This window comes from Trachurus trachurus (genome assembly GCF_905171665.1).
Source record: "Trachurus trachurus genome assembly, chromosome: 13".
Taxonomy (NCBI): Eukaryota; Metazoa; Chordata; class Actinopteri; order Carangiformes; family Carangidae; genus Trachurus; species Trachurus trachurus.
The window spans coordinates 33,639,306-33,919,479 of record NC_139892.1 but is presented as its reverse complement, the minus strand read 5'-3'; the positions used below and the strand labels follow the sequence as shown (position 1 = coordinate 33,919,479).

Below are 280,174 nucleotides of genomic sequence, written 5' to 3'. Positions count from 1 at the left end.
GCTGATCCGGCAGGCGGGAAGTGAGTGTGACAGAAATGTATTCACTTTTCAAATGCCGGTTGGAGAGGCTGCCGCAGCACCCCTCTTGTCCTCTCTCTTCTCCGGCTTCTCTAAGCCTGTGATTGGCATGTCTTCATATGTGGATCCTGTTCTCCCTGCGACTCGCTCCTTTGTACAAGTAGCCAGTGTCAAACAACAAATAAGTAAAAAATAAATCCATCCCAAAGCTGGGGACAGGAGGGAGAGGTGGGGGGGGGGGGGGGGGGGGGGGGGGGGGGGGGGCGGATTAAGACACATTAAAGAAGTGTAATATGCAGATACGCAGTCATAAAGGTTGACGCAGACCTAAAAAGGAACATTCAGGTTTTCATGTTCTTAAAATTGATATGAAGAATACATTTAGGCGCACGCAGTTGGTTTTGGTGGTCTTGATCCATAAATGCACTTTGTCTGGGTTTCGTGAGGTGATAGAGACGCAGGCGGTGGAGGTAGGGCAAGATGAAGGAGTAGTCTGTCTTTTTTTGTTAGTACCTGTTTGAAGTGTATCAGAAGGAGCTTTCCAAGGTCTGGAAATTCATTACTGGACAGGAGCTTTGAAAGAGGTCTGTTGGATGTGTACTGCTGTGTGTGTGTGTGTGTGTGTGTGTGTGTGTGTGTGTGTGTCTGCCTGCAGCCCATTGTATTCAGAGTGGAATTGCTAAGCAGTTGCCTGAGGCCATGAGAAGGCAGCTATGGCCAGGTATGGCTAGCCATTACTGCAGGGCATCAGACTCCATCAGACTCTCTGGAGAAAAGATCATACGGACTATAGCTACACACCCATATAGGTAGTGTGTGCCTACTTGGGTGTGTGTGCATGCATTTGTGCGACAAAGACAGGCAGAAGAAACACACAATCTACGTCTACAGCGTAAAGCTTTTATTTGCTCCATGGCATTTGAACTTGGATTGTGATCTCATCCAGAGTTAAAATGACTTGTTAGATCAGGATCAGATGACTCTGCTGCACTCGTGTGTGTGTATGCACTCCAAGCATGCGAAACAGAAGTGCAAAGAAAACCGAGAAAGAGAAGTCAGGCTGTGTTGTTGTACGACTGTTGGCAAATCAATACATGACCACAACACTGACAAGAGAACCCAATCAGATGCCAAGGGGCTGGAGGTTTTTACGCGCTTGGCTGCTTAAACGCACACAAATTTACGCCGAGACATACAGCCAACTGCTCCGGTGTCACGTTCTTCTCCTCTTTTCTCTCTTCTCTGCTCCTCTCTTTGATCAAACATTAGGTTACAGCAGCTGGAAGTGCCTTTAGTTTTCATCAGGAGAGGACATCCTTGGGGCAAACAGACGGACTCTCCTCCAGGACAAAGATCAGTGAGACGCGCTCGACAGCTACCAGAGTCCCAGGATACATCAATCATCCAGGTTGGCCTGGGAGAAAAAGTCACCATCCTTAGTAGTGCTTTGTGCAATCTTGGGATGTGCAAGTGGTGTGACAAGTACTAATCCTGCACTACACAGGATGTGTATCATCATTGCTTCATAATAGTATTGGCAATCTATTAGACCATGCGCGTTCCATTTGAAAAAGACAAAACAATCATTTTACACTTGCTTTTTAAATGATATAATACTGGTGTCCTGTTCTTTTGTGTAGTAAAACCAATGTAACCAATGTGTAAAATGTTTGGATTCACATGTGATGTATGTTGTTATGTGTTATGTGAGCACATATGATAAACACACACACATGCAAAACAATTTGATGGGTCTTGAGGGGGGGGGCTGGGGTGTTGTAGCATGATGCCCATCTATCTTTCTGACATCTCCTAACCCAATCCCACTGGGGCTAACTGAATTCAATCCTCAGCATTAGATAAGCACACACACACACACACACACACACACACACACACACACACACACACACACACACACACACACACACACACACACACACACACACACACACACACACACACACACACACACACACACACACACACACACACACACACACACACACACCCTCTCCCCTCTACATGTGTGTGCTGTGTGTGTGTGTGTATGAACATATCACACACACATAGCAGCAGGTTTAGATTGTTTCTACAGTCAAGTGTTAGTGTGCCGGTCACATAGCAAGAGGGGGGAATGAGGCAAGAAATCAAGAGAAAAAGCCAACAGGCCCGGCAAACAAAGAGAGGTAGGTAGGGGTCTGACGTTGCCTGTCTGGTGGGAGTCCATCCTCTGTTTCTCCCCTCAGCCTCCCTCTATACCACCTCTATCTCGCTCGCTCTCTGCCTCATGCCTTGTTGCCCCCCCCCCTCCCCACACACACACACATCCTCCACCCCTCTGGTTCTCCCCTCTCGGCAGCTCTCTGCTGATTGTTTGGGCTTCTCGGTGCCTATCAGGCCCCATCGCTCTATGTTTCCATCAAACGCAGCATTTATCTTATCATTGCCTTGACAACTGCCTATTAGTCCAAAAGAGTCTGCGGGCTCTGTGTTCCCATGGCGATGACATGGTGACATTGCCGGGCAGCTTCTGAACCGCCCGCCGAGATAGTGGACCCTTTTCCTCTCCTTCCTCGCACCCTGCTCTCCCCTCTGTCTTCCTCTTTGCCCATCCCTGTGCCTCCCTTTTGTTCCTCCTTTTGGCAGCACTCCCCCTCCACCACCCCACCCTGCCCACCCTTCCCCGGAGCTTACAACTCTTTGAGGGCGGGTGCACAAGTGTGAGTTCGCGTGTGTGTGTGCAAACATGCACGATTATGCACGACAGATGGGGAAATTCGGCAAGTGTATCTCCCTGCCTTTGTGTCTATTTGCCAGTGTGTGTGTGTGTAGTGCGGCGTCTAACTGTCACCAAAGAGGGAGGAATGGAGGCTCCAGAAACACCTGGTGAGGGGGGGGGCATCTACATCTTTTTTTGTGTTGTGTGTCTGCGTTAAGGGTGGTATGTGACCTCATTAGTGGGAGTCTGGGGACTGCGAAGCAAACATCTGACAGAGATTTACACTTACACTATACTGGAATTGAGATTCTGCATTACAGTAAGACTAGGTTATAGTATAGACAAAGAAATGTAAGTGAGATGGCATGCAGAGACCTTCCCTTGAGTTTAATGGACAGAATAGCATTTTAGCTGTATAGTACTGTCCTGGGGTCTCAGGTACTCCTGATTCTTATCATCACAAGTTCAGGAAAAACTACAGCAGCACTCTGAACAACAGAATAAAAACTAATATAAGAGGGAAAACAGGGCACATAATACTGTACCAAGCACTGACCTTATCAATACATGTTACACCACTGTGCTCTGCGTTTTATTAAAGGTTGCAGCTATTATGTCCATCACTGTTCTTTATATGCAGTCGCACATTCTTTTCTCATCTTTGTATGTCCGCAGACTCCCTCACTGGCTGACTTTTGTTTATAAATCTATTCTTGGACTTCAGCGTACATATTTGTGTTCACACATGTGTAGAAACCTCAGCCGATATGGCCTGCGTTCTTTGGACATTATTGAGATGCAGGTCCCGAGAGTCAGAACTGAGCTGGGCTTTTAAATGTTATGCCCGACCTAGCTGGAACAATGTGCAGAAGGACTTGAAATTGACACATCTTGTAACTCAGGGGGAATTCAAGTCAATTATAAAAGACAGGGAAATGAGCTCAATCGGATCTTGTGATTGCATTGTGTAATCATGTAATCCCACTCTTGTTTTCCTGTAATGTGTGATCGTATTTTATTTGGTGTTTGGTGTAACCATTCTGCTTTTGTGCTGCCGTCTTGCCCAGGTCACTCTTGGAAAAGAGGTTTTAAATCTCAATGAGTTTTTTAAGGTTAAATAAAGGATATTGATTGTTTGATTGTTAGTATAATTTTAGGCTAAAATATGCTGGCGATCAGATGCTAACCTGGTGAGTGTGTTTAAGTTGAACACAGACACAGGTGGGTAATGAGTGACGGTGTTGGAGCACCTTGCTCATCCCCTCTTCCCAGCCAGCAATGCTACGTGGGGTCCATATGGGCCCCACTTGGGCTGCAATTGTGGGCCCCATATGTGGCTTACATGCAGGATATAGCCCCCTACCGTGGTAGCCCATGGGCTAGTAGTTGCCCAAAGTGTTATGATTGTTTCACAGCATATATTTCTGCACACTCACGCATTGTCTCTTCTGAGAAGCAGTAACAAAGGGCTTTTCGTAAGTTACATCTTGTAATCTGCCGTTTTGCTTTGAGCTGCTTTACAGTAAAGGAACAGGAGGGGTGAAGACACACGGGCACGGCGACCCACACGCACTTATGCAAACACTATAATTTTACCTCCTATCAGCATGTTATCCTGCGCTTGGTGATTCAGTGCATTAGCTGTGATCTGTGCTCTGTCTCTGTCCTCTCTCTAGCTGGATCTGGATGAGAGAGGAAGGGGTCTCCGAGGGCAGCTCACAGGGGCCCAGCTCTAATAATAGAGTGTAAATCTCAGTCATTACTGCTCTGACAGGACACTGTGTCATCACTGTCTGGCGCACAACTCCACTTGAGTGGAGAGGCTTCAAATTAACTACAGTTTTTATTGGTGGCAGCCCAGAACCCCTTGTAGTTTGGTAAATGACAGCATTTGAGGGGAGTTAGGAAAGCAACACAGTCACTACAGGATGTTTGATTTAAACAGCAGCTAACAGCTAGTATGATATACAGTAATACTGATCTTTGACTTGCTACCTACAATATCGATCCAAATGACTAGTATGAGACCGAAAAAACCTTGACACTATTGACAGATTTTCTTGGATACAAATGTTACAGTAAGAGCAGTTATTCCGACAAATCGGAAAACTACTGTTCTTATACCAGTGCTTTATAAGACAGCTTTCCACTGTTAAAACACCACACCACTGGGACTGACATTCCACATCCTGTTTAGCAGGAAATCACCACTGGTCTCAATAACAGCGGGCCATAAAATCACATTTCAGCATTCATCGATTTTTATTTCATAGTAAATGGCAGGTAACAAACCGCGGGGCTGCCGAGCGCTGCAGTGTAAATGCGCCTCTGATAAACAGTTAAAGAAGTTCATCCACTCTGCTGAACTGCGGCTTGGCGGCAGAAAAATCAACACTAATCTGATGAGCGGCAGCAAAACAAATTCTACTGTTGTGCTCTCAACAGAGAACTCAAGGGAGGAGAAAGGAGAGGAGAGGAGAGGAGAGGAGGCTGGAAAAAGGAACAGGTGCAAATAGAAGACAAAGAAAGGAGAAAAGATAAAAGATTAAATGGGAGCAATGAAAAAATTACACATAAGAGGAAGAGAGTAGGGGGAAATGAAATAAGGTGACAGGAAGAGAAGAGGTTAGGAGGATGTTTAGAGACCGGGGATATGCACATTGGTGGTAGGAAAAAAAAAGAGAAAAATGTACTTAAGCAATAAAATGAATTCATAGATTTTCCTCCTGTAATGACTTGGTTTAGTGTTTTCTTTCAATGGTTCCCTCAGTTTTATTGTATAAATAACCATACAACGTGGGAGCCCGATGATTCACATCATGTATATGTATATTACATTAACTAATGACCATTTTTTCAAAACACACCATTCATTTACATCGATTTTCTACCATCTGCACAGCCACTGTTTTCCATTCATTTCAAAATGGTATGGAAATCAACTTGCAGAAGTGAGAGTTGATTGAAATAGGTCGTCCTTCACATTGAACATTCAACTTTTTTTTTCTCCATCAAACTTACGTTATTATGGTATACTGCTTTGCCTTGACGAGTGCTGCCTATGGGGAAACGTAAATATGAGAGATTGGAGAATTTTCAACCGTTTATAATTCAAGAACCACCCATCTTCGTAATTATTACCCATTTCACAGCATGCGTGTGTAATCTCTGATTTTGTCTTTTGCACCATGTGGTGGAAACATAATTTTTAAAAATCAAATGCCAGTAGGCTATACTGTGAATTTTCTGTGACAGATTAACTATTGCAGGAGATTTCAAGTCTTTGAAAGATGATATTCATATTCCACTGGCACGAACTCAAACAGGGTAATCTTTGCTTTGAAAATGTGATGGCAGTTTGTGCTGGGGAAAGGTTTGTAGAGCACACTATATGTAAAGATGTAAGTAATGGGTTAAACCCCAAGTTTAAATATGCAAAACGTACAAAAACCTATACAAAGTATGTTCTTGTAACCCCCTTTCTGTAGCTCCTCCACAACCCCTTTACTCCCTCTTTCCTCTTTCTCGGTTTCCTTTTCTCTTTTAGTCTCCCTCGTCTCTGTGCTCTTTTTGGAGAAAAATGCCAGATCAACAGAAATGTCACATCCAGGATAACAGGCTTACTTTTGTATCTCCTAATTGAAGTGCCTTCCTACCTTAGTGTCTGACAGCTCCTTTTGACAAGTGATGTGTTTTTTGAAAGTGAATCAGCTTTCTTTGCTTCTGAGTGCAATAGACAGCAGAGATCAGTGAGGGTCAAGCTGAATGCTGGTCTCTATACTGAGTTACTGCTGCCTCCTGCCATCACAAAGCTTGTCATTCATCTCATCGTTAATCCTGACTCCTTCTTTCAGTGGATACAATCTCTTCTCCGAGTCCTTTTCCCCTCTAAAGTACCAAACAAGTCAACCAGACATGTAGTTCAGCAGTCCAACTTGTTTAGTAAATATTTAAAGCTGCGGTAATCAACATTTCTATGCCAACAATGGATCATAATGACAAACCTACACAAATTAACACAAGACTGTGCCGTTTCCCTCAGTGCCATTTGGCCTTTTGTGCAACTTTCAGCTCATTGTTTTGCTTTGGCGTCATCCAACTTCATTAAATTCATCAGTGTCGAGTTCGGCAGCAGGCAGGAAAAATGAAGTGATAAATCTGCTACGTGTCCAAACAGCAGACAAAGTTAGCAGATAGCCTAGCTGCTGCAGATAATGTTAAAGTTTGCTGAACAGTTTTTCCTGTAGGTGGTGGTGGAGACCAAAATAGAGTGACTCCTAATGAATGCTAATGAGGACTATATGGCCAACTCTATACACGTTTTCCACAATAACGTCATCATCACATATCCAAAAAAACAACTATTAATGCTTTAAAACTACAACTATTTACTGTATATTTCCATGTCAATAAGCTTCATGTGGTACGGATAATAACTTTGCTCTCTCCGAAGCAAAGTCATAAGTTGTGTGAAATGTCTGGTGGTGCCAGTGGGAATTTCTGGACAATTAGAAGGGTCAACAATACAGGCAACAATTTGCATCCTGTCTCATACCAAACTGTAAGCACTGGTTTCTTTTAACCATGACCACAATCTTCCCAAAACCTTAACCAGGAAGTTTTAATTGCCTCGACTAAGCTAAACATAAACCACAGAGGTGACAGATCAGAAAATGCTTTAATGAATCACTTCTGGAACGGTCATGAGTTGGAAGATGTGGAAGCTATGGGAGAGAAAACATCTACTTTTCCATTTAGCTGTGAGGACTTGTTGCAATTGAAATAAATTAATTTACACAACAGCAAAAAAATCTTAATTACTGTACTTTTTTGGCCGCCTTTGGCTGAATATCAAAACCCACATTCAGGAAAAATACCACAGCACTGTGATGATAATGGATGGTATTTTCAGTCTGACCCTGTCAATTATCATCCTAAGTGTCTGTTTAAGTATGTGATGTTTCAGGCATTCATTCTTCTTTGTGGTTATGGTGGTGCAGTACAGAGATCATCCATACTGTGCAGCTTCTGTATGTATAATCCCATCTTTGCCTGTACTATTTAGTAGCGCTCCATCAACAGCCGGTGAGTGAACCTTCAATTACATCTTTAACCAACACGCACGGCCAGTCCTCCTCACTGGAAGCGCGCCCCATCCACATGGAATGGAAATATGGTAGGAATCAAGTCTTTTTGTCTGGAAAATTTCCTAAATTTTACTCCCTCTGCCTCTCCCTGGCGTCTTCCCACTTTCCCACTCCAGCTCTGTGTGTGTGATATTATGAAGAACAGATTTTCCGAAAAGGAAATGAAAGGGCTTGTTAGCAGAGGAGAGAGAGGGAGAGACAGAAAGAGATCAGAGGGCCAGTGTTGAGGCTGACAACAGGGCTGCATAAATCCACATGCAGGTCACATTACTGCTCGCCTTCATCAGTGTTTACTGGCATGTTAAAGATTGTAATAACATTGGTCAGGACAGAGATTTTTAATTTAGATGTTTTTTTTAAGGGTTTGTACCCAAGCTCTGGCGAGGGGAGAAGTAGTCAGAAAGAGACAGATGCTGGCACAGAGGAAGAGAGGTGTAACCACATTTGGACCGAGATGAGAACGAGGCCCGCAAGGTCATGCTCTATAAACACTCTTCAAATCAGGATGCTAGACTTTTGTTATACATACTAGGTACAGTCAACAATTTGTGCATGTCTCCGTGTTTTCAGTGGTCATTTGAGGTAAAATAATAAAAGCGGTTTGAGTCATGACAGTAAACATTCTGCTTCGGCAAGAAAATAACTCACAAAAACAATTGTGAACGCGCAAATCTGAAATTCCCCCTTTTTTTCAGAATCGCCAACATGGCTTTTTCTCTTTCTCTCGTGCTTTAAGTTCTGTGTGAAGGCCCGAAGCTGAAACATGGTTCGTCAGTGTATTTTCTTTGGGTAACAGGCCATAGCTCTGCTTAACTTAGATATATTGGATCTTGATCAAATACTTGAAAAAGTGGCACAAGGGCTCTGTGCTTATTTAAACTGTAATGTTGAATACACAAATCAGATTGGGCACCGTGATGAGGCGCGCACAGGCACCCACACACACACACACACACACACACATACACACATGCGCATTCCCCTCTGCCCTATAGATTGTTGCCGGGCTGCAGCTTGAAGAGCCTCGCCTTGTTCAAGGTTATACACCCACTGTTCTGTTGCACTGAGCTGTGTAACCATAACAGTTTAATGACATGCTATTACAGGGCTATCACACTTACAGCATCATGTTAACACCACAACCACTGCCTCAGTCCCACACAGACAGTAGGCTATATCAGATTTAGACCCTAATCCTACTCATTTGGCCGCTGTTTTGTACTTTCACACGGACTTTCCTTCTTCCTTTTCTTCTTTTACATTGTCATTTTTTTTTTTTTATTCTTTATTTTTTATTTTTTTTTTTCTCTTGACCGTGGTGGAAAATAACAAGTACATTTGCTCAAATATGGCACTTATGTAAGTACTTTAGTTGAATATTCCCATTTTGTGCTTCTTCTTTGTGCTTTATCTGACAGGTGTAGTTACTTACTGTGCTTTAGTTTTTTCTTTCTCCTTACAAATCTATCAATTACAACAACCCATTATTATTCACATAATTGCACATTATTTTATAATGGTATGTCAGATGTATTAATATAATAGTAACATGTCATGAGTCCTCTCTTGAAACCGTGGAGAGATTTCCATGATAGAGAACTTTGGAAATATGATTTTTACTTGTAATGGAGTATTTGTATATTGTGGTATTGCTACGTTTACGTAACTAAAGTAACTGAATACTTCTCCCACCGCTGCATCTTCATCTTTCGGATTTGACACGTCCTCTCCCTCTGCTCCATCATCAAAACAGCTCAAGACAAAACATTTCTTGTGTCGTCTGGCGCGCACAACAAACAAAGCTGGTCTGCCTTATTTATTTTGATACATTAAATCTGACCCTCAGATATGGCCACAGCAACAAACCCATGCCAACCCTCGAAGCAGAGCTAATCACTTGTGATTTATTTCATATTTCCATTTGATTGGAGGCTGTTTTGGGGTAATCAGGCTCTGACAGTGTGCCCTGTGCTGTGGCTGAGCTGTTTACATAGCTCTGCTGGAGACATGCTGACAGTGAGACAAAGCACTGAGCTGCTCTCAAGGTCTGGACAGTATTTGGATCTGAGTGTATGGAAGTATTTTTGGTGGAAAACTCTTGAGCACCTGTAACAGTGGAATTTGTAGTTGTATACAATAGTTGCACATTTGTATCAGTTAATTTGAGGTCACAGAGCTCGATGAGTTGTGTACTGCTGTGTATTTTTTTTTCTCCCACAAACACAACAATACAGTTACACCTTCATAAATTCTTAATTACGTGGGTGCACAAATCCTATTTTACAAATCACAGTTTAAAAACCCGACATGCTGACATTTTTGCTGTCGTTGCCGTGCCGTACATTTGCTGTGTATATTCCCACACCTGTATCATGTATGTGCAGCAAAAGGCGGGCTCTAATCCAAGACTGGCTGATCTGTCGGCCAATGAGAGGAGCTCGATCTAGTGCAGGAAAAATGTATAGGGGGGCACGTTTGTTTGATTGACATGCCTGCTCTACAATGATTGATAACATGATGAGATACCGAGATATAGGGTCAGACACCGGAGGGGATCCTCAGTCATATGCTTATTGTTTTGAGTCAGTTGTGTTGAATGTCTGCTATTTTCATGTTATTTGTGGAGGAAGGGTGTTATAGGGATAGTTTTGTTGTAAGTTATTAAGCTTCAATATTTTTTTCTTTTGCTGCCATGGTGACTCTGGTGTTTTTTGACGTTCAGTTCTAAAAAACAGTGTGGGAAACCCAGGTTTTTAACCCTAGGAGTGGACAAACACCTTGCTTAGAGCATTGTATGTGGCTGACAGATGGTGTCTTAAACCACCACCTCTTTTCAAGGAAGGTTTTTCCAAGTGGACAAAGATGGCTTCCTACACTCCTCTCTCAAACCATCTGTCCTCTTTGTCCAAAATGTGGACATTGGTATCCTCAGACAAGTGTCCTTTCTCCTTGAGATTTCTACTGATGAGTTCACAACGTTATTGCACGTGATCTCTCTGTGTCTGGCGCACCTTGCTTACGTCATACAGCAGACCCAACAGACATGCTCAGAAGAATACTACAAGATCCACGGTAAGTATTTTTTTATATAGGATATGCAGTTGGCTAGGGTTTTTGTAGGATATTGTGTGTTTATAGAAGGGAATCAGGGTGTAAGTACTATTGTCTGATCCACAGAGCAGAAGGTGGCGGTAATGCACCAAATGCTGGATGCCAACCGCTACAAGAAGAAGAGATCCACGATAGCCTAAATGTAAGTTTTGAATGTCTCTGACTCAGTTTTAATTTGTACACTGATCCCTAAGAGCTAGCTCCTGTATTTTTAGAGCAGGAGAGTGGGAGCGTCCAATTTAATATTATAGAGGCAACGTGAATAATGGATTCACTTTGGTAACTTGGCCAGCTAGCTGATAGCTTAGTATTAGCTATACTAACCAACATGCAGACATTTAGCCTACTAGACAAAGATAAATGGTTGAACTATTAACTCATGTCATGTTATTAAAATCAATGGCTCCTAAGATTTGTCTACATGCAGCTAAACTTTCAAGTATTTTTTTGTGATCAAGTTTTTATTATTTAATCCCCCCCACTTTTACAATATGCCCACATTAAATCATATTCACAGCTACAAATTGACATACATATACCAACGTACATCGTACATACATAAAATGTATACTGTACAGTATATCATAATTATGTGAGCTATTGTCCCACCCTTATCCCATCCATACCACCCTTGCCCCTCTGGCCTGTTCCCCTCCCATCCCCTTGAATTCAGTCAATATCTGAACATAATAGGGAAGTACATAGCATACAGTTTAATTAATTAATACAGGAGTGTTGAATCCCTTTGTCCCTCTCATCTTCAACTAACAAATGACAAAAGAGTACACCAGTAATAAAAAATAAATAAATAAATAAATAAAAATAATAAGAACAACTTGAGAGAAAGGTGATCCTATCAATTCACACTAAACTTTCAAGTTTATCCTATTGGTATACTGAAAACAATACACTTTATAGAGAAGAATATTGTCTTTTGAGGATCTGTCATTAATTACTGTGAATTCATACAGAGTGGCAGCTGGTATACGTATGGCTGAAGAGTTTGTGTTTTCCTGTGGTTCAAACTATATCAACACTGAAAACTGAGTGACTGGTGCCAACAGAGGAAGGAATTCATGAATGTCGTTGTGGATGATGATCATAATGATGATGATGATGATGATGATGGAGGAAAACCTTTCTCAGATGGACCAACTGTTTACCTTTTTGCTTTGTTTATTAATCTCTTTCCACATGAGCATCACACACAGAAAACTGACAGCCAAGAAGCAGATTTTGAAGGAGCTGTCAGACACAAATAGATCATATACATTCATTTTGTTCAAGACGTAATTATTATTATTACTATTAAATGTGCTTAGTAATATTAGTATTGAGTATTTCGCTTCCAGCTTTACCATATGTACCGCATGATGAATGTCATGGGAGACTTTGTTGAATTAGTATTCTCAGTAAGCAAATCTTCAATAATAACTTTATTTCTCATTTAAACAGCATTACGTGCCAATGTATTAGAATAAAAGCTGTGGATAAAGGTAAACTTGAACAACACGTTTCTTTATAAATTATAATCTAAAGGTAAAATAATGTTTCATACAGTAGCTAAGTGGGCATAGTGTTGTTAACAGGTTGACTTTGTTGACTGAGTTGAATGAAATAGTGGAAATTGGGCTATGGAGGTGAGGTACATGAGGTCCAGGAGCTGTTACTGATACACATAATCAAGTATTGTAGGCTATACTACTATAAATTCCACTGTTACAGGTGCTCAGGGGGTTTGCACCAAAAATGCCTTCATATGAGCAACGAACAGGTTGAGCAAAGGACGGGAAGAATAAGAAGTGTCAAAGGAAAAATCCAGCTAAAAGAAACTTAAATGCTGTTAATTAATAGCAGCTACTAGGGAATGCTTTGTAGTCCTTGACCCATTATGTGGTTTTGTGGTGCTCTGTTATTCTGTTATTCTTCCTCCTAATAAGGGAGGTATGTATTTGTTTAATCACGCTAAAACGTTCAACATGACACATCATCTTGTAGGAAAAATAACATCAAAAAGAACAAAATGATCAATTTCTTCTGTGATAACACCCATGTCCATTCCTGACTTTAAAATCCTCTCAAATGGAAAATGTACTTGTTTGTACTTAAAGTTTTGCTCCATCTGCACATCTAACCCCAGCTGAATATAGCAAGCTCATTTACACTGGCTGCTGTCAGGGGACTTTTGGAAATCGTAGGAACAACAGAAGCAGGGGATAAGACAGGTTGAATGACTTTGCTTGATGTTTCTTGCATGCATTATTTGTGTCAGTGTCCTCCCCTGGCAAAGCATGAAACAATGCTAAATGTACAACAAGCATAACTTCTTTCAAAAAAGTCCTAAGGTAGATACAGCCGCTGGAGCTGTCACAACATAAGCACCTCCTCTTTTCCTCAACAGTAAAAGACCTGGAAGAAAAAGTCAACAGCTCCCTCTGCACCTGTTCAAGCAGAAAGGCCCCGGGTCAGTGACGGGACAAAAGAGAGACAAAAAAGTCATGTTTGTGAACTTCCCAGCGCGAGCGAGCGGAATATCGAACTTTTCCCATTGAGCTGCAACGAAAAAACCTGAAAAGTTTTCAGAGCCTAATCAATTTACCAAAAGGTTTTTGTTTGACTGCAGAGCAAGAGTCAAATCTTTGAAAAGCAGAGGCTGACATCCTTGGGAGAAAAAAAAACAAAAAGAGGCATGCACTGAACCCACGCCGTTGTATTCTTTTGGTCTTTGTTTGTAGAACGTTCGTACACGGAGGAGGAGGTAGTTGGCTCCGAGTATCAACCTCAAGTAATATCACACACACACACACAAACGCGCACACACAGATGCGCGCACACACCTCTGTTCAGTCTTTAAAATAAATGCATAACGCTGTTAGATATTATTTTAAGTGGAGCTACTGATTTCAATGCCAAATGTCAAATCAGATGAAGATGACTAGGAGGGGTTTTTATGCTAATGAGGTGGTTAATATTCTGATGATATGTCTACATGAAGCCTGAGTGTGTTTTAATATCCCAGTGAAGGTGTGTGTGTGTTTGTGTGTGTGTGTGTGTGTGTGCGTGTCTACCTCCACATAGAGACAGGGATGGTGCACCCAGGGGCGAGCCAACGCAGTAGCTAGCCTGTGTCGACTCGACTGGAGCGCCTCGCTGTTTTACCGCAGGAAGTAACACAAAAGAGCAGCAGGAATGTTTATGAACACCTCCAATCCCAGAGGACCCGCGGGATGACCTGATTATTGCCTGTCTGTAATTCCACAGTCGGCAAGGTGCTGCTACTCCTGGAGGGGTTTGAAGGGTGTGAGAGTGTGTGTGTGTTACTGTGTGTGTTACTGTGTATTCCATCACTGATAGGTATCATTAAACATCATTAGAGGGTTGGAAGAGTCTCAAGCTGCTTTGGTTTTGTGTGCAAGGCTGTTTCTGTCAGACGCACTCTAGGAAGATCACTAACAGCACAGCCCTGAAGATACCCACACACATTTAAACACATACACACACACACACACACACACTGAAAAGAGGGTATTTATCAGTCAAGCTTGTTTTGTTATTGCATGCATTCTTTTGACATGAGCTCTGACTGTGGCCTTTGTAAAAGAGGAAATCAAATAACAGGGCCAACAGGAGCAGAGCTACAACCCCCTCCAGCATATACAAACAGAAATAAACCTCGGCTGTCTATATCTAACAATAGGACAACAACTTTTACTTCAAGGCTATTGCGAAGTTTGAGCAGTCATTTAAAGGGTTTGTGTATATTTGTCTACTTGTGTATTCAGAGACGGCTGGCATCTTTCTCATTCATTTCCCCAGATAGCTATTGGTTAAGTTATGTTTAGTATTCCCTGCCAGGATGTGTCATGAGTGATTCTGCTGATCAGCTGTTGATTCGTGGGCTGATCCAGGAAGGCCGTGGTTAACTGGTTCAGCGTGTTTAAATGTAGAGAGCAGCAAAGAGGACCAGGCCCCCAATCAGCCCAGTGACCTACACTGTTGTAGTTGAGCGCAGCCATGAAACATCTCTATCCATCATTGGACACAGCATATCTGTGAGCAGGCGGGATGGACACAATAGAGATCAGAGGCGGCCAAACCATAGCTGGGTGCTGCCATCTTCTGGCCAGGCGCCACATGAGGAGAGCAAATTCATCTTGTAGAGAGAATGGAGTGTTTTTCTTTTTTTTCTTTTTTACCCATTAAACTCCTCACCAATTTCGCTGTTAAACGCTCATAGATCAGTAACAGCGAGGCAGGAGCTACAGAACTTTTAAGCCATGTAACGGCATTCTTCAAATCTCATATTTGTTGCAGCTTAAAAACGAATTTCAAGACTTTCTTCGCTTCCTGCTTCAAACTGAAAACACCTTCAGCATGCGTGCGGACTCTGATTCTTTAATCTTTGCATGACAAGTGATACGCAGTGAGCAACTTATAAAACTTCAAAGCTTCAATAAGCTGCATTTCTTTTCAGCTGAATGCGGTGTATCTCTCCTCAGGTGATTGTACAGTACTACTGAGCAGCTGGAAAAAGCTCCTGGCTACCTCTCTCCACCCCGGTTGAATGCATCAAGCTAATACGTGGTGACACGTGGTGAGTTATTGCACTGAGCACCAGGCCGCTGGTTCTGCTCACAGGCCTGGTTTGATCTTTTATTTACACTCCTTTTTGCTCAGGATTTCAGGACAATTTTCCCAGCTCTTTACAGTCAACAAACTACAAAGCAAGGCCCCCCGTCTCTGGGAGGCATGTTGAATAGCGAAAAAAGACCACTGGTTTGGCCGCTTGCTTCAGAAACAAAAAACTACATTGGTTTCTCAGCCACTTTGGACTCCTGGTTGATCCGAGCATGACAGCTTGGGAGAGAGAGCTGGATGGATGGAGAGACAATGGTGAGCATACAGACAAACAGGGAGACAGACACGGACTGCAGACAGAAAGACAGGCAGACCATTACACAGTCAAGGTGGAGGACAAACCATTTTGACTGCGAGTACGGTTGCATATTCACTCAAGTGGCTGTCTCCATCAGAGAAATAGAGCCAGTACCTAAAACTATTATTCTGCCATTAGTTTTCTGCAGGTCACGATTGTGGCATAATGCAATAGCATTCATCTATTTCATTCATTTTAGTTCTTAGAGAGCGACACACAATTTAATTACCCGTCCTCCTCTTTGGCTGTTGGAGCGGGAGCGAGCGCCTCGTCCCCCTCCCTCCGCTCACTCACTTCTCGTAAAGGATCGAGGGTGCCGAAACAATGATGGATAGAGTCTGAAAAGTGCATTATTTCTGATGCATTTTTGATTATTTCTACCCTTTCCCTTTTTTTCAGGTAATGCAATAAGCCTGATACGCCCTGAGTTCTGTCAGAGACATGGATATTGCAACAGCTCAGGCATCACTTTCTATCGGCAGGAAAGTCATTGTTTCTGAAACAAGGAGTTCTCCGCTTTTTTTTTTTATAGCTCTTTTACTCTTTTTCTCCCTTTTTTTTCATTGGTCTGTTTGTCTGTCTTTTTTCCACAGCCTTTGTGATTTTGTCCGTCTATCTGTCTCCAGCTTGGAGACATTCTCATTTGGACCGGTGCCTTGGATGCCCCAACAGACTGCCACAATAGTTCCTCATCGAAACAATTTCAAGGACCTCTTCAAAGTGAATGAATCAATAGTGCTCATATGTGGGGTTAAAGCAGAGGTTACGCTGATGCTGTTCAACTCCAGACACTCCCTTAGCCCCAACATACTAGCCAGAGCCAGTGACCTCCTGTTTGGTTAATATAATTCATTCTGTAAATAGAGAATATCAATCTCTCCAAATCTAACCGCACTTTGACCTAGACAAAAAATATATATTTAAAAAACACAAAGCACAGGACGAACCTTAGGGCTAATACTCTTATGTCTAAACTTGGTTTATCCACAATCAAACAATGCAAATGTTTCTTAGGTCTGAAATGTAGGTGCTGCCGGCCAGCATTGATCCCACAGTCCTCAGAGCTATTTTCAACCAAACCAATTGTGAGTGTGAGTGTCTTTCAACAGATTAGTTCAACAATATTTTCCTCACCACACATATTGCAATTTCCTCACTCTGTACTTCATTAGGGATGGGCACTGCTACATTTGTGATTCTGAATATACTGAATAAGATTTATTTTCATTTACTGACAGTTTTCTTTAATGAGTTATTAATATTGATATGAACAAAACATATTCTGAAAGCTGGCTGCCCAATCTGTATATATATATATATATACATGCTGACCCATTAAAGGGCATTTCCAGTCATAATCAATGTTTACCTCAGATATCAGGTCACCTATGATCAGTTAATTTCATACCATCCATACTCCCAACTGCAGCGTGTGGACGTTTATATTTCAAGAATCTATCGTTTTTTCAGTGTTCATAAATGGGCTGCGGACTAATTTTAAAATGGTTCTGTGGTCACAAGTAACATCCTTTTGACCATCATTTAAATTTTAAAATTTGCTTTACAATTAAATTAAATCAAATTTTGGACTTACCGCGGCTTCCGCATTGTTCCTTTCCGGGTCAGAGAACAAACGCCTCAGAGTCCCTCATGGAGTCCCTCTACTGTTGACCCGGCTTGAATGACTAAGAAGGTAATCACAGTTATCCTATCCACGTAAATAGATGTTTTTCCATTACATAACACAATACATTTCCATTTTCCCCTTTCAAAGGGTGTAAACAAATGATGTAAAATTGGATCACAAATTCCTCCAGATATCGACAACAAAGACTAATTTAGATGTGTGACATTATTCGGTAGTGATCATTATGCTATATGTCACTACAAAAGAGCGGTTCAGTACCGCATCAAACGCTCACCAAAGAGCCACCATTTGGCACTGTTGAGCTTCTCTCGTTCTGTGAGTCTATGTCCTTCACCTCGCTACCCTTTTTCTTACATACCAGTGTTACGCACCACTTTCCTTTGATTCAGCCAAGAGCTGTACACATACAGAACTGCACTCCACCACTGGGTCACAAGCACAGGTGAAGCAGTCCAGGTGAGCTTGGCAGGAGAACGCAAACGGCTGTCTGTAGGACGTGAGACTCAGATGGGCTCTGAAGCCTTGTCTTGGCATCCCACTTCACACAGAAACACAATGTAACCCAGGTAAGGCAATAATATACAGTACACAGCATTGGCCAGGCTCCATCCTGTATTTGATTGGCTACAGTGCTTTTTTTTCTAAGTATACAGTGAAGAGGGAAGATGACTAATTGTTTAATTAGTGCTTGGGGAAGCATTATCATGCAGGGTAAGACCCCAGTCTGCAGGATGTAAATTGATTTCCTGATGACTTAATGAAAGTACATTATAGTTTGATTGTGTGTCTCTTAACTAACCCACCATTATCGTCTTTTTATTGAAGTGTGACATGTTGGCATTATGATCTCAGCAGACAAAGCTCAACTCTGTTGCTGCATAATACAAAAGTTGCTGAAATACCAGCTGTAATAAGGTTTCTTCATCGTCGGTAGCTAAAGGAGTTAAAGAGCCGGAGTTTAAGTGGATCAGTGAAGTGAACTTTCTTTCTAAAGTAGACACATATATACAGCTGTATTCACTTGAAACCAGAATCTTTTGGACCATATCTGCTTTATTGCTATGTCTCTCTCTCAGAAACACACACACACACACAACCTCACACACACTCAGACGCTTAACAGGCCCGAGTTCTCCTGACATAGCCTCTCCAGTGACATTTCGTCAGAGGGTGAGCGTGGCATCCCAGCCGTGTTGATGTGATTGGCTTTGTGCTTTGCTGTCGTAGTGACCGGGGGAAGATTGATCATGGGGACGTCGGGTGTGTGTGCGCGTGTGTGTGTATGTGTATGTGTCAGTGTATGGTCTTTTAGAGAGGGACAGGCTGGAAAGGTCAGGCTCTGAGGTGAAGCCTCTGATATTGACTCAACAAAGGTTCCCTCTGATGAGAGTCTAATACCTGTGATCCCACAGCTCCATGGTGTAAACGCACAAACACACACACAACTTCTTGTTTTTCAGTATTTCTGGGGACCTGACACTGATCTAATGCGTCCCCTAGCGCTGTATTATCACAATTGAATGTCGAAGCCCAACCTAAACCTAAACCTGAAACTAACCCTACAACCAAGCCCTTACCCTACATCGGCTATCCTAACTTATGGGGTCCAGCATTTTGGTCCCCACTAACCACAACGAGCACAGTGGGCCCCACAAATATAGTAAAACAGACGCACACACAGAATAAAATCTAAATGCAGCTCTGTGGATTACTCTGAAATGATTACAGCAATACTTAAGAAAAAAGAAAACAGCCTGAGGGCCTGGAATAAACAGCAGATTATTTTCCACTGGTGTGTATTCAGTTGCAACAATTCAAACTGCTCAAGGCATTTCATGCTTTAACTTGCCACCAGAAACACTCCAGAAACAGCAGCTGTAGCCCTACTGACACCATGCTGATCTTTGTCACATCGTGCTCTGCTTGTTGACACTCACCATCTCGATTTGGTTTGATATTTCCTTCATACCAGCGTATGTGGCAGCAGCATGAGTGCTGTGCTGTGTCACTACGCCAGATTTCTAACCTGCTGATCTTTCTGAAGAAACCTCAAACACAAGTGTCCTCCAGTGGAGGGGGTAGAAAATGTTTGTGTTATGTAGAAAGCGCAATAGTCTAAAATAAAATCTAAAAAAAAAAATCTAAAAATCTAAAAATACAACAACAAAAAAACACTCGTTAGGAAATTTTTTGTATGTTGTTGAATAACTGACATGTATTAATGTGCATTTTACTTGCTTTACATTGGCTTGCTGTTATTTTAGAGTTACTCGTAAAAAAGAAAGCAAGTAAGGGCTATAAAGCTTGTTAGCTTGATTGCAAATGGAACAGTGAGTTGTGGCAGTTCATTCAGTGGACTTTTGTGCCACAAACTCCTGGCATTTTAAAAGCTAATCCATTTATTTTATGTTTATATAGGTTTAAATGAAAGCAGGGCTTGTTAATAGTAATAATAGCTAATCATAATTGACAACTTACAACATTTTGGACTTCAATTTCCTTGAAACACTGTGAAGACACCTTGTGATTCAAGGGAACAAATTAGTGTGTCAAGAAACACCAATGTTGAATTTAACTTAAAAAATATCTGCTTGCATTTACTTCCACTAATATTGATAATATTGACAACTGTATTGAAATTGATTGATAATGAATCTGCAGTTCTAAAATGTGGTCTCGTCTTCTATCTGTTATTCTGTAGCTATTTGATGTAATGAAGTAAAAAACATAATGGATATGAATAAACATATGAGGTAGTAAGTAAAGTTCAAAGATAGTAAAAGCAAAACTTAGTTTAGTGGCCGCCGCTGCTCATGCCTAGCGTGGACCTCTCCTTATTTTTATCCATTGTTTGAAAGTATTTATCTTTCTCTACATTCTCTCTCTTCATCTGAACATTCTTTCCTTTTTAACTCTTAACTTGACCTCCTTACTCAGTATGTCTTTCCTTTCCTCACTCTTTCTTTCACTCCTCTCCCTCCTTCTTTCCAGCCTTCGTTCACCACTGGCTTGTGTGTTTTCTTCACGACATTTCCTATCATTGTTCTTCAGTTCGCAGCACCGTGCCTCTATGTTTCCTGCCCCGTCTCAGTCTGTGCCCGCACCCGTCTTATGGCCACCTGACAGCGCGGGCTGCCTCTCAGCGTTTCCTCGTCTGATGCAGCTCTGCGGGCCCAGGCCCCCTCAACTCGCTCAGCCCCGTGCCCAAGGAACCTGCCTGGCTAATTAAAGGAAAACAAACTCTGCGCTTTCCACCCGCTCTCTGCAAAACAGTGCTTATTAAGGAGTAAAAGTCAAACTTCATGATTCATTAAGAAGAGGAAGTCTGAGCAGACTGGACAGATCAGTGAGACTGGAGAGCGGTGGAGAGGTGGAGTGAAGGAGGAAATGGGGGAGGGTGTGGGGGTGTATGTGTATCTGTGAGTGTATGTGTGTGTCCAACAGTGTGGGGTGCCACAACCCAAATTCTGCCACAGAGACTGGGATTCACAAGATGTAATTTTGATAATAGTCCCCTGTGTCTATGCATTCGATATGGTTTGTTTTAGTATATGAAGACAGTAATGTAATATTCTTGTCTTACTTTTTGACAGCAGGCATTCTTGTATCTTCACCCCCCTTCACTAACTTTTCCCAAGTCTGTTATGACTCCTGTCCTCTTTGTCTCCAATGTGAGTCTTGTAATTTCCTCTAGAAACTGTGTTGACTGAAATATTGAAGTGAGTGCTGAGAAGCTATCCACACCTGCCTTGCCTTTACAGTTAAGAACAGACACAGTACGATAAAAATAAGGGAAGCACAACAATGTGTTACAGTTCCCTCTATCACACAGAGAAACAACAAGTTCAGTTAAGTGTGAGGCACACGAATGCTCTCATCATTTCATAAAAGAAGTTTTGTTTTAAATGTGACATACTGCTTGAATTTCCATCAAACATAATTGAACATGTTTGTTTAATATCTTTGCTGTTCACAAACATAAATGAAGTATCTTATAACAATGTGAGTTCAATATTTGGACAGTCTGAGAAAAAGACTTTTGCAAAAACTTGATTTTTCTCCGTAATTGCCATTTACAGACAACTCCTTTAAAAAAGAAAAAGAAAAAGAAAACCCCTAAAATCCCGACAAGCATTTTGAAAACAGTGCAACAATTACAGAATAAATGTGGTATTGTCTTGTTTTATCAATCCGGCTCTAGAAATTGCACCTAAGGCCATTGCCAACTGGGTTATTTACTCAGAAAGTAGATTATGTACTGTAAAAGCAGAACAGGCTAAAGGACAGAAAATACTCCAATGGATTCATTATAGTATGAGGATGTAAATGTCATCAGTATAACTCTGAGGTTGCCTGTTTAGCCATAGTTGTGATTATACACTGCTCTCAACATTGTCAGTTGTTCCTAAGAATTGTCAATTCAATTAGAGTTGAAGCTATAACTTTATTTTGTTGTATAGTTTTAATTTTCACGTGTCCTGCATTTGTATTGATGGTACAGCTCATAGTATGTTGAGGACTTAGAATTGGCTCAAAGAAGTTTCATACAAAATATCTTGTTATTGTTTCATATATGAATTTGGAGATTGAAGCAGGACAGAGATTACAGTTTCCTGGGCAACTGCTATGCTATAACCGAAGCTATCACGGACTGCAAGCAGATCACCCACACGCTGACAAGGTTACAGTACTGTACATGAGTATGTAAGTGTCTGTATATATGAGTTGACGTGCATGTTTACATATGCCATGAACATTTTGGAATCATAAAGTTATGTAGATGTGTGAGTCACACTGTGTACTGTACGTTACAGTGTATAAATGTGTGTATCTGTGCTCCATTCCTCCTTTCTCTCCTCTCCTCCAGCTTTCCTCAGTGTGATGTTTTCCTTTGGCTCTAATGAGTTCTAAGTGGCCAATACTTTCTTCTGCAGGAAACTCGTGTCAAACTAATTAACTTTTAATGAGAGGAAACCCACTGATTAGAGTGTTTTTCTTGGCAAACGAGCCTATTAATTCTGTTGGTTTGAGCAGCAGGGCCGAGGACTCGGGTGAGAAGAAGGCCTTTCTTCAGCAGTCTGCACCACTCCTCCTCGTTCTCTCTCTTTCTCTCTCCCTCTCCCACACTCACTCACATGCACACACACACACACATACACACATGGACACACAAACACACAGATCCTGCCGAACCCCTGCTCAGTCTGTTTGGCCAGCTGCTTAGGCTTGGGCTTTTCGAGCCTACACACTCTTTTACACTCTATCATTCTTCCTTTCTCACTCTCACATACACACACACACGCACACACATAGACACACACAGAACTCCTCTTATCCCTACCCAATACTGCTCTCTAGTGACTGGAAACTTAAAGTTTCTTGTGGTCTCATTTTTGTGAGTGTGGGAGTCTGTCTACCATCTACTGTAGCATGGGCTCTGTCTAAAGAAATTACTATTGAGAAATTTCTGGGCAACAAATTGAATCGAAGGCAACTGGACTTGTATTTGTCAAGGAAGACGTTTCGCCTCTTATCCAAGGGGCTTCATCAGTTTGCAATGCATCGGTCTGACTAGTCCTCACTAGTCTGTATTGAGAAATTAGGGAAAAAAAACAATAATGTTCCAGTCTGTTATTTATACATAAAACAATTCAGTAATTCATGATTTTCTGGACTGGTTTCATGCTCTCACATTTATTGTGATGGAGTTAAACAATTAGTCAACTCATTGATTAATCAACTGATAAAATTACTGTAATCAGCACTGACTTAATGTTTCCAGGAAAAAATATTGTGTATTCTCTGATTTCAGCTTGTAACTGTAAAGACATTATTTTCCTTAGAAAACACAATACCAAATGAATATATATATTTTTTTTCAGGTTGATGGTCAGATGAACCAAAGAATTTGAAAATGACACTTATAGTATAGTAATACTATAGTAATTGAGAGGGAGCATTTTCTAAACAAAGTGACCAATTGAGAAAATATTCATCAGACATAACCCTCTTGGCTCTATGCTGACTATTTGTGTCCAGTTTCCTTCCTTTTTTCTTTTTTGTGTGACCATTTTAGCTGTGTTATAGTAATGCAGACAAAATAAAATTTCCCAAAGGTCTGGATTTTTTAATTCTAAACTTCAGCTCTTTAAATATATAAATTACAGTAATATAGTGTATACATCAAACGGTATTCTGGCCAATTGAAACCCATGAAAACTACATTTTAAAATTTTACAGTGTTAAATCATACAATTTAGGTAAAATTGCTTGAATTCTAAACTCAACACTTGAAAATTGTAGTTTTAAATGTTTGCCACCAGATTATGTCATTGGTCCATTTTTGGCCAAGGGAGCATTTTCATGTAATGTTATTTGTTTCCAATAGGGGTTTGTGATGGCTTACTGCACACCAATGGAACAAATGAATGACAGAATTTTGACATAGGTGTGATCTTAATAATTGTATTACAATAATGCAAGAAAAATGAGTAGCACTGAGAATAAGGAAAGTGGTTGTCTTTGAGGTTGTTTACCAAGTGCATTGTGCAGACAAACTGGCCAAAAACGAACTGAGAGGATAGTGATTTTGAACAAAACCAGCGGCTTAAGCAACAGTATAATGATCTTATCACAGGATGTTGCCCTAATAGTGTGTTTGCCTTATTTCTCAGCTCATGATCAGATGAGCAGCAAAGTGAAATCCACACTGAAAAAACGCATCTGTTGTAATTATAACCGGTCTGCTACAAATGTATAAAGTTAGCCTTAACTACATCATTTGTCATTTTTAAATGCATGTCACTAACGGGCACCATGTGGAACTGTGATAACGACATTTAAAATGCTTTATGCGGAGATAAAAGCTACAGTTGATACACAAGACTCGATATGCTAAAGCAGTATCAAGGAAAAAAAAACTTTTTTGACAAAGGTGTCAGGTCTCCCTTTGTGGGACAGCATGTGTCTGAATTAGGCTTCCATTATTCATCTGTGTAATGTTAGAGTGGCAATCACATGAGGGCCACACGCATTAGGGGGCAATATTTCAATGACAGGCACATTTCATGATGGCAGACGCTATTTTTCGAGTGTGTCTGTGTGTGCATGTGTGTGCTTCACCAGGATCAGCAGTGGGCCTATTTGACTTGTATTTTCATATCAGAGTGGGTTTAACTGCCAATAGACCACATTAGAAAGTACTAACATCTTATTACGGCAGCATTTAGATCCAGTGGGAGTGCAGTGCCGCTCTCTGCCATTCCCTGGAATCCCGAGTGGGAGCGTTTGATGTGTTGATCGGAGCGGGCCTCTCAGAACCTGGAAAATGTGTCTGTTTCATCTCTCAATTACTGTCAGGGTTTGAAGTACTGATGTTCTACCTTTATCTGTCACAATATGGCTCAAGTTTGTTGAAGTATCTAGAAAAAAGGCAAGCCAACGAGTCCAAAAGAAAAAGAGACGAGTCGGCCCGGCAGCTGGTGCTGTTTCAAAGCCTGCCCAAACCCTTAAAGATGAAATCCATTTTGTTTCAAGTTCCGCACCCAGCTCGCCTGATGAGGGCTCTGGGGGTGAAGAGGGAGAGTGAGGAGTTGGAGAGAAAGAGAGGGAGCGATAGAGAAAGAAATCTGTTTGATTTGTCAGAAGTTCTTTAATTTAATCTACAGCTGTCAGGATGCTGAGGATCCAGACCTCATCACTGCCTTTTATCTGCCTGATCTCACCCCGGGCGCCAGACACTCTTCTCTAACACTAACACACACAGAGACACACGAGCACGCTCGCACACACATGCAGAAAACACGGTGAGTGAATGAGAGAGGGATGAGAGAGGGGATGAAAACTAGTCATTTATTAAAGAGCACAAAGAAAAGCTAGAAGGTAAAGGTAAAAAACAAAACAAATACAGACAGATTTGTCATCTATCTGGGAGTCTACATTCAACTGAGTGTGACACTGCACCAGTCTGGTTGACCTTGTAAAAAAATCAAGTCTGTTGAAACAAAAAGAAAAAACTAAACACAAAGAAAGAAAAAACAGAGGATCAAGCACAAGTGTTTCTCTGTTGCAGATGTGGGCACACATGTAAAACCATAGGGTAAATGAAAATTACAAATTAATAGAGCAGATAAAGCGATACAAAATAAATACTAATCATTGCCTTGCTGTGTGGATTTTTTGTCTACAAGATGGAGAGAAAATTCTTTAACACTGCACAATAAATACACCCTTAAAAAAGTTGGAAGTTTTGCTAGCAGGAAGGGCATATGTTTGTAAAATGCAAAAGAAAAAAAACAACAACATCAAACATGATCAGCATTATATGAAACACAAGACAAATGTGTCAGTTTGTGTTTGGCATTTACGGAAAATATGCAGTACTCATTCTGCATTTTCTTCATTCCTTTGCCTCTCTTATTTGCTTGCTATCTCAAAACATTTGCAGTCAACCTCCTCATGTACAGTATGTAAGGGTGTGTGTGTGTGTATGTGTTTGTGTGTGCGTGTAAATACACTGTGCAGATACAAAGATTGCTTCTGTTAGCCTGTATAATTTATCAAACAACTGAGGTTTGGAAGGAATTCGACACTGTACATTTATAACTGGGTGGCATTACAACAGGCTGCTTATGCGCTGACACATCAACCGTATCAGCTTACTGCTGTTTACAGCATTTGCATGTGATGGCTACTTTGCAATGCCAGGATATGCCAGGGGTGATAAACTAACATATTTACACAGTCTGTGTACATGAATCAGACTCTTCGAAACCCCAACAGCTAAGACTGCCTCCATGATAAAGACGCAAAATGCTGGAGCTGCTCTTGGTTGGAGGTCAAATGGGATCCACAACAGAGTACCTTTATAGATAAGCCAAGGTCCATGTTGCATGTGAGCACCACAATGAAAAAGTTAATTTATAAAACATTAGGTTTAAGTAGCTCCTGTCACTGAAGTATTATAGACTACAGCTTTTCCTCAGGTTTGGGTTGTCCAGGAATAAATAAAAAAAAAAAAAACTCAAACTTCCAGTACAGAGTGGATTTTCCTCTTGACATTCTCCTCCACAGTTGGAGACCCATATGTTAAAATACCTCAACTATCCATGTTATTTGCAAATGTCCCACTTTCATTTCCCCCCGTTCTTTGCCCCTCCACCCACTTTTTTTTTAATATCATCATATGTCTCCCTCCATTTAACTCTCTCTCTGTGGTTGTATATCCACCATCAACTTGTCCTCTCCTGGCAATAGCTCCCATTTCCCATACTCTCTCAATCTTACACAAGTAACTTACTCTCCTACACATCGTATTCACATCTTTTAATGCATCTCACACAGCAACACACATGCAAGCATCAAACCCACACACCTACACACACACTATTCTTCTTTTTTTTCCCACTGGGGGAGCTTACTGCAGATGGACATACACTCCTTTTGTGTGAGCTTGTGAAAGAGGAAATTAGAATTAGACACTCTGGTGAAGCCTGGCCTGCGGAAATATGATCCCGTTGCTCTCCCTAAAGCTTTCAAATGGTCTTTTTCTTTCTTCTGTCCTCAAGATAGTCCTGAATCGGGGAACCTGTTGCTGCTGGAGAGTGCAATCTTGTTATTGAATCTGAGGACTTGACAAGAAAAATAGACTGCCTAAAGCTGCACTATGTCCAACCCCTGCCTGAAGAGATCCAGCATTTCACCAACCCTCCTCACTCCCTTTTTTTCTGTCTTGGCTGCTCTGTTTTCTCTTTTCCATATCCTGCATTTCACTTTCACCTCTCGGTTAACCTTTACTGTCAGCCATTCAGAGTTGGGATTAGGGTAGGACTCACAGTGCATTCATAACTGTCTGGCTAACGCATTATGAGATTAATTTATCATTTATGAGTACACCAGCACTTCTTTCTTGACTACTTTACTTGTCTTCTTTATATCTGCTCTTTTGCCTCCATTCCCCCTTTTATATCCACATCTGGCTGCCTCTGTCTGCAGCTCTGAGGTGAGCCTAGATGTCTGTCAGAACGCACAAGATTTTGTCATGTTTCCAAAGTTGTATTTCTACATTCTGTGGCCACTTTATTTGTTACACCACTAGTACTTAAGGGGACCAATTTGACCGCAGAGCAGCAACGTTGGGCAAAGCCACATGGAAAATGTGATTAATCACCCGTAATATTCTGTAATATTATTATTATTTTATTTATTGAAGTAAATAGTCCCTTTTTTTAAAAATCAATTTCAAAACTTCTGATAGAAAATGAGAGCAGTCAGCCTACATACATACTTTCACTAACCATCAGTAGCTAACTTTGTCCTAATGACTGCACACAGCACTCCAGGCATATTCTCATATAGGAGCTTCACATGTTGTTATAAAGAGGCTAAGAAGAGGCAATAATGTAAAACCAGTAGATTCAGATACTCTAGGCACTTTCCAGTATTACCAAAAAGGCTTGACTGGTGGAGGTCAGTCGCCTTTAACAATCTTGAGCCTGTGTGAAATGATCAAGTGAATATGCCATAACAAAACTGGTGTAACAGAAGTATACCCAATAATAATAATAACAACAACAACAACTTTTCTAAACAAGCAATACTTAAATACTTTGTCAATGTATCATTTCATTCAGACTTTCAAGCTTTAAATGCAGGTCCTGTTAGTGAATTACCACAAACCTAAAACAGTGTTTGAAATCTTTTTTTTTATGTCATAACCAAATTATAATGATAAATCAGATTTTGATGATGCTTCGTTGACAACAAGAGCACAACTTATTTTAGACATCTCAACCATAGAAATGCTTTTATGATCTGGCCAAGGCAGTTTATGGCCACGTTGCTTCTGTTCTGATGTTGGAGCTACCTGCACTAAGGATAGTCAGATGTTTTGGTGACAACTTTACAACATACTCATTATTGCAATAGTCTCTGCAAATACTGATTATACTTGCTAAAAGTGACAGCAACAAAATCTGAATGTCAAATTGGCTTTTTGTACTGTGTACTGTACTTATAAACTCCTGGGGCTGAGGCTTTTGTTTTGCATAATTGCACAAGCTCATCTCAGGCCATGCCTGATGTTTTACTGCCACCCAGAGATCAAAGTTGGTACATCATATTTATCTTTCCCAATGACTTTGACCTAATATTCAAGCCATCAAATACATGATTATGTGTTCAGCTGACCATTATGTATACTGATATGAGTAAGATGTGGCCAGAGGGATCTGTGTGAAGAGCTTGTTGATCACCATTATTAATATTTACTTATGCAGTAAAACATAATACGGCCCACCTCTTAGAGCAGGGGTGCTCACACTTTTTCAGCCTGAGAGCTACTTTTAAAGTGACCAAGTCAAAATGATCTACCAATTTTTTGTCGTCCAGTTGGTCGGACTATGCGGCGGCGGCGGGGGGGGCGGGGGGGTGGCGGCAGCTGCATTTACCGTGCGCCCCTGTCTGTATGTGAACCTGTGTCTGTCTATGTGCGGGCAGAGATGAGAGATGGTGTTTTTTTTAATAATCATGCTAGCGTTTCACCATCTCTCATCTGTCAGCTGTCAGCCTCTCAACCTGCCGCCTCTCTCGCGTGCGGGCGCACCGCACGTAAACACACGTGAGGACAAAAAAAAAAACTTTTTTTTTTTCTGTTAGTGGGAAACACTGATCAAGCTGTGCGTACGCACAACTCTGCGCAATATTCCATTGATAAATCACACCGGACCCAAGAATGGTGCAGACATGAACACACCTCATATTCCACCCCCAGAATGCCTCAGCACAACCATATGGTCAGCACGTGCATAATTAAGTAGCCATGTGCGCTCTGTGGAGCGCCAACAAAGTAACAACAAAGACAACGGGCGGAGAGCTTGATTCACCCGGAATGATGCTTCGGCGGACCTGCCCTCGCTTTTGAGGTCGGTTCTTTTACAGTCTATGGGTCGGTTGTGAGAAAAATGCCTGCTGTCCAGACAACTGTGTTTTTAATTTTTTTTTTTTTTTTTTTTTGTTCTTCATCACGCGATCGACCCAAATGTCATCGCGATCGACGTAATGAGCACCACTGTCTTAGAGTGTACCTTCTATTCACTTACCATCTACTTCACCCAAACGTCCTGAGATATACAGTGTAACTTCCGGTCACTTCCCGCACCTATTTTCCTAGGTTTTACAGCCAGCCTGCGTCTTTCTACCTTCAAGCAATGGGAAGTGGGCACCTCCCCAGTCTGACCAAAAACAGGTAGTGAAGCAGAGGGACTGGTTGACACCTTATGCAGGAAAGGCACGAACAGGGGGCGGTGCATGGCGCAGTGGGTAGAGCGGCCGCCCCATGTAGAGGCTACAGGTTCAAATCCCACGTCGGGCAGCCCTTTCCTGCAGGGAATTGGTATCCCTCATCAAACTCATCAAATACACAAACCAACAACTCCACAACGCTCTGTAGGACAAGTTGTGACCTGCACATTCACCACGCTATGAGATAGGGATGCACGATAACATTTTTTTGAAACCGATACCGATAACAGATAACTTTCTGCTTCTGAAGGCCGATACCGATAACCGATAACATACCTGGAGATTAGAAAGACTAGTCAGGACCTAACATATATCGTGACAGTTTCGACTCTTTAAATGAAGATATTCTATTAACAAGCCTTTCAAACATTTGCTAAAAGATATCAAACAAAACTATTTGATATCTCAATGAACATCTATTTAAATAAGGTGCATAACTTATTGATATAAAAATAAAATACTCTAGAACTGATTTTATTATATTATTTATAATCATTATTTTATTTATTTATTTTACTCATTTAAAATAAATACCAAGTGGGAAAAGTGCATCCCACAAGGTAAAAAAGCCTGACTGGTTCCATACAAATTAATAACTTTTCAGAGAGGGGGAGAGACAGACAGACAGAGTGTCTGTGTGAGGGGCGGGGGGGGGGGGGGGGGGGTGCAGGGGTGTGTGTGTGGTTGAGGGGGAGAGAGAGGGAGAGTGTGTCTGTGTGTTTGTGTCCCGGTGGCTTCTTACAGTTAGCTTTATGTTGCTAGCGTCGTTAGCATCGTCCTCGTAGCTTTAAAAACTCCGTCGGAGCGACGTCATGTTTCAGGTGACTGACCAGGTTTGCTCGCGCTATTTTCCCTCCTCGTGGAGCTTCCTTGGAACATTTATTACAGATATCCAGCGAGCTGTCTTCTTTATTACCGTCCCACATTAGCGCCGTCATGTTGTGTTTACAAACCCAGTACGCACATTGTGCTGCGTTCACGTGTTGACGGGAATTCCCAGTTCCCGTTTTGCGAGCCGTTCTTCAGACCTTTTTATGTTCATATTTCTATGGTTTATGTGTAATAAGGGTAATTGGTAAAATATTGTGGATAAGACGTTAATCAAGTAAAGTCGGCAACTACCAAAATTATGACCGAGCTGACGAGTTGTTTGCCGAAATGAGGGACTATTCTGATTTCCGTCAGAAAGTTGTTTTTCCGATTATAGGGAGGCCACTTGAACGCAGCATTCACTGCAGGCCGCAGGTCTCATGTTGGAGTGAGAGCAGAGCGCTCTGAGTGAGAGCGCTTGGTAAAAAATACGGCCCATACCGCAGTGCTGACAAAAAATATATAATAAATCTTATCGGGCCGATAAGTTATGATATCGGATTTATCGAAATGACGTCATAATTTCCTGATATCGGGCCGATAATTATCGGACCGATAACTATCGTGCATCCCTACTATGAGATAATAACGGAACGTTACGAGACAGAGTTGTTTTAGAGGTTTCGTAACGTTCCATTATTATCTCATAGCATGGTGAATGTGCAGGTCACAACTTGTTCATGAAAGCGTTTTGGAGTTTTGGGATTTTGTATTTAATGAGTTTGATGAGGGAAACCAAGAAATTTCATCCGTCATTCTAAAAATAGCTTACACCGACAATTACAGGTAACGAACCTACTGCTATGACTATAGCGATTATGGCAATGGGCCAATTTGCCAAAATGTTGAACTATCCCTTTAAGTAGGCTATAAGACAAAACTTTAAAAAATCCCTGAAATTGACCACTTGCACAATGTAGTGATGTACTTCCGCTTTATGAAGTTACGGTCCGTTTACTTCCAGCTGTCAACTTTTTACATATAACACTTTAATTCTTAATAGTTATTTTTGTACATATTGTTAATAGTACAGTCAGTTCAGTTTGCATTTTTGTATAGTGTTCAAAGCGAATCATTTAATCATTGATCGCATCTTGTCGTTAGCCCCTCAGCTCACTTAATCTAACTGACTGAATGAAAAAAAAAAGCACCATCAAGTTTATGAACAGGGCAATCAGTTCTACGGAGTTTTGTTCAGTCCCTCTTTGCTCCTCATCGGCGAAGTTATCTGTGATGCTCAGCTGTGAACTGCAGGGGCGGGATGTTAAAGGGATATTTCGGCGTAAGTTTAAGTCATGGTAACACCGAGTTAGACCCCCCCTCGAGATGAAGTCTGCTAACCGCTAGCTTCTCTAGTTGTAGCAACTTCAGCAATGGCCGCACCATAACAAACAGTGCAGTATACGGATCCACTAGCCACCGATCAAAAAGCCACTTATAGCCACAAATAATGCTCAGAACAGCACCAAACATCATCAACAGTACAAACAGGGTCCCAGCACATAATACAAGGCATCAAACATCTGTTAGCTTAGCCTGGTTTCTATTGAAAAGAGACGAAAACAACTCACCCACTCTCCTCCAGTTATACGCTATGCAGCAACTTTCCGCATCCAGCATAGGGTCCAGGCCGACTGGTAGCACAATCATCTGGTTTCAGCGGCCACCGACAGGCATTGACCACCAGACTGACCACTTGATTCCCCGGTCCAGCAGATATATCCTCCACCACAGCTGTCCCTCTTTGACTTACTCCTCCATTTCCTTCAGCTTGTCTTCAGTAAACTTGGTCTCAAACTGATAGTAGCGCCCATCGAAATGAAACCAGTTGTTGTTGTTCTCAAACTCCATAGACTCAGCCGTGTTGTCCCTGCTGTGATGTCTCCTTGACTAAATTACAGACAGTCTCTTCCGGCAACGAACGGCATCCTGATCACGCGTGTGACATCGCGTCTAATCTCGCGCTTGTTTATGTGTAACCCCTTTTTCCCTTAGTGTTTATAATCTACACTGTGGTCACACCCAATAAAATAAAACAGGTCCTAGGTTCTCAGCTAAAAATGGTGAATTCGCTGTGGTTCTTATTTAATTATTTAAACAAGGGAATTTATCATTAGAGTGGGAAAAAGGAAATAACTAGCGCGGTGCCTCCACTGAAAACTTACTATGCTAGGTATTAGCAAAGATTATGCAAGCCCTCAGAAATACAAATTACTCCTAAAAGAATGTTAAACCACAATATGTAAAGTTAAGACACAAAACATTTATTTTAATAAACCCTTTAGATTTTTGTAATGCTACCTTTAAATTTAGAAAAGCTTCAGCAAATAGAAAATAATAAACAAAAGACTCATCGCTACCAATAGGAAAAATGCTGACCATCTGGTAATGGGTAGATGGTTGCAAACTTTCCTCGAGACAATTTCTTTGGAGGGAGCTGCTTCTAATCTTCTGGAAAAGTGTAATGAGGAACAGCTCTTATGGAGAGAGATAATTAATATGATACGCAGGATACCCTCTTTCAAGAGAACTTAAGTGTTTTAAGGGTGAGTTTGAGCTCATACAGACTGTATATGCCTGGTCCGCAACTGCCTACAAACTGTTTCCCCCCTTCCCGCCTTCTGGACTACTGAGATTTACGACATCTGTACACCACCACTTTGTTTTTTTTTGTTTTTTTTTCCTTTTTTCTCCCTTCTAAATTAATTTATGTGATTTAGTATCTATATTTTTTGTGTTAGTTTTATGCTTGTTTAGTCTGATGTTTTTCATTGTGTTGTGTTTTGTTTCTGTTTGTTTTTGTTTGTTTGTTTTTCTCACACTTTTTAATCTATATAAATTGAAAAAATGTATTGGTAAATTATGATTAATTTGATTGTGATTCATTATTTTTGACTTCCTGGTTGCCAATAAAAAAATTTAAAGCAAAAAAGAAAAGAAAATAATAAACAAAAACACTTTAAATCAACACAGTAATTCCTGAAGCTTCAAAATGCTTTCTTTTTACCCTTTTTATATCAAAAGAACTGTTTCTTAGTTTATTTCAACCAACCAATAATTTTTAATCACCAGATATATCTAAGTTTTAATCAGAAGAGTGTTTTTAACCCTTTCAGTTACCTCACTTAAAGGTGTACAGAAATGGCCGTTTGTCCTGCTTGTCGCGCCGAGTTGTCACGAGCTGCAACACGAGTTTACCCGAGTAAGGAAAACGAATTTGATTGGTCGTTATCGAGCGGGCGGGATATTCAAAGCTTGGGGCGAGCCCGAGCTCCGTGTGTGTGTGCGTGTCTCAGACGTTTGAATGACGGATTACGGATCCAATATCAGTGGCTGGTGAATCGTGTACAGGCTGACGTATAATCCGTGCGCCTGCATTATCCAATGCGGAAAAAAAAATAGACACTTTTGTCCCGGATTTACTCAAAAATAGAATTTTGCACAAAGTTTGGCCTACAACGTCTGAAAGATGAGTTATTACACTAATTGTATGATCCAGAGTGGGCTCAAATTCAATTTTCTTTTCTGTACACCTTTAACTGAAATGAATTTGTTTTAGTTTGAGCTCAACCCAATCTTTTTATGAAAACAATAAACCTATGAATGAGATCTTTTAGCTTAGTTTTAAACCAAATCAAAATATGGTTATCTTTTTAATAAACCATTCACCTACTGTATTCACATCTTTTAACTGTTCAAAATGTGATTTCAATAACCCAAATGCAAAGAAATATCAACCTTAGTGCTTTTGTACACTCAAAACACAGTAATTGTACCCACACCTGTACCACAGTATTTTTCACAGTTCACACAGATGATAATGATACCAGAAAAAGTCTAACCCAAGCGCTTGGATAATTTTCCCTAACCGTTGGGGCCCATTCGAAGCGTTGGTGCACATGAAGTTTTATCCAGTTGTGAGAAGAAGAGTTAAAGGGATAGTTCGGGTCTTTTGATATGAATCTATATGGCATCCCCATCACCAGTTACGTGCTGTGACAGTGACTTCCCCTGGACTGCGTCCCGTGAGTGGAGTTCCGGCCTGGTTTCGGTGCTGACTAATGTAGTCCGGCTAGTTGGCTGGGGTCACGGAAATAAAGCGTTTTGCCTCTCAAAACAATATGGGTTCGAAAGAGTGATACATTTGCATCACAAAACCGTTGTCCACGAAAAACACCATCTGGCAAAGTTCAGCATCACATCAGGTTCATAAAGGTCTCCCTTTGGCTCTGTGCTAAAACAAGGGATGGCTTCATCACTTCTGTCATAATCAGATATGTTTATGTGAACTATCCGAGCAGTAGCCTAAACTCCGTGAAACAGCTGATGGAAACGCGCACAGCCGTCTACAGGCGGCAGCGCGCAGTGATACGGAGGGAGAGAAAATAGCGCCAAGCGATTGAGAGGTCAGACTTTTTCGTGGACAAGGGTTTTGTGATGCAAATGTATCACTCTTTCGAACCCATATTGTTTTGAGAGGCAAAACGCTTTATTTTCGTGACCCCAGCCAACTAGCCGGACTACATTCGTCAGCACCGAAACCAGGCCGGAACTCCACTCACGGGACGCAGTCCGGGCCGGGGAAAGTCACTGTCACAGCACGTAACTGGTGATGGGGATGCCATATAGATTCATATCAAAAGACCCGAACTATCCCTTTAACTTTAAAACCAAGTCTGTTTTAACACAGTCCCTTGCCTGTATCCTGTACTCAGTATCGTTCCAATGTCAAGTACTCACGCAACCTCTCAGCGTAGAAGCAACATGGCGGTGTAGCCAGCCAGGCCGCAGAGCGATGTCCAGACAGCTCCCCGCCGACTCTCGTAGCTCCGAGTCCGGCTGCCTGCGACGCGTCCTCGTTCCCCGCTGTCGACTCCTCCGCTCGTCCGGTCCGTCCGGTGGCGACTTCCTCTGTCCGTGTTGTGCAGCAGTCTGGTTTCTCTGCCGAGGAGCTAACTGATAGCAACACTGCTAAGCTAATGTACGGAGATAACGGCGGAGACCACGCTGTCGCGGCTCGTAAAACTTCACCGTCGTGTAAAGTAAACACAGTCAACTGAGCTACGTGAAAAGAATATTCTGACCGGTTAAAGTCTCTCTGGCAGTGCAATATCTGGGCCAACCTTTAGTCCGAGTCTCCAAACATTGAATTCGTTCTCTCTGCCGAGGAAAAACGCAGCCAGCAGCTTCACTGTCCCGGTGAACTCTGGGATAATTCCTGCTAGTCTCTTTTTTTATTAAACAGGAAAAGTTAACCTTTATCATTTTTTTTAAAGACCATAGAATATTTTTAAACAATATAATACATGAATTACAGAGTTAATATATGAACAATATTTATTTTAATAGGACTATTGCAAAAACGAGAAAAAACCAGAGGATTCTGGGAAATGAAATCCTACTTTACTCTGTCTTCTAGAAGCAATATAAAAGGGATAATCTGTATATTTTTAATATTTATAGGCCTACACATTTTTAGAGATTTTTAGAGAACCCTACATACGTAATTCTCTCCGTTCATTTCCCTGTGAACACTCGATAAATACTTTTATAAACTGAGAGGCAAGATAGGCTACATAGGAACTTGGCTTTAGCATATGGAGTAATACACACTATTCATCCTTGAGCTGTGGGACTCTACTTCACTCGGTAGCCTAATCGCCTCCATGCCAGCTGACTACCTGTACTGTAACCATGGCTGTAACAAGCAGACATCACAGATAGGATATGGGGGAAGTGGTCAGTCTGGTGGTCACTGCCTGTCGGTGGCTGCTGAAACCAGATGATTGTGCTACCAGTCGGCCACGGTGTGTGTTGTCAGTGCCTGGACTCTATGCTGGACACGGAAAGTTGCTGCATAACGCATAACTGGAGGAGAGCGGGTGAGTTGTTTTCGTGTCTTTTCAATAGAAACCAGGCTGATGTTTGATCGTATTATGTGCTGGGACCCTGTTTGTACTGATGACGTTTGGTGCTGTTCTGAGCATTATTTGTGGCTATAAGTGGCTTTTTGATCGGTGGCTAGTGGATCCGTATACTGCGCTGTTTGTTATGGTGCGGCCATTGCTAAAGTTGCTACAACTAGGCTAGAGAAGCTAGCGGTTAGCAGACTTCATCTCTCGAGGGGGCGTCTAACTCGGTGTTACGGTGCGTTGGACCGGCTTAAATTTACGCCGGAATATCCCTTTAACTGTGGCTGATGAGATAGAGAACAGGTGTGTCGCCTGCACACCTGCCGACTCGTTAGACCTGCTCCTAGGAGAGAGGGAGTCACTGGGAACACAGATTCACAACACCCCTGGGGGTTAAACATTTTGAAAATCGCCTGTGTTGGTTTCTGGTCATTTTCTCCAAAACCACTGGCCCGATTTCAACCAAACCTTCTGCGTTGGACTCCCCTCGGCCCCCCAGATATTATATCCGAGTTTGGAGAAATTTGAATTTTGGTCAAAAGAAAAAAAAATTCAACAATCCTGGGGGTTAAAATTTTGAAAATCGCCTGTGTTTTTTTTCTGGTCATTTTCTCCAAAACCACTGGCCCAATTTCAACCAAACCTTCTGCGTTGGACTCCCCTCGGCCCCCCAGATGACATATCCGAGTTTGGAGAAATTTGAAGAAATTTTAATTTTGGTCAAAAGAAAAACATTTCAACAACCCCAGGGGTTAAAAATTTTGAAAATCTCCTGTGTTGGTTTCTGGTAATTTTCTCCAAAACCACTGGCCCAATTTCAACCAAACCTTCTGCGTTGGACTCCCCTCGGCCCCCCAGATGATATATCAAAGTTTGGAGAAATTTGACAAAATTTGAATTCTTGTCAAAAAAAAATTTTTCAACACCATTTTCATTTGTAATTTTCTCTGTGTCCGGTAGCAACGGGTCTGTCGTGTGTACACTACATCATAGCCAGGTAGAACAACTATAACCCCCCCCCCCCCCCCCCCCCCCCCGCACACACACACACACACACACACACACACACATGCATAAGGTACATACACACATTGCCTACCCTGTTCATAGAATGAATCACAGCCGTTTCCAGTTCGGTGTCTAAAACCGTATTTCTTCGGTGAAGTGCTCCATGCAAAACCTAAAATGCTTATATTAGTTATAGTCAATTTTAGTCATTTGTTATAGTTTTAGTCCAGTTCTAGTTGACGAAAACTCAAAAAGGATTTAGTCTAGTTTTAGTCAGTTTTTGTTAAAAAAAAAGAGCTGATCGCTGCCTGCCACTCTCAGAAGCTATTTTTGACTGAGTAGAGCTGTTGCTAAATTGTGTGAAGCTCTAGAGCAAGGACAATCCACAATATGAAATTTAGAGGCAATCGCACAGCCCTACCACTAACTTAAACATCCGTCGTCTCGTCAACGAAAACTCACACACGTCTTGTCATGTTTTAGTCATCAAAAAGCCATGTTTAGATGGCTCAGAGACCAATTATATCAACAGCCTAAGCAGCTCAGAATGCCCCGATTACCTCAAGAAACTGGTCCTCAGTAATGGTGAGAAATACCAGACCCTTATAATATTCCCAGTGACAAATGGATTTCAGATAGAGAAGCCCAGTGTGTACACAAAGGACAATTTGCGTGCATATAAATCTTTAGACGGCTATAATTATGTACTTTGTGGCTTGAAATTTTATGACACGGGTTCAGGGTTTTGTGCTGTGAGGGCAGCCAGAGACAGGGACTAAAGACAGAACCTGTCCCCAATGGAAATTTGGGGACAACGGAAAATCTCTCATCAGTATACGCATCCTCCTCCTCTGCAGCCTTTGACAGTTTCTTACACATCCCCAAATGCCTGTCTGACAACCTTGGCATCACTGGCACAGCTCTCTCATGGCTTCAATCCTATCTATCAAACAGAGCCCAGTTTGTCAGCATCAAAGGCTCCTCTTCCCCTTCAGCCCCAGTCAACTAAGGTGTTCCTCAAGACTGCGTGTTTGGCCCCCTACTTTTCACCATGTACATGCTTTCTCCCTTGGTCAGATCATACGTCGTCATGGGCTCAACTTCCACTGCTATGCTGATGACACCCAGCTGTATCTCAGCACCTCACCATCCACTCAGTTCCCCCCACAGTCTCTGGTCAACTGCCTGCATAACAACCTGGATGACAACCAGCCAACTTCAACAATTGAAACTCAACAGCAAAAAGACAGAGCTAATGGTTGTGCCTCCCAATGCCCTTATTCAGAACGTTGGAGACCTTCCCCTCTATGTGGATGGCTGCTCCATCACCCCATCTAACCCTATAACCCCTAACCTCTAACCCAATTTGGGTGCCATCCTGGACTCTACCCTCTCCTTCCGGACACACATTATCACCAAGTTCTTCTCAACCTTTTTTCACCTTAAAAAACATTGCCCAACTCCACCCCTCACTCTCAGACTGTGGCAGAGACACTTATCCACGCCTCCATCACTTTCCAACTGGATTATTGCAGCGGAGTCCTGCTTGGGGTACCCAGCAAGGCCCAGGACAGGCTGTGCAAAACTCAGCTGGTAGGGTTCTCACACACACCAAGCCCTTGCAGCACATCACCCCCACCCTCACCCACCTTCACCAGCCAAGTTCTCTATCTCTTACAAACTCCTCCTCCTCACCTACAAAAAATCTCCTCACATCCTCACCTCCAGTACCTTTCTGAACGTCTCCACCAACACACCTTGTCCCGGACCCTTCATTCCTCTGATATGGGTCTGCTCTCCACCCCCTGTACCAGACTACGGACCATCGTAGACAGAGCCTTCAGTGTGGCAGCCCCCACTCTCTGGAACTCTCTCCCTCCTGGAATCTGCACGCCTCAACCCGGGACACCTTTAAATAAGCCCTCAAGACTCACCTTTTCACCTTGGCTGTTTATTTGTTACTCTTTTGGGTCACCTTGAAAGGTGAATTTGAGGTAGGCCTATTATTATTATTATTATTATTATTGTTATTAGAATGTATTTTTTGGGCTTGTCCCAGACTTATACAGCCATAGTAAAGTATTAAAAATGTTAAATTCATTACATCTTCTCTTTGCATTGTCACATAATAACTTATGAACATATTCTAAATTCATTCAGTTTATATATGGACAATTAGGACATTTTTTATATAATTTTATATAGCACTAGTTATACTAGCTATAGCACTATTCACTTCTGCACATACTGTAGAAGCTGGCTATGTTTTCTCTTTTTGCAATGCTCCTTGTGCACACAAGAGGGAGGCAAAACCTCATTATAGTTCTTGAGGAACTGGCGCCAATTGGCCAGGGAAGTCTCTGTGATGGACATAGTATTTTTTAAATGATTAGGCCTTTCTGTTCTGCATGATTTCCCTCAGTCAGAGCCTGAATTGACTGTTTAGATTGATCAACTCCATTCTATAATTTTTGCAAGACTGTAAGCTGTTAAAGAATCTTGACAGCATGTGGTCCAACTGCTTGCAGTATGTGACAGTCTTATAGAATAATGATATATCTCTCTAAGTTAAACTACCTAACAGTGTACAAGGTATAATTCAAAGCTTAACATCAATAGCACTAACATGCAACATATAGGCTAGCCTACATATTAATGTTACAGTAGGTTAATATTAGGCTAATGAAAAAATAAAAAGCATATGTGGTGACAACAGACAGTTACACTGTCTCTGTATGAGCAGCCTACTTTTACTTTTGATCTGGATGGTACACAGGGTCTACTGACCTCAGTGTACTGATGCCAAGGGAGTAATGCCTCTTAACCATTTCCTACCACCAGGTGTCGCTGTTGACTTGTGTCTCTCCCTCATCTAGTAAAGTCTACTGTACAAGCTGCTCCATCCTCCCATGATCGTGACCAGACTGCTGATGAGTAGTTGACATTTCAGAGCTCCCCTTGAGATGCATGATGAATACAGTATTGACTGAAATACCCTGGTCGCATCAACTTTAGCAGAGACTGTCAGGATGCTGAATATAGGCTACAGTTAATTGCACGTAGACTACAATGGTACATCAGCTTTTGAAAAAAAGAAAAACATGTTAAATTTGTCTTCATGTAAATGAAATTAATTAGCATTAACTGTGAAAATGATTTTATTCCTGTGACATGTCAAGTTGACATTAGACGTCATAGAGGAATTACACTGCAAATTGAGCTGCGACCCTTCAAAATAAAGGCGCCGCGCGGACACCCAGTGGCCCATTTCAGGCTGGATCGCCAAGAGTGTTTTAATTTGAAAGTCCAAAACGGAAGTGCAGCATTTACGTTTTGAAGATTGACTCTGCTCACTGGCATCCTCTCTGCACTCCGCGCTCTACGTGCGTGAACTGATTGTGTGTGCGAGTGAACGTGTGTGTGTGAAGCGTGTGTGCGTGTGTGAGTATCTCTCTCTCCCTCTCCCTCTCTCTCTCTCTCTTTCTGTGTGTGTGTGTGTGTAAACACAGCGGCTCGCTCGGCTCATGTTAGGAGCGAGGGCCAGGTCCGACTGCAGCACCAGACATTACCAGGCTGAATTGCGCTCGGCGGCCGCTCAGATGAGGAGATGGCTGCAGCCGAATCGAACCGGAGATTCACCAAGAACCTGCTGAAGCCGGGGAGCGCGGCGGAGATCCGGCAGACGGCGTGCAACGCAGTCCGACACTCCGCAGTGACGGTGAGTAACAGACCTGCATGGATTGTAAAAACATGGTGGTATAGTGAAAACGCATCACCACCTGTGGGCCCAAAGCTGCTTTTTTTTTTTTTTTTTTTTTTTTTTTGCTTTGCTTTGCTCTGGGATTTCACTGCTTTGTTAACCCCCTCCCTCTCCCTCTCTCTCTCCTCCTGCTCGTCCTCCTACCACCTCCCCAAAAAACATCATTGCTTTCATGTGCAGCACCAGCAGCCTCTGTCAAGACGCCGCACCGCTGCATTGTAGGAGCAGACCTGGCATTGACATTCATGTTGCATCTTTCCTTGCAGTTCTTGGGTGAACACTTGCAGCACAGTGCAGCAGTGCTGTTCAGCCCATTGATCCTGCAGAAGGAGGAGGTGGAGGTGGAGGTGGGAGGAGGACAATTCAATACATTTAAATGGATAAAAAAAAAATCGCTCCATATGCGCAGGAATCGCCACATTTCTTTCCAGTGAGTGTTGGAAAGAAGGCGCTTATTGGCTGATAATGTGGCTATAAAGTGGTGGAGCCTATCATATCCCCCCTGTGGGTTGGAGTTTATCCCAGTGTGTGTGTGTGGCTGGCTGGGGCGAAGTGAATGAAATGCAGTAAATAACGGCTTGGTAGTAGGATAGTAGGATGCGGGTATCACACGGGCAGCGGTTTGCATCTGCCCAGCGGCGCACAGAAAACACCAGGGAAGATGGAGGGAGGGAGGGATGGAGAAGAAGAGGGAGGGGGATTCGCTCGACCACTGTGTTTGACTTACGAGTAATTATATTATCAGGCTATTTTAATATCGTGAAACGTGAAAGCGACGCTCCAGTGGGTGTGTCCCGCCTTATAATGAGAGGCTCTGATTGACACATAAAATAGCGGGAGGAGGGGTAAGCCAGGGGAGAAAAGCAGCCTCTATAACACAAATAGGCTACACACAAGGAGAGGGATTTGTGTTTTGATGATGTCCTTTTGATTCATCTGGCAGAGGACAAATCCTTTCTACCTTACATTTTCTGTGTGTGTATGAGTCTCTCTCTCTGTGTGTGTGTCCATTCAGTAGAGATTAGCATAGAGAAAGGTCACTCCACTTGAGTATCTTTGCCGCTACTCTACATCCTCTTCACTCTGGTGTTAGTGTGTCAGTGGGACACAGGCAGAACAGAGCGTAGTGGGGATTGATTGGAATAAAGAGGGGAAAATGTAATATCACTGGCAGGTTTTGCATGGGCAGACCACAGGATTAAAATGAGAAAGAACTGAACAGTGAGACACAGTGAATGAATGCTTGATATATTACATGTTCTATGAGCAGCTCAATACTGACTCTGGGCCTGCAGAATGCAACACAATACAATATTAATAATTATAACATGAGCCTTAAAAGTAAAACCAGGTTTACTGACAGTTTGAATTTGTCATGTCCCCAAATGGAGTGAAAACATCAGGGCAGTGTATATTGATTCCATTATTGGATGTATGAATTGACTGGTGAGTCACCTTGTGGTGTTGTAGGACACATCATACACAGTGTTGCATCACAGTATAACAACACACTGTGGGGCTTCACTGGCTTACTTAGAAACATTACAGCTCAGGTCACATGCTGAGCTTGTTGTTTTCAATCCTAATTTCAAGGAAACCTATCAAGGTATTTTCATTTTCATAAAAGTCCCCATCTATTAATCATGCACAGCGGGTTTTACATTTTGAGATGTAATGTGAGGGAAAGCACAAGTTTAAATAATGCTCCAGTGTCTGGGGCCTGGTGTTGTGCATGCTAGTGTGTCTCTATTACACTTAAGTGGGACACTTTAAAGACCAGAGACATTGTTATCATTGGTATGAGTAACACCTGTACTTTTCCTACGAAATCAAATGTCTCAAGAGACAGGAGGTCTATTTTTAGACATTGAAAGTTCAGGTTGAGTTGTGTTACTTCAGAAAAGCCCTTAACGCTTAAAAGGACATTTTCTACAAAAACAAGTTCTCATGCTAGTGATATATTTCCACAGATAGGCTACTTGTTCTGTTGCACAGGTGCTCAAAGGTTTTGCCTTGAGTTGAGATTGTGAATGTTTTATCTTGGCATTTGTAATTTGACATGATTGTATGATTGTTACCTCATCACACTTGTGCGAAATCATATAAACCTCTAATATTGCCCGCCTATTAATTTGTACCATTGCTCAGTCAAGCCTATAGTACAGCCAGACATATTATGGGTTTGAATACTGCAGTGTAACCCCTGTGAGAAAACCCCCTGATTGTTGTCTAACTCATGTTTTGTCATTTCCCTCCTTGATGCAATTTACCAGAAAGCCCAACTCAAATGTGAGGTTTCATTTACTCAAAGTGTGAGCTGAACTGCAAACCATGACACATACTCAGACCCACATGAAGCAAAGATACCATCTCCTTTTTTGTCACTGTCATTCTCAAATGCTATAGACTGACTGGCTGCTCTCAATTTTTCCCCCTATATCTTGAAAAAGTAATGATGAAAAAGAGCCATAAATAATGAATGGAAGCCTTTCTACGGTATATACGATGCAGAAATGTTCAGAGTGGGAAGCTGGATAAGGGGATTAAGTGTGTGTGTCAGTGTGTAGGTATAACGCGTGTGCGCACAGGCTTAGGTTAAGTGGGTGTGTAAATGTCCATAGGCGCCATGTGCATGTGTTTGTGGACGTTTTTTGTGAGTGTGTTAATGCACGGCCTTTGTTGGTGAAAGAAACCAGGTCAGCAGAATCAGGCCCTATGGCATAACAGTCAATGAAGCGTGAGCCTCCTTTCTCTCCCTCACTGACCCCCTCTCTCTTTTCATAGCTAGCTAGTTTTCCTCATTCACTTAACCCCCACCCCCCCCACTCCTCCCCTGAACCCTCCTCCCCATCTCTCCATGCCTTCACCCCTTCTTCTTCGGTATTCAAGTCACTTCTGACACTGTTTTCCTCTGTGTGTGTGTGTGTGTTTCTCACAGCTCTGCGTGGGTCCTAAGTCTGGTTAGATCAGTTTCTGAAGAGTGTGTGAATGTGTTGCATGTACAATGAATGTGTGAAGCATAGCCTACAGTACGTGATACCTGGTAAATCCAACCCCCCCCCACTGCAGTACGCTGCATTTTCCTCTTGATGAACTGCTCTGTGAAAGCAATCACTGCTGTCTGACTGCTTCACTGTTTCTCATAGTGGTCAGCCCACCCATCCTCAAATATGCAGGGCGCATGGAAGGGTAGATAGTTACAAGAATGAAGGATGTAATGGTCGAGTTTTGGTTTTTAGAAAGTACATGTTGTTTCAGTTACCATGGGATGTTTTCCCTTACATCTTTTCTAGCCTCTGAGCTGCTGTACAGCGAATAACAATGAAATGAAATCAACTCTAGGAAATATACAGCAGAGTCGCAGCAGCAACATATCGCAGCAAAGTCCAGTGTATTTTAGACCAACTTGTGCTGATTTTGGCACCAGGCAGTGTGTGTGTGTGTGTGTGTTTACGATGACTCCAAGTACAAGTGAGCAGCATAGCAGCGTAGACACAAGTGTCATTCTTGTTGTGAATCTGGCTTCCTGCTGGGATGAACCACATGTCATACCATGCCGCGAGGATGCCAGCCACACCAACCACACAGCCAGAGATTGGGGCCAACATGCCCACCCTGGCATCCCACTGTAGCTCCGAGTCTATTTACCCAGTAGCACAGGGTAGCTTGTATATGCAGTCGCCAGCGCTCGTTCCTTTGGGCCATATGCATGCTCATGCTTTTCCACATGGCACCCAGTTTTTGGTATTATATTGCCACGGTCCTGTTCTTCCCTTGGCAGATAATACCACTCCTTGCCTTTGGCATCCTTGGTGCCCTTATGGTACTACCAGCTTCATGCCTAGTCACATATTGACTATTTTTGGTGTCCAATACCAGCCTTCAGAGCTCCATTTTGTTATTAACCAGTGTCTGTTGTCCACTCAGAAAGATGGCTCTGTAATCCTACAATGTTTTTTTCCCCCCACATATTAAGCTAATTAATTTCAAATCACCCTAGAAACAGGAATTACTGCTGCTGACTGGTTTATAATTAACTGTTCAATGCCATCAACTACTTGAAGCAAGCTTCAGGTTTCTGCCATTGGTTGTCATATCATACCGGCTATGGCAGCAAGTAACAGTTATTTTCATTAACAATAATCATCCGCCAAATATTGGACCTCACCTAGTTGCACTTCCCTTGGTTTCTTGGGAAACCAAGAAATCCCATGAGCCTCCGTAGCGTAGCTCTGAGCAGCTCGCTGCTCTGCTCCACCGTTCTAATAATAGCTTGCACCGACAATTTTAAAGATAACAAACCTACTCCTAAAATTATAGGGATTATGGCAATGGGCCAATTTGCCAAAATGTTGAACTATCCTTTTAAATTAACTACATGATCAATGATCAGACCGGTTGTTGATTAATGTTCTGTTGGTCAAGTACTATACTGGCTCCATTGGCTGCAGTATGTCAGCCATGTAACCGAGCTGAAAACCGTTTTCTCCTCCATAAACAAGAGAAATCAGGTATGAAATTGCTATAAGAAATTGTGGATTTCTTTGGAAAGGACTTGACAGTGATGTAAAATATATTTGACTTATAGTTAATGGGCTTCAACCCTTTGCAATGATGGTCCTTTACCAGTGCGGTTCACCTCTGCGCTCATGTGCATGCTCTTGCTCTCCTGGACTAATCACCGGGGAGTAAGTAGTACTGTGTGTTCGTTGGCTTTCACACTAAAAAGTAAATCGACTCACACTCGCACTGAAACGTATCGAAACGATGCCACACTTTGGTTAAAGTTCAAGCGCATTTCCTGCCTGCATTTCTTCTTTTCTCATACAGTATATGACCGAAAACTTAGAGTAAATGTTCTCAAATATTGAAAAGGGTGTTCCTGCACTATTTTACTGACCTCTTTGTTAGCTCTTTTTTGGGTTTCACTCATTTGCAAGCTTGCATGCCAGTAGTTATGCAACTCGTCTCTCTTTATACTCTAGAGGAGAGGGCGGAAGATGGGATATTTGTCTAGATCTCCTCTCCTCTCCTCTCCTCTCCTCTCCTCTCCTCTCCTCTCCTCTCCTCTCCTCTCCTCTCCTCTCCTCTCTTTTCCTCTCCTCTCTTTTCCTCTCCTCTCTTTTCCTCTTCTCTCCTGAAATTGGGCTGTTTTTTTGGCTTGTCTCATTAAATTAGTTTCATTTTCTCTGCTCTCTGTTAATCTCTATGTACATCAGCTTTTATTCCTCCGCCTTCTGGGCTTCTACTAGTCATATTCTGTATGTGTCTATTCTTCTACTAAAATCCTACCACTGGGCATGTCTGGCTGGCTGGCTGTCTGTCTGGAGCTAAAATTTGTGTCAGACAGCGTGAAGCAGTCATTTTTTTTTTGGAAGGGAGGGGGGCGGCGGCACGGTGTGTAGACATGTTCCAGCGATCTGTTGCGTGTGTGTGCATGTGGTCGTTGGAGGGACATGCTGTCAGTCTGACCCTTACTCTCTCCCCCATGATGCATCATGTCCTCTGCCTGTGGTGCATTGTTCATGACTGCTGACCTGACTTTTTTACCCAACATACATGCATGGCCTCGCACATCTGACTTTTTTTTTAGACTTTTATTTATTTGCACATAAAAAATAAAACAAAACATTTACTTATCTCTCTTACTAGTAAGAACGATATGAAAAATAAATGTGCAGGTGAGGTCTGAAACCTGAAAGGCTTATAACATAACCTCACCTTGATCTAACACATAATTGAAGCACAGTCAAGAAATAATAATCGCATACCTTGTGCAAGGTATAGATAGAAAATAAAATTAAAAAAGAAAGGAAGGAAAAAGATGAAAAAAACAGGGAAGATGTTGGTAGTAAAAATAAAAGTAGTAGTGATGATAACAGCACTAAATAAATAAATAGACGAAAAAAGAGGTGAGAAAAGAAAGCGAGACAAAAGAAGAGAACAGATGAATTAAGTTCAAGTAAACACTAAAAAGGGAAAAGAAAAGAAAAACAAAAAAAAACAAAAAAAACATGGGGCACTAGGGAAGCAGAATTAAAAGTCAAGCCATGTTTTGATGTTCAGTTAATTTTAACAGTAGTTTCTTTTTAAATATTGCCAAGGAGGAGGAACTATCGGCTAATTGACTATGTTCATTCCATAACAGAATTCCTCTGTATTTGATGGTGTACTGCCCTCTGTGTGTTTTTGTGCCTGTGCGGTACACGCGGTTGCTCTGAACAACCAACCGTTCAGGCTACATCAAAAACCCTGTAGCATGCACATGGGGTTGGCTGTTGCTTGAGATCTGTGTCAGCGTGGTTTTATCTTGATTCGACCACAGCGCCCTGCTCTACGCCGACAGGAGAGTCGTCGGTTGTCGCGCTAATCAGTCGCCTGCAGCAACAACTAATTTGCCCTTGTCATGCAAGTTAGTCCAACTGATAATGCTGAAAATCAATTGTCCCGGAGGAAAGAAACCGGTCAGATTACCAGTAATTACTCTCCCGCCGCCGTGTCTCCGTTGCCCGGCAACAGAGAAAGGTCACTTAGGATGGAATTCTAACAGGAAGCACTCGAATCGCATATCCTCGCATATCTCTACTTTTTCTCTCCCTGCGGTGTATCTCATTTCATCTCATCCATCGCTCTTCTGTTCCCACGCTCTCTCATCTACATCTTACAAGACGTCTCATAAATTAATTTGTCAATTTGTGCAGCAGCTTATATTAGAGATATTCCTATAATTGTATCTGTAACCCTCCCCCAGAAAACTGCTTTCTGTACGCCCACTCCGTCTTTTATCACCTACTACTTGTGTTTCCTTATATTTGTCTCTTGCTTCGCTCTCGGGAGGTCATTAGACCGGCTGTGGCTGTCAGATGAGATCTGCACCAATCCTGTCACTTCTGTCCCGTGCCTCTTTATGGGACATCTGGATGGGATGAGGTAGGACAGGGACAGGAGGAGTGCTGCTGGAGTCAGAATCAAGTTTATAATTGGGTCAGGCATCACCAGTCTTATCATTTTTAGAAGGCTAGACCATAAAGAGGGAAAACCAGTGAGGGAGGAGGAGGGTGAGAAGAGGAAAAGAAAGATTCAGTAGATTGGTCTCCCCCTCCCAGAGGAGTCTGCACTGAAGGCTCCACTGCAGATAACTTGTCCTCTTCCAAAACCCTCCACCCTGTGTATGTGTATGTGTGTGTGTCTGTACTGCATGTGTGTAATCGTACCTGTGACTGTAAGCTCAGTTTGGAGCGTGCATGCAATTTCTAAATATCAGTGTGCTACATAGAAGCTCTCCAGGTCCCCATAGACGTTCTTGTAAGTGTTCCAGTTCTCCAGGAAAGTTGGTTTCGCAACATTTGAGCAAAGTTAATAGAAATGCTGCGAGCTTATCTTAATTCCCAAAGATCCAGATATAAAGCTGCTTCACAAATCAACATTTCTTTGTCTGCCAATACGGTTATTCTCTTACATAAGTCGGGGGTTTGAGGGGGGAAAAAAAATACCACAGTTGGATTGAATAACCGTCTAAATAAGTCAGTGAGAGAAAAAGAGACTCCCCCAGCAAGAACAATTAAGAATGGAGCTTCTGGGCTGTAGCATTACAATGGATCACAGAATGATAATCAGGAGTTCTAGCTGCTTTTATTTGGTCTGACTTGTCTTTATGTGGGCCACCACCAGTCCACCCATTGTAGCTGATGTGCACTTTTCCACCTCTGTTTCCGTTTACCTTGCAGTCTGTGTGTGTCAGAGGAGGAGGGTGTGAATGTGTCACCTTTTAGATTGTGTTTTTGCACATGTGGGACAGGATGTCACTCCCTATCTCTGTCTCTCTCTCTCACACACACACACACACACACACCCCATGCATTTCATGTCTCTGAAGAACTCAGCTTCGATGGCGCCTCCATCATGTGGTGCAACTTAAATGTATGTTCACGTCGCTGTAGAGATTTCCTCAGCAGGGCGACGCACACTTTCTCTTTTCCTTGTTCCCCCCTGTTCCTCCCTTTCAGTTTACCTCTTCTTACCCCCACCCCCTCCCACCGTTATATTTTCACTTCTCACCTTCTGCCCCCCTGCCGCCGCTGCTGCTCCGCTCCCTCTCAGCCTTTTTTTTTTTCTATCGCCACATGAATTCCCTAATTACCTACACTTCCTTTCTGCTCCCTCGTTCTTTCTTCAAAAATCAACTGGATTACATTCGCACGGCTCTTTGGTTCTCGCTCCTTGTTATTTTTTGAGTGAATGCTTCTAGTGTCACCGGTGTGTTTAGACATGCAGACAAGAGAATAGAGAAAGGGATTAGAGGAGATGAATAGCTCTTTGACATTTGTTATGACTGAGCTGCAGACGACTCTGCCGCGTTTGCCCCGATAACAGTAGGACCGTGCACTGCCAGGGCCTTGGTGTGTGTGTGTGTGTGTCTCCACATCTTTCTAAATGACTCATTCAGAAAGGACAGAGAAATAAAAGCAAAAGGGAAAAAAAAAGAAAAAATCAGAGCCTGTCACTGTCACTAGTGACACTGTCTCCCGCTGAATTCCCCCACTGTTTGAACTCTGCATGATGCTGCACAGTGATCTCAGTAAAGTGAGTGCAGGGTGTGAACTGAACACAGGAAATTCTTTTTTTCTCTCTCTCCCTCTCTGAAATACATGTAGCATTGTGTCAGAAAGCCAGTTGTTGAATTGTATTAGAAGACAAAAAAAAGTCTGTTTAGTCTAGGTAGGAACATGGATGAAGAGAACGTATTTGTCCATCTGTATGTCAGTGTTTGTGAGAGGTCACATGAGAGGAGCGGAGGAGAGAGAGAGAGTGAGAGAGTGAGAGAGAGAGAGAGAGAGAGAGCGAGGTCCCCGGGGCTCCATGCATTGTGCCAGTTGTGCGTTTACAATAGGCTCTTTGGAGAGAGAGGCTTCGCAGCCACTGAACTGCTCCATTCAGACTTGACCAGGCTTTGCCTCACAGGAGCTTAACTTTCATCGCCCCCCTCCTCTCTCTCTCTCTCTCTCTCTCTCTCTTTCTCTTTCTCTCTCTTTCTCCATCGGGCCCTGCCATCCTGCCCTGGTACCTTACTAGACATCGCTGTCCACTCGTCCATCCCAGACTCTTTTCACGGCCCCCGGGGAGGGGGAGTTGAAGGGAGGGAGGGGAGGGGAGGGCAGGGGGTCCACTTCACATACTGGACTAAGAATAGTCCAGTGACTCTCTGCGAGTGAATTGCAGTTTTGTATCTCTCCCTCACTCTGCATTCCAGAGTAGGAGGCCTAAATATGCTACTGCCATTACCGTCTGACCCCCCATGCCCTTCTGCCCTCCCCCTGTTAAATCCACACACACACACACACTTATGCACATTGTGTGGCAGTTACATGTGATTTGGACTTTCCCTCGTTGACCCACTTCTCTCACTGGACAGGATGAGACAGACAGAAGAAGAAGGGAGTGATCTATCTGATTTACCAACAAACTGATGTAAAGAAAACGCATCAGACGCTCCCATCGCTTCAAACAGTCCTAAAAAGTTTCTAAATCTTAAAAAGCAGGACCACGTCTTTTTGTTACATCATGGTCAAATCCTTTAAGAACTTTTTGTCCCTCTCCACTCAGCCTGTCTGTTTCCTGTTGGCTTTGATCAACCCACCCATAATCCCATCTGGCCGTGTCCGTCTTCTTTATACCGGTGCCGGATAGTAAAACAGAAAGAGACAGAAACAAGCTGCTGTTATCGTGAATATTTCACTACATGCAACCACTGCAGTTACCAAGATAAAGGTAAGCAGATACACTCAGGTTATTTCTGTTTGTGGTATCTGTGCCCTTGTTAGAAACGGAACAGATTGTTTTAGTAGCAGCGCTTATAGACAAAACACCTCATAGCACAAAATAACTGGCTGAAAAGGAGTACTGTCGCAATTAGGGGGTCTATTAGGAGAGATTGACATATAATAATCATAACTATGTTTTCACTATTGCCTACTCACTCAGAGCTAAGAATCTGTGTACAAGGCCCATAGAAACCCATTCATCTTTATGTTAACTACAGTACTGTACCAGGACCTTCACATTGCATTTCAGCCTTTTTTTCGAGCTGGAATATAACTTTATAATATAATATTTTTGCTTGGCTGCTAGGAGTGTGAGGGGCTAGTCTCCTGTTTGTAATAGATGGTGTGTTCTCATTAGGGTTCATTGAAGTTGGGTCTTCTCTGGGTGATCAATAGTGATGATAATATCATAAAGATGGGATTAATCTAATACAATGTGTGTAGTTCTTTATCTGTCAAAATGCACCAGATTGAAGCCTTTTAATATAAAATTACCCAAAATTTCTGACACCCCCACCCCGCCTCTCCCCCCGCGCACCACGACTAAATGACCTCGGTATTTCAAAAAATCCTGCGTACGGCCCTGCCCATAATAATTATACTTTCTCAATATTTTAAACATTTCTTTAACTGATCGTACTGTGATAGACTAAAATGAGTCAACAAAAACAAAATAAGTTATTTTCATCAACATAAGTTGATAGTACTTCCATGTAGGTTCAGCCCTTCAGCAGCTTTTCTCCGAGGGCATGGTGGTGTAAGGTCAACGTGATCATGGTCTTTACCAACCAAGTGGTAGGAGTGGATTTGATTCAAACATGCCACTTCCACTCTTCCAATTTCTGCTTGTGGCCATAAGTCTTTTTTAATGATCAATAGTGTGCAATAAGTTGTTCTTATCTCAATTAGTGTTTTGATGATTTAAAACGGTTTTATTTAATGGTTGTATTCAGTGGTTGTTGTTTCCTTTTGTGTCTGTATGAATGCGGCTGCTGTGACACAACAATTTCCTTTACGGGTTAATACAGTATCTTGATCATTTCCGTTCCTGCTGACTTACAAAAGGAGGTGTCTCACCGATGTGACTCAGAGGAACCAGAGCTCAGAGGCAAAATTCTCAACAACTGGAGTTAGTTAAGGTGAAGCAACCGTACACAGACCCACGACCGCCTGCCACGGCTGTGGATGCTGATATCAGAGTGTGTGTGTGTGTGGGGGGGTCAATAGGATTTTATTTTCATTTTGGATCTAAAGCTCGCCTATGCACCTGTGCTGGCTCCCTGGATGCTTGTGTCTGACTCTGTATCTTTCTATGTGCGGACATCAATTTTGTTCGCCTTAAATGTCAGCCAGAGAGCTGACATGGGATCTGCAAAAGAAATAAAGCGAAGGAGGGGGAAAAAAAAAGGAAAGCAGGGGGTAGAGAGGAGGGGAGAAAAACTGGGGGAAGAAGGGTGGAGGGAGTGGAGGGAGGGGAGAAGGTACGGGAGGATAATACATATGAAAAACGCAGGAGGAAAAGTCTTCAGAACAGCTGCGTCCTCCGTCTAAAACCGGGACCTTGGGGAGAAGGAGCAGTGCTGAGTGGGCGTCTGGTAGATAGTCAGCGCTGGTGTGGAGGTTACGCAGAGGTCACATGTAGGCTTTGTGTAGGTGTCATAAGTAGGCGCTATGACTGAATGATTTATTGCAAACCAGGCATTCAAGTGGGTTTTTTTTTTCATTTCTGTGAGGGTGTAGATTGGGGGGGGGGGGGGTGGCATAAAGTCCTATGATTTATTTTTTCACTCATCTGCCTGGAATGATGCTGATATGACTGTTCATAATATAACACGTAGAGCAGCTCATAACCACTATGTCCATTGTGTCGGTATGCATTTCTGGCATGACTGCATAAAAGTCAATATTGGCTTGGGCCTTATGTAGGATGAAATGTGGCAGGTTCAGAGCGAGGACACATTTCTCAAGCTAACAGAGCTACAGGAAACAGAAATCATTATGGATAATTGCTTAACGAATAGTTACGGTGTCAGTGGCACCGACATGCAGTGGAAGTGGAATAGCAGCAGAGTTTTTTGGGGGGTTTGATTTGGCGAGGAGGCGATGGAGATGGTGATTTGTCGTAACTATAACTACAGTACCATCATGTTGTGGCAGCGCTCTTTCCTGTAATATCAGGTTTTGATTAACAGATTACCTCTCAAGCAAAGCCTTTTTCTGTTTCTAATTAATGTGCTCTGTTTCGAGGCTGCTGTTACCTTTAAACATCCCCCCTGGTGTATGAGCTGATACTTTGTCTGTGTTTCTCATTTAAAACCGAAACAGCACTGACTTAAAAAAAAAATTCCACCCCACAAAAACCCTAAAATATTGCTTGAAAATATTGTTTGATTGCAGGGATATTTATTGCAGCGCGCTCAAGAATCCCGGTGACCTCAGCCGTCTCCACGCTTTGACGGCCGAAGCCCGAGATGGGACAGAGGGGGGGATGAGGGAAGGGAGGGAGAGGAGAGGAGAACAGCAGGGAGATGTGGAGAGGGAGGGGGGATTAATGAGGCACCAGCTCTGTGACAGTAGCTGTGTATGTGGGTGCTACTAATTAATACTGGTATGCTATGATAGTCTTATAATACACTCGTCTCACAAGACCAAGATTCTTCTCCTTCGCTGCGCGTTTATGAAGGTGGGAGTCGGTGGGTGGACAAACAAACAAAACAGGCAGGTATAGACGTTTAATGTTGAATGGGTTTATTGTTGTCGCTGCTGCCTCTGAAGTGAATGGATTGTTTGATGGAGTGCATTAAGGAACAGTGATCCAGTTGGATGTGGGTCAGCTCATCTAAAACAGATACTACTACCTCCACTTACATCGTAAAAAGTGGATTTATTTGCATAAAATAAAACGTCCAGTTTCAGGAAAAAGGAGAAGAGTTCGACTTAACGTTGAATGCATTGCAAACCCATCTCTGACTTCAACATTATCCTGCTTACATTTCACATGACTCCATAAATTATTCAGTGGACAAACAATAAATTTCAAAAGATCAAAAACCAAATAAAAAAAACCTTCACCTGCAGTTTACAGCCGACCTCGTCATCTATAAACATTTTTAAAGTTGTGCGTGTCCAATTACCCTCCCACTGTTTCCTTTGGTTTTTAACGCCGCTCCTCCGTCAGGCTCCATCTGACCTTACACGCTGGCTGATTGTCTGTTATCATAGATGTGGTGTGTTCAAATTCCATAGTTATAATTCTTTCATGAAGGAAGCTGCGTGTGTTGTGTTTGTGTCTCCCGCGGACGGTTGGAAATACAGTAAAGGAAAGATTTCAACGGTCCTTCGGGGGGTAGTTAAATAGGTAAAGTTCATTGAAGTCAGACTGGGTTTTTGGGGGAGTTTTGGATGAATTTTAAAAGGGATGTGAGTCCAACGAAAATGAAAGGATTTTTTTTTTCTTAACAATGCAGCTGCTCCTCACCAACTTCCCCTTATTTTCCCCACCTCACCTTCCCTTCCCTCTCATACTCCCTCCCCCAACATCACTCCTGCCTCGGGACTGTAGTTCGCAGTTAAAGACATTTTAATAGCTTCCTTTTCTAAACAAACCAGCTGCCAGGGGTGGGGGGGGGGGGACCAGATAGTATCTCTGGCACAGAGCGCCTCCTGGAGGTCATTCATTTACACTGAGGTGTGGAGACTGGCACAGCGGCTGAAGGCTCTCTCGCAGCCTGCTGTGTTGACTTCTCAGCACTAGATGGCATTGGCAGTGTGCTTGTAGCGCTGAGCTCCTTCCTGTCACCTCCTCCAGTAAAAAGAGCCCGACTCAAGAGCCAGATGAAACTGTCAGATATTACGCTTCAGGATCACAGCATCGTGTCATATCAGGGTTGCTCATCACAAAACGCAAATCTGATGCATGACAAAACCAAATGTGAACTGATACATCTCAGGTTGAGTTTTTTTGGCACAGCTGCTGCACAGCAGGGTGCCGTCGTGAATTCATACAACCACCTGAAGTATCAGCAGAAAATACCAAATGACCAAGAAATATCCACCACCTGACCACAACAGCGTCCGTGCATGACTGCATCTGACAGGTGCAAATATAGTAACATAAACATAAGGCTGGGTAATCTTGATAGTCATTTTCTCTGTGATCATGCAGAAATAGATTATGGATTAACACCTCTGTGTGTCAGATGGGGAGAAAAAAAAGTGTTCACGTTAGACCTTGTCTGTCTTCCTGTTTGTGCAAGAGACAGTGTACCGTGGTGATGTAACCACAGGCTGAGGTTTTACACAGAGCAAGCACAAACACAAACTTGAGTTTGAGACAAAGTTAGCATCACTCGTCTCGCAGTTAGAGAGCTTACTCACTGTAAATGCAGACAACCATCGTGCGCTGCAAACTTGCTGCACTTTATTTCACCATAAACTAACCACTTGTCAGTTCCACAAACAAAAACAGGTCACTTGATGAAGTTTATTTGACTCAACAGATCAGATCAAACTATTTCTTACATGATCTACTCTGCAGCCTCCTGTGAAACTGATCCCAGATTTCATTTTCATTTTTTCAGTCTTCTGTTTTTCTGTAGCTGCTGCTGTTTTTTTTTCCATCACAGTCCCTTAACCCTCTCCATCTCTGCACCACGTCGTCACAGAGAAACCCTGTATGTATGTGTGTGTGTTGGTGTGTAAGAATAAGGAGGGGGGGCCCAGTGCAGCCAGAAACAGGTTGACCCCGGTGTCCCTCTTGTTGCTCCGTGAGTGCCTGGGGGCCAAGCCGTAGTTCGCTGAGAACCCGGCACCCTTGAGTGACAGCATCCTTCCCGTTGTGGTCACCATGGGAACTGGAGAGTGTTTTCCCAAGTAAACTCAGTGGAGCTCTGCGCCACATCAAACGGCGCTGCCATGAGTCAGCCTGAAGCTCTGCAGGGAACCTAACTATAGCAGAGCTAACTGCTTACAAGGCAGAGCGCAGGAGTTTTAATGGACTGTGGTTTCCTACTTGGCCTAGTTGGCTGAAGTATTTGAAGTCAGTAAAAATGGCTTATGTTTGTCTTTTGTCTAAATAACCTACATGCGTGTGCAGCATGCGCACACTCACATGGATCAAACTTTCTGCAAATCTAGTGTGTATGACTGGGACTTGTTGGCCTGCAGCGCCGTGGAGGAGAGGAACAGTTCTGCTGGGAACAGAGGGATTACAGAGACCGAGGCTGTGCAGCTGGAAAACATTAACTCCACAAATGATGGCAGCACACTGCCCTATACACCCCTGTGATGTCATCCTCTACAGAGGTTCAGACTTACACACAACTTAACCCTGGTCACACACACAGGGACGGGAAACATAGCGCAGGGACATGTACAGTATGTTATAGGTACAAACAACAGAAAGGTGCATGCAAACACACTTACATTTACATTTACATACACAGTAGCCTGAACTTTTTGTTCTAACATACAACGGAACTTGTGTGTTGCAGTTTTTCTTTTTTTTCCAGGCAGCCCTGATTTCATTGGGAACATCTGAGGGAATGTTTAATCGGTACAAATTGGGAACTTCTTCGTTCCATAACCTCTTTCCTCAGGTTTTAAATTTTGTACAAAATACATGATCACCAGCTGAAAAAAGAGTATGATAATATTATAGTGATACAGCAACATTAAAATGCTGCTTACACAGTATGTTCATATAGGTCAAGTACTTTCTTTTCATAAGTTATTTTTTGGGGCGTTTTTGCCTTAAAGTTCAAGTTCACTTTTATTTATATAGCACAATTAAAAGACCTGTAATAGTCATCCAAAGTGCTTCACAGAGCAGAGACAAAAACAAAAAGAATGCATGTGCAAGAAACAAGAAAAACATGCATATCATCAAAAATGCATGTACATACGATCACATGCACATACGCACACATACGCATACGTCACAAAACAACAGTGCAAGATTATGTTAAAAAAAATCTGATTAATTCAGATTAGATGGTGGACAGAGAAGTCAGGGATCAATAAGGAGTGACATGCAAAAACCCACAGGTCAGACTCAAACCTACAACCTCTGCAATCAGGACTAAGCCTAGATGGCAGCAAACAATCAATCAAACAAGCCACGAGGGCACCCAACGGACATAAAACATGTATGGTTATGATTTAACATATTGTTATATTGCTACTTTTACAGAAGAAAGGGCTGAAGTGCTTGTTTTGGATCTTGTTTTCTGAAACTATGGACAGCTCTCTGGAAATTTTGAGTTACTACACAACTCTGCTGTGCTCCTCTTATTTTCTGTGTACTGTAACTCCTTTATCATTTCCTCATTATTTCTCATGAAGTCAGCCGTACCTGCCAAGTGTAACAATCAAGCTCTTTCTTCATTTCCTCAAACAAATAGTAACATTTTAGTTGTATTTTCCAGGAAGTCTCTAAGGAGCACAGTCATTATTCCATGTTACTGTACTTGCTTCTTGTGAATAAATGACCCATAAAAAAAAGCATTACCAAAATATATTTTCTGCCATTGCCATTCATCATGCGTCCATAGACGTTCAGAGATTGGTTGTTATCAGACTTATAGATTATGAATTCAGAATAAATGGGGAGTGACAGAGTTTTTTGTTTTTTAAGTAGATTATAGTATCTCACTTGTGTGCATACTGGTGTTGGTGTCTGGGGATGTGATGTTATTCTTGTAGAGTTTTGTCTTCACACTTCATTTTGTGATTTATTTATTCTCCTAACCAGCTCTGATTCCAGGAATGGTGTCTCAGGAGTTGATCTGCCTCTCTCGCTGTATTATCTCCATGTTTTGTGTCACCAACCACCAGCGCCTGAGTCAGTTTCCTCGTTCCCCTCCAAGGAGGTGCCAGGTCCTCATCACTTATTCAGCACTCCCTCCACCTCATTCGTTGAGAGTTGCCTTGGGTGTTTTGCTTTAAATTCATCTCTGCCTCTCTCCTTCCCTTTTTAAAAAGGAGGTGAAGTGAAACAATTACAAAAAAGGGCTCCAACAAGACAAACACAATGCAAAATGCACACCCTCCCCCCTACAATGGAAGGTCTGCAGTTATTCTCTCATGGGAAACATGCAAATAATTTAGATTTCACTGATGGCTTCTTAATATCATCAGTGATGGAGGCTCATCCAACCATGACGCCGTAATATACTTAAACCATCCGACTGCTCTTAATAGTTTTCTATTTGGCTAAGATGTAAATGATGACATATTTGTCAAGACAAGATATGGTGAAGTGATTATTTTGAATATGAACAAATTATGACCTGCTCCTGCTTCCTCTTTATTTTTAATTTCCAGCTGTGCAGGGCAACGATGCATTATACGACCACCCACTGAAACCTGCCTTTGCTCCACCAGAGAGCTCCAGTCATGAGGAGGTTAAAGGGATACTTCACCCAAAATCGATAATTCACCAATTTTCTACTCATCGTCATGCCAAGGAAGGGTTTGGAGAACTTTCAGAGTCATCAAAACGCTTTTGGAGTTCCAGGGGGGGTCTGGCTGGCAACGGATTTCCATATATCAATGATGAATGAATCAATCAAAACACACACTATGAAACATCCAAATACCTCCATACTGCTCGTCCGTACTGACCCAAGTGTCCTGAAGCCGCCACATGAAAAAGTTGTTCGGAACAAATTAATTTGATCTCTGTTTGTTGCCTTGTTGTAGCAGTAGCTCCCAGTGGCTCTGTTGATGTTTATGCGCATGCACAAGATTTGCTGCGAGATGTTCGTTCGTCGTTGTAATAAACCATTGGATGTTATCTGGATATCTCGCAACAAATCTCTCGAAGCAAACGGAGCCAAACCCTTCCTTGGCATGATGGTGAGTAGAAAATTGGTGAATTATCGATTTTGGCTGAAGTACCCCTTTAAAGGGTGGGAGTTAAAATGCCTCATAATGGGTTGTTACTGAAAAAAATATCACATACTGTAAGTGCTGTCTCAGCATTAGTTGAAGTCATTTTTTTAATGCTGGCTCTCACTGGTGTTTACATAGCACCAGTTTATGCAAACATGCATAGGTTAAAAAAAAACATAAGCAGGATGGAAACAGGCTGAGAGCAGCCAGTGTAGGGATTGTAATGTGTGAAGTCAGGCAGAGCTCAACACCGAGCGAGCTGTGTAACATGGGGCCTTTGCTGGCAGCTAGAGGGCACGTTTGTGTGTGGGCAAATTTGCATGGCAGTACCATTGTAGAGAGTCTGGCGCACAAACAAAGACCATCTCTGTGGTTTTATGCGAGTTTGAGCTACTGCTGTCAGGCATGATGCACTGAGGAGACTTGACTGAGACGTTGTGGTTTTATTTTGGAGGGGGGGGGGGGCTGATGCTGCTGGCGGTGGGCGTGGCTACTGTTTCCCTTCCCTTCCCCTTTTGTGTGTTGCGGTGGACGACGCACACGCTGTCATCTCCCGCTGAGTGCGGCACATTGATACTTGTACACTGTGTGGGAGAGGAATTGCAATTCCGTATGTGCTGGTGCCTTTTGTGTGCTCTCATTGTGTTTGTGTGTGTGTGTGTCGTGTTGTTTATATTTAGCTATGTAAAGCATTACAATAATGAACATTTATGTGGGCGGTGGGTGGGAACTTCTGTCACACTGACACGGACACTAATGACCTTAATCGTCACCTACCAGCATCACCATGGTTACCTCCTACTCTCCGCAGGGAGCACAGTGTGCGCGAACGTCTGGACCTATACATTAAAGTGTGCGTCACTAAATTATAGATGTAGAGTCAGGCTTGGAGAACTATACTGAAATTATAATGCTTCATTTGCAGAATATGTAAACTGTTCCCTTAAATGACCCTGAGTATGATGACTAGTGATGCTCTACTGTATATACATGTAGACATTGCATTTTAATGTATTATAACGGAATAATGGATATTAATTTATTTTTCTCTAAATGAACATTAGAAGAACCCACTAACTAACTTATGGTTAAATGCACTGCTGGTTTCACAATAAGAGACAATGGCATATTCATGACCTCAATGCCACATACACACAACCACTTTTATCTACTTGTACCTCACTGCATACACTCAGTAGATGTCCATGAAAAAACAATGTAACTTCTCTTTTTTAATCGTCATTGACTTCTTGGATTATTTTCAATGTTGCGTCAGTGTATTAAGAAATGTTTTCACTTCCTGCTACAAGTGTATTTGTGGTGATTTTTTTTTTAAAGGAATCCTTATTCCTTTTAGGAAATATGGTGGCAGAAAAGGAGAAGGTTGATTGATTGCCAAGGGTTTCAGCCTGTCACAGTCAGCTAGTTTCGCTTTTTCACTCCACCTCCTCTCCCTCAAACAGATTCACTTTTTCCGGCCCGAGCCAGACACAAAAGATGATAAACAACAGTAAATCCAAAACTCCTACTCGCTAACCTTTGGGTGACATAACCGGCGGTGCTATGGTGCTAGATGTATGTTTGGTGCAACTTGCGGGTTTCCACGAGTAAGGACGGCTGGCGAGAAACACAAAGGGGGGAATTTCATAATGGGAAGAACTGCAAATTGCTGTGAAACATATGAAAACCATTTTGTTCTCAGATATGCAGATTTTTTTTTTCTTTCTCTTCAGCCACACACAGAGAAAGAAAAGTGGATCATGAGGAATAAAGCAGGACCAGATGTTCTGGTGACATGTGAGAAATTAGAGTGGTGAAAGTGATTGTCGCTGGCACTCAGGGACAACAAAACTGATGTAATGGAATTTTTATTCTTGAAACTCCTCATACTGTCCTGTTGCCTGTCCGTGTGCTGCAGCACAGTCAGGGAGGGAGTTTCATGTGGTGGATCTGCAGTCCTAAAAGTCGGCATGCACGCTTCATCTGTGAAGCCGCCCACTCCCCACTTTTCCTCCACTCAGTGGGCTTGCTCACCACTCCCAAACACTCTCCTCCTGCTCATGCTGGAATATTAAACAGAATTTACAATCATATACACAAACACATACAGAAATCTGCATATGCTGTCATATGCATGTGTTTTATCAAACGTCTGTGCTTTGGATCCAGTCCTCAGTGCACAAACTGCAGATCCACAGTCACAGTCAGCAGAACTCTTAACTGGAAAGGACTGATGTGGTTACATGAAAGATGGGAAAAGACAGTGCAGCAGATTGAAAATCAGAAAAGATAATGTAGTTGTGTGTGTGTGTGCAGTATATGTGCGTGTATAGCAGCTGGTTCTGGTCAGCTGACGAATACTGCAGACTGTGATTTGTTGGGGGAGCTGGGCTGGGCTGAACCATGCACAGCTGCAGTCTGTGTGTGTGTATGTGTGTATGTGTGTGTGTGTTAGAGGAAGAGAGAGAGGGAGAGAGCGAGACATGTAAGGCTGCCAGTGTGTAAGCTCAGCAACAGCAACATAAGGAACTGGAGACTGGAGCAGAGCAGCGCAGGACAGGACAGACAGAGAAAGCTTTGCAGAGCAGGACCGGTAGAAGTGAGGCTGGAGGGGAAGGTGAGGGAGGACAGGGAGAGGGGTAGGAGGAGGATGGAGCCTCAGTTTTCCCACCGGGCTTGAACACAGCACCACTGGCTGGACCAGGTGGACTGGGCTTGAAGGGGGCTAAACTGTGTCATCGGGTCAGACACTTCACAGACAAAGGTGAGGAAGAAGCCTTTACTCGCCGGACGGAGAGACCAAGCAGGAGAGGAGAGGACCGTGACTCGACAGCGGGAGGATTATGGGCTGTTCGGCCAGTGTGGTCCTGCTGCTACGCTCGGTGGGCGGGGCCGACTGCGGTCACATGTGCTCACGACAGGACCAGATGTCGGTGGATGCTGCTACACCTACCCTGGAGGGTTACACCTCCACCACCTCGCCACTGACCATCATTGTAATGGTAACTACAGTAGCAGCGTGCTGCACGTCCAGCTCCCTCCTCTGGTGTGTGCGTGGGCAGGTAGAGGGGACTACCGTACTGTACGTGGGTGTGTGGACTAACAGTGTGGCATCATATCTTTACTGTATATTTTCATGCATTTTTAAATTGTAATGATGGAGAACGTGAGGAGCCAGAACGTTAAAAAAAAGACCTGTTTCTTCGGAGCAGTAAAACTTGATTGTGGCTTTCTGTGTTTTCTCTCCATTTCTGACTTTTCTTGTCTAAGTTTTTCTTCTTTTTTTTTTTCTTTTTACTTTTGGACGGCCTCTTTCTGCAGCTGAGGTTGATGTATGATCACTGATTGGGGCCTGGTTGTTTCCCTTCACAGCTGAGAGGCAGAGGGACGGAAATGGAGGGGGGAGAATAGACAGGGGAAGGGGGAAGGAAAGGGGGGGGGGTCAGCTATGAGGAATCTAGTTTCTGTGGGAAAAAATCTGCTTTCTCTGCATTTGGCCTACAGAGAAGATGATAAAAATAGCAGTTCAATCAGGACCGTGATCAAGATGGTGGATGAGAGTCGTTTGGAGTGAATGAATGAATGACTGGATTCAGGAAATCAATGAATGAATTACATAAACGTTACATGTGTGAGTTTCTATATCTGCTGAGTTTTCTCTCCAGAACAACGTCGCATGTCAGCCATCTGTTTGGTATCTGTATCCACTGGTGTTGGCCAGAATTTTTTTTTTTTTTTTTTTTTAATTCCGAGAAAGACCCTGGTTTCTGTAAGCCCGGTGGAAAAAATGTTCGAGTTTTGGCAGGATGGGATCTTTACAGTCGCCCCTTGTGTTTCCCCCCCATCTTTCTTTCCCTCCATAAACCTCCTTGTCTCTTCTGGTGCCCCCTTTTTCTGGTCTCTGTGGCAAGTTAGAGTCACGATAGTTTACACTGAAAACTCCTGTTGCCGGCAGATTCTTGCACTGTGAGTACAAGAGCATCAAATGATATGCGCAGTCTAGACTGTGTTTGAAACTAATATTCTAACACCGCTTTTGATGATCTTTTGAAGCATGCAGTATTCCCTCGTCACAGTGAGAGCTTCTTCGCCGCCTGCAGCTACAGAAAAGCATGAATCTTGAATCACAGTCGCTCGTAGTTGAAAGGCGGGAAAAGTTTTCTATCTTGAATCAGTTCATAGCAGCAGCAGCAGGTTTTTTGGAGCACAGGTTGGTGCTTGAAGGCAGCGATCCAGTGTGTGATTCACAGGTGTGAAGTCATCTACACTGGAGTCAAGTTCGCTGGATATTTTAAGTAGATGAAAGCAAAAGTACAACTGTGTGTCATCTGCAAACAAACAAGTGGCATCATGTAGGCTTCATGCAAGTTATGGAGCGTGGGAAACTCCAAAGGTCAGGTGCAGTGCAACTTGAGTTAGGTTCTGTTTTTAACATGTGAACAAAACTTTAAGCTGTAAAACTGATTTCTACCCAGTGTTGAAGAATTTCATCTCGCTAGACTGATCTGCAAATGTTGTGTTGTGTTGAGACTTTGAAGAATTTCAAGAACTGACCAGTGCCAGTTGCTAAAAGGTAAAATATCCACTGATATTTCAAGAGCCGCCTCAGTACGATGGCTGGTTCTGAAACCAAGTGGACGTGTCACAGTGAGATGTTTGGAAATGGATTAAACCAACACTAAGTAACTTTTCAACCTTCATCAAATATTTTCATAACTTTTGTGATGATACATCGACTTACAACAAGTTGAATGACACCTCTGTCGTGGTCTGAGGGGGTCTGTATCTCTTTCTCTGGCACTAAGCAGCTTTGAGGAGCATGGTAGGAACCCGGCTCTCACTTAAGTTTCACTTTCACTTTTGCGAGTCACAACAAGGAGGGAACAGGCAAAACGGCACTTTAGCAATGGATTATGTTTGTGTTTTCACTTTGAAATGATCCACTGGAAACAGAAACTTAGTTTTGATGTCTTCTGTTAATTTTAATGCAGGATATTTACAGGGTTTCACGCTAGTGTTCATGGGAAATGGAGTCTTCCTTCAGGCAAAACACTACCGCTTTGGTCCACAGGCGCCGCCAAACTCAACCAAAACTGAAAGTTCTTTAGTACTGCTTTAATAGTTCCTGATCAGTCAAAACAGGGATGGAAAATCTTCAGGTGTATTGTCATGGTGACTGACCATGGTTTCTATCTATATTCAGTCGTGGTTAAAATTACAGACTGCACTGAAGTGATCTACAAATAACGAAGTAATACTTTGCAGGGCTCCAGACTGCCCCTAAATGAAACAGTGCAAGTGAACTTTTCATCTACTTTCACATGTGTAACCAGTAAGTTTGCCTCTTTTATTTTTTAACACTGATGAAACATGGAACTCTAAGAATCTGTCATTACAGGTGGCAGGCCGATGTGTGTGAGGATAGAATTAAAAAACAGCACGCACATCCTAGTTGCTCAATGGTGCTGGACCAAAATAACGTAAAGAAAAGTTCACAACACCAAAGGGGCGCCAATGCAATCATTTTTTAAAGGTACATGATGTGTTTTTGAGCACCACCGACTCTTCCTCAGATGTTAGATAAGAGAACGAATGGGTAGAGACGCCATTTTTAAAGACCAGTCCCATGACATGATCATGTGATCTCACACACCAGTTGTGCATTCATACCAATCAAATGTGAATATTTGCTTTGCAAGTCGATTAACAGTGTGTGTGCTCCAAAAAATTGAAGTTAGCAGCTACTGTGCTCCTAGTAGAAGATGTTAGTCTGGAGCCCTGCTTTGACAGTCTGGGTTTCTCACACGTGCTACGTCAGAGCTGGTCCATCGGACGTCTCCCCTCCAGCTTGACCCTCTGTCCACCCCTCCCTCACCCGTGTCACTGACACTGTGGTCAGAAAGGGAACACGACCCTCTCTGACCACTGTCGCTCCCCTTTTGTGTCAATGTGTCGAGCACCCTCAAGTGACATTCGAGAATGTGTTGGTGGTCGGTTAATTAGTCATCGACAAGATGTTGTGAATGTTGAGCAATTGTCAGTTCACTCAATGGTTTATAATGAACCTTCACACATCTGGATGGACTGAGCAAGAATATGAGCTGAAAAAAGACAAAAAAAAACCCACTGAAGTGTCTGTTTTAAAACAGAGCAAGAAAGTCAGATGAAAGGCCCATAGGACTTTCACCATTAACTCAACACGTCAAATCGTCCTCCCAAAAGTGGAGAACGCTGTTTTTCATCAGAGGGACAAGTTCTCTCAGATGTATGAATCCCCATTAGTCCCACTGTGTCTCTCCCCAGACCCTGTGCTGCTCTAATGATGTAAAGCAGATGGCTTCTGTCTGGTTTCTCCTCTCTGCTGTCTCAGCTGTCTCTGTCCTCCCATGTCTGTCTCTCTGTCTCTCTTAATCCCTATAAATCTTCCTCACTCCATCTTTTCTTCCACGCTGCCCCCTTCTCTCCGATTTCATCACACTTTCCTCACGTCTCTCCTCTAATAGGATGGTAAGCCCTTAAATCTGCGCCCGAGAGTGACACAGACCAGCTTGTGCGCATTATATGACTTTCCCTCCATCTTTGTCCTTTTCGGCTGTCCGTCTTAATCGTTTCACAACTGAGATGCATTCTCCTGTTCTTTTTTTTCCCTCACTAACTCGGATCCTCCTCCTCCTCTCCTCCCCCTCTCCCCCTCTCCCCTCTGTCTCACTCCCTTCGTTCACAGTTATGCTGGAGGAGAGCCGTGCTGTGAGCCACCCGTCTAGTGCTCTAGTCATAGCCTCCACACAGCTGTAGTTTACCCAACGCCGACACCCACTCCACCTCACCCCTGCCAGGAGAGAGGGAGCAGGGAAGAGAGGAAGGGGGGACTGAGGGGGGAGATGTTAAAAGGGATGTTTAATAGCGTGAGAACAAGGCAGCGGGGTAGAGAGGGAATCAAAGGAAGAAGAAATAAAGGAGTGCGCCGCTGCTGAGGATGTTTGATGAGATGAGGAAGCGATAGAGGAGGGGAAGAGAGGGGAGGGATGGAGCCAGCTGAGGCAGCTGGTGTAAAACAGAGGATGGATGGAGGGAGGAACAGAGCAGGAGAAAAGAGAGGGGAGGCTGAGCTTCTGCTTGCCGCAGCAGACGTTAAATAGGCTTGAAGGAGCGCGGCGCTAACAGCGTAATTATGATTCACCGTTTCAGATGCAAAACATCAAAGACCTATTAACGCTTATTAAATCAGGTAAACATACAAGAGATTATGATTAATGCTTAACTTAGAGGTGTCTTGTCCTTGTAGACTCTGGCCATGTTGTTTTACCCCCCCACCATGAACACACAGCATTTTCCAGTTGACACCATTCATTAATCGTCATTACTTGTCAAACGGTTTTTGCACATTAACCACCACTTAACCAACAACCAACAACAATGAACTGACACAACCCTCAACACAAACTGTGAACTAGAGGAGGTGTTAGGCATTGTAACGAGAAAACAGCAACACGTAACCTCAGATTTGCATGGAATGGTGCTAAATCTTAAAAAAGATCAGAGTTATATAACAGAGATTCATTATCTCACTGTGACCATTTTGGTTTTATTATTTTAGATTAGGTTTTTACGACGTTGAACTCAGATTGCCTCATCTGCCTCAATACACTGCATATGAATGGAATTTCATTTGTGGTGCTGACAGCAGTAAAACAAAAAGAAAAAACTCTTAAAAATCTTAAAAAGGTTGTTTTTTTTCCCCCCAGAAACTGAGCCCCATCTGCATGTATTGTTGTGAACAGCGCTTGGCTGAACTGCAACGGTCGGTCGAGCGCTGGAGTTCCGCCATTGGTCGTTTCTCTCTCAAAATGATTTGGCACGAGCTAGCAAATTTGACAACTTAATCTTAGACCTTGACTGCTCTTCTTCTAAAAACGGCACAAGGACAAATCTAGTGACCTTTTGAAAAAGACAATATCCACTTTCTGTCAAAGAGAGCCGCTAGCGCTGACCTGACCTCACCCTGCGCAGGCCGCCGACAGCCGACAGCGTGGCAACTCAGAGCCTCCTGAACTTTTCTCTCTGACTGATCATTTTATAAGTACATAGAACAGAAATCACAACACAGCCTTTGCCTTTGACTTGCGTTTATGGCGATTGTGTCGGACGACGTTGCCGTTACAGAGTCATGCAGGACTTGGGAGGTGATGAGCACCAGCTTAGAAGTAACTGCTGGGTAACATGCAACCTTAATGGGCTGTGTTCCAGTCAGTGTTTATACGTGTTTCATTGTCTTAAAACAGAACTAGATGCCCATCTAAATAAGAACAGCTTTAGCGGAAATTCAGCCTTATTAAAGTAGTGAATACATGAGCCCAGAATAGCAGAGTGGCTGACACTTGGCAGAATGAAAATATAGCGTGGCCCAGCCGTGCACAAGGTTTTGAGCTTATAGTCTTGTTATAATAACTTACTTTCCGCTGTAGAAATCGTCCCAGTAAGTCAACATGACAGCACGTTCTGCACGAGTAGAGTTAAGCGAGACAATGTGTATTTTTCCCTCTGGGATGCAGGTGAACTGACCCTTTAAAGCGGAATAGTTTAGTACATCGATTTCTCCGCATCATTTAATCCATCAGTGCTCCCAAAAGGCCTAATGGTGACGCCCTTATGTAATGCATTAATAACAGCTGCACCGGTTTGTTGTATCATCACAAGTTGTTCCTTCTTGTGCAGATCTCTGTTCTGCTATCAGGCTCTAAACAGGGGAAGTGAGTGTCTGTACGCACACGCAAAACATACATACAACTGTTACTGTGTATTTATTTTGTGTCTTGTTTATTTATGTCAGTGGACACACACAGTGGCATCTGTGCTTATCTTTTTGTATGTCTTTATGTTGCTCATGTTTTTAATGGCTTACAGACTGTCTCAAGAAGTTGATGGTTTGAATATAGTTCATATATATATGTGTGTGTGTGTATACTAGTTTTGTGAATGGTTGGGCTGAAGGTGTGCTGCTGATAGATCTGGACAGAAGGAGATAAGATACTGAGTCACTGTGGGTAGATGATAGTGTTTAACTGCAAAGAGAGGTTGTTTCCTGTTGTGTCTTTTTGTACAATTAGTAATGTGCACTTAGAAGAAATCTCTCTGGAAGCTGTTATTTTTATTCCATTGTCTAAAGTGAAAGCAATCGGATTAAAAGTGATGCACAGAAACCGGAGCACCAGGTTGATTGGTTTCTGATTTTGCTGGGGATTTTCTCTCTTCTCTCTCTCTCTGAGTATGTCTGTGCGTGTGTGTGTGTTTGTGGTTGTTTGTGCGCTGAAATGTGTGTTGGACATCAACTTCCTCTACATCCCATCCACGTGTTCTGACACAGGCTCATAACCTCACTCAGTGTTAGTTCTGCTCCTGACAACGCACATGTCTGCGGTGTGCGTCTTTGTATAGTTCACTTTTTGTATAGCTTTTTTGTGAAATACTGCAACCAAGTGTGTGCGGTGCGCGTCACTCTACCGGCAATGAGCTTCAGGAGCAAAATCACCTTCAGGAAGAAAATAAAGAGCAAACGAGTGCGATCGGATTTCGCCCGGTTGAGTATTGTATGTATTTGTATGTTTCTTTCTGTTTCTACTAGTTCTGTTATACAGTGACAGGTGACACACTGCATTACAACCAACTGGTATTAACTGAACTTATCACATGGATGTAGTTTACTATGTGTTTTATAAGTGTGTGTGATTTATACACATTTAATGATGACACACCACAGTTTTAAAGTGGTTTGTGTTGGTTATTGTGCGCTTCATTTCCTCCTCTTTAGAAGATTTGTTTGTGACAGATCATTGTTAGTCTCTGTGACAGGAAGAACCAGACAGAAGCAAACACTTTGAAGTTTAACAGTTGATAAACGATATGTGCATTAATGTTGCACGCGCACATCAGAGCTAATGTCACTTAACTCTGAAGTCTGAAGTCTAAGTCTGATGCATATAGTATATGTATATATATCTGTCTCGTGACAAGAAAACCAAACTTTCCCCCCGAAACATTTGCACTGATGTCACATGAGTCAGGAAACCGTCACAATGTGTATATGAAAACCTCAAACTCATTCTGTCCACCTGCCTGTTGCTTCTCTCTTTCGTTTTACAGAAAAGCTCATTTTAAATAGTTCTTAATGATCGTTTCCATCACTGATTAATCCTTCGTGGTGTACTATTTTTGATTTGTTGATTGATTGATGATCTACAAGACGACAGACAATGGTAAAAGAAAGAGAAAGAATAAAGAAAAAAGTCAAAATACACAGTGATATAAAACTGGAAAGAAGCAAATCATCACATTCAAGAGCTTATTTTCCATTTCTGCTTCATTCATTACATCGATTGAAAAGTTGAATCAGTCATTGTAACTGTTGACAATCAATCAGACTGATCAACAGTGGAAAAGCCAGTGACTAAAACCACTAAACAACGTTGTCACAACAAACTCAAAGAACAAAGAACTGCAAAGTAAATCTCACTGTGTAAATATACTGTGGGTCTGGATGAGGCATGAAGCATCAGGATCCTAACTTTCGATGCAGTACGAGAGTAAAGACTTGACAGTATACATGTACTGTACAGTATGGGTGGTAACAGAGGCAGAGGACTGGCATAAAGCACGGATCACCTTCTGCAGAGTTACACTCTCGCCTCCTGTGAGCTCTCTTGGTTTTGTTCCAACGGGCCGTTTCTGACTGTTAAGGCATCTGTGGTGGCTAAAAGCTCGGGGCTGCGCTGCATGTGTGCGAACCAAGCCAGAGATCATTTACTTCCTCTGCCTTCCTGACCACAGCCTGCTCAGGCTCTCACTTTGCTGCTTTGTTTCTCTCCTCTGAATGACAGCAATTCCCCATTGTTCTCTATCTGTAAAACACATGTTTAAAATTGTGTGTGTGTTTTTTTTAGGGGGGGGGGTGACTCATGGACCAGTTACATAATCCTTCAACACAGTTACAGTATAAATCTCTTGAAGCAAAAATGGCATTATATTGTTTGGACTTAAGTGCAACATCATTTTACAGTTTGTGGTAAGGTCAGGTTTGGAGGGAGAGTGAAAAGGGGCTCATGTCGTATAGAAGTGACTGTTGAGCGGTTAGTCTTGTATGTGGTGTTTCCATAATTGAGGGCATGGAAATGTCATTATGTGTTGGTCTGGTTGCTGTATGTGTGAAGTTTACATTTCCTGGAATGAAAATCCTCCAATTGGCTCATTATGTGTGATTAAATGAATGAAGGACATTGTGATATAAAAACGTAGCTCTACTCTTTGCGTAGGGTGTGTCAAGGTCTCACTTCAGCTGTAGTGCTACTTCCTCTGTGATACTTTTAGGTCCGAATGATGTCATGGCAAAACACAGGAAATGTCATGATCATGACTGGTTTGTCTTTTCTAGCATATTTAGATTGCGATGACCATGGCTGATCTGTTTGTATTATTTTGTATTATCGCTGGTTCCTCTGCACCTTCCCCCTCAGCTTTTCTGATTAAAGACATGAGATTGAAGTAAGGATGTGAGTGGGATGAAGATAAATATGTTAAAAATATCAGTGATGCCTCTTTCACTATATGTCAAACCAGTATTTATTTGTTACTTTGTGATAGTTTTGTGAATATAAAAATGTTATATTGAAGATACCTTTTAATAGTCAAAAGGTATCAAATGTTTCCATCTTCAATCCCAAAGTATTTGACGAATTTGACTTGGCAATCGTATGGTATCATATCGAGCTTGGACACCGAGCAATTCTGAATTCTGACCAAATGTCTGTGTTTGTATTTGCAGCAGGAGAAGCCGAAGGTGATCGATCCTCTCGACTATGAGGCTGTCATCTCTGAACTCGGGGAGGAATTGAAGGAAGATCCTCTCAGAGAGTTGCTCCTATTCCCTGACAATGATTTCTCGGTAAGTGCATGTGTGTCTGGTGGTGTGATGGGTCAGTGGTTAACGCAGTCAGAGCGAGAACATCCTTGGTTTTTTACTCTGATTCCTGGTTCTCTCAGTGGGGAGTAAAGCTTCGTCACTCGCACACAGTGGTGGTGGTGGGGGTTTCCATTGAATCACTCATTGAATGTTCAGTGTTTCCCCTCCCCTATGTACTGTATTACAAACACTGCTGCTCATATTTCATAAATTCATTAATAGTCACAATGCAACAACAAATATATGCATGCCAGCTGTGGCCGCACCATTTAGCAGTCCAACATAGTCTGTTTACTGAAGCTTGTGCAAACGTTTCCCCTTCATGAGGTTGGCCATGCACCACACATGATCAGGTATGATTAAAACTGTTTCGGTTTATTCATGCATGTAAGTCCACCACACACAAACGTAGAATGCAACCTTGGGCCAGTTATTTCAGCATCCAATTGACACCAATGGTCTTATTAACTTGTATGTAATTGGCGCTCTTTTGTGTTGGCGAAACAAAATATGTGCTGCACTATTTCTCAAATTACGACTATATTATATATATCAAAGGCTCGTAACTGGAGAATTAATGAAGCGAAAAATGCTGGCTTTGCTTGCATAAACAAACACATGAAAACAAATGATTCGCTCGGAGTCACTCGGACATTAATTGGGTGTTGAGGCCAAAGATGTAATTGTATGGGTCACCAACTTCAAGAGGTACAAACTCTTGTCCCCTTTTTTATATTTATTGTGTTGAAAATTAATTTGCATATTGAAATTCTCAGACTACTGGAGCAGTAGGTGCAAATGGTCAGTTTAAATTCACAGTATGTTCAATATAGTGTGAGTAAGAACCCCTATCTATACTGTTACCCATAAAGTTGTATTTTTTTTTCCTTGTGACAATGTGATTTATTCTTGATAGATAAAGTGTATATCTTCTCAAAACGTTACTGATCAATCTCTTACTGTGAAAATTAAGCCTCAGTTAACCTTTGCAAACTGTGTATTCAGGGCAGGCATAAACAAAATTGGGGTTATTGAACAATAGGATTGAGGGTTTTGTTTCAACTTTTCAACCTTGGTCACTTTAACATAAACACATATTTGAGGGGATTTCAGGCATAGGAATGTCCAAAATTACTCTTTCAAATGTCACTCAGTCACTAATCTTGAGTATGGCCACCCCTGACACGGATCAGTGCGCTACTGTAAGACATTGTGGCATACTGTCTACAAGCATGCATTTGTTTCACCGTGGTAACCTGGACTGAAGTATGTAATCACTGCTCCTGGTCAAAGATGATTACTGATGTGTATAAATAGAAATAAAAAGAGCAATGTGCCTGAAAACAAAATTAATCCAACCTTACAGTATGTGCAACAGTGTGTTAAGAGTCTACAATTATTTCCAACAATTCCTTCACTAACATACTGTACATGAGTATTCTTCATTTATTCATTGACCAATCAAGTCTTGAATCTTGAATACCCATTTCTGCAGAATGAGCAGTTTTTGGCAGCTTCTGTTAGATTAACATACAGTAATGAGTTGGCTGGGAAAGAGGGGAATTTCATTCGTCAAACCTCCTCAACCCCATTTAACTGTGGTTTGTCAATGTCAAAAAATCCCAGGGTTTAACCAGGTAGCCGGACATATTGTATGACATCATGTCTCAATAGACCTTATTCACTTAAACCAACAACGTAAGAATCCAAAGATATGTAACTTCAATAATCAAAGAATATCAGTCAATTGAAGCCGTAACCTACAAATGTTGGGTATTTTACCTAAGATGTGATTAAATGTTTATTTTGCTGTGAACTAATGCCAGCTAATTGAGCATTCAATTTCAGTTGACTGGTCCTTTGCACACTATTTCTTTGCCTTTTATACAATAAATGCAGAGATAGCCATCTGACCCACACAAAAGACGCAATAATTCACCGGGTGAGAGGACACAAGGAGGTTTATGAGAAAATGTCTCAGTAGGAGTAAAGTAGGAGTTGGAAAATAGGCTCATGGATCAAATGAAGGCATCAACGTTATATGGTTCTTCAGAGAAATTTACTGTAATGGGCTGGAATGGAGGTCTAATAAACTAACCAAGTGAATTAAAGATGAAAGTACATTTTTAGAATTTGTTTATAGTAAGTAAACCAAGGTGTCAGCCGTTGATGGTGATGAAGTGATGTTTAAAATGCAACATGTGGCACCTTTCACACTCATCACGACACACTTATTCACACTAATCACGCATGTTTAGCATTGTGGTCTTTTCATTACATTCAACAAATTATTCTCCCTGGCTCCCTTTTAGCTCTTCCTTCATTAGTACCTTCATTACTGTGCTAATGCCTTTCTGCAGACCCAGATCCACTGCACATTAAGATGACCTAATTGGCTGCTTGTGGTAAAAGGATTCGTTTGCTGGCGTACCCCAGAGTTTGTAGCTTGACTGCGCAACTCTTCTGGTTCCCAGCTCTGTCTGGCGACACAACAATTTCCTCTGATTTTCTTTGTTTCTGCAGCCTAACAGTCAATTTCCATAATTGTAAGTGAAAGTGGTTTGGCAGACTATCACCGGAGCACAAAAGGCATTTACTAGATCTGCCTCTTTGCCAGTCGGTTAGTGAGCTCAGTGCTCCAGCCGTCTGATTGTCTTGTATAAATCACAGTCTGTCTCTCTTCATGCACACAAACTCTTTGGTACTGACTTGTTTTCATCATCCTTTCTGCACAGTTACTTGAAAATAATTTTTTTCTCCTTGAATATGAGTGTGCATTTTAAACACTGGCTGTAGATTTTCTCTTTCACTGAGCCTAAAATGTACTTAACGTATAATTATACATAATTAAAGCTGCATGATTCATAGCTTAGGTTATTAGCTGTAGGTCTAATCATTGCTGAGAAAGAGAATACATATTCAGAGATTCCACTTCAATTATTCATTTCCACTGCTTTACAGCTGGACGGTATTATGTGGACAGAATGAATTAATAATTACATTAATATAAACAAGGCTAACAGTCTGCTGCAGCTAGCAGCTCTGTGGGGCTGTACTTCTGTGCTGCAGGTGAAATGCTAATGCCAGGTACAATGTTGATCATGTGCACAATCTTAGTTGAGTGAGTATCCTTGGTAACATTTGCGGAATAGCAGTAAGGACAATGAATGTGCAGCCAAGGCTGATGGGAATGTATTACGTTATAAACTTAAGTAATGGACGAAGTGACATGTTGAACCTCTTGAGGCGCAAGATGAAAGGTTTAGGTTTCAAAAGCGAATAGCATTCATCCTCTGGGGGTCGTGAATGTCTGTACAAGGTTTAAATAAAATCCATTGAATAGCTAATGAGATATTTCCGTCTGGACCAAACTTGTGGACCAATAAATACAGTATGTACAGTTGAGGGGAAAGTTTAAGTGCCGGCCTTTCAGAAATAAATATTTGAGGCGGCCATGATTTTTCCTGTACGCCTGAGCAGAATATGAAATGGATGGGTAGAATAATTACACCCTCTTACTGTAATCTGAATCTCCCTCAGGGGATGGTTGAGCAGAGATGGGGAGCTGCTCAGGCCCTGTCAGTTTACTTAGTAGATAACATCCCATGCTGTACACTGCTTTTTGTTGGAGCCTAAATGGCTCATCACATTATGAAACAAGATAAAACAAACAAATGTATTTACTGTCATGGTTGTTGACTCTCTCTCCAGGTGTCCACAGTGCCTCAGGAGAGACGGACTCTCAAGTCAACTGTTCCTGAGGGGGCAGAGCTACAGGCTGAATGTCTGCTGGTCAGACAGGTGAGTGTGTGTGTGTGTGTGTACTGTATGTGTGTGTGTGTGTGTGTGTGTGTGTGTGTGTGTGTGTGTGTGTGTGTGTGTGTGTGTGTGTGTGTGTGTTTGCCCACATGTCTGCTTGTGTGTACGGGATTTAACTGAAGCCAGTGTGGTTTTGAATTTTGAATGTGAAAGGTTTCATTTGGTGGTGAGCTCTGTCAGCTTAGGCTGTTCCTAATATAGGACATCCTGATACCGGTGGAGTGGTTTCACCACGCCTCTAAAATAAACCAGATGTGTGTTCCTGTGTGTGTGTGTGTGTGTGTGTGTGTGTGTGTGTGTGCATATCTTAATGTGTACTGGCTCATGTGCGTGTGTCTGAAAGACCTATCAGGGCTCATTTCAGATCGACCAGCCATAATCTCGAGAGCTCAGTGGAGAAATAATATCCGAGGAGACGGAAACTCCCCAGACAGAGCTGTCACAGCTCACTGGAGACTATAGTGTGTGTGTGTGTGTGTGTGCACGCGTGTGTGTGCATGTGTACGGGTGTGTGTAGTCCTGTCTGAGGTTGATATTGTCGCTGATAATATGTTTGGTCGGTTTATACCCTGTGACCTAGTTAATAAAAGGTCAAGCTCTTTCTAAACAAATGGATTAAAGAGACACACAAGCAGGCAGACCTACCTTCTATTATTTGTGATATGAGTGTGTGTGAGTAGTGAGAGAGAAAGACAGAGAGAGAGAGACAGTGAAAATATATTTTACACAGCTGATGAGTACTATTTCAACCCATGAGACATACTAGCAATCTCCAACGATGTAAAAATGTCTTTATTTGCAGGGTCCCTAGGGGCAGATTGTTAATTCAGTCCCTTTTATAATTTAAATAATCTAATAATGAATCCCAGCCTGCACATCAGTGACTGGGCCTCAGGAGAGCTGACATCTGACTGTACTTTCTCTGTAGGTTAGCTCTTCCCTCATTGTCTGCAGACGTTTGAAGCTGCTCCAGGTCACAGTTTTCCAGCGAGGAACATCATTTTGGAAAGTTAATATTTAATCACATTCAGCTTCATCTCCGCCCCTCTCCTCCAGGCCTGCCAGTATTACAACTCCGAGCTGAACGTGGTCCAGTTCAAGTATGATGACTACGCTGGAGACTACCGCCTGTTACCCAGGTAACCCATTTTGAGTCTTTTATCACCTCTGTCACCACGTCGCCTCGTCGTCTGCTATATGGGTTTGACCTTTTTCTCAAACGCCCCCAATTCTGTGTGTGTGGGTGGGACTACGTCTTGGACAGTAACTTGTCTTATAGTGTGTCTCACATCACATAACTTCTCTTAGTGCACTTCTTTGCAGTACACGCAGTGCTCACATTTCGACAGGGTAGTGCTGTCTCAAATCAAACACTGCTGCTGTGCACTTACTGGAAATGACTCGACAGCTTCTTTTTGTATTTTTTAAAGGCTGATTGCAACCTATGCTGGCCTCCCTCTTGTGCCGGAGTGGTTACCCAGCTAGCCCAAACAATCGAGAATCCCCAGAAAAAGACTCATAAAACCGGACTGTGGCGTTGTCACTGATCTTTACTGAAGATGTCACGAATATGAAACTGTAATACAACCCAAAGACAGGGTTCCTACGCAAATATGGAAAGTATGGAAAAGTATGGAATTTGATTTTATACATTTCCAGGTCTGGAAAAGTATGGAAAATGGAAACTATTATATGGAAAAATATTTTTCTTAATACTTCTCTGGGTTTGGTCTCATCTGAAGTTATTTGGGTTAATTATTTTTGTATGCGCTATTGTACCTAGCTACAATCTCCAGGAAATTATTTGGTTACATAATGGCATACACATTCAGAATAATGAAAACAAATGATAAATTGCATGCTTTTTTTATATTATGCACATCTATTTACTCAAATATCACAAATAATATGAATATTTTAACGAGAAGTCTGGAAATTAGGGTCTGGCAAAAGTATGGAATTTGGAAATTTCAAATGTGTAGGAACCCTGCAAAGATACAAGTTTTGTAAATGAAGTTACACAAGCAGAATAATCATGGTAATAAATGAGGTAAGTACAGACAATATTGATATGCACAAAAAGAGAAAACGCCTCGAATGAATCAAAATAGCATCTAAGCTACGTGGCTAAATTATGTATCATACATGGCTGAATTATTACAATGTACAAAATGAAAGTGATAATGGAAATGATTGTAACACACAATCTTCATTTACGAACTTATGAAACATAAAAACTTACAGATATGGTCTTCTGCGGCTTCAATACCAAAGTAAAGTCTTCCCACAGCTCAACAGACAAAGAAAATGGTCTCCAGCACCAGCCATGTGCTCTCATCTCTCAAAACCGAAAGTGAAACTTAACTAAATGGGAGTTAAGACTGCATTTACTCTTGATTCCACAGGGGGCAGTATAGCATTAAACAGCTTGGCATACGGAGGCCATGACACAACCGGCCGTTGGAGCCCTATCGCTGACACTTGACAGCGATTTTTGCCAATCAAAATGAGCTATTAAGTTGTGTTTTATTGTGTTATTACTGTTGTTGTGTTGTTTTGATTTTTTTTTTAAAGACATTTACGCCGGTGTCCGCTCCGTCGCTGCTCAAATCAACTGCCGCCATTTGAAAAGTAGTGACGTGTTTCTGCTACGTCACTAAGATGGCGACCGTTGAGGGTGGAAAGTGTCTAACGATCCACACTCAATTTTCTGGCCGCTTGAGTGCACCAATTGAGTGTGCATAGCGCACTACATTTCCGCACACTGCTCAGTGTGAACGCACTTATGTACTCAAAATATTAAAGGGATAGTTCACCCAAAATTTAAATTTCACTCATTATCTACTCCCCCTCATGTGGACTAAGGGCTGGGAGAAGTTTCAGAGTCCTCCGTGGCTTCTCTGAGTTACAGGGGGTCTCGGCGTAGCAGGGCATGTCCATATAACGGTTGCACATGGATACCAACTGTCTTCGTAACAAAAAGACACACCAAAAAAACATCCAAATACCTCCATGCTGCTCGTATGTAATGTCCGTCTTGTATTGAATCTCCGAAATGCAAAATTGTCCTGAAAAAAATTAAATAAGTCTATATTTCAAGCTTGTTTTGTAGCGGAAGCTCCTCTTCCCTCTACCCTAGCAGCATGGAGACATGAGGATGAGTAGATAATGAGTGAAATTTCAATTTTGGGTGAACTATCCCTTTAAGTGTAAGTGCAGAAGTGCCAGGAAGTCACTACACCCAATCAGGAAATAGTGTGACACATGTAAACTCCCACTTGTCATTTTCACATGAAGTTCTTGTACAAATTAAACAAAAACAATGTATGCAGTAAAATAGCTTCAGTGATGCTGGGAGGTGGCTTCTGTTACCTTCACACAACAACACAGAGCCGGGCAGCTGTTTCCCACAGGCTTCCAGTATTTATGCTAGGCTAAAACTGCCTTCTCCTGGCTCCATGAGTGGAATCAGTCTTGTCATCAAACTCTCATGAAGAAACAATGGGTCAACTGGGGAGCTGTGTCAGTAAAGCCAAGCGTCACAAATTGTCCAAACAAAGCATGAATCATTTTCAAGTTAAAGTGGAAAACGGAGGAAACTCCATGCGTAACAAATGTTAACTTTCACTTCTCCTTCCATCCTTTTTTTTTTTTTTTTTTTTTTAACTGCCAATCATCCGATCAGTCAGTCAGTCTTTTATTCAAATCAGGGTATCAGTCACTCAGCCGGTGTTTTGTCGGTCCCAGTGAGCCTGACCCGGGACAGCCCTGCAGTTACTGCTCCCAACCACAGGAATGTCCCTCTCATGTCCCATGGGTTACCACTGTATTCTTATAGTCAGTTCACATGACCTCTGAAATGAGACCCAGGATGAGCTACTGTATGAAGCATCTGAAACACAACTCGGAGGACAAAGATGCTAAAATATCATTACATAAAGTTCTGCTGACTTTTGTCATTTAAAAATGTAGGAAACCCGGCTATCGTATATCTTGTTTATTAAACTGACAAAGGAAACCAAACACATATAGAGCGTGCTGAGGGGAAATCCACCAGGGAAACACAAGTACAATGGGAATTTACAGCCACCGCATTACTGTACAGTATGTGTGATTGTCAGTGCTGTGATTTGAACCGAGCGATCGTCATCTGTGCCGACCAGTATTAGCATTCCTGTGTCAGCGGCCAGCCCACAATCACCAGATTTGTCTAAACATAGTTCCCTTTAGAGGTTTTCTTCTTTTCTTTTCTTTTTTTAAGCAGCTTTTTTTTACGACTTGTGTGACTTTTAGCAGAGTGCAGCCTGGCTGTCTGCAGCTCACAGCACACACACAAAAGACATTTGGTCCCATGGCTCGCACACAAAGACGGCTCAGCCTGTGAAATTAGTGGAGCGGGATGGAGCGAGGGGGCTACCTATTGTTGATCCCTGACAGAGGATGATGGAGCGGAGTCAGCCACCCGCGCTCTTTTGCACCAGTCAAACAGAGGAGATTAATTGAATTTCTGAAGTCATTTTTCTCTCTTCATCAATATATTTCATTATCAGAGCTCCACCGTTTCACTCACTGTCTGTCTTTTCTTTCTCCTCTCCTTCGCAGGAAACTGTACAAAGCAGAGAAGCTGCCATCCCATTCTTTCGAGATTGACTACGAGGACGTCGACAAGGATGAGGTCAGTAATGACCGTCGTTTTGACGGATGCATTTTGGAGTGAATGCATTACACACTGGATACATCCTGGGCCCTAATGTTTAAATTAGTTTATAGTTGTTAAAATATACTTTGCCAGAGCAGTTATCTCATTACAAGTCAATGGGACATTGTTTATGGGCATAATTTGACTGACAAATAACCATCATGAGAGAGAAGAGGTCTAGAAAGGCTCCTTCTCTCCATTGATCATCTGCTCTCTGGTGTATGTAGGGGGATAGATGGGATGGGAAGCTAATGTATCAGAACTGATCGTGTTTTACAGGACACCACCTCCCTGTCCTCGTCCAAGGGAGGAGGGGGAGGAGGTGGCGGTGGTGGAGGAGGAGGAGGAGGGATCGGTGTGTTTCGGTCCGGCTGGCTCTACAAAGGGAACTTCAACAGCACTGTCAACAATAGCATCACTGTTCGGGTGAGGACATGTCAGATGTTTTGCTGTGTCGCCCTCATCCGTAGATCTCCCCCTGTTTTCACCTGAAGATGTTTGACCTCGCTCTCTGAATCTGTAAAATTACAGCTTATTATCACTAATTATTACTAATGTCTGTGGTTCAAAGATCATTCTCAAAGCACCATAAAGTTAATTGAAGAACAATCTTTCTTTCTTTTTTTTTTTGCAACTTTGGACCATTTTAACATAAAATTACCATAATTATCTGCATGTGACTTTGTTCTGAAGCCAGATCATCATGATTAAACTTTATCTCTATCTCTGCAGTCATTCAAGAGGAGGTATTTCCAGCTCACCCAGCTGACAGACAACTCCTACATCATGAACTTCTACAAAGATGAGAAGATTTCTAAGGAACCCAAAGGCTGCATCTTCCTTGACTCATGCACCGGTGTGGTGCAGGTGAGTTTTTAATGCATTCACATAAACACAATGACTCATGTACAATTGAGTGATGTACAATATCTTATGGGTAAAATGACTTGCATATTTAGAGTGATACAAGGTGGATTTTTAGGCTCCATTCCCTCCAAAACATGAAGCTGTTGGATACAAAAAGAAGTAGCAATTAAAGTAAAAACATCTGCACTCTCAATTCCATTGCACCACATCTGTCTAATCTTAGCTTGTGTATTTGCATAGAGTTTCATCAGAGTATCCCTTTCTAAACAAAGCCAAGAAGCAAGAGAAAGTGAAAAGAAGTGAATTTCACTTGAACTGAACAAGTATAATATTTTGTTTATGGGAGATTGTTAAGTTTGCTTTGTTGCATTTTAAACCTGAACAATGAATTGCATGTTGCAGCTGAAGGATTGTGACCTTTTAATTAATTACCTTTATCATTCTCAAATGCATCAATCACTATACAGTATAGAAACAGTCCTGTTTACAAGTACTCACATGGGTTTATGAATACAACTGTACATCATTTTGACATTTACTCCAAACTACCATTGAATTGTAGCAGAAGTTGTTGGCTTTTCGTGACTTAGGATACTTTTAGAAGAGATTACTTGATTCGTTAGCCATCCTGACACTTAACTAAATTAGTTTGTTTTTCAGTATGAAGGCACTGGGATCCTGTGTGGAGGAAACCTTGTAAAGTTTTCCAGAAACCGAGCCAAATTCCACTTTTGTTTAGTAACCATGTTATCCTCTTCATTCTCCTCAAAGAACAACCGCCTCAGGAAACACGCCTTTGAGCTGAAGATGAACGAGGTTACGTACTTCGTGCTGGCCGCGGAGAGCGAACAGGACATGGAGGAATGGATTAGCACACTGACCCGCATCTTACAGATCAGTCCCCACGACGGGCCGGCTCCAGACCGCAAGAGCCTGGACCTCACTGACCATCGGCAGGGTGAGACCGGTATCTGTTTCTCGCATTTGGGAATACGCAGAGTTTTCACCTATGATGGATGTAGAAGGAAGGGACGGAAAAATAGTTGGAAAGAGCAAGGGGAGATGGAAGCACAAACGGTAATTTAGAACAGAGAGGGGGTATTTAAAGAGAGACGAGGAGGAAATTTTTGCATAATTCCGACATGTGTATAAATCATGCCCTTAAGAGAGGAATGATTTTATACTTGGTGTCAGCGAAAAACCTAACCTTGTCCTTTCTGCCTGGCTTCCTCTGACTAAATAATATCTGCCACCTTGCCATGACCTTAATGAGGGAGTTTCTTGCTGGGTGAGGCCCAATCACCATCAGGAAATGAATCCTGACACCAAGCAGCGACTCCACCCTGATTTAATGCATCAGGCTTTGTCGTTAAAAAACTTTCTTTTTCTTTTTTAAAATTTTTTTTCTTTTGTAAAAACTCCACCTCATGTTCCAGCTCTGTGAGAGAGCTCCTACACGGGGGCTTTCTGCCTGTAACACAACACGCACAGACAAGAGCTTCGAGAATTGAACCCGGTGATGTAATAGGCTCAGTCGTCATGGCTTTGTGGTCTGTTAGCATGCCTCTAAATCAAGCTGTAGAGCGTGTGGTGACCTACCAGTAATGAGCCATTTTGTTCAGCGTGGCCTTTGGGAAGAACTGCCCTCCTGGCACGTTGCTGCAGAAGTCTCGCCTGCCTTATTATCCATAAAGACCACAAATGGAGACATATTTTATCCCGGGGATGGATATGTGTCCACAGGCCTTCGGCTCAGTGTGTATTTAGTGTACAGCTGAACCTATTTTAGAAAATGTTATATGGCTTTTTTAACCTATAGGGAGAATGAACTGCTTGGATAAACTTTCCCATCCAGTGGGTGATGACGGCCAATCGCTCATGAACAGGAGTTGCTCCCCGGGGTCCTGATTGTGTTTGTTTTCTCTCTCCAGATGTGTTTGACCTGTCGCTGAGTGACTGCTGTTTGCAGGAGAACGAAGACACAACAGAGAACGGCATCAATCCAGAGCTAGCAAAGGTTCGACTACACTTTCAAAACTCAAACGAGCATTATTATTGTGCTGAATGCACGCACCGGCACAACACATCTGTGTGTGTGTGTGTGTGTGTATTTTCAAAGGTATCCTGTGGAGGTTTTGATCAGCGCCGGTGGTATCCAGCTTTGTTTGTATCTTACGTTGTAATTGAATGAGCATGAGAATGTTGGAAATGACTGACAGACGCTCTTGTTGTTCTCACACTTGCAAAGTGCAACGCTTCAGCGAAAAAGCAAGTGTGAGCATCGGGCGGCTAGTCAGAGTAAACATGAACACAGACATCGCTGCCTATCCCCAGAGTCAGCTTTGTAAATGTTTTATGAGGAGAGAAATGCATTTGTTGTCATTTTATAAGCCTCAAAGATGCACACAACACGCGGTTTGGTGAGAAACGCTGAGTATAAACACACTGTAAGTGTCTTTGATTAATCAGAAAACTCCACAGGCCACCTTGGACTTCCAGTCCAGTGCTAGAAAACGTGTAAACTTGAACACACACAATACCTCGGTGACTTTACTGATTTGTTATTTGCATTGAGTTGTTCTGTCTCCTTCTGTGTTTCTCTTCATCTGTCCTGTCGTAGTATATCTCAGAGACGGATGAGGGAATTCGCTCTGCCAGAAGAGAAGAGCGGCTGAATCTGTTCTCTCTCGACCCCGACACTCCTGTAAGTATGAGGGGTCAGATTACACATGTCAGAGTGTATTTCTGCATTTTTTTGAAGGGATAGTTCAACATTTTGGTAATTTGGCCCATTGCCATAATCCCTATAGTTTTAGGAGTAGGTTCATTAAGATACGTTACAAGATGGAGTTGTTTTCGAGGCAAATGCTGAGACTTTGAATGTGCAGGTTACAACTTGTCCACAAGAGCGTTTTGGAGTTGTTGGATTGTGTATTTGATGAGTTTGATGAGGGAAACCAAGAAATCCCATGAGCCTCCATGGCATAGCTCTGAGCAGCTCACGACTCTGCTCCACCGTTCTAAAAATAGCTTGCACCGACAATTAAAGGTAATGAACGTACTGCTATGATAGGATTATGGCAATGGGCCAATTTGCCAAAATGTTGAACTATCCCTTTAATGTTCTGTACTGTAGTTTTACCTTTTACCACTTATGTATTATACATTGTGACGTTTGTATACCTGCAAGTAACACACTGTGCCTCACCAACCACAGGTTCTGAGGAGCCCACGGGCTGAATACTCCTCGTCTGAAAACACCTCAGTTCGTCCGTTTGAGGAGAAGCTGGGCAGAAGGTTTATGATAACCTGCCGGTCGCTCAACCTCATGCTGCAGAGCTGCATCAACGAGACTGAAACTGAACCAGTCACTAATGTGAGGAATAGAATTAATCTTAAAACTTAGAATTAATCAAACCTGCTTCAGTGTTTTCCTTGAAATAAGTAATGTGAAAGAATAAATTGATATATACTGCATGTAAGATACAAGAACAGGCTTTGTAATTATGCAGCAAAAGCTTGAGGGAAAGGAAATAATGAGATGTTCTTAATGTTTTGGCAATTCAGGATTATTTAAAGCAAGCGTTAATGTGCAGAAAATGACTGAGCTAAAAAATCTCCTCCACTAGATTGAACCCTTCTTTGTGTCGCTGGCTCTGCTGGATGTACGAGAGGGGAGAAAGGTGTCGGCGGACTTCCACATAGACCTCAACCACGAGGCCGTGCGCCAGATGCTGGGAGGCTGCACCAACGGGACGGGCGGTCCGGGGGCCGGGGCCGGAGGTCAGGAAAACGGCCTGTGCTCTCCTGCTGAGAAGAAGCCAGGAGACTGTTACCTCAGCATGGACCTGGAGCATTGGCTGTGTTTCCCCAAACAGGTAGAAAGATGTAACTCCTCCTGCAGTGAGCTGGATCAATCAAAGGGGGAAAAAAAAAAGTGCTTTTCCCTCAACTGTCTACATTTCGGTAACTGTATCATGTCTCTCTAACGCCGTCCACACAGGCCATCTTCTCAGTGACCAACCCCCACACTGACATTGTGATGGTAGCAAGAGTGGAAAAGGTGCTGATGGGAAATATTGCCTGTGGCACAGAACCATATATCAAGAATACCGACTCCAGCAAGGTCAGAAAGTCATTTATATTTCATGTCTTGGTCAAAGTCAGTATTTACATTGCTTAATACTATCACATCTCTGCTGGATTTATTTTCTGTCTTGAAGCGACATCACAGAGCTCAAACCTTTTTACATCGTCTTATCTGTTAGAGCGAGCCCGGGGGGGAAAAATGGCCTCGCGAAACATGCTCCTTGGGTGTTTATTGTAAAAGGGAAATGGCTTAATCTAGTCAAACAGTATAATGCATGACATTTGCAAAATGGTTTTCCTGTAAGGCTAGAGTTTATCTTCATGACAGAATGCCAGTTGGGACGGATAGTTTAGAAATTAGGTTTTTCCGAGAGCCCATCCAAGACATTTCCTGGCTTCCCCCACTGGCAGCGCTCCATGTGGTTCTTGTTTAAATGGCTAAGTGAATCACCAGATACTCAACCTGCTGCCAGAATTACTTTATTAAACAACCTCTCTGATTTAGGCAGTCGCTCCGTCTGGCTCGGCTCGAATTAGCAGAAAGTCGCATCACGCTGCATAAGAATACCCGCACTGTGACGCGCTAACGTTTCCCTCCGTCCACCTTTGTCTCCCACAGACCGTTCAGAAGATTTTGAAATCCAACAAACAGTTTTGCAGTAAACTGGGAAAGTACCGAATGCCGTTTGCCTGGTCTGTCAGGTCAGTGCCGCTGGTTGGAGACTGAGTTTTCTAAAGAGTTTAATCTCCTGTTATCGTCCATTTCTCACTCTGTGTGTTTTTCTACTTATTATAGGTCGGTGTTTAAGGACAACCACGGGGCACTGGACCGAGAGGCGCGTTTCTCGCCTCTCTTCAAACAGGAGAGCAACAAGATATGTACAGATGACCTGATAAAGCTGGTGGCAGAGTTTCGGAGGTAGGGGCATACTGTGGGCTTCACCACTCAAGTAGGTCACGAACTGTAGATTTCTCGGAGACATGACGAAGAGTTCTTGCGTCATTTAAACTGTAATCTTTGTGTGTGCAGAGCTGAGAAGACCAGCAAGCTGCAGACCATACCGGGCGCTCTGGACATCGCAGTCGACTACGTTCCAATGGAGCATCCTAGTATGTTTGTTTTGTCTTTGTTAATTCACACACACACACTCTCTACTGTATCTGCCTCCTTCTTCCCCTCTACGTGTTTCTTTTTTCACTCATTTAAAACCCTTCCTCCTCTGTGCTTTCAGACTGCGTGACGTCCTCCTATGTTCCGGTGAAGCCCTTCGAGGAGCTGAGCAAACACCAGCCGACGGTGGAGGTGGAGGAGTTCGTCCAGGACACCACCAAGTTCACGCAGCCGCACCGTGTCTACAGGAACCACATCTACATCTACCCCAAACACCTCAAATACGACAGCCAGAAGAGCTTCGCCAAGGTATCACAATAAAGTTTAAAGAGATAGTTCAACATTTTGGCAAATTGGGCCATTGACATAATCCCTATAGTTTTAGGAGTAGGTTCGTTACATTTAATTGTCGGTGCAAGCTGTTTTTAGAACGGCGGAGCAGAGCCGCGAGCTGCTCAGAGCTATGCTATGGAGGCTAATGGGATTTCTTGGTTTCCCTCATCAAACTCATCAAATACACAATCCAACAACTCCAAAACGCTCTTGTGGACAAGTTGTGACCTGCACATTCATCACGCTATGAGATAATAACGGAACGTTATGAGACGGAGTTGTTTTCAAGTTAAATTCATCCAAAACCGCTGATGCACGTTGCACGTTGGGGGCAGTTTTTCAGCAAGCAGTCTCTGCATTTGCCTATGGAACCAAGAAATTCCATTAGTCTCTGTAGCGTAGCTCTGAGCAGCTCGCTGCTCTGCTCTGCCAATCTAAAAATAGCTTGCACCGACAATTAAAGGTAACGAACCTACTCCTAACACTATAGGGATTATGGCAATGGGCCAATTTGCCAAAATGTTGAACTATCCCTTTAAGAGAAGCCTGAGTTAAGGTTCAAGCTTTACAACTTTAGAAACACAGCGTACCTCATGTGTTTCTTTTTACATACTTCATGTACTTTTATTGTTCGGTGTTGTTCTTTTTATTTGGTAAAAGGGCAATTCTCCACATTACAATGCTCCTCTTGTTCACAGGCTCGTAACATCGCCGTGTATGTGGAGTTCCGCAGCTCGGACGAAGAAGTTGCCAAACCTTTAAAGGTAGAGTGTTTTCCAAAAAACATGCTGATGGGACCTTAATGGGCTTTTATATGACTCCATTTTCTCCACTTATATCATGGGAAACTGACTTAGTTGTGGCCCCTTTTTTTTTTGCTGTTTTTTTTTTGCAGTGCATCTACGGCAAGGCAGGAGGCCCAGTCTTTACCACGGCAGCATGCTCCACAGTCTTACATCACTCTCAGAACCCCGACTTCTACGACGAGGTGAGGACGGATGTCAGTGAACGGGTCTCAGATGACAGCGCCTGGAGGTGGATCATAATGTAATCCGTTACATGCTTTTGTGTCCCCAGGTGAAGATCGAGCTTCCTAACCAACTTCATGAAAAGCACCATCTTCTTTTCTCCTTTTACCACGTCACCTGTGACATCAACGCCAAGACAAACTCCAAGAGGAAAGAGGCCTTGGAGACCCCAGGTGAGCCAGGATTAAGGAGAACATGTATTGTATTGCAATTTTATGTCGTGTTGAGTCTGTTCCACTATTCAATGCTCTTTGTGTTGTGTACGTGTGTGTTGTTTTCTAGTGGGGTACTCTTGGCTCCCTCTGCTCAAAGAAGGCCGCCTGTCATCTCAGGAGTTCAACATCCCCGTCTCCTGTAACCTGCCACCTGGTTACCTGGCCATCAAGGAGGCCAGCAACACAAAGGTGAGAGGGAGAAGGAATGAAAAGAATCGCCTCATTTATATGGGGTATAAATACAGTCTTGTAATGCTGCTGAATAATAGTTAATAAATGAGGGATTTGAAGCATCACATGATTTGATCAGTTGGTTTTTCCAGGCCTTAAGCTCATGCTGTCGCTTCTCTTCCTACAGAGTGGAGCAGATGTGAAATGGGTGGACGGAGGAAAAGCTATCTACAAAGTGTCAACCAACGTCGTCTCCACAGTTTACACTCAGGTAAGTGACCTGCAGAGGGTTAGGTCTTATAAATAAGTTGTGTGGACATATAATAACAGTTTGCAAGCAGTGGATGTTTAAAGTGCTCCACAACAAACTCTTGGTTGGTCGGTGGGTTGTAAATTAGATCAGTCTGCGTCTTATTTTCACTTGGAACTTGTAACAAAAGCCAGCGAGTAAATTTATAGATTGGAGAGATCAAGTACTGGCCAAAACATGCTTATACAGTCAGATACTTAAAAGAAAACATGAATAAATACATAGAAATATACAGTAAGAGATGTAAAAAATGATAGAAAATCTTTCTTTATACTAGTTTTATGGTGCAACTAACCCTTTTTAAACCAAGAGGAAAATATTGGCGTGTCCACCTGAGCGGATGGTTCTGTTTACTTCCACCAAGAATAAATGTGGATGGACGCCAAGTTGCATTGATCACAATAGTCACAATAGTTTTGTTAAATGTATTTACGATGAGCTTGGCAGTTGTTTTCTGTGCTCCTGAAAACGGTTTCAGTTCAGGCTGACACTGAAACATTCACTCAAGAAGATTTGACTCGCATAGTGAAGTGATGAAGTTCACATTTCAGGATTAACTGTCACCTAAAAGAAAAGGGGAACCGCTCCACTAAGTGTTATTTCAGATTTTTCATGGATTCTTCTCTGTGTGCCAGGACCCCCACCTGAACCGATTCTTCCAGCAGTGCCAGAAGAGAGAGCTGGACCTCTCGATACCTCCTACCTCCAACTTCCTCAACTGCTTGAAGGTCAGACAAAAAAAAAACTGAATCTCCTCACTTGTTATTTTATTGTGACTGAGACAAAAAGCAGGACCTGCATGTCTAATCTGTGCACCAGGATGCCAAACATCATTTTGTTTTCTGCTTCTGTATGATTTATGTTTTTTATATATATTTCTTTCCACCCTTCTCATTCCCCTCCTCCTCCTCCTCCTCCTCCTCCGTTTCCTCCTACACTTCTTTTCCACCCTCCTCCAGGGTCTCCTCAGCATGGAGAGAATCCCAGTGATCATCCGATTCCTGCCAGTGCTCTTCAACCAGCTGTTCAAGGTTCTGACTCAGAATGACAACGACGAGGTCACTACTGCCACCACCAGGTAGGAAGCGGTACTGTCGACGTCGATAACAGATCTATTGATAAAGAGGGGGTTAGTGGATTCGGTGCAGCACGCAAGTGAGAAAAATAAACAGTGTTGAAAACATCTCCTTTTTTATTGCTTGAATAAGTTATTTTTTATGATTTTATTGTGAGATTAATTCAGTATGGCATAAAGAATAAAGCCGCTTGTGAAGAGAGGCGATGTTTGACAGATGTTTCCAGTCGTTGTTTAGGAACAAAGGCTGTCATAACTAAAAGTCTCTGTTTTTCTTGTCCTGTTTTCTGCAGAGTGCTGGTCCACATTGTTGCCAAGTGCCACGAAGAAAACCTGGATCACTATCTGCACTCCTACATCAAGGTACTGTGACAAAGAAAAGTAGTTAAGTGCGTGTGTGTGTGTGAGCTCACAAACATCATATAATAATTTTGAAAGTTGTTGTTTTTCTACGAAGGAATGAAATCTCTGCACAGGCAATTTAATCTGTGCAAAAAAAACAAAAAAAACAAAACAGAAAAGGGGGCTTTATGTGTTTGCATGTGTGTATTTGTGTGTGTTTGGGCCAGCAGGAGTGTGGTTAGGGCCACGTGCCCAGAACACTGTGCAAACACACACACACACACACACACACACACACACACACACACACACACACAGAAGGAAGGAGAGGAGGAGAGAAAGAAACAGAAGAAGAAGAAGAAAGGGTGATTGAGTAGGAGGCAAACTAGGACATTGAGCTGGCTTAATCAGAAACACAAGACATGTTTGTTTAGGGAGACAGAAATCAGAGGGAGAATTAGAGGAGAGAGCAGGAGAAAAAACCACAAGACCTGTTTCATGTTGGCTACAGGGAAGGAAAACTGCAGCGCTTCAAGAGGCAGAGGCAGAGAGACGAATGGTGGGAGGTAAAGAGGGGAGGACTAGCAGAGCTAATGGATCGGGGGTTGCCATGGTAACAGATTGGCATGATGTTCAGTAGTAGTGCTGCCCAATTTAAACTGCTGACTGTGTGTATGTGTATGTGTGTGCGCATGAGTGTGTGCTCAGTGGAGGGGGTGGGGTCTGTCCACTGTAGCTTGAATAGAGTGGTATGCAGTCATTTTGTATCATATTTTATACTGTCATGAAAATATTTGTATAGTATGTTTCTGTTCATGTATCTACAGTGTTTCTGAATATTGTGAGAGCTGAATTGGTTTAACAGAAAATTAATTACAATATATTTTTTTATTATCTGTTAAGTATTTATTTCTGATTGAACTGTTGGCTCGATACAACAAGACATTTTAAGTCACCGATTTTCATTTTAACATTTCATAGACCAGGCTGTTAAATTAATTCATCCCGGAATCTAATCAGCACATTTGGCACATACTGGCGGCTTATAGGGGTTCAGACTAGACCTGGGACTGATCATTATTTTCATCATCGACATAATGATATTTTTTTTGATTAATCAGCGGATACTAATGACTCATGAGTATGAAACGTCCAAAGACAGTGAGAAGCTAATTACAGCATTTTAGGGTTGAATATCTTGTTTTCACAATTTTTGGGGAACATTTTTGTTTGAAAATGGACTTAAATTATTGGTTGTTTATCAAAATAGTTAACAGAAACGTTTCACACCCGTGTCTGAGATGTCGTTCCCTCATTTTCTGTTTTCTCTCTACTGCTGCTTTCCAATGAATTCAAAACATGAACAAAATACATTAAAAAAAATCAGTTAATCATGAAAATAATTGTTATTTGCCGCCCTACCATGTAACAGCCATAAGCAGCTGACCCCTCTCTCCTCTCTGTGTGCAGTATGTGTTCAAGTCAGAGGCCCACGGCTTCAGGACGGCCCACGAGGAGCTGGCTAAGGGGATGACCTTTGACCTTAAGAGCAACGAGCAGGCAGCAGTCAGAAACGTCCTGAAGGTTTGTCATGAATCTGTGCTCCATTCCATAACATTTCATTTCATTTATTTAGATCTCCATTAGCTTTGGCAAAACCATCGCTATCCTTCCATAACAGATTTTACCCAATAAGTGCAAATTTACCAAACCATAAAAGTTGTGCCTATTCTCATTTGCTTTGACCTCTCCTCATTTCAGTTCTCCTGGTTCTTCTTTGAGTTGATTGTCAAGTCCATGGCGCAGCAACTGGTTGACTCTGACAAGTTAAAGGTAAGGTGACATGTCTCTAGTCTTTTCAAGTCTCCCATCCCTGAAAACATCATCTTTTCTTAACCATTTGTTATTCATGGTCCAGTAACGTTCCCTTGCCTCGGTATAACCACATTCTCTATGGCTGATTGTTTCTCCCCACAGCTTCCCAGACCCCAGCGTTTCCCCTCGTCCTACCTGAGCCGCGTGGAGACGCTGGTGGAGACGGTGTCCGAGCACATCTTCTGGAAAAACAAAGATCTGGCAGAGGAGACGCGCAGTGCCAACTTGGCCGTGGCAGCTTTTGTCAAGGTGAGAGGAGGAAGGATTTAAATTACACGACGAAGGGAAACTCATTTAAAGAGGCAATTTATCGGGTGAAGTTTGAGTACATTGTAAAGAACACTCACAAGTTTATGCGCTCGTGTGGATCAATGCAAACCGCCTTACAGTTGATATCTATTGATTTCTCCATCTGTATTAAATCATCTGTCTCTCCGTCTCATCGAGTAACTGTTTCTGGGTCTGATCTCTGAATTGTCTCTCTGCAGCGTTGCTTCACTCTGATGGACAGAGGCTTCACGTTCAAACTGATTAGCAACTACATAAACATGATCACTGCCACTGACAGCAAGGTAAAACACAATGCACGCACTTTAAAGAGATACTTCAACATTTTGGCAAATTGGCCCATTGCCATAATCCCTATAGTTTTAGGAGTAAGTTTGTTACCTTTAATTGTTAGTTTTTAGAAAGGCGGAGCAGAGCCACGAGCTGCTCAGAGCTACGCTACGGAGGTCAATGGGATTTCCTGGTTTCCCTCATCAAACTCATCAAATACACAATCCAACAACTCCAAAACGCTCTGGTGGACAAGTTGTGCACATTCACCACGCTATGAGATAATAAGTGTAGCTCTGAGCAGCTCGCGGCTCTGTTCGGCTATTCTAAAAATAGCTTGCACCGACAATTAAAGGTAAAGAACCTACTCCTGAAACTATAGGGATTATGGCAATGGGCCAATTTGCCAAAACGTTGACCTATCCCTTTAAGTTTATTTTGAGGCTAGAATAAAGTGTGTGACATGCATCATTTCTGCGTTTGACAGGTTCTGTGTGAACTGAAGTTTGAGTTCCTGAGAGAGGTGTGTAACCACGAGCACTACGTTCCTCTCAGCCTGCCCCTGCCCTCGGCTCGCATCGCAGGTAAGAGCCGCGCCGAGCTGCCGGGCTTGACCCCAGTGTCAATGTGAAAACTCACGCATCAAGTAGCTCTCCCTCTCATTTGTCTATTAACACACTGTCTCTCTATCTTTCTCCTTCTGTCATTCTCTCTCTGACTGTTTGTCCATGTCAGACCATGCATCTCCAGAGCCACAAAGCACTCATGGTAAATATGTCCACTCATTCCTTTGTAATGTTGCATGTGCTACAGTGTGTGTGTGTGTGTCAGCGGTAGTATGATGTTAATAGAATTCATGGAAAATTGGCTTGTCACATTATTTGCTCACTGTAACCAGATTTTTTTTTTATTTAGAAAAGGGTTAATTAATTAACTCCCTAATGGAAAGCAAATATTGACTTGTGTTCAAATCACGGGCACCTCAGTTCATTTCCATGAAAACTGTGAAACCTTCTGTGTCGTCTCTCCTCCTCCAGTGTCAGTACCCGAGTACAACCTGACCGGCGAGTTCTGCAGGAAGCACTTCCTGACCGGTCTGCTGCTGCGGGAACTGGGGCTGGCGCTGCAGGACGAGCAGGACCTGAGGCACCTCGCGTTGGCCACCCTGAAGACTCTGATGGCCAAACACTCCCTGGATGCACGCTACGCCACCAAGGTAGACAGAAACACATGTTTATACGGGAGGAGGAAACCAAAAAGGGCACGAACGAGTCATTCGCTCAGAGTAGAAATTCTTCCAGCGTGACTCATGCAAACACATGCACACACCGACACGTGATTGTTGGTAGCAGCTGCGGGCAACGGCAAAGATGTGTCTTAATGAATGCTGGGAAGTGTCCGCGTCAGAGCAGACCCGAGTCAGTGATCTGTCCCCTGTTAAACACTGTTAAACACTGTCAAACAGTGCCAACCACAACACAACAGTGGCGCTGTAGTGGAGACTTAGATTTGGGCCTAGTTGAGCCTGAGTCAAAACCAGATGTGAGCAACAGGAAAATAAAGGCAAAACTTGGAAATGTGAATGTGAATTAATGAAAACCACAACAGTTTCTTGGCACTTTAAATGTTATGTAACTGCGCTGATGTTTTTTGTTTTTTTGTCATTGACTAAATAATCGGTAGGTTTCTTAAATGTAACATTAATGGAGTAGTAATAAACTCTCTAGGGGCCCATTGTTACTGCAGTTTATCATATTTAACATGTGTCACAGAGGTCAAATGCTTGAGTGGCTGTTTCCTGACTATTTATCAGTCCTTAGTAATTGTACAAAGTGATTATCTAATTCTCTTTATACATACTTATAAAATATGTGATTACCAGCTGGCTAAATCAGAGAAGGGATTTATTTGTCAGGGTATAACTAAACTATACATTCTGCACTAATCCTCTTTATGAGACTAATATGATGTTGTTCAATTTGCTACTTTTCCAGGAGAAACAGGCAAGAATTGCATCTCTCTACCTGCCTCTGTACGGCCTGATCCTGGACAACATGCCTCGATTCTTCCTCAGGGACATCTTCCCCATCTACTTCACTTCTAGTGACCAAGTAAGAGTTGAGATGAGAGATAAAACTGACTGTTTTTGTCATATACTGTAGACGGTTGCCCAAAAAGTTGACATAATATTGCTTTCAGACACATTCCTCTATTTATTCCTATTGTGGTTTCTGTTATCAATAGAGTTTTGATACACTGTACACTTTATCTATCAGGAATAAATCACATTGTCTTGTTTCATGAGAAGAGGTAAAAAAGATATTTTATTCCAACTTTATGGGCAACTGTGTATATTCCTGCTATGGAACGTTAACAAAACTATCCTCCTCCATTAGTTCTGTTACCTACTAGGTTTCAAGGGATGGGTACCGTGTGGAAAGCAATACAATTTGTAGACTTGTCACTTTGGACCAAATATTTTTTATGAATTTCTGTTCTTTATTATTCCTTTTATTCCTACGTTTCCAACACACGGCATCGTACTTAGAAGTTTATGTTTGCAGTCGTATCAGTTTAATTGTGCAGTTTTCCCAGCTGCTGTATGTTTTTTCTTGCTGCCTCTGTTTGTCCTCCTTTGATTCAATTTCACCACACTGTAAACAACACTTTGTTTGCTCATGCATACTGTAGACGAGCCATCCATACACAGTGTGCAACCATCACAAAATTATATACAAAAACAAATTGGCAGCGTTGATTCTTGCACTAAAATCAACGCTGCCAATTTGTTTTTGTATATAATTTTGTACATTTTATTTTATTCGCTATTGCTATTTTATTATGTATAGTTTGTTCTTTATATTTTACTATTTTATTATGTATAGTTTATATTCTTATTCTTTATATTCTTATACTATATGTTGTTATCGTCAATGTGTGTCTGTGTAATGCTGCTGCTGCACTGTAATTTCCCAGATTGGGATCAATAAAGTATATCTATCTATCTATCTATCTATCTATCTATCTATCTATCTATCTATCTATCTATCTATCTATCTATCTATCTATCTATCTATCTATCTATCTATCTATCTATCTATCTATCTATCTATCTATCTATCTATCTATCTATCTAGATTTTTTTTTTTTTTTTTTAATGGAAATTGCTTGTGCCTAGCCTTCATGGATGTTGTTATAAAGATTAGTCTAAGTGGTCTTGTTAATAACACATAGTCATTGCTAATGTAAATACTGTCCCGAATTATGAAGTAATAAGAATTGGGTTGAATAACAGATATTTTTCCTGTCTGTGTCCCTACCAGGGCTCTCGAGATGACCTCAGCGTGGGAGGGGGCGTGGCTGGAGGGGTGATTCCTGTCACTGTCACTCGTCATGGCAACTCTGTGGATGCCTCCTTTTCCAAAGAAGTACTCAACTCCATCACAGGTAGCAGATAGTAATGTGTGTCCGTCTGCATAAGAAGGTGTGAATCGGGCCGTTACATTGAACCTGACTACTTCCCCCCTCTGCACCCCGCTACACCAGCCTTCTCATCCTTGGCAGTTGCCATTGGTAACCAGGCCGACTCTCGGGGTTCTCTGATCAGTGTGGACTCAAACCCTAGCAACAGTGACAGGAACAGCGAGAAGATGGACGGTTGTGAGAAGGTGAGAGGAACGAGCACTCAGGATATATTCAAATGCAAATACATTTGTATTTGTATGTGTTTCATAAACTGTACACTGAGCATGTTCCTCATTGTGAGTAATTTATGATCATTTTTATATTATATATGGATCTCTGAAAGAGATATATTCAGAAAAAACGTCTTTCCAGTGTGTCAGATTACAGACCAATCCAGCTGAGGACCTTTAATGCATATCATCCACTTACCTCTTTCCTGACTTCCTCTTGTCTCTATATGCTTAAGACAAAGTGGTCAAAAATACTTAATAATGGAAACATCTTGACTTTAGCATCAAAATTCATTACTTAAAGGAGACATATCATGCCCCCTTTCCATTAATTAAAATAGTTCCCAGGTGTCTTAAAGACATGTCTTTGACATTTTTTGGTCAAAATACCCCAAGGATCAAACATCACAGCTCTTTTTATCCGCTCAAAACAGCCCTGTTCAGAACGGCTGGTTTCAGTGCCTGTCCCTTTAAATGCAAATGAACCACCGCTTGCTCCGCCCCTTCTACCGGTCCCAGGTAGGGGTGGTATTATGCAAATTTTAGACCTAGTTACATCACTGGAAGACAACTGAGGGAACAGCTCATAAAACCATATGGATTTCAACCTAGGGAGTTTGCACATTACAGATTTTTTTTTGTCAATTCTCACATTTTGGGGGCCAGAAGGCAAAACAAACAACCAAATATATGTCAAATAACCTTAAAAAAGTGATATTACCATAACATGTCCCCTTTAAAGCTCACAGTGCGGTCTCCAGAGGTGTACAGCAAAGCCAATGTTAACTTTTGTCTCTATCAAGTCTTTTCTTCAGTTGAAGTTAGCATGCTATCCAGGTACTGTAGGTCCAGGACGTGTTGTCATTTTCCTTTATCAACTCGATGTCACCTCCAATCTGTCCTGCAGAAACAGCACTGCCCAGATGGCACATTACATTATAATTTCCTGTATTATCAATATTAAACATTTTTTGAAGCTTTTGTCTCGGGTAACAGTGAAACCTTTAAAACATACAGTACTATGATTTTAACGAGACACCAACAGTGAAGGTTTCTCATTTTTTGGGGGGTTTTTTGTTTACCTTTCCAAAACCTCCTCCAGTCTGGCTTGAATAAAGCTTTGGAGGGGCATTAGTGACGTTGGCTTAAGTATAGTAAAATTCAATCTTAGAATACTACTGTGTATAGCTTATAAAATACCAATTAGGTTTCCCTGCAGCTCGCCTAAACCCACAAATTCAAGTAACTAAATATAAAGGACATGACCTGTTTCCTCAGTAGCAGCTCCAGCTCTGGTGCTAACTGTGGTTCCCTGACTGTATATCTGTCCGCTGATGTTTGTCTTCAGTTTGCTCGGCCACAGTCCCTGATTGGCTACGGCTCTCGCTGTGACAAGTTGGACCAGGCGGAGACGCGCAGCCTGCTCATGTGCTTCTTGCACATCATGAAAACTATATCTGAGGGTAAGAAATGATCTTACGACGCTTCACACCAGTCTTTTTGAAGGTTTGGAAATGTCTGCTAATGAATTATTATAAGACCTTTATACTTTTACCCATAGAGGTCCAGAACATTTACAGTAGATAGTATTTGTAGTCATTATATATCATTAGCGGTAGTAAATCAGCTATGGTATGTGACATGTGTGTTGTTGCCTGTTTCCAGATGTGCTGGTGTCCTACTGGCACCGAGCCATTCACCAGGAGATCTCAGACTTCTTTAACATCCTGGAGTAAGTGCTCTTCTTCTTTCTTCTTCTTTTTGCAGAATACCACCATAGCCCCTGTTAGGGAGTGATACAAATGAACAAAAAAACACTTAGGCAAGCGGGGATGGGGGCAGACAAGAGAGAGAAAGAGAGAGAAGAGAGGAAAGAGGAATGTAGCCAGAGGGGAACAGATGAAAGTAATGACACAGCAAGAGAGCGAGAGAGAAGAAAAACAGACTCTAATTCCAATGAGAGCTCCCTATCCACCAAAACAGTGCAGTAAATTAACTGTGTGTTTCCTGTTTGCATCCAGACTGCACCGGTACAACTCAGTAGGTTCACATGGACCCCATTTAGCCCCTGTCTTTAACTTACAAAACACAAAGAAAAACCAAGCAAAATGCCAGCTAAGATGTTTTTGCATTTTCCTCTTCCTCAGGCTGTGTCTTCAGCACTTTAGGTTCCTTGGAAAACGCCACATAGCGAGGTGAGTGCTCGCTCCACACACCGCTCGTCGCCGACTAAAGAGGACCACGTCTTGATTCAGATGCATTTATTATAACGCTGCCGATTTGCAAAGAGCTTATTAACTCAACATGCATTTCACAGCCAAAAGGTTGCGGCCAACTCTCCCCCTCTTAACACACACTGATGCATAATTCATATAATCATGTGCACACATGAACGCACACATGTGCAAATGCGACCACGCCCACCGACACATGTGCAAACACACACAAATAAGATGAATCGGACACAGTCAGGCAGAAATACTAATATGTGTTCTGTATGCGTGTGCACACAGGGATGAGCTTCGAGGGGGGGAGGGAGGGAGAGGGGGGTGGGGTGGAAGAGGGGAAAGAAAAGAAAGAGGAGGAAAGAAAGGGGGGGAGGTGAAACTCCTGGATCTCGCTGTTGAGAGAGAATCACTGCTGGATATTGTACTGTAGTAGTTGGCAAGCAGAGGATGGGGTTGTTATTGTGTGTGTGTGTGTGTGTGTGTGTGTGTGTGTGTGTGTGTGTGTGTGTGTGTGTGTGTGTGTGTGTGTGTGTGTGTGTGTGTGTGTGTGTGTGTGTGTGTGTGTGTGTGTGCGTGCTCTTACTGGAGCTGAGCCATTGGCACTGCTAGACTCCTCCATCTTCTGGTTCCTCCTCCCAGCTAATTAAATTAGGCCTCTTTTTCCTTTCAGCAGTAAGATGCTGAGATGTAAGCCAACAAAAGGCGCTGCTTTGCTTTGCTGCGAGTGGAGGCATTAACAGAATAAAGATACCTGGGAGCTCAGCTGGCTCTCTCAGACGTAGCTGAGCCTGTCTGGGGCTGCTAGCTGCTTAACATTCGTCTGTAATACCCGGAGCCATGGGGGGACTCACAGTCTTACGCCTATGTCTGTCTCAGTGTCTCTCTCTGTTCGCTCTTTGATGCCTGGCTGAGTCAGTCTGGGCGCCCATTGAAGCTCGGAGTGATGAATTACTCCAGCAGTGTGAAGTCAGCCAGCAAGCTAGTAGGGAGAGACAGTCACCCAGCTATCCTATCAGACAACAATTCGGCCTTTAATAGCCCGTGAAAATTCGGTTTTAGATGCTAAATGTTTCTCTGTGATATTAAAAATTCACAAATAACCACAACAATAAAAGTTAAAGAGCTAGCGGTTGTTAAATCCTGACTGATGCGTGGAAGAATGTGAGCCTCGCCCACTTCAAATGGGCGAAGAGAGAACAGAGAAGAAAAAATAAATCAGAAATCTATAACTTGAAAAAAAATCAAAACTGTTCTACATATTTGGCAGAAAACCGTGTGTGCCTGTCAAACAGGTTTTCCTGGCCTTTAAAGGGATAGTTCAACATTTTGGCAAATTGGCCCATTGCCATAATCCCTATAGTTTTAGGAGTAGGTTTGTTACCTTTAATTGTCGGTGCAAGCTATTTTTAGAACGGGGGAGCAGAGCCACGAGCTGCTCAGAGCTACGCTACGGAAGCTAATCGTATTTCTTGGTTTCCTTCATGAAACTCATCAAATACACAATCCAGCAACTCCAAAACGCTCTCATGGACAAGTTGTGACCTGCACATTCACCACGCTATGAGATAATAACAGAACGTTACGAGACAGAGTTGTTTTCGAGGCAAATGCAGAGACTGCTTGCCGAAAAACTGCCCCCGACGGGAACGCACATCAGCGACGTAACAAACCTACTCCTAACACTACAGTATAGGGATTATGGCATTCCTCATTCCTCCATTCCTCCAACATATTCTGTGTCACATACACATACACATACACCACATACATTACACAACTCCAGCAAATTATTATTATTAATTCTAATGTTTTCTCTATGTTCGCCCCTTGCTGTTGTAGTCTTCAGCTCTGTGCATGCATCATGCCCCCCCCCCTCCTCTTCCTCCTCCCTCTGTTCATGCTGCTGCTGCTGCTGTTAATGGATTGTCAGTGTCACTGCACATTTATTGATGTCCTGTTGCATCATGTAACCCTTTCTGTGTCGACATCAGTGGGAAATAAAGAGGAAATGTATGCTTGGCGCTGCTGTACAGTACATTGGCTTTGCTTTGCTGTACAACCAATAACACATTCACCTCCTCGATGTTGCATGTCGACCTTGTAACCCTCCAACCTACACCCACCTCGCATGCTCTGCCCTGCTGCCTCAGCCTCGTGACTGGCTCCACTCCACCTGCTGCTTGGCGTGATTGACTTTCCTTAACAAGCTCTGAGGCTGCTGTGCTGATTGGCTTTACATGGTGGCTGTGTCTTCTTTCTTTTGGCCCCGCTGAGGCACCGTTTTTGCTTTTGTGTTGCTTGGCAGTCGCCTCCAATCGTGCTTCATTTAAGCGTCGCAAGAATATGACACAGTGTGTTGAAGATCTGTTTGTCGAGATGCGGTGACTAAAGCTGATTTGTGCCGCAGCTTAGCTGACATTCAGCTTCATCACATCTATACATGTCAATTCCCCCATGCTGTTGTCCACTGTTTATACATTAACAGCGATCTGGAGCCTCTGCTCTCCACTAACACCCTAACAAGAGCTGGGATAACATTTACACTATATGATACTAATGGCAGACTAAAACCACTGACTCTGCTGCACCGCTAACCTTTCCATCTGGCTGACCTTCCTCCCTATAAGAGCTGTTTGATTTTTTTTTTTTTTTTTGCTCCTGACACTTAGCTGCTCTCATCACACCAAGGTCAAATTGGAGCTCCTGTATGCTTTCGACATTTCTTTTAGCAGTGTGATCTAGTTCCTAAAAATATGTAACAAGATCACAATAATGAAAAAAAAAAAGCTTTTATATTTATAAATGTAAGATTTATTATTATTTATTATTGATTGCTCAAGCAGCTAATGCCGTGCCGCTCACAGTTATCATAACTGAATAACGATGCTAATGGTGAACACTAAAACAATGTTGGTCTTAAGTTAACTGACTAATGATAGCGTTGATGTGATTGGCTCGTGAACAGGAAGCTAGCGGCGGCAGTAAAGCTGGCCCAGTCCACCCAGGCCAATGGCACCCTGAAGGGCTCTAACCACCCCTCCCAGTCCTCTCAACCCTCCAGCCTCTTCCCACAATGGTAATCACCCTCCACCAGGAAAACAAACAACACCTCAACTGTGTGAAGATACTCGAGTCTTGTGGTTTTTACTGAAACTGTTCCTAGCGCTAAATATGTCTGGTAATTGGCTCCGAGTGTACAGAGTTAATCGAATAGCAACAACCAGACTTATTATTGAAGCACAGGTTCAGCCCACAGCAGCAATGTGGATACTTGGATTTGGGTAAATACATTCTTGTCCTGTGTGGATTCATCATTTATGTGCCCACTGTGTTTCCATGTTTTAGACTGTATCTGTGTTCTCAGCATGCCCCCGCCCCCTCCCCCTCCTCATACCTGCAGTGTTTTGTGTGATTTGCCCGTACGCCCCCACTCCCCCTCCCCAATATGTTAATAGATCCTGGATAACAGCAAGTCCTTGGGACATGGATGCAGTTTATAAATACCTGCCTAACTATAAAATGTACAAAATATCTATAACTGGGATAGGTAACACAACATTGTTTATAAGTACATTTGCGGCGGTGGAACTAAAGCAAGTGTTGAATAAGGCATGTGAGCACTGTGATTGATCCTGGCTGCCGGTCCCTGCAGGATGGCGTCTTCTGGAGGGGAAGGTCACCGGCACGCTCGCTCCCAAACCATGCCCATCATCAGGGGCAAGAATGCCCTCACCAACCCCAAGCTGTTGCAGATGATGGAGACAGGTAACACACACACACAGACACACAGTACACGCTGACCAAGATAAAGTCAAGTCAAATCAAGCTTTATCCATGTGGCTAATATCATAAATCACAAATTATGCCCTCTGTCTGAAGACCCTTGAATGAGATCAGGAGAAAAACAACTATAAGATGGTGACAATGATGAGATGACTACAAGGTTGGATTTATTAGAGTTGCTCACATCTGAGTTTTTTTTTTCCAGATGGGAGCATTCAAGATGGGGACACGCTGAGCCCAACTGATATTGAGGCCAACTTGTCAACCGAGGTGGCCCTCACAGTGCTGGATGTACTGGAGCTCTTTGTTCTCCACAACAAGGTCTGTGTCTGTCTCCTCTGAGTTTATAACCAGAAAAAATACTCAATACCAGACACTCACAATCTGTTCTTGTTTGCCAAGGAGAATGTTTTATTATACCTCTCCTTAAGTGGTGCACATACAGTATTTATTTTTATACTCATAATAGCCTATGTATCTGAGATCTGAAGGTCTGCAGTTTCTGAGTTTGACAGTTAAGGTACATCTTAATGTGTGTTACATGTATTTATGGCATTTTTTAACCTTTACTTTAAAGGGTTGTGTTTCACATCAGATGTCTATTTTCATATTTGCTTGGCTAAGTGTGAAGAGGGAGTTTTGAATCCCCTTTTGTTTTTGCTTTTGCATCTTAAAAAAACAGAAAAGAAACAGTAGTATTTTCATATCTCCTGCCACCTTTCTATTGTACAAAGCAATTCTACAGTCTTTTTTTGTCAAAATGAAATGGTTTCAGAATAAAATACAATACATACATACATATGCACATACAGTACATCTAAAATGAAGTCAGTGATACTCTGCTGCCACCTAGTGGCTGGCACATCAAAAGGTGTACTTACAAGAATAAACTGCCTGTGTGTGAAACATTTTACATATAAAAAAAAAACCTTGACTGTGACTGAAATTCTTCTTTTTTCCTTCTTACACACACCGATACAGAAGCAGCTGTTGCTGGATGAAGGACAGAACGCTTTGATGAAGAAGGTGCTGGACACCTACTTGCTCTTCTTTCAGATCAACCAATCGACAGCCACTCTACGGCATGTCTTCGCCGGACTCAGGCTCTTTGTACAAAAGGTCCAACAAGCTTCATATCATCATATAACTAAATCTAAATGAAGCTTCTTCTGCTTTTTTTCTCATATGTGTTTTCCCCTTCATCCCCCTCTATAGTTCCCCAGTGCATTCTTCCAGGGTAAGGCAGACCTGTGTGGCTGTCTGTGCTATGAGATCCTCAAGTGCTGTAACCATCGATCCAGCTCCACCCAGACGGAGGCAGCTGCTCTGCTGTATTTCTTCATGAGAAAAAACTTTGAGTTTACTAAGGGAAAGTCCATAGTCCGCTCACATCTGCAGGTCAGTAAAAGCACAAATGTGTAATCAAATGTTTCAGTGTGACACTGTTCTTACCCAACATACTTCCACTTCAGGTTATCAAAGCAGTGAGTCAGTTGATAGCAGACGCCGGCATTGGAGGGTCCAGATTTCAGCAGTCCCTGGCTATAATCAATAACTTTGCCAATGGAGATGCTCCACTTAAGGTAAAGCAGGCTCTAGGGTTATAATACAAATGTTATATCTATAATTGTGATTGATTTGAAATGTCCATGACACATTTCTTGCAGAACACGCCATTCCCCGCTGAGGTGAAGGACCTGACCAAGCGGATCAGGACAGTTCTGATGGCCACAGCTCAGATGAAGGAGCACGAGAAGGATCCAGAGATGCTGGTGGATCTTCAGTACAGTCTGGCCAACTCCTACGCCAGCACACCTGAGCTCCGGCGGACCTGGCTGGAGAGCATGGCCAAGGTCCACGTCCGCAACGGCGATCTCTCAGAGGTTAAATCTTATTCTTCTTAGGTCACCTTTACTTCAGGAACTTCACATACAGCTTTTTTAAGAGTGATGTATTCATTAAAGAGATAGTTCAACATTTTTGACAAAATGGCCCATTGCCATAATCCCTACAGTCATAGTAGTAGGTTCGTTACCTTTAATTGTCGGTGCAAGCTATTTTTAGAATGGCGGAGCAGAGCCGTGAGCTGCTCAGAGCTACGCTACGGAGGCTAATGGGATTTTTTGGTTTCCCTCATCAAACTCATCAAATACAACAACTCCAAAACACTCTGGTGGACAAGTTGTGACCTGCACATTCACCACGCTATGAGATAATAACAGAACGTTATGAGACAGAGTTGTTTTAGATGCAAATGCAGAGACTGCTTGCAGAAAAACAGCCCCTTGACGGGAATTCGCACCAGCGGTTTTGCATTAATTTACCTCGAAAACAATCAACAGGTCACAACTTGTCCACCAGAGCGTTTTGGAGTTGTTGGATTATGTATTTGATGAGTTTGATGAGGGAAACCAAGAAATCCCATTAGCCTCCGTAGTGTAGCTCTGAGCAGCTCACGGCTCTGCTCCGACAAATAAAGGTAACAAACCTACTCCTAAAACTATAGGGATTATGGCAATGGGTCAGTTTGCCAAAATGTTGAACTATCCCTTTTAAAGCTGATGTGACTGTCTCTCCCTCAGGCCGCCATGTGCTACATCCACATCTCAGCCCTGATCGCTGAATCGCTGAAGAGGAGAGGTGAGTGCGCACAAGCTGCTGCTTTCACTGTTACTGCAAGCTTTTGCACACACAAGCATGGTGTTATGTGTGTGTGTGTGTGTGTATGCTCATGCACAAATACCTGCGCACATGCAGGGCTTCTTAGTTTGTGCATCTTCACAGACTTCTAACCACAAAGTCCAACCATAAAAAGAAGACCACCCTCTCTCTCTGCTAACATGGTCATTCAAACTTTCAGCCATCAGTCCTTCTTCATCATGAGAGTTGATGTGTGCGCCTGAAAGTTGGCAAACTGGTGACTTGAGTGTCTTAGAAATCCAGGAACTCAACCAGTAGCATAGATCTGTCTTGTGCTTTCATTCCCATTCACATCTTCCAGTAGAAACAGAAAGTCCTCTCCACAGGCATTTTGCCGCATTGTATGTTCTTCTATTAGCAGATCATTTTGTTCTTATGTGTGCATGTGTACTCATCTAGGCCGCAGCATGTCTCTGTCTTTGTCCGACATCTTTTTCGCATGCGCTTTTTTTTACGCACTTCACCCCGTAGTGTGTGCCAGCAGCTAGCGTAGCGTGTCAGTCGCTCGGCTAAAGGCGAAAGCAAGTGGACGTCAACTTTGTAAACCTCCTCCTCCTCCTCCTCATCCTCCTCCTCCTCCTCCTCCTCCTCCTCCTCCCCCTACCAAACAGGCTACTGGAGAGCTGACAAGGCCAGGATGTCCAGTGTGTCCCCTGAGGAAAGCCCTGTCTTTAACTGTAGCTCCTTACTAACTACCTCCCGAGATCAAGACAGTGAGTGTGTGCGCCTGGGGGCTGTTGGGTGGAGGGGTCTGGGAGTTCAGAACGTATAGATGGACAGACAAGGGACTGTGAGTAAAGTGGGTGTGCAACTGGGTGGAAGGTGGTGGTTGTTGTTGTTGAAGGGAGATCAGGTTGTCAGCTGCCAATTCTTCAAAACTTCTTTTCTATACTGTGGAGTTTAATGTTTTGAGGACCATTGTTTTTGCCTTAATGATATATAAGTTTGTGTCAGGTTAGTACATTTGCACTGGCACGGTTTGACCTTCACTGTTCACTCAAGTCTCACTGGATAAACTGTCGAGTGTCACCGAGGTTTGATACAAGTCACAGTCACATTTAATTTAATTTGGTTTAAGTCTGCAGAAATGGAATGCCTGAATGTAAACAAATCAAGTGAAGCATCTGGTATTTAAATACAAGAATGTATATACTGTACATGTACATGTGCTGGATGCATTTTTATGCATCGGTATGTTTACAAGACAAACATGACACCAGAAGTAATGTGTGACCTTAATGAGAAGTGTGTATTGTGTGTTTTTTTTTTTTGAATGACTTGACCTGATGTCACTTGAACTTGTCTGAAACTCCAGCATCGTTCTCAATGGGTTGGGCGGCGTTCATGTGCATCAGCCCCAATGTCAAGGAGGAGGGTGCCATGAAGGAAGACACTGGTACACAAGACACACCCTATACTGAGGTCAGTGTTCGCCTTTAATGTTGAATTAAACCTTAAAGGGATAGTTCGCCCAAAATTCAAATTGCTTACTCATTATCTACTCCCCCTCATGTCGACTAAGGGCTGGGAGAAGTTTCAGAGTCCTCCGTGGCTTCTCTGAGTTACAGGGGGTCTCGGCATAGCAGTGCATGTCCATATAACGGTTGCAAATGGATACCACTTTTCTTCGTAACAAAAAGACACACCAAAAAACATCCAAATACTTCCATGCTGCCCGTATGTAATGTCCGTCTTGTATTGAAGCCCCGAAATGCGAAATTGTTCCGAAAAAAATTAAATAAGTCTATATTTCAAGCTTGTTTGTAGAGGACGGACCCTGGTTTTTTGGTGTGTCTTTTTGTTACGAAGAAAAGTGGTATCCATTTGCAACCGTTATATGGACATGCACTGCTACGCCGAGACCCCCTGTAACTCAGAGAAGCCACGGAGGACTCTGAAACTTCTCCCAGCCCTTAGTCGACATGAGGGTGAGTAGATAATGAGTGCAATTTGAATTTTGGGTGAACTGTCCCTTTAAACTCCACAAATCACAAGCTTTGCTTTAATGCAGTATTTTATAATACAGATGTTGAAGAGGAGTTTGTCTCATGTGCTAGTGCCACAGCTGTACCTGCTTGGTGTCTAATGTTAGAGCTGGTGCTGGTCACCCCAAGGTCTTGGCTTGTGACCAACAGTGACTTGGTATTTGCTTTTAGAGCTCCGGTAATGGAAATGGAATTCTCTCCTATCCTTAACCAGACACTGTAATTCACCAGTTTTCAATCTCTTCTTGACACACATTTCTTTGTCTTGGCCTTTGATAGTGTCTCAAAGACAGTCAAAGTCAAAAACTCAACTTTATTGTCCATGCTATATGCAATACATCTATATGAGAGACACGTTTAAATATAAAAGTTAAAAAAAAGAATGTAATAAAATAAATGTAAAAATATGTATGCATAGTGCAATAGGTATTTACTGTGCAAGTATAGGTTCTGCAATGCACTGAATGAATCTTAAATATGGATGACTCATTTGTGTTTTATTGCATTTTTTTTGCTATTATGTTCTATTGCTGCCCTTATATTTAATTCTGATTTGAGATGTTTTTATGTCTGCCACTTTTATGATGCACAGTTGAATTCCTTTTCTCTTTTATGTAGTTTTGATTTTACCTGTAAAGCACTTTGTAACCTTGTTAAGAAAAGTGCTATGTAAAGTTATTAATATTATGATCATTATTGATATGTTTTCTGATCTGTGTGTGCTGTGTAGGACACCCTGGTGGAGCAGCTGGAGCTGTGTGTGGACTATCTGTGGAAATCGGAGAGATACGAGCTCATCGCCGACATCAACAAACCCGTCATCGCTGTCTTTGAGAAGAGAAGGGACTTCAAGGTGACCACTGACTGACCCTCCCAATCTGTGTCTTATGTTTGTGTGTGAGCATATTGAGCTGAGTTTAACCTCATTTGTGTGTGTTTGTGTTTTTTGTGTGTGCCCACAGAGGCTGTCAGAGCTGTACTATGACATCCACCGCTCCTATCTGAAGGTGACCGAGGTGGTGAACTCAGAGAAGCGGCTCTTCGGTCGCTACTACCGCGTAGCTTTCTACGGACAGGTGAGGAGCAGTTGGATGGACTGGTCTACGTGTACACCTCTACAATAAACACAGATCACAAAGCTTTAACTTCTCAGCTGACACACACATTTGAAACACAACTGGAGTGAATGATTTGTACAATAAATGTAACTATAAACATTAGAGAGGACTTACAAAATATAATATTATTGATGGTGTCAGTGAAAATATATTTTCTGTAAAAAGTGCTGTGTCGCGGTGGCAGAAATCTCAAAATTCTTGCAAATGATGAGTGAAAAGAAGTGAAATCGTCTGCATAGATAGATGGAAAATATATATTTGTTGTAATTTGGGTAAAAAATGGGAAAAGAGCATTTGATATAACAAGTAAATTTGGTCCTGGCCAATGTCAAATCCTTGGATTTACCTGTGATGAATCACTGTGAGGTGTGGTTTAAGTTTAAGTTTGTTAATGACATGAAGAGGAGGTTTAAAAAGTTGATGATGAAAATATAAAACCTCACGATTCGAAAAGAGAAAATTGCAGCATCTTGTCAGTGAGGCATGGACAGGTAAGGATAAGGGGAGCAGATCTTCTTCTTTTTTGAGTCAGTATCCTTAATTTCTCTGTTTGCTCTTTTCTTCCTTTTTTTTATTATATTCTAAATCAAGATTGCGGTAAGTCTTGTATGTCTTGATTTTCCATCTTCCTCAGTGCTAACCACCTTTACCTCTCTTCTCCTTCTACCACTATTAACAATCTGCTGCTCTTACCCCTTCTGGAGGGCTTGTGTGAAGCTTGCTGTGGTCCATTTTACTTCCCATAATCTCCAGTGATGACGTTGTTTCCTCCCTAAACATTAAGAAGCGCTTTTGTCAGTGGGCCTCAGTGGAAGTGAAAGACACTGTTTAATAAACCTCATTCACCCGGCGCTGCTTTACAAATGACCTGTGAACTCCCCCATCCAGAACTTACAGTAACAGTGACTCCTTGCTGGCGCTGAGTCGTTCTAACCCAGTGATAAAATGTGTTCTCGCACAACCAGTGACTCAGGAAACCACTAGAGGGCAACATAAAATCAGCAAATGCAGCACCATCTAAATATAAAACTGTTTTGCACAAACACAGCCACCCACTCGTACTCGTACATGTCACAGGTTTCACTAATGAGTGTGTGTGTGTGTTGTGACAGGGTTTCTTTGAGGAGGAGGAGAGCAAAGAGTTCATCTACAAAGAGCCCAAGCTGACGGGACTGTCAGAGATCTCCCAGAGATTACTCAAACTCTACTCTGACAAGTTTGGAGCTGATAACGTCAAAATGATCCAGGACTCTAATAAGGTAAATAACAGGGATTTGGCCTGTTTATAAAGCTTTCAAGTATTTTTTTTTTTTAAGTAGATGTTTTGCCTGGATGTTAATTGTTGGTTTGTGTCACATAACTTCACATAAATGTTCACTGTTGCTTTCCCAACACTCAGGTTAATCCTAAGGACTTGGACCCAAAGTTTGCCTACATCCAGGTAACGTACGTGGTGCCCTACTTTGACGAGAAAGAGCAACAGGACAAAAGGACGGATTTCGAGAGACATCACAACATCAACCGCTTCGTGTTTGAGACGCCGTTCACCCTGTCGGGGAAGAAACATGGAGACGTGGAGGAGCAGTGCAAGAGACGCACCATACTGACCAGTGAGTACAGTCTAGTTTAAAATACACAAAAAACAAACTGCATACAGAGCAGTGAGAAGCCTTTAGCTAAATATATTGAAATTCAAATTTATTAAAATACAAGAAATACCATAAGTACATTAAATTAATAGATTCATGTATTTCATTTTAAATACTTAATTATAATGAAATTTACTGCAGTAATAAGTAATGTCAAAATAAGATAAATAAAATGTAAAAGTGATGTGTCCATACGAGCAAAACAAATCACATTAGCACATCAATAAGTAATAACAGAAGATGGAATAAAATGAAGAACAGACTGTTCACGTGTCAGCGCGGTGTCTGTTTTTGTAACTAGTGTGTGTTTATTTTCCTCTCTTCAGCGAGTTCCAGCTTCCCCTACCTAAAGAAGCGTATCCAGGTGGTGGAGCAGCAGAGCACAGAAATGAACCCAATAGAAGTAGCCATAGATGAGATGTCACGTAAAGTCTCCGAGCTCAACCAGCTCTGCAACATGGAGGAGGTGGACATGATCCGGCTGCAGCTGAAACTGCAGGGCAGCGTCAGTGTCAAGGTGGGAGAATCTACGGATGCACATGTACATATTAAAAATGTAGTTGCTTATCTTTGTCTCCTCTGATGATCTGATCTCCTCCTCCTCTTCCTCCTCCTCCTCTTCTTCCTCCAGGTCAATGCAGGGCCGATGGCTTATGCCAGAGCGTTTTTAGAGGAGAAGAATGCCAAGAAATACCCAGACAACCAGGTCAAACTGCTGAAGGAGATCTTCAGGTAGGACTTTAAGTGTTTGTACTCCTGGCATTACAGTATGTATTTTCAGTGAGGGTCAGAACATGTTATTCTACATTGTGAACGTCTAAGAACAGTGTTACATATGAGAAATATGACAGATGAAAGCAAAGGAAAAATTGTGCACAGATATCAAAAAAACAGCACATTGCTCACATGTGATGCCTGTTGGATAGTCATGTTATATATACAGTATATATTGCTGTCGTGCCAAATCCATTTTTTAAATGAATGAGCAATAATTAACACCAGTACAGTTTGACAACGTTCAAGAGTTTTTGAAATAAAAATTATTGCCTATAGGTCTGAAAGTCATGGCTAATTCAAACAGTTAAACTTTCTCAGATTTATGTAAATAAAAATGAAGGCATACTTGAAAAAAACACATGAAAGGCTTCAACTTAAAGGGACAACGAGGAGTTTTGGAAAAGCGAAGCGTTTTCACACTACATTTATGAGCCTCCGCGCACCGTGAAATTCTTTGACCGGCGCAAGACAGACTCATGTTTTCATTCATCAAGAATTAAAGTCAGAGGTTGGAAGACGATCACATGCGGCGTTATTCTCATGACTCGCCACGAAACCGAAAGTAAAGAAATGCTGGTCGGCTCAACCAGCATTTCCGCCACCACTAATAATAACAAAATAACGATAGAGATTTATTTATATATATATTTATATTTATTTATCGATATATTTATCGAAAATGGGCCCATTAACAAGTGTGGGTAGCGGAGATTCATCCACATTAACGTGAGACTTTTTTATAACCAAATAGAAACTCCTCGTTGTCCCTTTAAGTCTCAATTTGATGTTGTGTGTTTTTTTAGCATTCAAACCTCCAACAGTCTTCTTCTTTTATGTCCATCAGTGGCAAAACATTGTTAAAAAAATACAATCTTTTTCAATAGTTTTACCTTTTGAAAAAAAACTGATGATAAAAGGTCTGGTTCTGGTTCTGGTTCTGGATCTGGTTCTGGTTCAGGTTCAGGTCACATGATTCACAGCATAATAATATTGAGAACACTACAATGAGACAAACTTGCTGTGCCCCCTGCAGGCAGTTTGCGGAGGCCTGCGGTCAGGCTCTGGATGTGAATGAGCGTCTGATCAAGGAGGACCAGCTGGAGTACCAGGAGGAGATGAGGGCTCACTACAGAGACATGCTGACTGAGCTCTCTGGCATCATGAATGAACAGGTCTCACTCTGCACTGACCAATGAGTGTCCAGATGTAGTTTTATTACCACACTGTGGCTTTTATTTTATTTTTTTTAACAGTTTTTCTTTTATTTGCTAGTTCAGTTGCATGCACCTGTGCGTTATTTTACAAGACATTTTTTACATTTTCATAGGTTCCATTAGTTTCTGTTATGACATCATTGTTTTCCTCCTTCCTTTTTTCTCTCATTGCAGCTTCAAAAAAACCTTGCATTCAGCACCACCTCTGTCGCTAACAGCTCTCTGTCCACTCTTTCTAAGACTGGTACGTCATGTCATCAAATTCCCTCATGAAAGACGCTCCTCTCAGCTTACTACCTGCTTTCCCCCACTTTATCTTTCCATCCACACCCCAACCAAACTGCTAGTCTTGATGCTTTATCTCCCTTTTGAATCTTTTTTTTTTTATTCTTTGCTTTCGTCCAGATTCCGCACACAAGACAACCAGGAACGGAACGGCACAGCACCTACTGAATGGCCAATAGACTCACAAGATTTTCTTTTTTTTTGTGCCAGTGAGGGGCATTTTTCTTTCCCCTGACTGCTTTGGATATGCCAGTCTGAGCCCGGAAGCGGCTCTTTTGCTTGTTTTCTGACTGTAGCTGTTTTCCTGCTGCAGGGAGCAGCCGTTCTAGTGGAACTGTGACTGACGATGGCGAGTGTAGAGAAAACAAGGGAAGAAGTGTGTAGACTGTGGTCGTGGTAGTCTGTAGTCCTGTCGTTTGAACGTTGACTATCTGCAGTAGAGGCCAGGCTGCTGGACTGTTATAGCTACTGTTTGTTTTTGGTTTTTTAGAGACTCGATCCATGTGTGGTATGGATTCCCCTGACCCTGCCAACTGATTCATCAGCTTACATACTGACAGACAAACGCATACAGCGCATATGGTCACACACAACATGCACACAGACACGCACACACATGCGCCTTCTCTCCACAACCCCTGTCCCTTTAGAGAACAGTGACCTTAACTGAGCTTGGGGTGCGTTCAGCCGTGTATGTAATATATAGTTTTCTGGTGCATTTTGATTACATCGTTTTTTACATTTCCTCTTTGAAGTAGCATTGTACTTCAGACTATCTAAAGACAATTAATGTGAACAACAAAAAAATATTTGAATACAGGTCTCCTTTAACCAAGAAAATGAGGAGTTGAACGCACCTCCAGTTCCCGTTTGAATGTAGAGCAGCTCCACATTGCTACTTTTTATCCTTGCTAACATCCTGGAAATATCAGCTTCCCAATTTTCAAATCAAAACAAAAAAAAAATTATGTTTTGTAACATTTTTATGATTGAAATTGCATTGTTACTGTTATTATTTCCTGTACTGTTTTGAAATTGTAAATAAGAAATATTAATATTTAAAATGTTTGAAATGTTTCTTTTTATAAATATATACAATATATAAATATTTGTTTAGCTGAATTAAAAAAAGAACAAAAACTAAAGTTTTATGTATAACATTTAAATAAAATTTTGTTTATGTCCAAATTTTATTATTATACGTCAAGTAATTTTCCTCACTATGTCTTAATCAGCTGTCCTGATGTCGGTGTCGCTACAATCATACGTCTACTATTCTTTCACCTTCTTTTTTACCTCGAGATCACTCGTCTTCTCACTGTAGTATGTATCCACTCCTTATGATAATCATCTCAGCCCAGGTTTCCAATCAGGCAGCTGAATGGAGTAAAATAGCTTTCTGAAATGAAACTGTGCCTTGGCTGCAGCTGTGCACAGCAGCTCGCTCATATCCTGCCCATTGACAGCAGCCAATTATAGATAATAGTCCAAAGATATAAATGTATGAAGCAGAAACTTCTAATGAGCAAACCCAACCTGAAACAAAGGAAGAAAATCACTTCATACCTCAGTCCATGGTGAAGAAGGAGATCGATAACAGCTGTATCGATCTATCATCTCCTAATACCAGCTATATTTAAACACATACAGCAGTTTGGTAGATTTCAAACGTGTGAAACTACAGTACAGTGCATTATCATCTTTCTCATTTGTGATTGTGATCCGTATTGTCTGCTTTTCATCAAAGAATAAATGACGCTAGAGTTACTTAATATATGCAATGGCTCTTAGCTTTTACAAGGCCAGTGTAAAAGATGAAAAGGTCCTGCTACATCAAAGCAAACTGAATAAAAAAAGGTCAAGGTTTCTTTTGACCAGAGGAAAAGGCATTCGGCTTTACATCAACCTGTGGTGTCATCTCCCTCCACCATCAAAGTCACAAGCCCAGTGCAGCTATGTTTACTGTATACTTTAGATTGTGGACAGCTAAAACACATTAAATATGGTAGTGGGAGTTTATGCTTATGTTTAACAGATATATGCAGGATTATTGTTGTTGTACAGTAATCCTGCCTGAAATGGATGAATGGACAGGCGCCAAAAAGCTCAGTCCTTTGTTTGGAATTATTGATTTCCTTTTCATTCTCTGAGGGGTCACTGCACACAGTCAGTAGCCAAATGAATCACAATCTGAGCAGTTTGTTTTGATCTGATGGAGCCAAGAGGCTCTCACCACCACCACCACCACTGTTGTGTGTCTGTCTGTTGTTTAGGCTCTCCGTCTCTCTCTCCATCCTGTTACCCTGGAGCTCCGTTTTCCTTTGTGCTTCATTTCAGCACAACCATAACTGATGCCCCAACCAGGCTATTATTTTACTAGAACGCTGGCAGCTTGGATGCCATTTGGAAATAGTACTCAGACTAAAGACAGTGATTTCAACTGTTTTTGAGTTTGAGTGTTGAGTTTTTGAATCATCTACATTTTCTCAACTAACTAAATGTTATTTATTATCCCTCTGGTACACCAAATATGAAATTTTAATCGAGAAATTCCAATCTTGTCTTGTTTGGACACTGGTTACCAAGAGCATTCTGTGCTCACCCAGCCCATGTCTAATGATTTTGGGTACAGTCTGTTGTTTTATAGTTTGTAGGCCTATGTGTGGAAATGAAGTAATGTAACAGAAACTTGCAGAAACGTCATGATAAAAGAGAAAACACATTTTATTGAGAGTGATATGAACTATGAAAATGTAGTGTGTACTCTGATATGGGATCTTTTTGGCACTTTACTACAACTCCCTTCATAAAGGCTTATAAATAGATTATTAATACAGTCATAAATACTTTATAAATCATAAATAAACAGTTATAAACAAGCTGTAACACAGTTTTCATGTAATAACGCAGGCTCACTATTTGGCAAGATCAAGTTAATGCTTTTTACTCACTAATTGTACCAATGAGTTACTATCATTTTTTATCTAATCTTATAAAACCCTGTAACCATTGAGATATGCTGATGGAGGTTAATTGCTAATAGACAAATACCTGATCAAGGCAGGCACAAATAACTGATGATAAGGAAGCAAGCAACAGGTCATTGTTGTCCTTTTTATCTAATATTTTATAACATGAATGATTTACAAAGCTTTAACAAACTAAGTTATAACCCATTCATAAACCCTTCATAAAGGGAGTCTTATTATGAAGTGGTAGCGTTTATTTTCCAATAGCTGTATATAATTACTGACCATGCAGGGAGGGAGCAACAGAGTGGTTGTTTACTTATTGATGTTAAGCCTAGTGTTGGCCCACAGCACCTAAACAGAGGTTAAGTGGCCCTGAACACACAGCTGGTGGTAAAAGACAGCATGTGGTCCGCTCAGTGTCTTTCTCACTTGTCTGTCCTAATCTCTGCCTGACAGGACAGCGGACACAGTGGTGTCCGTCCGGTCTGGTCCCATTTACCTCCTTAAAGTACCTTTTCCTTCATGAGCTCCATGCCCTTCCAGCCAATCGGTACCTATACTGCACGTCTCTACCCCTGAAGGTCTCATCTGTCTCGCCCGCCTCCCTCTCTGCAGCATACTTTGTGAACCAGAAAGCGGGGGCCGATTGGGTTTCTCTCCTCTACAGACGAGGTTATGTGCGCCTGTCTCCCTCCCGCTGCATGGCCTAGACTGTGGTGGGGTCAGGTTGCTCTGAGCCAGCAGCACCATTCATCAGCACAGGTCACAGACGACCAAGCCCCCGGTTGATGCTGATGCTCGGTGTCTCGTACTGACCCGGTAGACATCTCTTCCTGACAATCCTTCATATTTTATCGTCTGTGTGGTGTTGCATGTCGGAGTCAGACCAGCTAAGCCATACAGGTGTGCTTAGAGCCTGCCTGGTCTATTCATCAGGGGTTACAACCTGTGGCCACATGAGCTCCTTTGCAACACCTGACCAAACAATCCCGGCTGTGGAAGCCCCAATGAGTGTAATTATCTGTAATTTTCTCCTTTGTGAGCACACCGCCTCTATTTGATGTCTTTTGCAGTGATTCCCTCTCTTATTATCTATCAAACGCCTGTTTTGTTTTCATGTTTTTTTCCCCCAAGACTGCCTGTCATCAATGGGTTACCCTCCTCCCGACCTCTGCCTTTATCAAGCAACATACATATTCATGACACAGACGTCCACTCATTTAGTGGCTCAAATTAGAGGCCGACCGGTCCACATATCTGTCTGAATGAAATGAACAAAACCTCAGCACTGTGAATGAGTTCCTACGTGTCAATGTATTTGAAATACATAAATCCAATACTTTTACTGAGTCACTTTCTTTTTATCTTCTGCATCATTGGGAGCAGGAGTGTGCATTTCTTTAGTTTCCATCCTCCATTTTTCTAACAAACAAGAGTTAATATTTTAGAGGGAGGATATTGTAATCCCAGTAGAGACATGGGCATTACAAGATGGTGAGTGTGGGGTGCCAAAAAGAAAGAGAACAACTATCTGATCTCTCCCATCTATTCTTAATATGAAACATCAAGTTGCTGAACCTGCTGTTGGACCAACAAGCTTCATAGCAGCAAAAGGGTTCCTGTGGGTTTAGTAGGTCTCCTGCCATTCAAGCTCTATCTAGTGCAGTGCACATTTCATTTCCGACCCCTGCTTAGTTTTCCTGAAACTGGACGCCAGGGCTGATTAATAAAACATCCTTTGTGTGCTGCTGGCTGATCATCGGAGCCCTTTCAGCTGTATAAGTGGTGAAAGGCGACATAATCTCTCCCAGAACAAGATCTGGACTGAGATTGAGGAGAGACAACACACAACAGAGAGACAACAGGAGGAACCGACAAAAAAAAAACCATCTTTTTTTTTTTTTTTTGAGAGGAGGGAGCAGGATGTTAAAACCCCAGCAGCCCGGTGAGCTGCTGCTGCGCGACTCCCCGCCGGTGTTCGGGAAGCCGTGGTACTGGCAGCGCGACGGCGGCGCCATGGAGAGCACCCGCAGCCTGGCGCAGGTCATCATGGAGATGCGCGATGAAATCAAGAAGCTGGAGACGGAGAACCGAGAGCTGAGGGGGGACTACGCTCAGCGGTCGTTGGGGACCGTGCTGGGGGAAGCCAGCCCGGTGTCCTCGGCGGGAGCAGCGGCAGAGCAGCGGGGAGGGATGGAGATGGAAAACCCCTATGTCAACCTGAGGCGCAATGTGTCCGCACCGGTACTGGAGGGACAATACAAGGGTAAGAAGAGCTCAGCTGAGGGCCTGTGAGTAGTTCCATTTCATAGTCTTTCAGCTACAGAATGGACATGAGAATATGAGAAAATGATGAGGAAATTAACACTGCAACCATTTACCATACACCTTCATTAAGTTGGAGCTCAGAGATTAACAGGTAGTAGCTCACAAGGGCCAATAAGCAAGACTCTAAAAACTCTAGATCTTGTAGTGCAGCTTATCAGCCTCTGATTGAATGGAGTAGTATTCATATAAATAGGAAGACAACATGGTTGGAGGGGGCGAAAGGCATTAACAAAAAGTTCCTACTTTCCTAAAATGGTGCAGAAAACAGGACAAAATTTGAATAAGACATAGTAAAATCTCAAAAACAAGTCTATTACATTACACAATGTTCTTGTTTATCTCACAGAGAACAACATCATGACTGTGCGGAGGTACTCTATAAGCACCAACCTGTCTGGAGTGACCATGAGAGAGGACAGAAGGACGGACAGGGCGAGGCGGGCTGACTCAGGATGGGGGAGACTACAAGAAGAAATCCAACATGGGAACAACGGGCTCTATGGTGATCCAGGCAGAGGAGAGGTGGGAAAAGTTACCAACAGGCACTCCCTGCAGGAATACGTCCACAAAAACAGGTACAGAGAGACTTTTTAATTCCCAGAAAGAGTGCTTTTATGTTCTCCTCAGAGGTGTTTATCGCCCTTTTCCTGAATTGGCAGGTGTCCAACTATATAACCCTTGTGATTTCTTTTGCGTTTTAGGGCCAAGGTAAAGACTGTCACCTTCCTTCTGCCTGTGGATGACATTTACACCAACCGTCCAGTTCTGACCAAACACCAGGAGGAGCCTAAACTCACTGAGCTGGCCTCTATAACTGAGACTGACTCTTAAAACAACTTTTTAAACACTTGTGGATGTGGCCATGGGACAAAATGCAAACACGAACTGAGCCCTCATGGCCCGATCCAGGTTAAGCTTCTTCATCTAGGTCAGTGTAGACTGGGCTCTCGGTGTGTGAGCCAGCAGACCGATTTTATCACACCTGACCACACAAACAGAGGACTCTGGTTACAGGGGTTGTTTTCATCTGACCATGGCAATCTAGGCCTGGCCCCACGGCGATGAGGCACGGGGCCCTCTGTAGTGAGGATCAGATGTCTGGACTCCTCATCCTGACCCGGGGTGTCATTTTGGAGTGAGACGTACACCTCCAGGTGACGGCCCTTTACAGACAGTTGTGGTCACCTGACTCAGGCCCTCGCGAGCTTCATCAGACTCATTGTTTATTCATCGTTTGTTTCTTTTTCACACTGTAAACTCAAATGGGTAGTCAAGGGGCCACGTGTGTGTACAAACACGTGACCTGTTTCCTGTCAGTGTTCATAAAGAGTGTATTTTTTTAGTCCAAATCACACACTGTCACCTCTGCTTCCATGTTTGGAAGGCTGATTGTACATAGACTAGTGTGTGGCATACTACTGTATATGAAACCTAGGCACCTTGTAAGTTACAGATGACATATGCAATGTTTTGTATCTGACAAAATTGAAGTTCATTTAGTCTTGCTGTTATTTCACTCTAATCCTTATAACGGGTTGGTTTAAAATGTATAATACAGTAATATCAGATTCATGTATTTATATGACTGGATATATATTTGTGAGAGTTGAAATCCAGAGTTGAACACCGAAAAAAGTATTAGCCAAAATGTTTGTGTTATAAAGTGTCTGCATCATAAAAGAATAATTGAACTGAAGTTATTTTCAGTTGTTTTACCCCTGACCCTGATAAACAAGGGTGAGTAATGGTGATCATTCACTGTATTATATGGAAACAAATATAAAGCACTGATAGGAGCAAATACATTTATTAAGTAGTCATATTCTGTGTGAGCTACAGGCAACACATTTTATATACTGTAAATGTATCTGCTGCATCCAAGGTATCACATATTTACTAACAGGAAACAGAAAATCTAGCTTGCTGGTGTAACACACAATGATAATGACATTAACTTCTCAGTAAAGGTGTGTTCAGTAACATGCTGCTCCACTCAGTGAGTAATTACCAGCTCACAGCACAACACAGAACTTGGTCTGGGTGTGTTTGCGTCGACAGTTGGTTTCCTCAGCAGCATTAATCAAGTGCTTTTCCCTGTCCGCTTCATCCCCATATTTCACTCCAAATTCATCAGTGTCTTTTAACTGATCGAGCTCTCCGTCCTCCGATTGATCGTCGGTGTGCAGGCTCCCGTAGCTTTCTGAGTCCCGGGGCGTGATGGCTGTGCAGGTCTCAGGTTCAGACACATGTGTGGATAGTGGCGGCTCACTCAGGTTGTCTCCATATTCCATAGGGATCAAGCAAAGATCTTCCCAACACCGCCGATGAGACACTGTGACAGAGGGAAAAGACGGAACGATATTAATGGAGAGTCCTTGTTCCCTAGTTTAAAGGATGCGTGTAAATTGGAGGACATAAATTTGGAATTAATAGATAGAAGATTGCAAACAGACCTGGTCTGTGGAGATCAGGCTGGCTCATCTGGCTCTCCCGCCGTCCATCCCCGTCCTCTGGGTCTGAGAGACCCATAATCTGCTGCTCGCTGACCCCCAGGTTTCTTTCAAGAAAGTAAGTGACCATCTTGCCCTTCCCCTTCACCTCGATCTCTCCCCGCTTCTGGATAACAAAGCTTTTTTTCTTCAAAGCCCTAAGAAACACAGATAGAAGTCAAAATAAATCCAGAAGGAGATATCATAGAGGTCACAATGCATTGGTTTTCATGCTTGAACGCAGGTGTCCTCACTGGTAGACAGTCGGGCTCAAATGGATCATGTTGGGGAGGCCGTGACTCTCCATGCGAGAGGCGGTGTTGACAGTGTCGCCGAACAGACAGTAGCGAGGCATCTTCTGCCCGACTACACCTGCCAGCACAGGGCCGCTGTGGAGACCCACACGGATCTAAAACAAACACATGCAAGAACAACACCAAAAAACTATTATGCAAGATGTTCAATGCAACACATATTTTTTTGGAAATGGAGCACAAACGTTCTTGCACCTGAATGGGTCCTGCTGTCACAGGGTTGATAACCTCCCTGGCGGCCAAAATCATACCCAGAGCAAAGTTGGCCACCCTCTCAGCATGGCTGGACACCGGGATGGGAACCCCACCCACCACCATATAGGCGTCACCTATGGTTTCAACCTGGGGAAATAAAAGTTCTAAAAATCAAGACCGGAAGCCCTAAATTATTCCTGTGTATATGTGCATTTAAAGAACAAATTTGTTGTGTGTACTTTGTAAACATTGTGCACGGTTGTGAGTCGATCAAATCGGAGGTACATGGAGTTAAGCATCAGGACGATCTGGATCGGTTCACACATGGAGCAGATATTAGTGAAGGTCACCACATCACTGAACAGTATGGTGCATTCTTTAAATTCACCTACAGGATGCGAAAAAACACAGCAATCGCATTAGACACAGCTTTAGACACAAAACAGTAGATTGCTTAAAGGGATAGTTCAACATTTTGGCAAATTGGCCCATTGCCATAATCCCTATAGTTTTAGCAGTAGGTTCGTTACCTTTACTTGTCGGTGCAAACTGTTTTTAGAACGGCCGAGATGAGCCGCGAGCTGCTCAGAGCTACGCTACAGAGGCTAATGGGATTTCTTGGTTTCTCTGTATCGTAACGTTCCATTATTATTACAATTAAAGGTAACGAAGCTATAGGGATTATGGCAATAGGTCAATTTGCCAAAATGTTTAATTATCCCTTTTATATTTTTGCACATTTGCATCTCATTAACCTGCTTCCACTGTCTTGCCCTCTTTCAGCTGGTTGGCCACATGCTTGGGCAGCATGGCGTACAGCAGGTTCTCCGTCTTCCTCCGCTCCTCCTCCAGGTGCTGGGACAGGAGGCGGAGCTCCTCTTTCTTCCTCTCCAGCTGATTGGACAGCTCGATTTCCGCCAGCCGCTGCTGGTTGAGCAGGATGAGGTCGCGGGTGACGTCGTGCGGCGCGATGTCAGATATGTGCATGTCTCTCTCCTCCAACTCCTGAAGGCTTCTCAGCAGAGGAGAGGCTTGATAGAGCATACACTCCAGAGAGGGCATCCAGATCATCTGACCTGGAGACGAAATGACGAAAAGCCTGATTTGCAAGTTGCTGTATACAAAGATAAAGCCAATACAAAATAGATTTAATACTGTTTTTATTATTTACCTCTGAGTTGCAGCATAGGTCTGTCGTTCCATGCTTCAGGCATCATTTCCCTGCGTGTCTGCAGGACGAAGTGGCTGTTGATGAACTTCCTGATGCTGGAGATGGTGAAGGTGACCTCAGGATGCACAATGCTGAAGTACTGGTCCAGATGGATGCTCATGGTCTGGAGCCCAGGGACGATCCTCTGGAGCTTCACCCCCGCCTGGTGCACCACCAGCTGCCTCAGACACCACCAGGATCACTCCATTTCATTATATATAATCCAATGCATGTTAAAAATTACAGCACATACCTGAATTTATCATTTTTTACCTGCTCATCGAAGACTATATGGAAAGGAAAAGCATGGCAGAAGGTCTTCAGGTCAATTTTAAGGCTCATTGGATACACTGGTTCAAAGCCTCTCAATAGTTTGCCTGTACAGTTAGAACAGAAAAGTGAGGCAAAGATTTGAAAATATATGCAATTGAGGTAACACATACAGGATACAAAGCATTCCATCTTATTTATACTGTGTGTATATACCTTTCCCAAGGCGAACCAGCCCCCTAATTGTCTCCCAGTGACTCCTGTGCATGGAAAGACTGATACTGGATCTCTTCTGATGATGAGGCTGAGGAGATGAAGAAGGAATTCAACTATGATCAGTCATTTAATGTTTTTTGTTCTGGTTTATTTTGTCCACTCTTGGATTCTACGCAGCTTCAGACCTTGTTGTAACACAGATCATTAATTTAACCTCTTTAATCCAGATCATGGCATTAGGTTGGCTAGCCAGAGGCTGCAGGGATTGAGTCCTTGGAAAATCTCCGGCCTTACTGCTGCCCGCACTGGGCCGAGCAGCAACAGCTGGCCACTGTGTCACCAGGAAAACCACATGCTCCTTCTTCCCAGTTCTCTCCAGCTCCTCCAGCTGGTTGACAATTTCCATTGTTATGTCGCTGTTGAAAAAATCTTTCGCAACAGCTCCAATAATTCCTGTAAAAAAAGAGAGTGCAGTCACTTGTTCTGTGCAAACACAGTGATGATGAATCTGTGAGAATAACAACAAAAGGACACAGATGTGATTTTGATGATGTGATTTTAATTTACCAGGAACAATGTGGCACAGTCCTCTGCGGTCTGAATAGTAGTGGAGAAGCATGGTGCCGTCAGGGTTCCTCTCCACCCTGAATGATGGTGCGTTCATCTCCTGCAAGAGCAGAAAAGAATCAAACAGTGTCCACACAACACACACAACAGCATCAAATCAATGTTTTTTTCCCCCCTCATAGCCAAACACCACACATTAAATGAGATGGTGCAGGCACATCAAAAGGCCTGCGAGCTGAGGCACCTTGTAGGAGAGGGCGAGGTAGCTGTGAAGTGCATCCAGATTCTGAGTGAACTCAAACAAATTTCCTCCCAAAGTCCGCAGCATGTGATCATAGCCGGAGCGTTTGCAAAACTCAAAGAAATATTCTCCAAACTGCCTCAAGACGACCTCTGGCTTTGCTCCTGTGGGAGAGAGACAAAACATAAGCAGGATTGTGTGTGCCAGCAGATTTTTCTTTTTTTTTTTTTATTTAGGATTAAAACTGGTGGGAGACTAGATTTTAAAACAAGACTTTTGTTGTTAACAGTTTACCTAAAAGCTTGCAGGCATCAGCCACTAACTGCATGGTGATCTCGTCTTTATAGACCTCATATGTCAGGAAGGTGTCCTGGACTCCAGCTTCTTCCCTGTGCATGATGATGATGATGATGATGAAAATAATAATTTAGGGGAGAATTTGAGCAGAAATGTGTCAATAAAATATTTTTTTTTCGTTTACCTGAGCTTGATCCACGTCTCCTCGCCAAACTTCTCAACTACCAGCGATTTCAAACAGGTGTTAATGAATCCATACTGTCGAGAGCACAGGGAGGGGGGGCTGGTATAAATCCTGGTCAAACAGGTCATGCAGTTTGCAAATGCAACGGAAACAAAACTCCTACCATATCTCAAGTCAAGTTCCAGGGGCAGTGGTCCACCAGCCTCGTCTTTCCTCTGGGTAAATAAATCCTCGTCACATCGCTGTATCCGCGCAGGAGACGGTGAACCTGCCGTCCTGTCCAGCCCCGCGCTGCAGCCTCCTCCCGGCGGGAGACGGTCTCTTTCTCTCGAGGATGCGATGATCTGTCCGGAGACTTCACTATCAGGCTAATAATATATTATTGAAGTATCATAAACCGTTTCGATATCAGTGTTGGATGATGAATATTGCTTCACTATGTGGTTTGTATCCAACTTTATTTTTCTTTTCTTTTTCTTTTTTTTTTAGAAAAAGTGATTATAAAACCTACAGGCTGGTATTTCTTTTTTTGATCTCTGGAGATCAAAGACTCTGTGGGTGATTAGATTAAAATTAGATTGAAATGAGCACATAGAGTCAGTTTGAAAGGGGAAAAAAAACTAAACTTATGCTTTAGATTTAAAAATATTTAATTAACCCATTAATATTGTTTTATTCCTTGTAAATATCAAATAACAGTCAATATACAATTTCAATATTCTGGGAAAATATGTATGAATAAAATCACATTAGTGGAATACTTGCTGCTATTCAGTTCATATAATCCGTAAAGATAGGCAATAAAAACTCATTTCAGGACCAAAATTGTAACATTTAAGGTGTTTAATGTATGTATTGATTCATTCCCCACGCAATTTAATGCAAAGAGCAACATGAAAGAAAGCATTCCACCTTGAAGGTTGCTGGTATCTGCCTGTAGCTGTAGAGCTGAGACATGTTCATTGGTTTTATATTAATCTATCTGAGGTCCCTCTGTAAACATTAAACTCCTAATTAATATTAATTCGTTGAATATGTCAAACCCACTTTACCAGGTAATAAATAATAAAAGTAACAGGAATCAGCTTTATCAGAGAAGTCCTTAATTGTCCTTTGATCTTGCTCCATTATGAGTTTGTGTAAATACTATACTGTACACTAAATCACAGATTAGTTTTTTTAAGGCCTTTGTGATTTTATTGAGGTCTGATGTTTACTGACGTCATGACGACAACATCAAAGGTAGAGATGACAAATCTGTCAAAGTGGAGAGGCCGAGCAGGAGCTTCTCAAATGCAACACAGCAGGGTAGAGAGGATCACTGGAACATCTTCAAAAAAATAAAAGCGAGTAGTGGGCCATGGCTGTTTGCCAGTGCATAATCTTTGCCACTGAAACAACTAAGCCAAGAAAAAAACAATCTAAGACTGTTGTCATATGCAAACACAAACATAAAAAAAAATCAAAAGTGCATTTTCACTCTGCTATAAGTCATGATAGTCAAATAATAGCAAAATCCTTCCATATACATTAGCAGAAATAATTACAAATATTAAAACACTCAACGCATGTGCATACACATATCAAAGGGATAGGTGTATATCAACCGTTTTAACCAATTACAGAACAGTGTACATTTAGGACCTTAAACACATCACCAGGCTGGTCCAGTTGCAGAAATATTTGAATTTAAAACTAGTAATAAAACATTAAAATGTATTTTCCAGCACTCATTGGCTGTGCCATACATATAACTAAAATGTGGTAATGAACTTTGATGCCCTCTGGTGCTAAAGCACAGTGTAGTGTCTTTATTATATTGAAGAATGAATGAACATGAAGAATGGTTCATGTATCATTTAAAGCGCCCTCATCCTTTAAAATGAGAAATTTAACACCAAGATGACCAATTCACTAATGCACTTTGGTTGGACGAATAAAGATAGTACAGGACACAGTGTTTTTAGAAGTGTTACAATGTTTCCGATTAATAAAATATATATATATCTCTCATACGAAATAGTAGGTCAAATGTTCATAAACAACCTTGTCCATCATGTCCATGTAGTGGTTTTCAGTCAGTGGTTGTGCTAATGTTGAAATACTGTTTAAAGGTAGAAAGCAGAGATACCATCAGGTCCATAACGAGCTCTGCAGAGCTTTCATGTCCCTCAGCAGCCTCAGATTCTTCTTGCTTCTCTCTCCCGGTCTAAATTTGACAGTGCCAGCAGGGCGACCTCTTGTGGACACTGTGGTAGTTGCTCTTACCTGATTCTTGCTGTTCGGCCTAGCACCGACTTCCTTTTTTAACTTCTTTATCTTCAAAAGGACAGGAAAATCACAGAGAGGAATTAAGACAAAAACAAAATCTTACACTTTGGTTGTGTATGATGAGCTGAGATGCTGTTGTGTGAAAACCCACCTGTATTTTGTGTTTGTAAAGTTTACTGATCTGCTCTCCTTTTCTCTCCATTTTCAGCAGTAGCCTCTCCTGCTCCATCTGAAGTTCTCTTCTCTCCTGATCAGAGACACTGTCCTGCGCCTGCCTCATCAACTCGTCCTGCTCCCTGCAGCACATAAACTGTGTAAAACGGGATGTTTTTCATAAGCATTTTGCTCTTAATGAAGCTATACACTCACAAGCTCATGAGCCTCAGCTCCTCCTGTAACGCCTGCAGCAGCTCTGACAGTTCCTCTTCACTGGTGGAGGAGGAAGATGAGGAGCTGTCTGAACACCTGTGGCTGGCGGCATCATAACCGTTTGTGTTGCCGGAGAGGACGCGGCTGTTGCAGAGGTGAGGCTGGTGTCGCTTCAGGAGAGACAAAACTGACTGGACGTTGGCTCTGACTGAGTGGCTGCAGCCCACAGACTGAGATGTTTAGACAGGAGAGACAGACAGTGTAAGGAAAGTGCGGTGCCGGAAACTCAAAACCTTTTATTTCTAATGGCTAAACCACAAATGCATAATGTCCATATACTACCGTTCCAGCCACAAAGGGCACGTCTCTGAGGCTCAGTCTGTAATGTGGCTCTGTGCAGGACGACTGCCGTGGTGAAGATTTCTGGGAGGAGAAAATCAGCACAGAAAGAAAAGCAGAGAAAATCAAATATTTATCAGGATGTACAGTACCTACTGCTTGACAAAATAAGACACTGTAGAGAAACACTCCGATGTAGCTGTCTTGTCACATTTGTTCGGGGAGAAAAAAAGCAACATTCTCAATCCTGTAAAAAAAACAGAAAAGACTTGTGAAGCTGTGGAGGTCTTTACCTGTGAGTTGGACTTCTTCTCTTTGGACTGTCTGCTGGACAGACATGGTGACACTGACTTCAGCAGGATCCTATTGGCCTCCAAACCTGTCTGCAGCTGTGGAAAAAGGAACAGTAAAACACAACATACAAAAAGGGATACCTAAGTGCAAACTACAACCTGCCAATTGAGACTACATGGAAGAAAATTGTAGCTAAAGATGAAATATAAATGAATGTCTCATCACCTGGTTGGCCTTATCCTGGATGAGCTTCCTCTGGTGCTCCTCCTCCTGCAGTTTCATCTCCAGCTCATGAATCTTTATCTGACATATTCGGACACACAGCGTCATCATCATCACTGTATAATCACTAAGAGGAATAATTAAAAAACTTTTTTTCTACTTGTCCCCTACAAACTGTTTAAAACATGGATGGAAGTGTAAAGGTCCAATAAAGGAAATCACGTTGTGTAAATGGAATATAATATATTTAGTTTTCATATCTCTTTAGTCAACTTGGGACCCTTCAGATTCATTTTGGGAAACATAAAGGTGTCACAAGCCCCTGGTTGGGAACCACTCCCCAATTTTTTTTTTGCCAAAATCATTTCTGTTTTCACTGATATTTATATAAAGATATTACGCATCCATGTCCTGTATCATTCAGTCATTCAGCATACCGGTAGATATTATTCAAATACAATTTTGCGTGTCACAACCATAGCTATGGAAGTTGAAAATATATCTATACGATCATGATCATTTTCCTATTGACATTTCATTCTGTCCTTGTATATGTACCTCAGCATTGTTCTGTGTGCGCGTGAGCCTGAGATACTCCTGCTCCAGTCGCTCCAGCTTTTCCAGGTGAGCTTGATCAGACACCGTGTCCGACTGTCGATCGGCTAACTTGGCTGTATCCATGGAAACCTGACAATGCCGGGAACAAATAATCAAAATCTCAACATTTACTCACTCAAGCATGGCGGCCTTTTCTTTAAAATATATCACAGCCTCCACAAAGACACTCCGAGCTAACCTGCTGTTTGACCAGGATGCTCCTGTCCGCCTTGGCGTGGCGCAACATCCGTCTCATTTGATCCAGCTGTCGCTCCAGCTTCACACAGCGAGACTCTGCAGCAGCAAGGTGGGTGATCAAAACTATGAAAAGACATAAGACAATGAGGGAGAGAAGAAAAAATAACAAGATGCAAGGAAATTAAGGAAAGTTAAAGCAGAAGTAAGCGATCCGGTCGTTTTGGCTAACTTCCTGTCAGCCGATGGAGTTAGCAGTCCCCGCCCTCGTCCCTACATCACCACATTCACGCGCATCCCTTGGCTGCACACACAGAGAGGACCGCCCCTTTATGCCGTTCTCTCTCCTCATTGGATAAAGGTTGTAGGATACAAGGAAAGTTTTCTCCTCGGCTTACAGCAGAGCAGAGTGACTGACAGACCCGTGTTTCGGACCAAACACTCTATAGAAGCAAGGCCGTAGCTACCATTGAGGACACCGAGGTCATGACCTCGGTATTTTTTTCGGCCTAATGAATGAAAAAAAAAAAAAAAAAAAAAGTGCTAAGTATTAGGGAGGACAGATGGAAGGTGACTGAGTGACTCCTCTCTTGTCCAAACAACAATTCTGGTAGGCCTATAATGCTCTTGTTTATTGACGCCCTCACGTACGCTGGTGTTTGTTTACTGGTCGCGGGGAAAAAGGTGATTCATTCGGAAAAAGCGAGTGATACAGCAAATCGCGGAGCCTGCGTGCATGGAGGAGAAGGCTACTGAGTGAGTTGGCTCTGTCTAGATAAACTGCTCTTTCCAACCAGTTGTTACACTGTAAAAGTTTCGTACATACGTGCACTTGAACCGCTGTATTATTTCGGGACGGGACCTCATGTATGCGGAGAAAACAGCTGTTTAATAGGGTCAATTCAGCGCCGTTTACTGTCTGTGTCCTGCACTATGCACTAGTTGAGCTAAGTGGGGGAGAGAGACCTCTTTCCTGCAGATACTGTACTGAGGGGGCATCTGCACTGTCCATTCTTCCATCAACTTTATGTGAAAAGCACAGTGACATGATACATTTTATGTTTACAGACAGGGGCGTCACTAAGTTTTAAGGACAGGGGGGGCTTAGCCCCCAGGAGATGCACAAGATGTGAGCATATGTGGTGCACAAGCACAAATATTTCACAAACAAAGACTGTGAAATTGTTTCTAAAAAATTTTGGACAGATTTAACAAAGAGCATACGGTGTAAAGTTTAGGCGACCATTAATTTTATTTCAGTCTTTTTCATTTATTTATTTAAAGAAAGCTAAGACCGGTGAGATTACTACAGACATGTCTGGAGTAGGCTACAGCAGAAAATGTAAATTTTTCATCTCTGCCTAGTAAGAATACTAACAAAAATCACATTAGAGTAAAATCTACCTTTGAATCATGGGATATCAGGCAAATGAATAAGTAATGTGTAGGCTAACTGTGTAAAAGTAGATGCTAAAAAAATGAACCTGAGCAATTTTGCAGCTGTTTTATTATCAGAGATACGTATGTCCAGGTGGAATTTGACCTTTGGAAAACTAATTAGGCTATATTTCACTAATAGCCTGTGTCATAATATTCACTCCATCCAAATACAACTGTTTTTGGCTCATTTTGATTTCACCTAGATCTCTTCATATTTTCCCATTCAAAGAAGACCATACAACCGAAATGAAGTTTGACACCAATATTTTACTAATAAAAAATATGCATAGAAATGTGAAATACTACATAGCTAAACAACGTGAATAACCAATTATAACACAAACCAAAATTTGCTGCAACAAGGAGCAGTCAGATGTATGTTTGTGGTAACTATAAGGAAACGCAAACAAACTTCCTGGGCCTGTTTCAAAGTGAGGAACACAGCTGACGCTCCAGAAGGAAGTCACCCCAAAAATAGTAGGCTATAGCTATGGTAAAAAAAGAGTGCACACTTCACCCTAGAAACCTGTTCATCTTTATGTTAACAACCAGGACCTTCACATTGCATTTCAGACTTTTTTTTTTCGAGCTGGAATTAAACTTTATAATATAATATTTTTGCTACTCTGTGGCTGCTACGAATGTGAGGAGCTAGTCTACTGTTTGTAATAGGTGGTGTGTTCTCATCAGAATTCAGTGAAGTTGGGTCTTCTCTGGATGATCACTAGTGATGATAATATCATAAAAAATGGCATTAATCTAATATGATGTGTGTAGTTTTTATCTGTCAAAGTGCACCAGATTGAAGCCTTTTAATATAAAATTGCCCCAAATTTCTGACGCCACCCCCCCGCGCACCACGACTATGACCTCGGTATTTCAAAAATCCTGGCTACGGCCCTGTATAGAAGTGATTGCCGTCGGAAGATATAACTATTTAAGACTTATATCAACACAAATATTCCGCTTACTTCTGCTTTAATGAGGGGGTCATTATTATCAGTATCTCTTAACCATTAACTCACCTTGGTTACAGTTGGATGACTCACTCGTCTCTCTGACTGTGTCTGCTTGTCTCTGTGTGACTCTCTCACTCTGTAGATGTGTGTGTGATGCATCTTTGCCTGTCGTTCCCAGACCAAGCTCTGGACGTCCTCTCTCCAACTCCAACTTCCTGATCTTCTCCTGAAGGTTCCTCAGGGCAGATAAGATCGCTGCACATGCACAAACACACACATACATACACATTAATTGTGTGCGAGAGATTGGATGCAAGAATGCAACGCATATGATGAGCTCAGGTCATGGTTAGAGACAGTGTAATCAGATATGTTTTCATAGATGTCACTGAAGCTAAGACATTCAGGTAGTGCAGGATCATGTTACACATGTAACCATGGAGCCCTGGAGCACCACAACGCCTGAATGGAAACATTGTGAAGGGAATAGCCTGCATCCCACACTGGGAGACAGATGCATGAATTAAATGTACCTGCACTGCTGCTCTCTGGGAATGCTTTGCTGGGTGATGATGGACTACATGGCTGATGTGCACGTGCTTGACGTGTGTGATGCACAAGTGTGCTGATGAAGGGACGGTGAGCAGGATACTCCTTATAAGATGGCAAGGACAGGCTGTCGGATACTACTCCAGTGGATGGTGGTGGTGGACAGAGCACCTGCATAGAAAAGCATGCCTAAATGTCAAAAAGCATCCACAGCATATAGTGAATATCAGGCATCTACTGCACATTTTTCAATACCTATAGCATAAGTGCATACCATCTCATGAATGGGCAATACATGAAGCACAAGCATGAAAATGATATAAAAAACGTCAGATTCATGCTCCCTTGCTGATGTATTTTCCCTGCTTTAATAACGTTACAACACATTAACTTATAGGTTTGCAGCATCAGCTGTTTAGTCGGTGTTGTAGCAACTGCTGCTAGGAAGCTTCTTGTGCAGTCCAGCTGACTCTACAACAGACGAAAACAGAGTTTCTTATTTCTTCTAGATTAAATTGTTAATATTTTTGAAGTGTTACCTTCTCCCGCTTAGCATCAGCGGCGGCTGTTGTTGACAGAGTCTCCATTGAGACGCAGACAGTCCAGTCTGTCTCGCCTTTGCTGCACCACCCAGAGAGTAAATTATGCAAAAAAAACAAAAACGTTGATATTAGCTCAAAGTAAAAACAAAAACGAAGCCCGTTTGTGTTACGGTTACCACTGACAGCTCGCTAGCTAAGCCCGTTTCCAGCTGCCACAGCTAACAGAGGTTGTGCAAAGAAAACATCACTTGGGAGAGACACACAACTCGGGGTCTGAGGGGTTTGAACCATACTCACACCGGCCTGGCCCGCTGGACGCTGCGCACGTACACACTGCACACTACACACACACACACACACACACACACACACACACACACACACACACACACACACACACACACACACACACACACACACACACACACACACACACACACACACACACACACACTGAGGATGTCGGTAAACTCGGTGTCCCTCCGTTGATAAAACAAACGCACACCGCTTCGCTAAACCGGAAGTGTAGTTTTTCCTACGCGGAGAGTCTTCGGTTCAGAACGAGGATGCTTCAGGGTTGAACTACAATAACCCTGAGCCCTTTGTGAGGGGCGGGGAGGAGGTTTGCAAGAGTTGCCGGGATTTTCTGGCATGTTTGGTAGGTAGTTGTTGGACTTCGGAGGAGGTGGGTAGCTACCTGAAGCATTTGCTCAATATATAGCTTATAATAAACAGTTGTCAAAGTTAAATGTGCATGCGAATTATAAGTTAGGACAACCGAATCTGTAAAAATAAATAAATAAAATAGCTTAGTGGATTTAGTTATCTAATAACCAATGAGCTCCTAGCAAAGTGAAAGCTAACTCACCAGTCTCGCTGTTACTTATCGTGTCATTCAGTTACATGCTGCTGTTAGCTACCCCTGTACTGACGGATAATAAGTTAGCTAGCGGTCACTCAATACGACACAATGCTAGTTTGTAATGCAGTTGTTATTGATAATAACGTGGCTTCTACAGCAAAGCGTCTGTGACGATCCTGTTACTTACTGTAAGTTAGGTGAACTCTTCACTAACTTAACCGTATAGTATTTACACGTTTTGCGTAAATAGCAGTCTTGTTGTAATTATAGAAGCATCTCTGAAATTAATCGAAAAGAAACTATAATGTCATTTTCTAGACAGAAAACGTCATCTTAATGTGTTTTCCACAGGATAAGGCTTTTGATGACAACCTGCCTGGTGTAACCTGTCATTTTTTCACCTCATCATGTCGTCGGAGAACACAATGTGAGTCCATTCAACTTCTACCCTTTTTAAGATAAATTATAATGTCATTGTTCTGGTTACCAATGAACAGCTGCGAAAACTTTCTGGTGACTTGTCTATGCATGGTGTTTATATTCAGACCATGTACAAATTGTCTGATGTGCAAGTATATCCAGGCAAGTTCAGAATAAACTAATCTTAAATATATCTTTTTGTTGATTGATTGTATTGTGTGCTGTTTTTTTTTTTTTTTTTTTTTAGGGATGACGAGGATACCTTCAAGATCCTGATTGCTACAGATGTTCACCTTGGTTACCTTGAGAAGGATGCGATCCGTGGCAATGACTCTTATACTGCACTGGATGAGATCTTAAAATATGCCAAGACAAATCAGGTATGTAGATGAAGTGTGTGTATATCTGTTTCGGCTTGAATGGACTGAATTATTTTATGCAGTATTTTTTATTTCGTATTGAACCCTGATGTGCCTTACAGGTAGATTTCATCCTGCTGGGTGGAGATTTGTTCCATGAGAACAAGCCAACGCGCCGATGCCTCCACAGATGCATCACCATGCTCAGAGAATACTGCATGGGAGATACGCCCATACTCTTCAATGTCCTCAGTGACCAGACTGTCAACTTCAACACATCCCAGTCAGTCTTTCTGTCTTTCTGTGTGGTTATTCCATTTGAACCATTACTGTTAAAGGGATAGTTCAACATTTTGGCAAATTCGCCTTTTGCCATAATCCCTAGCGTGTTGTTGTTTTGAGATCCGCGCGGCTGGAGAGACGCGAGCTGCTCAGCGAATGCAGTATGATCCCCTGTCCCTCAAAACTCATCAAATACACAATCCAACAACTTCAAAATGCTCTTGTAGACAAGTTGTGACCTGCACATTCACGACGCTATGAAATAATCACGTATAATTATGTAACATTACGACACACAAAGCAAATACTTGGAACTACTGGAATGTAGTTCCATCTATGCTTTTGCCTCAAAAACAACTCCATCTCATAATGTTACATGATTATTTCATAACGTAGTGAATGTGCAGGTCACAACTTATCCACGAGAGTGTTTTGGAGTTGTTGGATTGTATATTTGATGAGTTTTGAGGGACAGGGGACCTGTACCATTCACCTCCATTGTGTTCACTCACTGAGCAGCTCACGTCTCTGCCCCGCGTATCTCAAAACAACATGCACCGACAATTAAAGGTAATGAACCTACTGCTATGACTATACGGATTATGGCGATAGGTGAATTTACCAAAATGTTGAATTATCCCTTTAAAGTAATGTTTTATTTATGTTGTTATATTCGTGTCAATGTGTTGCAGGTTCCCCTGGGTTAACTATCAGGATGAAAACCTGAACATCTCGATTCCTGTGTTCAGTATCCATGGCAACCATGACGACCCAACTGGGGTGAGTTGCTTCCAGCATTGGTTAAATTATTATATCACACTAATATGCAAGCATTTGTGGGTCTGTGTGCCCTGTGCTTGTGTGTGTGTTTGTAATGGCGCCCCTTTTTCTCCCAGGCTGAAGGTCTGTGCGCGCTGGATCTTCTAAGTGCCTCTGGTCTGGTCAATCACTTTGGTCACTCCCACTCTGTGGAAAAGATAGAGATTAGTCCCATTCTCATGCAGAAAGGCAGCACCAAGCTGGCCTTATATGGTCTCGGTGCGTATGTATTTCTTATTTTCTTAAGGGTTAATAATAAGGAAAATGTCCTTCAGTCTAAATTGTGTTTGCCTGTGTTTGATTGTGTAGGTTCAATCCCGGATGAACGATTGTACAGGATGTTTGTCAACAACCAGGTTACCATGCTTCGCCCCAAAGAAGAACAGGATGAGTGGTTTAACCTCTTCACCATCCACCAGAACAGGTGTGTACATGTTGGAAATCCATTAGGAGACAATACTTGTAAATTAACGTCTTATAATAACACATTTTAGGAGCACACATGATCCAGTGGGGAAATAATAGGTTAGCTCATGATGCTTTGTTCAGAGGTGTATATGTTTTGATTGCATCGTTATAAATACTTCTTACAAAATTACATTATCTAAAAATTTTGTTTTATCTTTCCTGTGTGTGTTTTCTGTCTAGGAGTAAGCACGGCCCCACAAATTATATTCCTGAGCAGTTCCTGGACGATTTTCTTGACCTGGTGGTGTGGGGTCATGAGCATGAATGTTTGATAGCACCAACCAGAAATGAGCAGCAACTCTTCTATGTGACCCAGCCTGGCAGCTCTGTGGCGACATCCCTGTCCCCTGGAGAGGCTACCAAGAAGTACAAATAAATACACACACAAAGTGAACAATAGTGTCTCTATTCTGAATGTGTTTTAAAACGATCAAGTAGCTAAAACCACTATTGTGTGTGTGTATCTAGGCACATTGGGCTCCTGAGGGTAAAGGGCCGTAAGATGAACCTGCAGAAAATCCCCCTGAAGACGGTGCGTCAGTTCTTCATCCAGGACGTGGTGCTGGCTGACTACGAAGACCTATTCACACCCGACACGCCACAGGTCACAAAGAGGGTGGAGGACTTGTGCTACGCCAAGGTAAACCTGAAGTCACAATCAAACACCAGAGAGCCAGTCCAGTATTTATTACCCACTTGTCCCACCTGGTTTTGCTGTAGGTCATGGAGATGTTAGAGGAAGCTGAGAGAGAAAGACTTGGAAGTCCGCTCACCCCAGAGAAACCTCTCATTCGCCTGAGAGTAAGAAAGACACACACAACTTCATATTTACCCTGGATTCAAATTCTTTAAAGGGATAGTTCAACATTTTGGCAAATTGGCCCTTTGCCATAATCCTTATAGTTTTAGTAGTAGGTTTGTTACCTTTAATTGTCGGTGCAAGCTGTTTTTAGAACGGCGGAGCAGAGCCGTGAGCTGCTCAGAGCTACGCTACGGAGGCTCATGGGATCTTGGTTCCCTCATCAAACTCATCAAATACACAATCCAACAACTCCAAAACGCACTCGTGGACAAGTTGTGACCTGCACATTCACCATGCTATGAGATGAAAACGGAACGTGACATAGCGTGCTTGCGGCTCTGCTCAGCCATTCTAAAAATAGCTTGCACCAACAATTAAAGGAAACAAACCAACTGCTATGACTATAGAGATTATGTCAATGGGCCAATTTGCCAAAATGTTGAACTATCCATTTAACTTCTATGCTTCCTGCAGGTGGACTACAGTGGAGGTTTTGACGCGTTCAACACCTCTCGCTTCAGTCAGAAGTTTGTAGACCGCGTGGCCAACCCAAAAGACCTCATTCACTTTCTCAGACGGCGTGAGCAGAAGGAGGGCATCAAAGGTCAGCATGGGCTGAATACAAACCTGAATACACAGTTTATACCATAGATTGTATAGAATTGACCATTTGACTCTGTTGAATTTTTTGTCCTTTATAGATGAAGTCAATGTAGACTATAGCAAGCTGTTAAAAACCACAGCAGTTGAGGGGCTTAGAGTGGAGGACCTGGTCAAACAGTACTTTGAGGCGGCCGAACAGGTACTGTACATACCTGGATTTACAGTCACGTGTTGACAGTTGTTTTCATCGGCTGGTTTGCCTTTGCATTCTCTTGAAGAGTGTATGTGCAATGCATATCTTCACAGACGGTGCAGCTGTCCCTGCTGACGGAGCAGGGCATGGGGAAGGCCATTCAGGAGTTTGTAGACAAAGACGAGAAAGATGCCATCCAGGAGCTGATCACTTACCAGCTGGAGAAGACACAGCGCCACCTGCAGGCCAGAGGAGTAATTACGGAACAGGATATTGACGCAGAGGTGAGGAGCACAGCCGTTTACCATCAGTCTGTGCATATTCAGGGTTCCCACGCGTCCTGGAAAACCTGGAAAATGGTTGACCAATTTTCCAGTCATGGAAAACACATGGAAATTGAGAAAAATAGTCAAATGTCCTGGAAAAGCTTGAGTTGTCCTGGAAAATTATTATTTTATCACATCATGACATCAGATACCAGAGCTTTATTTGACTTTTTCAGACCCCAACAAGGATTTCTTTCCCAAAGAAGTTTCTAGTGAGAAAACTAGCGATATTGAGTTGATGAGTGTTTCCAGTATTGGACCTGTTGTCTTCTCTGATGAGGGACAGATAGATAGTGACAGAGAGCTCTTTTAGGTGTGGTTTAAAAACAAAAACAACATGTTTTTGCATTGTTCTATGATAAATTTGTCTTAATTTCTAAGCATGTAAGATATTATTTCATAGATAAGTAAGAGCCAAAGACTGCATAGCTTTAAATCCGACTTCTGGGAGAGAGAATGATATTGGTTTGGTTTGGTTTATTATGATTATTATTTATTTTGGAATGGGACGGGGGATGTGTTAGTGTGTAGCAGCTGGTAATGTCCTGGAAAAGTGCTGGAAAATGATTTCAAGAGAAGAGTGAGAACCCTGATATTCAGTCAGTGTGTGTTTCAATGTGTGACTTCACTGGAGTCGATTTATTTTTTTATATTTTCAGGTCAAACGATTCAGAGACTCCAAAAAGAACACAGCTGAGGAGGAGAATGAGATCCAAGAGGTAATACAAGTGTGTGAAATGCTCACAGGCATTTGTTTCTTTATTTGTTTCTTCATTTATTAATTTTTTTCCCCCAGGCTATGAGCAGAGCCAAAGCTCACCGTTTGGAGCGTGGTGAGGACCCTTCCAACGAAACGACCGATGTCACTATGGACTCTGATGAGGAGTCGACCCCGTTCCCTCCTCCAACGCGAGGAAGAGGGCGAGGAGGCAGGGGACGGGGAGGCCGGGGGAGAGGTGAGTTAGCATTTTGTATTTGTCACAAATTTGAAGTGCGAATAGAAACACAGGCCGATACACAATGGTAAAAAGATGTTCCAAGGTGTGATCATCACTGACTAGATAATTACATAAGGACAATGCAGAAATGTCCAGTGATCCTTATGTTCTCTGCACACAGCAGCTGATAAGGCTGCAGATCACTACAGTAGATGGGCATCCTGCCATCTAATGGGTTACATCTATAGCAGAGGTTAACTCACCATCTGATAAGCTATGATTACCGTAGTACAGCAATTAAAAAAGATAACAAGACTAATATTATAACGTGCAGTTTAACACAAACAAAAACGGGGTTCTCATATTTGTTTGAGTCTCACATGTTGATATTGTTCAGTCACACACTTTATCCAGCAGAGGGCAGTCTAAGGACCTCAGATCAGGTTTACACTCTTTTAACACAACAGAGCTGACTAGACAAAGATGTCAAATAGGTTATCGTAGTTTAGGAGTTAGTAAGTCAGTCAGCATAGAACATGTGTGATACTCTTTTTGTGATGTACAGCACAGCACAAAGCAAAGCCTGCAGTGAGGAATCGGGTGTGCAGTTTTTCAACCCTAAATTCTTGTCCCACTGTTCATCTGTTCTTTTAGGTGCAACTACCTCTGAACCCAAACCAGCACGGGGTCGTTCCCAGAGAGCCTCTGCAGCAACCCAAAGCAAAAGCATTATGCAAGGTAAGAGAGTGTGAGTTAATGTGTGTGTGTGTGTGTGTGTGTGTGTGATGATTTGTAAAACATACTGATACGGTAGAGAATGCACAGAAATCTTATTTTATTTCATCAGCGTTGCCTTCTGTATTATCAACCCTCCATACTCCTCATCTTTCACTTTCTTCCTTTGCTTTCACCTCGACTCCTTCTTTACACCTGATTCTTCAGCATTTCAAGCGTCGTCCCAGAGGCCGTCTCGGAGTAAAGCCGCCACATCTTACACAGCAGAGGAAGTAGGTTCAATGACACCACACTCAAACACTTAACACACCCCCTTATTTTGAAATGGATGTGACCTGTACCTTCCTTTATCCATCTTCAGTTGACCATTGATGACTCAGATGACGATATCCCAGTAACGAAAGCTGCCCGACCACCTCCAAGGTAAGTTTGTTTCTGTTTAGTCGAGCCTTTCAGGTGACAAAAAAAAATGCGGGGACAAACACGGAAGCTAAATATTCTTTCTCTTGTTCTTTAACACTCATATTTTGAAAACTGTTCCTTGTTTTTACCGGGGCCTTTTTCTTGCTTACCACAGAGCGGCAGCAGCGTCGTCGTCCTTCACTAGGAACAGCTCTCAGAGCCAGAGCCAGGCTTCTAAAGGCGTGGCATTTGATGACAGCGATGATGATGAGGTAATAAGAGACACATTTTACATTTTATTCGAAAGTAATGCACCCTTATGCTTTAAATTATATAATCCAGTTCATATTTACTCAGTAAAAATTAACTACACTTTATCTTAACTTTTCAGTTGTCTGTGGAAAATGTATTAATCATTTTTTGTATTAATCTCTTTCTCTTTTTTAATTCTTGATTCAGGATAACCCCTTCAAAGGCGGCAGCCGTCGATCACGGAGATAACCACAAGTGCATCTGTTATGGAATATGTGTTAATGTTGCTGATTATTCAGAAATTCTGTAATTGATAAGTAGGAAATTAGCAGCTGCAGAGTTGCTTTGAAGGATTTACAAGTGCAGTCGTGTTTCAGTTTCCTCAGCGGTCGGTCTTCCTAATGTTAACAATAAATAATAATCACGTTCGTAGGCTGCTGTTGCTTCGGGTGAAGCTATCCAGTGATATGTGTTGGAGAAAGGGCTAGGCTAAAGGCTATTACTGTAGGTGGCAATGAGGAAGTGACTTTCTGACAAGACTTATTGTACTCATGTTAGTCACCGGCTGAACCTATTAATGGTCTTCTACTGTAAATCATCACTGATCTGTGTTTGGTTTTGTCATTGGCCTTTGTGGTATTCTGATATTCAGGAATAATAAATGTTGTTTTTTTTTCATATATTTCTGACTGTCCCTATGGTTTTTTTTAGCATCTCCCTCTCAAAGGTTGTGCCAGCAAAGTCATAGGCAGTCTTATGTTTGGTTGCTGAACCATGGTGGGAGGTTTTATAAAGTCCCATGCTTAGGGTGACAATGGAGCAGTCGTTCTAAATTTGTGTTAGACAGATTGCATTACATTTATCACACTTAGGAACACAAGCACTTGGGGAAACTTGGGTTTAGTTTAGTACAAGCTTAGATGACATTGTTTTACATTTTAAGGTACTTTCAAACATATTGAAATGTAAAGCTTTACATAACGATTTACATGTTCTTTTGTTAACATGGGGTCAGAGGGTGTGTGTGCACAGGAATGAGGACGACACTATTTGGCACAAGGAGGAGAGATCCAATTTCAAGATCATAAACTTGCAAAGAATATCAAGTCAGTTGTTCAATGGCAGAAAAAAAACACCTTTATTATATTTACAAAGTATTTACACGCATGTAAAAATCATACGTACAGTGACATGTTCTCATTCATTTCCATTCATCACACCTAAAAAACATTCCACTCATGTCCAGTGTATACAGTACAGTATGTTACCTATCATTTATCATTTTAAAATCCAGAAGTGCCAATTTAATGTTATTTTGTTTTGGTTTCCACGGAGCAGAGAATTATAAAGATTACAATTGAATGTTTTTTGCTATATTGCAAATGGATGGATTACTTTATAATAAAAAGAAACAATGTTTAACCTTAGTGCACAGAGTTCACAAATGAACGTACCATACTCCCTGTTTCACTTTTGAATTTTAGGAAGTTAAAATATATCAGCAAAAAAAAAAAGCATAAACTGATACCATCACCGCCTACGTACTGTATTAGTGTGAGTTTTCTGAAGGCACATGGGATACCTGATTGCACAGAGTAAGTTCAGAGGCACTTGGAACACATGGTAGTTGTTGGTTCTTATTAGATAAGTTATCAATAATATGCACACAGTAAAGTGAATTAACTCTCACTCAACTCTCTAATCGCTCCTGGCGATCGTCAAGAAGCAAGTGCACAATCTGTGCTGTAAAAAGGTGCATTTCCCCTTTAATAGGGACATTAAACTTATTGGACTGGACACTTTAACAGTATTCATTATGTTAACCTGAGGCTTCACACTGACCCCTGTTGGCATTCCTACACTGCAGGTTTCACATTCACTTTGCTCTATCATACGAGCCCTCGCAACACATTATACATTTTAAAAAAAATCATAGCACTTGGTGATCAAATACATGATGTCTGAGCTCTGTCAGTCTGTTTGGGTACAAAAGTCATCACAGTTACAACAGTTTGAACAGTTATTGCTAAAAACATGTTTGTGTGAGCACTGACTGCACTACGAAAGCCCCAGACTGACCAGCAACAGACAGCTACATAAATACACCTGTCCCCTGAGATAAGAACCTGAAATGGCACAAAAACAACACCTGTAATAGCTCTGTATGAAATGTGTGTGAGTCTGTATGTAGGTATAACTGCTGTGTTTATGCTTATGGCTGCGTTCAGCAACAGTTCATTCGTGTTGCTGTTGAGATGCATCTACTTCAACTTCCCCTTCCCCCTTCTGTCTCCCCCTTTGAGTTAACCGCACCGAAACAAAACTAAACAAAACCAAAACTTTTTAGTTCCACAGTCCGTCTGAGGTTTTCTGGACTGGATGCATGTGACCGCTGCTCGTCGCGGTGGAGGACCTCAGGGATTTTTCTGTAAGAGAGAGAAAACCAGTCAGTTTGGAAAACCAGTCTGTCGGAATTAAAGGGATAGTTGGCCCATATGGCATAATTGCCATAATCCCCATAGTCTTAGGAGAAGGTTCGTTACATTTGTCGGTGCAAACTTTTTTTTAGAACGGCGGAGCAGAGCCGCAAGCTGCTCAGAGCTACGCTAAGGAGGCTCATGGGATTTCTTGGTTTCCCTCATCAAACTCATCAAATACACAATCCAACAACTCCAAAACAGGCAGTTTTTTGGCAAGCAGTCTCTGCAATTGCCTCAAAAACAACTCTGTCTCGTAACGTTCACATAGCGTTGTGAATGTGCAGGTCACAACTTGTCCACAAGAGCGTTTTGGAGTTGTTTAATTGTGTATTTGATGAGTTTGATGAGAGAAACCAAGAAATTCCTTCAGCCTCCGTAGCGTAGCTCTGAGCAGCTCGCGGCTCTGCTCCGCCATTCTAAAAATAGCTTGCACAGACAATTAAAGGTAATGAACCTACTCCTAAAACTAAAATTATGGCAATAGGCCAATTTTCCCCCATTGTTTGGTGAGTCGCAGACTATGGATGAAATTTAGCAGCAGTGCTAAGTCTGGTGTATTTAATAATATGCACGGTCCCATCTAAATAAACAAATAAAAGACAAAAAATAATTTTGAACTATCCCTTTAAGAATCTACACCCGAAAAATTATTATAGCTGAAAGTTAGGTGGAAAAAGCAAGTAAGATGACCTCATTAACATAGAAACACAGCATGTTATTCAGTACCTCAATGACTGTATAAATCCAGTTGAGCATCTCTTCCACGTTGCAGTAGACACCCGGCTTCCTCTGCCGGGCACAGCCAATGCCCCAACTCACCACCCCTGCCAGATTCCATTTAGAGGAACTGAGGCGCACCAGAGGACCCCCACTGTCCCCCTAGGATTTATAAGATCACAGTAATATAACATATGATATAAGATAACATAGTGGTACAATTTGACATGGATTCAGTTCAAAAGGTAACACAGTACACACACGGTTATTACATTACAAATACCCATATCAGATATTCCTCTTTTATGTATTGATTGTAACTGGAATCAATGGTTACCTGGCAAGCGTCTACTTTCCCTTCCAGGAAACCTGCACACATCATCTGTTGGGTAACGGAACTGCCATACACTGTGGGACTTGAACACACAGACCGGGCTATCAGAGGGACGTTGGCCTTTTGAAGTGAAGGGGAAACCTTACCTGATGACACAACAGTACAAAACATCATTTGAGTGACAGCGGTAACTACAAAGAACTAGTCTTTTTTTTCTTGTTCATGTGGTGTTGTGGTCAATAATGATAAGAGGTAGTGTTTTGGTTCCTCACCATTTTCCTCCAGGTATCCCCAGCCGCTCACAACCATGGAGTCGTTAGCAACGAGGCCAAAGTCTTTAGGAGGGAGACAAACCGGCCTGCGCGTCTCTATAGGACAAGGGTAGTTCTTTCATTATGCAAGTTTGAGCCCTTGAGGTTTTTATTATTTACTCACTCTCATAGTGAGAGTGTTATTGTAACGCACAGTTAAAGTTAGAAAGAGAGTACAGTGGTTGACTGTTGCCTGTGGTGAGGAGCTTGCTGTTTGCCATATGCTCCACAAGAGGGCAATACAGCTAAGCCTTGTGTACGTTCTTATGTGACGTTACGGCAACTGTTAAAGTTTAAATTCAGCCAAGGTTAATTAAACAATAAACTAATGACTACGGGTGAAGTGCAGTGATTGTTGTTGGTGTGTTTTTATGACGTATTAAATCAAGCTCTGACCTCCTACTGTGATTGGGCTGCTGAGTCTCATCAGCGCTATGTCGTAGTCGTTTCGTGCCGGGTTGTAGTCTCCATTCATTATGATTCGGTCCACGTAGGAACCTCCTGCCGTGCCCATGTACGTCCGGCCTGACACCACTCTCCAGCGACTCAGCTCCGCTTTGCCACTGCGTAGAGGAAGTTTACAAGAAGGAAGTGTGAGCTAAGATTTTATGTAGATGTAAAACTACAGTGGAAACACACTGAAGATGTGTGTGTGTGTGTGTGGAAGCTGTACTGACCCTGAAAAGCAGTGGGCAGCAGTGACCACCCAACGCGGTGACACCAGTGATCCTCCACATGTGTGCTGGCCATGCTGCTGCAGGCTGACCTGCCAGGGCAAGTCCTCAATGGCAGCAACTGTTCCCCCGACGATACGGTCATCACGGCCCACCATTCCACAGTCTGACAAAAAAAAGAAAAAAAAAACGTTTTTTTTTATATTATATTTATTACTTATATTTATTGTCTGTCTTTACTAATTAATCAATCCAGACCACTCTAGTCAGTTATTTTTCTCTTGAACACAATCGCATTTTTGATTTATCAAGTGTTTATCATGTGTTGCTAAGTAATAGTTGTGCTCCTTACTCTGGACATGTATGGGCCTGTTAGGGTGAAACTAGTGACACAATCATGTCCTCCCCCACCCACCGCCTGTGAAGCCCACTCTGCTTTGTCGAAAGTGTAAAAAACTGAAAACAAGAGTAGTTGCTTGTCTAAAAAGAAAAAAGAAAACTGAAACCCACCTGAACAGGACAAAGATATCACAGACTGGGATTTGCAGGCATTGCTGTTGGCAGAGGAGCAAAAACAAGTTCGACATGAGGTTCACAATTAGTCAAACTGACAAAACACACAAGTAAACATTGTCTTGACCTAAATTCACCTCTCTATTGACCTTTGTCTCTTTCTGTTTGAGTGAAACACCTGCTGGCCTTGTTCACTCTCATGGGAGATGCGACAGAGGGAACAAAAACTGTGGGATTTTATACGTTTTAGGAACAGAAACCTTGTGAACAGAACTCGTGTCCCTGTGCAAAGGACATTTGAGGGAGAATTAAAAACCAGAGAGCAAAAGTTTAAAAAAAGGGGAAGCGAGCCAACATTAAGATGCATTTTTATTATGCACCAGGTTTATGTAGAAAAGTCAACAGCTTTGTGCTTTATCTGTCCGAGGCTGACAGCTGTCGCTCTAAGACAATAGTTACAATAGTTTTTTTGATACCTCAGATCTACTGTATACAGCAGTGGCAGATAATGCAGTGATGAGTCATGATGCACAGTACAAAGCTTTTAGATTTTCCATTTGCCTTCCTCACCGGTCAGCAGTAGCCACATGTATGGGTGTTTTCCCAGTACCAGGATTGATGGCAGTGAATGGTCCAGTTGCCAGAGAGGACGTTAAACCCCTCACCGCGACACTGCTGCTACTGGGTTTACTGTTGACACAGAAGGAGGAGAGGCTTGATATCAGGTCAAAGAACCCATTCATTAAATTTGCAACACAATAATACGATTACACGTCACAACATCTTTTATATTCATCCCCGGTGGGTGGGTGTTGACTTACTTTGTGTATCCCAGTTGTTTGCATGCCGTCTGTGTGTGCTGCTCGGTCCAGTCGTCGCTGCACACACTCCTCCAACCCGAGCCAGGACTGTGCACCTGCAGGATGCGCTTAGGTGATATGAGACGCACTGGAGGGAGGAACGGCACAAAGATGTCATTTTTCAAGCTTTCTTCTGTGTGTCTGCGATGACAAAGCAAGACAGAGTCCGGTGTTTGTTTTACCTGGAAAGGTAGTGTTGACCTTAAAGCTTGATAGACAAGTAGCTTCATCCTCTGCTCCTGCACAGTCAGCTTTCCCGTCACAGGCCTTTCCTATCGGGATGAACTTGACTGAGCTCGTACAGAAGAAGTATTTCCTCTCAATTAACTGCTTAACTGGATGGCAAAGGGGATGGGGTGGGTGGCACATTGGAATAAATGGAGAGAACACAGGTTAGATGATTGCTTGGATAATTTCAATGATATGAATCCAGTCATTATTTTTAATTCATGTATCTCTTGTGTCCAAGCAACAAAGTCAGACAGAAATATGAAGGTGTGGCCAGTCTGGCACGGCATCCTGCGGTGTTTGTGTGTGTGTGTGCCTTTGGAGAAAGGAACAACTGCCAGTAACTGTGACTCACTGAAATAGGCTGCAGTGACCAGTATGCCCAGTAGCACTATAACTATCAGGACAGTAATCAGCGCTCTCTTCCTCTTAGCCGCCTTGTCTGTCTTTGGCTTTGGAGCCGTCATGGGCTTTCTGCGGCGGCCAGGCTGTGGAACAACTGGAGGAAGGAAGAGGAGGTAGAGAAATCAGAGCATTAGGGAAAGTGAGACAAGCAATAATAGAAACGTGTGATGAAAAACAGAAACCGCAAAAGCAAATGAAGCCAGGACGAAAGGAGAAAATTAGTCAAGGGGAAAAAGGCGGTACATTCTAAATGTGCTGCAGGTTCTCAGTACTGTCCCACACTGGAGTTTCCAGGTTTTTAACAAAGATATTCACAGAACTGCCCCCATCTACACATAAATATATTGTTTATTAACACAAAACCAACAAACAGATGACATCTTACCTTCCTGCCTGGGATTCAACGGTCTAGTGCTTTCCTGTGGCACCTGGGCAGTCGTCTGAGGAAAGAATAACAAAGGTGCGTAAGACAAGGGGTAAGGTGAGCGCAGGTGTCGAAACAACAGTGTAGGCTACATGGCATGGCCTGAGAGGAAATATATGGTATATGTGTGCGTGTGTGTCTGGAAGGAGGTGTCTAGGTTTGTGTTTGTGTAATTTTGAGTGGAAGTTTCCATGTAATTACCTTAACTTCCATGTGTTTATTTCAAGGTGATTCACATACATGAGAACATGAGTTGCATGTACGTGTCCAAAGATGCTACAGTATGGCCATGTGTGAAACAGGTGTCTAATATAATAGAGCTGGAGCCACAAAGGATTACCGATTATGCACACATGGACATAGTGTGGCACTATAAGATGTCACGTTACACCCACGTGCCCCACAAGTACCACTCCATACGCTGCAGGCAGTTCCCACTATCTGCGTTTGCACACACTGGCGCATGAAAACGACTCTGAATGTACAGGATAGTGGGGCGTAGTCTGGTGGGGTCCACTGGGACCCAGCGAGACTGACATTTTTAATGATATTGTGGAGACAGAACACACTATAATATTGCAGGGCGGTAGCTTATAGACAGGTGTGCCGCCCTTAAGCCACGCACGCACGTATTCAAGAGCAGGATATCAACTGTATTCCAGTTGCATAATCGCATCGCTGTGGTCTGTATTGTGTATGTTGGGTGTACGTGATGTTTCTGAGCAAATGCTGGCAGTTATTCCGTCAGCTCAGGCTGCGAGATGAAAACCAAAAAGTGTTGCTATCGCTACAGGACATAGAGCTCTATATGTGACCAGCTGAGTAATTTGTAGTGTAGTTTCCCTTCTCAAATGACTTTCACTTGAAAAAGGAAACTGAATCCTGAAGGGGTATAATTCTCTAACATTGTAAAAGGGGGAGTACCATCAGAAAAAGGCTGAATAGTGTTCTGTTCAACAGAAAAAAAGAAATAGGCATGTTTTTTGACATTAGCCTATTATTTCAGCCAATGACAGTGGGCTCTTTCAACAGGCCTGAGGCTTTGGTGCCTACACCCTGGGCTAGTCGGTCTAGTCTCTATTGTAATTCAAACATTTGCGTGTTTTTCAATAGTGTGTGGCCGTCATATACATCAGTGGTGACCTGCAGCAAGGTTAAGGAATTGTGAATCAGAGCTATTGATTTACATTAAATAATTTATCTCGACAAGCTTTTGATTTTAGATTTTTTTTGAAGCAAGCAAATCAAAAGTCCAAAACCCAATAAATAGAGCTGGGTTTTGGACTTCTGATACAGAACAAAACATCTGAAAATGTCTGCCTGGTTGAGAATGTCAAAATAGCCTGTCACTGCAATGGCACAACTTCTGTGACATTAGCCTACATGTACCTTACCAGTCACTACACTTTGTGCTGTCTCTACTGTTGTGGAGCACGCGCACAGTCCGATTAGGCGTGCTGAGGAAGATCAGACAACGCGTTTACATGCACTCCAGTTATAGTCGAATTAAAGCAATAATTCGTTTTTTTTTAAACATGTAAACGTAGGCTAGTGGAAAGGTAATTCATTCTTGCCTGAAATCAACCCTTGAAACGGTTCAGTTTTTTTTTTTTTTTTACATTTTAGTTTAAAACTTGCGAACTCTGTGCTCGTTACTTTTCAGTCACGTTACCTTGTCGTGGAGGGAGAGTTAGTTAGTTTCACGTGGGTCGTTTTATTCACTCTTACCCATAGCTCTGGTTTCGTGCTTGCAGCGGAGGCCTGAACGTGGCGTGGGCGGACTAACGTTACTGCCAGAACAGCAAGTTGAAACACCAGCTTCCTGGTTGCAAGGTAACTCAAATGCTGTGTGTCTTCTAGCCGGCAGGTAGACTGGGAGGCTCAGTTAGCCGCCGGACTAGCTAATTACTCTGTTCATGTAGGCTACCTGTCACAGGTGTTACTGATGTTGCTCCGCCATGTTTTTTTGACCACTGTAGTTTGACTGTTGCAGTAGGCTACAGTAACAGTAGTGCAGTAGTACAGGAGTAGTGTACAGCAAGTGGGTTTTTAATTGAAAAAACTGCGTCTGCTACAGCCAGAAATTACATTTTGGGAGTGGTGAGAACGAACCAAGACACCAAATCAGAAAACTTAAGGTTGCAGGTCACACGGTTTAACAGTGAGCTGAAACTCATTGTAAAGATCAGAAATGCCAGTTCAGGTGATCTCCACTATTTTATTTAGTGTATAAATAAATATGTAGGCCTAGTGGAGAAGCTATCAGTTTGATATATTAGCATTTTCTACGTATCTTGAAAAGGCCTGGGCAATGAGAAGAAGAGCTATGTGAATGTTGTTAGCAGTCTTGTTTATGTATGCCAACCACAGTCTATGGTGCCAACAGGAAGGACTGTCTAGTTTATTTTGATGTTCTTAGGAAATGTGTCTTGGGCCACAGTGGCATGACGCAAAAATAAAAAATATTATATATTTTTTATATATAATAATTCATATAATGGTAGTTTAATGCAGTTTGACTTCTTGTACTGGTGATCAATTGGTCTAGTATACTGATATGATAGCATGATATTTTCTTGCTCTACCACTTATTAATGTATTATCCTTTTGGGGTGAATTTTGGGATGTGAGCTACAGTATGAAGGTACAGTGTTGCCAGGTTAAATTGGGCCACATTTCTGTTCTGAATTTGGTCACATTTCACAAATTTCTGTTTCACAAACAGGATTCTGGTTATGCATCACTGCGGCCTCTACAGTACATTCACGTGACGTCACCACACATTTCGAAATTGTGCTCATTTTGAAATGGTCCTGAAATTATTCAATCCAAACCTACTTCTTGGTGCACAAAGAGAGGTGCTACTTGCTGTGGCACTTTTTTTTTCTTTTTCACTTTTTCCATGTTACTCTAAGTGCATCTTTTAAAGCTGACAAAAGGACACTGTGGCATATGCGCTTTCATTCATGGAGAGTAGGCTACACAGCTCATCCTGTTGTGTTATAGCTGCTCAGTATCATATTCGTATGGCTGCTAACCAGGCTGTTTGCAGGACGCAGCCTGTGGTGTATAGTTACAGACAGTTTGAGGAGCCTGTTTGTCTACCTGCTGTTCTGCTTTTGTCTTGTCCTCACAGCTTGGCAGTCCTTTTCTGAACTATAAACATACTAAATATAGTCTTGGATGATACTTTCGTTAAAAAAAAAAAAAAAAACTGAAGTAGAATAGTTGATGACAAAGTGAGGAATTACCACAAACCATAGTTTAACATAGCTAATATAACAACAGCTGAACAACTGAGGACACTACTGTTCTCTACTTCTCACTTCTGGTTATTAGGAAAATCCCCCCATTTGCATTGCATCTAGCTTTGCTTTCGTCAAGGGAGGTGGACAAATTCAACTTTGATGCAACAGTGGTGAAAACGATGGTCGCTCTTGTCAAACATTAGAAACAAGCACAAGGCAAGAATGTAGTTGGGCAGGTTTTTGTCTTTTTAAAGGAAGCTAATATGATCCTGTCATAAATCAGCTATGTTGGCTAATTTTGTTTTGCTGAGGAGCCTTTGAACTCTTACATAAAAAGTATAACAGACTGCATACGTCAGAGACCCAGACATTTTCTTCTTTACGTGCTGTCACCCAATCATTCCCATTGAAAAAAGGAATGTTTCACTTGTGTGAATCAAGCCTTGCAGCACTATTGCGTGTAACATGAGACTCGTACTCACCAATAGCAAAGTTTCAAACAATCAGTTAATGGCTATATACTTTCCCCTTTATGTAATGGGATGTAAGTTGATTCTCACCCTCCCTCTTCTTAATGCCCTGAAAAGTATGACTAGTCAAGATTTTATATTTTTTGTAGGTTACACAAAGTTTCTATCCTGGAAATATGTCCTTATATATTCCACTAAATATAAAAGATTTAGCACATTCTCACACATATACATGAAACTCTCTCTTTTACCCACATGCTTACAACCTGCGTAATTGTACACAAAGTTTAATTTAATATATGGATCCTAAGATATCAGTCTATAATGAGTATAATAGTGATCCCTACATTTTGAATAGGTTATTTGAATGTAAGCCAGTGGCTCATCACTAAACAGACAGAGGTGAAAACTAGGTCAGTATCAATTGATGTAGGCTTAGGCTATCTAGTGATGAATAAGCAAGATGAATGAGAGCACACATAAAGTGGGAGGTTGATTCAAAGAAAATCCTGTTGCCATGAATCGACAAAAACATCCCTAGAAAATACAGGCTCTGTTTTGATCTGTCTGTGTCATATAATGACACAGGAGGACTATAACACCTGCTGGGAAAATATGAATGTCGTTGGTACTATGACTAACATGAACCAGTTTACGCAGAGCTGTGTTTCAAAATAACCAGATAACAGTTAACAGATTTATCACGTCAGGCATCTTGTATTTTCTCGGACAGCTAATCTGATAAACCGGACTTCTTCTTTTTCTTGTTCTTTTAAAAAAAAAACGGAAACCAAGTCTAGTGGGAACTGCTCCAGCACCAGTAATAAAGCACAACTGGGTCAGTCTTACAAATACAAGGTCTGACATGGTGAACCTTTTGTTGAAACGTGCCGTTGCCCTGGCTTCTTCTCACAGCTTTGTTGGATTAAGTTCCTCTCAACTGAAATATACACAAAAGGGCTTTCAAGAAACCACCCGTGACATGAAGGATGAGCCGTAATCTAAGGTGGAGATCGAGACCGGTGCTGTCCACATAATGTTTTAGATCTCCAGAGGCGCAACCAGGCATGTGAGCATTTCCGTACTAAGCAAACGTGCACACTTGAGTCAGTGTGGCAGCATATTGAACATGTTCCAAGAGCATCATGAAGCACAACCCACAGGTGAAGCAAACTCCAAGCAATAACCGCATAAAACAGATAAGGAACTGCAGGGTCATTATGAAACTCAATAAATCTTACCTGCACCTGAAGCTACTACTGATCACCTAACTATTAAGCAGCAGACAGCATTTCCAAAAAGCAAAACATAGCCACAGCTTTGACCCAGTTCATTGCAGAAACTGGTCGAGCCTTTTGCATGGCAGTATGTCACTGAGTTTTCTATGGCAACCATATTCAAATGACCTCTCCAGTGGGTTATCTCCCTGATATTCATGTTGGTTCTGTTTCCTGTTGCACTCACCCACATGATGTAGTTGTCCTTCTCTGTAAGGCCCAGATGCACCTCATCTGACAGGCAGCACAGAGTAAACACTGGCCTCCCTCCCTGGAGGTGGTGCTTGCCAGAAACCCACCGTCCCTGTGTCTGTCCTTCGTTGTTTTCCTTTCAACTGCCTGCTCCACTGGCTTTACCTACAAAACCTAGTTTGATTCAGCTCCTCTCTCTTTTGCACTCTCTCTCTCTCTCTCTCTCCCCCCTTTCTTTATATGGCAGTGTAACTGAATCTGGCTTGAAGGATGTCTCACTGACCCCACTAAAACTCGAAGGCTGTAAAAAAAAAAAGAAAAAGAAAAGAGTGCACCGCAGATAGCGCTGGCTGCTTTAGAATGACCAAGCCCTGCTGACAAAACAAAACAAAACTCAAGTATTCCAGGTAACCTGACACCTGAACCCTCCTCTTTCTCTCTCTCTCTCTTCACACACTCACTCCCTCTCTCTTCCCTAACTTTTGCCCCTCCCACTCCAAACTTTTTAAACCTTTTGGACGGGAACGCAGTCTCATATTTACCTCCGTTTTGTGGCCGTATTCCGTTTCTTCCCTCTACACTTATTCTACAGTCTACCCCTTATTGTGCATATTCATCATGTGAACACACACCTGGAAAGATACAAATACATGCAAAAACTCCATTAACTTAATATAGGTGCGTGTATACGTGCAGCCAGTATTATGCCTTGAGGCTCAGGTGCGCCTCCTCACCTATGTTGTTTTGGCAGTTTAATGACACGTCAGTCACCATCAGTCAGGAGTTTTTGTCTGACAAGCAAATTGTGACTCATGCCTGTTGTATGGCATAAGCGCAAGAGGAATGTGTCCTAATATTCAGTTCCTCACAAAAACTTACAGTCATAGCAGCTGTTGTACTTCAAGTTTAAAGAGGAATTATGTAAGATTTTGCTACATTAACAACGTGTATGAATAACGTTATAAAATAATGTCATCCACCGCTCCATCGGTTGCTTTCTTGCTGGCTGTATTGAAAACCAATGCACTTGGCCAAGAGGAGGGTTAGCAAAACAGCGGAAAAGTGACCGGCTTGCGTAGTTCCCCTATAATACTAATGATGTTTAGTATGGATAATATTGGCATGATAACAATTGTTATTTAGAACTAGACACCAAGAAGGCTGAAGCTGATGAGATTGTAATTACCTTTATAGGTATTTCAGAATCAGAAATATTAATACCCTGAAGGAAATTGTGATGTTGCAGTGCTCCATTCCACATGTACAGATACAGTACCTCCCATGTGAGAATTACAAAAAAGCGCTAAAACAATTGGACTGATTTGTTTGACATGAGAATTGTGCTTAATTGAAAGTCACACTATATCCTGTGGAGTAAATGAATGTGTGAATCAGATTTCATGGCAAGTCATGTAGAGACATTTTACTAAATATGCTCATCATGATGATAGTGCAGTGGAGTTCATTGATCAATCCATCAATGAAAAGGGAATCACACATCTTAAAGGGACAACGAGGAGTTTCTATTTGGTTATAAAAAAGTCTAACGTTAATGTGGATGAATCTACGTCACCCACACTTGTTAAAGGGCCCATTTTCGATAAATATATCGTTTTGTCTCTATCGTTATTTTGTTATTATTAGTGGTGGCGGAAATGCTGGGCGAGCCGACCAGCTTTCTTTACTTTCGGTTTCATGGCGAGTCATGAGAATAACGCCGCCGAATCGCCGACAGTATCTGATCGTCTTCGAACCTCTGACTTTAATTATTGATGAATGAAAACATGAGTCTGTCTTTCGCCGGTCAAAGAATTTCACGGTGCGCACGGAGGCTCAAAATGTAGTGGAAAACGCTTCGCTTTTCCAAAACTCCTTGTTGTCCCTTTAAATACTGTATATAGGCTACTGTCTGTTACTTACTGTGAAACGTGCAAGAATGCAGCAGCTGTAGACACACCTGCTTCAATAAGGTCACCGTGTCTGTTAAAAAAAACAAGAACATTTTGTTACATCACCAGTTGTTAGTTTCTGTTAGGTAACCAGTAGAATTCCATATAGCACCAGACTTCTGCTCAATGCTTTGAAGTGTTCAATTTCCCTCTCACTGAGCACTCTGGTCACTAGGTCACTGCCTGTCCAAATGAAGCCACTGTGAATGTTACGGGACACTGAGCATGGTTAGCTGAGGTTGGGGTAAGGGGGGGGGGGGGGGGGGGCTTGATCTCGAGTGTGATGGGAAAAAAGGCAAGACGGAGAAAAGGTTGGCTGAAGAGAAAAAGCCATTGTTACAAACAGAAGGGTCATTCCCAACCTTTCATCACTTAGTCCACGTGGTCTATGAAGTTAATCGTCTCAGAGTATTAAATATGAAAATGAATAGATTATTGATAGACAGATGTATAAATGTTGATACAGTATGGTAGGAAGGCGCGTATGCATACAGGGCCGATAATCCCAGACAAAACCTTTTGTACACCCATGTACGACTCCAGACTTTTATTGTTCTGCCAAGTCAAACTGGTTTATTTTGCCTTTTTTTCCCCCCAGCACTCACAGACAGACAACTGAACACACAGTCCACATCATGCAGATTAAATTAATTATCCTTCTTCTTTGTCAATAACTGAACACAATGGTTGCTGCTACAGCCTGTTGGTTCTATTGAAACTGGGTGCATGACAGTAAAGCTCAAGGACAACCAAACAGACTTCTGACTTCCTGAATGGCATATAGTCAATTACACATTAACAGAATACTACAGGGCTGTTGCTGAAATATTTGTATTCACAATCACAAGTGTGTTAAATTACTTTTAAAACGTGTTCCCGTAAAGTCTGTTTAGATTATATTAAAAAAGTTGATAATTTTATTTCCTCTCTCTTTCAAACAGTGTAGGAGCAAGTTGAAATTCAATGCAAATCTTGGAAGCAGACTGTACAGCATGACCCATGATCACACTGAAGCATTTCCTTTATAATTTGATGGCAAGCCTAGTTTCGGCAAGCAAAAGTAAACATGAACATCAAACTTCTATCATTGGAACACGACACTGAACATTTCTACTCAAGAACCATTGGCACACAGGTTTAAAAAAGATACGTGGAATGACACAGATTTGAATGTGTCCTTATCAGACATGCTTACAGGAAGGTGGGGTGTTTACTAAGGTTTAGTAGGCAACCTGATAAGAAGTGAATCAAAGTTCTTTTCTAAATCGGCAGAGTATTAAAAAAAAACACAGCTCATATAGAAACCCTCTACTGCTAATACAATGTGCCATTTGTTGCTGTTATTATAAAACATACAAATACCGTACATTGGGTATTAAGGAGTTACACATGCATAGTACATCACAGCTCACACCACTATACTCTTTCTCACCTGTGAAGCAGCTGTAACTTCTTGCCGGAAGAGCAAACTGGTGGTGAAAATGGTATTCCTAGTGACTGCAGTTCAGCATCTCTCCCTGTGGAGTTTGTCAGCCAACTTTTAGTGTTTCAACAGGGACCACCCTCTGCCCTGCACTTTCATGGCAAACAACTTATCTGCGTCCCTCTTTCTCTCTCTCTCTCTTTTTCCCTGTCGCTCTCCTATCACAGCACAAAACACATGCACTACCTCAATTTACCACCAAAGCAATTACACCACCACCACCACCTCACATAGGTGTGGATTATGTGGTACTTCATGTGGAGTTTAAGAGGCATAAGGGGAAGTGTGGTTTGAAAAATAAACAGATTATTAACACCTTCACATTTCATGTTCCCTGGACTCTAAACAACTTGAACGTGAATTTTCTGAATATAGGACAAAAGGAATGGAAGGGAAAGCAAACAAGATTAAAACTGGATTTAAAAAATAACCCTCAAGTCCTTCAATTACATCTATGATGATCCAAATTTGTCTTCTTATTATATATTCCAAAAAATGTTGCCTAACCTCTTCAGACTGTGCATGATCTAGAAACAGAGTCCCAGAGATGTGACACATAACACAATTTTCCATGCAAAACAACACGCTGTCACGTACTCCACCTGACCAACCTGAAATGAATGGGTGGACAGTATAAGGAAGCCCTTATGCAATTTGCTGAGAATTGCTAAATATACTGTATCATGTTTTCTACAACTCAAACGGGTTGCGTGTGTCAAAATCCACTATCTATGAATCATAGTGCCAGATGATATCATCATTGACACAGGACTTTGCAAGAGGGATGAACAATTGTTGCTTTGATCATGTGAAAGCATTAGTTTCACCAGCCAATGTGATGTGATGTTAAAATGCAATTACTTCCTGGAAAGCTGCTGCCATATTGCCAAGAAATTCCCGAAAGACTTCCTGAATATGATTGTTTTCCCTGCTTAGTGCTCCCCAGGTGAGCCACATGAACACCGATTTATATTAAAAGCAACAGATAAGACTTTTTTTTCAAGAAACAGGGAAATTACATCACACAATGCTTATGTAATACTTGAACGCAACAATTAGCCTAAATTATACAGGAGAGATGGACAACATTACCCATTTTAGATATGAAATAGTTTCAGTTTTACTCTGCCTCTGACTTTGATTTACATGACCATCAAAATCTCTCTCGCCTTCTTTTCTTTTAATTACTGTGTTTTATTGCACTGCAGGTAAATCACAACCAAGTAGCTTGCTGCTTAACTGCTCATCATCAGGGGAAAAAAAGAAAAAAAATCAAAGGAAGGCCCATCGCTTAACATGGTAGGTATCGACATTATACTGTTTTAATGAAAGACCCTCCCTTAAGACTGATACCTCCTTGAAAAACGAACATGTTGACCTATGAGCTGAGATGTTTTATTACTCTGTTTAGAGGTTAAGAATCAAAGTATATTACCAAACCAGACAGACGATCAGTATTGCCAACTAGTAGTGAGACATTACAAGCGTGGTTGAAAATAGCAGACTAATATTACTCATTTTCAGGGGAAATGTTGAAGAATAAAGAAATAGGAAGTTTCTCTCCATTGTCCACACACAAATGCCTGAATCTCATTCAGAAAATTGAGATAGGGGCACATCCACAATACAGTATGTCTTGAGTCTGGAAAACAAGTGAGTAACAATTTGATTGACAAATAGATAAAGACTTATAGGAAGGAATATAGGAATGCTGACATGTGGAAAATAGAAGTGAGAAGGGAGTTCAACTTCAATTTCAGATAAATGTGTGGGCGTGGAGGGAAGCGGTTTTTAACAGAAAGAGAACTTAGTCATGTTTATCTGCATTGGATGCTGTTCCCCATATAGATCATGGGATGCGTGTCAATGGAGTAGGTGTATGGCAGCTCGGCTTATGTCCTGTGGTTGAATTAGTGTATGGATCTCTCTCTCTCTCTCTCTCTCTCACACACACACACACACACATGCCCACATATACACACACAGGGGATTGATATCTTGTGGATAATAGTGACACATCTTTTGATCTCATGTAATAATTACGATACTTGACATTGAGTCTTAAACTGTGGTATATTTGGAATGACTAGTTATCATTGCTCGACAATGATCAGCTCTCTATGCTTTTGCATATTATGTTCCTCTTTTAAAAGGTACAACTCCAGAAGTGTTGGACCAACTTGACTTTCAATTAATTAATTCATTCCTGTAATTAGTAAGTGAATGGGGTACTTTCCTGCAGTCTTAAATATAGTGGTTGGTTGTGAGTAATTATGTGAGTGCAGCAAAGCAGAACTGTAAACCAGTAGGAGACACGTAAGAAAATCGTGCAACCTACAGTACGTCATCATCAGCCGTTTAGAGCAAAATATTGAATTGTATGGAAAGCTTGGGTTTGTAACTTTGTTGTCTTTCCTTTCATTATATTTTCAGTAAAGTTAGTGACTCAGATGTTTTTGTTGCCTACTCTTTCCGACTAAGGCCGACTTTGGTTTCATCTAGTGTTTTGCACCAATATTTGTACACACAATGAAGAGATGTAATAATTCGGTTACCCAACAGGAGTCCCCACACACCCATTGGATCCAGGTGTAATTACCTGGCTGGCAGCCTGTTAATGATTGCTGTGAGAGGAAACAGGAAGTGCTGCTATTGGAGCTGGGATGTACTGTAAACTGGACAGACAAAATAAAGACATGTCCTGCTCAGTCAGGACGTTTACATGACACTTGAAAAAAACGAATTATTGCCTTAATCCGACTATAACTGGACAACTGAAGTGCATGTAAACACCTCAGTCCGACTGAAATCGGAGTTGGAGAACTCCGATTAAGACACCCAGATAATGCGATTGGAATTCGATTTTCTCCGTCATGTATACGCCTTAGTCGGAGTATAACTGGACAATTCATGTGAGCTGCTCCACAACAGTAGAGACGGCACCAAGTGGAGCAGAGAAGCCGCCCGAACCCGGCAAAGTAAAGAAAAAAACCCAACGTCAGCGCCGATTCAATGCATTTCACACAGCGCAACCAGCAAGAGTGTTTTATTAAAAAAAAAAAAAAAAAAAGAGAGAGAGAGAGATGAAAAAAGGAAGCCTGTATCCTATTCTCAGCGCGAAACCGGCCCAGACTGGCCGGGAACTGCAGTTGAGAATGTATTATTAAGCTTACTAAGTTGTTTTATATTCAGTTTTTTACGAGGTGACAGAAAAGTCAACAGGACAGGAGGCGTATGAAACAACGGGTGACGCAGCATGAGGGGGCGGACCCCGTCAGTTATTCGATTTTCTCAGTTGCATGTAAATTGAGACAAGGACAGAAGTCAGATTAGACGCCAAAATCGAATTTTGAGCATAGCTCGATTAAGCTCTGCATGTAAACGTATTAGATAAGACGAGAGGCTCAGCAATGCCAGAGTGTTACAGAGTATCTGGTTGTGTTTTGAGTTTACTGTTCTCAGTGAGACAGGTATGCGAAAGGACAGTTGTGTTGTGAAAAGTTGTTGTACTATACTACACAGTATCACAGGTCCCAGAGAGTGAATTTCAAAGGCCTCTTCACAGGACTGTTTATGTGAGAACAGCAGGTCGTCATGTCCACTGTTAATATGTGCTAATGAAGGGAGGGTAGAAGACAGGCAGGATAGAAGAAAGAAGATGAACCGGTTTACAAGAATGATTGGTATGGGGACATGGTCAGACAGACGTAGGCAAAGAAGGAAGAAGAGAGTATCTAGGCTGTTGCTCCTCACGTCAAGACTAATGATTTCATGAAGACTTGAAATCCACTAAGTGAATGACCCAACTCAACCCAAAACGGACAACAAGGAAAGGAGAAGACACACGAGACATATTGTCGTTCATCTTGATTAGTCAGCTATGGGGAATGGTAAGCGCCTTTTAGCTGAGATGCTGAATTTCAGTTCTGTTGATATGACCTCTGACACACTACGCAGACAACCTCCAAAACAACTGCTGCTGGCTGCGATTCTGATTTACTTCTCTTCTCACAAAATTACTAATTTTGTTCCTGAATTCCAACAAATGATGCATTTCCTCTTTTGCCTCGGTGCATTTAATGATTTCTTGAGTTGCCTGTTGTGCACTTAATGCAGAAATGAGCTCTGCACAGTAACAGCTCATTTGCGAGTCGGGAACAGAGAACTTATCGATATAGGACATCAAGTCTCTTAAATCTCTGTCACTATTGTCATTACTGAATGTGTACAACAGTTTGAAAGGTGCTAAGGTAAAACCATGAATAAAACTTCAGTGTAAGGGAGTTATAGTTCTCAACCCCATTTTGCTAAAGCTTTTGCAGTTCAATAAACTATATTTTCACCTCCTTCCACTTTCCCGTTTACTGTGTTTCTCGACTGCTAATGATGTCAGGGCCAAGAGCTTTCCCAGAGATTGATTTTCCAATCTCATTTCATCAGAGTTGATATTCATTCATAATAAACAGATATGTATTGATCGAATTAGGCCCCGGCAGCTAGACAGACTATTTCAGTAGGTAATCATTTATTAGAATATAAAAATATAAAAAGGAATACAATACCCTGTCAAATTCAAAGAGAGACTCTGTCGTTTAGTTGGCTTGTTTATTGTTCTTGAAAGCTTGTAAGGTGATATCCGGACACGTGTTTATCTATTGCCACAATCTAATACCTCTGTATTCTACAGGAAGCTCTGTAAACCCAACAGCAGTTGGGATCGCTGTGGGCTTCGGTGTCCTGATAATCCTCTTCACCATCGCCCTTGTGCAGTTCTGCTGCAAGCACAAATGCAAAAAGTGCAAAAATCCCTTCAAGAAAAAAGGTGAGCTGAGCTTCAATGTCTTCTTGGGTGGCCTGTTGCCTGTGCACTTCACTCAGAAATGAGCTCTGCGCTGCAAAAAACCAAACAACCAACATATGCTCTCTGTCATGTGTTCTCTCTCTGTATTGGCATGCAGATAATTTCAGGTTTCTGAGATCAGGTTTTGAGAGATGCATTATGCATATCTGCTGCCATGTCAGTGTAGTAGAGGTAAATGGAATTTGTTGTACACACAGCTTTTGAAAATGACTTTGAAGAAGTTTAATGGCAACATTTAAACACCTTTATGAACACAGAAGCTGGTTTCTAAAAATTGCTGCTGTGATGTCAGAGTTGTTCAGAAAAACAGACACTTATCTTAGAGCTGCTGCCACAGACTTGTTCAAGATTCCTTTTTCTTTTACAACATGCACCATAAAGTCTTACACCTCTTTTGTATTGGATCAGAAGCACAAATATCAGAGTTGGATACTGTTCTGCACTTGCATGCATATGCTTGGTGTTTTTTTTTTTTTTTTTTTTTTTTTTTTTTATTGAAGCTATCGTAATACAAGACTTATAAACTAACTAAGGGTGCAATACAATGCAATTTACACAAACAAGACTGATGGTATGTAGGGGATATGGAGGAAAAGCAGCATGATTAAACAGAACAGATACATACTGTACAGTTGGGACTAATACAATACAGATTGATTTAGCAGCTGAAAAATGTGACTAGCCCTTAAATATTTCTGCATATATACACGGTTACAGTCAAAGATGCATGGTCTTGGTACAAATGTTCCACATGTTGGGAAGAGGACAAAAATGTTATTATGTCCCATAAGCCTTCCCCCCTACTGTCCACTCTCTACTTATGCTGTGCAACCCATTACAACTACAAAGTAATGCATGTTCACTTTGCCTCCTCTTAACTCTCTAGAGCCGTCAGTGAAAGACAAAGTGCTCACGTAAGTAGACGATTCCTCACATGTTTCCCGTCCTTATATATAGAGAAATTGTTTTGATTATGTGGCTAAGCATGTCATTTGATCTCTCTTCGCAGAAAAGTCGGTTTGAAGAAGTCACCACCTCCCTTTTCCATTAGCAGCGTGCTGAAATAACAGAGGAGCTGTTTGCAGTTTAATCATAGTGAAAGGCGCATCTTCGTCTGTCACCCTCCTACATTCCACACACTGTTATCACAATGCATTTTGTTGTTCTTCTTCATGTTGATTTTTTTCACCCAATGAGATTATTTATCATATAACTTTTGAATGACTTCTAACCTAATGTGATATTTCAAACTAACATGTTACTGCCTCTTAGCCAACTTATTAGTAAGGCCTTGAAAATAAAAATGCCTGTTTTGTCTTGAAACAGAAAGGGAAGTAGTGGTACAGTATATGAAGAAAGGTATTTTTAGTTCAGGCCCTGTAATATATGAAATAAATTAAACAATAAAATACATTTATTTTAAACATATATATTCTTGCATGCCAAAGTTTGTTATTTGTCATGAAGAACTGATGAGTTTGCCAAATTGTGGTTTCAAAGGGTTTAATTTTGAAAATGCACGCGCCCGGCCCACACATCAGAGAAAAACAAATGCATATATGGTGTTGCTCGTGTGAAGAACTTTTGAGGCGAAGACAGAATATCAACAACTAAACCGCAGAAACTGAGCAGATCATTTTTCTTGTAAGCAGTGGGGGAGTTCCTTTCATGTTCACGTTCTACAACCTTTTTGATACTTTCTATGGTTGACATAACTTGTATGTCTCATTCTTTTTCCTTTAAAGAAACCAAAACACATTTCTATGTATGTGATGTTTTTCTGTTAAGAACTTCCTACAGAGAGGTGAACAAAGGTCAACAATTGCATTGAGTCAAAAACAATCATAGGTTAGATGTACAAAATGCGCGAAAAGAAAGCTTGAGGCGTGTGTGTGTGTGTGTGCGTGTATGTCAGGAAACAACACTAAAACAGGCCATAACCAGTTCTAATGTTGAGTCTGATTAGTATAAATCGTAGATGATCCACATATATGTTAAAAATAACTTTCTCTGAATTACTTCCTTTGTGATTATTTTGTATTTTATTGGTTTTGTTCATTGGTTTTACCAAAAACCAATGAACCAACAGAATTTGCTAGGCTAATTGGGGACCTTGCATCAAAATCTAGTTTTGGTTGTACCACAAAGAAGCATTAAGTATCCCAACAAGGCAGAGGGGTTTTTATTTAACCTCATAGGAACTTGGTAGGTGACAGGGTTCATTGCACAGAGGGCAGCAGTATGGCCTCACCAGACATTTTTTTTTTACATCAGGGCCAAGATGAACTATGATCATTATTGAAGTAATAAGTACTGCAAAAACATGTGATGCTTTTCTTTTCAAAGGATTTTTTCTCAACTTTTACAGGACTAGCCAAAAACCTTCTCACTTCCCCCTGCTTTTCATGCTGCACATGGAGAAGTAGGTCATATGACCTTATTAGCGTGATCACAAGTGCGTCATTAAGAGATAAAGAGTGCCATGTCACCCAACAGTTGGTGTGAGCGGTATCATTACACTGAGATCAACCTTCATTATCTGTGATAATAACCCAGACCCCTGATATCGATTCAGAGCAGGCATTACAGAGTGAAAGGCTGAGAGAGGAAGTCTTTATTTTAGGCCCTGAAACCACTGCTCTGGTTCCTGTACAGAATTTGCATATGGGGATCCCAGTGACAATGAAGCTATATGTAATGGGTTTTTTCCAGTATGTATTTTATTTGTGTTTCGTTGAGTCATGGTTTCTAAAAAAAATCAACGTGGTAGGCTATTTGTTTACTGAGTGGGGTTTTTTTTGTATGTTTGTATGAAATTTACCTAATATTCCAAGAGGACTTAGTTTCAGTCACACATAACAGAGGCAAATCAGCAGTACACAATAAATGTTTTTCATAACATTTAATAAATAGTTAAAACAGGTAAAGACAGACATATGAAAGTCAGTTGTTGATTATGTGGAAAAAAACAAACTCTGACAAAATGTCTTCACACATACAGTGCATTAAAGTGTTTGTTACATCATTGGCGGTAGAATGATGTGTCTAAAAATGATCCGTCATGCTATGCGTGGGTCCATTTTTGACTGTAATAACAAAATGCCCAAAAGCACGCAACTGTCAAACCGTTTCTCTGCATTGCTCTCCCTCACAAAGTTTCACTTCCGGTATACTGTCTTTTAGTCAGGTGTAAATATACCCAGTGAGGCAGCACTCACTGAGGCTTCTGACATTCAAATCCCCAACTGTGTAAGGCGCCGCCATTCAGACTAACAGCCACAGCTGTGTGGTTAAACCTCTCTTTCTTTCCCACGCACACGAACTGAATGCTGTGTTTCCTCTCTCCATTCCTCCCATTTTTCACGAAACATACAAAACAAACACCCCAAATACTAAGTAAGGGAGTTTTTTTTTAACCCGAATGCACCACTCAAGCAGGTTATGTCAGCTTGGTTTTATAAATAGCTTTGTTACACTCCATTCTGTGTCAGTCGGTTGTCAGCTGTACGTCACATAGCGAGAGAGACACATTGTTCATGTTTAAGTCATGCTCTTTGTCAACTAGAGTTGTCAGCAGAGGGAAGCTCTCCCCTAGTTGTGTAAAAGTGTTTTCAAAGTCATTCATGATTGAGTCCATTTGTGATTTTTTTGAATAACTTGAAAATGCAAACCCTGCTTTGTAAGAGTCCACAAAGTCGCATTTGCCGCTCAGTGGTCCATTTTCTATACACAAAGTTCTGTATTGTTTGACGTCAGGTCCGTTGTGACCTTGTTTATGGCACCAGGTGCACTGACCCGCCCCCGAGCAGATGCACGCCTGGGGTCCGGCCCTGTAACCTGTGATCACTTCGGCCAAAACTGTATCTGAATGTATCAGTGTTAACCCCTTCCCGCTGTCGCAGTCATTAATTTGCATAGCAGAGGGGCACTGGGTGCGATAATCACCCCCAAGGACGGACTCCTTTAGAAGCCCGTTGTCCTGTTGTCCATCCAGATTCATGGATGATGAATGGAGCCGACAGCCCAGCCCCAAACCGCTGTCCTCCCTTTTCTGTGCTGTGTCAGTATGGCTCCTCTCATCTGACACTGGGTAATCTGTCTGACTGCTGGTGGAGCTCTCTGTTCCTCCCAGGCTCCCACAGCCGCTGTCGTCTCGACCCATTAGAGGACTTCCTCCGCTTTTTATAGCAGAGCTGGACACCATGCTGACTCCGCTGTCCATGCTCGTCCTCCTGTTTTCCTCTTCGTTGTCCTCCATTACTGTAACGTGGTGGTGGGTCAGTGGGTCTTTCACACCGTTTTTCACTTCTGTTCTGTTCATGGACAGGAACCATCCTTTGTCTGTCACAACCTCAATGGCCCCCTCTCCAACACTGAGGGGATGCCAGTTGCTTGCAGGGGATTTCTGAAGCAAAAGGAAAGAAAACAGAGGTTTTCAATGTTATTCATTGTTTTTTGTCTCTCCCAGGGCCAAAATTACTGATGACTTATGAAGAATGATGAGTTTTGGTTCTTCTTTCGTTATAGCTGACAGTACAATTTTTCATAACTTTATAATTTTTTTTGCAATGTAACTGTAATGTAATGCACTCACCAGTGCAGCGGGTGTTTTCTCTGGTCGTTTCAGGTAACACAGGAGGACGCCTGCACTTATGACGATGATTGCCAGCACACCCAGAATCGATAGGGACAATACAGCGATTATGTACCACTCTGGAGGGAGCAAAAACAAAAAGGAGAGTGTGAGGGTGAGTTATAGTGTGTATAAACATATTCCACCAGAGCTATAGAGTTGAACCTATATCAAATTAATTCTTGAAGAAATAGTGTAACATTTTGGGAACTATGCCTAGAGTGTTGCGAGAGTGGGTTTGCTGTTCCCATCAAACACACTAAGAAAATGAACATACATGGACATTTAGATGTAAATCTCAGAAATTCATTAAAGGGATAGTAGCATTTTTTTTTAAAGTGGGGTTGTATGATCTACAAATAGCCCCTAAGTACTGTAATTGCAGTAGAAGACTCTCTGCACTCCTCCCGTTAGCAACGCCAGCCCATAGCCCTGCCCAGAGATTTACAACATACAGTGTTGTGAACAGACCCAAAGAAACGGCCTATTTTCGCGGCCTAAAAGAGGTTTTACCTGGGAAAAAAATACACAGTTCCATTGTTTGCTATAATATAATTTTTTCCAGCCACTCAAAGTGCAGGAAAAACGCAAAACCTCTTTTAGGCCGTGAAAATAGGCCGTTTCTTTGGGTCTGTTCACAACACTGTATGTTGTAAATCTCTGGGCAGGGCTATGGGCTGGCGTTGCTAACACGAGGAGAGAGGAGAGTCTTCTACTGCAATTAAAGTACTTAGGGGCTATTTGTAGATCATACAACCCCACTTTTAAAAAAATGATACTATCCCTTTATGGCTGGATTTTGACATAAGGATTGATGCATCTTGTGTTTATTATAAAAGTTTAGTTGATATTGTTCCATCACCATCATCATGGTTTTCTTTACCTTGCTCTGGTAGGTGCAGACACTGTTTAGGGGACACACCGCTGGCGGCGAGAGCTCCGTTACCCTGTACCATCATGCTGACACAGTACTCTCTCCCCCACTGGAGAGAACTGAAAATCTTGGTCTTCTGATCTTCCTCCACATCATCTGTCAGGTATGCTGTGGTGTTCTGTAGGGTAAAAAAAATTAAAAAATCCAGTATGACACGAGTTAAAGCATTGTACAGAGGGCGTGGGAGGTGTTGTGATAGTTTCGTATTGACGACAACCGTGACATTTATGTCGATCTTTTTCTTTTTCTTTTTTAAATCTCTAACTGGTCTTTGATTTTGAGTCAATTAAATTGCCAGAATAGAGATAAAGCACACAATATACAATGTAAAAGATGAATTTACTGATAGCATCATTATTAGTGCTATTATTTTCTAATCAAATGTTTGTAGATATCACTTTATTAGCTTTATCTTGAATTATTTTGGCCATGATTATCATGTAGATGTTGAGGCCCAAATTACAAATATATTCACATATTCAGCAGGGTGGCTGCAGTCTTATATAAATTAATGTATTGAACCTAATTCTGATCACTACCTTATTAACAGTCCCCTTCTCCTCCAGGTAAATGGTGTAGGTGATCCCAAAAGGGAAGAGCTTCCTCAGAATGGGTTTCTGGTGAACTTGGACTGATAGTGAGCTGGAAGTCGCCAACAAGGTGAAGGAAGGAGGATGCAACGTACCTGTGGGGACAGAGGCAGGTAAGACAACAGCCCTATAGAGTGACCAACTGACCATATAATATCAAAGTAACAGCCATGCTTACTTTCATTAGGGCGTACTTTCTTGTAAATCCACTTAGACTTGTCTGTTCCTGCCACCAGCTGAACTCTGACCTTGTAGTAATCGTTGTAGTTTTGAATATAGCGGCTGAGCTCACAGCCGAGGTTTGTGATCTCAGTGCAGCTTTCTACCTTGAACCACCCGCCAGGGATCCTGAGGACAAAGAAGAAACCGGTCACCAACGGCAACGGGAAGGAGTCGTGAAAAAAATATTGCACTGAATCATCTCTGTGGGAAGTGATTCAAGTGGCCTCAATATTGTTACAGTTAAAAGGAAAACAAATGTTGGTCAGAGATAGAGGACCATTCGAAAGAATCAGAATCAGAATCAGAACTGTTTTATTGCCAAGAGCAGTAAAGAAACAAACATAAAGGTTTGCACCTTACACCAAGACAAGTTCCTCGTGCTGTAAACTGACCTTTACTGCTCTTGGCATTAAAACAGTTCTGAAAAGGAAGTCCACAAACAGGGCATGGTCAGTCTTATGTAAGAGTGGACAAATACCTAAAGTTAAACTTACCTTCCCATTTCAACATTGTATGTGGAGTTTGAGGGGGCATTTGCAGGGTGTCTCCAATGTACTATCACCTCATCCTCTTCAAAATGCACCACAAGGTCATCGGGTGGAGGGATGTCCAGTCCTGCCACAGAAAAAAAATAATAATAAAAAAATAGATAAATATATATATATATATATATATATATATTTATACTGTATATATATATTTATTAATTTACTAATTCACTGCTCAGTATTGCACAAAAAAAAGTATCCAAATGAAGTTGATAGACATGTTGTGTACACATACTAAGCTAATGTTGAAAAAGTAATTTCAGGAGGGGTAAAAGGAAGTTTGGCGGACAAAAAACACACAGCGATACTGCAAATCACTTATCAGATTTCTGATAATGATGATGACACTGGGGTGTTTTGTAAAGGGAACAGAGCTTTAGCCGTTTCCACTGTGTAGGACTCGCTTATCAAAACGGAACAAGAACCTAAATCCCCAGCCTTCCCACTGACGCTCTCGATTAACATTTTTTTTCCCCATATACAGTACATGTGATGACTGAAACTATTCCACAGTGACAAATTATTAAGCATTATTGCCCCAATAAAAATAGTGGAAATTTACTTGATTAATTTAAACACAAGATAATATTAAACCTAATATAAACAGTTAGAAAAACAAAGATTGTTAATTACCTGATGCAGAGTTTATGCAGATAATCAGGAAGAGAAGTATTAGGGTCTTGTTGTTTGTATCCATTTTTGATATCTGGAGAAATTTCATTTCACAATAATAATCCACACTGTGGTCAATCTAGACCGTTAACCCAGTCAGCACCGAGGCACATTAAACAAAAGAGAAGTCTCCCCTTCAACATCTCTGTGTAACGGTTCGCATTGATGAATGTAGACAGAGCGGAAGCAGCAGTCCTCACCCCGATACTGTGGTAACGCTGTGAGACAAACAAGAAGTGGCAGCTGGCTCTAGACTGATGACTTTATTTACATAGTTTTTCCCAAATGCTTTCTTCTCATGCTCTAGTCCCCTCCCCTCTCACATGACGCGTTTCCTACTGTGACGTTGTTCCAAGTTTCGCCTATCTGTATAAGTTCTCTCATCAAACCTTTTTCCTCTTTCCACACTGAGTGTACAGTGCTGTACAAGGCTCCCGCTAAAGAAAGGAGAAGCAGTCAGAAATTCCCCTTTCACTTAAAAAAAAAGAATTAAGAAAGATGGGCATTTTAGTAAGCACTTTTCATTTTTTAGTTTCCAAACTGCAAACATGTAGTTTGAACCAGTAACAGATATATGGGAGTCTTGATTAGCCTCTGTTTAGTTTTGACTTATAAAATTACGCATATATTTTCCTGTCAGCCTGTGGTTGTCAGTTGCGGTGGTCTGCATGAGAGGTGTTTTTTGTAAAGCAGTGGTAGACATGGCTGTGTGAAGAACAGCCATAGCTACAGGAATAATCTGTGTGAATATTTTATTCATAATAACAGTATTAATAATCATTATTATAATTATTTGATGTAGCTGATTTATGGTAGGCTATTGAGTATGCAGCTGAATGTTATTCTACCTAAGTGTTGAATGAGTTGAGTCCTGTCTTGTGCAGTGTATTGATGATTGGTTTGTATGTCTAATCTATGTAATGTATGCTGTTTTAATCGCCTTTTTGCTAATTACTCTTTTTTTTCTTTTTCTTAAGAATACATTGCATGGATTAATGTTTAATCTATGCAATGTATGCTGTTTTAATTGCTTTTATTTATGTCTATTTCCATCTAGCGAAGGGACTGCCGATGAAAACAAGCCCTCAGCTAATTCGGGCACATTTACCGGTACTTTCTATTCAGAAATGTTGATCAATGTGCACTGTCCCTTTTTTAAAATAAAGAATTTGAATTTGAATAAGTATAAACAATCAAAAGTCACTTGATATTTTGGCCAACATAATATACAGTATAGCCGGTGCATATTCTCATTTGCCCAGGTCATAGTATTTCAAAGGAGGTTAAATCGAAAGCAACTGGACTTAGTTATTTGTCTAGGAAATCCTTCCTAGACAAATAACTAAGTCCAGTTGCTTTCGATTTAACCTCCTTTGAAATATACAGTATAAGTTTATGTAGGCCTACATCATAGACTTTTAATGCCAACATCACCCTATGTATTATGAGCCCAGCATGCAGGTTATTAGGCTAGACTTTACTTTTATGTTGTGACTGAAAATTAAAGTTAACACTCAAGTGCAACTGAATTCATGACCTTTACAAAGGTCTCTCAGCTTGAAGGGACTATCTGACTGATCTGTTCTCCCACCAAACCGCAATGACTGTTGACTCTTATCTCCAAACCTCACCATACTTGTGAACCCACTATCACATTTCCACAGATTCAGATTTCAGAAGAAAGATATGGGTTGATGTATCTACGTATATGATATAATGTCACTGTTGGTGGATATGGAACACATTAGTGGAGTTTTTAAATATATATTCTCTTGTCACTTATTTAAATGTTAATTCTTAGAGAGGCCACCCTCTAAGAAATGTAATTTCGTTCACTGACTATCAGTATTTCCATTACAACCAACACACAAAAAATCTGTCTTGAACAAGCTACAAGAACATAAACATTTGAACTTCCTTGTTGCGTCTGTTGAATAATCTGCCATGGTGACTGTGCAACAGGATGGATTTATAACAAAATTGCCCTAAAATGAGACATGATTATTGTATAATCAAATAAATGATCTCAGCCTTCTTCTAGGCTAGGGTTTTGTTTTTCATGACTAATCTTAATGACTCAATGCAATGTTTACATTCTTAAAGTTCATTTATCTCACCAAAAGAAGTACTGCTTTTTTCATGCGAAGCCAACCGCATCTCTGTTTAACCACTGAATAAAGGTTTGTTTTTTCTTAAGATTAGTTTCAACTCAGGGAAACTGTTTAAATTCTGAGAAAGCACATTCAACTTAATTGTCGCCAAATGTTATCGAACCAATTCCCCTTTCTGTTTCACACCTCTTTTTTCACATGTGACTGTTTTAAGTTTTGGTTCCTGGTAAACTGAGACATTTGTTAATAACATGTTTGGGTTTCTGTGTATAGCAGATGGGCAGAGAACAACTGTGTGAACATGAAGTGTGAGAGTTTTGACTAAATGTCAGAGATCAACTTCAGGGGTGTGTGTGTGTGTGTGTGTGTGTGTGTGTGTGTGTGTGTGTGTGTGTGTGTGTGTGTGTGTGTGTGTGTGTGTGTGTGTATGTGTGTGTGGTGGGGGGGTGCGGGGACTTTTCTATCATTCATTAGTCATTTATGACTACCTGCATGTGGGATGAGACTTGTTGTAATATCGCCCTCTAGTGGTGTGTTAAGGTACACATTTTCACAGTGAGTGTCAGTGATGAAAACATCGAGACGGAGCCACACAAGATGTTATCTGACATCGAAGGCCTTTACCACCAATACTGTTTATGGATGTGCTTTATCTGCTTAATATTCTAGGTTACATACTCCAGGGACAGTTTACCTTTTCTTATGTAATCATGTAGAGTTGTATCAAAGATGAAACATGAAGAGAACGAGGGGCTGTCACGCCACAAAGCTTCTCATTTAGGTTTAAATCTAGGGCAGTGTTGTTATGTGGAATAGGCCCCAGACCACAAAACCACAGTGATACCCTGTGTTCATAATACGCACATGAGCATCTGAGTAGAGACAGTTTCTCCTTATCGTGTGTGCAGCAGCCAACACTTCCTGATAACTCCTTCATAGTGTGATAGGATGAAAGATGCAGGACGCTGGGAACCAGACCTACTGTAAACACTAGACACCTTACAAAGGAAGAGATTACAAAGCATCAGCATTTGGTATCTTGATAGAAATCTGATGAAGGTAGCTCTGAAAGTTTCCTGAAAGAACATCTGTGCAGTAACAGTATCATTAAAGGAGCGGAAGGACAGAGTTTAAAGAAAACTCTCAAAAAGTATATGACAAAGCTCTTCCGGTTATTTAACCTGCTAACAAGAAGACCGAGGTGTAAAGTTTATCTTATGATGCAATGGGCTCTTTGCACAGCTCCACTACTTCCTGAACTTAATGCTGCTCCTTTGTTTCCTGTCTTACATTATTGGACAAACTGATTAATCCAGGTGTGTCTGACCATTGTGATTACTCAGGCACACCTGGATTAATCAGCTTGTCCAATAATGTAAGACAGGAAACAAAGGAGCAGCATTAAGTTCAGGAAGTAGTGGAGCTGTGCAAAGAGCCCATTCCACATGAAAACCATTCAGTCTTGGCACTTAAAAAAAAAAATTCTCAGTTGAGGGGAGGCCATTTTGGTTCAGGTCCCTGTGACAGCTCAGCTGGTGTCATTTGAGCCATATGGAGCTTCACACCGTGAAAGAAGTGCTAGCGGCCTCTTGCTGCCACCAAACTGGTCTGGCAGGTGAGAATCTGGTGCACTGGGCACGCCCGTCTCTGTGAGGTCAAGAAAGAAGGCTTAGAGAGTGATGGTGGTTACAAGTGGGAGGTGTCAGGGAGGGAGGGAGGGGGGAAGGTAGCTCTACCTGTTACTGCTTGGATGATAGTCAGTGACAAATGCACAGTCAAGAAGAAAGGAGACAAGAAGTAAAGGGAAAGAAGAATAGAGGTGTTACATGTGGTGTCCCCGTGCCCTGACCGCTGCTCTGTGACTGACTAAACACCTGGATGTGAGAAAGGATCCACCTTCCTGCTTTTTACCTCCAGTCTCCACGCTCTGCTGCCCCGAGTCCGATGGCAAAACATGACCCGGTACGTTCTTACTGTGTTTTTCTCCTGCTCTTCTAACAACAACAACAACAACAGCAACAACAAAGAAAGAACCTCCCTCCTCTTGTGTTGTGTTGGTTTCTTCAACCTTCCTTCGATCAATAGTCAGGCTTCCTTCCCTCATCAATACTCACCTGTCTCTCAGATTCCTGTTGATCTGCTTTTCTGTTTGCTGGTTGCATTGTGTTGTCGGTAAACCTACGTGGTCTCCAGAAGGTTGAGGAGCGCTGTTTGGTGCAGGGACAACAGAATGACTTTAGAGGTTGTATTTGTTTCAGTTTCTCCTGAAAGCAGGTTTGGAAGGATGGATTGATTATAGATCAATTAAGTGTTCAAGTGTTGTTTTAAGGATTGTGTTGCTACAGATGTTCTGTCTTTACAGTAGCCTCTAACAGGCAACATTTTACAAAAGTCACTCTTGGAAAATCTTTAGGTTTTGTATCTGTTTTGTTGTAGTAACCACATGTCTTCACACCATCAAGTTTGCAAATTTTGTTTTAAAACAATCCATGTTTTCAGATTATGTTTAAGTTTAGGAAACTTATTAAACTAAAAACAGATCTTTCTATCTCTTTTGTCCTTAATGTTCAATGTATGTAAAAGGAAAAAAAGTTTGAACTTTTCTTATCCAGATTTAAGACAAAGGGTGATGGATGTTGTACCTACTGATTGTCAAGTCTTCTGAGACAATCTAGTGATTTATTTACATCCCTACAGCTCAGGTATTGAAACATACAGGAACCATTTCACGTCAGGGGGCTTTGTAACTTAATATTATCATGCCTATTGTTAGAATCAAACAATAGCTTTTAAATGCCATGTGAACCTCTAATCTTTTAATGTTTTTCTAACATTTTACCAAGACAATGGCTGATAGTTTGATGGGCCAATAATGGCAAACCATGCAATATGATCCTCCTCTAGAGGGAAATATGATGGACCTGCTCCTCCACATATTTCAGCCCAACCATTTTACTTGAATCAAGTGGGGTGAATGTCGCCCATAGGTGTATTTTGAAACTTAACCAGCATCCTATAGAAATGGTCTTATGAAACACCTTTTGTGGCGAGGCCATCCCTTTCTTTTTTTTGGACAAAGTGTCCCCCCCCCCCCAGTTAATGAATGTGTGATGTGTCATGAAGGGTCCCATCCGCTGCTCTTAGCTTAACATAGCACCTAGACTGGAAACGGGGCAGAAACAGCTTGTCTGACTGTCATAAAAGTAATAAAACCTACCAGAACCTCTGAAGCTCAGTAAACAACATGTTTTATTATTTGTTGTGTCTCTGTGCCTTCAATAAGTTATTACATATGAATAAGTGACCTATACAAAAGCTGATAGGTCGATTTCTTTGCAGAGCCAGGCTTTCTGCCTGCCGTGTTTTCATTTTTTGTGTCAAGTTAAGCTATGCCGCATCAATATTTCCATCTTTTTCTCAGCAATACCGAAAAAAAGACAAAAAAAGAATTGATTCTGTTATATTGTCACTTTTAATGCAACCATGTAAAAACTTTGGTAGCTACCTCATTGAATCCTGTATGATTCGTCATAATCGTTTTTTTTTTTTTTTTTTTTTTTTGTTTACAGTAGGCAAACTTAATATTCGGGGAAGCAGGAAGAGAAAGTGGAAACTATTCAATACAAGTTTTGCAAGTCACTGTCAGTAAAACAAAGCCAAAAGGAATCATTGGTATTAGAGGCCATTTTTATAACCAGGAAGAGTCAGCTGATTTATGTACCTGAGTCATTTGCAGTCGGGTCAGGTCAGGGCATAGCCTTAGCAAATTGAGTAAAAGAACATTTGAGACTGCTTCAAATCAAGACTTTGGATTTGGTTGCCTTCCTTTTCCTATGCTACCTCTCTTGTGAGCAGATGTTAACCTACCTGCAAACCCCTCAAAATAAAATAAAAATCCAAACACTGATTAAGTCCTTTGTATGAAATACCTGATATGGCCACTCAAAAAAAGCAGTGGAGGTAGCACAAAAAGAATGAGGAAATGGGCTGTTAAAACTTGATCTTTTAGACTCTGTTGCCAGGATACATCACTTGTGTCTTTGTGTGTGAGGTTGTTACCCAGGTGTGGATTTAAGACATAGACTTGTGTTAGGACCACATGAGAGACAATGGGCTACGTGCTCAGTCTTGGCAACCAAAAACATACTGAGTTATTGGCTTCACTATCTACTATCCACTGATACCATTATATCTATTAAATATAGCAGTGTGCTTTATTTCCCAAGGTAAACGATGACAAAGTAGCGGAAAGAGTTGATTTTAACTATGCCAACCTCTTGTTGGTTATTTTATTCTCCCTTCACCTTTTGTGTCTTTTCTCCACAGAATGACCCCCCTCCTCCTTACTACTCTGTTGGCCTGCACACCCAGCCCCCCCTCAAGTCCTATGAGGAGGTGGTGTATGGTGTGGGTCCAGGCCTGACGCCCCCCAGCCATCCACATTACATCCCTCAGTATCCGCCTCCGGTGGTGGTTCACCAAGTCACACAGCCAGGTATGCGTGAGTGATATCCCGCATCTTTCTGAGAATTTTGCAAAACAATTAAGTCGCTTCAGACACGATCAGTTTGTGTTTGTGTACATACGTTTGTGTTCAGCCCCCAGGAGTAAGAGCAGGAGATGCTGTCGGAATAACGCCCAGTGTTATGGAGGGTCAGGGGGAATCTTACTTTTGCTTGGTCTGCTGGCACTGGCCATCTGGCTCGGAGGTACAGTGTGTTTATTTATACTATTTATACTATATTGATTTGCTGTTCTGATTTATTCATAACTGTTGCAAGTGCATGAATAGTATAGGCTATGTTTCTTGTGTTCTTGTGGGCCCTTTACTTTTTAAAGATATAGCTAACCATGTAATGTTAAAACACCCTACATCACATATAGATTTGATGTAGGAATGAATAAAACATCATTAAAGGTGATTTATTCATTCATGTTCTTAAATCATGTCAGGATTTGACATTAGTTAACTATAACAATAACAATGCACAGTGTAGTAGGCCTACCTCTGGTTAACCATTGTGCTCCAACACAACAGTTCGCTATGGCACCAGGGTGGCAACAGTGGCCGTTTACAATGAGTACAATGATGACAGAACCGAAGATCTGATGCCAACTTTCGACACCTGCCCGAACAATACTATCCAGTGTGATGGAGTAGTAGACTGCAAGCTGGGCAGTGATGAAAATAGTTGTGGTAAGTTGGCACAACCACACACAAAGGCCTAATCAGAACCAGACTAATGCAAGGACACGTGGTGGGGATGGATGGGTGATACACTTGACATCCAAAAGGATACACTCAAACAGGGGAGATGAGTTCTCAAACATAGATTTGTCAATGGGGATAATCATGTATGGCAGGCACTTGTAGTTAGTGTAATAGCCCAACACTAATTACATCATCAGTCACTACATCTTTGTAGCACTTATTGAGCAAGAAGTAGAAAGTGGATCAAATTAGACAGCATAATTCAACTTTAATTTCAGTACCAAGAATAATGTAATGTGATAGGAGGAAACAGGAAAGAAACTGCACAAAGCAGCAGCATTCATGCATTTATTTTTATTATTTCACATTTGATTTTTACTGTAAGTGTAGCAGCGCAGAGGCCAAAGTCTCCACATTGCAGTCACATTGTGTTGTGTGTCTAAGTGATCTTCTGTGTTTGTCTGTTAATTGTTTTCCACCAGTGAGGTTTGGTGAGGGCAACAGTCTGCAGGTCAGGACATCTGAAGATGGCCGCTTCCTACCAGTGTGCTACGAAGGCTGGGACCAGAAACGATCAGAACAGACCTGCGCTCAGCTGGGGTTCAGAAAGTAAAGAAATCACCATTTGAGTTTAAGCTCTTTAGACCCCAGTTATGCTTGATTACATCCATGGAGAGGTCTGAGATTAGGAGCAGCAGTAAATGCTAAAAAAAAAAAAAAAAAAAAAATTTGGATTGGCACCTTTGGATCGAAATCATTATCACCATTCCCTATCATCAGTCAGAGTTGGCTCTGTTTTCATGAAGGAGTGATTTAGCTTGTTATTTTTCCAGACCCACTTTCCAATATAGGCTTCTATCTTCAACCTGTGATTCACCCACTGAGATCCATCTAATTTCTCCTCACCTACTGATGTGTGTTTATGGCTGAATTGATTCTCCACAGCTCTCTCTGGAGTGTGACAGAGCCAGAATGAGTTTTCAGACCCCATCAGGCATTGTTTTCACAAAAATGGTGTTTGTACGTGCAAGTTTATCTCTTCGACTTTTTGAACTGCCCTTCTCTCTATCTCCAGGTCTTATCTCACCCAAGCGGTGGAATCCCAGACCCAGTCCATTGGTTTAACACCAACCAGCACATCATCATCACCGTCATCATCATTTATCCAGGGTGCTGTACAAGTCAGGTACAGAATCAAGTCCTTTTTCCTCACCTGTTTCCTACACAGCTCAGACATCAGTCGATGCTGAAATTAAATGTGCACAATTTCAAAGGTGAGCATCGTTTTATGTGTTCATGTTTATTAACATGCTTTCCTCATTCCTGGCTTTACACAGTTCCTCCTGTCCATCCCAGGAAACCGTCTCCCTGCAGTGTGTGGGTAAGGAGCCTCCATCTGTTCCTACAGTCATGTGTCCCACACCTTTACACATGAGCTCTCTCTTTCTCTCTGTCTCCCTCACTAAAAACACAGCGCCAATAACTGTGCATCTTCCCAACAACAGAAAAACATGAGTATATATATATCAATTGACACTAATGTAGCATGCTTTGAATTTTAGATGTGAGTTGGATAATATTTCATTTCAATAATGAGAAAACCAGACCAGATTCAAGATATTGAATACAGTCTGGTCGAGACAGTCCTGACCTGTAGGATCTACAGTCTCTCTATCACCTATCTCTCCCCACATGGTGCTGTGTTGAGCTCAGTGTGTGTTTTTGTGGGTGTGATGAGTGATGAGGTCATTTGTGAGTTGAAAATTAAACATTTTCTCTTGATCATTGATTGGGAAAACACAATTCTAGAGATGAATAACAAAATACAATTATTCCATCACCACTATGTCACTGTAAGTCATTGATCCATAGTCACACTATAATCCATTGTCTTTCCCAGACTGTGGGCAGCAGCAGTCTACGTCCCGGATCATTGGGGGCAGCATAGCTGAGACAGGTCAGTGGCCTTGGCAGTTGTCGCTCCACTTCAGAGGATCCCATGTCTGTGGTGCAGTCCTCATCTCTCCTGATTTTGCGGTGACTGCCGCCCACTGCTTCCCAAGGTGACTGATAGAAAATGTATCTTAGCACACTTTTATCACATTTTAGGGTTTTTCATGTTTTTTTTTTGTTTTTTTTTTCTATACTGGAACAGTCTGTTTTATTCTTGCAAAATATTTCATACATAGTAACAGTAGAAAGATACTTTGTTCAGCTCCAGTCTGCAGTGCTGAATTGATTTTATGCTGAATATTTTGGCATCAATGTCAAATCAGGTTCCACTGAATGGTCTTTTTTTTTTCTTTTTTTACCAAAGCAAATCTATGGCTGCCCCAACACAGTGGAAAGTGTATGCTGGTGTGGTGTCTCAGAACAATCTACCTCAGCCTTACCTGATTGAAAGGATCCTGCTCAACGAGAATTACAACAGCAAGACTAATGACCAAGACGTCGCTCTGCTCAAATTTACATCTCCGATTGTTTTCAACGGTCAGTTCACTTAATCAAATGAAATGTTTTCAAAACAGTTGCAGATATTCATTAAGAGACAGGCAGTGGGGAGTTATTCATTTATGTTGCCCTTTACTGTTCTTAAATACACTGTATAAACACTGTTTCATTCTACTCTCATACATGAGGCTGTGGGCAGAATTTCTCTCACAACAACAGCTCTTATTGTAGTTGTCATGATTGAAATCACAATCAGCGAAGGTGTTTCAGTATGATTACCTCCCTCCTTGAACATATAAGAGCCATTTAAGAGCTGTTTCTGCTGGGAGGGAGAAGCCTGTGTTCATAAGCAGTATGTAGTAGGCTATGGCAAGTTGTTTAACTGAATGGCTTGAAAGACAGGCCTGCTGATACAGTAATCAGAGTTTGAGAGTCTGTGTCAATCAGTGTTCACTTTGCTGCCCAAACATTTTATAAATTCCAGGAATTTCTATTGCTCTGTGTGTGCACTACCATTTTGAAAACCAATTGTGTGCTTTCGAAAGAAAAATACCTTTTTTTTCTTTTTCTTTTTATTAATCCAGATAAAGTTCAACCAGTTTGTCTGCCAACCACTGGGCAGAAAATTCCCTCTGGACAGAAATGCTGGACCACAGGCTTTGGAACCACTGAGGCAGGATCAGGTATGATGGGACATGGAGCCGCCAAGCTTGTTTATTTTGTCAGATCTACATTAGCTGCCACTTTAGCAGAAAGATATGATTAGGTTTGAATCTAATTAGATCAGATGTGCACATTTCCCCCATTCTTTCAAAAACACTGTCTTTTTGTGGGTAACGAAACTGCTTTTTTTTTTTTTTTTTCTTTTTTTTTTAAACATCCTTGGGGCAAAAACGCAGTATCAGCTGTAACACTGGATCTGGTACCCAAATTTAGGTCAAAAGGCAGGATTACAATTGACAAGAAGAATGTAGTCAGACAAGGCACAAACTAATCCAGAGGGCTGTACAACATTCAGGCAGATAGTCATCAGAAGAAGCACAGACCGACAGAACACAGCACAGTATCTCTGAACCACCTAAGGGATGCTAATGTCTGCCTTGTATAAACCAAAGCCGATTGCAAATAAGAGGGTTAGGCCTATGACACATAGGCTACAGTACAAAGGCTGATGCAAACTGCAGAATGAGATGGAATATAGATAGAAGTCAGACTCCACAATTAATCATAACCTGGCAACACCATGACATGACAGCAGTTGCCACGGTAGAGACAAACAGAGATAAACCCAGTTTTAACGTCTAAAACATATTCAACCACTATTTCGACATAATTCAGAGTCTTGTAAGAAAAAACAAAGGAGCACATTGTTTTCTCTCAATACAGGCACTGCCTCTAAGAACCTGATGGAGGTGACCGTGGACATCATCGATACAAGGGTGTGCAACAGCCCCAGTGTGTATGGAAGCGCTGTGACCAGGAACATGATCTGTGCTGGAGACCTGGCAGGAGGCAAAGACTCATGTCAGGTGAAGGGAGATGTTTGTGGTAGTTAAATGGAAACTGATGCTGGTGCTTTTAGGGGCCAAGCAAACTTCGGAGGAAAACGTGTAAATGAAGTATGAACTGTGTTTTCCAGGGGGACAGCGGTGGACCTCTGGTATGTCAGGGAGACAGCCGCTGGTACCTGGTGGGGATCACGAGCTGGGGAGCTGGCTGCGGTGAAAAAAACAAGCCAGGCGTTTATACCAGAGTCAGTAGCATTCTGCCCTGGATCTACAGAAAACTACAGGTAAAATAGAGCAAAGAAGAAGCATTGGAGGCTGTGTTTGTTGTTAAGCTGGATGTAAGAGCAAGTCAAAAATTGGATGAGCCAAAATTTCCTTCAGTTAAATCAAGAAAAAAACTGAGGTCATTGTTTTTGGCAATGAAGAGAAGAGGGTTGCTGTCAGTAAACACCTTGAGTCACTGTCTTTTAGAAACTAAAGACCAAGTCCGAAACCTTGGCGTGCTGATAGACTCAGATCTGACCTTCAACTGCCATATCAAATCAGTCACCAAATCAGCCTTTTATCAACTTAAGAACATATTCAGAATTAAGGGTTTCATGTCTCAAACTGATCAGGAGAAGCTGGTTCATGCTTTTATCTCCAGTAGACTCGACTACTGTAACGGTCTTCTGACTGGTCTCCCCCCAAAAAGTATCACAAACAGCTGCAGCTCATTCAGAACGCTGCAGCTCGAGTTTTAACCAGAACAAAGAGATCAGATCACATCACCCCAGTTCTTAAGACCTTACATTGGCTCCCAGTCAGCTACAGAATAGATTTCAAAGTTCTGCTACTGGTTTACAAATCACTGAATGGTCTACTTTAAACTTTATCTATTTTTCTTTTATTTTACTTTTATTTGCTCTTGCTTTAACTCTGTTTTTAGTGTTTGTTTGTTTTTATTCTGTTTTATGCTTCTCTTTTTTTTTTTTTTAATGTTTTGTCTTTATGTAAAGCACAATGAGTTACCTTGGTATGAAATGCGCTATATACTGTATATAAAGATGCCTTGCCTTGCCTTGCCTTGCCTTGCCTAATGTAGACTAGACTGTGAGTCACCGCCTGACACCATGTAAACCTCTTCCTGTTTCCTCATACAGGAAGCGAAGTGATGTCGCCTGGTCTCCTGCGGGTGCGTTGCTCCAACCCCCCACCCCCTTGCACTATGAAGTCGTCTTGGGGAGATGGATGAACCTTTTGCACAGATGAAAGGATTGATAAGATGAAGCTGTGGACAGAAAGACAGACAGATGAAAGGTTGGGGGAACGGCGGCACGACGCTGGACACATGACCTCTGTCTTGGTGTCCTGCATTATCTACAGTATACTCATCCTCTGTCACATGACTGTTCTGTGTATTAATGCACGCTAATCAATGCAACGACTTCACTCTTGCATTTTTCACAAATTTTCTTTTCTTTGTTTCTTTCTACTCATGTTTACTTGCAGCATTTGTTGATGAAGCTTGAAAGACGGCTGGCCCTGTGATCTGTTTTTTTGAATTGGTTTGAATGATACTCTTATAACAGATGATTTATGATTGTAGAGGTGTGTTTTTTTCCTCAGGGACACATCTCAGGCTTTTCTAATGTCAACTGTTTTTTTTTTTTTTACCATATAAATATAAAAAAGACACTTTATACATTCACTTAATGAAGGAAGCAGTGTGACCTTTGATCCCCCCCTAGACACCCTTATTGAGCTGGCACTCTTGTTCCGTGCACCTAACAGTCCTTTTATACTCACACTGTGATTTTTTTTTTTTTTTCATTAATTGTTATTCTTACGTTGTGTGTCAAGGTGTGCGTCATCTGTGTCATATTTATGCGGCTTGTGTGTGGGATCACTGAGCACACAGAAGAAGAAATAAAGATGAAGGAAAATCCTTTATTGTTATTATTATGATTATTATTAATATTATTATTATGGCCGTTGATTGATCATAGAGTAAATCCAGACTGTCAGTCACACATGAGGCTGGAATAATACTGCATTGAGGGGTCTGTGATGGGTTTGGGTTTGTGTGTGTAAGAGGGAGAAAGAGAGAGAGGGAGTGATAGAGAAAGAGAGAGAGAGAGAGGGAGATAAAGGGTTCAACGCACTAAATAAACAGTCACTCCAGGAGTCACACTGTTATACATCACTTCTATTTTCCCAGGACAAGTAGATGTGCAAAGTGTGCCTATATTGACAGATGAGAATATCTGGAAGTGTGAGAGAAGCTGATTGATTTTGGTGGTTGGATATCAGTTGGATGGCTAACGGGTCCGCTGGAGAAACAAGAGGTAAGTTGACAAAGCGCGCACGTATGATGTGTGTCAGATGATGTTATTGTTGTTTTCTCCTGTACATGACTGGCAGGTGGGGGTTGTAAACGCCGTGAGATATGGACTGGAAGAGAAGGCTAATATCAGCAGGCTGATTGGAAAATAACCATAGTCTAATTTAAATAAAATTAATCATTTAATTAAGGATTGTCACGGAATCACGCTTGTGGGAGAAATCACTGAACAGTCAGTGTTTGCAATATTTCGCCTACATGATCCTGCATATGGTTTCATCAATTTGCACAGACGCTGTTTGTAACGCTGGGCTACTTAATGGTTATTTATCAGTGGTAATGTAACATGAGGGTGTGTCAGCTCTGGCACTGATCACTGTAACCCACTGGTTGCGCGGTAAAAACACATTTGCCACAACAGATTGACTCCCTTTGACGTGTGTCTTTTTATTTTGCCTTATTAGGTGGGGGAAAAAAAATCAGATGTCATGTATGATGTCATTGCTTTTATTGTAAACGAGTAGTTGGCTCTCAGTGAGGAGGGAAACCACAAGGCGGATGCTGGCTCTCTCCTCCTCAGCTCCATCAGACGATCCACAGGTTGAGGAGACGCAAAAGTGGATGAATGCGCGCACGTCGCCCGTAGGGTGTAGGAATTATTTGTCGCACCTGCTTTACTATATTATTCTGAGGTGATCGTGTCGTGTCGTGCCATGCTCGCTGTGCAGTTGACACCATAATGGAGAGGTTATCAGTGCGTTTATTGAGCGCTCTCTTTGTCGTGCGCGACGACTCATAAATAGCTACAAGCTGCCGGGAATCAGCACCGCGCATTTATTCAGCCCTAAAATGTGTGTGTGGCGGTTCATCGCAGAAACGGACTGTATGTATTCCGACCGACCACAAAGCCTGGTGCCACACCCAGTTTCTCCCGGTACTGTTGCTGTAGCTGGACTCCGGTTTTCACCATCTTATCCAGTTCCCCGTTAGGCGCCACAATTTTGCAGCCGCAGACAGTTACCATAGAGATAACTGGACAGTATGGGACGACGCACGTTGTTGTCATGGTGATGTAACATCATTATGATGGCAGATAGCCTATAGACTAGGATATAGCGACCTGTGGCGTGACCTATTTATCTGCCCTACATTTTTCTTCATAGGAAAATTGAGTTGAGTTTTAAATTCATTTATATACTAATGGTCAACCCATTATAACATATAAAACCTTGCACACACAAATTAAAACAAATACCCAACCAGACAGATATACAGTCTATCAGAGAGACAGACAAGTGTAGTAGCTAGATCCTGAAACACACTTAAGGGCCCAATTAGTGGGGTTGGTGGGTGTGGTCACATATAGGAGCACTCATATGGACTCTGGGAATCCCTGTGCTTATAGTCTGTCTATAATGACCTTGCACTCTGTATAATTCATCAGTAAAACTGCCATTTTTGGTGCTTCTGCCACAAAAGTTGGTCACATTTATTGTTACAATCTTCACTGACACAATAGCCTACATTTGCCTGATACTGAGATATCACTGATCTGATTTTTTTTAATTGATCCCTGCTGTCCTTCATCTCCCCTGCTCGTCTCATTGCTTTGACTCTCTGTTGTCTCTTTGACTGCCCACTTATGTCTTCATCTCCCTCATCAAATTTGTTTAATCGCACTTTCTGACCTTTTTCTTTTTAATATTCAGTGCATTATACTCTAGAAATGACACAATCAAACAGCAGACAGCCTTTTCTCTGTCTCCTCTCCAGTCATGCCCTTCGCCTGTACTCCCCTGTCAGACGATTTCTGTCCCCCTTCCGCTCATCCCCCATTCTCACTGTCTTCCTGTCTGCCCTTTCCTTGTCCCCACATTACAGCCTCCTTACCTGCTATTTCCTTGTCTTGCTCAAAGAGATACTGTCACCCTGCCTGCCCCTTTCCTGCCCTCTCCTCCGAAACAAATGGAAGCCTGGCGCTGGAACTTGATATCGCTAAACAATAGTTCGGATATGGTAGGATGAGGAAAGATGGAGATGAAACTGCTCAGGTGCCATGTATCATACCTGGGGAGAGAAAGGCTGGTGATGAATAGCTGCTTGATACATTACACTTGGCAGTGCCATGCTGCCAAAACCCCCTGTAAGGGTTCCCACGGGACAAGAGTGTGACACTGACCCACTAATGATTAAAAACACTTCCCGTCAAAAGAGATTCATATTGCAACCACAACAAAAGTGATATTCTTTACTGGGTTGTTATCATTATCTTTATTTATGTGTGGGGTGAAGATGCTGGTTCCAAGACTGAGGCCTGGTTTACTGGCACTGGTGTAGGCTACTGGAAAGAATGGAATAGTTGAAGAACTGTAACCAAGAATGGTTACAGTTCTCAAAAAAGGAAGAACACAACAAATAAACACATACATCATGTGAGTTATTATAAAGATATACAGACCAAACAGTTTTGGAAAACAACCTGTTGAATATTTATATTAATATTAATATTTTTTCATCACAGAGGATGACATAAGATCATTCCCAGTCTAAGTGCTAGTTTATATTCAGCATAAATCAGCTCAAGTCAGCTTTATTATTGATTTTGTACAACAAATCTGTACAACATAAGACATAAAGAGGATTTTAATAGGCTCCTCTTTCTGGTTAACGTCAATTTACATCATTGGTAATAAATGTAGTGCAAAAAGTGGTGAGAAGATGTACAAGAAATATGTGTCACCTGAAGGATGAGTTACAGTGTGGTGAGTGTGGATGTGTGTGTTTAGTCCAGACATGGTGGAGGCAGGGGATAGAGAGTTCAGCAGCCCGACAGTCTGACTGTGTGATGTATGGGTGGGGTCAGGTCACTCACCATGCTGGCTGCTCTAGATGTCCAGGAGGGAGGAGTGTTCCTGTACCTCAGGATCTTGAGATTTAAAGGTTTCAATGCAGATCATGTCAACCTGAAATCAGTCATCTTCTGCTGTTGATCCTTCCCTTGGACCAATACCAAACCATAGAGACACAACCGCCATATCATCTTAAAATGAAAGCTGCAATAATAAATAGAGAGAGGTTTTTTTTTTTTTTCAGGTTTTGATCAGTGCATAAAAGTCGGCTTCCCTTGCCTGTCAGAGGAGGAGCAGGTGTTGTGGTGTCTGCCTAATTGCTTGGCCTCTAACCTCAGACTATCTTTTGTTTCTCCAGAATCATTGGAGTTTGTCCAACAGACCATTTAACCCTGAACACTTACTCTCATATCCGTGCTATTAACAAGTCTCTTAGTGAGAGGAGACACAAAAGGGCACAGGACCTCTCTCCATCCTCCAGCCACTGGCACCTTCATCTTTCCCTACACCATTCTGCCCCTCCATTAGTCTCACTGATGGACCTATCTTTACACTGCCGGTGCTGAAGACTGTCCGGAAGAACACCCATTATTCTATATTGCTCTTGCTAAATATGGTGCCTTTGGGATCAAATGATGTTACATTTGTGAATGGCTAGAAGTAGATGCCTAATGCACAATTGCGTTTTCAATTCAGAATTAGTTTTTATTACTAGAAAGCTTTTCAATGTGCTTGTTTCTCATTGAAAACAGTTATATGGTTAGGTTGCATTTTCATCACACCAGCCACCTTTCTGTATTCATCCCACATCCTCTCAGATATATAGAGGTTTTCACTCCCGTTGGGCAGCGTGTGATGATTGTTAGTGGAGGAGGAGGGTGAAGATGGGAAAGAAAAAGGTTAAATGAGACTGTGTGAGACAAGGTGTCAGACATGGATGATGAGCACTTATACACAGAGATTGGATACTAGTTGCAAACGACTATGTATATATTTAAGTTTCAAAGCTGCAATGGCAGAGAATTGGTTAAACACATCATAAGCCTTTTTTGGCTTCCACCTCTCCTGCACAATGTTTAATTTCACTATTTTCATTGTTTATGCAGGTTATATAATGTGCACATAAAAAAAAGCACAAGCCAAATATTGTGAGCAAAGATAAATCGTATATGTTTATTCAGTTGAGCAAACAGTTTTATCAACTGAACAAGGATGGCCTACTTATTGACTGTTTCTGCGCTAAAATCTCTGTCAAAGACAAAACATAGTGTGTTTGGATGCTCAGGTAGAAGCAGGTTGATATCAAGTGCTGTAGACTTAGATCATAAACACAGCACCTGCTGTAGTATGAATCATTTTCCTGCCAGCTGTTTCTCGAGCTGGTTCTACGTTCATTAATTTGTTTGAGCTGATTTTATGTGATGTACAGTTTGGGGACAGCCGTCAATCATCACCTCTGATGTGGAAATAAAGATGTCGCTTTCAAGATGGGCAGATGTGACAGATAGGCTATGCCTCCAAAGACTATATTGTCGTAACTTATCATTCATATCTGGGTTTACTTTTTTACCAGATGGTGATAAAGCACAACTAGAAACGTTTCTGTGCAGCTGATATTAAAGTCTCCACGAGATGTAGTATTTATTAATGTTAAAAAAAAACTCTAGTAAACTGAGTACCGCAAAATTAGAAACAAGAGTAGTAGTAGTAGTTGCATTTGTTTATCAGTGGTAGAAAGCTCTAGTTTTATGCCTTTATTAGATAGTGCTATTGTAGTTGAGATAGACAGGGAGTTCAGGGAGAGTAGGAGACTGGACATGCAGAAAATGGTTAGATCAGGGGAACTCAGTGCTGGGGGCATATGAGCCCATGTGACATGTGCCCTAATCACCAAGCTATCAGGTCACTCTGACTGTGCCTCATCTCAAAAAACAAAAACAGTCCCACCTGTTCAACCTAAATGAGGTCAGTATTCTTTCAAAGGGTAGATACCATACCATTACTCTAATGCATCCTCTCCATAGTTGTTGTGCCACATTATTTCAGAGATGCCTTAGTTATGAGTGTGTGACTCAGATTCACACAAGGACTTAGAAATCCAATATACAGTACGCACCAACCAACATACAAAGAGCAGCTGGGTAGGAACGCAACAGTCTGTACCCCTGCTAATGTCTATAATGGAGTCTGTTCATATAACTGCATTATGCTCTGCACCATGCTACATCGTAGGACAGATAAACATCCAAATGGATCGATGGACATAAATGGAATCAGTCAGTCACAGAGCTGCAGAGTCAGTTCGATGGACGGAAATGAATGAAGGCATGTAGGCAGACAGATAGACAGGCAGGTGGCGCTCTCAAACAAGACAGGTAGTCTGGTTTATAACATTTGGACTCCAGAACAGTGGTTTTCAAAGTGGGGGCCGAGGCCCCCTGGGCAACCGCCTGGGGTGGTAGGGGGTCCTCAGCAAATTGGAGTGAAGATGAGAAAAAATGCAAATAACAAAATAACATCAAATGATTATATTTTGAGAATTATTATGAAACATATATTTATAGTAATATGACATATTGAAACCTTATTTGCCATCATGTTCATCTTTCTACAGTCAAAATATCATTCATGACATCATAAACTGGCAGTTTGTGCCTGACATCAAACCTCAATCTCGGTTGGTTTGTAAAAGGAGTCCCCGGGCAGAAGCTAATGCTATTTGGGGGGCCTTGGCATGGAAAAGAACCCCTGCTCTAGAAGACTGGAGACAGATGCTTCTGTAATGTGTGTATTGAGCCTAAAATATTGCACTGCAGGTTGTCACTCGCCTTGACATGCTTCAAATCTTGTATTATTATATTGAAACATTGCCCCAGTAGCCTAACCTCCCCGCTGGTTTATTTTTATGGTCTCTGAAGCTTGATGTGTCACGCATTACCAGTCATCTGTATGTGATGGAGAGTTAGACCACTTGCAGATATTGATTAATGACTTGTTGCTGCCAACAGGTCTGCATTTTAAGTGCTCTGACCACTACTTCATAGAGATATCAGACAGAGGAAAAAGCAGTAGATTACCTGACATTTCAAACCTGTCTTTGCAGGAATTTTATAAATATGAGGACCTTGACATTTACTCATTGTACCTAAACTATCTGCCTTCTAACTTCAGATGTCACTGAATGAAAGTAAAAGGAAGAAATTGCAAAGTTTAAATCAAGTGAAATGTGGTTTAAAAACTTATTCAGACATAAATAGCACAAAGTGCATGTCATTAATCAAATGCTGCGCTCTTACATTTTTCTTCCTTCCTCCTGTGAGTCTGCACTTTGGCACGGTGAAACGTTAACATCAGAATACTTGTATCTTCACAGAGACGTTTTTTTTTACATGCTGATGTATTTTCTCTGCATGTCTAACATCTTAGTTGTGTAATTTTTGCATTTTGTATCTAGAATGACAAGTACTTCGGAGGAAAGGATCACCAAAGTCATGAGAATATATCTCCTAGGCAACTGCACCAAATTGCTTGGCAGTTCATCTTAGAGCAGTCACGACATGTTGCTATGACCAGATTGTCAGAGCAACGTTGAAGTCATTAAAAGAGTAATCTTGTGGGGAGCATGAATGTTGGTACAGAATCCATTCAAAAGTTGTGTTGATATTTCATTCTGAAGCAAAGTGGGGACTTTGACGTGCACCACAACGACCACATTCTTACCTGCAAAATGACCAATGCAAAATAACAGAATGTGAAGACATTTTGTTGGAGACAAAGTTGGTGTGTGTGCATTGAATACCCTCCATGAAAATAGGCCAAGGTTGCGCGACATCCACAGGGAGGCAGGAGTAATCTCTCTCCGCCAGGAAAAGAGAACATGTATGCACCCTGTGAACATGGATCGTTACGCAAGATAAAAAACTATATCCGCAGGGCTTTTACGTATACTCCAGGGGTTTGGACGGCGGTGGTGCTGTGTGATGTGATTCTGTCTTTCACAAGCAACTAACTGTATGTTTACGTAGCCTGTTTGCTGTGTGTTGTGTATATGAACCGTAGACTACATGTGTGTTCACTGTTTATGTCCCAGACCCACACACATGAGATGAAATATTGCAGCTTTTATAAACACTCACTGTTTTTCTTTTTTTCTTTTTTTTGCAATCTCCCTCACCGTTTCTCTTTTTTACTCTGTGTCAACAGTTGCCATGGAAACTATTTTGCTCTTCCTCTCTTCACTGCTGATGTGTGTGGCTGGTAAGTGCCCCCAGGTGCACGCGCACCGATCATCCATAGGGAGGCGGTGTGATGTTACATGAAACTGCATGCACTGTCTGGGTGTGGGCTAGAGGGCAAAACATCAATTATTACTTTAGGACGTTATGTGTGGGATTTAACAGACCGGCTGTGTCACCGACTGCGTGTGTGAGGTCTGTTTAGGGTGTATGATTGTGTATGCTCACACAGTCGCATGCTACAAATAGATGACGTGGTGCTGTGCTGCAAATGATTTTTTATGACACTCGTGTTGGTGCAAAATAAACAAAGAGAGATAGATGGGAATAATTTTGAATATTGTTCTTGTGTGGTTTCTTATCTGATTTCCTGTGTTTTCCCCCTCTGCCTCTTTTTTTCCATTCGCCCTCTGACTCAAACCACTTCCTGTCATGGTTTCCTCTCAGCATCAACAGATGCCAACGACCACAGTGAGTACACGGCACGCGATGCAGTCTTCAACACCACCCCAGTCCTACAGTATAGCAGCAACATAGATGGGTCTATTGGTTTCAGATCAAAACCTTGTGGGTATAGGCCCTCTGCAGAGAACTGTGGCAGATATATGGATTAAGTCCTAGAATTACCAGACCCCACTGTGGGTTGACTGGAAAGAGATTTTCAAAATGTGAAATCAATGCTGAAGACATGGTTGCTTGATTGGAAAAAGAGAGGGTTCTGTATGTGTAGAAATACTTAACAAAATACACAAAATTCTAGTGTGAACACTGCACTATGAATAAGATGTTGAAGAAGATGTCATTGTTGGACAAAGCTGGAAAAACGCTTGATTCCATTTAAAATTCATGTTGTTTCTAATTTCTGAACATCCAAATGATGTCATGGTTAAGTTTAAAGAAATACGGCCCTGTGGTTTTGAGATTAGTCAGTTTATTTAAGCCAAATTTTAAATGTGAACACCTTGGTTCTAAATGCTGTCTTATTTTATTTGCTGTTATATTTTCCAGATGAAAAAGGTGTGAACGTTGAAAACCCATTTATTTATGGTGAGTTTTGAAAAGGCATCACTGTTGAGATCAAATGACTCAAATTACACATGACGCATTTTTGCCTTGAATGATTTATTGCTCAGATTTCTTTCTCTGGCTCATGTGTACATTCTGTCATCAATGTCTTCTGTAGACTATGAGAGTCTCAGGATCGGGGGACTGGCATTGGCCGTGATTCTGTTCGCACTGGGCATCCTACTCATTCTCAGTAAGTTAACCTCAGTCTGTGTCGTAACTCTGTGTGTCATAAATATGTACATGCAATTGCTGCCATCAAGTGTTACAATCAAGTTAAAAAAGAATGAACAATTACCTCGTCAATCATTAGTAGTATTTCCACACTGAGTTTCTACACCCTCTTGTTTCCACGCTGTTTATTTATTTATTTTTTCACATCATTGAGCCACTTTTTGCAGTGGTGACAGACTATACATGCAGTTAGCACTCTGGTCAACACAGTGAATGAGTTCTTCTGTTTCCAGGTCGGCGGTGCCGCTGCAGTATCAACCAGAAGCCCAGGTACGTCAGTGTCCCTCTTTGATTGAAAAACTAAACACAAAGCAGTGTCAGACTTGATTTTATGAGAGTGTTTTTGTCATATGACTAACATGACAATGTATGGATCCTCTCTTCAGGACCCCTAGTGATGAGGAGGCACAGGATGAGACCCTGATTGTCTCCAAGGGTAAGATGAACATTTTAACTCTCTGTCAGCCTCTCTCACCTCTGGCTCACCCCCTGACATACATCCATTATTGAGTTTCCCTTTGGGAGAGCCCATAGCACAGCCAAGGAGGAGGGGGAGGAGGGGGAGGAGGGTGCCGATTTGCTCTGCGAGCACACGTTGAGCTGTACTGTTTGTGTGAGGCTGCGAGAAAGAGCAGCTACGAGTTGTATATGCTCTTAAATGCTGCTGAGCCTTTCCAAAGGGATGATTTCCTGCCCTTCACGATGTATTATGTTTCAATTCATTTCAAAACAGTGTGAAAAATCCACCAATATGTTACAGGACACCGTTCTGACACGGTTCCATTATTGTCAAAATGAGGTTATCATAACGTTCACTGTAGACTCCCACATTGACTGTTTTGTAATCTCTTTCCGTCTCCACATCTGAGATGTCACAGTTGAAAATGAAAATTTCACAGCAGCCATGTTTGTCTGCTGACTGTTTGATTTTCTGCCTGTTGCAGCCTGTGCCAACTGTTTTAAATGGAAACGTACAGTAACCCCTTGCCAATCATCACTAAAGAATGCAGTGCACTGGTTTAGCATATTTCATGATGTCTGAAGCATCCCATAAAACCAGTGTCTGATCAGAGGAACACCACTAAATTTCATGAAAGGCTTTTTAATTGGTTTACAATTGTAAAACACAGAAGTAGGCAACAGAGCTCAGTCATACAGGCCTTTCATATCAGTTCAAGGATACATTGACATCTTTGAATGTACCAGCAGAAAGACAGTTTTTCAAAGAGCTCCTTGCAACTTCATTTACATAAAGACGTCAGGATGTTTAGTGTTGTATTACCAAACTCAATCAAGCTTCAAGCCTTTGCAAGATGATTTTCACATGGTCCATATAGTCGATGTAAAACTAGCAATATCACATTGTAAGTCTTGTCTCTGAAAGTTAAAGGGACAACGAGGAGTTTTGGAAAAGCGAAGCGTTTTCACACTACATTTATGAGCCTCTGCGTGCACTGTGAAATTCTTTAACCTGCGCAAGACAGACTCATGTTTTCATTCATCAAGAAAGTCAGAGGTACGAAGACGATCACATACCGTCGTAGTTCCGACCATACGCGGCGATTCGGCGGCGTTATTCTCATGACTCGCCACGAAACCGAAAGTAAGTAAGAAAGTAAGTGACTCTTACCCGGGAGACAGTCATCTCCGCCACCACTAATAACAACAAAATAACGATAGAGACAAAACGATATATTTATTGAAAATGGGCCCATTAACAAGTGTGGGTAGCGTAGATTCATCCACATTAACGTGAGACTTTTTTATAACCAAATAGAAACTCCTCGTTGTCCCTTTAATAAGAGTGAAAAAAGCTCAATCTAAACTTCAGAAATACAAGCAAAAGGGCCCCCATTAAACATTGCAAACACAAAACTGAGAGGAGCATAAAATATTTAGGAAAAAATGACCGTGAGCAGGTTTAATGCTTTGCACTAAATCCCTTGTCCTTGACCTCTTTCAGCTGCAGCGGCTGCCAAAGAGACTCCAGCAGAGAACTGAAGCATCTCCACGACTGACTGCCTTCTGAAAAGATGATCAGCTTTATTTGATATGAAGCCAACATAACAATAAAGAAATTGATGGTTATTGTAATTGGTTATATGACAGGGTAAGAGGGGGAGGTATATGTTTCAAGGTATATGTATATAAATCTTGTGCCCTAAATACAAACCTTTAGCCTGTCGTGCTCTGTTGTGACTGTGCCAGTCCCTCAGTTCTCTTGTCCGTCCCTTTGCCTTTCTGTTCAAGTCTAACTTCAGCTCTTTGTCTTAGCCAGTAGCGCCTTTCACACATGATAGTCTTTTAAGCCCTTGAAGAGTTTTTAATGTTGTGTAGTCTGCTGTTCCTTGTTTTGTACTTCTATTGCCTTTAGGTTTTAGGATTTGTCAGTTTGTTGTTTATTGAAATTTGTCATTTTTGTCAGTTGTCCTAGATAATGTTTGTTACATTTGGAATAAAACATATATCCATATATATACGTATATTTAAGTATATACATATATAGATATATTAGTACAGATAATTTATGGATAAGATAAACAGTTGAATATTGTTGATTTAGGTCTATGTTTGAATGACTGGTTGTATTTGTGTGCACATGTGATATACACGCGTGCATATCCTGTATATACAGTATGTGTGTATGTGATTGTATGTACATCACATGTGTATCTCTACATGTAAATGTAATGAGCCTTATATAAGACAATCTCAACTGCCACAGCTCTCTGAGCACAGGAATGGTTTGCAGGTATCTGCATGAGCTCCTCCACTGCAGTGTTTCCTTGTCTAGAGTTGAGGGAGCTCCTGCATCAGCTGTCTCACTGCCGTCTTCTCCACAAATCCACCCCACTGCACCGTCACCGGCTCCGCCAGGATTAACTAGTCTCCAGAAGACTATCATTAGATTCCCCAAACACACTCACTCACGACACAAATCTGCGAAGCCTCTTTAGATTTGGGTGCGATTTAGGTTGGGCTTTTGTGTTTGTGAAAATGAAATTGCTTTGCGAGTCTGTATAATGCCACTATGCTTTGAATGATCATATGTGTGGAACATTTCTGAAAAAGGGTGTTGAATCTTGGAGAAGTGCAACCTAAAATGTGTATTATTTATGTGACTACATTAATAGTAGCCAAACATGAAGTAAAAAAAATAATGAGAGAACTAATGAACAGTCGTTGTGAATCCCCTGTCAGGTCAGGCTTCACCAATCTTAGTTCAGAGTATACTTGTTTTAAAAGACGTCTGCTGTAGGAGTAAATGCTGTGTTCATTCAATGCATGAGGCCTTGTTGTGTAGGAAACTGTTGTGCTTTTGGCATAAATAAATACAGGTATGTCTGGACACACAAAATTGTATTCCCTTGTATTCATTTAGATGAGAATGTTTTGGTGTAGATCTAGTTTTCTCCTCAAGAGTGTTAATATTTGAGTATTATTTGCAAGCAGCCCTCCAACAGCTCTTGTAATCAGCCTGGTAACTTCCTATCGACTTCAATCAAGGCTAAGCAGCTCTTGGGGCTGTGAAACTATGAGAGTAACATGCCACACTTTCTGCTGCGATTCCAAAGGTTGCCTGAACTTCTCTTTATTGGCACCAGAGTACAAAATTTATGAGTAAATATGTAACTGAGCGGCAGGTCTGAAATAAGGCTGTGGGTGTGGAGAGCTGGTTTGTGTGTGTGTGTGTGTGTGTGTGTGTGTGTGTGTGTGTGTGTGTGTGTGTGTGTGTGTGTGCGTGCGTGTGCGTGCGTGTGTTAGAGGGTGGATCTATGGGGTGGGAATTTGGTCTGCACCTGCCCCTGATGCAGACAGGGACCCACACACACACACCTCAGGCCAGAGGTAATACAGAGTCTTCGACAGCTCAGGTGAGTAACAACCTGCTTTCATAAACCAATATTTACAGAAAATATACAGGTCATAACATTCAATCTGTTGTTTGCTCTTCACACTGTTCAAAACTGATATAACCGTAACTGTGGGATAACTGGACTATGTTGAATGTTGAATATACTGAAGAAATCATTTTAATTGACGTCTTGAATGTGGATATCTGTGTAAAATTAGAAATTGATGGCATTCTTGAGATTAAAATATTAGGGGTTAGGGTTATTGCACTGCTGTTTTACAAGGCAAAATTTAAGAGCACACATGGTCCAATTAATATACACTGTAAAAGTAGGTTTAGAGGACGCACAACAGCACTGAGTTGTTAATGTTCTTGTTAACTGCTCCCCACTGACGAAATCTAACAGCAGTGATGCATCGCTGCACTTAAGGGCTGATTATTTGCCAAAATCAATCAATTTTGCATTATTAGGCAGGTGTCACTGCAGATACACTTCCTTCCTCCATCTATAACCTCTATCGGACTGTGCAAGGTTCAAGGTTAATGAATATTGGAGTTGTAATATATTAATGAGTAACTGTCTGCTATGCCCTTATGCTCAGTGGTGCAGTGAAAAGGCCCCAGACACATAACAAATGAAAGCACTGAAGTCCACAATTCACAGTGGCATGCTTTAACAAAATGGAGACAGTGAGGGAAATTTTTAGTCTGTTAATCTGCGTAAGTTAATGATTATAGGTCAAGAGATGTAGATCAAACGAGAGGCTTGTATATACGTATGCATGTGTATGTATGTGTATGTATGTCTCTCTCTCTCTCTCTCTCTCTCTCTCTCTCTCTCTCTCTCTCTCTCTCTCTCTCTCTCTCTCTGTGTGTGTGTGTATGTGTGTGTATGTGTGTGTGTGTGAGAGAGAGAGAAAGGGATGTAGACTGAATGGGTGGGGGAAAGAGGATCAATATCGCCATTAGCCTCTTAAAGTTCTCAGTGGAGATCAAGGCAATCACTTTACCATTAAGAGAGCAGCGGGCAACCAACAGAACCAATTTGTCAGGACATATAGAGTTTCTGCAGCTTTCAACAACCTCCCATTTAAACTGAATAAGCCGATTTAAACAAGCCTCTACAAATCTCCAACTTTATTAAAAAGGACTACCAACGAAACTGAATCCATACCAACCTTTGAGCCGAGGAACAATGGTTTTCAGATACAAGATACTTTTATTGTTGTTAAATAAAAACCAAAATGTTCCAGGTTCAATTATTTAAAACAGCAGGCATCACCAGCTGCAGCTGATGTTATCACTGTTGACCACTTGTATTATGTCCCTCCAGCTTTGTCAACTGAACACACAAAGGCAACATGTCGTCTCCTAAAGGTGAGTTACATGGCGCCTGGGCTGCAGGGATGTATGACACAATCTGAGTGACTAAGATCCACAAGGTCAGAAGCACTAACAGCAACGTGCTAATCATGAACCAGGCTGACGCAAAGTTGACTTATTAACTGCTTATTAGGAGTAACATAAATACACCTGTGACCCTTGGAAAACAACGTAAAGCATTATGCAGATCATACAGTTTTCCATGATAACTGATTCACGGTAGACAACAGGCACAATTCCCTATATAGTGGTGATGGAACTATATATATAAATAACAATTTCACTACATTTGTAGGAACACTTCTAGATCTAAATCTATCCTAGACTATCCTGAAATAGCAGGCTATCTGCATTAAAAACACCTTCAGGAAATGGACCGATGCTGACTGTGACCTCTTTTCTTCATTTACAGAGTTAGACAGTGAGTCATTCAGTCAGTGAAGTCCCAATTCTGAAAACTCGTAAAAAAGTATTTAAAAAAAGGTATTAGCATATCCATAGACAGGGTGAATGTGTCTAATTGCATTGTGACCATTTGTGACATTTCTCAGAAACATTCACTTTATTAGAGTCCACACAGTTTTCTGCAAGACAATTCCACTGGCTTTCAACCTCTGCTCCTCTCTCATCCACAGGTGCTGCTATTGACCTTGATGCAGACTTTGTATATGGTAGGTAACTCCAACCGCCAGTGCTCTAAACATTTTTTTTAGAAAGCATAGCAAACTGAGAGAGGAGGGTGTGAGAGAAATGGGGGATATGATGACGTTGATGATGTGGTGACAGTGTCCTATGTGAATTTGTAGACTACCATACACTCCGTGTTGGAGGTCTGGTGTTCGCTGGGGTCATTGTGTTCCTTTCCTTCTTCCTGTTGGCAGGTAAATCAACAACCACATCCAGAGTTTGTGTGTTTTTGTGAATGTGCTCAAGTTTGCATGTGTGTTTGGCTGAAAGGTATAAGAGTCTGATGTGTGCAGAGAAAACATATGCAAAGACAGAGGGCTAAGGTGCAGTGGGTGTAATATGTTGGAAAGGCTGAGCACTAGAATGACTAGAATCAGATGCATTGTGCCCTTGTGGCTCAGATGTATCTCTGCTCCCATTGTGCAGCTCTCTTTCCTTTGTTGACATTGTCTTTGTTGAAGGAATACACAACAGCTCTGATCTCTGATCACACATTCTCATTTTCCTCCAAAGGCAACAAGATTGCCAACTGTGGCAAATCCAAGGTAAGGAAGTCGGCGTCAAACCTCTGAAATAAAACTATGGCTTTACAGCGACATCTGCTGGTCATACTTAGACAATACAAATAAGTTAATACCAAAGACATCACAGTTTTAACTTCTGCATACTAATTGTTAGATTACAGGATATTTCCTTTAACAACTAAAATCAAAATGAAATGTCATCAATGAAATGAAAAATAAAAATTGCTCTTTTGTCTTCAGCCACGAAAACCTGCTGAAGATGACTGAAGTGTTCAGAACCAACCAGAAACCAAGAAAGGGGTTTCAATCTACCACCACATTGTTGGCTGTTATGTGTGTAAGAATGTGAGACTTTTGTATTAATAAAGTATGCCCAACCTGGTTGTGTTTATGTTTGTGATATCACTGCTGCTCTGAACCTTCAGGATATTAATTATTTTGCAGATCAATACAACACCCAGCATAAATCAACATTGGGCCCCCAACCAGAAGTCAAGTCATTCAGATACACCAACAAAACAAGTTGAAGGAAGAAATGTAAAATTTAGAATTCCAAAATGTGTGAAGTAACAATATAGCTACTATACAAGGCAAGCACCAAAACATGTAATATAGACCACAAGAGAAAGTTGTAGCAGGTGTGGTAGCCTAATGAAAATAAATGTGGGGACCATATGAAATATTTCTTCTTCCAATATTATATTGTGTGTGATTATGTATTTATGTGTCCCTTTCATACTTTCAGGTTATTTTCATTTTTCATTTCATTCCTCTTTATTTATTCAGGGAAGGTCAATTGAGAGCGAGCTCTCTTTTTCAATGACGCCCTGATTACAAAAACACAATTATACGATATACAAGGTCATGATTCACAATTACATACAGGTTGTAAAACATTTGATAATACGTTTTTAAAACTATCTAAGGAAATAAGATGATCCAGTTTCAGACAGTTTTGTAGGTTATTCCACTTTTGGGGGGCATAAAACTGAAAGGCAGTCTTCCCCAATTCTGTCCTGATACTGGGAATTTGTAAAACCAAGTTGTCCTGTGAACGAGTGTGTAAGTTACAGATTCTAAGTGAGATTAAGCTAGTAAAATAAACAGGTAAATTTCAAGTAAAGCTTTGTAAATAAAAACCATGCAATGTTGTTCCCTCCTTACACTTAAGGATGGCCATCCAACCTTATTATAAAGAACACAGTGATGGGTTCGGAACACATCTCCAGTAATAAAAGGAAGAGAGGAGTGATAAAGTGCATCCAGGGATTTCAATGTGGAGAGAGCAGCATGCATGTAAATTACATCACCGTAATCAAGTGCAGATAAGAAAATGGCCTGAACAAGTTCTTCTCTACATTCCATTGACAGACAAGATCTATTACGATACAAGAATGATAATTTTCCCTTAAGTTTTTTGATAAGATCAGAGATATGGGTTTTAAAAGACAGTTTGTCATCCAAACAAGGTTAAACTAGGTTAAACTAGAATCATAATCAGTTTACATTTATTTTGGTGATTGGTGCAGAATAACATAGCCTACCAGGAAGACAAAATATGAACAAAGATTACAAAATAAGTGAACACTGAAAATACAGCAATAGGATTGGAATGGACTATTTACAACAAAGATGCTGCGATTCACATGTTGCAAACAAATTTGAAGCTGTAGCCTCTAACAGAGAGGTGGTGATTCATGGTAAACGGATCGTGTTCGTCTTCATCGGACCTGCAGTAACAAAAACTACCACAGGGTGGCACAATAAGACCAGCAAGACCAGGAGGAGGAGAAGAAGTTGATCGGTCACAACTTCCCTTGGCAGGTGGAGGCTGGAGGTCTATGGAGGTGAGGTGTGCAGCTGACCGAGGAGAGGGGGGTCAGCTGACCCACCAGCTGACGCACTAAACTGGCGGGAAATGAGGAACAGGACACTTCCTCAAAGGTATCACGTGATCAACATCAGTCTGTCCACACTGTGGCCCCCTACGCTTAAAATCAATGCAAGTTGCAGCAGTCTTCTTTGTTACAGTGAAGGCCTCCGTCATGCATCACTTTTTTTCTCTCCACCACTGCTTTTAAAAGCAAGTGTCGTCCTGCTCCTGCATGAGAGGCAGCTGAGGCCGAGCTGCGAGATCACGAGCTACTGTATTTTCACTGCTGCAGCGCAGATGACAAAGCGCATTAATCATACCGCCAGAAAACTGCGCCTGATTAATTATCCCTGAATAAATAAGTCGTTACAGGGGGAGACAGGAGCTGTCAACTGGGTGAGTCCCAAGGACTCCCTGCTCTCTCTCTGTCTCTCCCTTCTCCTCTCTCCTTTCAGCCTCCTGGATCTGTGTGTGTGTGGGGGAGAAAAAAAAAACAAAAAAGAAAATAACAAGAGACGGAGCTGTAAAAGTTAACACAGCCCCACTGCCAGGCCGTGAAGCAGGCAGGTTTTACCGGTTGGATCCCTCAGGGCTCAGGTCAGCTGCTTTCCATAAGGGCTTCAGTTGAGGTAAGCATGAGAAGCCATTTATCACACAGTTCACTAGAGCTGATAACATCACAGCACCAGGAGGAGGTTTGCAGGACACAACACACACACACACACACACATATGCTGGACAGGTGCTGAGAGGGCTGATCAGTTACTGTTCCCGTAAGCATTTAAGAAGCTCTACTGGTAGGTAGGTAGCTGCTGAGGCAGTGGCTGTCATGGAGACTGAAGAGAAACAAGTGGATGAAGTGTGTGCTCCTTGTGTGGTTTGACACAGTATTTTTAAGGGCAAGCTGTGGACAAAGTGACCAGAGCACTTCAGTGACAGAGGATGCATATACTGTGGGAGGTCGTCCCATCACAGTTTACATAATTCTGCATGTTGTTCATCTGCAGTTTGGGTTCAAATTGTCAGTCTAAGGTTGTCTAGGTCATCTCATGTTGTTTTTCCGAAAACTCACAAAGTGCTGATGACGGAAGTTTTTTCACGGCTGACAAATGCTGATAACTGGCTTTCAACTTAATACGACCAACCTCTGTGGCAGTTGTAGTGAGCAGTTCCACAGCTCATTTGATATTTGCATTCATTTGTTTACCCCACGTCCTTCTCATTTGGCTATATCTGTTGCTTTAGTCTGTCTCTTAGTGCTCTTCTTTACCACCTCGGCCTCTTTATGCCTCTCAGCCCAAAGTGCATTGTGTTTTGTTTCCGTGGCTATTAATCCTAAAAGAAAGCCATAAAATGTTGAATCAAGAAAATCAAAGACCTAAACTTACACTAACAGGAGTAAGCTGTAGCCTATATTTGTTGTGGACCATCTTTAGCCGAGGACGAGACGTTGCAGTGAATATTAACAGCCAAGATGAACTTCACTTGACTTAACTTGTATCAGGGATTGACTCAGAAGATTAATCAATACTGACAACAATCACTAGCTGCAGCCCTGCTGGTCAGTCGGATCAATTCATTGCTGAGTTTGGTCTTTTCACAGGAGTCAATAGTAGTTATATTTACTTCCCAGGTTACTCCACAGTTTAACAAAGCAGTTGTCATTGTCACCAGACCAACTAAGCATACAAACCAAAATAAACACAGGCTGTAAAAGATGAGCAGTGATACATATCTTGAATTCTTGTCGATATTTGTCACAGTTGCAGAAACCGGAGCATTTAGTGCTTAACAAGGTCTTCTCTGTTGTGGAGTGGCAATATATTTTACATCTGTCAGCAGCATGTCCACTCATTTTGTTGTTAGAGAGGTCCCGTAGTAGTGTGTGTGACTGGTGAACCGGTGAGGGAGACGCACAGGAGTGTTAAAGCGTGGGAAAGTGATAAGATCAAAGCACAGAGGGTCAAGATGGAAAGTCTGCCCTCAGCTCAGCTCCGCAACGTCCTTTCACACCTGCCAGCTCTCTCTCTCTCTCTCTCCCTCTCCCTCTCTCTCTCTCCCTCTGTCTCTCAGGCACCAGTCTATTGTTGACTCGATGTAATGTAACAGACCAGAACTACAAAGATATGAGTGTAAACAGCACTTTATTTCTGTTTGTTCATCCTTTATTTATACAATGCTCATCTAAAATGCCCTGGAGACTTTGCCACAGTTGGATGTAACGGAACAACGTCTACATGCACAATTCTACTACAGCACATTGAAGAGATGAAAGGTTTCACTTTAAGCGAACCCCACGATGAGGAAATTGATGAATGGACAAATTGTTGTATCATACGCCTTATTTTCTTGTCACATAGATGATTTACTATTAAAGGGATAGTTCAACATTTTGGCAAATTAGCCCATTGCCATAATCCCTATAGTAGATTCGTTACCTTTAATTGTCTGTGCAAGCTTTTTTTTTTTTTTTTTTTTTATATATATATATTTTTTTCCCTTTTTTAACAAACAAACAGACATATCACACACACACAAAAGGAAGACAAAACAAAACAAAGGAACAGACCAACCAACCATCCAACAGACAAACAAACAGAAATCAAATTGCCCATTTTGGCAGGTGTCTCAACTGAAAAAATATGACCTTGGGGAGTAAAGTTCCAAAAACAAAAAAGAAGAGAACAGCTGAGAGTATTTTTTACCTGCCAAGATAGTAATTCATGGTTACAAAACAAAATACAACAAGAGGACAAAAAACAAACAAACTTAGCAGTAGGTTCGTTACCTTTATTTGTCGGTGCAAGCTATTTTTAGAACGGCGGAGCAGAGCTGCGAGCTGGTCAGAGCTACACTACGGAGGCTAATGGGACTTTTTGGGTTCCCTCATCAAACTCATGAAATACACAATCCAACAACTCCAAAACGCTCTCGTGGACAATTTGTGACCTGCACATTCATTCACCACGCTATGACGGAACGGAACATTACGAGATGGAGTTGTTTTCGAGGTAAATTCATGCAAAATTGCTGATGCACGTTCCCGTCGGGGGCAATTTGCCTCCAAAACAACTCTGTCTCATAACGTTCTGTTATTATCTCCTAGCGTGGTGAATGTGCAGGTCACAACTTGTCCACCAGAGCGTTTTGGAGTTGTTGGATTGTGTATTTGATGAGTTTGGTGAGGGAAACCAAGAAATCCCATGAGCCTCCGTAGCGTAGCTCTGAGCAGCTCACGGCTCTGCTCCGCCGTTCTAAAATAGCTTGCACCGACAAATAAAGGTAATGAACCTACTCCTAAAACTATAGGGATTATGGCAATGGGCCAATTTGCCAAAATGTTGAACTATCCTTTTAAGTTGTTTGAGTATTGTGAAGTTTGTTCACACTGGCTATAGAGGGATCAAACCTGTAAGACAGGTGTTAATATGTGTGTGTACTAGAAATGGACAGTGCAGTTGAGTTAATAAGTGGAGTGTGGTATTAAACATATTTTAGTGTATGGTCAATAACTACAGCATGGCTACTTTAAAGGACAATTCCAGGCGAATTCAACTCGGGGGTGTATTTTCATATAATTTTAGGTCTAAAAGAAGGAATCTGAAGATTTTCAGTTTAATCGCTCCTGTTTTGCGGTAGTTGTGTCTGTCCCCGCATCGCCACGGCAGCAATGAATGGGAGTGGATGTAAGTTCCGCTGTTTAGACTGTTTACATCCCTCAAAGCCGCAATTTTTTTCCACAGACAGCGTCAGATGGCGACTCAAACATGCACCCAGAATATTTATTTACTTCAAGCAAGCCGACATATTTGTAAAACTAGATCTAATTCAAAGTCTCCTGGAGTCTCGCGCGAGACCCAGTTGCCGTGCTCGGTGTGTTCACGTGCAGTGGGAAAAGCTCCCGTTTGTGTCATAAACACAGGAATATCAACTCTTTACTTGCTTCAAGTAAAAAAAACTTCTCGGTGCATGTTTGAGTAGCCACCTGATGCTGTCTGTGGAAAAAAATGTACACTTCAAGCAAGTAAAGAGTTGATATTCCTGTGTTTATGACACAAGCGGTAGCTCCTACTGCGCCTGAATACACCAGCACTGCAACTTCGGGCTCGCGCGAGACTCCAGGAGACTTTGAATTAGATCTAGTTTTACAAACATGTCGGTTTGCTTGAAGTAAATAAACTTCTCGGTGCATGTTTGAGTCGCCATCTGACGCTGTCTGTGGAAAAAAATTGCGGCTTTGAGGGATGTAAACAGTCTAAACAGCGGAACTTACATCCACTCCCATTCATTGCTGCCGTGGCGATGTGGGGACAGACACAGCTACCGCAAAACAGGAGCGATTAAACTGAAAATCTTCAGATTCCTTCTTTTAGACCTAAAATGATAGGAAAATACACCCCCGAGTTGAATTCGCCTGGAATTGTCCTTTAACCTGTTAGTGGCTTCGGGGTGAGGACTTGCTTTGACTTCCTCACAGTCACTATTGTAATGTCTGGTGGTGTGATGTCATCATTCCTTTACAAACATACATTTAGTCGTGGCACCAAAACCTCAATATCACTCAATAATCAATAATCAATAATGTGAAACAGAGACTTTTTTCAGGGGCCCGAGTATTTGGTGACACAGGGTTTTTTTTTTACCCACTTGCCAACTCTCCAACAGGGACAATCTTGTAATTGCAAGATAGTGTTTACAGTCACACTAGGTTAAAACACACTGGATGAATGAGACACTTTTGTTAGAAGAACATTGTTTAGTTATCTTTTTTATCGATCTTGCACTTTACAAATATTTGTAAATAACAATGTACACTTTCCAAATATGTGGATAACTGTCTATACATATGTGTGTGTATATATTTGGCATAGATAACTGGCAGGCTGGACTTTTGGCGCGGATGAAGTCACAGCCACCAACGAGTCTGCCCCACTGAGAACTTTGCCAGGATACAGGAAATGCAGCAGTGTGAGATCCTCTAATGATAACGTCTTTAATTGTGACCACTGGGTGTCACCAGATATCTCTGATCAATATCTCTGTACCAGCCACAACCAGATCCATCTGACTAAAGTCTTTTAATATATTCAAATACCAACATAAATATTAATCCTTTACTGAGCTGCTCAGTTTTTTTTTCATTCTTCTCGTTATGCTCGAGGATCACAGTTGAAGTCAGAAAGTGTGTTTGTGTGTCACCCACTGAGGAGCTGGAGCAGCGGGTCTCTGGGTTGGTCCTACAGAGGACGCCTCCAGCGGCAGCCATCTTGGAAGTGGTGGTATCGCCCTGGCACGGTATGTTTTTGTCTGCGGGCGTTTTGTCTGCCTCAGAATTGCGTCGTTTCTCCTCTCTCTCTCCCAATTTTTTTTCCCCTCCTCTTTCTCATTTTCAATCTCATCCCCTCTCTCTTTCTCTCTCCCTACATCTCCCTTGCCTCTCCTTCTCAGCCATGCAAATAGTCTCATTTGCAAATGTGGAAAAACAAGTGGGGGGAGAGAAAAAAAAGGAGAGAAATGGAGAGATGAACCTCCAGCCGAAGAAGGAGCACCCCCCCCCCCCCCCCCCCCTCACTACCATCACCACCACACACACACACACCACCTCCGCCCCTCGCCCCATCCTCTCGTTATCCTCCCCAGCTCATTTGAATAAATTAACACCCCTTGATGTCTAGTGTGCACATGCACGTACTCTCGTGCAAAAAAACACACACATTCGCCAGTGTGCACAAACTCAACCTAATACACACACACACACACACACACACACGGACGAAAACACATGTGCACACGCGTTCGACTGTTGGGTAGAAAGTGCAGCCAGAAATATACTGTAGTACGTCCTGCGTCTTCTCTGCTGCCTCTCTCGCACGCACGCACGCGCACACGTCCTCTGATGTGCTGATACACTCTCACACATCTGCCACAACAGTCACGCATGCTTGGTTAAAGATAAACACACTCCATTGGTTGGCGCCTTCCTGTTAATGTACTGCAGCATGGTGGTGCGAGGTTCATTATTTGCCTAATGCAGATGCTCGTTCATACACAGCAGCACCCCCCCCCCCCCCCCCTTGCAGAAGAACAGGGGCTTCTGCTGGGCTTCTCAAAGTCCGTCCGCACCGCCGTGATGACGAGGCTTTAAAAGGATCATAACTCGTCTGTTTGACCCACCGGTAGAATGATTTACCCTGCAGCTCCTCAGCCACCATCCGCCATCATCATCATCTCCCCCCCCCCTGACCTTGCAGGGAGCTAAGCAGCGGTAGTGCCCTCACCCCTTCTCCTAATTCTGACCTTGCCAAGGTTTCATTGGGCTGGGGGCTGTGCATTAATACTGGATACATTAGCGTTAATATGATCCTAGCATGTAGTCGGTGCCTGGGGGGGGGAGCTGTGATTGTCTGAGCATTAACATTAACATCCACATTAACTTATCTGCCTCATCACTCTCTCTGTCTGCCCCTCTCCGCGGCGCGCTCCGTTTCTCCCCTGCCCTCGCTCGCTTGCCTGCCCGCCTCTTTCTCAGTCAACAAACTCTCTTCCTCTTGCACTCCTCCTCCTCCTCCTCCTCCTCCTCCCCTCGCTTCCCACCTCCTTCCCTATCTCCAGGCAACGATGGAGCGGAGTGATGGAGATGAGTCACATGTTGCTGTGTTTTTTTTTTTTTTTTTTTTTTAGTGGTGTGGTGTGGTGGCAGCCTGTCCTGGGTCCTGTCCTCGCAGAGAGTCACAAGAGCTGTCTGGGAGCTGCTTGCCTTTTCTCTGGCCCTGGCTGGCCCAGCTCAGCCCTGTCAGCCCCCATGATGATCACTGGCTGACATACAGTACAACCTGCTTGGTGCTGTCAGGCCGACTCACATCAGCCCCTTAACCGGCTTGCCACGCTGCCTTTTTTGAAGTCCTGTGACAGAGACTTCATGTGTCGCCACACTGGGCTCGCTGGGTGGAGCTTTGGTGTGTGTATATTCAGTTTTTGAGCGTCAAGGTGTTGGATGCAGTTATATGACCACTTTGTCACCGGGGTGCAGATTACGCGATGCACAGACGGGTTATATTCCCCGAGGGCTGTCACATTTAAATAGTGCCCATCGCCCTCAGCATACACTATAGACAGCACTTTTAGACTTGAATTATGGTTCCCGGTGCGGGGAAGTGCATAAAGCTGAAAAATGCATTCATCTATAAAAAGAATTTTCGAGTACACATCTGGATGCACAGAATATATTACAGAAGTGCTCCTGTGCACACTCTGTATATGTCCCTGTCGTTTGGTGGTGTGTGTGTGTGTGTTTGTATACGTTTTGTGGGTCTGTTTTTGAGAGAGAGGAAGAGAGAGAGAGAGAGACAGAGAGGGTGCGTGGGTGTGTGTGTTTCCACCTGTTACATAATAGAGAGAGTGGAGGCAGAGTGTGCTGCCACACTTCAGTGGGAGTGAGAGAGGCCACAGCTTGCCTCAGCTCCATTCCACAACCAGGACTACTTTTGGTCCCGACACTCTCAAAACACCACGTTACACCAGTGTGTGTGTGTATGTGTGTGTGTGTGTGTGTGAGAGAGAGTGAGAGATGGCGGAGGTTAGAAGAGAGTTTGTGTTAAGTAGAAGGTGTTTGATGTCAGATAAGTGTGACTAAGTGGACAATGAGTGGGGTCTCGCTGGTTGGGCTGAAATGAATGAACAACAATCGTCGGTGCTTTGGTGTTTATTTTGCTGCGTGTTGCTGGTTCAGGTGATGAACTGAGCCTCTGCAGTGCTGGAATCTCAGGCTCATTGATTTAGAGATTGTCTATACTGTTTATCCACGCAGGGTCAGTGGAGCCCATCCCAGCTGACACAGGGCGTGGGTGGGGGTACACTCTGGACAGGTCGCCAGTCTATCGCACGGCTGAAATAGAGGAAATTTATTTATTTTTATTCTTTAAAAGTACAGTATAGGATCAGTTGCATCATACTGACACTTTCTCAGGTGTGGCACCCGCTGTTTTGGATATTGAAAACACCCAGACTTAACAGAGTAATCCCAGCTCTGAAGTTAGGTGTTCAGACTGTGTCCTGGTCAGGTGCTGGGGCTGCAGTATAAATACATGCAAAACAGTCTTGTGTGAGAGCAAAGCTTGAAGGTTCCCTCTTCACATCTCTTTTAAGTCTGTTTAACTGACAGTGGCCTTCAAGATTTTAGCTGCACTTGTAAGGCAATAATGCAGTTGGTTTTTTAGGACCTACTGTATATTAATGATTTAATGTAACTTAACTGTATCTAAATAAGAGAACTTAAAGCAGAAGTAAGCGATCCGGTCGTTTTGGCTAACTTCTTGTCAGCCGATAGAGTTAGCAGTCCCCGCCCTCGTCCCTACGTCACCACATTCACGCGCATCCCTTGGCTGCACACACAGAGAGGACCGCCCCTTTATGCTGTTCTCTCTCCTCATTGGATGAAGGTTGTAGGATACAAGGAAAGTTTTCTCCTCGGCTTACAGCAGAGCAGAGTGACTGAAAAACCCGTGTTTGGACCAAACACTCTATATAAGTGATTGCTGTCTGAAGATATAACTATTTAAGACTTATATTAACATAAATATTCCGCTTACTTCTGCTTTAAGTCAGTAACCAAAGAAGTTGACCCTGATCAGTGTAAACACTCAGGGTACAGACCAATTTAAAATAAAATCACAGTAGGACACTGATAGTCTGTTATAAATAAAGTTTAAATTTCTTAATATCAAAAACTAATTTCTGCCACCGTGTTGTAGTCAAAAAGGTGCAGTGCACATTCTCATCCTCCCCTTCACGGAAGCGGAGGCTGCATCTTCTGTGCGCTCCCCATCCTCCTCCTCCTCCTCCTCCTCCTCCTCCTCCTCCTCCTCCTCCTCCTCCTCCTCAGCTGGAAACCGCTCCTGCAAAATTCCCACGGTCTTTTCCAGCTTTACAGCGGCACATTATGGTGGCGTGGACAATCTCATTCTCACATCTTGCGCTCGCCCCTCCACAGACTCAGACAGTGACTGATGACTTATGGAAATTCTGAAGTAGATTTGCATGGAGGGGGATATGCGCAGAAATTGTCCTCCAAGCGCTGTTTTCTGAACTTGTTTGCATAAAAACAAGTAAGACCGGATTTTTTTCTTCTTCTTCTTTAAGTTCACACTTGTAACTCCATCAACCTATACGGATAAAGGCATCTATCCAGTGCGCGTATAACACAGTGTGGCCCCAGTGGTTTTCGCTCGGTCCCCCACATTAGTGCGTATGGCTCACCTCTCCATCAAGGCGCATCATTAGGATACTAGGGGTGGGGCGACAGCAGCCTGTCCCGGTAAGGGGAGGAGAGAACAGGGAGCAGAGGCGGTACTTTCTCCGCGGCTCGTTTCTCGGCGCTGGAGAGTGTGGGACCAGGGCTGGAGAGAGACCGCCGGGGAGCATCAGCAGAACCAGTCCAGCACGGAGCCTCGCCTGGCCGACCGCTGCGCCGTGCACTCTTCTTGGGGGGACTGCACAACATTCCTGTGAAATATAACTGCTTTTAATGGCATGTGGCTTGTAACTTTACTTCTGCTGTATTCTTTGCAAGAAGGTAGGTTGGAATTGCGTCTCTCTTCAAGTGTCTTGCTTATCTGCATGCCTGTCTCCTCTCCCCTCCAGCGCAGTGCTGAAGTTGGCTGTGCGTATGTATCACCTCATCAGCTTGATAAATATTGTTGGCTTGAATCGGGTTGGATTCACAAAGGAGAGGCAGAGATGTAAAATCAAACTCTAAATCATCTTTTTTGGAGGAAGACAGAACTTTTTCTAAATGTTTGGAGAGGATGCTTTTCCTGGCCAGCCTTCTCTTTTTTCCCCCCTCCTGAACGACTGCTCGGATCCTCTCTCACGTCCTCAGTGTCTCATAATGATGAGCTGATAATATGATTAAAAATGATAAAAGGGGCCGATGACGGGAATTAAAATCAATATGCACTCAATTTGGATGACCGCAGAGGAAATCGCACTGATCTCCTAAAGTGCACACGGTGCTCGTTAAAGATGAAAAAAGACAACGGCATTTGCATTTTGCATGATGAATATGTGGAGGTGTCGTGAATATGGAGGCTGTTGAACAGGAGGAGAGGCTGATAAGGATCTGCAGGCGCGCGCGCGCACGGGTAGACGAGCGACCTCGAGCGCTGATGCTGGCCACAGCTGTAGGGTGTTTACTCGCAAAAGTCCAAAGGGGGGCAAAGAGGGATAGTGTGTGTGGGGTGGGGGAGAGAGAGTTTAATGCGTTTGCTGACTTTTCATCCTTTGCCCCCTAAACAAATAAGGTGCCAGTGTGTGTTTGTGTGTGTGTGTGCGCACATGTGTGCGTGCGCGTAGATGTTTGGAAGGGGAGGGAGGGAGAGAGAGGGGGGAGGAGGAGGGGAGAGGGGGGTCTCCAGGGGTTAAAACATCCTTTGTATCTGTTAATTTTGTTTGGAAGGAAACACTAAAATAGTGCGTAAATGCCAGTTTGTGTGTGTGTGTGCGTGTTGGAAGAGTGCGTGAGGCAACAAGGGTCAATACATTTTATGAGAGACGTGTGAACTGATGCTGGGAGAGAGGGGGGGAGATGGGGAGTGTATTGAGCGCAGGCCTTTAATTTGTAGATAATGTGCCCCAGTTGGATATTTGAAAGACGAGGCCATATATCCCAGTTTATTTTCTTTGATCAGATGTAGGAGTGCCAGTGCATCATGCACACTCACTTGTTATCATCCTCCTGGTCTAATTATTCATCCACCATTTTCTGTGGCACCAGATTCTACTGATTGGCTTCGCTCTAAATACTGCAGATGGGAGAGAATGATTCAGTTGTCTTTCCTTTTTCATTTAAATCTGAAATGCTTTTGCTTTTTGTCTTGTGTGTGAATTTGCGTTACTTCGCAACAACCAAATCTTGACTGTAAAAAAAAAAAACAGATTTTAATTTTCCACCTCCTTTTTATTTATTTATTTATTTTTAACCTGTCTTTTCTTTACGCACCGGTTTGTAAGTGCAGGTGACTGGTTGCGAGGTTTATCAGATTACACATCTGGGATAATCTTAAGCATTAGTTTGTTGTATTGGGCAGGAGGTGTGTTTCACGTATGGTCCTTGTCTCCATCGGTGGCCTTTGCAGTGCCCTCTGCCAGGCTGCAGCTGCGGCGAGGACTTGTGTGCTGTTTTTGTTGTATGTAATTGGATTACAGGGTCTATTTCGATTATACACACTGTACATCGCCCTGTCCCGTGACTGAACGAGATGTGCTCTGTGTGTGTCTGACTGTGTGCATGTGTGTGCGCGTGTGTGTGTGTGTGTGGTGATTGGAGGAGGGTTGGGGGCTGCAAACAGCCAGTGGAGCGGAAAGAGTGCTTGAGATGGGAGAGATGTAGATAACGCAGTGGAAAACAAACTTCCATTTTCCGTTGCTTTTCAGCGCCATGTTCCGCTCATTTTGCACGAATCAGCTGCGATTTGTTGTCTCCTGTAGCAGCTGTGTATTTTAGACACACATGATTTTTTAATCAACTTTATTTTAAGGGGGAAAGGTAGGTCTATTATCATACATGCATATGCATTAGTACTGCGTATTTTCCTGGCTCGGCCGCGCCTCCTAGAATGGCACACAAATCTCTGCTCAACCCCCCCATCAGTGTGAAAACACATTTCAGATCACATCACTGTATTTATTATTATTTTATTTAGATGTAGTTTTTATCTTTTTTTCCCTGTCTTTGATTTGACATTCAGTCGGTCATTACTGGCCGTTTGTTGCTTTGGTTTGGCTGCATATCAGCACACCTGCACCCATGTGTGCAAAGAGGAGGAGGAGGAGGAGGAGGGGGGAGAGGAGAGGGATGGAGAGATGGGTAGATAGACAGATAGATAGAGGGAGAGGAGGAGGAGGAGGAGGAAAGGGGTACACTCATTCTTCTTTGTCATGGTTTGGGAGGTTGCTTGTCATTTTATGGAAATAAAATTGAGACAAACTCAGCTGAGACTGAGGGAGAATCAGATTTTTTTTAGGCCTGACAGGCCAGAACGGGGCCTGAGAGATTGGAGAAGGCTAAAATAATTATAACAATTAATATATTTTTAAAAATCAAATAGAAAGGAGAAAGTATTTAGCTGCTGAATTTAAGGACTTTCAATCAGTAATTGTAGAAATCTTAAAAGGAGCTTGTCGTTGGAGTGATCGAGTTGGAGGGAGAGCTCTTGCTATAATTATTTCATCAATTAATGTGATTCCGGTTTTATCCAGTTTCGGTCGACAGGCCTCCTGCAACACACACTCGACATTAAAATGGATATTGACTGTGCGGATCCCTGCGTACATGTAAAACACTTTTGCTCCTGTGTGCGTGCACTTTATTTGTGCATGTGATGCACTAAGCGTCATGTTTTCGCCTTTCTCATCATGTATTTACACCCATAGCAGTGTGTGTGGATTTAATGCTGTCAATTAATGCCACCATTTATTTTCACTGACTCCAGTAAAACAAACAAACAAAATATACAATATATTCCATGGTGGTGTGGACATCTCATCGTGGTTCAGACTTCTTTTTCCCTTTCCTTTTTTTTTTTTTTTTTTTTTTTTTACAAGAGGGGCTCCTGTGTGTTCTTGAGACCGGCGTTGAGTCGCTCATCTGAGGCGTTGCAGACCATGAGCTGTGTGTGTGTGTGTGTGTGTGTGTGTGTGTGTGTGTGTGTGTGTGTGTGTGTGTGTGTGTGTGTGTGTGTGTGTGTGTGTGTGTGTGTGTGTGTGTGTGTGTGTGTGTGTGTGTGAAAATTTGGAATCAAAACAGATACCGACTGGAGAGGAGTGCTTGGAGGGGGAGCCCAGTAATTGCGGTATGAGTCAGACTCTGGTGGCTACACCAGGCTACACTCGCACGTTGCGCTCAGAGTTGTTGCGTCTGGCTTGGATGAGGCTTCAGTTGCTGATGGAAATAGCAGCTATGGCAGGAAGTCTGAACTTGTTTTTCCTCCCTCCTCTGTTTTTTTTTTTTTTTGAATATCACGCTGTCAAAATCAAATCCAAGTGAATTTGGTGACCTGGAGGTGTTGGCACTGTGTGACACTTACAGTTCAAGATCCTACTGTTTTGCTCCGTAAAGTAAAAGCGCAGGTGTAATGCAGTGCATGTGCAGTTTCTGGAGTGACAGGTTGTGTATGCAGGAGTTTTTGATGTTTTTGTTTACAAAGCGCTTTTGCGTAATTTCTGTGCCATACATGGCTGTAAAAGCTGAGACAAGCTTTCCTCGGTTCTACGGTTTTACGCGCTTACCACCAGGCCTACAAATAAAGATTTTGTTTACATAATTAACAAACTTATACCGAATTGATACCTATTATTTAAGATGGCACAGTATCCATAACACACGGAGGTGAAAAAACCCCAAGGCCATCGTGTGTCTTATTTCTTCCCGCTGTGCCTGCGCAGCTCGTCGGTTGTCTTGGAGAGAGTGTCACAGCTTCATGTCACTCTCACGTTAACTCACCTGCCTCGTCGTGCTCTGGCGGGCAAAGCCTGTTTTCATTGTCAAGTGCTGGAGCCGTGCGCTTGGCACAACCAACGGCAGCACAAAAACTTCTGAACGAGTCAATCGGTCTCATGTCCAGGCTGAACATTTTGTTGATTCTTGTGACAAGCACTGAAGACGTGTTAAAGCAGATTCATGCACAGTTTATCAAGATAGGCGATTCGTTGTGCAAACTGATCTGTTGGATTTTCAACCCTCTTGAGTAATATGAGATTGTGAGTTAACAACAGTAGTGCAGGTCTGGGCATGGCACTGTAAATGGATAATCTTGCTTTAGAGGGATCGAAAACAATCTGAGCGTTTCCATTGGGCTCAAATGTCTGACTGTTTGTCCTTATCCAGTTGTAGATCATATAATCCATAGTAACAGCATGGTTGTTGCACTAAACTGTCACGCACACAAGTTGTTTTTGACCCCTCCGCTCAACAGGTCTTATGCACCACAGCAGTGTCCGGTAGCTCTCCAGTAGGCTCAGAGAAAGATTGATGGCTATAAGTCACACACACCACAGCGCACAAAAATCAAACAAGCACACAAAACAATCACACTTCAGCATCTCACAATCAACTCCCTGTTTCACTCTGCTCCTCTTCCTCTCTCTCTTGTGTTCTGCTTACTATCAAACAATTTATGGCCCTGTCTCTGAGGGAGAATAGGGAGGGGAGAAAAACACATCTCTACAAATCTGACACTCACTTCAACAGCGGAAATCATCTTTTTGAAGTGGGAGATGTGAATTTTCAAATGCTGAAATGGCTGCCTAATATTTTACTGACACTGCACAAACTGTGTATAGGGGTTGTTTAACATCCCCTTCCTCCTTTCCCTGTATATATATATGTGTGTGTGTGTTTGTGCATAGAGTGTATCATAGCATGCAGTCCGTCTTTCTTGACTCCAGTGTGTCTCCCAGTGAAATGACAACATGTTAGAAATTCTTTTCTTTTCTGACTGCACAGAAAAGCAGACAGATTGTCATTCAACCCTAAAGCATATCTCACTCTGGAGTCATTGTATAGTAATCAAACATGATCATATCTCTTGCCTATTATGTTCTGTCATTTTTCTGTTGCATCACTACAAAGACTGTTTTCCACTGGCTTCAGCGCTTCAGCTGTTATTTGGCCTGAATGTGTTTTGTGCGCTGTTATCTGTAGTGCTACATTGTTCAGCGAACAGGAAATCTACTCGCTATTATGAACGTATATGTGCAATCTGAAATGTATTTATGTGACTTTGTATGTGTGTGTTTGAAGGAGAGAAAGAGTGCGAGCGGGAGGGAGAAGGAGAGGGATTTATAACCCTGTTTTTCTATGCACGTGATGGTATGCATCTCACTGTGTGCGTGTGTGTGTGTGTGTGTGTGTGTGAGTGAATGAATGTAGATGAGACAGAAAAAGCTGCATTATGCATAGCGGTTCACCATAGGCAATATCCTTGCTTCTCCAGCATACATATTCATACTCCATTTTCATATCCACTGCAAAAACAGGAAAAAAAAGTGCAAATGTATTTGAGTGTACAGCAAAGAAAGATTTGAGTCAAAAGAAAACCAGAAAGGGAAACACAGGCAGAAAAGGAAAGTGAAGGTTAAGAAAACAGAGGGAGTGGAAAAAGCACAAAACAAAGATTGTGAAGGATTCTCCCAACAGGAAGGAGGTTTTGTGGGTGTTTCACCCCAAATCACTTTGACCTTCTTCATTGTAATCAATGTATTCAGGCATGAAGAAGGGAATCAAAATACAGTTCATGAACGGATGGATGCTGCTCCTTTGCTCCTTATTTCTCTGCTGGGGAAAGGGTGGAAACAGAGCCTGGGGCTATGAAAGGACTATGATAACCATCTGAGGTTAGATGTTGCCCAAATAAAAAGGAAAAACTATAGGTTATTGTCTTCTATTTTTTTTGCTTCACAGTTTTTTTTAATGCTGTTTGACTGATAGCATTGTTTATTTTAGCTTCCCTGTGGTCATTTGTACGTTTCAAATCTAATAAAAGGTCTGGGTCAGATAATTTGTTTACATCCTCGGTTGCACATAAAGCACCTTACTGCATCTTCAGATTAAAATAATGAACTTGATTGCTGTTTCATTTATACATCTCTACTTTTCCCAACCTGAAGAGGTCAAGACGGGGAATTAAAAACGCCACAATTGTTAAACAAAAAGTTAGAGCTCTCCCATACATGATGAGCATCAGCAGCCTGGGAGCTCCTACAGTATGATACCAAGTAAAGGAATCACCGTTCCCTCATGACGACGACAAGGCACCTGGTCGACATTGTCATATAATTTTCGCTTGGGGCCATAACCAATGCAGTTTGTTGACCGAGGTTTGTCTCTATGTGGCTGTATTCATGTATCTTTGCGTGCATGAGTGTGTGTATGTGAACTCAGTGACCTGAATTCGTACCATAGGACAAAGCGATTAGCCATCGCATCATAAGCTGCAGTTTTTTTTTTTTTAGAGGTCTGCTTCCCTGCAGGATGTTGATGTCGTAGGATCAACACTGTTTGTAGTTTTAGTTTGAGGACACTGTTGATGACATCACATGAGGGTTTGAGTTATTCCTCAACAGATAAGCAAAAGCAGTTCATGTATTCAGAGATTTATCTAATCCTTTATTTTTTCTTGTGAATAACTTTTTTTTTTTTTTTTTTTTTACTAATATGTATCTTTAAGTTACACAGAAGCCAAAAGGTCTGGGCATCATTAGCCTGCAGTGATTTCCTACTGGCTCTGCTGCAGTTGGACAGATTGTACAGTCTCTCATATAATTTAAGTCAAAACAAGATGATGATTTGATTTAAGAAAGATAAACCCCCGTCCCCCCAAAAAAACAAAAACAAAAACCACACACAGACAAGCTTTATGTTCAGGAGCAATGTCGGCACACAAACTAGATTATGAATTGGCGTAATGCTGACTTTTAAACCGCGACAAGCAGATTGCATGTTTCAGTCAGTCAGTTGTAACAAGTTTAGCATGAAACGTAGTTAGCATGTGGGCAGAGAGGTTGAAGGAAATGGCTAAAGTGAATGAATAAATGTCTTATGCATCCATCTGGCAGGCAGTAGTACTACGAATACAAACTTTGTAATGTAGACTGTAGAAAAAAGAGGTGGAAAAAATAAATACACAATACCTATCAGGATCAGTTGGTCTTATAGATATTCACATGTGCAGCCAAAGATCCAGCAATACCACAGTTTCCTATGAGATTAAAAATTAGCTATAATTCTACAAAGACGTCATATATCAAGTGTGTATAATGGTGTGCTGGCTGGAGTCCTGGGAAAAAAATCTACTAGTCTGAAACAAAAATTATTTTGTAATTGACAAGATGATACAGTATTCTGATCACATTGATATTTTTCTTCCTGTTGTGGGGGCTTTCACAGGTAGAATTAGTTGTTTTTGTCATGGAAATATTCTGCTTCCAAAAATAGCATTTGTCATCAGAGAGAAGCAGGTCACTGTCATCACGTATCATCAGCTAATAGTTTTTCTCTTTGCTTGCTCTGTATGGAAACACTTCCGTGTGTGTGTGTGTGTGTGTGTGTGTGTGTGTGTGTGTGTTCCTCACCTGGCAGTACACTGTGGCGCTCTCCTTGGTGCTGAAAGTGCAAGAACAGCCAGCCCCAGCAGCCTGCGAGAGTGATTGACATGGATTCGAACTGTAGGATGGATTGAACTTGACCTGAATTTGGGTTTTTTGAACACAGAGGATCTGCTCCAATTTTAGCTGGTAGGCAGGAGAACAATGACTCTCTACCTCCTCAGCATCTCTGCCGTGCTGCTACACGCACATGCACTTACAGTCTCGCGCTCCTTGCACATGCACCAGGGGGGAGCAGCGATCGCCGTGTTTTCCTGAACGCCTCACACCTCCACCTTTGGCTGAGTTTGACATGAAGAACTGAGGCAGTCATTTAACATTAACCTCTCTATCCCTTTGACCTTACCGCACACATGCACACACACACACACACACACAGGCTCGCTCACCCGGCTGCATCCAAACACCTTTGCACCTGAGCACCTTTCCCCCCCACTCAGTCAGCCACCCGTGTCTTGTCTACAGTGTTGCACTCCTGCCCGGCTCCGCTCCACGCCCACACACCTTGTGCACGCATGAGAACCAGGGAAGTCGGACCCCGGCCTCCCACGGCAGTGCGATTACAGAGTGGATAGACTGTGTGTGTGTGTTAAATGTGAGAGGAGATTATGTGGGTTTAACTCTCAGTGTCTGGCATACAGATTCCAATCACATAACATTGCCTGTCTTCTGGTGTGGCAGGAAAAGACAAGAGGGAGTGCATTTGCATGTGGGAGGGGGGTAACTGGGAAGGGTGAGCGAATGATGGAAGATACTTCACTTAACCTTTATTTATACCTTTATTAGTAATTTGTATCTCATCGTATCGTACAGGTGATCTCATTGATACACAGGGTCTCACTTCCAAGACAGACCTGTTCTATTAAAAAACAAAAAAAACAAGGACAAGTAATATTAAGAAAGATAAGATGGAGGGATGCAGATAGATGCATTAGGTGAAGAGGCAACAAACAATGGAGGAGAGAGTGAAAAGCACCTTATGCCATTTAAAGGTTTTATCCAAGATCTTTGGATTTCACTTGAGCCCTTTCTCATGTGATTCATCCCATTCATCCCATTCTATAAATGTCATTATGTCATTGCATGATGCTATTTATACTGGACAGAACAGATATAAAGAATGGTCTTTTGTATCAGCTATTCATCCATGTTCTTGCCATGTATAAAGAGCTTAAAAAGACAGCCATGTTTCATTTTATGGCTGGTTCACTAATGACATCCATTGATGTAGAGGATCTGTAGAAATTACATCTTAAAAGACATCTGATAGTGTCGTTATATCTCCATTGATGTGCCTCAGCCACCACCCTGTTTCCTCCCAGCACAGAGAGAATTAAAGAGATAGGGCTAATCCAGGCATTGTTGACACAATCCAGGAAAAGGGATTAATTAAGTATCATTGTCTGAGAAGAAAATTCTCTGGCTCGGGGCACAGCGTCTTCCCCTGGCCTCCAGCCAAGCTGAGCTCAGCACTTCTTTACACTCCTCTACAGCCCCCCCACCCCTCCTTCACGCCCCTCACCACCACCAATCCCAGCAAACACACACACACTCACACACACAGATCTTGAATCACACCTCGATACCCCACTCTGTGCTGTGTGGAGAGAGGATATATGGTAGTGTGTCTCCCCTAGGACAACTTATCTGGCAGCAGCTCTTCATATGTGCCACAACCGCATTGTTTTACAACATCTGTGGTATCTGGCCAACTCCTCAGGCTTCTCCAGCTACAGTTGGAGGCCTTCCTACAGTGATGTGACAGGCTCTGAGTAAGACATACGGCAGTTTGCTATCACGCCCATGTGAATGCTTTGTTTTCCTGCGTGACGGAGGATACCGATAACGACGGAGGTACAGAAAAGATGAAGGTGGCTGGGTGGGTGTGCAGGGGGGGGGGGGGGGGGGTTGTGTGAGTTGAGTTGTGTGACCCATTTTTTTTCCTCCTATTGAGAGGCAGGTTTCCAAAAGGACTCCATGGGTACATTAGATTAGAATTATTAGGATAATGCATGTGGGATGAGACGATGGATGCTGAGCACACATGGAAGAAGTTGTTGTAGATCCGACTTGCATGGTGCATTTGTGTTTCTGTGTAAGTTTGTGTTGGATTCATATTGTAAAGTGAATAATGCTCACTTTACAAAAGCATTATCAAGGGTTGCTCTTTATGCTAAAACAAAAAAAATCATATTGCAATTATTTTGGCAGATATTGTAAATGTAATTTTTGGTGTAATGGTAGTTTTTGGCATTTCATTTTCACTGGGGGAAAAAAAAAGATGCTGATTCAAGAATATGGTCGCTATAGGCTGGGGTGTCTCTGTAGCTCCATGATGCTGATGGTGCCAATGTCCAAAAATAACACATTTTGCATTTTACTCCAAAAAACAGAAGGAAAGAATTGCAGCTCTTGCTTTTGGATATAGAGGAAATAATACATTGTAATTAAAAAATGGAAAACACGAAAACCAAATTAAGTGTGGAACATGAGATACTGTTTTTTAATGAACTATTAATATCAATGTGTGTGCTGTCATATATGTTGATTATACATTTGATTTTATTGTATATTTTTGAAAAAAGCCTTCACTTTTTATCAAAAAAAAAAAGGTTCAGATGTTATTTTGATATTGGGGAATAGGTTCCAGGTTTTTATGATGTTCAGATGTATTCCACTCCCAGTTTTGAGTGTAGCTGAAATGATTTAGTTTTCTCTCAGTAGTACTATTTGATTGTGCACATGCTCCCTTCTCTTCATACCAGTCTGACCTGTGAAAGTTGGCTGACACCTATAAACTAACCACCTCTGTCTTCCTTTCTCTCCTACCAACAGCCAACAGTGAGGATGTTGTCTCTACGCGGCTGTACTTTGTGAACGCCTCCCTGCAGCGGGTGACCTTCTCCAGCTCGGTGGGGGTGTCCCTGCCCTGCCCTGCGGGCGGCGCCCCCCATGCCGTCCTGCGCTGGTACCTGGCCGCTGGAGACGACATTTACGACGTGCCCCATATCCGCCACGTGCATGCCAACGGCACCCTCCAGCTCTACCCGTTCTCTCCCTCTGCCTATAACAGCATTATCCACGACAACGAATACTTCTGCACTGCTGAGAACCAGGCAGGCAAGATTCGAAGCCCCAGCATCCACGTCAAAGCAGGTGAGGCCTGGACACACTCTTTCCAAAAGGGTTTTTTAACAGGATAGTTAACTTAAGACTTTCAGGGGGTTTGCCGGCAGTTTGAAAGTTTGAAATTAAACATTTTAAAAGAATGGGACGCTGTATAGCTCACTGGGTTGAGAGGCTGCAGTCCTTACTGTAGCCAGCCCCAGTCGGTGTCCATTTGCTGCATGTCATTCCCCCTCCCTCTGCCTCCCCATTTCCTGTCTTTCTCTACAGTCCTGCCAATTAAAAGCCGCGCCCCCCCCCCGCCTCTGAAAAAAATTTAAATGGTCAGAATTGAAGCATCTGAAGCACATTTTTATTCTGAAATATAAAGCAGGCTTTAAAAAAACACTGGATCCCACAATAACTTTATATTGTTTTTCATTTCAACGCCCACATCATTCAAACTCCAGAGTGTAACACAAGTTTTTTGTTAAAAATTCTAAGCCCAGTTCGTGATAACTGATCAGTAGGGTTTTTTAGACTTTGAAAAACTCCTTCCAGAGACAACTAAGATGAAGTGTGATGATGATGATTTAATTGACATGCCCGAAATAAACAAATAAATAAATAAACTAAGAAATTATACTTTACTGTTGAGTACTGTACATTAAAAGTGTTAGCTACAAGTATAATCTTCCCGGCCAGTAAGTGTCGCACTCACACTCGCCCGCTTTGGCTCCAACATTCAATAGTACGCCTACAGGGAGTGGCTAGTAGCTAAAGCTAAGCTAACGCTAACCGTATTTAACATCTGAATCATTTCACACTAACTCACCTGCAGACGAACCCGACAAACCAGCAGCATCACGCCTGCACCGGAAACGTTACAGTACCGGCTGACCGTTACTTAGCATTAGCATTAGCACAATGCCATTTCTCCACAGAGCTATCAGGATCTGGTCCCCTGAGCTCCGCCTCACGTGACATCAACGTACTAATGCTGTTGGTGCAGAGATCATTTCATGCTGACATTGCCAACATAACCAGATGTAAATAATTATACATTTTGGATCCGTCAAAATTTATAAAACAATTATTTATAGGCTATAGCTACTGTAAAAAAAAATCTGTAAAATTAATACTTTTATTCTGTACCCCTCTAGACGTTCTGTGAATGTATTATTTTTAAATTAATCGTTTTGATGAAAAAGTTGGAGCTATAACCTTTAACTTGACTGCATATTTATAAAAATGGTCTGAATCCTCAGCTGGGAGGAGTTTACTTGGGCACGCATTGAAATTGTCACAACATTATTACCTAGTTACAGCCCAGCATCTGTAAATATGCTCACCCAAACGGCAGTCATATTGGCTTACTACACCAACAACTTCTCTCAGTGGGGGTGAAGTGTGTGAAAGCGCCACGTCTTGACCCTGTGTGTTAAAAATCCTCTGGAAGACAGACACGCAGCCACGCAGACAGTTGGTTTGGTGACCTGTCCGCGCTCCCTGCCAAGGTCAAAGCTGGAGAGAGGCGCTGAACACACCGAGGGAAGGTGTTACTGCTCTTCCTCACACTAACAAACACACACATAAACATCATAAACACATGCATATGACCTAACGTGATACACACTGGATACACATGTATACAACGCTCTCTTGCACACACACACACACACACACACACACACACACACACACACACACACACACACACACACACACACACACACACACACACACACATTCTCTCTCTCTTACATGCACACCAGCCTTTGCATAGCTCATGCCAGCAAGCCTCCTGTCTCCCAGTCTCTCCATCTGTCCATGGACTGGAAAGTCCCCTAACTACACACACACACACACACATAGCGAGACACACACACATACACACACACACAGAGCGACACACACACACAGATACACGCACACAGAGCCATTTTCATCAAGCTGGCTCTTGGTGTTTAGTTGCCAGCTCTTTGTCAGGGTGTTTGGCAAGAAAGATTTTGGAGAGTCAGCTAGACATGGAGGGATGTGAACAGGATCATGAAAAAAAAACCAACTGGATTTTCAGGTCATGGTAATAACCAGGCAGACATTTTGACTGTGTTGATCAATCCTGCATGGAGAAACAGTCAGCACTTCCCTGCCACACACACATTATCCGCCATAACAACAAAACAAACTCGTCTTCTCTTCTCCAAAATGCTGCTGGAGTCTCTTCCTCGCCACCAACACACAAACACACCCATATGGCCAGTGTGATCCCCAGAGGAAGACAGTCCCTCCAGCGTGAGAGTGACCTTCTAGCCAGCCTCAGTGTTGGGATGACCTTCCCTCCCAAATAATTACAACAATTAATCAATTAAATGCTGAGGCAACCACAACTCCACAGCTCCATAACCAGGCCTCACATTCATGTGTGTGCACCTCATTACCTCCATAGTCCTGCATATCACACACACACACACACACAAACAGACACACTCGTATGCACACTCACAACACTTACACGCTCAAGCACATACACAACCCTGTAGTTGCCATGGGCGACAGAGGCGTGAGCGTTAGGGTGTGGCATGCCCTGTCTCAGGTGGCGCCGGAGAATGATGACAGCTGACAGCGCGAAGTGTGACACCCCCCCCAAAAAAACTCTGCCCCACCCCCCTGCCCCATCGCCACCCTTCTCTCTCTTTCTCTCTCTCTCCCTCTCTTTCTCTCTCCCTCTCCCTCTCCCTCTCCCTCTCCCTCTCCCTCTTCCTACCTCCCTTCTCTTCACATCTTCACATCTCTCTCCATCCCTCCCCCTCTTTCTCACCCTCTCCCATGCATGCTGATTGTGGTCCAATAATAGCACTAGCACCTGTCTGGATAGCTCTACATTTATGAAAATCACTATGTGGGCTGCTTTTCTTCCTGGATATGTTTTTATTTGGCTCTGTGATTGTAACTTTTCTCTAATTAGCTTCTCTAGTGTTTTTCTAAACATCAATCTATTGCAGGCATTTGTTTTTTTAGTTAAACATAAATGGATAGTGTGAATGCTTTCAGACTGAGATTTGAGAGTTCTGAATAATAGTTGTGTTTTGGACAAAAACTATCTCAGGAATGTTCCAGAAAGAATCATTATATAAAATACTGAGTCCATGTTTGAGCTCCATAACTACCAGTACTGACTGCTACTAATTTTCAGATGCATGCTGTGAAATGACCTTTCTTACCATTGGCTTCCATTCATTTCCATGTGGCATAAAAATCAACTACCAAACTTTTGTAACTTGTTAAGTAATAAATAGCCTGCTCTATATTTTCTCCAGCCAGTTAGATAACTGTGACTGTGTAATAAAATGTATAAAAAACTGAATTCACTGGCTACTTGGAAGCAGGAGAAAAACATTTGAAACACCTACATGCTGCTCCTAACCTATACACATGCCATGCACATGAGCCATACAGTAAAGATTGGATAGATCTGGTGAGATTTATACCAGTAGCTTTCTCCTTCTTTTTTCTCCCATTAACCATAGTTCTTCCACTAAAAGGTCATGCTAACCAGCTTGTCAGGCTTTTTTCACCTGGTGAAACCTCTTATGCCCGTTTTCTGTAACACATTTATTGGCAAAATAGGAAATATGTTACTGTAATATTATCTGTCCAACATTCTGCTCCGCAAACAAGATTATAACCAAAACAAATGCAGTGATGGTTTTGAATTATGTGAAACTTGGACTGTAAACTCAGATTTTCATGATACCATTATTCAGTCTCAAACCAAAGAATGATAAACATTAATAAAGAAGTCATTCAAAGCTAGAATTTCTGTTTTTTTTTGTCCTGCATAGTTTAAGGATGTTTTGAAATTGAATTGTACCTAAGTTAACACACCACCTCCACCTATTCTTTCTTTGAGGAGAATATGGAAGGCAATCTGCCAGCTGTCAGTGTATTATCACAGAAAAAAGGCAGAGAAAATCAATTTTACATTGACAAAAAGATTCAGCATTAAGCTATTCTTCTGAATTGGACCCTAAGCCCAAAGCAGAGTGTTTTGTGTGTGTGTGTGTGTGTAACATATCCGGCAGTTTGGCAGCAACTATACTGTAGCTTCAGGAATGAGGGTCTACTGTATTTTAATCTCCTCTCCTCTCCTCTCCTCTCCTCTCCTCTCCTCTCCTCTCCTCTCCTCTCCTCTCCTCTCCTCTCCTCTCCTCTCCTCTCCTCTCCTCTCCTCTCCTCTCCTTCACCTCTCCTCTCCTCTCACCTCTCCTCTCCTCTCTTCTCCTCTCCTCTCCTCTCACATGTGACTTTACAGTAAAAATGAAAACACACCTTTTCCACATACAGTTAGTCATAATTACTTTTTTTTTTGCAAGTCTTCTGCCTGAGTCCCAGGGAAACAAGGACACCTGTTCAGTGAGATCACCTCATCTCCCTTTTGTCCTGACTAAAACACACAAATCTACATAAGCCTGGGCCAAGACAGCAGGTGTTTAGATCCCTTTCCTCCATCTGCCCTCCTCATCTCTTCTCTGGCTGACATTTCCTTACTAATACAGTTTGTAGGGTCCCTGAACCTGATACACAAGATCGCCTTTTCTTATCCATTCAGTAATGAAACCTGCATCCACTCATTTCTCCTGTATTTCATTATTTTTCCTCCTTCTCTCTTTCTCCTTCTCAGTGTTTTTGCGGCCTCGCTTTATGAATAAGTAAATGCAGTATTTGGTTTCCCCGTCGTTAATTATTGAAGCGACAGTGATACAGGACTTGCCTCCCAGTGCACCCAGTGCACCAGACCCATGTTTTAGCTCGTTCCTAGGCAACCGGGCTGCATATAGTCAGGCATCAGTAACATCCTAATGATTCTGCTGCGCATGCGATGAGGGGGAGTGCAATTTACACACAAATCAGTTGGGTTACCATTTGCATCCTGTCACAAGGCTTAAGAGAATGAATATGTAATGTTTTTTTTCACCCCCCTCTCTGTGTCTTTCATATCTTGGAAGAGGAACGTGTGTTAAATGACAATGCTATCATAACAGTCGCCTCTGATCGGAGGTGGATACATGGTTTTGTACAAGGGCATGTTGCCACACAAGGGCTTATTTGACTGGTTTTAATGGGGAGAGAAGTGGTTAGACAACACTTTTGTAAAGGTTAGCAAGTGTCGGACAAGCTGGGGTCACAGCACGGGAAATACAAACCTGAGGTGACCTTGACTGGATTTGAACCTGCGCTGATGTGACGCACAGTGACTGCCGTCATTGCAGCCAACATTTACAAGCTGTCAAGCTGATTTTAAACACTCTATGAGAGGCTCGGTGGGCATTGGGGATTTTCCCTGCTATTGACGAGAGGCAGCAGGGTCAATCAGGGAGTAAATAAATGATTGAAAGAATTGGCCGGGCCACAACAGCCGAGGCTGCTCAGTCGATACTGGCTATTGATCTGCAGGTAGACGGCATCAGTGGGAAGCAAGGGCTCTTTAAATGAATAACTGAAATGAAGACTTGATTGGAATTATTTGTCCTTTAGCTTTGATTTGCTTACAAATGAGGCTTCAGCTCAGATTAGTGCTCTTGTGTGCCAGGTGACCAATGTGAGAAGTGATGTGCTCTCCGGGGGATATATCTCTCACCGCAGCCATCGATTCAGCTGAGATACAAAGTGGCCAGGCAGCAGCGCAACTCATGTAGTATAGTCATACTGTATGGTGCAAGGTTAAACTTCAACAGTCCTACGCTATACTCCAATCTTAACTCCTTCATAAGTCAGCGAAGGAAAAAAAAAAAAGAGAAAGGGTCCAAAGTTCAGCCAATTATGGAAAAGTAGAACAATGTAAAAGCAATGGACAGAATCAAACAAAGACTTGGAAGTTTAAACCTCACACTTTAAGGTGAAAGACTCCCCACCATTTGGACAAGGACATTGGCTTTGGTTCCACTGGGTTCCAGTGACAGTGGCGGCTGGCATAAAGCATTATTAATGACCAAGGAAACTGGCCTTCAGGCTAGGCGTTAATTATATCACTGGAGAGCTGGGGGAGAGAGAGCGAAGAGGGTGGGGCCCCCTCCCTGTGTTGTGCATGTGTATTTGTGCGTGTGCGCGTGTGTGTGTTTTACATTGTTAAGCCATTACTGTCCTCATTTCTAAAGGAAGCCCGGTTGATAGATTGTGTTAGATTGTCATGCCAGAGACAACGTCAGCCTGAGACCTCATCTGATTTCTGTAATTGTGTTTTTTTTCTTCCCATCTTGCTCATTCCAAGTAGTGTGTGTCAAAGTTACTGGGGAAATATTTGGCAATATCCCTTTGTACAAATGTGATTTGGGGGTGCGGTGCAGGCCCCACAGAGTTGAGTTTGGAGAGCACAGCTCCCTGTTCACTCAGTCAAGCTAGCGTGCCCTTGAACCATACCTGCCTCTCCTCCTCACCAAAATAATCCATTAATTTAATTTCACTGTACTTAATTTATTTAATGAAAATTTATGCTCTGATTCAGCATTTCACGTTTCTCACTAATCTAAATGTGACAGAGTTAACTGGAGAGATAATTTGGTTAGCTACAGGCTACTGTTTTCATCATTAAGCCCGTCTTAATCACCACCATCCTTTCTGTACACTGGCACAGATTCGCAGCCTAGTGCTCTGCATGCCATGTGCAGGGGGTGTGTTTTTTGCCGCCTGGCGCCTGCATGTGACAGTTCCGTCGGCCGTGAGCAACCCTCGACTCCTCGCCCGTCTCATAGCATCTGTGGCGTTGTTCTTTAAAAGGCCGAGGACCACTCACAGCGTATCCCCTTCACCGCAGCTCCGAGTCAGCCCTCCTTACGATCATGGTGTGCCTTTAAATGTGGGGCTAAAGAGAGAACCGCTGGCCTAATGTGGGGGGACAGACCACCAGGCAAGTTTGTTCATGAGACCAGCCCTTGCTTTTACAAAGGGTTAAACAGGATTTACAAAGGGTTAAACAACATAAAGTGATGTAAGCTGTACACAGCAAAGAACAATGAATTGTTACCCTAAAACAGCGTTGATACAATTCGTTGATTCATCAGTTGCAAGGGTGACTAAATAAATCTGCAACGATTTTTATGAACAAACTGTATATCAAACTAAATATCTTTTGGTTCTAGCCTGCTGTTTGGAATAAACAAACAACATGAAGATGTCTCCTCTGGTTCTTGGGAGTAAGACGTGTTGCTGAAACCATTAATTTTGCTGAAGTAAACATGGCATGGCAATGGTTTGTTATCCTAGTGGTTCTCAAAGTGGGGTCCGGGGTCCCCCACAGAAATTTCTCTAAATTTTGGTAAAATTTTGAGAAATTTCTGATTTTTTTTTCCTCTATATTTTGGGAATAAAGTGCACTTTTTTCCAGAAATATTACATTTTTTCCTGGAATTTCTCTAGAGTTTTCCTAAAATTCATGCCATTGGTCCTAATTTGAATGTACATTGACTAAAAGAGTAATATTATTTAGTCTCAGAACAAATACTTATGTATTTCTGGTGTTTGTTTCCAAATTTTGCCCAATGGGGGTCTGTGGTCTAATTTGTGTCAGTTTAGGGGTCCTTGATGTAAAAAAGTTTGAGAACCACTGTGTTGTCCTACAGGCCCCAAAATGTCAAACATTCACTGGCCCCACTTTTGTTTTTGTGACAGTTTGATGCTTTTTGTCTATTGGTCTGTTTGAAGACCTCATCTCAGACTCTGTGAAAATGTGTTTGCCTTGACTTTCACTACTTTGGTTTAACCTCAAATTCACAATCATGACCATATTACCATCAACCATGAGTCTTCCTCTGACTAACTCTGGCTCTTCTTCTTCTCCACGCACCAGTGTTCAGGGAGCCCTACACAGTCCGTGTGGCCGACCAGCGCTCCATGCGGGGTAATGTTGCCGTGTTCAAGTGCCTCATCCCCTCAGCCGTCCAGGAGTACGTCAGTGTGGTGTCTTGGGAGAAAGACACCGTCTCCATCGTCCCAGGTAGGAACATATACAGTATATCCCGAGGTGGTCATTAAAGATAAACGCACAAGAAAAAACATACCCACATCCACCTTTCTGTTAATGTCCTCTCGCTGACATGTACCGTGATCGTACAACGATGTGAGTTTTATTTGGCTGAGTGCGTACTTGCAGTGTTTGATCAGTTGGTGGGTAATAATGGAAAGCAAATGATCAATGTCATCCCAGTATGCCAGTGGACTCAGCAACATTTGCCCTTACTGCAATGAGAAATCTCCCCTTTTATTTTTAGACTGAATAAAACCACAAACCCTGAGCTGTGTTAGTATCTTAAAAAATGCAATTGTTTTTTTTAACCAGTTTTCTTGTAATGGAGTTTTCCTCCTTGTTTCCCCCTGTTTGTGATTGTTGACAGCCTTTAATCGATACTAATCAATTTATTTGTGCTGGTGACATCTCCTGTTTTGTCCCTGGAGGGAGGAAAAGAGAGAAAAAAAAAGCTCCAATCATTCAAGTCTGATGAAATGCCCTTTACCTGGCACATCCCTTGCTCTTCACTCACTAACTGACACTGCTGTAGTTAATAGCTGTGTTACAGGGATAAATCAGGCATTAGTAGACATAGTGCTCTCTCTCTCTCTTTCTCTGTGTGTATGGGAAGGACTGAGAGGTGTGTGTGGGCTTGGGTGGTGGCGGTGGTGGTGGTGATGGTGGGGTTTCTAATTTGATGAGTGATAGATCTGTTCAGCCGCTCATCACAGTCACCCAAAAGAGAGCAGCCACACCTCCGGGGCTCTGCCGTGTCTGGAGCTGCTCTCCTGCCTTCATCTGATCCTCTATTTGACTCATTCAGTGTTTTACTGAGGAATGATGATATTAGTTTGAAACTGATCCTCCGACATGCTACTGTACTATAGGCCTGCGCATTGGTGGACTGTGTGTGTGTGTGTGTGTGTGTGTGTGTGTGTGTGTGTGTGTGTGTGTGTGCAGGCTTGTGTGGTGCAGTGTTAACATTTGCTCCGCGGAGCAATGGCAAATTGCAGGGTGTCAGATGAGACTGTTTAGGTCAGATGATACGTATTGCTCCCTCAGCCTCTTATCTTGCTCTCTGATACCGAGCAGCCCTTTCATCTCTCTCAATAGTGTGTGCAAGTGTGTGTGTGTGTGTGTGTGTGTATTGAGGTGTGTGTGTGTCTGAATTTGTGTGCCTCTTTGTATGGCTCTGTCCTTCACACGGGAGCACTCATTGATCCAGCACAGCTGTAGTGCGTGCGTGTGGGAGCATGCGTGTGTACGTGTGTGTGTGTGTGTGTGTGTGTGTGTGTGTGTGTGTGTGTGTGTGTGGCCTGAGGGGGGTTTCCAGTCTGGATCGATAAAGCTTGCTGTTGGATTCCCCTCTCTCTTGTCACGGATCCCTCAGTGTGAGAGTGGTGAGACCGGGCCAGTCTGTTTGACTGATAGCTCTGTGTGTTAGTGTGTGTGTGTGTGTGTGTGTTTGTACAAGCCACTGTATCATGGCAGTGTGGTGAGAGCTCAGTGGGAGTATGTTATTGATCAGCTGATGGACGTGTTTGGTAAAACATGCACATATGAACAAGCAAGAGCATGTGTGGCCAGCATGACCATACACACACACACACACACACACACACACACACACACACACACACACACACACACACACACACACACACACACACACACACACACACTTGTTCAGATGAGCAGCTTTCTCAGTCGGTCTTTAGGATAAAAATAGTTTCACATCATTTGCCCCATGAATATGATCATAATTCACTACAGTATTTTTACATAATATTCTTTAATCTTTTTATATTAGTCATCTCTTTAATATAAGTTTATAAGAAAATATAGTTTTTTTTAAGTTTGAATCATGTCCAGATGTTCAAGAATAACATCAATGGTATTTATTTTCATTGTAAACACAATCTTATTGTGTAAAAGTTAATTGATTATCAGAACAATTGCCAATCATTCCTTTTATGTTGATGCCTGATTAATTATTCCAGCAAATACCCTGGAACATCAGCTTGTCCAATCTGCAATGTGAGAATTTGCTGTTTTTATCTGATTTATATCATTATAAACGTATATGTCTCTTAACTGAGCAACATAAGATGTGGAAAATATACCTTAGGCATTATTTATTATTTTGTGACATTTTCTAGTGAAGATGAACCAACAAATTAATTAGAAAGGGTTGATAACTTATTTGATAATTAAAATAATCGTCCTGCACCATCTGAATTTGCATTTGAAAAGGTTTTTTTGTTTTCCATCTTTCTCTCTCTCTCCATCTCTCCTCCTCTCTTTCTCTCTGCTGGGCTGATGAATAGCTCTTATTAGTAACACAGTGCTCCTCTTCTTCTTTCCGTCCATCTTTGGCTCCAAGCCTCCTCTCATCTCTCTCCCTCCCTGGTACAGACTGGTGGCCTGTGTCAGCACCGTGGCCGCACACAGACACGCACACCCAGGCGGGAGTGAGTGCACGTTCGCTGTGCGCCCCTCCCTCCCTCCCTTCTTCCCTCCCACACCATCATCCATGGATCCATCCCTCCATCCATCAGCTCCCGGTGGCGTGAACATCGTTCTCTCTCTCTGATAGCACTCGAGATGCTCTAGCGGTTTGCAATTTATTAGGGACAGTGCATGCCAAGGTGTCGCCCCGGCGGGATGACACATGTCATACGGGCGGCCGTGTTGGTCAATAAAGCAGAGTTTGAATGGGCTTTGATGAAGAGGCAGGAGGGTGTTTGCTGACAGCTGGCCTCACTGCGAGACGACCCTGCCTGGGTGTCGTGTCACTGTTTGACAGCCAGATCTGTTTGCGTTGAGGCCCGTTCAAGAAGCGCGTGTGTGTGTGTGTGTGTGTGTGTGTGTGTGTGTGGGATGGGAGGGGAGGGTGTGTAGACAGATAGATAGACAGACAGTCAAACAGAGGAGGGCTTTGTGTGTTGACTGGCTATCCTGGTTTATACTCCCGTGTCATACCTCCCCTTCTCCTGCTATCTCTCTATCCAGCCATGTCTCTCCCTCTAATTGATGGTTTGCTGGTGTTGCTGTCGGTTAGAAAATTAGCATTTGTTTGCTTGTCAGTTAGGGAAACTGAAAGAGAAACGCTCCGCTGACGGATGTGTATGAAGGAACTTCATCTGTGTGCTGCGCGTGTGTGTCTGCGTGTGTGCGTGAGCGTGTGTGCATCATGTCACTTTGTTAGTATCCATCTCCTCCTCCAGCTGGAGCTTAAAACAGTGTGAGTTTTATCTGGTCGCCATGGTAACGGGTGCGAACCGGCGGGCGGAATGAGGAAGGTGTGAGGATGCATCGCTGCCTGATTTTTATTAGTGCATCACCATGGCTGAGCTCCGCCACACTCTTGCACACACACACACACACACACACACGTGCGCGCGCACACACACACACACACAGAGAACATAGCTGCATATTTATGCACAGTTCAGTGACAGGTAGCATAGATATACATGTTGCCACTGTCAAATGTGAAGATAAACCTTTTTTTTTTTCTCCAAACAAAACAAAACAATTTCTTTCTTTCTTTATTTGACTGTGATTTTATGAGTTGTAAATTTCATGGTGCATGGTCTAGAATAGGATGGTGATGGTGTTGTGTGTTTTGAGGTGACATTCTGTACATGTGCAGGCACAGTAGAGCAAGGCCAATAAACTGGCTGTGTCAGGGTATCGGCAAATATTATCTCATTGCAAATATATCGACATCTGGATGTGTGTCAGCCAATAAGTGACAAGAGTTTGTATAACAGAATTACCAAAGATATGTCTAAATAAAAGGCACATCGTGATCATATTTCAGAACGATTTTCAGGAATTTTTTTTTATATATATATATTTTTATGTCTCATTCTGTCTTATTTTTTAAAAGATTGAATGGATTGGATCACTATTGTAAAATTTCACACGTTAGATACAGCTTTTCTTTTCTTAAATTCCTTTCGATACAAATATAATGCTTGTGTGAATCACATTACATGCTGTTATTGAAGATATTAAACTGAATAACATGCTTCGTTAAATGTTGAAGAAAGCATAAACAGTGCGAGCTGTACAGCAGTGATAAATCAGACGCAGGAATTCATGTTTTTACCAACCTGACGCAGCTGCTATGTCAATGACTTCTGATCTACTGTATTGTAAATGTGAAGAAAAGCACTACATGGATTATTGGAAGTATATTGATTGTAACTTGTTCAAAAGTTCCTGTGGATTCCTGCAGGTTGTGTGTTGTGTTGTTCCCACTCCTCTGCTTTATTTATTGTGTTAAGGGAGTGGGACCTCAGAGAGAGTGACACACGGTGATAGAGAGATAGATGGAGTCAGTGATTGGTCGATATAATGGGAGGGAGAGAGTTGAGGGTAGAGAGGGAGTGGAAAAGTGTGACGCCTGTATTTTGCATTCATTGATTGAGGTTGTTTAATCCCCCGTTTCTTTCACACACACTGCCTCTCTCTCTCTCTCTCTCTCTCTCTCTCTCTGTGTGAAGTGTAGCGTCACCACAGCTGCTGCAGCTTCTGTCCCAGTCTCCATTTTGTTCGCCACTCTGCAGAGGCCTCCGCGCTCTCTCTCTCTCTCCCTGCTCCTCTGTTCATCCACTCTTCTCTTAACTTTTTCCCCTCTCTCGGCCGGCCATTCCTTTTTTTTTTTTTTTTTTCTAGAGGCACTTATTATTAGGAGAGGGTGAAGTGACAAAGCATCGTCTTTTCCTTCCACTCCATCAAACCTGAAAGTGAACAACAGACAGGCACCAGGAAAGGAAAAAAGGGCAGAATAGGCAGAAAAATGAAAGACAAAGTGGCACAAAAGCATGACATGCTAAATTATGCAGATGGCGAAGTGGGCATTGGGATGGAGGGATGGAGGGATGATGGAATGAGGCGAGTAGGTATATGAGGACATGAGAGAGGATGGGCAGATGGACAAAGAGAGAGGTGTGTGTGCAGTTTTCTTGCTGTCCCCAGCACCCCAGGGAGGAAGAGGAGGCTGGGGGCTCTAAAGCCACTGTGTCCTGCCATTAAAGATGCATCTGACAAGTGCTTAATGCCCCCCCCCCCTCACAACTACCCCCTCTCCTCCACACGTTTCACCTTTTTTTGTTTTATTCATCCCTGTTAGTTTTTGACCATTAACCATTACGCACATCCTACCCATCCATGTGTGTGTTCTAGTCTTTAGGATGGTGGTAGTTTGTACCTATGAGGGTGTGTTGAGGGGTGGAGTGGGGTGGGATGGGGGGGAAATGGGTGGTGTTTACTTATTGATGTGTGTTTATGGGCTGTGGTTTGTGTGTGTGTGTGTGTGTGCGTGCGTATGTGTGAGTGTGTGTGTGTGAACCTGGCACTGATGCGTGTTAGGTTGGGTTATTTATTCAGCACTCATGTTTGGATGTTTTACAGAGAGAACAGGTGCAGAGCGACTCTGAGCTCGCTCTGTTTGAGCGGACTCTGTGTGTTTGTGTGTGTGTGTGTGTGTGTGTGTGTGTGTATTAGTGACAGAGAGAGAGAGAGAGTGAGAGAGTGAGCAAGACACAGGGGCATTCACTGCTGTCCAGGCACTGATAGGGCTGCAGTGTTTATCTCTGTGGATGACATGATTTGAGTGTTGAAAGGAAATGATAAATTAGAGCGTTCAAGATCCACTGACTGATTGGTTGATAGATAGATAGATAGATAGATAGATAGATAGATAGATAGATAGATAGATAGATAGATAGATAGATAGATAGATAGATAGGAACATGGATGTTCTGTGTAGAGATTGAAATGGCGGGAGAGATGGAGGGAGATTGAAGAAGGGAGGGAGGTAGGAAGTGAGAGAGGGCTGTGCACGAGGAGAATTTCAATGGCACTCCAATCATGCAGGCAGTCTCGTTAGCCCAGGGAACATTTGCATAGCGCTTCGGCGAATTCATTTGGCCTTACTCAGAGAAGATGGCTCCCTTTCCTCTCTGCTAGTTAGTTATTCATTAACCACACACAGCCAAGGTGTGCGCCAGTGCATGCATGTGAAATTTTGCCGCCGCGCTCCTGTTTGTGTCTGACCTGATGGCCGACACGTTTTTTTGTTGTTGTTGTTGTTATTGTTTCTGAACTGTATATAGTCCCTGTCGTTTTGTGCGTGAGCTCATTGCCTGCTGTGTTTTGCAGCACGGTGACTGAATGGATCCACGCCCGGTTGCATCCGCCTGCACATATACATACCTACAATAGTAGTGTAAGTGCATGCCAGCAGACAGATATTTTGGCGAATGCAGAAACAACGTCAGAGCATTACTCATCACCCACCACCATCTCCTCGCCAACACCCCTCTTCCTCTAAGCCGTGATGCTCCTGCCTCAACTTTCTGTATCACTGCTCGTCCCTCCTCCTCTTCCTCCTCCTCCTCCTCCTCCTCCTCCTCCTCCTCCTGCAGCCCAAGGAACTAATTAGGGGAAAAAATACATGATGGGGGTTCAGACAATCAGATCTATACTTGAGGCCATCACTAATGGGGATCATGACTTGCCTAAAAAAAGCACGTCTTGTAGGGTGGGATAAGATTTTGTCTGCGTGTCAGGGGTGAAGGGAGGCGCAGGGGGGAGGGGAGGGGAGGGAAGAGGAGGGGAGGGGTGGTTGTCGTCACTGAGGAGCCACAGCCAGTAAGTGAAGATGACACACATAATGAAGAATACAGTGGATGTGTTATTCTAATTATCCCACTGACACCGCCTTGCAATCTAATGTTGTTTGACAGTGCACAACAACCATGGTGAAGAAGTGTAGGCGTGTATGTGTGTGTGTGTCTGTGTGCGTGTATGAATTTGCGGCCAAGCCTTTGCTAGAGTCTGACAGTGTTTGTCACCTGCGCTTGTTTTGACCTTTCTTTAAAATAAACTCGTCTGTTGGTCAGTTTGGGGAAAAGAATCCACATCCAACAGGATCCAGTACACAGAGCCGCAGGTTTGTAGCCTGATCTAATAAATAAATAAAAAAAATAATTGTTTATTATCTTCAAATAGCTCATGTAATCTATAAAGGCCTGTAAACAGCATACCAGAATCTAAAAATATCTGTTATTGAGCTGTGAGGTTGTCATATCGTTGTGACCATGTAAAGGTGGGACATTTTTCTTTTCGGTTTTTAAAAGCATGAGCTAAAGTCTTCGGGAATTGTCATTTATTCCAGATGTATGAGGCTAATATGAAAGTATTATAGCCGTCATATCACAATCAAACACACAGCAGTCTTTAAAATCTCGTGTGACATTACAAAGAACCTGGTGTTGTTCCTGAGAGTCTGACAAAGTGTATCGAGCTGAAGTGTTTGCTCGTTTCATCAGCTAGATGAGTAACATAAAAATAATCTGAAATTATTTTGCTAATCAATTATTTCAGCAATTTTCAGCTTTTCTCTAAACTGTCTGTGAAGTGAGTATATCTTTACATTTGAGGGCTTCATCCTAAGATTAGGATAAGTTGTGATTGGCATTTCTCCAGTTAATTGGAAACAAAAATCAAAAGATGTATTGATAATAAAAACGCAGCCTTTACGGTGCATGTTGAGGTGTTGGCGTGCAGTGCGAGTGCTCTTTTGTGGTGTGTCAAGCAAATGATGAATTTGAGGACTGTGATCTTTATCATTTAATGAGTAGGTTGACCAACAGCTCAAAAACTTGTCTGGTCTTTCACTGTGTGTGTCTTCAAAGAGAGCGAGACGAATAAACAGACAGAAGGAAAGAAAGAAAGGGAGAGAGAGAGAGATGGAGTATAGCGTTGATGTGTGTGTGTGCACGTGTGGCTGCAGAGACGTGCGTGTGTTTATGCATATTTGTGTTTTAGTAGCGTGGTGGGGGCAGGGCAATATGAGAGATATCCTGTTCCAACACATCCCCTCTGGAGCTGACTTAATGACCCGTGACCTGAAGATGTACATGCAAGGGGGGGGGGAAAGAGGGAGGGTAGCTGAGGAGGGACAGAAAGATAGGAGGAGGAGAAGGAGGAGGTGGAAGGCAGCGGAGTGAGGAACCAGGAACAAAATGGTTGAAAACTGCAGCAAATAAAACAGAATGAGAGATGCAAATGTGTCCTGCCTGACGCATCTCTCTCTCTCTCCCTCTCCCTCTCTGTGTGTCTTTCACTGGGATGTGTCCTGATCTGACCACAGTCATATACCCACCAGCTGCCGGTCCCTCTCTGTCCGTCTTTTTGCGGCTCTTACTCACTTTTCCTTATTCATTTCTTTTCATGGAGCTCATAGATCACAGCTAATCAAAGACAGGATGGAGACAGCCGGCAGAGCCCTGACACGCAGCACACAATGGACACAGGCAGAGGCAGCCAGAGAAAGATGGAGAGCCTCAAAGTAAGAGAGAGAGAGGTAGAATAACTCAGTAGGGGAGTGGGCAGAAGACAGGTGAAACAGATTGTCACAATTTACCTGCTCTCCCTTCTTTGCCGGGATGCTTCTCAGTTTTTTCTTTTCCCCCTTTTTCCACAGTCCAGCTTCTCTCTCCTCCTCCTTTTGCTCCCACCTCACCTCTGCCGTATCTGTTCATTTAAACTGTGTAGCTGTGGTGAGCGAGCTCTTACTGACCTCCCCTGTGAGCTATGGCATCTCTATGCCTTATTAATAGCTAATCAATGGGCTCTCTGGGATGTATGGGATGCCCTGAGGACTCCCACAAGACCTATCGGCGCACGCACACACACACACTTAAGTCAATAGTTCATAGGAGTCGGTAGAGTATAACACATGAAAGGTTGCTTTGCAGCTAATGTTTTTTTTTTTTATTTTTTTAAGTTTGCCATCTTTTCTTATTTGGGCACTGCGACAAAATGATGCAAGCAGCTCTGATCCATAATAGACAGTTTCAGATTTGTCCTTCTTGTTGCCTTACTGGGTTTGTTTGCATCATAAATGCACTCTCTCTATCTCACTTTCTCTTTTACCTCCTCCTCCTAGAGTTCTCTTACTGCTTGACTTGACATTTATTCCTCTCAAGCGCTTATCAGGCCCACCTGACCACCTCTTATTTTGCATCATTATTTTCCTTCCCTTTCTGCTATTTTCAGCGTGCCTGCCCTCTTCCTTTTCTTCCCTCACCTACTTATTTTCTCCGCTCCGCTCTCACTTTCTGTACCGTATTTTGAAAGTGCAGTCTGTTTTCTTTCTTTTTTTTCTGTCTGTTTTGTTCATGTGCATAGCCATTGTTTTACAATGCCCAGGGCAATGCAAGTTTTCTGTTCCTCTCACTCTGTCTCACTGGAGACATTGTTTGAAAACAGCAATGTGAGTTTTAAACATATCTTGGGAGGAATTCTCCATGTTTTTCCTTTCTACCTCACCCCCTCTACCCTCACTGAGCTAATGGCTCACTCCTTACTCACGTCCTGTGCTTTACGTGCATGAGCAGCACTTCTAGTGACCAAATTTGAATCCATCCATCCATCCATTGGCTATACTGCTCATCTGTGAAGGTTTGCAGGGAAGCTTGAGCCAATCCCCATTTGAGATAGGGTGAGGGTGAACCCTGGACATCTTGGAATGGGAATTATCCCCTGGATTTCATATGTCACAATTTGTTTGTAATAATGTGCATAGGTTTCAGAATCCCAAAGCAAATTACAAGATCATCTAAAGACACACATTCAAAAATGTGTGATTAAAAAAAGATCAGAAATTGAAACAATTTCCTAGAACAGCTGCACACTGTAGTGTTCAGAAACAATTTTCAAACAGACTCACTCCCCAATTTGTAACTTGGATTTTTTTGTGCCAAACGTTTGGGTTGGTAGTGACTACATATTGGATAATGTATGTGGTGGTAGTGGTAGCTACTGTGTGACTTACTGTTTTATTAGACAATAGTTGTTAATTAATTAAATCAACTTCCAATAACGGTAGGATATAAAAAGTAACTTTTTCTGTCTGGTTTCAAGGTGATGATGACAGTTCAACACTCTTGGCCAACTTATTAGGTAGTAGCTCACAACCACTTGTATAACTATAACTTGTCAGTTCCATGCTTTGGCTTTGGAAGAGATGAAATGAACTAAATATAAGGTGTTAATGAGAGAGCTTTATAGGTGCTGGAAGAAGAAGCATTGTGTGTATAAGCTATATGGGAGCAGTGTCAGTCTTGCCAGGCACTCTTGTTGACGACTGTTGAAAACTTTGAATCTGATTGACATGGCCTAAATACAGTAGGATCATGATCAGTACTGATAATCATCACAAATAATGTCAAATTATCATTTCTGTCAAGATTTAAGGCTTTTTAAGATTTTGCTAATTTCCTTAAATGGGTTGTCATCAGGATTGGTCCTGTCGCCCCCAACGACTTGGCAGAGTTGTACACAATGTATTTTAGTTGCCTTATATCATCACATGGATAGGATAGCATTATTAGGGAATATTGTTATCGTAACAATTCTTATTATATTGCTGTATTAGCTTGAAATGGGATTTGTTAAAGCAAAAAAGATCTCATACATAAATTAATATTAACCATTAACATTAACATTAGCCAAGGTCACAAGTTTCCATATAGGGCACAGATAACAGGAAGCTTCCTCTGGAAACCTGACTCACTTTTTATTTGACCACTATTTTTACATCCCAACTGCCCTTCGACTAAGAAAAAGTCTATGTTTGTGTGTGTGTGTTTTTCTTTGTATTTTTGTGTGTGTGTAAAAGAGAGAAGAAAATCTTTTTACATCTGAGCTTAGCTGACTAAGGCTCCCAGAAGACAAAGGAAGGAAGGAGAGGAGTGCGGGAAGGGAGAGTATAGAGGAAAAAGAGAATGTAATTTGAATCTCATATACATTTCAGTTGAAAGTCATTCTAGCCTTGATACGTTCTCTCTGGAGTTGGCCTCACACACACACACACATGCGCAAACTCCCCCACCCACTCTCGTGGACAAAGCTCTTGTGTATGAGCACAGATTGACAGTTGAGAGCTTGCACTACAGCTCATTCATCCTTGTTGACTACAGTACGTCTTTGCTGTACTGCAAAGTTGAAAATACAATGTATGTCAGATGCAGCTTCTCCACAAAATCAAATGTATCGTAATAGCTACAGTCGCTTTCGCACTTAAATACCCCAAATACCACATTAGCAGCAGCAAAATGGAAAGAATTGGGAAGAAAACAACAAGTCGTAGGCACTAAGCTGATTTGTGCTGGCGCTCTTTCTCCCTCCAAACTTGTTTTTCTTTTGTCCTGGGAAACACAATGCTCCACCACCATCCTCTATAGGAACACAGCCAGTTCTAAAGTGTGTTAGGTCTCCAAGTCAAATCAAGTGGTCTGAAAAACCTCACACATATCTCGGCTTTGATTTGATATTTCTTACATTGTCACAAGAAAAATGCCTGGAGTGGACAGTGGCCTTGGCTTGGCTTTTACTTTCTATGATGCTTGTAATGCTGGGGATGAAAGTGGTAGAAGTGACGTTTATAATGTTTGCAAGTTGTTCTACTCTACAAACTGTAATTGAGGCTCACACAGCCATGGAGAGGAAGGGCTACACACATCATGTGTTTTGACGGTGTCAAGAATATACACAGATATTTTTTGACTCGTCTTCCTCTTTAAGCACCTCCACTCGCCAACAGCACCCCTCTCTAGATTTGCCATTTGTGTGTATGCATGTGTGCGTGTGTGTCTTCTCTCCCATGCATAAACAGTGTGCCCTTCTCTTGCAGGCTGACAAGTGAACGCCTTGTTTATTTCTGCTGAGGGGAAAACAGACGGGTATTTATTCCTGCGCTCCCCTATCTCCAGTTCTTTCCCTTCCTCTCGTCCCCCTTATTTCTGACACCCTCAGACAAACACAGAGCTATAGCAGAGCATCCTACAGTAATGAGCTAATATTTCATCCAGGTGAGGTTGTTTGAGTGAGGACAGATGAGGATAAATGACCTTCAGAGGGTTTATATTGCCATGTAGCTGACTTAATGTTACTGGCATGTCATGCTACGAAGGGATAGGAAGAACATACAACACGTTTATATGTGTATGTACATGATGTATTCACTGATCTATGTGTCTTTCACTTACGTTTGGACACCTGCTGACTTGTTTGACGTCATTCTATACGGTTAGGTCAGTGGCATTGTACAGGGCCTGCTCTATTGTAACTATGGATTGTTACTGTAGGATGAGGATGAAATTTCATATGGTGTAAAAATACAGGAGGCTGTTATTGATCTTAAACATTCATGCTATGTTGAAGTCATGTTTGTGCTTCTCTATGTCCTTTTTTTAGACTCATGATAACATTTCATTTGACCGCTTGTAACATTTGCAATTTACAAATCAAATCCAATTTAATTTCTAAACAAAACCACCATCACTGCTGCTCTCAAGTCTGATGAACCAGCATCATTTTAGCATCTGTTGCTATGGAAACAGCATAAACTATCATGGAACTTTTAGTCCCCGAAGCCTCAAGCCGAAGCTGCTGAATTAAGATTGTTTTCAGCTCATGTCACTGAAATGTGTCTTATTAAACTGTTGTGTTACTGTATCAGCGTTTCCTCCAAATTAGATCCTGAATGCACAATAATGGAAATACTTGAGAACCTGTGACACAGCCTGCTATGCTGCTAACACCACCTAACACGCCTAACTAGCATTTCTATATTTCTATTATGTTTTCCACTTCATTACTGTAGCTGCTCTCATTGAATTTATGTTGAACAGATATAGCACTTAAAGGTGTACTACTACACTGAAGCTTAAGTGCTGTCACTTGAGAAAAAATGTATAAAAGTAAATGTAAAAGGAGACTACCTGTCAGAATCAAAACATGAATTTTTCACTTTTAGTGTATGGAAGGTTAGTGTTTGTTACTTTGGTAACACTTAATTAATATATTAACAATCATTATTATGTATTAGCCTACTTAGGATTAGGAAACACATTAATTAATGTAGCCTATTAGTAAGCAGTTAATTCATGTTTACTACTCAAAGTTAGTTAATAAATTAAGTAATAATAAAAGTTGAATAATTTAATTAGTTATCATTATGTATGTATTACTCAGCATTAATTAAAACATTAGTTTATATATTAATGCTTAATAATGTACTAACTAACGTTAATTAATGGACCCTTATTGTAAAGTGTTACCGTTACTTTAAACATAAGTGAGCTCAGATAAACTGTGTATTTGACCTGTATTGTCGTAGTGCTTGACGAAACAGCAGAGAGCCAGAGAAGCTGTGATTCTGCCACTAAACAGCAGTTGAAAGTTTTATGTGTCACTTGCCAAGGAGCAGTGTACAATAAGAAAAGCAACAAAATGAGGGTCAGACTTGGAAACAGTGCAGACTCAGAAAAAAAAAGGAAAAAAAGTGAAATAATGCATATTGGTATCGTGATAATTTAATATCACAAGATACAATATTATTGATCATTCTCTCAGGATGCTCATGTTTGTGTCCAGATGTGAAAACGGCAGCTGTTAAACCGTGGTGGCCTTTTATGGTTGGTTGTGATATTGTCAGGAATGTGCGCTTGTTGTCATAACTATTTATTTCCATCCATCCCCATTCATCTTACTGATAATATCTTTTTTTTTGACATATTAGAATTGTTCATTATGCACCATGTTAGTTATCAGTCTTTTATCTTATCATCTGTGGATATTTCTTCCTTGTGCCCATTGCACTGCTTTTTCCTGAGTCTATGGTACAATAGCCTGCAGTCACTTTTGATTCTGAACAGGAATAAGTGGGTATAAAAAATGTATGCTCATATGGAAGACTGGGTGGATGAATGAAATGATGTAGATGCAGTAACGTGGAGGGGACTTGTGCTGAAAAAAAGATGGGGAATAAAACAATGCAAGTATTTGTTAAAAACATACAGACGAATTAGGATAGATGACTGTATCTATCAGGAACCAGCAGAAGGAAACCTTTCAAGGAACGAATCCTGAGCTTTTAGTTCTGTCTATTTAAGACCTCACAAGAGTCACTGGGACCTCATTTGCATCTGGAAGCCTCATTTTCCATTTTTGATCTTCCTCCACCAATAGGAAGTGACCTAATTTTTCAATTACATTAATTCCTTGGGTGTCATTAAAGCCTCATATTCAGAGGCCACCTATGTGTAATGCACACGGTGCACACACACACGCTCTGTGAGGGGCTGGGTGGCAGGTGGAGGGGTGGGGTAATTGTGGCATCAGTTGATAACCAGTGGACACGACTGTATGTTTTCCTCTCCAGAAGTCAACAGCGCGTAGCAGCGTTCCACTAATAGGGAGAGTGGCTCTGCATATACGCAATGTGTTGCTGTGCAGGAGAGTACCATTCTGCCACTGTCGGTGTCTGTGAGCGTGTGTGTGTGTGTGTGTGTGTGTGTGTGTGTGCGGCTGTGTCCTTAAACTGTCTGCCTGTCTTAGTTTGTACATTCATGTATGCATATTCATGTTTTGTGCGTCTGCAGTTCATGTTTGTGCGGGTTGTGCGCTCATGCGTGCTTGCTAATGCTTATCCGGGGTGTGTACACGTTCGTATGTGCGACAATAATATGTGGGGTTTGTTGACAGATGAGATGAGAATGAGAGACAGATTGAGAGAGGAACAGGGAGATGGGAGGAAGAAGGAGGGCAGGATAAAGGGATGAGCGAGAGAGATACAGCCTATAACGGGGGAGAGCGGTTGCCGAGGAGAGAGAGTGAAAGACAGAGGAGCATATACCCTCCAGAGAGAGGCACATGGGGGCCAAAGACACATTCTGCCACCATAAGCATGTTTAAAGTTTGAACAGGCACTTAAGAGGGACAGCGCAGAAATGCATATTTCTCAAAGCAGGCACTTGTGGGTAAAGCAGTGATTTCTTTTTTGTGGGTTTGAAAGAGAAAGAGGTGTTTAAACGAAAGAGGAGGGGGGGGGGGGGAGCAGCAAAGAGGAGAGATGAGTTAGAGTGGAGGAAGGGAGGGAGGGAGGGAAGAGAGAGATGCAAGCTTTCTTAATGGAGGTGTTTTTGCTTCACTAATTTTAGGGCCCATTTAACAGAGTGTGGTGTTCTCCTACTGTCTCTCTCTCTCTACCTCCCTCTGTCGCTCCCCCCATCCTCCTACCTCACCCACTCTCCTCTCTTTCCCTACATCTCCAGTTAATTTAATGAAGGGTTGCCCGATTGCTTTTAGCATTAATATTCCAATACCAAGTGATGTAAATAATGAATGCAACCTCCCTCTATTCTCTCCCTCTCTCTCTCTCTCCCTCCATCTCTCTCTCACTCTCTGGATGATGTTGAGCCCCATCTGTCGTCTCTGCGGTGGCACAGAGCACTCCCCAAGGATGAGAGGGAAAAGTGGGATAAGTGGGCAGAGACAAAAAAGGAGTGAAAGTGAGAGAGAGAGAGAGAGAGAGAGAGAGAGAGAGAGGGATTGAGGGGTGAGGGAAGGTGTGTCTAGAGGGATAACATGAGCGTGTCTGAGATTTTCTGGTTGCGGGTTTGTTTCTGTCTGAATGGGAAATTCAACTTTACACCTAAAAACCATGCAGGTAACCTAAAATAATAAAAGGTTGAGCTTTTCAGTTTCAACAGAGGTGAAGAATTGACGCTGTGTTTTTTTTTTTTTTTTTTTTGCTTTTGTGGAGCTCAATGAAATCTCAACCTGTCTGTGTTGCCATTTTCAAGGAAAAACAATTTCAAGTGGCTCTTGAGTGTACTAATGCTGTGTGGTGCATCATTTCCATGAATTTGATTCCTGGACCATTTCAGCAGCCTGTGTTGTTTTGCGGCAAACAGCCAATGTTCCACCTGTACAGACATTAACCAGCTAGTACTGTAACTATGTGTGTGTGTGTGTGTGTGTGTGAGAGAGAGAGAGAGTGTGTGTGTACTCACCAGGAACAGCTCTTTCAGCTGGTGCTCAATCTGGCTGGCCAGCAGCCCCAGGTCAAGTTTATCATCGTTTGTTTTTTTTGTCTAAATCTTTTTAAACACTTTTTTAAACGTAGCATCACAGTGGATTTTAAACACTGTGGGCTGTCAGGGTCTAAATCTAGGCTAGGAAGCGTGTTAGTCATGAGAGAGACTGACAGGAGAAGAGATAGTAAGAAAGAGAGGTGGGAGAGCTGGTGTCGGAGGCTGGTTTAGACTGCAGGCCTCTTGCAAACTAGTATTGAGTGGAGCTAATTAATTTAGACTCTGCCAACAGATGGCTAAAGCCACATGGCAGCCGCTGAGGGAGGCGCTCCTCTTTCCTCTCACTCTCTCTTCCTCTTTTCCTTTAACTGTCTCCGTCCATCTCTCCAGCAGCACTCACTGTTAGCCCCCTCCCTGCGCACGTGTGTGTGTGTGTATGTGTGTGTCGTCGAAGTTGTCACCGGCAGCCGGAGTGTTTGATCGATCTTCAGTGAACAAAGGCCTCTGGGGTGGACATGGGAGCTCTCAGGCTATTAAACAATTACACACTCTCAAGGTGGTCACCTCAACCTTCAACACGGGGAGAGAGAGAGAGTGTGTGTTTTCCAGGTATGTGTTTGTTCCAGCGATAGAGGGATGGGGGGGAAAAGGCAGATGGAGAGATGGGGAGGGGGATGAGGGTTTTGGTATTAATGGCAACATTTGTCTGTGGCTTCGTTCGTTCGTGTAAACACCACTCCGACATCATATTGTGACCCCCCCTTGCCCAAGCACACACATACTGCCACTTACCACTTTTTTCTTACAGTACTGCCATACACATACACACACAGACACACAGACACATACACAAACACACAGAAGCCGCACTACAACCACTCTGGTGTTTCTGCAACCAAAGCCATTTCTGAGGAGTTTCCCTGAGTACTTGAGCAGGAAAACACATTAATGTTTAACTGGAGGAGGAGAGAAAGGAAGAGGGAATGAAAGAAAGGGGACATCAGAGTACTGTCGCACACGCTATTCTCCTCGCCGGTACTCTCTCTCTCTCTCTCTCTCTCTCAGTCTCAGTGCTTTTCTTCCTCCTTAGTGGCTAAATGGAAAGGATGCAAGGGGACATGTGAGGTTAGAGGAGAGGAAAGGAAAGAGGAGAGGAAAGGAGAGAGGAGAGGACAGGTATCGGAAAGGCTATTGATATTCAATAATAAGTCTGTCACAATACTGATGCATTACTGTCGTGCAAATGTGACACTACTGAGGAGGATTACCAATCGCCAACAACTGTATCAGTGAGTTTTGGCAAAAGGGGAAACAGCAGCTTACTGTACAACGCTGTATTAATGTAACTGAGTCATATGTTTGATCCCCTCTCTGTCATGGATTTTTCCCTTTTCCTGCCAAGTGAATGTCAAAGAGTGCAGGAATAAAAACAGATAAAATGAAGAAGAGAGGACTAGAAAGAGTAAAAGAGGGTGGGGTGGTGGTGGTAGTGGTGGGGGGGTAACGGAGTAGGGGACAGATGGGGGAGCTGGCAAGCACGTGGCACACTTTGCATGGCAGTGTGTGTATGAGTGTGACCACACAATAGTGGTAATTATCTTAGCCGCTGAGTGCACAGAGGGCTTGGCAGTATAGGGTATAATGGGGGGGAGGAGAGGGGGGGGGGGGGGGGGGGGAGGGAGTGTGTGTGTGTGTGTTGGGGGGGGGGGGCAAGCAGTCAAACAGTAATATAATCATAGTCCTTTGTGTGAGCGAGAGCAGAGGGCAGCTCAGTGTCAGCTGTTATTGAGTGCTTATCCCCTAACGGCCTCCCCTATGCACAAACACGCAAACACACACACTCGAGCACACACACACACACACACACATTGTATGGCCGTGTCCACAAAATCGCACGATTCATACGTTCATGCTCAGCCACTTTCACACGTCAGCTCCCCGCAAATCCATCAGTCACAGCCGAACAATTATTTAAACCAAACATTACGCCTAATCTGACATGCAGTGAAGGGTTCCTGGTGGTTGCGACAGGTGACAACCGCTAGCACAAAGCCTAATCACTATGGTAACTTGGTGTTGACATTAGTTGTCTTACAAGCGGTACAATCTTTGTTCATTCATTAGCTTCTGTTACCTTTCTCTACGGCCCTGAAAGGCCGACATCTCCCAAAGAGGCCGGCATCTCTGATGGTGCACGTCTAGTTCTGTCTGCATGGACTTGTTTAAAGTGCAATAAACCAGTTTTAGTGTAGTAACTTAGTTTATACATGTAGTTGTTGTGTGTCAGGTTTAGGGTGAGGTTAGTGAGGCTACGGCCCATGTTTATTTACTTAGGATAACTGTTCACCTGTATCTCATTGTGTGTGTCTGTAGAGTGACAGTTCATTGTCCAGTAACTCTTCACTGTCAGCAGTTCTCTTCCAGTTTCTCTCTTTCCATCTTTGTTTCTTGTACATTTACGCAAAAAAAAAAAAAAAAATATATATATATATATATATTAGAAATAATATCAAATGTATTAACGTTGCATATGTCGTGTGAATCAGGATTTGTTTACACCGTCTTGTGTCACTCCACTGCTTTTGCATGCAGTCAAACAACCTCTGAAATGAGCTTTGTGTTCGGTCATCCATTTCATATGATTGTAAATTGTTTTTGACCAGTTGGTTCGACAAAACAAGCAATTTAAAGTTGTCACCTTGGACTCTGGGAGTTTGAGTTCTGTGAGACTGAATAGATTTTATGTCCAATCAAACAATGGGAAGATATAATAAAGAGATGAACACATAAGGAAACCCGTATTCACTCCATTTTTTCTTTTTTTCTTTCCAAATAAATGGAATGGAATAATAACGGCAAAGACAGATCAATGGGGAGAGTGTGTGACAAAAGACAATGGATGGACTTGAGCCTTGAACATCAAAGTTAGTGGAGTGGTTAAGCGTGCAGTGTGGTATGGAAGCCTGTTTAGGACTTATAAATAATTCTCTGGTCTGGTCTTGATCCTTCAGCCCTGAGGAAATCCCACAGCTGACCAGAGAAAATACACACAACGCATCTTAGACTTGACCTTAACTATATCCACACACAGAACGCACTCAAGCTTCCTGAGACGTCTCTTTTTCAACGTGGCCTCTTTCTATCTCTTGACCCTCACTTACGCTCTCTCTTCCTCTCTCGGCTCTGCAGGGATCAGCTCGGCTTCTACGCATCCTCGACGATAAATAAATGTTTCGCTTTGTCTCCTCATCAATAATGCAGACTTACTTTAAGTGCTGCTGTGGGGGCTTACATTCTTTGTCTTTTCCCCTCAGTTGTTCTCTCTCAATTCTTTCCTCACCTCCATCCCTACATCTGATATAGGAGAAGAGGCGCAGAGGGGGGAACACAGAAAAGCACTCAGAATCTCCTCCAGTCTTTCAGAGCCCACCTGTGGCTTTGGGAGAGAGAAGCGCAGGTTTACCTGTGCAACAGGAGAAAGAAAAGTCACGTGGAAAATGCAAGAGAATAATTTTTATAGATTTTTATAATATTCATTAGGAAATTAGCATGGCAAAATGAGTTAAGCAGCACCAGGTAACCTTTGGAATTGAAAGTTATTTGGCAAACAAGCTATGTGCAGTTATTCTTGGACTTTTAATTTTTTAACAACTGTACTTAATGCATACACTTTCTTCAGAGAACTCAGATTTGCACGCAGAGTTTAGTTGAATCGGGACAGACCCATTAATCTCCCACGGTGCAGGCTGTGCGACTGTGTGCACTGATGCCGTTGTCCACCTCCTTTGACTCGCATCTAACAGCAGCTACACAATTACCTGGAGCCAGTGATATCCTCATCTTCTCCTCTAAAGTTATATCATGGCCTTGGAAGCAGATATTAGCTTGAAGTTGCTAAAAAAAAAAGGAAAAACTTTGGTGCCTGTCAATATGGAGTAATGTTTTAAAGTAGGTCTGAATGGAGAGTTGTTCTTGTCCACCGATGCCTTCAAGATATATATATATATATATATTGGCAATGTTGCATTTACATAAATAACCATGTTGTCAAGCGTAGTTAGAATAACTACCTCATATCACAGTTATGTAACCTTTGTTCTTTGTTTTTTCCATTTCTGCTGTACATTTCTACAGCAGTTTCTCTGGTTGCTTTTATTGCACTGAGCCAGGGATCATAGCTTCTTGTTGTTATGTGTTATGTATGTATGTATTTTATCATGTTATGCTGTGTGTTGCTTATTCTAGCTGTTGTGCTCCATGTAAGTCTTTCTGTGCGAGCGCATCAGCTGCATGGCCAAAAAGTGATTGCAATGGGCTCAAATTAGGATCAATAACATTTTACAGAGTTTGTATTTGCAAATAAACTTTTATGAACCTGTAAAATGAATCTCCATGATACAAGTAAAATAAATATTATTTTCTACAGCGTTATCAAATATAATCGAACCCAGCACAGTCTAGAAAATCTACTTCACCTCTCAGTTTCCTGCGGCAGAGGTGACAGTAATAGAATCACCTGTCCTCTCTTTTTTTTTTTCTTTCAAAGGAGGTTAAATCGAAAGCAACTGAACTAGTTATTTGTCTAGGAAGACGTTTCACCTCTCATCCAAGAGGCTTCATCAGTTCATGTAGCATCTGACCAGGCTGGGACTGGTCCGACTCACTGTCCTCTCATTGGCTGTGTACTGGACGGTCAGATTCAGCAGTAGAAAAACAGTGTCAAAATTTGTGCTTGTAACTTCAATGTCACACACACAGTGTTGGAACTTTGAGTGCTGAGGTTTAGATGCTTTCTTCTGCTTTGTATCTGTATTCAGGGCTTCACAAAAGCATTTTTTTCCCACAGCGAATTTGTGTAACCTTAGCACTGATATCACCTTTGACAGGAATTTAAATTAAAAGATTCAAAGAGTCAAAAGAGAAAGAGAATGAGAATGTAAAGAGTTGCAGGATAAAGGAATTACCTTGATTCTGCATTGACGCATCCATATAATACATCACATTGAATGAGTGTGTGTATATACAGTATGCTAATGTGCATGCATGTAGTGCATGTTTGTGTGTTAGTGTGCTACACATTCAGAATAAGAGAGAGTGTATTTCTATATTTTTGAATACAAAAGCCTGACACTTTAGCATCAGCTTGAACTGTGGGAATGTAATATCGTGCCAGAGCAAGAACCAGTAAGAGCCAAACTTTAAACTTTGAGCAAATCACAATGACACTTTTATTCATGAGGGTATTTTCCGCTTATCCCAACTCTTACTCCTGGGTCAAGAGGGTGCAAATGCAGGTCAGAGTAGATACACCAAACAGAATGTGTTGCTAGTGATGCAACAAGGATAGGAGCCCTCAACGGATTCCCATATAAACACAACCAATTGCATTCAGCAGAGCCAAACCCAGCCCTGAACATATCAGAGGTCAATACTGAGTGGAGTGGTGCTTTTTCCATGTGCCACCCAGGCCACCCCAAATCAATGTGCAACCTTAAATGACTTTAGTAACTGTTAGTTCTGGTTGAATTATCACAAATGTATATTATAAACAACTGCACCTCTATGGTTGGTCATGAAAATGCATATACTGTAATGAGCCTCCTATTAAGGGGTCATTACTGTACATGCCTGGTATGCTAAATCTACACACATTTACTTCTAACATCACTTGCAGGTGGGGTTTAATAACATTTTGTCAAACCTAAAATCAGTGAAATACAAAAATCGGAGAGATTTTTTTCCTCCTAATTGAGAAGATGAGATAAGATAAGTTAATCCTTTATTCAACCCATACAATTTACAGTATTGCAGCAGCAGAAAATGGGGACTTAATATAGAAGACATATAATAAATATAAAAATAAAAAAGTATTTACAGCATTTGTAAGAAAAAGTATGTGCATTTCCGGCAGTGTGTGTCACAATATGAGAAATGACTAATTCTATACAGACATAAAGATCAGTATTGTTTATGTACATCAGTATTGTGTGTGTATGTGTGTATATAGGAGTTGTTGCCCATCAGAGATGACAGCTTCAATTCCAGATGCTGCTGCTCCAGCGGACCACTCTGTAGAAAACGGCTGATGCCACCATGGTGTCATAGAAGGTCCTAAGGACTTCCCCCTTCACACAAAGACCTCAGTCTCCTGCAGATAGAGTGTTTATTTTTGAGAATACCTTCTGGTAAATGAAATAGCTGATAGATGAAGGGATGTCATCAGGTTGAATCAGAATCATGGAAATCTCATTGGTCCTTTTCATGAAAGCAGACAAAGCACGGGTGAAAATAATAAAATCAGTGGTAGCTGAACTCCATTCAGCTGCTTCAGTTTCAGGGTCCTGGTGTTGTGCAGCTTGTTCTCACTGTCGCGCTGTCATGGACACTTTAATAGAGCAGTGCCATCAGTTCAGTCATTTCTCATAGATTTCCTTCTATGACTTTGTCAAAATGCCTGTGTAGAGTATATAATCAGAAAGCTGCCCTGCTGCGTGTGATTTATTTATCGTATTTATCCACAGTGGCTTCATACAACCACAGATATGTAAAGGATACCTATCTTGACAACACAGCAAAGTCTCTGCTGATTGACAGATCTCTACAAACCCTTTGTCTATATTGTATTATCGATCAACCCAACCTCTACTGTACGTCTATCTTTGAGTCCGTACTGTAGATACATCTATTTAACTGCATAACCTCTTGGCATGCTGCAGGACTATATTGTACATAGACATATGTGTGAGTGTGTGTCTGGTAAATGTAACCTGACAGTGGAAAATGCCTAGAAGAGTGTGTCAGCATTTGGTGAAGCAAGCGGTGATATCTGTGTGTCATTGTGGTCCAAGAGTTTCTGGGTAAGGAGCTGCTGTGTATCTGATGTGATGTGCAGTGTATGCTGTGTGTCACAGCAAAACATCTGTTCTCTCATAGAGCCGTTGGGCACCTGTGTGTGTGTGTGTGTGTGTGCGTGCGCGTGCGTGCATGTGCAAGGGGCAGGCTGCGTTGTATCACTGTCACTCACAGAGACAGAGAAAGACACTGATGTTGTTTCACACTGACACTTATCTGACTCCACTGTCCTTAACTTTTACCCTGCTCCAGGCAGATATATGTGTTCCTGTGTGTTGTAGAGTCACATCACATCAGACCATGACACCCAAACTTTGGCCTGAAGCCTGCTCCTCTCCTCCACAATCATTGTTCAGCTCTCTCACTCCATTTCCTCCTCTGCCTTCCCTAACCCTTCAGCAGTCTGGATCCCTCTTTTATAAGTGAAGGATTTACTAGTGGGGTCTCTCATGTGTCCAACCACATTTTGTGACTCAATCACAGCTGTCAATCATTTAGCCCCGCCCACTTTAAAGGGATAGTTCAACATTTTGGCAGATTGGCCCATTGCCATAATCCCTACAGTCTTAGCAGTAGGTTTGTTACTTTTAATTGTCGGTGCAAGCTATTTTTAGAACGGCGGATCAGAGCCGCAAGCTGTTCAGAGCTACGCTACGGAGGCTCATGGGATTTCTTGGTTACCCTCATCAAACTCATCAAATACACAATCCAACAACTCCAAAACGCTCTTGTGGACAAGCTGTGACCTGCACATTCACCACGCTATAAGATAATAACAGAACGTTATGAGACTGAGTTGTTTTCTAGGCAAATGCAGAGACTGCTTGCTGAAAAACTGCCCTCGAATGCACATCAGCAGTTTTGCATGAAAACGTTATTATCTCATAGCGTGGTGAATGTGCAGGTCACAGCTTGTCCACAAGAGCATTTTGGAGTTGTTGGATTGTGTATTTGATGAGTTTGATGAGGGAAACCAAGAAATCCCATGAGCCTCCGTAGCGTAGCTCTGAGCAGCTCACGGCTCTGCTCCGCCATTCTAAAAATAGCTTGCACCGACAATTAAAGGTAACATGTCTATGGATATTCTCATTCATCCAGGTCATCGTTAGACTAGTCTAGCTAGTGCGGACTAGTGAGACTTGTTGCGTACGAACTGATGAAGCCCCTTGGATAAGAGGCGAAACGTCTTCCCAGACAAATACAAGTCCAGTTGCCTACGATTCAATTTGCCCAGAAAATTAAAGGTAACGAACCTATAGGGATTATGGCAATGGGCCAATTTGCCAAAATGTTGAACTATCCCTTTAAGTAATTAGAAAATGAACATAGCAAAATCAATTTCTTGAACATACATCAGTGTGATGCATGTGTGACAGAAACCATCTTTTGGAAATATATTTAATGTATTTGGCAAATGTCCCATAACCAGGAGGGGGCGGGGTTTATTACTTCTATAATTATGAAAAAGTTGCTTGGTTGACAAAAATCTGAATGGTCGAATTTGACTTTTTTAGTTTATTTTCTTTGAATCACAGTAGTCAAAGAAATGAAAGTCAGACTTTGCAAATAGATGACATGATTGTATTTTGGTCCACCCAATGGTTTCATTTGAAAAACGCACTTGATATTAGCCTAGATTTGACTGCCATATTGTTTCCACATTAGCCTGTAACCCAAAGGTTTGTGGGTCAGAGTCTTGTGTCTGGCTTGCTTTAGTTGTGATGCGCGAGGTTTGATATTTACCTGGAGTGAGCAGGGCTGCAGAGAAATAGTCTTTATTTTCTGCTCTAGTTCTGTTACTAAAATACTGTCTCTGATGTTGTTATGCTCTGAATTCATGGGGTTAGGCCATGGCATGCATACACGCGGGCACACACACACGCAGTCAGCAGTCATGTTCTGCCAGCACTCCTTGTAATCCCTCAGACAAATTACAACGTCTTCTCCTCCTCCTCCCCTCTCCGCCTCCACCTCCCTCGCTCTACTCTCTCCTTCCAGCTGCAATTGGATTTGGATAAAGATGGCTTTCCCTTTTCTTCTCTATTCTTCCCTGCTTTGGCTAAAGAGGGATTTGCCTGGGGAGATTACACGCAGACACACACACAGAGAGAGAGACACACAGAGACACATACGTGCACGCTCGCAGACTGCAGCGCGGAGACATCGCATTTGAGGAAAAACATCTTCACTAACAAACAGCCCCCCTACCCCTCCGACCCCCACCCTCCCTGCCTGCACTATAGCGACAAGCTCCATAGCCAGAGGTCAACAACCCCTGTTGCCTTCGCTGTCTTTCACCCTGTCTATTTTCTCCCACACGCTCCGTACGGCTATTTATCCTCTTTGCACTTCCCTCTCATGGTTCCTTCCCCATCTCCTTCATTCACTCCTCCTCCTCCACCTCTCCTCTCCTCTCCTCCCCTTTCATTTCATTATTATCCCCAGTGCTCTTGTTCAGGTCAGAGGAGTCGGCCCTAACACAGCGTGATGTCAACTTGGAGCCCCCACTCCCCTCACTCCCCACAGAGTTCAGCTTTTTCACAGAGCTATGGTTGATCTCCTGCCACATCAGTGTGAGCACCTAAACTCATGTAATGGACACAGTGTGTATTTTTTGCTCCACGTGCGCGTGTATCTGTGTGTTAAGTTGACAATGACTCCACATGATGAAGGAGACTCCCTTAGTCAGAAATGGATAACTGATCCATTTTGCACTATGCAAGGTGTAGTACGCATAGTATTAGGCTTTTATGACACACTGCAAAAGGAAATATGCTCCCAGGGACTAATTTGTGTGTGTGTGTGTGTGTGTGTGTGTGTGGAGGGGGTTGGCGGTGGTGTGACTGAATAATTGAAGGATGGAGGCAGCAGATGGTCTTTAACCCTGAACCCCAGACAAGACAACAATCAATATTTAAGCAGAGAAGGAATGATACACTACACACACATGAGAGACAGCACTGTCAGTGTGTATGATATATGGAGTGTGTTTTCTGCACACCTAGGGGATTTAGCATAGTGCGTCTGCAGAGTGTGGTACGTACAGTAGAAGGAGTTTAGTGTAAAGACGTTGTATATGTGGTGGTGTAGGCTACTGTATGAGTCATTTGTGAGGACTTTTTTGTTGCTGTAGATTGTCAAGACTGTTTTTTTTTTTGCTTTTCAGCTGTGCTGCTATGCAGGCAGTGTGTCTATGCAAATATGTCATGATTGTGTGTGTGTATATGCAGAATTGGGACACACATCATGTGTTTTGAATTGTATAGACGGTTAGTAAGGACCACAGTGTCTTCCATTTCTTCCCCCTCATTCTCTCTGTCTCTCTTCCTGGGCCACCAGTAGTGGTAATGGGGAGGGACCTGTCAACTCACTTAATGCAGCTAATGTTTGCCTGCGCCTGGGGACACGAGCACAGAGACACACACAGTCCTGACACACACAGCGCTCCGCTCTCTCCCTCTGTCACCACTCTGTCACATTCCCTCTCTTCTGCCTCACCCCCCCCCCCCTCCTTCCCTCTCCCTCTTCCACTCATCTTCCCTTCCCTGCATCCCTTGTTCTCTCCCAGCTTCTTCTCCCACACTGTTTTGCACCCAGTCTCTTAATATTTTTCAAGCTTTGTTTTTTCTTAACAGTGTGATGATGCTCTTTAGGCCGTGGCTATTACAGTCACCTTCACCTCCCACATTACTGTAACACTGCATCCTATCAGCAGTGAAGTGGTCAAGTAGAAGTGAATCAGATAGATAGATAGATAGATAGATAGATAGATAGATAGATAGATAGATAGATAGATAGATAGATAGATAGATAGATAGATAGATAGATAGATAGAGAATACTTTATTCATCCCTAGCAGGGAAATTCAAGTTAGTCCAGTAGCTCATACAACAATGACACAAAAAAGATGAACACAAAAACATTTTAACAAGTGTTATATAAAACGATTGCAGCAGGAACAAATGATCTCTTAAATCTTTCAGTTCTGCAGGTCAGGGAGATGAGCCTTTTACTGCGGCTGCTCCTCTGACCTGTGAGGGTTTTGTGTAGAGGGTGTTGGGGGTCACCCAGGATGGTCTTCAACTTACACCCCATCCTCCACTTAACCACAGCCTCTAAATAGTTACAATTTATATTAAATGTAAGTGAAAAGATAAAAACTAATAACTAGTGACTCTGTTACTGACTTGTATTTGTTCCTACTAAAGCTGTAAATCTCCAACGAGTCATAATCATAGTTTTATCAACATATCCATACAATTATGTGCATTAGGCATCAGGTAAATATGGGATTGACTCTAAATAAACTGCAGTGGCCATGTTTATCATTAGGAAGGAACAAGCCACCCAGTGCAGCCGTGTGACTCACTTGTGTTTTAAATAGTTTGTGGATGGAAGTCTATTGCACAGAGGAATAGGCTAAATCTAGCTTTGGCTACACAGTCAATACAACACAATACAGTACTGTATGTGGCTTTGATAAAGTCATTTGTGGGTTCGGTCTTTTTTTCTCAGGATTTGTTGACAGTAGGAAAGTATAAGATATGGTAACACTTTATTTTAAGGGGTCCTTGTTCCTGTGTATCTACCTAATTAATTACAGTGTAATTACCTATGTAACCGTATGTAATAACATGTACTTACATTGTAAATACATAGTGTATTTTGGTGTACTTACAGGTCCTTGTTAAACTTGTAATAAGAAATGCTTGTGCAAAGAGAGAGGCCACTTTGGCATTTCTTATTACAAGTGTAACAAGGACCTTTAAGTACACCAAAATACACTATGTATTTACAATGTAAGTACATGTTATTACATACGGTTACATAGGTAATTACACTGTAATTAATTAGGTAGATACACAGGAACAAGGACCCCTTAAAATAAAGTGTTACCTAAGATATGATAAATCTATTTAAGGTCAAATAAAACTACATTAGAAAAATAATTTTAAAACATAGTGGAGTGAACTATGAACTACAGCAAGTAACACAAAATCCTGATGTTTTTTTCTTTAAGCTTGTAAATACCACTATAGGCATGGCCCTGTTACTGAGCATAAACAAATAGAAGCCAGTGGAGAGCCCAGGAAACAGCTACAAGGACAGGCAGTGAAGCTTAATAAAAACAAATGGCTTATAGAAACCAAAAAATACTTCTGCTTTCTTTCTCTCTTTTCCCTCCTCCCACTCTCCTGCCTCCCTCTATCTATTCCTCCCCTACGCTCTGTCGCCCTGATGCATATCACCCAAGCAAATCAGAGATGCAGAGGAATCTCTCTCTCATTTCTCACTCCTCTTTCCTCTCTCCTTGCATCTTCCTTTCTCTCCATCTCCCTCTGCCCCCCCCCCTCCTCCTCTCCTTTCTTTCTCCATCTTTACCTGATTTCCTTACCCACCTTCCCTTCCTCCCCCTTCTTGCGCATGTGGATCTCATTCTCTCTCATTATGATGATTTGAGATTCAGCTTCAGCTGCTAGCCCATTAAAACCAAGCAGCAGCAGCAGCAGCAGCAGCAGCAGCAGCAGCAGCAGCAGCAGCAGCAGTAAGCCTTGCCTTTCCTTATACTGCAGACAGACAGCTAGGCAGCTTCTTAAGATGGCCTCTACTATGCATACTGCATTATAAACTCAAATACAAAAATGGCCCTTGTCTGCGCTGTTCTTGTAGCCAAATATAATATGGTGGAATTCTTGCATGCAGCAGAGATGGTGGCACACACACACACACACACACACACACACTCACACACAGACATGCTGAATGACCTTGGCAAATGCCACCTCTAGCCAAACTGCCATATCTCAGTGCCAGCCCTTGATGAGACCTCCCACTCTTCAGGGAGGGATGTTGAGGACTGTACAGGGATTGGGTAGTGGACAGAGGAGGAGAAAGAGGAGGAGGGGGGGGGGGTGGGGGGTTCTGCTGTTAAAACCTAGATGTTGGTATAGGCAGGGGTACATGGGCAGGGGGCAGGAGATTGCCAAGGCTCTTTCACGCTATCCTGCTCTGTTCTACATGGCTGGATCCATATGTATGTGTACCCAGAGAGTTCATCCACTGGTGCATTTGGACTATCATTAACAGGAGACATCCCCGAGCAGCCCACAAGTATGATGAATAATGTGAGAAAGGCAATCGCTATGCGCCGCACAGCGCTCGGAGTGTGTTTGTGTGGTTAAACCCTGAGTTGGATTCAGAAGTAGAATAACATGCATCAATGAATCCAGTGCCATGGTGCATTGAGGTCCTCTGCTCCTCCGCTTAGACCTCACAAGTGAGCAATGGTGCTTTATTTTCAGATTCTAAGGATCTTTCATTGACCCTGTGTGTGAAATCACATACTGGTTCTCTCCTGCCTTTGACTTGAAGCCAATTTCAAGCTCTTGTCTTCATAAAGCCTTCATAGGTGGCATTCTCCTCAATGACAGATAGCAGTTTAAATGCCCTTCATCCAGAATGATCATTGGTTGACAGAACAGCAAGGCACACATAGTGAGTTCATCTGATAATACCTGAGAGGGGGAGGATATTAGAATAATAATCGTCTTCCTGCTTGAACTTATTCTGAAAGTTTCATTACGTGAGTTTGAAGTTCGGATGGATGACAGAGATGAACATCACTCAAATATTGAACAGATCCTGCTCCTCTCTTGCTAAAATTTTATCTCACTTTTATATATTTTGGTTGGTAAAGGACTATTCTTACTCTGCATGCACATGCCTATGCACATCACCTTAAAACTCATTTAAGAACAATTTGTTTGTCATTTTTGCTTAATTATCTTATTTGAATATGTAAACAAATTCAAACACATTGAATGCTACGAGTAGGAATTAAGATTATCTTCAGAGATCAATTGATTTCTTACATTCATTTTAATGCTGTTTCATCCTTTCCATTTGCTGGATAGGAGTGGCTGTCTTCCTGATTTTTAGACCTGAGTAGATCAAATTTATAACGCAGAGTACATCTAGGATTTAATCCAGGGTCACTTTGTTCTTGTCCTTGTCCTTGGTTATTGTGTCTTTTGAATTTTTGACAGCAATTGTATTGATCAGATTTTGTCTTGCTTATCCAGGTAGGCGTAGCATTTACAGCAAGTACCTCAGCTTACAACGTTTGATTCACAGGATTTGTTAGCAGATAGGCTTAGTTAGAGTTAGGCTTAGGCCTCTGACAGGTGATTGTGACAAATCTGTTACCCTCAGGAACGGCATCAGCAACCATCTACAGCAAGGGGGGAGGGGTGATGTCTGAGTCTTAAAATGAGACCAGGTGCTTTTTCTCTCTCTTTTCCTATCACTCTCTCTCTCTCTCTCTCTCTCTCTCTCTCTCTCTCTCTCTCTCTCTCTCTCTCTCTCTCTCTCTCTCTCTCTCTCTCTCTCTCTCACCATGTCACAGTGGTAAATTGAAGAGGACCAAAAGCAGCCACACATTCATCATCTATCACACATATACAGTACCTCCACCCCTTATTTCCACAACTTCTTCAACCCCTCAAAAGTCAAACTCCACCACACTCATCGGAGCCTATTTACAAGTCCTGGTCTATGTGAAAAAACAAAAAACAAAAAAACTTTGGTGGCTCCACAGGAGAGCTGCACAAAATCTGACAAACTCTATGAGATGATATCACTTGTATCAGTGTTGGTTGGTTCCAAGTTTGAGCATAAAAAAATCCCACAAAACAAAAACTGAAGGTGTAGCGTTGGATTGAATCGAGCACACCAAACCACTGTATCCTGCTCCTCAACTCTGTTTAAGGCTTTCAGCTGGGGGACACATTTGCCATAACTGCACCCAAATCTCTAGCCAACGTGGCGGCCAGTTGAGTTGCACTGTGTTAAAAGTAGGTGCCAAAGAGAAAAAGGATGTGAGGAGTAAATAATATGATATATCTGGTTCTGCTACATCGGCTTTGATCCTTTTTTTTTTTTGAGTCTGGCAATATTGAGGAAGTGTACTGCTAAATCAATGACACACTTTCACTCCTGTGCTTACTATCTTTATTATATCTTGATACAGTGTAAAGGTCAGTGCTAAATTTTGTGTCCAATGGGCTGCGGCGATGTGTAATGGTGAATGTGATGTAGGACAGTTAATAAATTTAACAGTATGGGAGCCCAGCGAAGGGAAAGAAACATGTTGTTTATTGAACCCTTCTGCTCACGGTGGCTCTGGATTCTCGTCCTGTTGAGCACGCTTATCTCCAGGAGTCGCACATCACCATGCCATGGGACGCCGGATCAGCTGACAAGACCACAAAGCATGCCTGACTAGCCGCCCTGTGTGTGAATGCAGGCGTGTGCAAGAGCACAGCGCGCCTGCACATACAGTACATAGTTGTTTTCAGCAGGGGACTTTGTGCTTGACTGCTTGTGTAACTCTACATATGCTGAGTGCTGTATGTTTGTGCGACAAGGAGACAAAAGAATTCCCAGAGAAGAGATTGTTTGAGAGAGAAAATCTGGATACATGAAAGGTTGTGATGTCACCTTAGCTGGACTCCCCATGCTCCCTTCCAGCATCAGTGTCCTCATCATCATCATCATCATCATCATCACCATCACCATCCTGGGATCTTTTTTCTTCCGATCCTCCATCAGTCTTTCCTCTTTCTCTTCACTTTCCTCCCTTTTTTTTTGCTCTTTCTCTCTCTCTCTTGGTCTCTTCTTTATGTTCCCTCCCCCTTGATCTGGCAGTGACATTGGGCTAAAGTGGGACAGAGTGTAGGGGGGCAGTGAGGCAGAAGAGACAGAGAGACAGTCATGCAGGGAGGGAGGCAGGGAGAGCTGCTGCTCTGCTGTGGTGGTGCCCCCCACCCCCCCCTTCCTAGCATGTACCTCGGGCACTCCTGGCCCCTCAGCCCTCCCCGCAACGTCTGGGGAACCCGCTTTTAGCATGTCACCACTACTCCACTCCAATCTGCAACATCTGTCTCTGCAGCTCTTTTGCCTCCCATCATCCCTCATTTGGTTCTCCTGCTCTGACTCCTCCTCTTCATCCTCTTTTGGGTCTCTGTCGCCAAGATGCCCAGCAACAGCAGAGCGGGTGCATCATCACGGTGGCGCAGGCGAACGAGGGGAGCCTTCTCTGCCTCCTTGCCTTTGCTTCGCTTTGGCCTCGCCTCGCCTCGCTCCTCACATCCGCCTGCCATGCGAAGTGCACTCATCCGCACGCGGGCCGCTGCTCCCCGGTGACCTCCCGCTCCCTGAGATTCACTATGTGTCACTGTGGTGCTGTGCGCACGCTGTGGCACTGTAGTACTCCCACTGAGGACAACATGGCTTTACAAAGGGCAAGGCATTATTGATTTGTGTGAGAGTTAATCACGTGTGCCGGCGCTCGCGCGGCGTTGGCCCCTTCTCGTACGCTGGGAAGGGGCCCTGAAGGCAGCACCGCATGTGTGCAGATCACAAAGTAGATACAGTGTTTTTTGATTCAGACACTTTTCATGTTCGGCGATGTGATTGTGATGTGTGCTTTTGGTTCCAGCCTGTGTTGCATTTAGCACAGTCTGACAGTTGTGACTCATACGACTCAATCAAGAGGTGATGCAGGTGTTTGCGTGTTTCACAAAGTCACAGTTTCTGCTCTTCTAAGACAGAATTTTTAGACTCAAATGCGCTTCCTGTTTTAGGTAGTGTGTGGACACCAGGTGTAAACATAGTAAATGATTAAGCTCAAATGTATTTGTGTGGAAAAGGCCTGAGGCTCATTGTTTGTGCCTGTGTCATTCATAACACCAGCTTTCAGAGTAGAGGCACTTGAATGAACATGAGGCTGTATTTTCTTTTAAGGGGGCAATTCATGAATGAACACGCTTGTGAAGGTTTTGACCAAATTAACCGATATGAGAGAGAATAAGTCGGTGAGCGGTTCTAAATGTCTCTCCTAGCGCTGTTCAAAAGTTTGACACAGAGTTTCACAGGCTGTTTTCAGAAAATCAGTATATTCCCTGTTTGTTGTGTCTTCCTCTTCATAATAGATGACAATCACACAAAACAGACCTTTGTGTGAAATTAGACTGTTCACACACTGTTGTTTGCATTTTCCACAGCAGAAATAAGATCACGCTTTGGCAGAGTTCGCCCTTTGTGTGCATTGTGACTTGTGTGTGTGTGTTTATAATGCATTAGATAGGTCCCTTTAGCCTTCTCATGACTGGCGAGCATGTCTGTATCTATTATCTATGAGATTGAATAATTAAAGACAAAAGCGACACAATGTACCACATGTTGACAAGTCAGGAGTATGTGTTTGTACTGTATGTGTGTCATTGTCAGTGACCAAATGCGGTTGGATCCATTTATTTTTCAGATGCATGTTTTTGTTTGCACTCTGACATACGAAGCATGAATTTAACAGAGAGGAGAAACAAAGCAGAGCAAACAATCTGAGGCTGTTTTGTGTCGCTGCATTTGTTTCAGTGTTTTTTTTTCCCCCCTCTCTACCCCACTTTCCTAACCTCTTTTCTCTTCATCTCCTCATCCAGACATCCATTCCTGCCTCCATCTTGCTGTTTGAATATTTATGGCCATTCCAATTAAGGTTGCTTAAGTGTGGTAGAGGCCTTCAACCATTACAGAGGGAGAGATGGAGGTGAAGACGAGGGGGGAGTGGGCTCATGAAAAGAAAACAAACAAACAAACAAAACAAAACAAAAAAAAAGATGATCAGATTTCTCCTTCTTTCTATTTCTTTTGGTTTGGATGAGTGCATTTTTCCATTTTCTTTATTTTTTTCTTCTTCTTCCTCTCTCCTTTTCTCTCTCTCTGTAGTCTCAGGCATGAGTTGTTCAGAGAGGGTGAGGGGTGTGTGGGTGTACGGGGTGTCACCTTCTAACAACAGATATAGAAAGAGAAACAAGTGGAGACGGCAGCAGAGAGATGGGGGTAGAGAACAGAGGAACGAAGGAAGAAATGGATATGGAGAGAGAGAGAGAGAGAGAGAGAGAGGGAGGAGGGAAAGACAAAGAAGAACAGGAGACATGATGGTGGTGGTGTGTGTGTGTGTGTGTGTGTGTGTGTGTGTGTGTGTGTTTAGGGGGGGTGCAGCTGGCATTTGACGGTGAAGCATGCCTTTTTAATGAGTGCTTTAGTCCTCTGCATACCTATCCTCAGATCGCAGCATCACACTGAACCTTGAAAACAGACGGAACAAGGAAGGAGAGGAGGATGAGAAGGTCAAGGGTTGGGACTGAAAAACCGGAACACGTGTAGAGCGATAAGAATAGAACGAGTGTGTATCTGTGTTTTCCTCTTCAATTATTCTGCCTCTGGTTGCCGCGTGTGTCCTGCACTCATAGCGAGAGAAAGAAACTGAGTCCGCGACGTCCACACAACTCTTCTTTATTAACCTTCTTCTGTTAGTTTGACATAACCTCTTCCCAGTCCTTCTGCCAGCTTTTGTCTCTGATTGAGTCAAAGAAAGTGGCAGTAATATGCCGTCCTTGTGACTCTTTTCTGTGTCTGGCTTGTTCTCAGTAGCACTTAACTATTATAGACTACTTTGAATGTGAATAGAGAGGAGATAGGAGCAAGCGTCATTCATTTCATACCAGAGAGAGAAGGAGGGAGAGAGAGCGGGGCTCAGATACGGAGAGAGCTTATTGTAGCTAGGTGTAGATTTCCCTTTGTCAAACACATGCCAATTCTTCAGACCCAACAGAGGAGAGGAGAATAGGAAAATGATAGCAGCGGAGAAAAGGATGAAGGGAGAAGAGGGGCGGGTTGGAAGGCGGGAGAGGAACAGAGGAGGAGGAGGAGAGTGGTATTGATTTGACACTCAGGGAATCACACCGCAGCTCTGTTCATATTCATTCATCTGCCCTTGTAATGGTGGTGTTAATATGGCAGGTAGGGGGAGAGGGCAGGTGGGGGATTTAGGAGGATGAGAACATTTTATTAGAATCCAATCTTTATTATCCTTCACCCCTTCACCCACCTCTCGCCCCCCCCCCCCCCCTACACACACAGACATGAATGTATGCACTGATGCACTTTCATGCACACACTGACTCATGCCCTTAGATCTGAGTGGGTGGAGGTGAGGTGAGGGTGTTAATTACATGTTGGGCCTGAATGGACTCACAGTTGGAGAAGTCATGTTTTATATAGTGTGTGTGTGTGTGTATGTGTGTGTGTGTGTGTTGCAGTGAAGGGGCTTATATACAGTATGAGCAGCACAAATGAAATAGCTTTTAGTAGGCCTTCCCAGTGCCTCCTTGAAATCAGCCATAATGGGCCCGTGGTAATTATCAAATAAATTAGCTAGGGGAAGGAGAGGAGGAGGAGGAGGAGGAGGAGTGATCAGGACTGACTTCCTTCATTCTTCATTCTGAAAACCATGTTCTTTACCTACTCCCTATTTTAAGGCATAATGCTTCATTTTTAACATTTTGCACCTCATTTGTTCCATCAGTTGTCCTGTGTGGCAAAAACAATCAATGACACATTGGAATCGTATGAACTATTATTTATTATAATATAATAATAATATAATAATAATAATAATATTATATTATTATACATCACCCTTTTTGACATTATTTTTTCTCCTTCTTACTTGTTATGATGGGAGCACGTTATAAGAAAGTTGACACTAACCTGGCCTAACATGATGTTTCATTTTGCACTTGCTCCACTAGTGGATGACAGTTATGGATTAAAATTAAGTCATCACTGCGCTGCCATGTGTGTCATTGTTTAAACTATGCTCTTTATGCCCTTCACTGATTATAAGCCGTGCGATTGTTAAATCATTTCATACACTGTTATGCCCTTTTATTATACGGCGCATCTGTCACACTGTATTTACCGCTCACAAATACATCCACTCTGTTTACCTGTGTTGGCTTCTCTGTGCTTCGCTGTTTGTCTCCAGTAGGGAGTTGACTGACTGCTGGTAGGCTGGGCTGTAGCACTGGGCCATATGCCACATTACTATTTTATTACTCTGGTATAGTATCCATCCACTGTAGCTAACATTACCCTAAGACACACACTCTCACACAGACACACACATAGAGTTAAATTTTGCCAACCGTTGTACCACCGGGACGCGTATGTTGAGACTTTACACAAGAAGGTTTTCCTCCAGCAGCAGAGCTGTCCATGGTGCTGGTGCTACCTTTGCTAGTATTGCTGAATAATTTGTAATGTAGCTGTCCGTGGTGCTGATGTGGTGTGAACGCTGGAAATTTGCTCTGTTGAAATCACTTCTTGGGTGTATTTGTGTATTTTATGTGATGTGCATAGGTTTCATAATGAAATGTTTTCTAGATTTTGATGCCATTTACACACAGCTCTGTTTCTCTTTTTGCGTGTATGTATATTGTATTTACTTTTGTTGAGATTCAGTAGTAATAGTTAACCTCCATCTGATTCTCTTATTTCAACATCATTAGAAATCCTTTAATTTTAATTTTTAATCTTTTTTTTTTTCATTTTTGGTTGTACTAGCTTAATTTTGGAACAGGTGGAAGCATTTGTGCATTAAAAGCCAGTTGCTGCTTCACACGTGTTAAAGCCCGATGTCGTCTGTGTGAGTAAAGGTTGTCCTGTTTGTGCACTTCCTATGTGGCGTAAATAAACTTGTACACACACCTATTTCATTGCAAGATGTGGAGCAAAGTGTGTGAGAGAAATAACTGGCTGAAATTAGCATTGAGGGTAGATAGAGATGTAGCACAGGGAAAGTATCAGTGGAAAAGAGGAGGCAGAAATGAAAGAAAATGAAAAGTTGAACCAGGAGAAGGAGAATAAATAAGGAACATGTAGGTGTACTCAACTGTCTGCTCATTGCTGTGGCTTCCTGTGGTGAGGCGCTCTGCAAAAAAAAAAAAAAGAAAAAAAAATCACACACATACACTCACAATTTGTTGAGTGCACCCTGTAAATGGGATTTGTGAGACGGTGGGAGTAACAATGTGTAGATTGTGAGTGTATGTGTTAGTGGATGCGCAATACAAGTCTATTTGCGACCCTGGTTTGTATTGTGTGGAGCCTCTGGCCTATTTAGCCTCCACATCTGAAAGGCAAACCTTGAAAATAATGCTCATGACAGTCTTCAGAATCTGTTTTTGTTTAAGTAAAAAAAAGCACAAGTGCAAAATAAAGTGACATGCACATAGAGATGTGGTAAGCTCCTCTGTGTCCCGTCGCCCGGGCCTGTGAAGCAATTACAGATCCATTCAGCAGTTCCTCTCCTCTGATCTCCATCGCCATCATTTAAATGGCTGATTCCGTTTTTACCTCTAATGAAGGGTACTCTGTCGCACACACACACACATACACGGCAAACACACATGAAACGCACACTTGCACACGCCGCTGTGTGCCACTGCAGCGCCCCCTACCCAGCTGTTGTCACGTGAGTGCACGGGCCCTAGCAACAGCGAGCGAGAGAGCGAACAAAAAAGAGAGATCCTGGCGAGAGCAGGGGAGAGGGGAATGGTTAAAGAGAGGGGGAGAGAGAGGTAGAGATGGGAGGGAGGGAGAAAGAGAGAGGGAGGGAGGGAGGGGGAGCCGTAGAGCATTAATAAGTGATGAGTCCAACAGTGTGAATTGCTGTTAGTTAGCATTGCTGCAGCGCCGCCTTCATTTGCATGGCAGCACCAAGAACAAACCCCCTTACCTACGCCATTTCCTCTCTTGCTCTGTTTCTCTCCCAATCACTTTCTTTCTCGCTTTCACTCACTCTTTTATCTATTTCGGTCTCTTTCTTTCCCTCCTTGGTCTTGCCAGCATCTCAAAAATCTGTACATCTCTTTTCTTAGTTACTTTCTTCTCCGTCTGATCTGCTCCTCTTCTCCCAGCCTCCCTGGTGGCTACAGTATTTCCTACATTAACTTGATCATGGTTCTTTTTCTCGTTGCTTCCCTCATTATGATCGTGTTGCTATTCCTTCCCTTTCTATTTGATGATAATTTGTGGAAAATGGCAGCCATACAGTAGTAGATGGAGATATATTTAGCCGTGCCTTTCCTGCATCCCTTCATCTTCTGCCTCCTCCTCCTCCTCCTCCTCCTCCTCCTCTTCCATCTCTTCTCCCCTTCTTCTTCCCTGTCTCTCCCACCTATCTCAGAGAAGAGGGGTGTCCTCTCTCTTGAGAAACTTGGGAGAAGACAAGTGAAGCTTCAGGGCTCCCTAATCCTTTTTATATTTTGTGTGTGTGAGTGTGTGTGTTCCACCCCTTTCTGTCTCTCTGTCTCGTTATTTGCATGTATGTGTCTGTCTGTGGAATTTATGGCATACGTGCACACACACACACGCGCACACACACACACAAATACGCACACACACACACACACACACGCACACACACAAATCCAGCTTCACTCTGCACTTGGCTTGACTTCCTGCCTCAGGCTGATCAGCTGAACTGATTCCATTACTTACAGACCCCCCTGTAAGAGAGGGGAGAGGAGCACAGACAAGGAGGAAAAAAGGCAGATATAGAAAGAGGTAGAGGGCAGAGGGGTGACTGGAGGGAGAGAGATCGGGAGAGGAGAATAGATGTCACACAGATGGGAAGAAAAAAAGGAGTAAAAGAAGGGTAGGAAAGGGTCGGGAAATAAGGAGGAAGTGAAGCGATTTTGCACCTCCCTTGGGTGTGGGATAGACCTCTGAAATTCTCATCCTGCCTCCCACAGCAAAAAAAAAAAAAAAAAGAAGAAGCAGACACAGAAGCACATAGATACACACACTCAACAACAACAACAAACTCCTGGAGGCGTAGGCAGACTAGACGAGAATTGATCTCCTCTCCCACAAGGAGAGGCTTGCAAGGGGAGAAAGAGAGCAAGGGAGAGAAAGGGAGATAGACGGAGAAAGACGTAGAGGAATTGTTTTTACCCATGTGTGGCTCTCGGGCCTGCAGGCCCCTCATCCCTCTCACTCCCTCCTCTGTCGCTCCCAACGGCGTGTTTCTCTTTATCTCCCTATCTCTCCCTCCATCAATCTCCATCTGCCGTCCTCCTCCCTGTAGGGTCAGAGCTCCTTCCTCTCCTCCACTGCCTTCCTCCATCGCCGCTGCCTGCACCCTCTCCGCTGTTTTAGGTGTGTCACTTCTCCACAAGCAGCAGGAGAGCGAGTAGTGACTAAATATCAGGAAGAAAGAGCAGCACCCCCCCACCCACCCCCAGAAAAAAGGGGAAGGGGTGGTGAATTCAGAGCAGTTAGTGGAAGATAGAAGAGTTCTGTTAATATTACACCTCATATGAGACTGGATAAGCACTTCAGTGTGGATATTATCAATTAATTACACAATTGTTGGAAAATTCATCAACAGCACAAGTGATAATCAACTAATGGTTCCACTCTTTGAACCATGGGGTGGCACAGTACTTACTTCATGTACTGTATGTGCAGGTAGAAGAAACTGTCACTACATGTTTCAGCTGGAGATGCACATGTACATGAATGACAGACAGCTTTTAATATGATTTTAGTATGCAGAAAATACATTTATATTAATACTGTAGATGGATAGATACATTTTTCTTCATTTTTTCTTCATTTTCTATCTGGGACGAATAACGAGCTGTGTCAATAAAGTGTCCATCGTGCTTTCTGTGGTGAAAAAAAAAAAGTTTGGAGATGTAACCTTAGAATACGGACTAATAAAGGAAAATAAAATATGTTTGTTGCAGCATTTTCAAAACGGCTTTTGAGAAAGAAAGAAGGACAAAATGAGCAAAACAAACAAACAAACAAACAAACAAACAAAAAACCACACAATGAGAATAGATGGAGCTTTCGTTTACAACCGCTGCTGTAACTGCTGCTTTTCTTTCCCTCCATTCTTAACCATCTCTGAATTTCTTACTCTACCCGCCACCACCACCTCCTCCTCCCTCCCTCCACCCCCTTCTGGTCTGTCTTTCTCTCTGCAGGCATGTTGTGACAGGGTGTAGCAGTGTGTTATACAGGGTTCTACTCGCCAAGTGCATATTATCCTGTAAGGCTTAATACCCAGGTTGGAACAAAAGGGCAGGCTCGGAAATTACAGCTTACGTCGCTTAGCACTCAGCACAACAGTCTGACTCACATGAAAATACGAGTGTGTGAACTTTCGGGCATGGATACTGTATATATTCAGAAATAACACACACACACGTGCGCGCTCTAGACTCAGATAAAAAGCAGATCCTCCCTCTTATTGATGATATCAGCTCAGCACAGATGTGACAGGATGGAAGGTTTTTGATTAAAAAAACTGTTGTGGATGAAATCTGTGAAATCCCTCTGTGCATCTGGAATGACAGGTATTTTGATGATCAATTAAAGTCAAGTCAAATAAAACAAGGTGGCACATGGTAGGGGCAGCTTTTAATAATATGCAGCTAAAGCAAAGTTTAATTTCTTCAGAGTTAAAGGCTGATCAGAGTCAGACTCACACGTCCATATCTCACCTGCCTCAGTGAAGCACTGGTGTCACAGTTTAAAGTTATCTTATTGGGTTCAGAGTAATTATAATGGGCTTTTTTTTTACTTGAAAAAACTTTTTGGGGGGATGAATTGATTGATCTAATAAAAAAATCAACAGATTAATCGTTAATGAAGGAGACGGATGACTAATGAGAAGACCTTGTGTGCGTTTTATCTCGTGAGTGAAAACCTGTTCAGATTGACACAAGGAGCAAAGCCTTCAGTCTTCTTCACTTCTCAGTCTCGTTAGAGTGATAGAGTGTGAGTGTGTGTGTGTGTGTGTGTGCGAGTGTGTGTGGCAAGGAGCCAGGCCAGTCCTCTCTGTTTTAATAAATCTCCTTTGGATGGAGCTGTACAGCCATAAAATGCATCGATTGTCGTTGCTCACATTGTGGCAGGACACACACACACACCCACACCCACACAAGCTTGGTTATTCATACTTAACCTACACATTCCTATCTATACATGTTCATTGATCTGACACAGAAAACCATGTATTGACATTTTACATGCTTTGCGTACAGATGAGCATGCTTGTATTAAACAATAAATATACATTTTGTCAATCAAAACACAGGAATACGAACAGAGGAAATCAGATTATTGACTATTATCTATTGATTCAATAAGAAAAAAAAAAGAACGCCAACCAAATATTTACATTTTCACACTACAGCGGCCTCTCTTTACCAACAAGTCAACACATCTACCAGCTAGCAACCCAGAATAAGTTTGCTGTGTTGTGACTAGGTGCTGACCTATTGCTCGAAGCACGTGTGTGTGTGTGTGTGTGTGTGTGTGTGTGTGTGTGTGTGTGTGTGTGTGTGTGTGTGTGTGTGTTTATGAGTCTGTGTGAGCGAGTGTGCTGCACATATTGCCAGTGTTCAACTATTCAATACACCTGCGTTTTACTCAAGCTTTCTCTTGTCAACACTGCAAAAAGACATTGAAACATCATGTACAGCAAACAACTGCCAGCACACACTAACACACACACACACTAAAATAGCATTCGCATAACCAAACAATCTGCAATCTACTATAAACTCTGAAGTGCACTCTGTCTAAAATAACCCTTTGGGGGAACAGAATACAAAAAGACTCAGAGAAGCGGAAAGAATCAAACACTGAAATACACTCTCCTCGTCTCTTTTCCTTCCATCCATCTCTCTCTCTCTCTCTCTCTCTCTCGCGCGCGCATACACGCACACACACATGGGCACACACTCACTCTATTGACATGTAGATAAATCAGAGGCAGACCAAAAAGTCACTGATGTGAAATGAAAATGACACTAATCTGCTGTTACCATAACACACAGAGACGCATCAATTATTAACACCTACAATAACCCTCCTCTCTCCTTTCTCCTCTCTTTCTCTTTCTTCTCGTCTGTCTCTCTCTATTGTGTATATCTCGCCAGATGAATGGGACAGAGTGTGTTAAAAGCTCCCATGTGTTCACCTAAGTGCTGTGGCCGGGCCTTTTGAAGACATGTATATTGCAGTCATCCACTTTTTTTTCCCCTTTTAAATCTGTGGTTTCTCTTATGATGGAGATTCTGGTTTCCAGTTCAATTTGATCTCAGGCTCATATCACCTCCAGCTTCACTCAACAGCAGATTTTCTTAGTTTGGTTTGTTTGTTTTATAGCAGTCACCCACATACAGAAATTACACACAATATAATGAAGTGGTTTTAGATCTGAGGGATGGAGAGGGTATAAATGGGTCATAATAAGCATTTAGAATAGTGATTAAGTGACCTCTTATGTGTGATTTTATTTTTATTTGCATCATTTAAATACTTTCCAGAATGTGGACAAATCATTATAGTATATCAGCTTTATTTATCCTGCACTCAATGTTAACAAAAACAAGACTGATTGAAGTGGATTCAACAGCAGCCGGTGACAGCCAGGGGTCGAGGGATTATGTTTTGGGGTTGTCTGTCCACCTGTCCTCTGAGACCTTGAAGGAATGTCTTCAGATTGGACACAAACATTGAACTCAAAGATGATCTAATTTGATTTTGCTGTGCAAGAGGTCAAAGGTCAGGGTTAGCCTGGCCTCACAGAACATTTGACCATAACTGACAAAGTCATACGCTAGTTATGACACACAACAACACAAAAGTCTAATAGGATAAAATGATGAAGTGATGACATTTTATATCCAAAATGGTCAAAGGTCAATTTCGCTGTCATACTGTATCATAATGTCTTGCTAAAACACTTCTGGACATTGTTCAACACAGACAGGGGGATTGTCACCATAGGTTGGCAGCAATTCTAGTTGATCACATACTGAAACATATAGTGTAACATCATAACGACGGGTCGAAGGATGAGGCAGTAAAATAACATAACAAAAAATCCATCATAATCAAATCAAAGTCCCCAGGCTGTGATTATGGGATGGAATATTTGATTAGATGACCATAGCACTTAACACAGTGAGTAGGACTCAAAACAGGAAATCTGAAGAACCCCGGCCAATGTAAAACCACCCAGCACCTAAGATGCAAACGACACGGCGCATTTGTTACCCAAATATGTTGACTAACGTACCCTTCTCCCCTCTGCTCTCTTCCACAGGTAACCGCTTCTTCCTGACCTCAACTGGCGCTCTGTATATCTCAGAAGTGCAGAAGGAAGATGCTCTGTCCACCTACCGCTGCATCACAAAGCACAAGTACAGCGGAGAGACTCGCCAGAGCAATGGAGCCAGACTCTCTGTTATGGGTAAGCAACAAGTTATTACTGTATGTCCTCTCTCTGAATATCTGCTAGATGCCAACCACGATGTGAACTTTGCCTTTTCTTGTATTGACATTTTCTTGAATAGACTTAGAAGATAGAGGCTTTATTCCAAGAATGCCCACCATTATGGAAATACAAGTATTGGTTTGATGCTGTAGGTTAGACAAGAGGATCAATACCATTTCTGTGTAAGATGTTTGTCTTTGTTTAGCATAAAACCATGTGCCAGTTTTACACTACACATCAAACAAACTAGAAAGAAAAGGGTAAGCTATAGAGGTGCTGTTAGTTGGCTTGTGTTATATTTGGGTACTTGATGTTTCTCTGTTTTTTGAGCTAATTCACGGTACAAACATGGTGTGGTATTGATGTTCTGATTGAACTCCCAACAAGAAAGCGAATAAGTGAATTTACCAAAACATCTCTGGGCAACAGACAGGATAAAAAAATAATAATTCAAGGAGAGATTATCCTAAATTAATATATATATCCTCTAACATGTGTCACCCACAGACCCTACGGAGTCCACCCCGTCAGTGCTGGACAGTTTCCAGTCGGGTGAGGTGCAGGTGGGGCACAGTGTGGAACTGCCCTGCATCGCATCCGGATACCCAAACCCCACCATCCGATGGCTGAAGGATGGCCGGCCGTTACCCGCGGACTCTCGCTGGACGCGGCGCATCACTGGCCTCACCGTTTCAGACTTGAGGCTGGAGGACAGCGGCAACTACATCTGTGAGGTCACCAACAGCTTTGGCTCCAAAGAGGTGACGGGTCACCTCAATGTCATAGGTGGGTGACAAAACTGACCTTCTATGTATGTTTCTCCTGCTGTTTTACAACCAACATCTGTACACTGAGCCAAAGAGTGAGAGGGACACATGTAGTCAGGGCCGGCTCTAGCCATTATGGTGCCCTAGGCGAAATTACTCCCAGGCGCCCCCCCCCCCCCAACAATGATCAATATTGATCATAACAATAACATAGCAGTGTATCTGTATGTCCCCTCTGACCCTGAGATACACAACTTACACAACAATCAGTAAAAATTCATTGAATCCTGGGTGAAGACATGAAAAAATGAGTCTCCCTACAGTCATGAGAACAACCTGTTGTGGTGCTTGAAATGGGTATACGGAAGTCTTCACAAAAGCAGTGGAATATTCTGTATGAATAAAGGCTAATAGATAAATGTAGAAAACAAGTTAAAATGAAATTTTGTGAAATCACTTTTTGAGCATAAATGTTATCTGTCATTCTGTTTTCACAAAATTTAGTAAGTTATGTTGGAACATATTATATTATTCCTTTTTAATAGGTTTTGCTTTGCATTTAAATTAACGTGGGATTATCTTTTGTATTAAGAAATAATAGTACCAACCAGTTATACAAATAGTGAAAGTGACACTTTTTTTTCTTTCCCATTTGTGGCGCTGGCGCCCCCTGGATGGACAGCGCCCTTAGTATTGGCCTACTGTATACTGCCTATGCCACGGGCCGGCCCTGCATGTAGTGGATGTAATGTCAAGCTTCTGGACAGGGACAATCATTTACAACATCATTTCATTTCCATTGGTTGTGCCCCGCCCCCCCGTGTTGCCTACACGCCAACCCGAAGCCGCCCTCGCATTTGCCTATAGTGAGCCTGATCTCCACGGACGGCTTGTTCCCCCCCGCTGTGCTCTCAAACCTCACCGAGGCGCCGCTACGGAGCAGAGCGGTGACAGAGCAGAACAGTGGTCATGCAGGCCTGTCGCTCGCTGCGTGAGGGAGGGGGGGAGGAAAATGATATTTTCTAACAGTGCTGTGCATGTGAATGAAAGAGATGTGTGTAGCTGATGCAGATAGACAAGATGGCACACTTGTGGAGAGAGTGGGGGGGGAGGGGGGGGGTTGAGTGTGGTTGGGAAAGAGGGGCTTCACCCCTAGTGGATGCTGGGGTAGACCGGGCGCGGGGCACATCACTGCACAAGCCACAAACCTCCTGTGACAGGGCAAGGAAGGTGGGACACACACACACACACACACACACACACACACACTTGGGGACACACGTACAGTCCATGCACTCGTTCCCCGTGAAGAAAGCCTTACACATACACTGTCACTCACATACATGTACACACACACACACACATTCAGCAGCAGCCTCCAGCGCTTAACACCAGCTGCTTTATTGCTCACTGACATTTTCTCCCCTTTCTGTTTCTCTGTCTCGCTCTTCCTCGCTGCTTTGCACACACACACACACACACACACACACACACACACACACACACACACACACACACACACACACACACACACACACACACATGAATATTGTACCCAAACAACAAATTCAACAATCTCACCTCACCAAAATATGATTTGCATTGCTTGGCCGGCACAGCGTATACGTAGCTCTCTTCAGATTGCTTCCATTCAGTAATGCAAATAATAACCAGTGTACCGTCTGAGGCGAGCCTGCACACACACTGAGCACTGTTCCTTCAATAAAATGTGAATGTGCAGGTATGATTGACATTTCAAAAAGCATAATGTTTCTGTCTGACTTCTTTCTTTTTTTTTCTCTCTATCTCTGCTCTACCCGGTCCTCTTTCCATCTCCAGAGCCATTGCGGGTCACGTTGTCTCCCAAGAACCTGAAGACAGGGATCAGCAGTACTGTCATCCTCTCCTGTGCCGTCCAGGGTTCCCCCCACTTCTCTGTGTCCTGGTACCGTAACACAGAACCCGTCCTGCCCGATCAGCACTTTTCCATCCAGGGAGCTCACAATGAGACATTGTTCATTTCTGCTGCACAAAAGAGACACTCGGGAGCTTACCAGTGCTTTGCCACGCGCAAGGCCCAGACTGCCCAGGACTTCTCCATCATCCTGCTGGAAGGTGAGGACAGACAGGGATGACCACAATCATCAACGTGTGTGTAACAAAAACTACCCAGGGTTATTATACTCTCATGGAGGCAACAGTTACGTGTGGTTCATGTTACATGTTTACCTCCAACATTATGCCTCTTGTTAAAGGGATACTTCACCCAAAATCAAGAATTCACCAATTTCCTACTCACCGTCATGCAAAGGAAGGGTTTGGAGAACTTTAGGAGTCATCAAAACGCTTTTGGAGTTTCCAGGGGGGGTCCGGCTGGCAACGGGTTTTCATATAATGGCGGTGGATAGAGTTCACTTTTGAATTGTCCAAAACACACACTATGAAACATCCAAATACCTCCATACTGCTCGTCCGTACTGACCCAAGTGTCCTGAAGCCACGATATGAAAAAGTTGTTCGGAAAAAATGATGTGATCTCTGTTTTTAGCCTTGTTGTAGCAGTAGCTCCCAGTGGCTGCGCAAGATTTGCTGTGAGATGTTCTTCCGAGTTTACATCATACATCCAGTGGTTTACAACGATGAACGAACATCTCACAGCAAGTCTCACGCATGCGCACAAACATCAACAGAGCCACTGGGAGCTACTGCTACAACAAGGCTAAAAACAGAGATCAAATTAATATTTGCGCAAAACTTTTTCATGTGGCGGCTTCAGGACACTTGGGTCAGTACGGACGAGCAGTATGGAGGTATTTTGATGTTTCATAGTGTGTGTTTTGGTTGATTCATTCATCATTGATATCCATTACATGTATATGAAAATCCTTTGCCAGCCGGACCCCCCCTGGAACTCCTAAAGCGTTTTGATGACTCCTAAAGTTCTCCAAACCCTTCCTTGGCATGACGGTGAGTATCCCTTTAACATCACTTGTGTGTTTGCTACCAAGATATCTGATTGCAGGACAAGCGAGAGCTTATTGATTTCCAGTAATTGACATATAACTGACACATTGACACTTGCATTGCATTTCTGTTGTGCTCTATCTGTTTTAATCTCCTCAGAGATTCACAACACATTTTGATCTTATGAAGGATATTGAGTGTATGGACTCATACACACTTGAAAACATGTTCATTCATGTTTATCAGTCAGATAAGAGAAACAAAAGTGTTTGAACATCTTCACTTGGTTAATTCTGGTACATAAGTGATTTTCTATCTTGCGCCACTTGCATTAAATCTACATTCACGTCTCTCGTGTCGTAATTGTCTCCCAGATGGCACACCCCGTATCGTTGCCTCCTTCAGCGAGAGGGTGGTGGTCCCGGGTGAACCTTTTTCCCTGATGTGCGCCGCCAAAGGAGCGCCACCTCCCACCATCACCTGGACCCTGGACGACGAGCCTGTGGCGCGGGACCTGTCGCGTGTCAGGGCCAGCCAGTACACACTCTCCGACGGCAGCACCGTGAGCCACGTCAACGTCAGCAGCCCGCAGATTCGCGACGGAGGAGTGTATCGGTGCGCCGCACGAAACTCGGCCGGTAGCGCCGAGTACCAAGCGCGCATAAACGTAAGAGGTGCCTGTCTACTTTTCAATATCAGTCATACAGAGGCTTCTCATAGCCTGACCCCTACCCCCACCCCTGACCCATATCCTATCCTGTACCCTTCTATATCTCTACCTCTATCTCTCTGTGCGTGTTTTGCATTTTCATATGTATATTTTTTCTACTTTTTCTTCTTGTTTTACTTCTTAATTTTTTATTCAGTCTGACTTTACTATCTGCAGAAGTCAGCGTTTTATATGTTTGTCTGTCTCTTCAGGCTTACTGTCCTGTTGTCTGACTTACTGCAGCTCTGCACATAAAGAAAATAAACTCCCAAACTCTACCTGTACGCACACTCACATGCACACGTAGGCTTAGTTAAAATGGAGAGACTATAGTTTCATGAAAGGAGAGGAAGTGAGATTAAGGCAACGTGAGACAAATGAGAGAAGAAACTTTAGACGAGACAGAAGCAGATGGGCAGAGACGAGAGAATAGATGAAACAGGAGAACAGGAATGGAGAAGAGAGGAGTGGGGGAGTGCCAGTGTGTGTGTGTGTGTGTGTGTGTGTGTGGGGTGGAGGGTTGATGGTGAACTCTGGTGACAAGACTGGTGAAGTCAGTGTCGTCAGAGATGACAAAGATGAGGAGTGACACCGATGGACGGGGCGGTATCGCTGTCTCTCCCTCTTTCTTTCTTCTCCGTCCTTTGGTGAGATGTGTAGTTGTGACATGTGAGTCTGCTCTAAGCAGACATGCCAGGATGATCACTGGAGTGAGAATGAGCCCCATTGCCAGAGAGCTTCAGCCCTATACGCACAAGCTAATACAGCTAATAAACACACACACACACACATGGACACACGTGCGTAAATACACATGCGAAAGCGGCAACGCACTACTATGCTTATCCACTCACTGAAATGCGATACACTCAACTTCTCCCACTCAGCGAGGGAGGCCAGCAGCAAAGAACACTGAGGCGCACAGACACAGGCAGCGCACGTGCACGCTGTAGCTGCGTTTGCGGGTGAGGGTGTGTGTCAGCGTGTGTGTGTGTCTGTGCGACGGTGCTACTGAATAATACATCTTTGACTCGTCAGAGCTGTGACTTCAAAGCTCAGCACGCGCAGCGAAAGGGAGGAAGGAGAGAGAGAGAGGTGGGGGTAGGAGGGCTGGAAAGAAGAGACAAAAACAAAGATACAAGACGAACAATGGTGAGAAGGTCAGAGCAGAAGTGAGAGATGATTGAGTGATAGCTCCCAGTGTCTTCCACTAATGCTAAACACAGTTTGTGTCTGCCTGCCTGTCCACAGCCTCTGGTCTTTTGGCAACGATACACGCTGAGCCAGTTCAGCTGTGTTATGAGCTGTTATATTTTCTGTTCACATTGAAATTATTTTTTTTGTTCCAGTTAGTTTACCTGTTGTGGCAACTATTGCTCAGTCCCTCACTGCCGCTCAGAGTATACGTCGGCATGACCTTTGAAGAGTTTTCAGCACAGATGTTGACCGACGATATGTTCAAAAAAATGCAGAAGTTACATGTAGATGATGCAAGCATGGAAAGTGCATTACGGATTATCCACGACCCATGGTGAATAAAAAGTGCAGTGGACACACACACACACACACACACACACACAGAAATGAGTATCAGGTTGTTAATTCTGCAACAGAACTGGGATCCCACAGCAACCCGATACAGATGTGGCAGGTGCAGGAGATATTTACAGTGAAACAGTTGGAAGTGGTTGGTCAGCATGAATGGAAATTCATGTAGGCCTATAAAAATATGACACTTTGTCATGCATGAGCATACCCATGAATGTAAATGTGCGTCCTTCCAATAAAGTGAAGGCATCCAAATAAAGTACCAAAAAAAAAAAAAAAAAAAAAAACTCAGGTTAGTTGTTCTCCTCTGTTTCACCCACTCACTTTCCCTCCTGTCTGCGAGTCACTCTTTTTAGATCACTCAGGGTTACTTTTGTTTAAATGTCAGTTCCATTTAATAAAACCGCCATCGCTAATTCAATCTGACTTGTAAACAGTAACACCGTCACTGCTGCTCTGAAGTCTGGCATCCCATCCCTGTATTCATGCATCTAGTTAGTGTCTGTTACTAGGGGAAACCATGTGAACTACCCATATCAGATAAACTGGGGCACGTTCCATAACATTTTCATCCACATTCAGTTCCTCTTATACCTGAATTTGAAACTTTTCTAACTCATCTCATTCATGTCTGATAAAAGTAGCTTAATAAACAGCCAGGTAACTTTATAGACTTAGAAATCCCCCCAAAAAAGTATTTCTGTGTGGGATGGGCTAAACAGATACTCAGCAGCAGACCGTTGGGCAGAGTGTGTCAGTGCTCCAGAAAAAACTCCACAAATAAAAACTCATTTTTATTTTTAACACAACATTCTAACCCCTCTCTCTCTATTTCGCTCTCTCTCTCTCCCTCTCTCAACACCCCAACATGTTTTTTTTTTACTCTTCTGTCCCTTCCCTCCCCCCAAACTCCCCTCCCTATCACCCTTCCCCTATATTCCTAAAATTCCATGACCTGTTTCTGACATCATCAACTAATGGTCTTCTTTTTTCCACTCTTTTCTACCTCTGGTCAACCCATCTCTTCTGCCCATCTCTCTCTCTCTCTCTTTCTCTCTCTCTCTCGCTATCAGGTCCCCCAAGGATTCGGCCCATGAAGAACATCACCGCCGTGGCGGGAAGAAACACTTTCATAAACTGCCGTGTCATTGGGTACCCTTATTACTCAATCAACTGGTACAAGGAGGGGCTTCTGCTGCCTGACAACCATCGCCAGGTGGATGTTTTTCTTTGATGCTCAAATAAACATAAAATAGCTCAAAACTTATTTTCTATACAATATTATATCAAATGTATACACACTATGAGTATGTAGGTGCATATCCTATCCTGTACATATTGTATTTCTTACAGTAAGTGTTCTTAAAGGTTTAGGCACTTAAACACTAAACACCAAACTTTAATACCAAATAACTGTTTCAGCTGATCGTTCAACCTTTTTTATATCCCTTTATGTACAAAATATGCAACCAAAACATGCATACCTATGTGAAACACAATCATTTTACGACACATTTTCCTACGTGTGATAATTTTGTGTAGAAGTATGTTTTGCGCTCTTCTGGCTTATCCCAATTTTTTGCATCCCTTCTTATAGCCTCTCGATTTTGTCATTGTGCTCTTCCTGACATACTCCGTGATCATTTCACATAACGTATGCTCTTGGACATTTATGCTCTTACCCTTATATACTGTAACCAAAGCCAAGCAAGAACTTGGCGAGGAAGAGTTTCATTGAGATACACATTCATTCTGACCACTATCATCTATAGCCTGTGAAGCACTTCTTATTGCATTTTAGATTAGGCCTAAAGCAGAAGTAAGTGATCCGGTCGTTTTGGCTAACTTCTTGTCAGACGATGGAGTTAGCAGTCCCCGCCCTCGTCCCTACGTCACCACATTCACGCGCATCCCTTGGCTGCACAGACAGCGAGGACCGCCCCTTTATGCCGTTCTCTCTCCTCATTGGATAAAGGTTGTAGGATACAAGGAAAGTTTTCTCCTCGGCTTACAGCAGAGCAGAGTGACTGACATACCAGTGTTTCGGACCAAACACTCTATATAAGTGATTGCTGTCGGAAGATATAACTATTTAAGACTTATATTAACACAAATATTCCGCTTACTTCTGCTTTAAGTTACCTGATGTTTTGTCTATGATTTATTTAATCTGTGTAGCAGAAAGGATTTCCATTGGATTGGACCGAAAACATTTTTTTTTAAAAACCCACAAATGAATGAAGGCATATCAATGGGACTCGTTTTTGTCTCAGATTGAGCCATGTTTTAATCTTAGCATCACCTCATTTAATACATTCTGAGCTCTGTAAATGTGTAAGTGGACCACATGTGTTGTTTCTGCATTTGACACTTCTGATGTCTGTTCAGGTGGTGTATGAGAATGGGACTCTGAAGCTCAGCGATGTGCAGAAGGGAATGGACGAGGGAGCCTACGTCTGCAGCGTGCTCATCCAGCCACAGCTGTTCATCACACAGACTGTTTATGTCACTGTCAAAGGTCAGTTGCAGGGCTAAAGTTTGTTCCAGTGTTTCACACAATTTTATTGATTTCATTTTCTGCCATTAAAAGCCACATTAATATCTTTAGAAACAAACATTATACATGAGCAGACATAAGATTGCGTGTGTGTAGGTGTACATCGTATGCCTATTTGTGTTTACGATTTGTTTAATCAGGTGAATATCCTGCATTAAAAATGATAGAAGACTGTAGTTAAATCCAGCTTGTGTTACTGTGTCGTGTAAGGCTGTGTGGAAAAAATTATGAATGTGGATGTGAGTCATTGTAAGAGGGATGGAGAGTGAGTAAGGCTGGTTTGGAGCAGGAGGGTGTGAGTGTAACAGAGGGAGAGGAAAGAAGAAAGCTGTATGCATTGCCTCTAATAATCCCTGATTAAGGGGCGGAGTGGCCTAGGGTCTCTCAACCACTCAGCAATTACGTAGAGCAGGAGTGCTATTGTATAAGGTGTGTGTATGCCACATACATATACATGTACGGTATGTGTTAATGGCAAACAATGTGTGTGTCTATGCAAGTGTGTGTGTGTATGTTCCACATGTCGCCCTGTATGTTATTTCGCTCTGCTCTCTGCGGTGATACCATGACATGTTTGTTTTAGAAAGTTGTCGAGTGTGATTGTGGGTTGTGTGTGTGTGTGTTTTGGTTTAACATTGGTAGATGTGTGAAATGTGCGGTGCTCGGGTGGTCGCATACGTGCATTTGCTGGATGTGTGGGTGTAGGTATGTGCTTGTATGAATGTGTGCTCGTCATGTCTCTGATTTAATTAGATGGATTTTAACGAGGCCCAGATTAAATCCCCCAGATGTCTCAGATGCCCCCCCCCACCACCACCACCACCGCCACCACCACCGCCGCCGCCGCCGCCACCACCGTCTCCCTTCCCTCTTCCTGCACTCCAAGCCACCGCCATCACCTCTGCTGGTCTCCATGGCAACGCTGTTCTCCCCCCCCCCCCCCCGTGGATGGGGCTCTAATTAGAGCAGCTATTATGGGCTGGCTTTAGCAGGGCAGTGTGGGGTGGAGTGGAAGGGGTTGGTAGGGGGCACCGGCGGCTGCAGAGTGGGTAGTGGGGTAGCAGGCCTGGCTGTGGCGGTGTGGGTCCAGGCTTATAGGGGAGAGACAGGAGGTTTATCAGCGCCTATAATCAAACAGACCGGTATAGTTTCCCAATCAGTCTGCCAGGTGGAAATGACACATTCTGAACCATGCCCTTCAAAAAATAATCTAACTCTCCCTTTTTGCCTCTCTCCTCTGTTTCTTTCTAACTCCACCTCTTCTCTCTTTACATCACTCACTCTCCCAACCCATGTCCTCTCGATGCCCCCGAATCTTCAAATCTGTGTGTCTTCCCATATTCTTCCTGTCTTCACATCTGACTCCCTCTCTTTTCTCTATCCTTCACTTATTCATATCTGCCTCAAATCTCCATCTTCACCTCTCACTCACCCCACTCATTTAAACAACCCTGTGACTGTTTTCATTCATCTTTTTTTCTTTATTTCCATTCCCTCTTTGCCTCATTCCGTCTTCTCTCTATCTACCCTTTATTTCACCCTGTTGCCTGTCCTTGCCTTTTTCTCCTCCACTTTCCTTATCATCTTATATTTCCTTGACTTGATCTGCCTCTTCTATCTTCTTTCATGTCATTGCACTATTTTCCTGTCTATTACTTTTACTCACCTACATTTCTATTTACCCTTCCTACCTCCCCATACATCTTACACTCTATCTGTCTTCTTCCTTCACCTCTCCCTCTATACCTCCCTCAGTTCCTCCACTGATCCAGCCATTTGACTTTCCGCCGACTTCCATTGGTAAATTGATGTACATTGCCTGCGTGGTGTCGTCCGGAGACATGCCCATCCGCATCACGTGGCGCAAAGACGGGCAAGAGATCGTGGCCTCTTCAGGCATCACCATCGACACTAAAGAGTTCATGAGCTCCCTCCAGATATCCAAGGTGTCGCTCAAACACAACGGCAACTACACCTGCATTGCCAGCAATGACGCTGCCACTGTCAGCACAGAGAGACAACTCACAGTTACAGGTAAGAAAAAAAGGAGTGTGAGAAGTGAGTGAAGCAAATATGAAAGTGATATTCAGAAAAGGTTGAAGGAGAAAGGAAATGGGTTAGTTTTAAAGAAAGTGATTTAGTATTGCTCTTCAATAACGTATGGTTGAAAACAAAGCAGCAGAAGCTCATAGTATGACCGTCCCTTTCGTCCTTGGTGGTCCTTGGTCCCTCCTATGTGCAGCACTTTGGTCGACTGCTGTCGTTTTAAATGTGCTATACAAATAAATGCTGACTTGACTTGACTTGACTTGGTGTGCGTTACATTGCAAAAACACAATCTTTCCCATTATGCAACCAAATGGCATCTTTCACTAGCCTCTCCTTGCACAGTAAAACTCTCATATTTTAGATGATGCAACAACCAGTTTGTCAAACTTTTTCTTTACAAACAAGACTAGGTCAAAACCAAGTATATGACTGGACTGCAGAATCAATATAAGCGAACTGAAAACGGTTGTGTAACCACTGTAAGCACCTGGCATCGCTGCATTCTGCCTAGTCTCAGCCAGTTTCAGCTCTTTATCCATTTGCTTCTTTCATGCTCTCTGTTTGCATATCTGAAAATCAGAATTACTTTATTGAACCCCAGAGGGAAAATATTTTTGTCTATACCATATTGATTTCCAACAAAGCTGTTCTTGTGTATCGGACATTGGAGTAAGTTTGACTGAAGCATGTTAAGACTACATGTTTACCAGCAGCGGCTTCCAGGTCATTTCCAAGCTGCTGCTCTGAGTCCGCTAAAATCCAGATTTTGTTACCACAAGGTTGTATTACTAAATCACCAAACACAAAGGTTAAAGACTAATACTATGCACTTGTAAAATGATCAGTCTCTGGGAAAGTTTGGGTAGACAGAATATTATATTTTTTCCACATCTAGTGCTTTTCAAAAGAGCCAACCTCTGTTGTCTCAGAGTTGGCCAAAAAGTTGACTGACAGATAAGGGACTCAGTTCTTTTTGAGTTCACATTGAGAGTTCACTTAAAAGAGGACTGAGAACTTTCTGTTCACACCATAGCTCCTCTAGAGCGCTCAGAAATAGTTGCTGTTGCTGTAGTCTACTTGTCTTATGCACATTCCTATGCACATTTAAGTTTAAACCAAGAGGTCGAATAAGACTGAAACCAGCCTTAAGCAGCCATTAAGGCTTTAAGTGGAGAAGGCTGGGCCCAGTCAAAGTAGAAAGACAAGTTCATATGAGCCAAAGAAGATTGATCCTCCACCAGTTTCTTCAACCACTGAGAACCCAGAACTATGCCTCGAATATGTACCAGAACCATAGATAGACTGTAAAAAGAATGGACGTAGCACGGACGTCACCCATTGGTTTTGGGGAGTCGTTTTTGTGACTCAAATACGGCGGCCTGAACAGCGCCATGTTGGATTTACCGGCCGAGAACCCGCCCACTGGCCTCGAAGCAGCTGTCCACGGAGCTGCTCGGACCTGTCACCAAACGTTTCCGCGCCCTAATTGGCCAGAGTTTTAACCTAATAACAGTACAACGGTAGAGTTAAAAAAAAATTCACCCCCCTCAGAGTGTGTGCGGGGGTAGAAACTATCGATTGAGACCAAAAAACGTTCTGACACCAGGCTTTGATCATGTTTATTGAGGATGTAAAATCGGCGATTTTAACATGGGGGTCTATGGAGAATGCTCCCTTCTGACACCAGCCCCCAGAGGCAGCCGAGGGGATTGCAGTTTTTTGAACGCGGAAGTGAGCTTCACTTCTCAGACTGACAACTGCCCCCTTGACCAGAACTGCAAAATCTGCAGAAGTTGACAATGATGGTGTCACACTGTATCAATGACGGATCTCAACAAGCAAGGTGGGCTGCTGAATGTTACTAAGACTCTCTCCTAGGCCTCAGTGATGTGTCTGGAGCAGATGTGCCCCCATTCATTTACAGGAGCTAATAAAAATTACCTTATTAGCCTTATCACTTAGAATCCAGGACGGTTGTGGGTGGGACAACCAGTATATATTTAATAGAGGTAGATTGCATTGATTATTTGATAATTGTTGCATGTACCACATTTCAATCCATTTTTACTGGTTATTGTTGCTCCTTTTTGTTTAAAATGAAACACCTTATCTACATTTAAAGTAAAAGCTTTCCCAGATGTATTGTGTGTTTCTTTAAAGTGCCTGAAGCCTCACTGCCTCAGTGATTTAAAAGTACAGCTTGTGAGTATAGGTCCATAGATAAATGCTCTTGTATAGGTTGGTCTACACTTTGACAACATTTTCCTGGCAGCAAAAAAGCTCAGATACCCAGCGACCATTACAACTGTCATAATGTTGTCAACAAGCAGGTACGGTACATCTATATATATACAGGCAGCCTACGTATATATATATTTGATTACAGTCAGTCAGACAGTTTTGACATACAGTAAGGAAGGCGCCACTTATGTGAAAGCTGATCAGGTGCACTGTACTTGAGACCCCAG

At 42.4% G+C, this 280,174-nt stretch overlaps 9 protein-coding genes and 1 long non-coding RNA gene across 13 annotated transcripts in view; 6 read left to right on the top strand and 4 right to left on the bottom strand.

Moving 5' to 3' along the window:
• Nucleotides 1-41,126: 41,126 nt before the first annotated feature.
• Nucleotides 41,127-111,932, top strand: dock10 (dedicator of cytokinesis 10; the record flags this gene model as incomplete). 3 transcript variants are annotated; one of them, XM_083984601.1, is made up of 57 exons in its annotated part: nucleotides 41,127-41,390; nucleotides 70,962-71,081; nucleotides 74,811-74,900; nucleotides 75,975-76,057; nucleotides 79,521-79,593; nucleotides 79,897-80,043; nucleotides 80,350-80,484; nucleotides 81,256-81,442; nucleotides 82,416-82,501; nucleotides 83,105-83,188; nucleotides 83,702-83,860; nucleotides 84,114-84,362; nucleotides 84,488-84,610; nucleotides 85,193-85,275; nucleotides 85,370-85,492; nucleotides 85,604-85,683; nucleotides 85,806-85,993; nucleotides 86,716-86,781; nucleotides 86,913-87,005; nucleotides 87,095-87,218; nucleotides 87,328-87,449; nucleotides 87,619-87,702; nucleotides 88,377-88,469; nucleotides 88,701-88,819; nucleotides 89,110-89,179; nucleotides 90,629-90,742; nucleotides 90,920-90,991; nucleotides 91,136-91,282; nucleotides 91,522-91,605; nucleotides 92,079-92,175; nucleotides 92,327-92,359; nucleotides 92,629-92,807; nucleotides 93,586-93,702; nucleotides 94,915-95,038; nucleotides 95,138-95,259; nucleotides 96,635-96,749; nucleotides 96,952-97,018; nucleotides 97,434-97,481; nucleotides 100,480-100,590; nucleotides 101,167-101,279; nucleotides 101,503-101,618; nucleotides 102,279-102,416; nucleotides 102,513-102,695; nucleotides 102,770-102,880; nucleotides 102,965-103,180; nucleotides 103,880-103,937; nucleotides 104,609-104,710; nucleotides 105,313-105,419; nucleotides 106,713-106,835; nucleotides 106,945-107,058; nucleotides 108,213-108,359; nucleotides 108,500-108,710; nucleotides 109,076-109,266; nucleotides 109,381-109,481; nucleotides 110,560-110,698; nucleotides 110,915-110,984; nucleotides 111,146-111,932. In XM_083984601.1, 57 exons carry the CDS (start codon nucleotides 41,280-41,282, stop codon nucleotides 111,202-111,204), a joined length of 6,621 nt encoding a protein of 2,206 aa, XP_083840727.1. In that variant the 3' UTR covers nucleotides 111,205-111,932. The 3 variants fall into 3 exon arrangements, with proteins under 3 accessions (XP_083840727.1, XP_083840728.1, XP_083840729.1); XM_083984602.1 differs by lacking the exon at nucleotides 110,915-110,984; XM_083984603.1 differs by lacking the exons at nucleotides 41,127-41,390; nucleotides 110,915-110,984 and adding an exon at nucleotides 68,653-68,733.
• A 3,988-nt stretch (nucleotides 111,933-115,920) lies between these two features.
• Nucleotides 115,921-117,156, top strand: LOC310996378 (uncharacterized protein; the record flags this gene model as incomplete). The annotated part of the gene is made up of 3 exons (XM_083985754.1): nucleotides 115,921-116,263; nucleotides 116,672-116,900; nucleotides 117,027-117,156. The coding sequence occupies 3 exons, from the start codon at nucleotides 115,921-115,923 to the stop codon at nucleotides 117,154-117,156; spliced, it is 702 nt and encodes a 233-aa protein (XP_083841880.1).
• A 1,181-nt stretch (nucleotides 117,157-118,337) lies between these two features.
• LOC310996377 (guanylate cyclase soluble subunit beta-2-like) lies at nucleotides 118,338-123,265 on the bottom strand (the record flags this gene model as incomplete). Its single annotated transcript, XM_083985753.1, has 15 exons — nucleotides 118,338-118,657; nucleotides 118,779-118,972; nucleotides 119,069-119,223; nucleotides 119,324-119,470; nucleotides 119,563-119,711; nucleotides 120,079-120,399; nucleotides 120,495-120,711; nucleotides 120,807-120,910; nucleotides 121,020-121,107; nucleotides 121,234-121,472; nucleotides 121,587-121,686; nucleotides 121,831-121,991; nucleotides 122,122-122,216; nucleotides 122,309-122,382; nucleotides 123,221-123,265. The coding sequence occupies 15 exons, from the start codon at nucleotides 123,263-123,265 to the stop codon at nucleotides 118,338-118,340; spliced, it is 2,409 nt and encodes an 802-aa protein (XP_083841879.1).
• Nucleotides 123,250-130,299, bottom strand: cep57 (centrosomal protein 57). Its single transcript, XM_083984302.1, has 11 exons — nucleotides 130,083-130,299; nucleotides 129,528-129,714; nucleotides 129,061-129,249; nucleotides 126,600-126,721; nucleotides 126,362-126,490; nucleotides 125,807-125,884; nucleotides 125,581-125,676; nucleotides 125,291-125,371; nucleotides 124,949-125,178; nucleotides 124,731-124,875; nucleotides 123,250-124,627 (listed from the first exon to the last, which is right to left on the bottom strand). Exons 1-11 carry the CDS (start codon nucleotides 130,128-130,130, stop codon nucleotides 124,442-124,444), a joined length of 1,491 nt encoding a protein of 496 aa, XP_083840428.1. The 5' UTR covers nucleotides 130,131-130,299; the 3' UTR covers nucleotides 123,250-124,441.
• A 418-nt stretch (nucleotides 130,300-130,717) lies between these two features.
• Nucleotides 130,718-138,215, top strand: mre11a (MRE11 homolog A, double strand break repair nuclease). Its single transcript, XM_083985572.1, has 20 exons — nucleotides 130,718-130,770; nucleotides 131,299-131,374; nucleotides 131,615-131,747; nucleotides 131,849-132,009; nucleotides 132,701-132,788; nucleotides 132,905-133,046; nucleotides 133,137-133,251; nucleotides 133,476-133,661; nucleotides 133,764-133,935; nucleotides 134,016-134,096; nucleotides 134,572-134,701; nucleotides 134,799-134,899; nucleotides 135,007-135,177; nucleotides 135,879-135,938; nucleotides 136,016-136,175; nucleotides 136,812-136,895; nucleotides 137,100-137,164; nucleotides 137,254-137,315; nucleotides 137,470-137,566; nucleotides 137,754-138,215. Exons 2-20 carry the CDS (start codon nucleotides 131,355-131,357, stop codon nucleotides 137,793-137,795), a joined length of 2,070 nt encoding a protein of 689 aa, XP_083841698.1. The 5' UTR covers nucleotides 130,718-130,770; nucleotides 131,299-131,354; the 3' UTR covers nucleotides 137,796-138,215.
• Nucleotides 138,216-138,677: 462 nt separating this feature from the next.
• On the bottom strand, nucleotides 138,678-153,204 carry tmprss4a (transmembrane serine protease 4a). The gene is made up of 14 exons (XM_083984939.1): nucleotides 153,061-153,204; nucleotides 151,600-151,659; nucleotides 144,454-144,508; nucleotides 144,019-144,162; nucleotides 143,618-143,770; nucleotides 143,397-143,523; nucleotides 143,146-143,265; nucleotides 142,573-142,616; nucleotides 142,066-142,228; nucleotides 141,785-141,951; nucleotides 141,350-141,445; nucleotides 141,081-141,223; nucleotides 140,753-140,905; nucleotides 138,678-139,972 (listed from the first exon to the last, which is right to left on the bottom strand). Exons 4-14 carry the CDS (start codon nucleotides 144,128-144,130, stop codon nucleotides 139,961-139,963), a joined length of 1,290 nt encoding a protein of 429 aa, XP_083841065.1. The 5' UTR covers nucleotides 144,131-144,162; nucleotides 144,454-144,508; nucleotides 151,600-151,659; nucleotides 153,061-153,204; the 3' UTR covers nucleotides 138,678-139,960.
• Nucleotides 153,205-160,859: 7,655 nt separating this feature from the next.
• Nucleotides 160,860-165,799, bottom strand: il10ra (interleukin 10 receptor, alpha). The gene is made up of 7 exons (XM_083984557.1): nucleotides 165,533-165,799; nucleotides 164,846-164,966; nucleotides 164,308-164,477; nucleotides 164,079-164,224; nucleotides 163,489-163,657; nucleotides 162,567-162,685; nucleotides 160,860-162,377 (listed from the first exon to the last, which is right to left on the bottom strand). The coding sequence occupies exons 1-7, from the start codon at nucleotides 165,618-165,620 to the stop codon at nucleotides 161,460-161,462; spliced, it is 1,731 nt and encodes a 576-aa protein (XP_083840683.1). The 5' UTR covers nucleotides 165,621-165,799; the 3' UTR covers nucleotides 160,860-161,459.
• Nucleotides 165,800-169,510: 3,711 nt separating this feature from the next.
• On the top strand, nucleotides 169,511-178,128 carry tmprss13a (transmembrane serine protease 13a). Its single transcript, XM_083985752.1, has 13 exons — nucleotides 169,511-169,644; nucleotides 172,009-172,183; nucleotides 172,281-172,391; nucleotides 172,721-172,879; nucleotides 173,377-173,503; nucleotides 173,970-174,080; nucleotides 174,232-174,275; nucleotides 174,795-174,957; nucleotides 175,212-175,384; nucleotides 175,930-176,028; nucleotides 176,732-176,874; nucleotides 176,985-177,137; nucleotides 177,996-178,128. The coding sequence occupies exons 1-13, from the start codon at nucleotides 169,627-169,629 to the stop codon at nucleotides 178,005-178,007; spliced, it is 1,488 nt and encodes a 495-aa protein (XP_083841878.1). The 5' UTR covers nucleotides 169,511-169,626; the 3' UTR covers nucleotides 178,008-178,128.
• A 14,617-nt stretch (nucleotides 178,129-192,745) lies between these two features.
• LOC310995375 lies at nucleotides 192,746-194,366 on the top strand. Its single transcript, XR_014595827.1, has 5 exons — nucleotides 192,746-192,792; nucleotides 193,434-193,469; nucleotides 193,605-193,679; nucleotides 193,999-194,030; nucleotides 194,250-194,366. It is a non-coding gene; the product is annotated as an uncharacterized lncRNA (long non-coding RNA).
• Nucleotides 194,367-216,118: 21,752 nt separating this feature from the next.
• dscaml1 (Down syndrome cell adhesion molecule like 1) overlaps nucleotides 216,119-280,174 on the top strand; it is a gene marked incomplete at its 3' end in the record, with an annotated part of 90,183 nt that continues 26,127 nt past the window's right edge. For both annotated transcript variants that reach the window (XM_083984514.1, XM_083984513.1), the window contains exons 1-9: nucleotides 216,119-216,198; nucleotides 223,994-224,140; nucleotides 266,942-267,088; nucleotides 267,620-267,898; nucleotides 269,719-269,994; nucleotides 271,218-271,517; nucleotides 274,174-274,316; nucleotides 275,489-275,618; nucleotides 277,413-277,691. In XM_083984514.1, coding sequence (XP_083840640.1) covers nucleotides 224,038-224,140; nucleotides 266,942-267,088; nucleotides 267,620-267,898; nucleotides 269,719-269,994; nucleotides 271,218-271,517; nucleotides 274,174-274,316; nucleotides 275,489-275,618; nucleotides 277,413-277,691 — 1,657 coding nt within the window. In that variant the 5' untranslated portion in view covers nucleotides 216,119-216,198; nucleotides 223,994-224,037. The remainder of the gene's footprint in view (nucleotides 216,199-223,993; nucleotides 224,141-266,941; nucleotides 267,089-267,619; nucleotides 267,899-269,718; nucleotides 269,995-271,217; nucleotides 271,518-274,173; nucleotides 274,317-275,488; nucleotides 275,619-277,412; nucleotides 277,692-280,174) is intronic.

Coding starts and splice junctions, on each gene's coding strand:
- cep57 (XM_083984302.1), bottom strand. CDS start 130,130: ATGGAGACTCTGTCAACAACAGCCGCCGCTGATGCTAAGCGGGAGAAG. Junction 129,715..130,082: donor CTGATGCTAAGCGGGAGAAG/GTAACACTTCAA, acceptor TTTTCTATGCAG/GTGCTCTGTCCACCACCACC. Junction 126,491..126,599: donor GCATCCTGGTCAAACAGCAG/GTTAGCTCGGAG, acceptor CGGCATTGTCAG/GTTTCCATGGATACAGCCAA.
- tmprss13a (XM_083985752.1), top strand. Junction 172,184..172,280: donor AGTCACACAGCCAGGTATGC/GTGAGTGATATC, acceptor GTTTGTGTTCAG/CCCCCAGGAGTAAGAGCAGG. Junction 172,880..173,376: donor CAGTGATGAAAATAGTTGTG/GTAAGTTGGCAC, acceptor GTTTTCCACCAG/TGAGGTTTGGTGAGGGCAAC.
- mre11a (XM_083985572.1), top strand. CDS start 131,355: ATGTCGTCGGAGAACACAAT. Junction 133,252..133,475: donor TTCACCATCCACCAGAACAG/GTGTGTACATGT, acceptor TTTTCTGTCTAG/GAGTAAGCACGGCCCCACAA. Junction 133,662..133,763: donor CCTGGAGAGGCTACCAAGAA/GTACAAATAAAT, acceptor GTGTGTATCTAG/GCACATTGGGCTCCTGAGGG.
- tmprss4a (XM_083984939.1), bottom strand. CDS start 144,130: ATGACGGCTCCAAAGCCAAAGACAGACAAGGCGGCTAAGAGGAAGAGA. Junction 143,524..143,617: donor GGTCAACACTACCTTTCCAG/GTAAAACAAACA, acceptor TCCTCCCTCCAG/TGCGTCTCATATCACCTAAG. Junction 141,446..141,784: donor CAGCCCAATCACAGTAGGAG/GTCAGAGCTTGA, acceptor CTTGTCCTATAG/AGACGCGCAGGCCGGTTTGT.
- il10ra (XM_083984557.1), bottom strand. CDS start 165,620: ATGAAATTTCTCCAGATATCAAAAATGGATACAAACAACAAGACCCTA. Junction 164,478..164,845: donor TACAATGTTGAAATGGGAAG/GTAAGTTTAACT, acceptor CTTTGTCCTCAG/GATCCCTGGCGGGTGGTTCA. Junction 162,378..162,566: donor AGAAAACACCCGCTGCACTG/GTGAGTGCATTA, acceptor CTTTTGCTTCAG/AAATCCCCTGCAAGCAACTG.